The following is a 245026-nucleotide window of genomic DNA, read 5'->3' on the forward strand; positions in this document are numbered from 1 at the left end:
ACACTCCCTATTTCAGTTGCAATTAGTTACATCACATTTTCTAATCAATTAAGCCTGGCTCCTGGTTGCAGGGTTTTACTGAACACCACTGAGACTCACTCCCACACCAGATTAGATTAACCCCGCTCTGCATCTCTCTCTCACTCTACCCTTCCCTCTTTTCATGCTTCTTTCTCTCTCTCTCTACCTTTCCATCTTTCCATGTCCCCTCCCTCTGCACACTCATTCTCCCTTTCCCTCTTTTTAATTTCTCTCACTTTCCCTCTCTCCCCCTCTTCACCTTTCCCTTTTCTTAATTTCCATACACTGATAACAGGCCAAAAACATGTTCCAGAATGAATGTGTGATATATTGTAGCCTAGGCAAAAGGCTAGGACTACTTTACAGGGTAATTATATAGGTGCCTCCACTAATAATTAGGCTGTTATAAATCTTGTCAAGAGGCCAAGATCCAGTCTTTTCCCCCAGAAACATGCGTTATGGTTAAAGGAGAGAGAGACCCCATCAGCTGTGCCATGATCCAAATACACAGCTTTTGTTTCCCAACAAGGAACGTCTCCTTTCCAGCCTTCAGGCCTGATAACCACATTCCTTTGGAACTGTAGCCTACGTCACAGAGGGCGTCTCTTGTGCGTCTCTCAGCACGCCCGCCCCCTCTCCACGAGGCCTGGCCAACTGACAGTTACAATCACCGTCTTCACCCAACAGATTCACCCGCTTTAAACCCCCCCTCCCCTTCACCTCCGTTTTGTCGTGTTTTGCGGCCGCGAATGCCTTCTCCTTCCGTCAATCAAGAGGGAAATATCCATGGACGCCAACCAATTTCACTACACCGCCTTTAAATCCTGAACGAAAAACCAACGTTTTCCCGGCCCCTCTTCGAGCCGTCCGCCTCACAAAGGATTTGCCGACGTTCGGGAATTCCGCGTTTCATTCCTTTTTTTAGAACAGGATAGGCCCGCCCCTTTCTACATTTGTCAACACAAAGAGGATTTGACAACACTGTTCAAGGACCGCCCATCATGCCCAAATAAGGTTCATTTGCCCATACACGGCAAACAATCGATTCGAGTGTAACATTTTCCCTTCCTTATCCCGTTTATATGGTAGGTTCACTTCCGCCGTTGATGTTAAAGCAGTGCTATCATGGCGGAGCGCGTTCAGCAGCCCCCAGCCAAACGGCTCTGCTGTAGACCGGGTTATAATACGAATTGTAGACAGGGACAACGGGCCGGGGGTACGTTATGTGGCGGTTCGGGTACGGCCCAAGGTGGGTCGAGCAAAACCCTGAGTCCGGAGTCTCTGTTGGATATCTCGGCCCGGAAAGTGGCCGAGAAGTGGCCGTTTCAACGGGTAGAGGAGCGCTTTGAACGGATCCCGGAGCCTGTACAGAGAAGGATCGTTTACTGGTCGTTCCCCAGGAGTGAACGGGAGATCTGCATGTATTCTTCGTTCAATACGGGGGGGGAGGAGAGTGGAACTAGCGGGGAAAATAGCGATGAGACGCGGCTGCCTTTCAGACGAGGTATCGCTCTGTTGGAGAGCGGCTGTGTGGACAACGTATTGCAAGTCGGTGAGTGGATGGACCCAAGCGTATGAAAAATAACGTTATTTTATTTATTGAGTTTATGGCAAACAACCAGAGTTTGAAATATTTTACAAAAGCACCAAGAAATGAAAAAGGAAGTGTGTTGAATTAGGTTTCAACAAAGGATTGAATGAGGCGACAAAGGGGGCTTTTACATCGCGGAGACGTTGGCGAGGCTCCTTTTTTTTACTAAAACCAAAATGTATTCCTCTAACAATAGAAATGGCTATTATTAGCTTATGCACAGTTGTCTATGTTCTATGCCGATACATTTATCCCAAATGTCTATGTAGCATAATACATGTGTTTGCTTATGCATGACGGGATTTTTTGTTGTTGTTGCTTGGGTGAAAAAGAACCATTACGGAAGTGAACGGTGGGATTTAATAAATGTGCCCATATACTTGGCTCGCATTCGAACATTTGGTTCATATATGCATTTAGCCAGCCTCAAATAGTATTTTTATATGTTTTCAACTGAAAGGGGCGATGCTTTTCTGGGCACTGTGTGTCGAGAAGACTTTCAGGGCTGAGCCTTGTCGACTTGTGTTTATTTTCCGAAGTGAAAGGCATGGGGGAGGTTTTCTGGCTCAGCCAGCTAGAACATAGAGCTCTCAGCTGAATTGACAGTTCTTTCTACATATATGCCAACCTATTTCCTAACTAGAAATATGTTTGGTAAAACAATAACACGGCAGTCTGTCGTGCATTCAAAGCATTTTCTATTTGAGTAGCTGCGAAATAGCGGTATTTCATGTCTTCGTAACACAGCCTTGACTGAGTGTCGTATTTACCCAGTGCGCATATCAAACAGCCGTGAGGCATTCCGAATGAAAGCCTTGGTACTTTGTTCCCATTTTCATGTTCATTTGTGTCTTTTCAGCTCCCTGTCACCCTCCAAAGGGAAGGCAAACAACAAAAGCGCCTTTTAATTTATTTTCATTGCTTGTTAAAAATAAAATATTTGGGAAAAGGGTGGGAGGAATGGCGATTTAAAGCCACATAGACTATTTTTAAATGGACTTTGATATGCACACATTTGCAGCTAATTGGGTCAAGTGTGTTTCTTTCTTTCACTGTTGTTTTACTAAATGTTCTGACGCCAGGAAATCACTGACACACGTAATTGTAATAATCACCAGCAGGCCCTACCTACCAAAACGTAGCCTATATACTCAAATGAACGAATGGTCATGTATTTTACTCCCTGCCTGACGGTGAGCTACCTGCTGGGCTCCCTCTGTATTCCAACTCATATGCCACCTTAGTTAGTTCATTAGGGCTCTCCGTCCCCGCCCTGGGAAAGCGTTCAGCATTCTAATCCCATTACTCTACGTGGTTAATCTGAATTGTAATGCAATCTGCAAACGTAATTTTCTGCATGGCCATCCATCCCTCCCTGTCCCCCCCTCCCTCTGAACGTGTCGCAGTGGCTTGGCTGGGCTTTGTGCCCTAGCCACAGTGCCAACAGGGCGCCAGGCTGCTGACTATATAACACATACTATAGGCCCAGGCAGGCCTGTGTCTTTGTCTAGTGTATATACGCTAAATAAAATACAAATGAATAAATAGGCAAAACACAACTACAGTATGTACTCTAGTCTCTCTACTCTCTATTGGGGAAGAAAGAATAAGGGGTATATATACACAATAGAATGCAGTATGTCATTTACTTTCATCCAAAACCACATTCAGGAATATGATTTTGACTGTCAATAATGTAATAATAATTTGGTGGTTAAGCAGGCAGTTAACCTAAACATATTCTGTGTGTGAGCGTGCACAATATGGCACACAGTGCTCAATCTGCATGCTAGCAATGGAGAATGACACCAGAAATTGTGCCAAGAAGTGATAAATAAAAGATGCAATCTTCCCTCGCGGGCTGCAGCTAGGGAAGGAGAGAAGCGAGGGAAGGAGAGAAGAAAATACTGGGTTGCTGTGATCAGACCTGGGAGAGAAGATCAGTTACACATCTGTTTGGCACACATCCATATGTACAGTATAATATACAGTACACAACCTCTCTACACAGGAAACACACACACACACACAGTATATGTGTAGGTTAACTGCCTGCTTAACAACCTTATTATTATTATTATTACATTATTGACAGACAGAATCATATTCCTTAACATGGTTTTGGATGAAAAAAGGACATACTGCATTCTATGGTATATATGACTCCGCTAAACACCCTGACGGTCGCTGTCAGGTGTCCCAGGCAGTATGGTTCATCCCAAGGCCATAGGAGAGGCTCTACCTATCTAGCCTGCTCAGGTCCTGCTGATTGGAAAGCTGCTTATCTGATAGCCAACCCATAGTAAACATGTCATGAACATGATTGCCTAGACGCGCGCACACACACACCCGACAGGATATGGCTGCCCAGCGCTTCTCTCTCTCTCAGAGATCTATCACTGCTGTTAGCAGTCTATGAACACCGACACGTTGCAGTCTGTGTGAATGAATACACGTGTGTCTGTGTGTTCGCTATGCAAGCACGTGCAGGCCAACCAGAGGCCATTTCCATATAGGCATGTGACACACAGTACAGTGATAAGACGGATCTAGAATAGAAAAGGAAAGTGGACGGAAAAGAATGAATATGAAGAGAGAACTATTAGCCTATTGATAACCGATGAATTCATACAGGCCTACAAGGTTATTATTATGCATTATCTTGTCATCCTCCAATAATGGGTTATAAATATTATAAACGTGTAATACACCAATGTCTTTCTATTCACAAATACATTATTAAACATTATTAATGTCTGTGGTGTATATCATTTATCATACATTTATAACCTCGTTATTAGACGTTAATATTCATTATCCCCTTTTTATAAATACATTATCCTGGCCTCCTCTCTCAGCGTATGTCTCGTCAACATTTATCCAGCTTGTAAAGCAGCTCTTACGCCCCTCCCGCAAGTTAAACCCCTCCCCCTCTCCTTTACCTCGATTACCCCGTCTTGCTCTCTGTCTCCCGCACTCTCTCTCTCTCTCTGTCTGTTTCCATCTGTTCTAGGAGGCCAGGGTTTGTCAACACTGATCCTATTAGCTGTGAGTGTCTGTCTTATTGATGGGAAATATGGCCTCTAGCTCCTCCCCCACTCCTTACTCATCTACTGCTGAGTCAGAACATTGGGGGATTTGAGTGAGATGTTATGGCGTGTGTTTGGGGGTTGTCGTCTTCTGGTTATGATTATCACATTCTAGAGAGGTTTTAGAGAGAAGTTTTACTCTACTTAGCAAAGTCGGTGTGAATTTGGGTTGACAGATTGTAGGCAAGCGGGAAGTGCGTGTACCTGTGTCTCGCTCTCAGTTCTTCATTGATCAGTATCTATAGTGTTGATGGGACAGTTTGGACATTTAACATGACCTGACATTACAGAGGAATATGTTGCTAGATAAAGACACAAGCACTACATGACGACGTGCGTGCGACAACGTTGCCTCTGACGATGTGACACTGCCAGGAAGGGGAACGTTGTGGTTGCAACTTCATCCAGAAATGATTGGCATTAAGACTGTCTGACATAAGATATGCCAGTGATGTAGACCCAGCCTATCAACAGACAGTGAGCTGGGCCTGTTTTTTTTGTTTTTTTGGTGTGTGTCTTTTTGTGTAAACTCCAGCAGCATTTACACTTTGCTCCGTCAGTGGGCTGAGCTCATTATAACCACGCAGGCCCTACGCACCGCTAGTCATGCATGGCAGCATAGCACACTGCCATTTTAAGACCCAGAGATGCCAGAATCCACATATCAGGGCCAAGGTCTACAGGCCTGAACTTAACTGCCTGGCTGTTTCTCTGTCCTCGGAAGTGACTTCATTTCTGTCTCCCGCCCTTCTTCTGTACTGATCTGAGAGAGATGAGCCGGTGAAAGGCATGATGGGCCCCCTCTGTGCTGCTTTGACCCGTCAACTCTTTTCAGGTCCGTACAGTTGGAGAGGACGCAAAGGGTGTGTGTGTGAGATAAATGAGTCAGCTGTGCCGCTCCTACTGTCCTTCCCTGCTTCACCAAGCTAAGAATAGTGCGTTTGCGTCTTGTGTGTTTCTGTTAGATACTTCTTTATTTAGAGCTTCTATTCTGTACATCTCATTTATTCAGGCCTACGGCTACTTTCTGTTCTGTTCACCCCAGGCTAACTTCATAAAAACATCACTGAGATTACTGAGGTTATCATCACTCATTCAATATTATATTACTGCGCTTCACTGTGAGGAAGACGTGGCTTCATTTAAAAGGAGTGTGTGTGTGTGTGTGTGCCGTCTCTACCCTGACTCTACCCCGACTAACCCAGTGCATTACCCCTTCAGAAGGCCCAGGATAGGCATGCGTGGACATTTCTGACATTTCGTACACAGAAGTGCAGAATTTAATACTTGGCACTTAAATCTGGCATGGGCCTGTTGCTGTAGATGCTGTAGGGGCACTGGGCTGAGGGGAGGAGAGGACAGGCAAGGTATGAAGGGCATACTTAGGGGGAACTCGGTATCAAAGCCGGAGCTGTTATAGCTGGTAGTCCTCTGACGTTTCGTAGACATGGGAAAGAGGAAGGCACACTGGTGCGGATATAGATAGACCTAGCCTTCCTCATTCTTCCTTCTCATCCTGACATGTGAGGCTTCAGTGCATCCTGTTGGTCAGTGGTTAGAGCTGGGAGCTGTGGTCTGGTCCTGGCGTGGGGATGGCAGAGTGTCACCCCACAGTCAAATCTCACCTCGCGTCTTCAGACCACAGACTCTCACACAGGGCATCGATGTCCCCCCGCTACATCTAACTACAACCAGACTACAGCGCGGTACACTCGTACTCATTTAGATTGGAGCTCCTACAGCTACCTTCCTTATTCCTCTCCAAAGTACCTCTGACGACTCCTTCTGGACCTAAGACTTGTAGCCTGCCCTAAAGGATGCCTTTTTTTGGAATGTGTGGTGATCTGATTTGTGCACAGATCAGCCTTTATCCCATGCATTTATTTAGAATGCCATTTTGCTACTGGCACACAGAACCCTATGTTCATTATAGTGTGCCAGAAGGCCAATGTTCAGTGTGCCAGAAGGCTAACGTTTTGATCCAGACAAGGATAGTAGCAAAGGAAGACCAGGATGGCAGAACAGGCTTGATATGATCTCTAGCTACCAGACCAGTGTTCAGAGTAATAATGCTATAACGGTAGAACAATGTCACATTGTTTAATAATGACACGTTCATGTCCTCCATTGTGTCTCAGTCAGACCAGTGTTGACCTTTCCCTTCCTATCATTATGGCTGCTCCTGTTCACACTCATTAGCAGCTAAGTACCTCAGTTAGAGGTCTGCACACACACACACGCTCCCTGACCCACAACCCAAGTGCTCCCTGACCCCCAACCCAAAGTGCTTTGAAGTGTGGCATGGCAAAGTGTCATATGGAATCTATATAACACACATCTGTACATATGGCAGAGTTCTATACAGCCGGTTATGGCTCACACACCAGACAATGCCTTATGGGGATATGTACGGTATGAGTGGGGGAGGCTGGCTAGGCTTTTGTAGTGTGTGTCTGATTGTTATGTGAGAGATGTGGCCCAGCCTGTTGGTGAATTCCACTGTGGTAGAGGGGGAGTTTGATTTTGAAATGATGGCGTTGAACACACAATAGAATACACTGAATAGAATGTACATAACAGAATGGAGACTAGAGAATAGTGTACACTGAATAGAATGGAGACTAGAGAATAGTGTACACTGAATAGAATGGAGACTAGAGAATAGTGTACACTGAATAGAATGGAGACTAGAGAATAGTGTACACTGAATAGAATGGAGACTAGAGAATAGTGTACACTGAATAGAATGGAGATAGGATAATGCAGATCGTCTAGACAGACTTGTTTACTGAGGCTATTGTTTGTATTCGGTTTCAGAAGACCAGAATGGTAGTAGTGATATACACACATTTCCCCTCTCTCTCTCTCTCACACACACACACACCTACATTCACACACTGCAGTGCACGTGAACCCCGATGCCCTACCAGATACAGTATATGCACCGATTTAATGCTGGCTATAATTATCTGCCCAATCAATGTTCTGGAGCACATCCCGAACACACAGACACACACACACACACATAGACAGAGAGCAAATGGAGACTCTTTGTTTGTGCCTCATATGATCAATTTGTATTGAAGCTGCAGTAGGAATAGGCAGTGAACCGAGGCATAAATACACCACACATAAAGGGCATCACTCACATTATAGCAGAAAAGTATACATCTGGACAACCTACATAAATATGAAGCATTTTCGAGACCTCCAAGTTAGTCTGAAATACATTACCAACAGGCAGAGGTGGAGATGTAGACCTATTTAGGCTTCTCTTAGATAGGTAAATATTTCATAAGATTGTGGCAAAGAAAATACTACATGTGCTAGGATTGTAGTGGTTCTACAGTAGTGCTAGTTCAAGTGGGAGGATGAAAGAGAGAGAGAGAGGCCAATGAAAGGGAGGGATTACAGTAAAAGCGAGTGGGAAAAGAGGTATATAGAAAGGAGAGGGGGAGGAAGAGAGGTTGCCGTGATAGATTTTTATTTAGTCACATGCACAGAGCTGTAGTTGCAGTGTACAGTGAAATCTGAGCTCCAACAGTGTAGGTGTGAATTAAACATAAACAAAAAATGATAATAATAGTAGATACATGTTTACAACTGTGACAATGATACATGTAAATGTCCATTGGGGTATGGGCATGTGGTTTGACCATTTCAGCTCCTCAGAGACGCGTCTACCTGGCGGACCCGTTGATGAGGATGGTTACTAGCCTGGTACCTCCTGAACACCCCACAATCAACTCCTTTTGTTTTGCTGATGTTGAAAGGGAGGTCGTTTACCCGGCACCACACCGTCAGAGTGCCTACCTCCTCCCCGTTGGCCGTCTCGTCGTAGTTGGTAATCAGGCCTACTACTGTCTTGTCGTCAGCAAACTTGATGATGGAGTTGGAAGAGACCAAACAGTCAAGGGTATACAGGAAGTACAGGTGAGCGAATTGGAGAGGGTCGAGTGTGTTGAGGAGGAAGGAAGTGATGTGGTCTTTGACTGGCCTCTCGAAGCACTTCATGATGACAGAAGTGAGTGCTACGGGGCGGTAGTCATTCAGTTCAGTTACTTTCCCTTTCTTGGGCACTGGGATGATAGTGGAGCAGGTCGGGATAACGACCTGAGCTAGAGAGAGATTGAAAATGTCCAAAAACACAACAGCTACCCGGCCTGCACATGCTCAGAGGGCGCGGCCAGGGGTGCCGTCTGGGCCAGCTGCCTTGCGAGGCTTAACACGTTTGAATGACTTACATACGTCCTTCGTGGAGAACGTAAGCCTCGTTGTCTTCAGGGGCTTTCCTCGGCAGCTCAGTCGTTTTGCTTGAAGCGGGATTAAAAAGGTGTTTAGCTTGTTCGGTAGGGTGGCGTTGGTGTCCGGCGTGACTGGCTTTCTTTTTGTAATCTGTGATTGTTAGAAGCCCCTGCCACATATGCCTCGTATCCATCCCTCTGAATTGCTCGTCCCCTTTGTCCCTATACTTGTGTCTCGCCATCTTGATCGATCTGCGTAGGTCGTATTTGTACTGTTTAACCATACAATTGTCCCTGGTCAGCTTGCTGTGTTTATAAGCAGCATCTCTCTCCTTCAGTTTCCTGACAAGGTTGCCATCAATCCACGGTTTTTGATTCAGGTATCTTTTGAAAGACACTGTCGGTATCACGTCATCTATGCATTTTATTTAATGAATCCGGTAACTGGGTTGGTGTATTCATTGATGTTATCCCCAGAGGTGACCTGGAACATATTCTAGCCCACGTGATCAAAACAGGCTTGGAGCATGGATTCTAATTGGTCAGACCAGCGTTGTACAGACCTGACCACCGGAACTTCCCTCCTTGAGTCTTTTGTTTATCGTCGGGGAGGAGCAAAATTGAGTCATGGTCAGATTTGCTGAAAGGAGGACGGGAGATGGCGTTTATAACCGTGTCGAAAAGGCGTGTGGCAGTTGTACGGTGTAGAATCTCCACGAGTTGGACAGTCAATGCGTTGATGGTAATTCTGTGGCAAGGTTCTCAAATGACTTTTGTTAAAGTCCCCCGCGACAGTTTGTTCAGGGTCCAATGAAGATCTTGGAGCGGGATGTACACAGCCATGGAGATAATCCCTGAGAACTCTCTCGGAAGGCAAAAAGGGCGACATTTGATGACCAAGTATTCCAAGTCGGGAGAGCAGAAGCTTGCAGGTTCCTGAACGTTTCCACCGTCGCCCCACTTGTTATTGGTCATAAAGCAGAGCCCTCCGCCATTATTCTGGACAGAGAGAACCCTCTTCCTATCATCTCGATGAACTGTAAAACCCGCTAGTTGTATGTAATCCGTTTGGATGCCGGAGGAAAGCCACGTTTCAGAAAAACAGTGTGTTGCAGATTTCTATGTCCCTCTGGAAGTACGTCAAGTTTATTCACTGATGATTGAACATCTGCGAGTAGTGTGCTCGGTAATGGAGGACGGGTCGCCCGGCGTTTCAACCTCACTAAAACTCCCCCCCCCCCCCCCCCCCGTCGCAGTCTTCGTTTCCTTATCCAGTAGGACCACCAGGCATCCCTGCGCCCCACCAAAGCAGCTAGACCATTGTTCCCGTCGTCTCTGGGAAGGTCGGGTAGACTGTAGCACCCAGTGACGCATATTCCAATAGTTCTACCTGGGTGTATGAAGTAATGCACAAAAACAAACTGAGTAAGAACATGTAGATCAACACTAGAAAAAGTAGAAACCTGCAATGTTTTGTAGGAGCCGGAGGTGAGGCGCCATCTTATTTTGTTGAATAGAGGTAGAGGTGAAATCTTTCCTCTGGTATTGTGTCCCGTGTCTAGTTTTCCTGTTGTTTCGTTCTGAGTTTTGGAGTTCTGCCTAGGTATTTTCCATCTCCGTGTCAGACTCTGCATGGAATGTGGCTGAAATTCCCAAACAACACAATTTACACCCTGCGTCCTGGATTCAGGAGGAAAAGTACAGATGAGAGTGAAAGCAAACACACACACACACTGCATAATGGTAGGTTAATGTTTGTCTCTGCAGTCAGCAGGTGTGTGTATGTGTGTTTTAGCTGTGTGTGTGTGGTAGGGGTTTTTCTCTTTTGTTAGGCTACTATTTGATTAATCCCATAGACCTGAAGGTTTGTTTTCCTCTCTATCTCTCCATCCCTCTCATCCTGATCTGTATTCCTCCACCATATCTCTGTCCATCATTAACCTTCATCAGAGGGGAGGATGGGAGAAGGGAAAGCAGATGTACCCCAGTCTAGACTTTATCTCTCTCTTCTTATCAGATGTACAGACCCCATCTATTACCCCATTATTACACACACACACACACACACACACACACACACACACACACACACACACACACACACACACACACACACACACACACACACGGGTGCTGCTACTGACAACTAGTAAACACACTGTCAGCCAGTGGCCTCCCTTAAAGGGAATGTGTGTCTGTAGAGGATTATTTGTTCCCAACAGAGCGCTGAGCAAGTCAAAGCCTGCCGCTCCTAAAGCATCATGGGAATACTGGGCCCCATGGAATGGTCTCCAAAGAACAACAAACGCAACACCCAACCAACTCTGGCAGCATGGAACTCTGGGACTCTGGAACTAGAACCCTGATCTGGGCCAACAACTACCTGCCTGCCTGCAACATTCCAAGCACACCATGCATGATGCTATTCCAGAACAGGGTTTCCAAAAGTTTTTCATCGGCCCCCCCCCCCCCTTTCCAGCATTGGGGAACATCCCACGTGTATTTTTATGGGCACAAGCACTGTTCACACATGACACAAACTGTTCACACCCCCCTTGTTGGTGGAGAGAATGTTACATTCTATACATTTTGCCACGTCTGTGTATTCGTGCGATATTTGAGTGACAAAAAAATTACAACAGTATCTATGGGCTAAAAAACCTAAATAAATAAAAAATATTAGCTGATATGGGCTAGTTGATCTGGACATTTCTGAACAAGTTATAAATAGCTCTCTAAGGTACAGTGGTGAGAAAAAGTATGTGAACCCTTTGGAAATACCTGGATTTCTGCATAAATTGGTCATACAATTGTATCTGATCTTCATCTAGGTCACAACAACAGACAAACACAGTCTGCTTAAACTAATAACACACAAACAATTATACGTTTTCATGTCTTTATTGAACACACCGTGTAAACATTCACAGTGCAGGGTGGAAAAAGTATGTGAACCCTTGGATTTAATAACTGGTTGACCCTCCTTTGGCAGCACTAACCTCAACCAAAAGTTTTCTGTAGGTGCGGATCAGACCAGCACAACGGTCAGGAGGAATTTTGGACCATTCCTCTTTACAATACTGTTTCAGTTCAGCAATATTCTTGGGTTGTCTGGTGTGAGCTGCTCTCTTGAGGTCATGCCACAGCATCTCAATTGGGTTGAGGTCAGGACTATGACTGGGCCACTCCAGAAGGTGTATTTTATTCTGTTGAAGCCATTCTGTTGTTGATTTGCTTCTGTGTTTTAGGTCTTTGTTCCTGTTACATCACCCAACTTCAGTTGAGCTTCAATTGGCGGACAGATTGGCCTAACATTCCCCTGCAAAATGTCTTGATAAACATGGGAATTCATTTTTCCGTTGATGATAGCAAGCTGTCCAGGCCCTGGGGCAGCAAAAAAGCCCCAAACCATGATGCTCCCTCCACCATACTTTACAGTTGGGATGAGGTTTTGATGTTGGTGTGCTGTGCCTTTCTCCACACATAGTGTTGTGTGTTCCTTCCAAACAACTCAACTGTAGTTTCAGCTGTCCACAGAATATTTTGCCAGTAGCGCTGTAGAACATCCAGGTGCTCTTTTGCAAACTTCAGACGTGCAACAATGTTTCTTTTGGACAGCAGTGGCTTCTTCTGAGGTGTCCTCCCATGAACACCCTTCTTGTTTAGTGTTTTACGTATCGTAGACTCGTCAACAGAGATGTTAGCATGTTCCAGAGATTTCTGTAAGTCTTCTTAACCTCATTGAGCATTCTGCGTTGTTCTCTTGCAGTCATCTTTGCAGGACGGCCACTCCTACGGAGAGTAGCAACAGTGCTGAACTTTATCAATTTGTAGACAATTTGTTTTACCGTGGACTGATAAACATCAAGGCTTTTAGAGATACTTTTGTAATCCTTTCCAGCTTTATGCAAGTCAACAATTCTTAATCTTAGGTCTTCTGAGATCTCTTTTGTTCTAGGCATGGTTCACATCAGGCAATGCTTCTTGGGAATACCAGACTCAAATTTTGTGAGTGTTTTTATAGGGTGAGGCAGCTCTAACCAACATCTCCAATCTCATCTCATTGATTGGACTCTAGGTTAGCTGACTCCTGACTCCAATTAGCTTTTGGAGAAGAATCTACACTGTGAATGTTTAAATGATGTATTCAATATAGACAAGAAAAATAACCTATAATGATGAATAATGAAAACCTATAATTGTTTGTGTGTTATTAGTTTAAGCAGACTGTGTTTGTCTATTGTTGCGACTTAGATGAAGATCAGATCAAATTTGATGACCAATTTATGCAGAAATCCAGGTAATTCCAAAGGGTTCACATACTTTTTCTTTCCACTGTATGTAATGACTAACGTGACAAGAGGAACTGATGACGCACTACCTCATTTCCAAATTGCACCTCGTACATGCTACTATTACAACGTTCAAGAGTTAGTTTGAAGCCGGACTGAGTCCCTTACCCCTCACCCCACAGTTTGGGATGCAATACCTTCTATACCTATGCAGATGAGATATTCTATGAGCAATACTTACCTTTTTAATGAGATGTGTTGCATGCACCTCTCTCTCTCTCTCTTTCTCTCTCTCTCTCTTTCTCTCTCTCTTTCTCTCTCTCTTTCTCTCTCTCTCTCTCTCTCTCTGATTGTTAATCAGAAGGTGCTTATGAGCAATACTTACCTGTTAATGGGAGCTTAGCAGAGTGATCCATCACAGACATGTTACCGCTGCTGCTCTTCCTAATGAAGACTGATGGCCTTATCACTACTGCAGAGAGGGAGGGGGAGAGAGGGGTGCGTGTCGAGGAGGGAGCGGAATGAGTAAATACCACCCTCAAAGAACTACTCCCTCTTTCCGTCCCCCTCTCCTCTCACCTCTATCCACCCAACACCTATTTTAGAATGTCACCCTGCCTTTCCCATCCCCTCGTTTCGCACACATCCCTTGCTCTCCTCTCCTCTCTCGGAATAGAAACAGTGCTGGCATGTTTAGGTGCCAGAGCTCTACCTCACTCTGTCCCTTCTCTGTATGATTGTGTGTGTGTGTGGGACACTTTGTGCGTCACACACGTCAGGATGTCAGTCGTATGACCGGTGTGTTTAGCCAGCATCCTGGGGAAGGGACAGGGGATGGCCATAGAGGATGGTTGGTACTAGGTAGGTGCCTAGGGTGATACCCTGTGTTTGGACAGTACTTTGACTCTGGTGTTGGCTGTGTAGGACTCCGTCTGTTCCTGCCCTTTATTTATAGAACACTTCTACTGAGCCTATGGAGAGACCTGATGGCTGACTTTACCTAGTCAAACACACCAGTGTGTGTGTGTGCTCACTGACCTCCTGAACCCCCCAGTTACCTATTAGCAGTCATATCCTGCTTTAACGCATCACTTCCGTCTGGGACCCCTCTCTGGATTGGGTTACATTCTCTCTCTCTCTGTCTGTCTTTGTCTCTCTCTGTCTCTCTCTCTCGGTGTCTGACTAATGACGGATAAATTAGAGATTAGGAGCGCGCACACACACACCCTTAGCATGAATGCATACCGTCAACTGAACGCAGGAATCAAAGAACCAGAGCAGTCCGAAGCGAAACTGAGTAAAGCAGAAAGGAGAGGAAGTGCTGAGCTGGTGATATGGTTTAGGGGTTAGTACAATTGAGAAACCATGTGACCCACTTCAATTGTGACAGATTGTACCCCCCCACCTGTGTATTTGTGGGGGTGGGCATGATGAGGGTTTAGGAAAGTGTTATCTCTGGGTGTGTCATTGAATGTTCTGATGTCACACACACACACACACACACACAGTTGAACCGGTTATTCTTAGTCATACTCAAAAGCCATAGTGTTTCCACGCCTGCTTTCTGTTACATTATAATGGCATCTGACTGACTGGCAGTTATTGTTCCACTGAACACTACTGTAAAAACTGTCTGAGTTATCACTTACGAATACACACACACACCCACGCTCGCACTCTTACAACATACACGCACGCACGCACCCACGCTCGCACTCTTACAACATACACGCACGCACGCACGCACACGGCAGTCAGAATATCTGAGTCACGGAATGACACGACAAAGACACAGAGGAAGTGTTAGGGTGTTGTCATCACGTGTGGCTTATCGTCTCTCTCTGTTTTCTCTCTGTCGCGTACCGTACGGTTCTGGCCCTCCCTTATCGGCTCTCTCTGTTTTCTCTCTGTCGCGTACCGTACGGTTCTGGCCCTCCCTTATCGGCTCTCTCTTTTTTCTCTCTGTCGCGTACCGTACGGTTCTGGCCCTCCCTTATCGGCTCTCTCTGTTTTCTCTCTGTCGCGTACCGTACGGTTCTGGCCCTCCCTTATCGTCTCTCTCTGTTTTCTCTCTGTCGCGTACCGTACGGTTCTGGCCCTCCCTTATCGGCTCTCTCTGTTTTCTCTCTGTCGCGTACCGTACGGTTCTGGCCCTCCCTTATCGGCTCTCTCTGTTTTCTCTCTGTCGCGTACCGTACGGTTCTGGCCCTCCCTTATCGGCTCTCTCTGTTTTCTCTCTGTCGCGTACCGTACGGTTCTGGCCCTCCCTTATCGTCTCTCTCTGTTTTCTCTCTGTCGCGTACCGTACGGTTCTGGCCCTCCCTTATCGGCTCTCTCTGTTTTCTCTCTGTCGCGTACCGTACGGTTCTGGCCCTCCCTTATCGTCTCTCTCTGTTTTCTCTCTGTCGCGTACCGTACGGTTCTGGCCCTCCCTTATCGTCTCTCTCTGTTTTCTCTCTGTCGCGTACCGTACGGTTCTGGCCCTCCCTTATCGGCTCTCTCTGTTTTCTCTCTGTCGCGTACCGTACGGTTCTGGCCCTCCCTTATCGGCTCTCTCTGTTTTCTCTCTGTCGCGTACCGTACGGTTCTGGCCCTCCCTTGTGTGCGTTTGCATTAGATCAACAAAAGCTGATATGCATGTGGGTAGGGGTTTGTCATTGCCATAAAAATAAGTTACTCATTCATTTCCTGCTTGTTGAGACATGAGACGGTTTAGTTAGGGGTTTCTGCTACAGCAGGATACCAGCGGTAAGTACCAGGATGTTGGTGTAATGTTAGACAAGTAGGAGGAAGAGGCTTTGTAACAACGGTAAATGTAATAGCTTTTCTATTTATTCAGGTTTTATCTCATAAACCCGCTGAATGTAATAACCTGCCGGTAAATGCAATCTAATGTTGAACGGTAAACATAGTACGTTCTTCTGACCAAACGTAAGGACTTCAACCAATCATGTAATAGCATACAAAAATCGATGTTTTCATGCACATACCACCCGCCACCCACTGCCAATTACAACACAACCAAACGCATGCACATCATACAGAAATACTCATTTAGGCACTCACATGCACACATTGAAATGTGCACACTCATATATATATCATACATACATACATACATACATACATACATACATACATACATACATACACAACAATTGCCTTGATTATTATTAATCAACTTATTATGTTATCTGGTGGTTATCAGGTTAGTAGCAACTTCCTTTATAAAGAACAACCGATGATGTAATAACCAAAATCTCTGCACTGTTGTGTTACTTCCCTTATTTGGATGGACATGGAATAGTCCCAAAAGTGCAAATGCCATCAGTCTGGCACTTCGGGCAGGCTCAAGCAAACGCATGACTAGACACAACATCCAGGTGCCCACGAACGTCCTAAAAATGTCCCCGGGGATGTCCCCAGTACCAACCGTGAACTAACTAGTCATTATTGTTTGCAGGGAAGTGTTGCGGATGACATGTTTTAATACTAGGGCACTACAGATTCATTCAGGTGTTTTTTTTGTGTGTGTGTGTGTGTGTGTGTGTGTGTGTGTGTGTGTGTGTGTGTGTGTGTGTGTGTGTGTGTGTGTGTGTGTGTGTGTGTGTGTGTGTGTGTGACTGCATATCAATGTGTGCTTGTGATTGTCTAGATTATGTGCATCAGTTTTTTTGCGTTGTAATTGGCAGGGGGGTGTGTATGTTCATCAAATTGAGCGAAGTAATACATAAAAAAATATTGATTTATTTTATTGCATGATTTGTTGCCATTATTACATTATTCATGAAAAAGTTGTTACTCACCAGTTAATATAATAACCACTGGTTAATGTAACAACTTGTTACATTTAGCAGAGAAAGTTATTACTCTTACCGGTGTTATTACATATACTGGGTTTATTACATAAAAAATCTAGAAGTTATTTCAGTATGAAAAGTTATTACTCTTACCGGTGTTATTACATTTACTGGGTTTATTACATAAAAAATCTAGAAGTTATTTCAGTATGAAAAGTTATTACTCTTACCGGTGTTATTACATTTACTGGGTTTATTACATAAAAAATCTAGAAGTTATTTCAGTATGAAAAGTTATTACTTTTACCGGTGTTATTACATTTGCCGTTGTTACGGCTAGACCCTACCACTGAAGGATGCATGTGGAAGCTTGCATGGTGGCAGGAACAAACAGGGGGGAAGGGAAATGAAGTGACACCGGTGCTCTGTGTCAACTGACTGGTGGGATTGTGGTATCGTGGAAAGAGGCCACAGGTGCCACCCTCGTCACACACACAGACCAACACATGCACACACACCCCTCCACTGGGATGGATTCTCCATTATCTGTTTATGAGCACCTGTTGAAGTTAAAGGTTACATTTAATGTGGGCGACCCCCCCCCCCCCCCCCCCCCCAAATGCAGTGCAGCAGATGTGTGTGCGCGTGTGTGTTTGGTGTGGTGTGTGTGTTCCTCACTTTTCTCAACTTTAGGACAGAACCTGAGGTTATGGACAGTAACGTATGCACACTCAGACACACATTGACCCCTCTCTGCAGTTGGCCATTATAACAGCTGACCAAACTTGGCTCCATGGGAGGCTGCTCTGCTGTGCTCTGAGAGGCTGTGGGAGCTCCATGTCCCAGAGCTCAACACTGGAGTGGTTTAGCAAACACATCTCTGTTATAGAGCCCAGACCTGCAGCCTTTTCCCAGCTCTCTCTTTCTATTTCTCTCTCACTCTCTCAATTCAATTCAAGGGCTGTTTTGGCATGGGAAACGTATGTTTACATTGCCAAAGCAAGGGAAATGGATAATAAACAAAAGTGAAATAAACAATCAAAAAATGAACAGTAAACATTGCACTCACAAAAGTTTCAAAGGAATAGAGACATTTCAAATGTCATATTATGGCTATGAACTGTGTTGTAACAGTGTGCCAATAGTCTCTCTCCCTACCCTCTCTCTCTCTCCCTACACCCCTCTCTCTACCCTCTCCCTACTCTCTCTCTCTCTCTCCCTACCTACCCTCTCTCTCTCTACACCCCTCTCTCTACCCTCTCCCTACTCTCTCTCTCTCTCTCTCTCCCTACCATCTCTCTCTCCCTACCCTCTCTCTCTCCCTACCATCTCTCTCTCCCTACCCTCTCTCTCTCCCTACACCCCTCTCTCTACCCTCTCCCTACTCTCTCTCTCTCTCTCCCTACCCTCTCTCTCTCCCTACACCCCTCTCTCTACCCTCTCCCTACTCTCTCTCTCCTCTCCCTACCTACCCTCTCTCTCCCTACCCTCTCTCTCTCCCTACACCCCTCCCTCTCCCTACCTCTCTCTCTCCCTACCCTCTCTCTCTCCCTACCCTACCCTCTCTCTCTCCCTACACCCCTCCCTCTCCCTACTCTCTCTCTCTCCCTACCTACCCTCTCTCTCTCCCTACCCCCCTCTCTCTACCCTCTCCCTACTCTCTCTCTCTCTCCCTACTCTCTCTCTCTCTCCCTACCTACCCTCTCTCTCCCTACCATCTCTCTCTCCCTACCCTCTCTCTCTCTCTCTCTCTCTCCCTACCATCTCTCTCTCCCTACCCCCCTCTCTCTACCCTCTCCCTACCCTCTCTCTCTCCCTACCCTCTCTCTCTCCCTACCCTCTCTCTCTCCCTACCCCCTCTCTCTACTCTCTCCCTACCCCTCTCTCTACTCTCTCCCTACCCTCCTCTCTCTCCCTACCCTCTCTCTACCCTCTCCCTACTCTCTCTCTCTCCCTACCCTCTCTCTCCCTACCCCCTCTCTCTACCCTCTCCCTACTCTCTCTCTCCCTACCCTCTCTCTCTCCCTACCCCCTCTCTCTACCCTCTCCCTACTCTCTCTCGCTCCCTACTCTCTCTCCCTACCCCCTCTCTCTACCCTCTCCCTACTCTCTCTCTCCCTACCCCCCCTCTCTACCCTCTCCCTACTCTCTCTCTCCCTACCCTCTGTTTCTCCCTATCCTCTCTCTCTCCCTACCCCCTCTCCCTACCCTCTCTCTCTCCCTACCCTCTCTTTACCCTCTCTCTCCCTACCCCCCTCTCTCTCCCTACCCCCCTCTCTCTCCCTACCCCCCTCTCTCTCCCTACCCCCTCTCTCTCCCTACCCCCCTCTCTCTACCCTCTCCCTACTCTTTCTCTCTCCCTACCCTCTCTCTCTACACACTCCCTACTCTCTCTCTCTCTCCCTACCCTCTCTCTCTACACACTCCCTACCCTCTCTCTCTCCCTACCCTCTCTCTCTCCCTACCCTCTCTCTCTCTCTACCCTCTCTCTCTCTCCCTACTCTCTCTCTCTCTCTCTCCCTACTCTCTCTCTCTCTCTCCCTACTCTCTCTCTCTCTCTCCCTACTCTCTCTCTCTCTCTCCCTACTCTCTCTCTCTCCCTACCCTCTCTCTCTACCCTCTCTCTCCCTACCCTCTCTCTCTACCCTCTCTCTCCCTACCCTCTCTCTCTACCCTCTCTCTCTCTACCCTCTTCCTACTCTCTCCCTCTCTACCTCTCTCTCCCTATCCTCTCTCTACTCTCTCTCTCCACCCTCTCCCTACTCTCTCTCTCCCTACCCTCTCTCTCTCCCTACCCTCTCTCTCTCCCTACCCTCTCTCTCCCTACCCTCTCTCTCTCCCTACCCTCTCTCTCTCCCTACCCTCTCTCTCCCTACCCTCTCTCTCTCACCTACCCTCTCTCCCTCTATCTCTCCCTACCCTCTCTCCCTCTCTACCCTCTCTACCCTCTATCTCTCCCTATCCTCTCTCTCTCTCTCTATCTTCTCTCTCTCCTCTCTCCCTATCCCAACTTTCTCTCTCCCTACACTCTCTCTCTACCTTCTCTCTCTTGCTCATGCTCTATTTATTTCTGTACTCTCATTCTCGTGCTCTCTCTTTCTGTCACACCTTCGTGTAATTAATTCAGATTCCGGAATATAATATGTTTCCCAGCCTCATTAAAAACCTCTTGGCTGCGTAGTTACTGTTTGGTCACTGTGTGGTTCTGTAGTGCCATTCATCTGTTGTTGTGTCAAAATGCTGTAGCTAGTTTAGATTCTTTAACATGCTCCCCCTGCCAACACCACCAGAAAGGATCTATTGACAGTTATTTTTTAGGTGAGTGGTGGGAATGAGACATTTGTGCTCCCTGCACAGTGTGTGTGTGTTGCCTTGCCCGGTGGAGGTCCTCGAAGGCTGAACAAATGACTTGGACAGCGTAGGTCAGGGAACGGAGGCGGTACTGAATAAAAAGAGAAGGAAAAATGAATGGTGGCCTTTTTTGTTCCCCTCTTCCACCTGATCCACTGACAGTTGAATGTTTCAGCAGTTGGTTGTTTCCAGGAATTGGACTGGTAATCAGTGCAGTCCGTGTGTATATGTGTGACAGATCTGATTTACATATTGTTGTGCTGTTCTTATGTGAGGGAGAGTGTTAGTTAGCCGACGCGCTCCTTCATCCATTCTTCATCTGTCCCTCCTTCCCCTCCCTGTCATTTTCTGTCTGTTTTCCTTGATTCCCTTTTCCTCTGTCGCTCTCTATCCTGGCTGCTTTCTGTCCCGCTAGCGGTCTGTTGAGATGCAGTCTTGAGTGTCTGTTTTCCTCGGCTCTTCAGGACCATTGTCCTTGTCTAGTGAAACTTGGAGAGAGAAGTGTGTGTGTGTGTGTGTGTGTGTGTGTGTGTGTGTGTGTGTGTGTGTGTGTGTGTGTGTGTGTGTGTGTGTGTGTGTGTGTGTGTGTGTGTGTGTGTGTGTGTGTGTGTGTGTGTGTGTGTGTGTGTGTGTCAGTCAGGGTTGGGCAACAGTCCGAGTGGGACGTGGGAAGCACTGTTTAAGTGAGCTGTGTGTGTGTGTGTGTGTGTGTGACCGAGACCTGGCAGGGTTCACTAGAGCCCCAATGGCCTCTCTCAATTAGACACAAAATGTCACCCGAGGTCCCTTTTTTGGCCAGTGAAATGGACGCCATAAAAACACAGCTACAATTGTGTCCATTCTGAGCTGCCAAACGCTTTATACCTCCTCCACCTTTGTTGAGGACCTTTCTCTCCTTTTTTCCAAGGTATCTCTCCTTTTCTGAGGTAGTTTGAAACCAGTGCTGTGTGGGTTTGAGTCCAGCTTGTTGAATAGTGTGTCTCTCTTCCTTTTTCCTGAGGTCATTTTCAGGTGTCTATCTCCCCTTTTTCCTGTTTTTGTTTCTGAGGTTGTTTTCAGATGGAGCTGCAGGATTTCTGTCTGGTTGGTTGTAAAGAATCTCTTCTTCTCTGAGGTCTATCAAACAGTGGGGTTGCAGACCAGTCCGCTCGCGACTAGCAGTGTGAAGGAAAACAAATGACTCAAATGCTCGGTGGAGTGGTTGAATTTGACACACGTAGCGACTGCAGAAGCTCTGTCAGATATGACTCTGTTAATTGGTGTGTGTGTGTGTGTTGATTGGTTGGCACAGTGAGGAGCACCAGGAGATGTCTTCAGGGAGACACGGATTGGCCTACTCTACTCCGATCCTTATTGACCCAATTTGAAGCTTGGCGGAGCATCCCCCACCTCCAAACACACACACACACCCCTGTTTCCCGCTAGTGCACTCCCACACACACCCGCCCCTGTCCTCCACACACCTCTCAATGTTTCTGTCTACAGAGCACGCTCTATTCCTACTGGCTGTGTGGCAGAGGTAAGGAATGGAAGGGTAGCTGGCCATTGTCTAATAAATACACAGTTAAAGGCGGTCTTTGTTACAATGCTGTGAGAACCAGAATGACTCTAGCCAGCCGTCTCGACGGGCAACCAACTGGACAACCTCTGGCATGACACGGTCCTTACAGACCGCCCCATAGGGTGCCACTGACTTCTCACAGGCCATGGGATGACCCTTATTATGCCAGAATAAAAACCCCTTCTCAGTTTTCCATTTACTGGAGCTATAGTTAACCATCCGTTGGCTGCACTGTGTGTGGAGTTATAGTGTTGATGATTCCCCAGTCATAACTAAATGATTCAGATATAACATCGTAAACTGAACAAAAATATAAACACAACATGTAAAGAGTTGGTCCCATGTTTCGTGAGCTGAAATAAGATCCCAGAAATGTTCCACACGCACAAAAAGCTTATTTCTCTCAAATGTTGTGCACAAATTTGTTTACATCCCTGTTAGTGAGCATTTCTCCTTTTGCCAAGATAATCCATCCAGCTGACAGGTGTGGCATATCAAGAAGCTGATTAAAGGGCATGGTCATTACACAGGTGCACCTTGTGCAGGGGACAATAAAAGGCCATCTCTAAAATGTGCAGTTTTGTCACACAACACAATGCTTCAGATGTCTCAAGTTTTTAGGGAGTCTGCAATTGGCATGCTGACTGCAGGAATGTCCACCAGAGCTGTTGCCAGAGAATTTAATGTACATTTTTCTACCATAAGCCACCTCCAATGTTGTTTTAGACGTCCAACCGGCCTCACCGCAGACCACGTGTATGGCATCGTGTGGGCGAGGTGTTTGCTAATGTCAACGTTGTGAACAGAGTGTCCCATGGTGGCGGTGGGGTTATGGTATGGACAGGCATAAGCTACGGACTACGAACACAATCGCATTTCATCCATGGCAATTTGAATGCACAGAGATACCGTGACGAGATCCTGAGGCCCATTGTCGTGCCATTCATCCGCCGCCATCACCTCATGTTTCAGCATGATAATGCACAGCCCCATTTCGCAAAGGATCTGTACATAATTCCCATGGCCTGCATACTCACCAGATGCTCTGGATCAATGTTTACGACAGCGAGTTCCAGTTCTCCGCCAATATCCAGCAACTTCGCACAGCCATTGAAGAAGAGGGGAACAACTTTCCACAGGCCACAATCAACAGCCTGATTAACTCTATGCAAAGGAGATCTGTCACACCAGATACTGACTGGTTTTCTGATCCATCCCCCTACTTAAAAAAAAAAAAGTATCTGTGGTAGGCAGTTAAGGGTTAATGCAGTGCTAGATAGTATGTGTATACTCTAGTGGTAGTTGAGGGTTAAGTCTGGTTTCCGTGCAGCACTAGGCAGAATTATGGTCTGTAGTGGTAGCTAAGGGTTACGTCTGGTTGTGGTGCAGCACTAGGCAGTATTATGGTCTGTAGTGGTAGCTAAGGGTTACGTCTGGTTGTGTTGCAGCACTAGGCAGTATTATGGTCTGTAGTGGTAGCTAAGGGTTAAGTCTGGTTTCCGTGGTAGGTAGCTAAGGGTTAAGTCTGGTTGCTGTGCAGTGTTAGCTACCACTACAGACCATAATACTGCCTAACACTGCACAGCAACCAGACTTAACCCTTAGCTACCTACCACGGAAACCAGACTTAACCCTTAGGCAGTATTATGGTCTGTAGTGGTAGCTAAGGGTTAAGTCTGGTTTCCGTGGTAGGTAGTTAAGGGTTAAGTCTGGTTGGCAGTATTATGCAAGCTGCAGAGAGAGAGAGGAAGAGTGGAAGTGCATTACAGAATGCTGAGCTCAGGGCTCTGGCACTCCGCCAGGCCTCTCCACACACACACACACACACACACACACACACACACACACACACTCAGCTGAGGGCTTCCCACCAGCCCAGCGGTCTCCTCCCCTGTTTAGGAATTATCTCTGCCTCTCCCTTCCTCTTTCTCTCTCTTTCTCCCTCCTACATCTCTCCCTCCCTATGTCTTTCCCTTCCTCTTCTCTCTCTGATGTCAGTAGTTCAGCTGTGGGCCATGTAGGACTCGGGTCTACAGTACAGGGGACTACTGTGTGTGTGTGTGTGTGTGTGTGTGCGCACGCACAAACTGTTACATTGTGGAGCAACTGCCAACCGGGGATGTACAGTATGTGCCTGTGTGCGAGTGTGGGTGTGTGTTACACAAGCAGATGTGATGTGGTGTAGTGTGTGAGAGAGCGTGTGGATTTGTTTGTGTGCGAAATGTGATCCCCTGTGGTGTTGTGTCAGCTGACTGGTAGGCAGGAAATGGAGGAGTAAAAGAAGGCGGGTTCTCTTTCGCTCTAAACCTCTCTCTGGCTGCAGTCCAAACTCAAAGTAGACAGCCCTCGACCCTCAGCCCTCGAATGACGTTTTACATCGTCACATCCGAGTGTACCTTAAATGTCCCTTGCCTAAGCGAGGGAGAGTGATGATCAGAGAGGCAACATCCTTGGTGGAAGTCTTGAAGTTGAACTTAAAAACAACCAACCTAAAGCTATTAATGTACCTAGCAAGCTAACGTAGCTAGCTAGCACTCCTGTCAGGTAGCTAGCTAGCTACAGTTATGCATAGCTGGCTAGCTAGTTTTATAGTTTGGTAATTTATTCCAATACATTTCAGAATTCCAAAAATATATTTATGAAGCTAGCTATGTTTTATAAGCTCCTCACAACAAAACGAAGCTAATTTGCCAATGCTAAAATCAATGTCATATATATATATATGACATTGATTTTAGCATATATATAGCAAGCTAGCGTAATAATTTAGTCGGAAATGCCGAAAATGCAGCCGTGTTGATAAAATTTGACACTTCGTGGCCACCGCAGTTTGACACGTGACTACAGTTTGCATTGAATTGTAGGTCATATCAACCCCACAAGTGATCACCTAAGATGGCAATCAAACTGCATCCGCTTTCGACGGGGATTCCCCCAAGGGAAAGGGGCTAGTGTGAGTGGGTAAAGAATAACATGTTTGGACTGCATCCGCTGTCTCTCTTTGCTCTTTGTCACTGTCACATGATTTTCTATCTCTCTCTTTCTCCCCCCCCCCCCCGTCTTCTGTTAGTCAGTTCTTCCAGTTTGTCAGTGTGAGTTTCCAGCATTCTGATTGAGCAAAAGCCTGTTGAGAGAACCGAAACCTGTGTGTGTGTGTGTGTGTGTGTGTGTGTGTGTGTGTGTGTGTGTGTTGTTGTTTTCTTCTGCGTATGTATTTTCATTGCACGCACATGTGTGTTTGTAGTGTATGTATGTGTGTGTGCTGTCTCCCAGACCTCCCTTGAAACCGTTACTAAATTCTTGTAAAATCTCACTCGCTCAATCTATCTCAGACCATTAGGACTATTTGTTTCCCCTTGGGCTGTAGTTGAAGTATCTGGCTAACCATCTTAACATTGCTCCAGGCTCAAGTCCCCTCCTTAAGCACTGATTTAGGATCAGCTTAGCCAGATCAAGGCCTAACCTGAACCCTTAAGAGATTTAAGGCAAAGCTGACCTTAGATCCACGCTGTAGGACCATCTGAGTCTTTTCACACTAAGCTATGGACGGTCGGTCGTATAGAGATACCATTTCGGCAATATGAGGCTCATCAAGGATTCTTGGTAGAGAGTCATGAAAGTAGCAATGTGATACTGTAGCATTATAGACTGCCACAATATCATAGGGGGCCAGGGAAGCCCCACTACACAGAAGAACCTGAGATAGACCCTCTAGTACTGGGAAGCAGACCCGCTCTCCTCCTAGTGTACAGTATGTGTGTGTACTTTGAGAAAGCCCAAAATAAAACAAAATACTTATTTCGGTGTTCTCCTTTCTCTTCTTCACCTCAGGGAATAATGGTGTTGGAAGGAATAGCAACCGTTTTACGGTCTCCTGACTAATTGTGCTATTTTGTGGTTTTTTTTTGGTGCTGATCTTAACTTTTTTTTGTACATAATGTTTCCGCCATCATTTCCTATGACTGAAAAGAGCTTCTGGACATCAGAACAGAATCATTGGTCAGAACAGAATCATTGGTCACTAACATCAATTTGGATGAGGATTTTTACTTCAGTGAGTCAGAGGCGAATGACATACTGCTCATCCCGGCCCAGGCCCGAATCCCTGACACTCGAAGATGGAAGAGGCGCCGTTATTGAGGTCGGCGGGGCAGGATACCTGACGAGACTACATCAACCGCCTCTACCCTCTCTTCTATTGGCGAACATGCAATCACTGGAGAATAAACTGGAGACCGGCCTATCAACTTGATCTGAAGAACTGTAATATCCTATGTTTCTCCGAGTCGTGGCTGAACAAGGACAAATCTAGCATTTTTTTCCCTATACTTCGGCAGGACAGAATGGCAGCGTTGGGTGAACTCGGGGGGGTTTACAACAGCTGGTGTGCGATCTCTAATATTAAGTAAGTATCGAGGTTCTGCTCACCTGAGTTACAATACCTCATGATAAGCTGGCCGCATCGTGGACTATGGAAAACGGAGGGCCGAGCACGCACCCATTCACATCGATGGAGCTGTAGTTGAGTGGGTGGCAAGCGGTACCGGAGCGCCAAGTCTGGGACCAAAAAGCTCCTGAACAGCTTCTACCCACAAGCCGTAAAACTGCTGAACAGTTAATCATTGATCCCCTTATTATTTGCACTGACACTCATGCACCAACTCTATGCACGCTCACTGGACTCCACCCACATACTGCACTGACACTCCAAAACACACACTACATATGCTTACACATACAAAACACACACTACATATGCTTATACACACAAAACACACACTACATATGCTTACACACACAAAACACACACTACATATGCTTATACACACAAAACACACACTACATATGCTTACACGCACAAAACACTCACAAACACGTTTTATTTTTTACTCTGCATTGTTGGTTAGGGGCTCGTAAATAAGCATTTCACGGTAAAGTCTACACCTGTTATATTCGGCGCATGTGACCAATAAAAATGTATTTGAAACCTGAATACAGTGGCGGGAAAACACATGGATTGGTACAATATATGGATTGGTTGTTTTACTGTTGGGTCGGGGGGGGGGGGGGGGTGTGTGTGTGTGTGTGTGTGTGTGTGTGTGTGTGTGTGTGTGTGTGTGTGTGTGTGTGTGTGTGTGTGTGTGTGTGTGTGTGTGTGTGTGTGTGTGTGTGTGTGTGTGTGTGTGTGTGTGTGTGTGTGTGTGTGTGGAGATGTGACATAGTAAGCAATTTTCGGGTACCGCTCGTGAGGGCTACTTTCAGAACTACTGGCTAAAAGGTATACAAAAGTACCAGAAAATGTCTTTAAATCCTCTATATCTATCTAGAGCCTATTGGTCTCCTGTCCTCTCTACATTTTACATTTGTCATTTAGTAGATGCTCTTATCCAGAGCGACTTACAGTTAGTGCATTCATCTTAAGATTGCTAGGTAGGACAACCACATATCACATTCATAGTAAGTACATTTTTCCTCAATAAAGTAGCTATTAGCAAAATCCGAGCAAGTGGTGGGGGGGGGGGAAATCAAGTGCGAGTGTTAGCATGGCTATCTAGAGCAGGGATTGGCAACTGGCGGCCAGCGGGCCACTTTGGTAGGCCCGCAGACCAGTTTTTCTGGGGGGGATGTCAAGGTTGTGTGTAGAGACAGACCAAGGCGCAGCGTGCTCTGAGTTCCACATATTTATTTAATGAAACTCACAAAACAAAAAAAGGAACAAACAACAAACCGTAACGACTGAGATGCTACATGCACTTACTCAAAATAAGATCCCACAAAACACAGTGGGGAAATGGCTGCCTAAATATGATTCCCAATCAGAGACAACGATAAACAGCTGCCTCTGATGGGGACCATACCAGGCCAACATAGACATAAAACAACCTAGATTACCCAAAGGTGCGGACTCCGGCAGCAAAATCAGACTCTATAGGGGAGGGTCCGGGTGGGCATCTAGCGTCGGTGGCGGCTCCGGTGCGGGGCGAAGTACCCACTCCACTCGTGGATCCGCCACCATCGGACTTTGGCCCCGCCCAGACCACGGGTCTGGCCATGGAGCTGAGTTGGCTGCCGTGCCTGGACTGGGCATCGGCGCAGAGGAAGGCTCTGGCCTTGGAGCAGGACTGGACACTGTGCCTGGACTGGGCATCGGTGCAGAGGAGGGCTCTGGCCTGCGGACCGTCTCAGGAGGCTCCGGCCTGCGGACCGTCTCAGGAGGCTCCGGCCTGCGGACCGTCTCAGGAGGCTCCGGCCTGCGGACCGTCTCAGGAGGCTCCGGCCTGCGGACCGTCTCAGGAGGCTCCGGCCTGCGGACCGTCTCAGGAGGCTCCGGCCTGCGGACCGTCTCAGGAGGCTCCGGCCTGCGGACCGTCTCAGGAGGCTCCGGCCTGCGGACCGTCGCAGGAGGCTCCGGCCTGCGGACCGTCTCAGGAGGCTCCGGCCTGCGGACCGTCTCAGGAGGCTCCGGCCTGCGGACCGTCTCAGGAGGCTCCGGACTGCGGACCGTCTCAGGAGGCTCCGGACTGCGGACCGTCTCAGGAGGCTCCGGCCTGCGGACCGTCTCAGGAGGCTCCGGCCTGCGGACCGTCTCAGGAGGCTCCGGCCTGCGGACCGTCTCAGGAGGCTCCGGCCTGCGGACCGTCTCAGGAGGCTCCGGCCTGCGGACCGTCTCAGGAGGCTCCGGCCTGCGGACCGTCTCAGGAGGCTCCGGCCTGCGGACCGTCGCAGGAGGCTCCGGCCTGCGGACCGCCGCAGGAGGCTCCGGCCTGCGGACCGCCGCAGGAGGCTCCGGCCTGCGGACCGCCGCAGGAGGCTCCGGACTGCGGACCGCCGCAGGAGGCTCTGGACGGGGAAGGCGCACTGGAGGCCTAATGCATGGGGCCGGTACAGGTGGCAGCAGACTGGTGACACGCACCTCAGGGCGAGTGCGGGGAGGAGGCACAGGACGTAGCGGACTGGGGAGGCGCGCTGGAGGCCTGGTGCGTGGGGCCGGTACAGGTGGCACCGGACTGGTGACACGCACTTCAGGGCGAGTGCGGGGAGGAGGCACAGGACGTACTGGGCTGTGAAGACGGACTGGAGGCCTGGTGCGTGGAGGCTGTCGAGTCTGCCAATAAGAATGTGGTGATTGACAGAGTCGAAAGCCTTGGCCAGGTCGATGAATACGGCTGCACAGTAATGTCTCTTATCGATGGCGGTTATGAAGTCGTTTAGGACCTTGAGCGTGGCTGAGGTGCACCCATAACCAGCTCTGAAACCAGATTGCATAGCGGAGAAGGTACGGTGGGATTCGAAATGGTCGGTAATCTGTTCGGTCCCGTGTGGCTCAGTTGGTAGAGCATGGTGTTTGCAACACCAGGGTTGTGAGTTCGATTCCCACGGGGGGGCAGTACGGGAAAAAAATTATGAAATGTATGCATTCACTACTGTAAGTCGCTCTGGATAAGAGCGTCTGCTAAATGACTAAAATGTAAATGTTTGTTAACTTGGCTTTCGAAGACCTTAGAAAGACAGGGTAGCGACAACACTGCCTCCACGGCTGCGGAATTATGTTACCCGCGTCTCAATTTTCAGGTAGTCAAAAAAGTACATCAAATGCTGGAGCGTATTACAGGGAGCCGCTCCTTTTCTAACGAAAATCAAAATTGCAAAACAGAATCTTGCGTCTGCAAAGAGCTTATAGTAAGCTATAGGCTAGTGAGCCACACACTCACAGAGTTATGACAAGAACATTAATGCCATTGTACTGTTCAAATATTTCGAACGTAAGCTTCTGTCAAGTACTTTTGTGTAAAACTGTTAGGCTACATGAATACAATTTGATTGATTGTCTAAAGGTTCTTGTTTTTTCTCCTTGCAGGGTTCCACCTCAGCGGAACGGTAACAGAACCGGCCACAGCGTCGGAACCCGAGCTCGTCTGCAGTGTGAGCGTCAGCTTCGACCGCTGCAAGATCACCGCGGTAACGTGCGGCTGCGGCAACAAGGACATCTTCTACTGCGCCCACGTTGTAGCGCTGGCCCTGTACCGTGTACGGAAGCCCGAGCAGGTCAAACTACACCTGCCCATCTCAGAGACTCTGTTCCAGATGAATAGAGACCAGCTGCAGAAGTTTGTCCAGTACCTGATAACAGTTCACCACACCGAAGTGTTGCCCACTGCTCAGAAACTAGCTGATGAGATTCTGTCTACCAACTCTGAGATCAACCAGGTCCACGGTGAGTGGGGTGGATGATGTGTAGACGAGAGAAAGATGGTGTGAGGAAGAAAAAGTGTGTGTTTGTGTGTGTGTGTTTTTGCGCGAGTGTGTGTGTCTGGAAATGATTTCCCCCTGTCTGGCTCCAGTAAAGCAGAACACTGGAGAGGGAAACACTTTGATCAAGCCACGTCCGCGTGAGAGCTCAACAGTAATGTAGTAATGTGGGGAAGAGTGTGTGATAGTACTTTAGACCCACTTTATTTAAGCCGGTATCATTTTGTTCATCTTGTTCTGTTTTTGTTTGTGTTTGTGACATAGAGCCCAGTGCTTTCATTGAATCATTTTCTATTTCTCAACTTAAATGATAAGCACTGTGTCTCTCAACTAACGTGTGTGTGTGTGTGTGTGTGTGTGTGTGCGTGTGTGTGCGCGTGTGTGCGCGTGTGCGCGCGCAGGGGCCCCGGACCCCACGGCAGGGGCCAGTGTAGATGATGAGAACTGTTGGCACCTGGATGAGGAGCAGGTTCAGGAGCAGGTGAAACTCTTCCTCTCACAGGGAGGATACCACGGCTCTGGGAAACAACTCAACCTTCTCTTCAGCAAGGTAACACATACTCACACCAGGGTTGGGGTCAATTCAAATTGAAGTGAGTCAATTCAGGAAGTAAAGTAAACTGACATTCCAATTCGATAATTGAAAAAAGGGATTTTTTTTCCAATGACTTCTTAATACATTGAAAAGTAGATGTATGTATTTCAAAATGTGTTTAATTTTTTGTATTTTAAATTCAAATCCCTTCCTGAATTGACTGCCTTCAATTTGAATTGATCCCTACCCTGTCTCACACACACACACACACACACACACACACACACACACACACACACACACACACACACACACACACACACACACACACACCTTTGATGACCTCTCTCTCTTTCTCCTCTAGGTGAGAGAGATGTTGAAGATGCGTGACTCCAACGGTGCCAGGATGTTAACGCTGATCACAGAGCAGTTTATGGGCGACCCTCGTCTGGCTCTGTGGAGACAACAGGGAACCACCATGACTGACAAATACAGACAGCTGTGGGATGAGCTAGGTAAGAGACAACACACACAAAGTCACACAAACGTGCGCACAAGGACAGACGCCACTTGGACGGACTAGCCGTTCAAGAGAGAGTAAACACACACACATTTGATGGTCGCACAAGTGCTGCTATGATGACTGTTTGATTTGTGTGTTGGTCAGTTGTGTAAGACCTGTATCTCCCTATGCTTTCTGATATGATGGCTGCTTGTATGCCGATGTGTGTGTATGTATCAGAAGTGTATTGTATAGTCAGTCTGTTATGTATTGGCCGTTATCTGTAGGGTGTGAGCTGGATGGTTTGTGAAATATATGCTTTTTACAGCCTAAAATGGATTCGGAGATTGTGAGCTGGGTATTTCTCTCTCTCTCTCAGAACAGATGAGATGTGGACTGAAGGCTCAGAGTAGGCCCATCAAAGGAAATAAAGGGTGAAGGGAGGGATCGTGTGTGTGTGTGTGTGTGTGTGTGTGTGTGTGTGTGTGTGTGTGTGTGTGTGTGTGTGTGTGTGTGTGTGTGAGTGTGAGGAGCTAAATCCATCTTGATGAGCCCAATATTGTTTTAATGAATGTGTGTGTTTGATCCTTTGTAGTCTGAGACAGCGGTTCCCATCTGGCTTAGGTTGGAGAGGAGGGGGAGATATATAGGCCGCTCTTTCTCACTGCTGACGGGTGTATGCGTGCACGTGTGTAAGCTCACAAGGCCAATATTTTTCTCACTCACACACATGCCCATTCATTTATACTGACTTTTCACACCCACTCACATACAAGATGCTGCTACTCTGTTTATCCTGTTGGGGCTAGGGGGTAGCAATGAACCCTGAGACGGGATTGCTAGCAAGGCTGGAAATTCAAAACATCAAAAATCTAATAATTTCAATTTCTCAAACAATCAACTATTTTACACAATTTAAAAGATAAACATCTCCTTAATCTAACCACAATGTTCGATTTTCAAAGAGGCTTTACGGCAAAAACATAAAGTTAGATTATGTTAGGACAGTACATAGCCACAAAAGTACAAACATCCATTTTCAATTCAAGGTCAGGCGTCACCAAAAGCAGAAACCAGCTAAAATTATGCACTAACCTTTGACAATCTCCGTCAGATGACACTCCTAGGACATTATGTTATACAATACATGCATTTTTTGTTCCATCAAGTTCATATTTATATCCAAAAACAGCATTTTACAGTAGCGGTGAAATTCAGATTTTTTTCTTCTCTGAAATGCTTCCGGTGAACAACGTTACAATTTACAAAATTACTATTCGAAAACATTGGTAAATTATAATATTGTCATTCAAAGATTTATAGTTTAACATTTCGTAAATGCTACTGTATTGCCAGATTTCAAAATAACTTTACTGGGAAATCACAAGTTGCAATAAACCGGGTGCTGTGCTAAGAACAATAGGCTAGGCTATATAGGTTAGCATCATCTTGTAACCATGTAATATCAATAATACTATTGTCAATAATCCCTTACCTTTGATTATCTTCATCCATTGGCACTTCCAGGAATCCCAGGTCCAGAACAAATGTGGTTTCTTTTGACAAAGTTCATAATTGATGTCCAAATAACTCCAAGTTGTTAGGCTTCGGTGGCTACTAAAAAGTAGCGCGGGGGGGGGGGGGGGTCACGCAAAAAGTTAAAAAAATAAATCTATTTACGTTCGTTCAAACATGTCAAACGTTGTTTAGCATCAATCTTTAGAGCCATTTTTAACGTGAAACATCAGTAATGTTTCAACCCGACCTCTCCTGTGTCTAGAAAAACGTTTTTGAAAAAATGTCTCGCGTCACATGATTGCGCAGGTGCAGGCAATAATGGAAGTGACGACATCCCAGGGAGGTCAACTTCCCTGCATTCTAATTCGATCTCTGTTCATCATAGACGCTTCAAACAACTTTATAAAGATCGCTGACATCTAGTGGAAGCCGTAGGAGTTGCGAAATGAATCCTTTCTCACTGTGTTATCTATTAAACAATGACTCAAAAAAAATAGTACAGCCACAAAATTATTTTTTTCTCTCAGGTTTTCTCAGGTTTTTGCCTGCCATATGAGTTTTGTTATACTTACAGACACCATTCAAACAGTTTTAGAAAATTCAGAGTGTTTTCTATCCAAATCTGGTAATAATATGCATATCCTAGCTTCTGAGTTGGTGTAGGTGGCAGTTAAAAATGGGCACATATTTTTTTCAAAATTCTCAATACTGCCCCCTAGCCCCAACAGGTTATCTTACATGCTGTTGCCTAGTCCCCTTACCCCTATACACATCTACCTCCATCACTCCATTATCCCTGTCCCCTTACCCCTATACACATCTACCTCCATCACTCCATTATCCCTGTCCCCTTACCCCTATACACGTCTACCTCCATTATCCCTGTCCCCTTACCCCTATACACATCTACCTCCATCACTCCATTATCCCTGTCCCCTTACCCCTATAGACATTTACCTCCATCACTCCATTATCCCTGTCCCCTTACCCCTATACACATCTACCTCCGTCACTCCATTATCCCTGTCCTCTTACCCCTATAGACATCTACCTCCATCACTCCATTATCCCTGTCCCCTTACCCCATACACATCTACCTCCATCACTCCATTATCCCTGTCCCCTTACCCCTATACACGTCTACCTCCATCACTCCATTATCCCTGTCCCCTTACCCCTATACACGTCTACCTCCATCACTCCATTATCCCTGTCCCCTTACCCCTATACACATCTACCTCCATCACTCCATTATCCCTGTCCCCTTACCCCCTATACACATCTACCTCCATCACTCCATTATCCCTGTCCCCTTACCCCCTATACACATCTACCTCCATCACTCCATTATCCCTGTCCCCTTACCCCTATACACATCTACCTCCATCACTCCATTATCCCTGTCCCCTTACCCCTATACACGTCTACCTCCATTATCCCTGTCCCCTTACCCCTATACACATCTACCTCCATCACTCCATTATCCCTGTCCCCTTACCCCTATAGACATCTACCTCCATCACTCCATTATCCCTGTCCCCTTACCCCTATACACATCTACCTCCGTCACTCCATTATCCCTGTCCTCTTACCCCTATAGACATCTACCTCCATCACTCCATTATCCCTGTCCCCTTACCCCATACACATCTACCTCCATCACTCCATTATCCCTGTCCCCTTACCCCTATACACGTCTACCTCCATCACTCCATTATCCCTGTCCCCTTACCCCTATACACGTCTACCTCCATCACTCCATTATCCCTGTCCCCTTACCCCTATACACATCTACCTCCATCACTCCATTATCCCTGTCCCCTTACCCCCTATACACATCTACCTCCATCACTCCATTATCCCTGTCCCCTTACCCCCTATACACATCTACCTCCATCACTCCATTATCCCTGTCCCCTTACCCCTATAGACATCTACCTCCGTCACTCCATTATCCCTGTCCCCTTACCCCTATACACATCTACCTCCGTCACTCCATTATCCCTGTCCCCTTACCCCATACACATCTACCTCCATCACTCCATTATCCCTGTCCCCTTACCCCATACACATCTACCTCCATCACTCCATTATCCCTGTCCCCTTACCCCTATACACATCTACCTCCATCACTCCATTATCCCTGTCCCCTTACCCCTATACACATCTACCTCCATCACTCCATTATCCCTGCACATTTTAAACACTGTATTGGAACTGACCCTGTATATTGTATGCTTGCTTACTTACTTACTTACTTATCACATTTCTTATTTCTCGTCAGTTTTTTTTTTCGCGTATTACATTGTTATTGATTATTGCATTGTTGGGTTTTGAGTTTGCAAGACATTAAAATTTGAAACTTCCATCTTGAAACTGTGTCAGCCAGCTGGCAAGTGAAGACCACTGGATGAACAGTAGAACATGCTTGTTGTTGATTTGTGTTGAATGTGTTTGTTCTGTGTTCCCTGTCCTCTCCTCCTTTCCTTGGCTTATCTTTATCCTGTCATAATTGAACCACCACTGTGTGTGTGTGTGTGTGTGAACACTGAACAGTACACTGTCCATATTCAGGATAAGCAGGAAAGCGAAACGGCAGCTTTAGGGATTATTCCATGTTATTGTGTAATTGGGGGAGACTCTAGACCCTAGCCTAGTAACCATATCCCATAGAACTCAACCCCAGCCTAGCAACAACATCCAATAGTAACCTACCCTAGCAACAAAATCCCATAACCACAACCCTGTTGTCATGGTAGTTGATTGTTGGAACTGTATTATATATCCCCCCCAGTCTCTTTGTTTTGGTGGTTGTTTCTCGCTCTTTCTGTTTTAAGGGAAGTCCATCTCTTATTTCTGTATTTTTTGAATGCATTTTCATGTTTTGAATGTTTTCCACATTTCCCCTGCTTGCTGGATGCACCTTCTCCTCTCCTTTCTAAAATCTCCCCTTCTTTATTATTTCTCTTTATTATCTTTACTCCCCCCGTTCTCTTCCCATCTCATCCCGTCGGTTGCTCCCTTCTCCTCTCTCTTCCCTCTCTTCTCTCGTCCCTCTTTTGTCCTTGAGGCTGTCCAAACAAAGACAGAGGATAAAACGACTCCTTTCCCCACCCCCGTCTTCCTTCCCTCCTCCACATCTCCTCCTCCTGTTCTCTCGCTTCACCTCTCTCTGCCTCCTCCTGTCTCATTCTGTCATCTGTCCCCCTTTTCTGTTCTGTGTTCATTTTCCATCATTTTTCTCTTTACCCCTGTTTCTCGCGGCATATTTCTTTTTAATGCCTTCCGTCCCCCACTCGCCATCTCTCGCTCTCCTTCCCTCACTCCCTTCATCCATACCCAATTTCCCTTTCAGCTCAGGCTTCAGGTAATCACAGTGTGTCACTAGAGTATCTGTGAGTGTGAGTGCGGCAGGCATGTGTTTATTGAATAGATAACAGTCACAAAGACTGTTGATGCTCCGGAACATTTTAATGGCATCTATTTTTCCCTTTTTACAGAATCAAATTATATGATTCAAGGATGAACAACAATAACAGAAACATTGTGTGTGTGTAGGTGCCCTGTGGATGTGTATTGTGCTCAACCCCCACTGTAAGTCGGAGCAGAAGTGTGTGTGGCTGAGACAGCTGAGACGGTGGAACAGTGTTGACGTGTGTCCCTGGGAGGACGGAAACCACGGCAACGAACTGCCCAACCTCACACACGCACTGCCGCACGGCAACCCAGGTGAGAAAACACAGACACACACACACACACACACCTGACCAACACAGTGCCTCAGGGCCAACCCAAGTGAGAAAACACAGACACACACACACACACACCTGACCAACACAGTGCCTCAGGGCCAACCCAAGTGAGAAAACACAGAGACACACACACCTGACCAACACAGCGCCTCAGGGCCAACCCAAGTGGGACCACCACACTAAGTTTGTGCGAGAAAAGCCACTTTCTTTTCATCAACTACGTCTCTATTTTCTCTCTGTTGATCTCTTTTTCTGTTTCTCCATCTGTCTACATGCCTTTTAATCAACTTTCTCTCGCTCCATGTCTCTGCCCTGCGAGCTGTTCTTATTAGTTTCTGTGTGACTGATGGAATAAGCCCAATAACCCAGGAGGGTTCCTCCAGCTACGGCTGCCCTCTGCTCCCCTCGTCCGTGCCTGAGCTAAATTAGAAAATACAAGCCCTTAGACATTTTTTATCAGGCTTCTGAATAGGAACAGTGCAGTGAATGAGCATTTCATCCAGGTAGCTTTAGGTGGCCCATCACAGAAATGTTTTCAACTGAACATTGTCCTCTTCTTTCCCTCCCTCCCTCACCACCTCCCCTCCGTAATCCCTCTTTCTCCCTCTCTCCCAGACTTGTCGTCTCGTCCTCACAGGACAGTGTTTACGAGGGCCATCGAGGCCTGCGACCTGCACTGGCAGGACACGCACCTGCAGCGCATCATCACACATGACCTCTACACGCACTCACACGCACACTGTCACCACGACAACCATGGCAGTGCAGGGGCACTGTTCGACGCCCGTGGCTGGCCCCTCTGGCACGGTGAGTGTGTGTATTTGTGTTGGCAGTGACGAATGCAAAGGAGGGCTAGATTTCTAAGACCGGTTTTTTTATGAAGGCGAAACAAGATTTAGTCGGAGTAGCTTTGGAAGTAACAGCCTCCCACCCCGCCTCCCTCTCGCAGAGCACATCCCTACAGCGTGTGCGAGGGTGGATGCGCTGCGGTCACATGGTTATCCCAGGGAAGCCTTGCTGTTGGCCATCGCTATCGTCAACACCCTGATACGGCAGCAACAGAAACATCTTGAGCTCTTCCGCAGCCACAAAAAAGGTCTGTTGGAATTTGTTTCCGTCTTAACTGTGTATTAAGTGTGTAAACGCAGAGTCATACCAGTGTGTAAACGCAGAGTCATACCAGTGTGTAAACGCAGAGTCATACCAGTGTGTAAACGCAGAGTCATACCAGTGTGTAAACGCAGAGTCATACCAGTGTGTAAACGCAGAGTCATACCAGTGTGTTGTTTTGTCCTCTCCAGAGCTGCTCCATAAAGGCATGACATCTGTCACCAACATGGAGGGCTGGGTGGGACACCCCCTGGACCCTATAGGCACTCTGTTCAGCACCCTACTGGACACGGGACGGGGAGACGAGGAGGGGCGCAACGCCTTCCTGGACTTCTCAGGTAAATGCACGCACACTCTCGCTTTCTCTCGCTCTGTCTCCCTTTTCTGCATATTTTATGCATTTTAATTGGAACGTTTTTTTCTGCGCCATCTTTTATTCATGAGCTGTGATTGGAGGATGGCTGAGGAACAATTAGTGATGTCATCAGTGATGATTGGGTGTGATTGGTTCTGTCAGATAGATACCATGGCCTTGGAAACTGCTCGTCTAGACGTGTGTGTGTGTGTGTGTGTGTGTGTGTGTGTGTGGAAGTGATAATCCTCCTGGGGTCATGTCTGTGGGCCCATAGAGACATCATTAAGCTATTAGAATAAATGATGACCTCTCCCTGGAGAACACACACACACAGAGAGACCGCAGAGAGACGGAACACGCTAATAGATCAACACATACGTCAATAAAGGAAATAGCGCATCCATACATTGATTGTGAAGCCTTAAGATACACTATATGACCAAAATAATTTATCCCCCTTTGCTGCTATAACAGCCTCCGCCCTTCTGGGAAGGCTTTCTACTAGATGTTGGGAAATTGCTGCGGGAGACTTGCTTCCACTCAGCCACAAGAGCATTTAGTGAGGTCGGGCACTAATGTTGGGCGATTAGGCCTGGCTCGCAGTCGCCGTTCCAATCCATCCCAAAGGTGTTCTATGGGGTTGAGGTCAGGGCTCTGTGCAGGCCATTCAAGTTCTTCCACACCGATCTCGACAAACCATTTCTGTTTGGACCTCGCTTTGTGCACGGAGGCATTGCTTTGCTGAAACAGGAAAGGGCCTTCCACAAACTGTTGCCACAAAGTTGGAAGCACAGAATCGTCTGGAATGTCATTATATGCTGTAGCTTTAAGATTTCCCTTCAATGGAACTAAGGGGACTAGCCCGAACCCTGAAAAACAGCCCCAGACCATTATTCCTCCTCCACCAAACTTTACAGTTGGAACTATGCATTGAGGGAGGTAGCGTTCTCCTGGCATCCGCCAAACCCTGATTCGTCTGTCGGATTGCCAGATGGTGAAACGTGATTCATCATTCCAGAGAACTAATTTCCACTGCTCCAGAGTCCAATGGCGCCAAGCTTTACACCACTCCAGCCGACGCTTGGCATTGAGCATGGTGATCTTAGGCTTCTGTGCGGCTGCTCAACCATGGAAACCCATTTCATGAAGCTCCTGTAGAACAGTTCTTGTGCTGATGCTTCCAGAGGCAGTTTGGAACTCGGTTAGTGAGTGTTGCAACCGAGGACAGGCGATTCTTATGCGCTTTAGCACTCGGCGGTCCCGTTCTGTGAGCTTGTGTAGCCTACCACTTCGCGGCTGAGCCATTGTTGCTCCTAGACGTTTCCACTTCACAATAACAGCACTTACAGTTGACTGGGGCAGCACTAGCAGGGCATACATTTTATGAACTTGTTAGAAAGGTGGCATCCTATGACTGTGCCACGTTGAAAGTCACTGTGCTCTTCAGTACGGGCCATTCTACTGCCAATGTTTGTCTATGGAGATTGCATGGCTGTGTTCTAGATTTTATACACCTGTCAGCAATGGGTGTGGCTGAAATGGCAAAATCCACTAATTTGAAGGGGGGTCCACTTACTTTTGTATATATAGCCTACTTTGAAGGCCTTGGTTGAAATAGCAGTAATTTTAGTGCTGGGGTGGAACTAACGCCTGGGCACACAGTAGCTCATGCATGACTGAATTGAATGCTGTAGTTTTCTGGGGCAGCACCGAGCTATTGTCATGATAATGTGGGTTGAGTGACCGTATTGGTTCTGACACAGATTGAGCCACAGCCTTGCTGTTTCACTCGCTATTAGATTTGGTGACAACATTTCAAAGACATGCTGTTTTTAATGTGATCTCTCTTATTTTCTTCCTCTCGCTCTCGCTCGCTCTCTCTCTTTCCCCATCTCTCTCTTTCCCCATCACTCTCCAGGCTCTGTGAGTTCAGCCAAAAGGTCGGAGCCCCACCTCTTTCCAGCACAACGCTTACTGGACGATGGCCAATCGTTCGTAGCACTGGCCGTAGAGACGGCTCTGATCGGCTTAGGGCAACAGAGGGTGATGCCCGACGGCTTATATGCCCAGGAGAAGGTGTGTCGCAACGAAGAGCAGCTATTGGCCAAGCTCCAGGAAGTGGAACTGGACGACGCACTGGTCAAGATCTTCCGCAAGCAAGCAATCTTCCTGCTAGAGGGTGAGGGGTAGATGCACACACACACACAGTCTTGTTTAACTAACTTTGTGGGGACACATAATTGATTCCCATTCAAAGTCCTATTTTCCCTAACGCTTACGCTAATCTTAACCCTAACCGTAACCCCAAAACCTAACCCTAACTCCTAAACCTAACCTTGAACCCTAATTCTAACCTTAACCCTAAACCCCTTAGAAATAGCCTTTTTCCCTGTTGGTCTAATTACTATTTACTAATGATTTAGAGATATAATGTTTTAATTCCAGTATATTCTGGTCCCCACAAGTATAGTTAAACATGTCTATACACACAGCCATCACTCTCTCTCGTCTAATCTCTATCTTTCTAATCTCTCTTTAATCTAATCTATCTATCTAATATATCTAAGACTGTATTCTCTGTCTCCTGTAGCTGGTCCATACAGTGGTCTAGGAGAGTTGCTCTACAGAGAGAGTGTTCCCATGCATACCTTTGCCAAGTATCTCTTCACCTCCCTACTACCTCACGACACTGAACTGGCGTACAAAATTGCACTGAGAGCCATGAGGTAAGTACACACACAAACATATCTCACATAACTTATTTTTTTGTTGCACTTCAGTAAATAGTTTATGCCCAGAAAGAACATCAGGTAAGTTCAGTTAAAAAGGGAGGTCATCCTCCTTTTGAGTCTCAAATGATGTATGTGTGTGTGAGGCTTGGAGACGTGAAGCTATCCTGGGTGCTGTTTAATCATAACGCTGCCTTTTGCTGGAATCCTTGTTAAATAATTCAACAGCATTGAAAATTAGTTTTGGAGAGTGTTTGAATAATAAATATACAGTAATACATATATAAATATATATTTTATGACGTTGGGTCTCTTTCTGACTGCTGAGAGGCTTATGAAACCTTTGGAACTTCATTTCATTCTGCCCAAATTAAACTCTTTAGATTTTTAATATATTGAAATCTTTATTTATTTTTTTAAAACTCAGTCTTCAACCAGCCTCATATATATACTGGCATTACAACGTTCTATTCTAAATCGTTTTTACTCATCTCCGCTTTAACAGAAGCACTGAACATTTCCATAAGCCTTAGAAGACATCTTAAAGGCTCATACATCCTTATCAAAGTAATAAATAAAGGGTAAATATCAGTATATTAAATATGTGTGTCTTTAGGTTACCGGTCCTGGAATCCATGGCTCCGTCAGGTGATCTGTCCAGACCTCACCATATAGTGTCAATGGTCCCTAACCGTTACCCTCGCTGGTTCACTCTGTCTCATATAGAGTCACAACAATGTGAACTGGCTTCCACCATGCTCACCGCAGCCAAAGGTAAACACACACACACACACACACACACACACACACATACTGTATGTACGAGCACACGCACTACAAACGCACACTCACATACACACACATGCTCAAACAATAATGTTTCTGATATTTTTTTGCAAATAGGTTGTTTTAAATGGGGGGGTTTTAAATGGGGTTTTTGTCTTCTCAGGTGACGGACGTAAGTTAGAAACAGTGTTAGAGTCCATCCAGAAGAACATCCACTCCTCGTCTCACATCTTCAAACTGGCTCAGGACGCCTTCAAGATCGCTACTCTGATGGACAGTTTACCAGACATCACACTGCTCAAGGTCTCACTGGAGCTGGGTCTTCAGGTAACACACACATCCACAGTAAACACGCACACACACACACACACACACACACACCTCCCTAACCTGTACCTGCTCCTCTCTCCCCTGAAGGTGATGAGAATGACTCTGTCCACGTTGAACTGGAGGAGGAGAGAGATGGTACGGTGGCTGGTCACCTGTGCCACAGAAGTTGGTGAGTTACTCCTCTAAGGATGTTTTGCATAATGTGTGTGTGGGGGGGTGTATGAGTGATGTTCTGCATGTGTGTGGGGGGGGGTGTATGAGTGATGTTCTGCATGTGGGGGTGTATGAGTGATGTTCTGCATGTGTGTGTGGGGGGGTGTATGAGTGATGTTCTGCATGTGGGGGTGTATGAGTGATGTTCTGCATGTGTGTGTGGGGGGGTGTATGAGTGATGTTCTGCATGTGTGTGTGGGGGGGTGTATGAGTGATGTTCTGCATGTGGGGGTGTATGAGTGATGTTCTGCATGTGTGTGTGGGGGGGTGTATGAGTGATGTTCTGCATGTGTGTGTGGGGGGGTGTATGAGTGATGTTCTGCATGTGTGTGTGGGGGGGTGTATGAGTGATGTTCTGCATGTGGGGGTGTATGAGTGATGTTCTGCATGTGTGTGTGTGGGGGTGTATGAGTGATGTTCTGCATGTGTGTGTGTGGGGGTGTATGAGTGATGTTCTGCATGTGTGTGTGGGGGGGTGTATGAGTGATGTTCTGCATGTGTGTGGGGGGGGGTTTATGAGTGATGTTCTGCGTGGGGGGGGTGTATGAGTGATGTTCTGCATGTGTGTGTGGGGGGGTGTATGAGTGATGTTCTGCATGTGTGTGTGGGGGGTGTATGAGTGATGTTCTGCGTGTGTGTGTGTGGGGGTGTATGAGTGATGTTCTGCGTGTGTGTGGGGGGGTGTATGAGTGATGTTCTGCATGTGGGGGTGTATGAGTGATGTTCTGCATGTGTGTGTGTGTGTGGGGGTGTATGAGTGATGTTCTGCATAATGTGTGTGTCAAATATATATATTTCCACCCTCTCCCCTGCTGTAGGTGTGTATGCGTTGGACAGCATCATGCAGAGTTGGTTCACCCTGTTCACCCCGACCGAGGCCACCAGCATCGTGGCCACCACCGTCATGTCCAACACCACCATCGTCCGCCTGCACCTGGACTGTCACCAGCAGGAGAACCTGGCCTCCTCCGCCCGTACCCTGGCCCTGCAGTGTACCATGAAGGACCCCCAGAACTGTGCCCTCTCCGCCCTCACGCTCTGCGAGAAGGACCACATCGCCTTCGAGACGGCCTACCAGATCGTCCTGGACGCGGCCGTCACGGGGATGAGCTACACACAGCTGTTCACGATAGCCAGGTACATGGAGCACAGAGGATATCCCATGAGGGCGTACAAGCTGGCCACGCTAGCCATGGCCCACCTTAACCTCAGCTACAACCAGGACACTCACCCTGCTATCAACGACGTGCTGTGGGCCTGCGCTCTGAGCCACTCTCTGGGGAAGAACGAGCTGACTGCCGTCATCCCCCTGGTGGTGAAGAGCGTGAAGTGCGCCACTGTGCTGTCAGACATTTTGAGACGGTGCACGTTGACCACGCCGGGCATGGTGGCGCTGCACAGCCGCAGGAACTCTGGGAAGCTGATGTCGCTGGACAAGGCTCCACTCAGGCAACTGCTGGACGCCACCATCGGGGCCTACATCAACACCACGCACTCTCGCCTCACGCACATCAGCCCGCGCCACTACAGCGAGTTCATCGAGTTCCTCAGTAAGGCCAGAGAGACGTTCCTCATGGCCCAGGACGGACACATCCAGTTTACCCAGTTCATAGACAACCTCAAACAGATCTACAAGGGCAAGAAGAAACTCATGATGCTCGTACGGGAGAGGTTCGGTTGACGAAAGACGAAACGTAAAAAAAACTATTGTGATTGGTCGACGGATCTATTGAGATGGAAATTGAGAGCGATCACGCCCCCTTTTACTTGATCCTGCCTTTGTATCCTTTTGTAACTTAAAAAGTGACGGAAAAAAACGGAAAACGGAAAGAAAAAACAGAAAACAAGAAAAACGAAACGACTAAAAACAAACAATAAAAAGGCCACATCGGTATTAATGTGTATATAGACCCTATTTAGTTCACAAACAAACAAAAAAAGAACATTTGTTGTGGAAGTGTGTGTGTGTGTGTGTGTGTGTGTGTGTCCCTTTATATGTATGAAGGAGAGTGTGAGAGAGAAAGAGAGAACTAAAAATACAATCTTTTGGTTTACACTGAGTATATGTTGTCCAGTGGCGAGATGCCCTCATAGCACTCCTGTTCCCCTTCTGTTAAACGCTCACAGAGACAAACACGGCTTAAACCAAACGGAGCAACTCCATCAGACGTGACAAGTACCTCGTACGGACCCAGCTTTACTCCCCCCCCTTGTCCTCACCCCTCCCTCCCCACTCAGTGTAGTCAACGTGTGCAAACAGCAGAAGTAAGAGAACAACACAAACAAACAGTTCAGCTCACATTTCTTGTTTTTCCTTTTATTTACTGTTCTTGTTTCTTGAGTAACAGTGATCACCAACTCCAGTCTGACTGTCTGCCATGGCTTTGCAGTGTTGTTCACCCTGATGCTTCACACACACACTAAACAAGCAAATAAACACAGAAAAACACACCCACACTCAGAAACTCACGCAGTTGCAGGAACACTGTAAACACACCCTCGCAGAAAACACACACTTATACTGTCATAGTGCTTGCGCTTGTGGAAACTTAGCAACTGTCAACATACATTCTCAGGGATTTCTCTATAAAAAAAAAGGAAAGTGAAAAAAGAAAGAGTGAGAGCATTTTATTGTACTGTGTATATATAATAGTATATGTCTGAATAGTGAAACAAAATGTATACGTTAACTAATTTATAAATAATATTCTATGTAATGCAAAATACTTGAAGCTGCAGTACCTTGGTTTTTATAGCAAAAACATATCAGAAGGACAATTAAAATGTGTCGCCTTGCGTTGCATCATCAGGGGCCAGGACAAAGGTCAGGGGTCACTTCAGTAGGACTGTTAGCTGGGTGACCCCGCAGAGACAGACAGACTGACACCCACTGGACTGCTTGACAGGAACTGGCTGTTTGCAAAACAGGACATGGATCTTGTATTTTGTATGGACCAGCAAAATATATGTATCCTCCAGTTGTAGACACAGTTTCATTGGGCACCGCAGAAGAAGAGGAAAGAGGGAGACTTTCCAGGAGCCAGATCAGTGAGCCTTAGCATTACAGATGTAGAACAAGGGCCCAGTGCCTATGAAGCCGTCAAATGTAGATCTGACAAAAACCCCTGACTCTTTACTAATAATCAGCGTAGAAATTTGGCCTGACCACGCCTCGTGTCTCCTTCCGCAGTGATCAAGTTACAAAAAAGAAGCTCCATTATATGCACAACAACCAACCAACAACATGTACATGCCTCCACAACCAACCAACATGTACAACATGCCTCTTCTGCTGACTCCCTGACTTTGTGCAGGACAGAAAGTTGCAATGTAGGTCTTGACTGTTCCAACTTTTTTTTACGCTTTTTTTTTTATGTTTCTCTCTTTTTGAATTTTTAAATTTTCTCTCTAGAATTCCTCAACGAGAACAGCCTTCTTTCTTGCCTTGTCTTAATGCTTTAAAACAACCAAACGGGAGTTCTAACTACCAAACTTCGTTCATTAAATTTAAAAAGCCAACCAACTTTGGTTACAACTTTTAGTGTCTTTAATTTTTAGCTGAATGGTTTTGTGTTCAGTGCTTTGAGAATCCCTTCACCTCTGTTTGTTTTTGGGTGCAGAAACGTTGTCTAGTGTCTCTTGTCTCCTCCTCCCCTAAAGGTTTGTCCGTAGTTCCTTTGTCCAGAGGCAGAAATATAATTCATATTCCATTTTATTTATTTATTATGATAGGTAAACGATTGTACTTCTTCAACAGTGTCAGCATTGCTCATGAAGTTGAAATTCAGATTTGATACACCGATATCAATTTATTTATGTAACTAAATCACTGTTTTATAAACTTGTTAATGATTCAACTTTTTTTGTTTTAATTAAAATTAGTTTTTTGAGAGGAGACCTTGTGTGGTGTTTGTTTTTTCTAGTTCTGCTATTTTACGCTGCGTCATCAGTTGAGAAACATTATGGCTGGGTTTTACTTTCTTTTATCCAAGAATGTAAACCCTGGAATGCGTCTGGACAATAATGAATCCACTGAGAGTAGTAGTAAAAAGGAAGTCAAGGTTTTTTTCCCTGCTCGTCTGTTTCCCAGAAACAGTCTTATAGTCGATGTGTTTGGTGTATTTAGGCGGTATTCCAAGTGTTCATCATTCCTGGTATTCCGAGATGTTTATAATACTCAGAGTCGATATTCAGGCCATACGAAGGAATTCCCCTCGACCACACCCACAAATTCGGGGAAAACAAACATCATTTTTCATTGACCCCAATTGTAAAAGAGCCAACTTCATCATCAATGTTTAGTTATACAAAAATATGCCAAAAAGCTGTGGTGTTGTTCAATCTACATGTAACCAGGTCCTGTGGCTTCAGGCTATTCGGTGTGGGACGTGGGGACCCGGTGTCCAAGTAGGTACAAGTAGCTATGTGTGTGGAAAACATTTCATCTCAGGTAATGCATTTTACTTGTGTTAGTGTAGTCCGTTTGTAACTCCACTCACTACCTTCAGCTGTATAGTCCGTTTGTGTTGTTGGTCTTGGCTAGCTTAATGTTCCGGTCAATAGCTAGCTAGCACTCACTCATTCATGTGGCTGCTAGCACCGTCATGAAAAGTGGCATGAGGGAAGCCCCACAATATTTTGTTTTTCAAACTATTGAGAATGCTCAGGAACAGGCAGTGTTTAAAAGTAATCTTTAAACATGTACTTTTCTTAAATGTAGTTTTGTATTCCACAGCATCATCTGGACTGTAACGTTTACATCCCTCTACAGTCCTGGTCGGTTTTAGGAGTCCTGGTTACCCAATTGGCTCACAGCAACAACTTTAACTTTTTCAAACACAATTTTCTTGTTGTCTGCTTGCTTCATTAAATTACAAAAGCAGTATATCCCCTAGATCGTTTTTACAGGCGGACCAAAGTCCCCCTTTTAGTTTCCTTGGTTAGATGACTATAGAAAGTGGGGTATTCCTTCCTCTTCCTATCTCTTATCGTCAACGGCAACCAGGGTGACTGTAGACTGGACAGGAAATTCAAGTTGGAACCACAGAAGGAGGGGGGTGGAGGAACAAGAACAGCCCCAGATGCTTCCAAACATTACTGTTGAAAATGTTTTGACCCCCCCTCGCCCCTGACAGCCGTTCCATAACAAGTCAATCAGCACTGTTTGAATTTACTACATGTGAAGTGTTTTTAACAGAAGTGACCGCAGTAAATCCCCAAGCTAACAATGAACCATATCAAACAGGAACCAGATAAAATGGTCGGAGTTAAGGGGTTGAGATTAAGCCTGTATATCTCTGCCTTCGTTTGTATTTGGGAAGCAAGATAAGACTCCCTAACATGCAATATTATATAGATTTATTCCAAGAGATAGTGTTCCCTGAAGTCTATTTGGGGTTGTTACTTGTACACTGCATGATCGCCCCAACACTCAGCTTCTAGAAGAATGTTAGAGAAACTGAGACTGGATGTTCTCATGCCAACATCTGAACATTGCCTTCACACACACTCTCTCTCCTCTCATGTACACACATACACACCTTGAATGGTACAGTATCTCCTGTATAAATAGCCTGGCAGTGGGGAGTTTCTGTAACCCCATCGGTGTACCTGGCTCCAAAGATAAACTGGATCACACAGCTGGGACACACACACACACACACACACACAAACACATCCTGGCTGAACCAGACCACTATCCCGTTCTCGTTCCCAGATTCCCAGTCCATCTGGGAACGGGAATGTTCTCTCTACTTCGCTCTCTTCTCCAGTCTGTCTGTCTTTCTTTATCTCTCTCCCTCTCTCTTTCTCTCTCCTATTTTTCTTTCTCTCCCCTTTTTTCTCTCTTCTTGTTTTTCTCTCTAGATTTCTGTTCTCTCATTACCTCTGGAAGAACAAACTGTTACAGCCTCGACCAGAGAGAAGTCTTGTGTTTTACAGCTGAGGTAATATCACCACCCACCTCCTCAGTACTGAGAACTAATCTGTTTCTCAATCTATTTCTGGGGGATCCTGAGGGAGCCCACATTTTGTTCCAGCCCAGCACTAACTCATCTCATCCAATTGGTTAATATCCTGTGTTTGCCGTCACACCCATCAATCACTCCCCATCCTGTCTCTCATAGTGACGCGTCTCCTTCCTGCTCCAGGAACAGCTGGTCAGAGAGATCAGTCTGTCAAGGGACAACTTTACACTACACCTTTACCACACCACAGAGACTGTCCAGACGCCAGAGGAAAGAGACTCGGTATCCATTTCAGTCTAACGGCCACAGCACTGGTGGATGTCTGCATTCCACTTCCTATCTTGTAAAAGTCCTGTGTGGATAGACATCTCTTGTTTTTGTTGCACGGTGGTAGACTTTGATCCTTTATCAGGAGACAGGCACCAGGCCCTTAAACACACAACATTCTAGAAGGAGGTCGAAGAGCATATTAGCAAAGGTGAAATGGAGCCTCTACTGCTAGACTGGTACCTCCATTACTGGAGCTGTGCTGCTTGTTCAGACTGTTGTTTGTTTTAACTGTTTCTATCGATTTGTACAACGTGGCTGTTGGTATGTTACCTTCTTTCAATAATCCCTCCCAACAAAGGCATTATCTGACCTTGACCGTTCTTATAGGATACTGCTGGTAGAGAAGAGAAGCTGTTCTAATCTTGCATATACCACTAGGAGCTTAGAGCAATTTTACATGCCAGCAAAAAAACAAACATTAAAAGCAGCATATTCGATGATCGTTCAAAAGTGTGATCTTTTGTCATTTAATATGGATTTTTATATATATATATATATATATATATGGGCTTAGTTTGCTTGACCCAAATGCTTTGATTCTGCCTATGTTATTCCCATAATTCTCACCTCCATATTCTAAAGCGGTATTGTCCGATCGATGCACTCGCTTTAGAGCGTGGCTACTGCTTGTGATTCCTGTGTGTGTGTATAAAAGGATCTGCATTGCGTTGGATTTTAGTGAACATAAACAAATCTTGTGAACTCTTCACATTCGTGAATGCTTGGGTAGAGCTCCTTCTCTGCTCCTGTAGTTTAACCTTCATAGTTATCCTGGTACAACAACAACACGACTTACTCTCTAATCAATTTCTCGCTCCTTCTAAGGATGGATTTGAGCTTCCTTTATTCGTTCATTTCTAAGAGTGTTCTTGTCATGGTACAGAAGAATGGTCACAAGGTCAATCAATTGCTGGTTCGGTGTGGAAGACCTGTGTCCTGGATGTCAAATGTTCCCACTTAGTTACACAAAAGTTTGAAGTAGTTTAGTTTTGGTACATAACTGAGGTTAGGATTCAACCCTGAAAAAAGTACTTAAACCCACAAACCCCTGAAGTAATAAGTTGAGTTGTACTTCCCTTCCTCCCATCCCTCTCCCAGAAGGGAGGGAAGAAATATGGCGCTGGACAAAGCACCTTGGTGGAGATTAGACTGCACCAACCATCCATCACGCTCCGGGCCGGTCCTTGGAATATATTATGTCCTGATAATCTGATTGTGCATGTCAATGAACGATGCTGTAGAATTCCCCTCCTGTCCTTAGTACCACCAGTATTTGTAGGGTGGCTCAAGATTGACATTGGCCTTAACCGCAGATCTAGGATCAGATTCCCTTACCCACAACCCTAACCTTAACCATTAGGTAGATGGGAAAAACATCTGACCCTGTATCAGTGGTGAGAGGCAGAGTCTACATACTGCTGTTTAGTGTGTATGTGTTGAATAGAGAGACATAATGTTTCAGCAGCCTTCCTTATAATCTGTGTCAGAGCCGGGAGCAACGCCATCCTATTCACAATCCCATTGGCTTAATGCACCGTGTCCGTCATGCTAATTTATGCCATTAGATGTGGCGGTACTAGGCTGTGTTAAGTCTTCACACACCCACACACACACACACACACACACACACACAGCTCACTGGTCACCATAGCAGCACCCACTCGTAGCACACGCTCCAGCAGGTATATCTCACTGGTCACCCCCAAAGCCAATTCCTCCTTTGGTCGTCTTTCCTTCCAGTTCTCTGCTGCTAATGACTGGAACGAACTGCAAAAATCTCTGAAGCTGGAGACTCATATCTCCCTCACTAGCTTTAAGCACCAGCTGTCAGAGCAGCTCACAGGACCTGTACATAGCCCATCTGTAAACAGCCCATCTAACTACCTACCTCATCCACATACTGTATTTATTTATTTCTTGCTCCTTTGCACCCCAGTATCTCTACTTGCACATTCATCTTCTGCACATCTACCATTCCAGTGTTTAATTGCTATATTGTAATTACTTCGCCACCATGGCCTATTTATTGCCTTAACTTCCCTCATTTGCACTCACTGTATATAGACTTTTTGTTTTCTTTTGTTCTACTGTATTATTGACTGTATGTTTTGTTTATTCCATGTGTAACTCTGTTGTTGTATGTGTCGAATTGCTATGCTTTATCTTGGCCAGGTCGCAGTTGCAAATGAGAACTTGTCCTCAACTAGCCTACCTGGTTAAATAAAGGACTTGTTCTCAACCAGCCTACCTGGTTAAATAAAGGACACACACACCTCACCATCAGACACAGTATGTAAACAAAGAACCAGTGAGAGAACATGAGAGGATTGGTTTATTCGGATCCCTATTCGCGTTTGCAGAAGGAGCAGCTATTCTTCCTGGGGTCCACAAAAAACATGACAAGTAACAAAATACTGGTATTTTATTAGGATCCCCATTAGCTGTTGCAAAAGCAGCAGCTACTCTTCCTGGGGTCCACAAAAAACCTGAAACATAATAGAGAATGACATAATACAGAACAACGGGGAGCGGCGTTGTGCCATGAGGTGTTGCTTTATCTGTTTGTTGCAACCAGGTTTGCTGTTTATTTCAGCAATATGAGATGGAAGGAAGTTCCATGCATTAAGGGCTCTATATAATACTGTAAGCTTTCTTGAATTTGTTCTGGATTTGGGGACTGTGGAAAGACCCCTGGTGGCATGTTTGGTGGGATAAGTGTGGGTCAGAGCTGTGTGTAAGTTGACTATGTAAACAATTTGTGATTTTCAACACATTAATGTTTCTTATAAACAGAAGAAGTGATGCAGTCAGTCTCTTCTCAACTCTTAACCAAGAGAGACTGGCAGGCATAGTATTTATATCAGCCCTCTGATTACAATTAAGAGCAAAACGTGCCGCTCTGTTCTGGGCCAGCTGCAGCTTAACTAGGTCTTTCCTTGCATCACTGGACCACACGACTGGACAATAATCAAGATTAGACAAAACTAGAGCCCGCAGAACTTGCTTTTTGGAGTGTGGTGTCAAAAAAGCAGAGCATCTCTTTATTATGGCCAGACCTCTCCCCATCTTTACAACCATTGAATCTATATGTTTTAACCATGACAGTTTACAATCTAAGGTAACACCAAGTAATTTAGCCTCAATTTGTTCAACAGCCTCACCATTCATTACCAGATTCAGCTGAGGTCTAGAACTTAGGGAATAATTTGTACCAAATACATTGCTCTTAGTGTTAGAGATGTTCAGGACCAGTTTATTTCTGGCCACCCATTCCAAAACAGACTGCAACTCTTTGTTAAGGGTTTCAGTGATGTCATTAGCTGGTGTTGCTGATGGTTGAATCATCAGCATACATGGACACACATGCTTTGTTTAGTGCCAGTGGCAGGTCATTTTTTTAAATAGAAAAGAGTAGAGGGCCTACTGGTACACCCCACTTTACATGTTTGACATTAGAGAAGCTTCCATTAAAGAAAACTCTCCGTTCTTTTAGATAGATAGATAGATAGATCTGAATCCACGATATGGCAGAGGTTGAAAAGCCATAATACGTATGTTTTTTTTCAACAGCAAGGACAGTCAATTTCAAATACAACTATATACAAACAATCAAATAAATAAATAGTACATACAATACAAAAACAAAATAGTGTTAGGCAAAGCAGTTCATCTCTCGTCAACCCTCAACCAGGAAAGACTGGCATGCACCTTGTTGATGTTAGTTAGTTTGGCTAAGTCTGCAATTGACAAGACCAGAGCCTGAACAACTAGTACGGTTGATATTTGTGTCAAAAACACGCAACATCGCAACAACTTTGTCAATATGACTTGGCCGTGATAATTGACCATCCAATGTTTTACCTAGGAGTTTAGCTTCCTCAACTTGCTCAACGGTCACACCCTTTATACACAACTCCAGCTGAGGTTTAGGTCTTAGAGAATGTTTTTAACCCAATACAATGCTTTCATTTTAGATGAACTTAAGACCAGATACTGACTGTAACTCCTTATCAGTGAGCTCACTGGCTTTGGGTGCTGACGTGAAGTGTGAAATCATCCGCAGTACATAGTCATTCTAGCTTTGTGTCAGACCAGTGGCAAATCATTAGTAAAAATAGAGAAGAGGAACTTCTCAAAGCAACTGCTCTGAGGGACACCACACTGTACATATCTGATGTTAGAGAAGCTTCCATTGAAGAACACTCTCTGGGTTCTATTGGATAAACACCTATCCAACCCTGTGGTGATGTAAAGCCATAGCAAGTGAGTTTCTTCAATTTATAATCAGTAACATCAAAGGCGGCCCTGAAATCTAACAATACAGCTCACACTATCATCTTATTGGTGTTATTGTTTAACCAATCATCTGTCTGAGTCAGTGCAGTAACCAATCATCTGAGTGAGTGGCCTTCTCTAAATGCATGCTGAAAGTCAGCAGTTAACTTGTTCTCTGAAAAATAGCATTGTATTTGGTCAAACACAATTCTCTCCATCAGTTTACTAAGAACAAGCAGCAAATTAATTGGGTGGCTGTTAGAGCCAGCAAAGGGTGCTTTACTATTTTTAGGTATTGGAATTACTTTAGCTTCCTTCCAAGCCTGTGGACACACACTCCTTTAGGCTTTGGTTAAAGATCTAGCAAATAGGGGTAGAAATACAGTCTGCTACCATTCTCAATAGTTTCTCATCAAGGTGGTCTATACCTGGTAGCTGATCATTATTGATGAATGACAGTAGTTTTTCCACCTCTCCCACACAAACTTGACCAAATTCAAAACAGCAATCCTTCTCTTTCATTATTAGATCTTTAATACAAAAATATGATGGTTCACTGTTCAATGTTGTATTTTCACTTGAGATTTTCCACTTTACTAGTAAAATAGTCAGAGGTGCAACTTTGGTTTTAGAAGTGGGGGGGATATAACCTGGCGGGGGTTAATATTACCTTTTTAGTTTCATTTTGGGGTCACTTTTATTGTAAATAAAAATAGAATATGTTTCTAAACACTTCTACATTAATGTGGACGCTACCATGCTTACGGATAATCCTGAATGAATCGTGAATAATGATGAGCGAGAAAGTTATAGATGCACAAATATCATACCCCCACAAAAATGCTAACCTCCCCTGCCATTGTAATGTTGAGAGGTCAGCACGTCTTGGGGGTATGATATTTGTGCATCTAACTTTCTCACTCATCATTATTCACAATTTATTCAGGATTATCCATAATCCATTTCAAGACCATGATTGTAATTTTGTCAAATCAACACCATAATAAGAGTTTAAAATGTCCAGTATTTCTGTGTTCATGTTTCAGAACAACATATAGATTCTTTAGACGTTCACGACTACTAACCCAAACAGTGGGGAACAATGAGGGCCTACTACGCCTTCAAAGGGCTAAGGATTTATGAAATAGTTATTACATTTACATTTAAGTCATTTAGCAGACGCTCTTATCCAGAGCGACTTACAAATTGGTGCATTCACCTTATGATATTCTGATTTCATCTTTTCAGTTTTTGTTGGAAAGGAAAGGGTTTACACTGAAGGAAAAAAAGATCCAGTCAGGATTTTTCTTTACTGGTCTCTGGGAAGATAAATCTAGCTAGCTAAGTCAGCCATTGGCTAGACCATCAGAAGCTAGATAAAGACATCTGCAATTCAACTGTATTAGGGCAAAATCTTGGAGTGACAATGGAATCAGCCAATCAAATTTTGACTTAATGGGTGGGACCGTTTTTACAAAAACATTTGGAAAATTCTGCCTTAAAGGCATTGGTGGTTCTAAACCATTTCAACTGGGGTGGTCAAGCTGGGGCCAGTTGTACTGTTAGAGGGGCCAGTTACATTAGACGTTATTGTTGTCATATTGTTTTCTTCACTGCATTAGCAGGCAAAAGACCATGTTCATAATCATTAGTGTTCCGTGTTGCAACTGTCTAATAACGGATATAAAAAAAGAACGATAGCAAAAATTTGTTATGTAAAAATGATTTCATACTCCACATATAGAGGGGCCACAAGGGGGTCCAAAATTGTTGTCACAGGGGCACTGCCCCCCCCCCCCCCCAGAACCGCCCCTGCTTAAAGGCCAACTGGGTCACTGCGCAATAGCGAGTAGTAGTTTTCCCAGGTCTAGCTAGCTAGTTTTGGTTGTCGGTTAGTTTGCAGCAGCTGCAGCAGGTGTTATCAAAGAGGATGTTGTTGCTAATTTGTTAGCTTCTCCCTTTTCAAGAATAACTTTTAAAAAGAAGTCAAGTTTCAAATGATCATCATCTGGTGAGTAGAACTGTTTTTTTATTGCAGCGCGCTTGCTGTTGTTAGCCATCTTTTTGAAAATAACTTGTGTGTGAAACATTGTTGCATTTAAAGTGGAACTGACAGCATTTTAGAAACATGCAATTTTATTAAAATCTGTTCATATACACCCCCAGGAAGAATATGACATTAAAAAAAAACTATCTGACAAGCGACCACTTAGATAGATATGGTCATTTTCACATTTTCATAAATTCTTAGAATGTTTGGGAATTACACATACTAAGGCATTTGTTCCTAGGCCGTCATTGTAAATAAGAATTTGTTCTTAACTGACTTGCCTAGTTAAATAAAGGTTAAATAAATCAAAATACAAATTTGTGAAAATTCTTTAGCAATATAGAGCGGGAAAGCGGCCGTGCATTTTGGACAATTAGACACTGCAATAAATAAAACCGAATAAAAACATCTGTCTTGTCCAGGAACGGAGTCTGTAACAGACTGGTGCGCAATAGCCAATCAGAGCTACAAGTATTTGCCACATGATCCTGCCATCATTCTCCTTGAACTGCACTGTATGTTTACAGGCAGTTGCAACAGAGCGACTTTAAATTATTAGAACGCATTCGCCAAAGCCACAAAATACAACTGAATGGATTTCTGCAAATATGAATGGATTTCTGCAAACACCATGGAAGTCCTCTTACATTTTGAGAACTTTACAGTTCTTTTGATCAAACAACCATGAAAAGGTAGGCTCCCTCTCCCTCAGTTATGCACATCAACAAGATCAACAACTAATGCTAGCCAGAGCAAGATGAGCTAAAATCTAACGAAGGAACATTAGATAAACTCCCAAACTTTTTCAGCTAGTTGGTCGTCAAAATTGCACTGATAAACGACTGGGATTTGTAGCCTCCTCTGCAGCTTGCCTGCCAATGCATGCTTGTCCCAACCAAGCACCCAAGCTAACTGGCTAAAGTTGGCTCAGTTGCTAGCTAGCTATTTCCAGATACAAATGAGAACACACCACTGACCATTTTACTCGCTGTAGCAGAGCTGGTTAGGCTGTTTACATGTTATCTAGAGTTTTCTTGACTAACTATAAAATGTTTTTTGCCTATGTTTACTAACACCTGTCATATTCAGCGGGTGTTGCGCATTCATAAATTCATCAGTTGTTCTGCGCTCTGGCACACAGAGTGTGCTCTGAAATCGGAGTAGATAGCCAGAGTGAATTTGTGAACGCAAGAGGTATGCTAACTGGATAACAGTAGTTTAAGTTCTTGCTAGCTAACCAAGTGACACCTGCATCTGTAGCTGTGTATAGCCACCAAAATACAACATGAGGTGAAAAAAGTCAGTCACTTACCCACTCCTCCAATGGCAAGACATGAAATCCTCCTAGAAACTAGCTAGATAGCTATCTAGCTAATGTTAGGCTCTGTGTTTTTAGCTTGCTACATAAATAGATACGCTAGCCTATTAGCCACGTTATGACTGACTTGTGATCATTGCCCTTGCTAGTTCGATTGTATTGACATTCCCAGCTTTAGTTACAGTACATTCGTCCGTTTTTGTCCAGAATATTGAGTCATAGAAACTGAAACAGTGCATCCCGAATGGAGGCAGCCAACAATGTACCAGGCCAACTGTGATTTACAACCTGATAGCAATATTTTTTGGAATACCAAGAAATGTGTTGGTGAGTTATATTAATCATGCATTGAACTGCATCCATTTATTCTGCCAACAATGCCTTAGTGTACGCCATGGAATGTTGAGTCAAATAATATAACCTATTTTTAAAACCTCTTATAAAGTTGGTTTTGTAGCATAAACTTGGAATTAGATATGTTTGACTGATATTATGATTGTCTGTTTGTTTCATATCTGCAAAGTAGTTGAAGCGCCGTCAGTTCCACAAACTTTACGCCCCTGGTTGCTTTGTGTGCTAAACATGAAATGTTTTTTTTGCAATGGTGAAGTAATAGATGGACATTTCGTTGGGAAATTCTTCATGGTTGTGTTTTTGTATTCTTATGATTGTGACCTACTGGCTTATTATGCCCAAGTTTATGGACTGCTTATCCTTTAACATTAGCTGTGTGTGACTGCTGTCTTTCCATCGGCCCTACGCAAGTGTGTAGTGGTGGCTGGAGAAGTGGGTATACTCGAGTTTTGCCAAAAAGTTTCCAAACTGCCTGCCCAGCGAAGGAAAGGCAGCCTGCATGAAAAATCCTATATTTCCTATGGTTTTTAATGTTTTTCTATATATTTGTCTGATTTTTCACTCTCAAAATCACCTTTTTTTATAGAAAAATAGAAAAATGTGATGGTCTAAGTAACAATGCTTAACCACATCAATTTGATTGGGTGGACCTGTCAGGGTCTGGCTCCCCAGTGGGTGGGCCTGTGTCCATCCAGGCCCATCCATGTCTACGCCCCTGATACAAACAGTGCAGGATGACAACTGAGCATCACAAACAGCCTACTAACCAACACTTCGGACTAAACTTTTTCAGTACCTGGTTTGCATACCCATTGTTGCCTTAGTCAGCGTTTACTGGTAGATATCAGAAATTGAAACGTCTGTCCTTCCCTACCTGCTAGCGATGTCATTTTTCTGTGAGCTGCTCCATGTCAAAGCCAGTTGAGAACTACAGACTCTTGCTGCCTGCAGATGATATTCTACTGAAACTGTGTGCGCGCACATGTGAATATATTTCACGTGCTTTGAGATTGTGTAGGCTGCTTTGTGCATGATTTCTCTATTGCACTAACATTACATAATTGATAAATCGTATACCTCCACTACACCACTGTTACGTTCCCCAGTTTCTGTGTTGTGGTTTGTGTATTATCATGTATGTATTTCAGGAAATGGATTCCTGAAATTCTCTATGAGCAGCTGATTGGTCAATCAACATTGATGATTGGAGAGCTGACCCCGCCCCCTCGTCAGGACGCAGCTGTCTCCAATTACTAACTTCTTCTGAAGCTAGATAAGCCCCAGTTCTGTTGCTCAGAAAGAGAGAGAGATGATTGCAGAGAGATATTTGCTGGGAGACCCAGAGATAATGGCTGAGAGTTATAGCATGTTGGTTGTTGCTAAGACATTTGGTATGTACTGTGTAGTTGTTGCTGTGAGAGCTGATTGTAATTTTCTGTGTTAGTTTGTTGCTCAGAGAGAGCTTATTTAATGTCCTGAGTTAGTGGTTTTTCTCAGTTTGTTGTAAAGACATTTGGAATATTCTGATTCATTTGTTCCCAGGGGGGAAGGGGAAGGCACCTAGGGAGTGCTTAGGCAAGAGGCCCGCGGGCATACATATACCCGTAGTAATTTATTGTCTATGCACACTAGGAAAGACCTGGGCGGATCATCCCCTGTATTTTGGTTAGTGCACCAGGTGGTGCTAGTTAGGTAAGTAGTGGGTAGGCAGGTAAGGTAGGAGAGGGGGCTTTGATATTTACTTTCTTTGCTTTGGTTCCGTCCAGCCCCTTTTCCCCAAACTTACCGTGTGAAGGAATAAATTCCCAGTAAACAGTGTTCTCTGCCTTTTTGTCATCCTTGCTCACACCTACACTTCCATACCTTTTTCACACCACAGAGTTAAGTTGTAGCAGGGTGTTGCGTTCCCTCTTTCTAGAGGTGTGCATAACAACCACTTTAATAAGCATCAATAGGGATAAAGAAGTGAGTATAATCAATGCCCACTGAAAAATAAGTGGGTATAAGGCTTATACTTGCTTACAGCCTCCACTACACCACTGGCCCTTCTGTTTTACAAAAAGTGCACTCTCCTATATGAGTGCGCTGGTTTTATGGTTGCTGTCCTTTTTAGAATCACAAATCTGTCACACACTGAAGGCCTATTGGTTCGCCACTGCGCAAACATGTCTATAGTAGACATAATGGCTGTTAAGAGATTGTAGTGACCCGCACAGACAGCTGTGTATTATGTGTTATGCTATTAGTTGGTTGTGTTGTACTTACCAGTACCCAGTGTTTGTGGGGTCCGACATGCCAATCAACCTGCTATCTGCCAATCGTGGGAATGCCTGGAATGTTCTGAGGCCGGGCGTCCTGGTGGGGGGGGGGCAGTAGCCTGTGTTAATAAACCATACATTCGTGAACTCACCTCTGTCTGGAGAATTGTTCCTTTATGATCTAGCCAGGTCATTACATTGGTGTCAGAAGTAGAAATGTAGATAAAGGTTAGCTAGCTGACTACCGTGGCTAGCTAACGTACGTGAGAAAAGGGGTTGAAAATGCTTAGAGGGAATCCGAAAGTGAAGTTGGAGGTAGGGGATGATTATGGCCAATGAGGTGCATATGCATGTACGTCGGAGGATCTGGCTGAGGAGATCGCCAGGGCTTCGGAGCACAGAGGCCACTTGAGGGAGACCGCTAGAATAATGGCGACTGAAGCGGGCATGAGTGCTTCGTCGAATATGCTTCGCGCGGATTCTGGTGGGCGGACCGAAGGGGTGACGTCGACGCTGCGGATCGAGGAATCTGGGGCTCAGGATGTAAACAAACATGGTAGTGCCCAGTTCCCAATTGCATCTGTATCTGTTAAGATCCCGAGGTACACCGGTAAGGCGGATTGGGAAGCTTTTCATGCTCAGTTTGAACTGTTAGCTCATTTTGGGGGGTGGTCGAATGAAGATAGGGCACTGCAGCTGGCTTTGTGCTTCACGGATGATGCTCTGTCCTGTTTGATATTGATTAGCCCCGAGGACAGATGTGATTATGGGACTTTAGTGGGAGCACTGAAGAGGCGCTTTGGACAGTGTGTACAGCCCGGGCTGCTGCGCTCCGAACTGAGTAATAGACGCTGGAAGCCTGGAGAGCCACTACAGGTGCTTGCTAATGACATTGAGAGCCTCTCTCGGGGGGCATATGCTCACATGCCCCCCTCTGTGCAGAGCGAGCTAGCACGGGCCCAGTTCATACAGGCGCTCTCTCCAACGGAGCTGTGCATACAGACCCAGCTGGCTCATCCTGAGTCATTGCAGATAGCTTTGGAGAGGGAGCTCGTGTGGGCTGGGGCTTCGGTGGGGGTGCAGGGAGACAGACCCACTGTGCGGGCTGGGGGGCAGAGCAGCGGCAGAGCAGCCCAGAGCCAGAAAGCCTGCATGGGTGGCTGAAATGACTGAACTCATTCGTGCTGTGTCGCTACAGGCGACACGAAACACACGCCCTGGTCCCAGGGTCTGCTGGGGGTGTGGCCAGCCAGGCCATCTGAGCCAGGATTGCCCCATGTCCCCCAGAGCTCAGGGAAACGGCTCGGGGTCCGCATAGACGGGGCAGTATGGAACCCTGGCTCTCTTTCCCAACCACCACCATCTTCAGGAGGAGCCCACCAACACAGACAGGGGAGCAAGGCTCCACGCCCCCCAGAAACAGATGAGAGCAAGCGGATGGAGCCTGTTGTTGTGGCGGGCCGGACCTGTGTTGGACTTTTGTCATGTGCCTGTCACTGGTGGACACTGGGTCCACAGTAACCCTGGTGAGGCCGGCTATTGTGCCAGGTTGGACTCAGTTTGAGTCCACATCTGTGCAGCTCCACAGTCACAGGTGAGCTGGCACCCATGAAAGGGAATAATGACTCTGACAGTAGGATGCAGGACTGTGCATCATCCTGTGTGGGTGGCGGCTGTGCAGGACCCTTGTATCCTGGGGTTGGACTTTCTTAGGAGCACAGGCTGCCAGTTAGACCTAAATGGGGGTTCACTGAGCTTCCAGTGGGGCCCAGCAGTCACCATGCCCCCCCCCCCCCCCCCCCCCCCATGTCACATTCACACAACCCAACAACCCCTTTATTCCAACTGTTAAAACAGCAGAGACTCATGGCTGCCCCCCCCCCCCACATCTGTGTCTTACATTCCCCCAGCTACCTCCAAGACACATACCTCCATGAGCCCGGGCCGCGCACCCCCAGCCCAGCTACCCCAGATGGGAGAGGAGAGGACACTGTCTGCAGTGAGGGAGATATGGGGGAGGAACTGTGTTGGTCTTGACCCCGAACAGCAGGAACGGTTGTGGCAGTTGAGACGGTTGAGACCACTTGCACTGAGTGAGGAAGAGGTGGGTTAGACTCATCTGGTGCAGCATGAGATCGACACAGGTGACATACATATATCTCAGCCCTTTATTTTTGTCTATCTGCCCATATTTTAGATCCAATCAGCTTTACTGACTGGCCTTTTGTTGTTGTAACCTCACATGTTTGTTACCTGACTCCTGTTCTCTTGTTTTTGTTTCAAATTTGCTTGTAAATGGTGGCCTGTATCTGTAGAGTTTATCTTCACATTGTCTTTGTGGTTGAGTTATTGTTGCGTTGTTCTCATTGTCCTTCCTAACAAAACCAATCCCCCCAAAACCCAAACAACCTGTATTCTACTTTTATGACATTCTGTCTGAAATCTATGGGACTAGTAAGCCTCTGTAATGATTTGTTTACGTTATTTCATAGTTTTGATGGTCTTCACTATTCTATAATGTAGAAAATAGTAAAAATAAAGAAACCATTGAATACGTAGGTGTGCAAACTTTTGACTGGTACTGTACATTGTGGGTTATACTGCAAACTGTTTTAAGGGAGAGTGTGAGAACACTTAAATTGTATGCTAATGTTTTAATGAATTTTATCTCTTAAATAATTATGAATAGATCCGCCATTGAGCACAAAAACAACACTTGTTACAGAATATTTTACATAGATGTTATTTCTATCAGACAAACCATGCCTGACAACATGATCCAATAAGACAGAAAAATAGAAGAACATTTAAAGGCTGTGGACATTGTGAACTGCAGTCAAGGGTGTGTGAAAGAATCAATGATTTGACGACAGGATCACGTAATCATTTCAAGGACATGAAGGGCAAGGCTCCTGCTCTTTTGGTTTACTGACGGTGTCCAAACTCGTGCCTTCATTAATCAAAAGCTTTGATTTGGGAATTCTAAATTCCAACAGAACAAAGTGTATAAATCAATATCAAATATTTCAATGCCCTTGGACACGGGAAAAATGGGTCACCTTTTTTTTAACACAAATGCTACCTATTTCAAAGTATGGAATGAGCCTGTGTAGTGGTTGTTTAAGAGACGATAATAATACATTTAGCTAAAAGGCAGGCAGCAGACAAGGCTGTGTTGGAGCGGGCAGCGGGCAGACTTCAACGAGCCCCTCAGACAGCCCCTGGGCGGCACCAGTCATCATGGTTCCTAAGAAGGGGGACAAGCTGAGGTTCTGTGCGGACTACAGGTGGCTGAATGAGGTAACCAGGAAGGACTCATACCCCATACCACGTATCGATGAGTCGCTGGACCTGGTTAGGAGGTCCTCCTGGTTTTCCTCACTAGACCTCCACAGTGGCTACTGGCAGGTGCCCCGCTCCCCAGAGGCCAGAACTAAAACTGTGTTCTCCACTAACAGAGGACACTGGCAGTTCAAGTCCTGTGCTTCGGCCTGTGCAACGCTCCAGCTACTTTTGAGCGTTTGATGGACAGGGTGCTGGATAGCATCCCCCGACAGGAGTGTCTGGTATACCTCGATGACATCCTGGTCCATGGTAGCTCCTTCCAGTCAGCCCTGGGGGCGCTACGGCGTGTGCTGGAGAGGGTGGCTGCTGCAGGCCTGAAGCTCCACCCCGAGAAGTGCCACTTCCTGAGGAGAGATATGTCCTTCTTGGGCCACCGAGTGGGGAAGGAGGGTATCAGCACCATGGAGGACAAGGTGGGGGCTGTCCGAGACTGGCCCACCCCCACCGACCAGCATCAGCTGAAGGACTGACCACTTACTGTAAGGACTGACCACTCTGCTCTTCAGTGGCTTATGTCTTTCAGAGAGCCAGAGAGGCAGGTGGCACACTGGTTGGAGGAACTTCAGCCTTATGACTTCACAGTGGTGCACAGGGCAGGGGCACGCCACTCCAACGCCGACGCCATGTCCCGTCGGACCTGTGCTGCAAACGGGTGCCACCACTGTGAGCGGAGAGAGGGCCGGGAGAGAGAGCTGTGTGCAGAGGAGGGGGTCTGTTCCACAGTGTGTCGGGCGAGCCGGCCTGTCTGCTGTGAGCTGCAGACTGTCGACGTGGCTGAATGGGGGAAGCAGCAGGGATGGGACACAGACCTACAGCCAGTGCTACAGTGGGTAGAGGCGCAGTTGAGGCCACCGTGGGAAGAGGTGGCAGCGCTCTCACTCGCGACCAAAGGGTTGGGGTCATAGTTTGAGAGACTGCGGCTGCCTGATGGCATGCTACAGCGGGCATGGAAGGAGTCAGCTATGGGAGAGGAGAGGTGGCAGGTCGTGGTCCCAAAAGCACTTTGGGAGGTTGTGCTCCAGAGCACTCATGGGAGGTGGGACTGGACACTTTGGGGTCACAAAAACACTCCGCTGCCTCCGTCAGAGCTTTTACTGGGGGCAGCACGAGGGATGTGGAGGACTTTTCCCGCCGCTGTGACAACTGCACAGTGAGAAAGGGCCCTTCAGGCCGCTCTCATGCTCAGCTCCAACAGTTCCCAGTTGGGGATCCCATGGAGAGGGGGGAGTGGATGTAGTTGGGCCGTTCCCCACCACAGACAGTGGAAACTGCTTGGTGCTCACGGCTATGGACTATTTCACAAAATAGCCCGAGGCCTATGCTCTGCCTGACACGGAGGCATGGACCATTGTCAAAGCCCTGACAGTGGGGATGTTCAGCAGGTTTGGAGCTGTGGAGTCCATCCACAGCAACCGAGGCAGAAACTTTGAGTCCCGTGTGTTCGCCACAATGTGTGAGAGGCTGGGTATGCACAATACCCGCACTACTCCTCTCCATCCTCAAAGTGATGACCTTGTGGAGCGCTTTAACAAAATGCTTGGACCGTAGCTGGCCATCGTCTCTGCCAAACACCAGCGTGACTGTGACAAGCACCTACCTATGGTCCTCATGGCATGCCGCTCCGCTGTCCAAGACTCCACCTCCTGCATGCCTGCCCTCCTCATGCTGGGGAGAGAGATCCGCACCCTTGCGGAGATGGCGTTTTGTCGTCCCCTGGATAGATAGCCCTCCTGTTCCCACAGAGCTGGAGTATGCCCGGAGACTCCAGGACCACCTGGAGACAGCCCACACCTTCGCCAGAGAGCAGCTGGTGAATGCAGGTGTGAGGCAGAAGATGAACTATGACGTGCACACCCGGGGAAGGCACTTTGTGGCTGGGGAGCTGGTCTGGGTCTACAGCCCCCTAAGAAAGAAAGGCAGATGCCCCAAGTTGGACAGATACTGGGTGGGGCCTTGCAGCGTCCTGGAGAGGGTAGGGGAGGTTGTTTACTGGGTGCAGCTTTCTCCCAGGGGAAGAAAAGTGGCACTGCACCGGGACAGGTTAACCCCATACAGAGGGGCCTCTTCTCCCCAAACCCCAGGGACCCCCATAATTCCCCCCTTTAGCAATGACATTCTCCAGGCACCCACCCCCGGGCGCCGCAGACAAGGCTCCAGACAGCCCACTCCCCCTGTCTCCCTCCCTGTGTCACCGTGTGGTTCCCCGGAGCCACGGACTGTATTCCCCGTTCTCGCGTCCTTGTCCCCCATATCCCTGACTTTATCCCCTGGGCCCCAGAGGGGCAGCCCTCTGCCACGGACTGAGCGCCCTGTTTCATATCTGGTCACTCCGCGACCATCACGGCCACGCAGGCAAAGGAGACCTCCGGGTCGCTTCAGAGACTATGTTTGTTCCCTTTGTGGGGGGGGGGGGGGGGGGGGGGCTGTGTGTTATGTGTTATGCTATTAGTTGGTTGTGTTGTACTTAACAGTACCCAGTGTTCGGGGGGTCCAACATGCCAATCAACCTGCTATCTGCCAATCACGGGAATGCTTGGAATGTTCTGATGCTGGGCTTCCTGGTGGTTGGTGGAGTGGAGTGTGGGGGGGTGGAGCATTGCAAGTTAAGACAATGTTTAGCCATTGTTCTCTCTCTTACATCTGGTCTCCGCAAGACAAGGTCACAGTTTCACGGTTGTTTTATAGGGTATCTTTCATTTATTTGACGTGGGCTACGGCCAAACAGTAGCCTGTGTGGAGTTGGGTTAATAAACCGTCAATTCGTAAACTCAAACCTCTGTCTGGACAATTGTTCCTTTATGATCTAGCCAGGTCATTACAATATTAATGTTTCAAGAAAGGAGTGTATATATTTGGCCTGGCGAAGCGATTTTATGCGCTGACTGAATGGAAGCTGATAATTATGAGTTTTTTACTCTGCTGGTTTCAGGAAGAAATGATGAGTCATTACTGTCCGAGACCGAGTAAAGACCGAGTACAAATGTATCCGACACCGAGACAAGACGAGACACTCAATTTGATCTCGAGAGTGACCGGTCTCGAGTACTACAACACTGCCTAATAGTACTTTAGAGCTCTTTTTACTTGCACACAATATTGCTGGATCATCCAGCCCTGCCCCTTTGTTTTACATGTTTTGTGTCATCGGGGAAAGCCTCTATCAACCCTTAATACAGTTTTGAAATCAACTTTAGAGGTTTGTTAGACTGTCTTGAAATAGTTTCATTCTTTGAAGCTTCTGGCTTGTTCAGTGTTCGCTGCACAGAGAGAATAAAGTGTTGCATCTGCAAAAGTTCACCTCAGCGCCGTCACAGAGTGGTCTTCCCTGGCTGCCTGACCCTGATGAGACCCCTGTTACCATCTGCTCCTGCTCAGATGAGGCATGACAAATAATTACTTTGGTGTACGTTTTTACATTATATTATCTAAGAATAGAATTAATGGTTCAATAATTGAAATTATCATTATTCTCAGATCCCAGACCCTAGCCTACCCATCAACTCAAGATTGGAACTTTATCCATTCACTGGATGTTATAATATACTGCAAAATTCACCTGAGCTCCATAGACTGGCCTTCACTGGCTGTCTGACCTTGCTGGGACACCTGTCACCATCTGATCCTGCTAAGACATGATGAGCATAGTTAATTTACTTCTGTTGAAACGGGACAAGACAAAGGCTACAAAACATTTTCATACACACAAGAGCTGTTAGATTCTGCTACCTGACAGATAGCTAGAGGCTAGAGCAGAACTGGCTGTGGTAGCTACTAGCTAGCTAGCTAGTTTATTCACTTCAGACAGAACTTCAGTCGAGAGGGGATGAAACATGTAATGCATTAGCAAAGTTACATGTCAGTTACACTACTAACTCAGCACTGGGAATATATATAAACAAAATTGTTAAGTCAAACAGCAGTTACCTTGCCAGCGATATCAGTTAATTAAGTATAGAGTAGCCAGTTTCTGGCCTCCTGAGAGGCACAGCGGTCTAAAGCACTACATCGCAGTGCCTGAGGCGTCAGTACAGACCCGGGTTTGATCCCAGGCTGTGTCACAACCGGCCGGGACCGGGAGTCCCATAGGGCGGCGCACAATTGGCCCCGCATCGTCTGGGTTAGGGGATGGTTTGGCCGGGGGGGCTTTACTTGGCTCATCGCGCTCCTGTTTTGCATAATTTGCTTGAACCATAAAATGTTTAAACTCATCATCAATCCAGAGGGCTCGAACAGTTCTCACAGTTAACTGGTGCATGCTTGTCAACAATTGGCATGAATACACATCACACCAACATACATTTTTTACACCTTATACAAAAAGTCCTGAGAACATTTTGTATGATCTCTTATAAATTACTTTGGACCCAACCTTCGGCACTTTGGCTTTCCTTGATATTGCCACGATGTTATGGTCACTACAGCCAATGGGAATTGATACTGTTTCGGAGAAAAGCTCTGCAGCATTAGTGAAGATATGATCAATACAAGTTGATGGCACAGATCCAACACTATTGGTATGCACTTGGTTGATTAGTTGGTTGAGAGATAATCTGGGTCATATTACAGCCATTAGTCACAGTTAGAAGCTTCATCTTGAGAGGACAGTTGCTAAGCAGTCAATGTTCAGGTCACCCAGAAAACAGACCTTTCTGTTAACATCACACACTATTAAGCATTTCACACACATTATCTAGATACTGACTTGTTAGCACTTGGTGGTCTATAGCAACACCTTAAAATAATAGGCTTAGATGAGGCAGGTGTACAGTTGTGGCCAAAAGTTTTGAGAATGACACAAATATACATTTTCACAAAGTCTGCTGCCTCAGTTTGTATGATGGCAATTTGCATGTACTCCAGAATGTTATGAAGAGTGATCAGATGAATTGCAATTAATTGCAATGTCCCTCTTTGCCATGGAAATGAACTGAATCCCCCAAAAAACATTTCCACTGCATTTCAGCCCTGCCACAAAAGGACCAGCTGACATCATGTCAGTGATTCTCTCGTTAACCTGTTAGGGCTAGGGGGCAGCATTTGCACGTCTGGATAAAAAAAATGTACCCGATTTAATCTGGTTACTAATCCTACCCAGTAACTAGAATATGCATATACTTATTATATATGGATAGAAAACACTCTAAAGTTTCTAAAACTGTTTGAATGGTGTCTGTGAGTATAACAGAACTCATTTGGCAGGCAAAACCCTGAGACATTTTCTGACAGGAAGTGGATACCTGATGTGTTGTATTGACTTTAAACCTATCCCATTGAAAAACACAGGGGTTTAGGAATATTTTGGCACTTCCTATTGCTTCCACTAGATGTCACCAGCCTTTACAAAGTGTTTTGAGTCTTCTGGAGGGAGATCTGACCGAACAAGAGCCATGGAACGATGATGTCCCATTAGACACCTGGCGCGCGAGTTCATGTTGGGTACCCTCGTTCCAATACGTTATAAAAGAGTATGCATTCGTCCACCTTGAATATTATTCATGTTCTGGTTAAAAAAGGCCCTAATGATTTATGCTATACAACGTTTGACATGTTTGAACGAACGGAAATATATTTTTTCCCCTCGTTCATGACGAGAAGTCCGGCTGGCTTACATCATGTGCTAACAAGACGGAGATTTTTGGACATAAATGATGAGCTTTTTTGAACAAAACTACATTCGTTATGGACCTGTGATACCTGGAAGTGACATCTGATGAAGAGAATCAAAGGTAATGGATTATTTACATAGTATTTTCGATTTTAGATCTCCCCAACATGACGTCTAGTCTGTATCGCAACGCGTATTTTTCTGGGCGCAGTGCTCAGATTATTGCAAAGTGTGATTTCCCAGTAAGGTTATTTTTAAATCTGGCAAGTTGATTGCGTTCAAGAGATGTAAATCTATAATTCTTTAAATGACAATATAATATTTTACCAATGTTTTCTAATTTGAATTATTTAATTTGTGACGCTGACTTGACTGCCGGTTATTGGAGGGAAACGATTTCCTCAACATCAATGCCATAGTAAAACGCTGTTTTTGGATATAAATATGAACTTGATAGAACTAAAAATGCATGCATTGTCTAACATAATGTCCTAGGAGTGTCATCTGATGGAGATTGTAAAAGGTTAGTGCATCATTTTAGCTGGTTTTATGGTTTTGGTGACCCTGTCTTTGACTTGACAAAACATTACACACAACTCTTGTAAATGTACTGTCTTAACATACTCTAAATTTATGCTTTCGCCGTAAAACCTTTTTGAAATCGTAAAACGTGGTTAGATTAAGGAGATGTTTATCTTTCAAATGGTGTAAAATAGTTGTATTTTTGAAAAATTTGAATTTTGACATTTATTTGGATTCAAATTTGCCGCTCTTGAAATGCACCTGCTGTTTATGGAGTGCACCACGGGTGGCACGCTAGCGTCCCACCTAGCCCCGAGAGGTTAACAAAGGTGTGAGTATTGACAAGGACAAGGCTGTAGATCACTCTGTCATGCTGATTGAGTTCGAATAACAGACTGGAAGCTTCAAATGGTGCTTGGAATCATTGTTCTTCCTCTGTCAATCATGGTTACCTGCAAGGAAACACGTGCCGTCATCATTGCTTTGCACAAAAAGGGCTTCACAGGCAAGGATATTGCTGCCAGTATGATTTTACCTAAATCAACCATTTATCTGATCATCAAGAACTTCAAGGAGAGCGGTTCAATTGTTGTGAAGAAGGCTTCAGGGCGCCAAAGAAAGTCCAGCAAGCGCCAGGACCATCTCCTAAAGTTGATTCAGCTGCTTGGTATTGCACATGGTGATCTTAGTCTTGTGTGTGTCTGCTCGGCCATGGAAGCCCATTTCATTTTTTTCTTGGTAAATATTTTGGGGAAGCCTGGCTTCCCTTGGCTTCCATGAATACACGCCACTGCAGTTGTGTCAAGTTCTTCACACAAACTGGTGTGCCTGGCACCTTCTACCATACCGCGTTCAAAGGCACTTAAATCTTTTGTCTTGCCCATTCAACCTCTGAATGGCATACATACACAATCCATGTCTCAATTGTCTCAAGACTTAAAAATACTTAACCTGTCTCCTCCCCTCTACACTGACTGAAGTGGATTTAACAAGTGTCATCAATAAGGGATCATAGCTTTTACCTGGATTCGTCTGGTCAGTCTATGTCATGGAAAGAGCTGGTGTTTTTATTGTTTTGTACACTCAATGTATAGTAATATGGGCAATTTTTTGCCCTTTCCTGAGTAGCTTTAGCTTATCAGAGATAGACATAACATGAAAAAGAACAAACAAAGCAAAAGAGAAAAAAACATTCAGTAGTCCATTAACCAGTTGGTGCGGATATGCCCCAGTATCTGAGACATCTCTTGACAGATGAAAATTGATCATGATTATGGCATTGAATCAAAGTTTTGTGGCATCTTTCATCACTACCACACACTGTTTTATGTATTTGGAGTAAACCGTCTCATCCACCTTCCATTTGGTTGCTGCACAACAGAAAGGCTCATTGTTGTGGTTGAGAGCTTCACATACAGAGTCCAGCTTCAGTGCCATTTTACAGACCAACCCTCCATGTCCTTTATAGCCTCTGTGGTACTTATATGATATTACAATAGATCCATCCTGCGGCAGAACCTCCCCCAGCAGATAGAGAAGAGAGAGCATTTTAAAACGCAGCATAGCTTAGGTAGCTCTTAGGTAGCTGACACCACATACAGGGCTGGGGGAAATGGAGGACATCTGATGGTAAATTCAAAGGGTTGTACAGAAAAGAAGCTGAATTGTGTGTTTTGAAGAGGTTTGCATGGGGGTGTTGAGACAGGATTAAAGGAGGCAGAGGGGAATAGGGAGAGTGACACACCTGAAAGGGTGTCCTTGGGAGATAGGCCTACTTAATCCTTGCGGCTCCCCTGGGTTGGTGGGATAGCAATGAATTAACACACTAGCTCAGACACACACACACACAGTGTTCTTTAAAGGGAATAGGGTGCCATTTTGGATGTAGCTCAAGTTATGTATCTCAAGTACACATGTAACTCACCCATCAACCTGCAATCTGAAATGTCATCTCCCCAAGCTCCTCAAAAGGCTTAACATCAGACCTCAAATCTCTTCCTAAAGATGGAGAAAGACAGATGTCTAACATGAAGAAATGTCTTTAGCAGCTTGGTTGATTGAATATGACTTGAAAGCAGGGGGGAAAGTTTTAAAATAGAAAAAACATGTTTCAAGCAAAAAAGCTTCAAGCAAAACATTTTTCTTCAAGGATTTTAAAAACGGGTCAATCTTTCCGTCTTGAACCTTTCCACAGATCAACTTGTAACACGGCCGGTGTTACAAGCTGCCACATTCTAAACATCCATCTGTAGCCTATCAGCTTTCTTCCTAAAGATGAAAGACCCATCACTCTCTTTTTCTTTTCTTTTTTATTCACAACCCTCTCCTTTTCTTGTCTTTTTTCACTCATCACTTTCTTTGATCTGAACCAACAGGGCTCGGAGGGATGGTGTCACCGTCATGTTCATTTTGGGGTCCTTGGCCTGTCAAGTCAGTAACCTTACGTTTCACAGCTATAAAGGGAATCTAAAATGTCACTATCTGGAACAAGAGCTGTCAATAAAATGTTCATAAATGTCACCATGACAAAAATAGCAATTATTTTATTTTTGAAGAGTTTTGTCTTCAAAAGTAAAATATGTTTAAAAAAAAAAAAAAAGTTTTATTTAAATGCATAGCTTTTAAATGCTCTTTTCTTTAACTAGGACTGTAAAGTAATGACAGTCAACTTTTTTTCTTTAAATGTTTTCAATTTTTCTTTTAAATGGAATATACAATTTTTTGTTTAATGAATGTGAATTTTCTTTGATTATGGTACAAGTGTCTTGAACCAAAATGGATTCCAATCAGCACACCCTAGCGGAACACTAATTGCAGTCCAATCAGAGTCCTCGATGGGGGTGAGGCAGGAAACTCTCCTCTGCTGTTACCTAGCAACAAAGAGGGCCTCCCAGATTGTTGATGGGTGTGGTGGTGATTGTGGTGTAGGCTACCTTTGGCTACTGCCTCCCTAGGAGTGAAAATATCATCAGCTTACCTTATTTCTCCTTTATAATCACTGATTTTAGAGAACGTGATAGGTGAAAGCAATATGGTGGAGACCTATGCAGGTTAGTAGCCTATTAGAGATACAGCCTTTGTCTATATTTGATTAGCACAAAGACACAAAGGATTTTCAAACTGACTGTACTCTGTGAGTGTGCTTCTACTAGAAAACATTTCACTACTACAAAACAAAAGTTGCAATCCATTTAACAAACTGTCATTTATTTTTCCTACAATGTGCTCTTTTCTCTCGCTCTTTCTCCCTCTTTCTCCCTCTCTCTCTCTCCCTCTCTCTTCCACTCTTTCCCTCTCCACTCTCTTCCTCTCTCCCTCCCTCCCTCCCTCCCTCCCTCTTCCACTCTCCCTCTTCCACTCTCTCCCTCCCTTTCTGCTCCATCACTCTCTCCTCCCCAGTGTATTATAGTGAAAGCCTGCTGAATCCCCTACTTTTATTCTTATTTATGGTGGAGGGTTTATAATGAATTACTAATTAATACCTTCAGAGTCGGGTTGCAGTGCGCTCTTTTACACGTCTCTCCAGTCCCATGATTAATGATCCCCATTTATGATGTAACCTAACGAGCCTATAGGCACCTCACCTCCACGATTATCACTGTAAGACCACCTCTCCTCTCCGTTCGGCCTGACCGCTCGGTAAAACACATCCCCTGTAAGATTTATGACAGATGGAGGGGAAGACATTAATACATTGATAAGTTCATTTTAAAGCCTTAGTTAAAGCCGAGGCGTTTCACCAGAGGGGAGCCATTAACATTTGATTGTATCTTAAGGAGAGATAATGAATGTCTCTGGACCAGATTAGACCACCACTAAACTATCCTGACAGAATGAGCTGATTAGAAACATGGAAGTAATAATGTCTAATGGATGTGGTTTGGTCTTTAGTTAAAACAGCAAATGTTTGGAAGACGTGGAGGAACAATTCTTCAGTAGTAAATACACAGTATTTTCTCCCTCTCTCTCTCTCTCTCTCTCTCTCTCTCTCTCTCTCTCTCTCTCCCCCTCCCCTGTCCTTTCTCTGATGGGCCGTCTTCTTTCTCCACATTATTACTTTGAATCACTTGTGAATCCAGACCTTAATCCCCTCTCCATCTCCAGCAGATCTGGTAACAATATACACACACACACACATACACACACAGACGTCATCCCCACAGTGACCGTACGTACATACCCCAACCAGAAACCATGGATTACTGGCAGCATCCGCACTGAGCTAAAGGCTAGAGCTGCCGCTTTCAAGGAGCGGGAATCTTAACCCAGAAGCTTATAAGAAATCCCCCTATGCCCTCCATCAAACAGGCAAAGCGTCAATACAGGACTGAGATTGAGTCGTACTACACCGACTCTGACACTCTCAGATGTGGCAGGGCCTGCAAACCATTACAGACTACAAAGGGAAGCACAGCCGAGAGCTGCCCAGTGATACAAGCCTACTGGACGAGCTAAACTACTTCTATGCTCGCTTCGAGACAAATATGAAAACATGCATGAGAGCACCAGCTATACCGGAAGAATGTGTGATCACGCTCTTCGCAGCCAATGTGAGTAAGACCTTTAGACAGGTCAACATTCACAAGGCCGCAGGGCCAGACGGATTACAAGGACGTGTCCTGCGAGCATGCGCTGACCAACTAGCAAGTGTCTGCACTGACATTTTCAACCTCTCCCTGTCCGAGTCTGTAATACCAACATGTTTGAAGCAGACCACCATAGTGCCTGTGCCCAAGAACACTAAGGTAACCTGCCTAAATGACTACTGACCTATAGCACTCATGTCTGTAGCCATGAAGTGCTTTGAAAGGCTGGTCATGGCTCACATCAACACCATCATCCCAGAAACCCTAGACCCAGACCAATTTGCATACCTCCCCAACAGATCCACAGATGATGCAGCCTCTATTGCACTCAACACTGCCTTTTCCCACCTGGATAGAAGTAACACCTATGTGAGAATGCTATTCATTGACTACAGCTCAGCGTTCAACACCATAGTGCCCTCAAAGCTCATCACTAAGCTAAGGACCCTGGGACTAAACACCTCCCTCTGCAACTGGATCCTGGACTTCCTGACGGGCCGCCCCCAGGTGGTAAGGGTAGGTAACAACACATCCGCCACGCTGATCCTCAACACAGGGGCCCCTCAGGGGTGCGTGCTCTGCCCCCTCCTGTACTCCCTGTTCACTCATGACTGCACGGCCAGGCACAACTCCAACACTATCATTCAATTTGCCGATGACACAACAGTGGTAGGCCTGATCACCGACAACAACGAGACAGCCTATAGGGAGGAGGTCAGAGACCTGGCCGTGTGGTGCCAGGACAACAACTTCTCCCTCAACGTGATCAAGACAAAGGAGATGATTGTGGACTACAGGAAAAGGAGGACCGAGCACGCCCCCATTCTCATCAACGGGACTGCAGTGGAGTAGGTTGAGAGCTTCAAGTTCCTTGGTGTCAGTCAATCCCTGGGGCCAAGTTTCCTGCCATTCAGGACCTCTACACTAGGCGGTGTCAGAGGAAGGTCCTGAAAATTGTCAAAGACCCCAGCCACCCTAGTCATAGACTGTTCTCTCTGCTACCACACGGCAAGTGGTACCGGAGCACCAAGTCTAGGTCCAAGAGGCTTCTAAACAGCTTCTACCCCCAAGCCATGAGACTCCTGAACATCTAGTCAAATGGCTACCCAGACTATTCACATTGCCCCCCCTCCCCTCCCCTCTCCACACCACTGCCACTCTCTGTTGTCATCTATGCATAGTCACTTTAATTAACTCTACCTACATGTACATACTACCTCAACTAACCGGTGCCCCCGCACATTGACTCTGTACTGGCACCCCCCTGAATATATTGTTATTTTTTACTGCTCCCCTTTAATGACTTGTTACTTTTCTCTTATTCTTATCCGTATTTTTGGAAACTGCACTTTCGGTTAGGGGCTCGTAAGTAAGCATTTCACTGTAAGGTCTACACCTGTTGAATTCGGCACATGTGACTAATACAATTTGATTTGATTTGACACACACACATACAAACACGTTAGGGCCTGCAGGGAGGGGCCCACCAGGGTCCAGCAACCTGAATGTCAGAACTGGAAAACACACAGAGGAGAGAGAAGAGAAGAGGGAGGTGAAGGAAAGGAAGGAGAAAGAGAGAGGAGTGTTACAGGCTGACTACACCGCTCGCGTCGCGTGCGCTGCAAAATACATTTAGAAATCTATGTTATTCAATTATTGCACCCACACTGCTCGCGCGTGCCAACGAGCGTCTGCAAGGGCTAAAATATAAATCAGTTCTATTTCTGACGCAGATCGCGCTGCAAGTCCTGCCTCTCCCATCTCCTCATTGGTTTATAGAAGCAGGTACCCATGTGCCATCTCCTCATTGGTTATACACACGTGGGTGACTGAAAGACAAACGAGGTCGGTGGCGATAATGCACCTATTTGTGAAAGTTGCCAATCGCAATATAAAGTCAAGAGAAGAAAAGGCCTAGAAGGAGGAGAGATGACTAGAAATGATTCGGTTGACCGTTTTATGTGTGGATTAATTGTCGGAGTAGAGGACCTTGTGCATTTCAGGTAAAATAACAACTCAATGTTTATATCCCAGGACAAATTAGCTAGCAACAGCAAGCTAGCTAAATAGGACAAATTAGCTAGCAAGTGCAAGCTAGCTAGCTAAATTGCCATAAAAGGTTTAATGCTTTTCGACCTGTCCCCAAATTAATGTAATTGGTTCAGAGTTTGTTTTGATATTTTAACCTGCGTGTCGGGATCGCGTTTGGTGTGGGGGGACAAAATAAATGTGTGCACGATGGCGCACGCGCACAGCCAGTTTGGTTTCCGTGTTAGAGAAAGGGGATGTGAAAAAGAAGGGGTGGAGCAAGAGAGAGAGGGGGTATTATAGAGAAGAAATAGAGACCCTACTGGACACCTGACCTAACCCTTATCCAAATCGGAGTCCGTACAATCCTAAACAGGGTTCGTATCCAAGCCCCCACCTGACCCACTAACCTGAACAGGCACGCGAGTGATTTATTTCCCCCCCAAAAAAAGTTTTTGGGTCAAAAAGACACAAATCACCGGAAAAAAAATACAAAAATCACCAGGAATTCAGCCAAAAATGAATTTCATTTGGGAAATCTTTTCACCAAGTATTCCCATGAATACAAAATATATGTGACCGTGTCTCAATGTAATCAAGGTATGAAACAACTTATTTTCAAATATAATCTATTTTTGGGCTTAGTTGTAGTCAATTTGCAGCTTCCAAATTATTAAAATGATGTATGTTCCGGTCCCCAACCATCCACTCCAACAAAAATCGTCCCGCGGCTGAATCTAGTTTATCTCCTTTATCTACTTTATCTGAAGCTCATTTGAGTCAATTGGAGGTGTACCTGTGGATGTATTTCAAGGCCTACCTTCAAACTCAGTGCCTCTTTGCTTGACATCATGGGAAAATCAAAAGAAATCAGCCAAGACCTCAGGAAAAAAATGGTATACCTCCACAAGTCTGGTTCATCCTTGGGAGCAATTTCCAAATGCCTGAAGGTACCACGTTCATCTGTACAAACAATAGTACGCAAGTATAAACACCATGAGACCACGCAGCTGTCATACCACTCAGGAAGGAGACGCGTTCTGTCTCCTAGAGATTATGTACTTTGGTGCAAAAAGTGCAAATCAATTCCAGAACAACAGCAAAGGATCTTGTGAAGATGCTGGAGTAAACCAGTACAAAAGTATCTATTTCCACAGTAAAACGAGTCCTATATCAACATAACCTGAAAGGCCACTCAGCAAGGAAGAAGCCACTGCTCCAAAACCGCCATAAAAAAGCCAGACTACGGTTTGCAACTGCACATGGGGACAAAGATCGTACTTTTTGGAGAAATGTCCTCTGGTCTGATGAAACAAAAATGTAACTGTTTGGCCATAATGACCAAACAGGAGGAAAAAGGGGGAGGCTTGCAAGATATTGAAGCAACATCTCAAGACATCAGTCAGGAAGTTAAAGCTTGGTCGCAAATGGGTCTTCCAAATGGACATTGACCCCAAGCATACTTCCAAAGTTTTGGCAATATGGCTTAAGGATAACAAAGTCAAGGTATTGGAGTGGCCATCACAAAGCCCTGACCTCAAACCTATAGAACATTTGTGGTTAGAACTGAAAAAGTGTGTGCGAGCAAGGAGACCTACAAACCTGACTCAGTTACACCAGCTCTGTCAGGAGGAATGGGCCAAAATTCACCCAACTTATTGTAGGAAGCTTGTGGAAGGCTACCCTAAATGTTTGACCCAAGTTAAACAATTTAAAGGCAATGCTACCAAATACTAATTGAGGGTATGTAAACTTCTGACCCACTGTGAATGTGATGAAAGAAATAAAAGCTGAAATAAATCATTCTCTACTATTATTTTCACATTTCACATTCTTATAATAAAGTGTTGATCCTAACTGACCTAAGACAGAGAATTTTTGCTAGGATTAAATGTCAGGAATTGTGAAAACTGAGTTTAAATGTATTTGGCTAAGGTGTATGTAAACTTCCGACTTCAACTGTAGATTGTGTATAGGCTTGTCTCCCACATTAATTTTCTCTTTGTGCCAGACTGGGTTCAAATGCCTTCTGTTTCTTTTTTCTGTATTTATTTATCTGTATATGTTTATGTATGTACAGTGTGTGTGTGTGTGTGTGTGTGTGTGTGTGTGTGTGTGTGTGTGTGTGTGTGTGTGTGTGTGTGTGTATGTATATTATTTTACTGCTCTAGGGATATAAGTATTGTTTGGATCACCTTATTTAGTATTATGTATAGATTTTTACCTTACATTTTTTCACTCTTCATGCGATGCGCACTGCGGAGAACACCGGAATAAGAATTATCATGTCTATTATGTGTCAATTAATCCCATAAGGGATGGATTGCCAATTGGTGATTTGACACAAATTTAAAAAACATTATTAATTCATTAATTTAATTCACACACACACACACACACACACACACACACACACACACACACACACACACACACACACACACACACACACACACACACACACACACACACACACACACACACACACACACACACACAGACTATCACATGCATGTACTCATTCACACATCGCTTCAGGGAGCACGTTAGGCCATACCTACTATTCAGTTGCTATGGAGACCAGAAGTCACAATTCCTGATTTCTCTCTCCTGTTCTCCCTCTTCTTTCTCCTCCTCTCTTATTCTAACATATAAATAGCCTTTATTTATTACAGTAATATGTATGGCTCATTCTGAGTGAGCTGGAGTAGCACACAGTGATATATTCAGCACCGTGATATACACACACAGTGACACTGTGCACACAGAGGTATACAAAGCCACTGTCACACTGACTGGTGTAAATTCACTCTAATCCTCGTGACCTCTTTACCGTGTCCTTTAGAATAGATCAATCCCTGATTTTCTCTTTGTGGCTGTCTCTGTCTCTCTCTCTTTTCTCTCTCTTTCTTTATCTCTGTCTCACTCATTCACTCACTCACTCACTCACTCACTCACTCACTCACTCACTCACTCACTCACTCACTCACTCACACAAACCTAAGGCTTAATGTCTCAGCTTTTACTTTTCATTCTGCAAAACAAGCTCTCTGCTCTCTTCTCTCTCCTCTCCTTTATCCTCTCCTCCCTTTCTTTCCTCGCTTCCTCTCCTCCGCTATTCAAAGTCACTGAGCCACCTCCAGCCAAGTCATTATAATATACTATACACACATTTACCAAAGATTGCTTTTATCTCAGCTGAAAATGGCTTCTGCGAGACAGAGGAATGTGTGTGTGTGTGTGTGTGTGTGTGTGTGTGTGTGTGTGTGTGTGTGTGTGTGTGTGTGTGTGTGTGTGTGTGTGTGTGTGTGTGTGTGTGTGTGTGTGTGTGTGTGTGTGTGTACAGCGGCCACAGCTCGACAACGCCATCCCACAGAATCCAATTTGTGAAGTCAATGAGGGGTGTGACACATAATGTATACTAATTCAGCGCCAGGCAAGGCACTGTAGGGTTCAGGCATCCGTCATGTACATATCATGCATATGTTAATGTCTCCTGCATACCAGACAACAGGAATGAGCCACACACGCATGTAGCTACTGTATGAGGTTCACTCTGGCTAATGATCTCTTGTACATGTATGTTCTCACAGCTTGAATATGAATGGGTCGTTCTTGAGCGCGTCCCTTGCCTTTGCAACCATGAAAAACACTTTAAAATGACAAATAGCTACACATCATATATGTTTTTTCTTTATATTGAACTGTTTATCAATGATTAAACATAATGCAAATAATTTATACTGCAACACTTTATGTTTATGCATGGTTTAAAGTACGTAGGGTATGCAAATTGGCTTGTCCCAGTAGTGATGTGTAGAGTTGTAGTGACATGTTTTGGGGATTATTTGAATGCTAGAAAGTGAACAAATATATTTAATATATTGTATGGATCAATAAAAACAAAGAAGGATATTAAAATACCTATTTTTTGCTAGTATAATGTATGTCCCTCAGTTTTATATAATTGGTGTTACCGCCTTGAAAATCCTTCATTACAAAGATATAAAATTTGCACACACTACATAGATTTTTCTATTTTTCTTTTCTTTTGTGTTATTGACTGTACGTTTGTTTATGTGTAACTCTGTGTTGTTGTTTTTGTCACACTGCTTTGCTTTCTCTTGGCCAGGTCGCAGTTGTAAATGAGAACTTGTTCTCAACTGGCCTACCTGGTTAAATAAAGGTGAAATAAAAAAAAGTTACATTTAAAAAAAGGACCTTGAGCATTCTCTCCAGTGGAAAACTGTCCTTGTGGGAGGTGTGTATATTGAAGGAAATGATTAGGTAATCCCACCTTTTTTATGCATTTTAGGATTCTATTGATACTTTTGTATGTCACAATCCAAAGTGTCAATTGGTGTCACGCAATTTAAATGAAGGGAAATAACACTGTGAGCAAAATAATGAATTATATCACTTTAGTAAATTATTTTAAAGGATGATGACCTTAGCATTTGTGGCCTCCATTTCAGAAAAATCCTAATTTACCTAAAATGTCTCATTGGTCTTACCATTATTGGTGTTAGTAGTCCTACTGGTGGCAAAATGTTATCATATTGGTAAAAAATGTTTAAAGTCATTAAGCCACCATATTAGTTGATTTGGAATGGGAAGATGTACCCAGATACATTTATTATTGTTTTTATCTACAAAAATGAAGTTCATTTTTTTTTCAAAAGGCCATGCCCAAATGCCACCACAATTCAAGAACGACCCAAATATCGGTTTCTCGCCTTCTTGTACACACAAACATTGGCTCGTGCTTCATGCACACGCACACACACACAAGGATGAAGGGTGGAGAGAGAGGGACAGATTTGAGAGAGCGAGAGAGGGAGAGAAGTAGTGACAGAGGGAAAAGAGAGTGAAAACGAGAGCGAGTGAGAAGTTATACAGTATAAAGAGAGAGAGAGTGATCGTTTAAGATCGTTGTGTACTGTGCAGGTCCAGATGGGGAATAAAACATGCATGAGTCACCTGCAGACAGAAATAATTACACTTATTTAGCAGAGGCATTTATAGGCTGCATCTGACCTAGTCACCAGCCAACAACCACACACACACACACACACACACACACACACGCACACACACACACACACACACACACACACACACACACACACACACACACACACACACACACACACACACACACACACACACACACACACACACACACACTTTGCATGCCAATGAACTCACAAGACTGACACAATGACCCATCGGCAAACCTTGAGTAAAGCCAGAGTGTCTATGTACTCTGATGACTCAACATTATACACGTCAGCTACCACAGCAAGTGAAATCACTGCAACCCTTAACAAAGAGCTGCAGTCAGTTTTAGAATGGGTGGCTAGAAAAAAGCTAGTCCTAAATATATATATAAAAAAACTGTAAGCATTGTATTTGGGACAAATCATTCGCTAAACCCTGAATCTCATCTAAAACTTGAAATGAATATTGTGGCAATTGAGGAAGTTGAGGAGACTAAACTGCTTGGTGTAACCCTGGATTGTAAACTGAAATGGCCAAAACTTATTGATGCAACGGTAGCTAAAACGGAGAGAGGTCTGTCCGTGATAAAGCGCTGCTCTGCTTTCTTGACACACAAGTCCTCCAGGTTTTATTACACCTGGACTACTGCCCAGTTATATGGTCAAGTGCCATAAAGAAGGACATAGGCAAATTACAGTTGGCCCAGAACAGAGCAGCACAGCTGGCCCTTAAGTCCATCTCTCCTGGCTCAAAGTAGCGAAGAGATTGACTGCGTCACTACTTGTCTTTGTGAGAGGGATTAAATGGGTTGAAAGCACCGAACTGTCTGTTCAAGCAGCTAATATACAGGTCAGACACCCATACATACCCCACTAGACATTACATTTATATTTCAGTCATTTAGCAGACGCTCTTATCCAGAGCAACTTACAGTAGTGAATGCATACATTTCATACATTCTTTTGTTTTTCCATACTGGTCTCCCGTGGGAATCAAACCCACAACCCTGGCGTTGCAAACACCATGCTCTACTGAGCCACACGTTGGTGGTGTCATGTCCACAGTCCAGAACATACTCTGGGAAACACACAGTGCTACATAGAGCCATGACTACATGAAACTCGCTTCCACATCAAGTAACTCAAGCGAGCAGTAAAATCAGATTTCAAAAACAGGTAAAGCAACACCTCAAGGCACAACGCGGACTGTGAAGAGACACGCACACACACTGTAACACACACACTCTATACACACACACACACATTGTAATATTGTAGTATTGTAAATGTAAATAATAATGTAATAATGTCTTGTATGGTGTATTGTTTTATCTATGATGTAGGCTGCTGTTTTATTTTGATGTAATAGTTTTATTCCTGTTTGAACCACAGGAAGAGTAGCGGCTGTCTTAGCCTTAAAAATACTCTACTGAACAAAAATATAAACACAACATGTAAAGTGCTGGTTCCATGTTTCATGAGCTGAAATAAAAGATCCCAGAAATGTTCTTTCAAATTTTGTGCACAAATTTCTTTACATCCCTGTTAGTGATCCATCCACCTGACAGTTGTGGCATATCAAGTAGCTGATTAAACGGCATGATCATTACACAGGTGCACCTTGTGCTGGGGACAATAAAAGGCCATCTCTAAAATGTGCAGTTTTGTTACACAACACAATGCCATAGATGTCTCAAGTTTTGAGGGAGTGTGCAATTGGCATGCTGAATGCAGGAATGTCCACCAGAGTTGTTGCCAGATAATTTAATGTTAATTTCTCTACCATAAGTCGCAGACCACGTGTAACCATGCCAGACCAGGACCTCCACATCCAGCTTCTTCACCTGCGGGATCGTCTGAGACCAGCCACCTGGGCAGCTGATGAAACTGAGGAGTATTTCTGTCTGTAATAAAGCCCTTTTGTGGGGAAAAAATAATTATGTTTAGCTGGGCCTGGTTTCTCAGTGTGTGGGCCTGGCTCCCAAGTGGGTGGGCCTATGCCCTCCCAGGCAGACCCATTGCTGCGCCCCTGCCAGTCATGTGAAATCCATAGATTAGGGCCTAATGAATTTATTTCAATTGACTGATTTCCTTATATGAACTGTAGCTCAGTAAAATCATTGAAATTGTTACATGTTGCATTTATATTTTTGTTCAGTTTAAATACTAAGGGCCCTAAAACGACCCTCTTACTGCCTGCTTATTAAATCTGCCTGCCTAGGCAACTCTTACCCTGTACCACATAGAGAGGGAAGGTGGGAGGGTGGGAAAGAGAGAGAGAGCGAGCGAGAGAGCTGTAGCATTGTGACTAATAAAAGTCACAATGGAAAGCTAATAAAAAATCTCTCTCGTTCTCTCTCCCACTCACTCCCTCCGTCCCTCTAACAAAATCTCTGGGTGTTGATGGATGTGTTCTGTAAGAGTCCATTTCTTCACAGCCATAACTGACTTCTACCAGCTGGGCCAGCCAATTAAAGGAAAACTCCACCCAAAAACTATGTTTTGGTAATTGTTTCATTAGTCCCAAAAGGTTTTTCTTGTCAGCAATCCCGTTTTTTTATATATTGCAAAATGCATCAAAGGGGATGATTTCTGTATTTTGAAAGTTACAGATCTTGAAAACTTGATTGCTGACAAGCAAAACCTTTTGGGAGTAAGTACCAGGGAGAGACAGAAACCAGCAGGATTGCAGAACTAGAGGGTCTGAGTAGAGTGCCCCCCCCCCCCCCCACCCACCGCCCCGGTCTATAACTCTTCTTCATATGAATATCCGCCGGTCGAGAGGAACAAAATGTATTGATGAAATCCATCATGAGAATAGAACAATCCCAGAAGAACAGATGTAGTATTGACTAAATGATAAGTCTCCATTTTGGTCCTGTCACTGCCTTTGTAGGTGTACTGGATGTTCGTCTCCTATAATGCACTGGTGTTGTAACCTGGGTCTGTGTGGGATTTACATTACTCCTCTGATTATTATTGCCTTTGACAATATGCAGAGAGTAATCTGTAGATCGTCCGTCCCTCAAAATTAGAAGCACCTCGAGAAGCCCACGTAAATATCGCTATAGGACTTCCTAACATCAGCATCGAGTGTGAACCATAAGGACACACCAACATGAACAGGATTGTGTACGTACGATTCTGCCAGTCCGCCATTTCCTCTCAAATGTCACTGTGTGGGTGGGGAATGAGAGAAGGTGAACACACGCACACACACACACTCAGTGTTAAAAATGTATGGGGTTACTCCTGTGCTGGCTGTACGTGTCTGTGTGGCATTTCTCAGTCTTCCTCAGAGACGTGGCAGTGAACACACACACACACACACGTACGCACACACACACACACACACACACACACACACACACACACACACACACACACACACACACACACACACACACACACACACACACACACACACACACACACACACACACACACACACACACACACACACACACACACACACACACACACACACACACACACACACACACACACACAGCGTCCTCAGAGAGGTGGCATTGACAAACCTCTAGACGGTAATTGGGTCATTATGAGTCCCTGGGATGGTATTGATCGTGTGTTTTAGGCCCTGGCTGGTAATAGACATCTAGACACACCACAGTTCATACTGTAGCCATGGCCAGTATGTTGTGTGTGTGTACACTATTGATGCTGTTTTTGTAATTGAGGTGTGTTGTTTGGTGCATCTCAGCCTATTTCAGGACCGGACCCCTCTTTGTCCTCATTTAGCACCACTTCACCACTTAGAGCAGCCGCATTGCCAAAAATATGGGGGAAAGACAGGAGAAAAGAGAGGAGAGGAAGCTAATCACAACCTTGGCTTCAATCCAAATCAAAGATGGCGGATGGGTGCTGGGTTTCCATGACAACCGCGCTGCCTGCCCCAGCCAGCGATTACATTTCGGGGGGTTAGCTGAGCTGAGCCTGGGCCCGAACGTGACCAGAATAGATGAACACAGAGTGAACAGCACGTCAGACACCTTTTCACCTACAGAGTGGATCCCCCGGGAGACTGAAGATTAAGAGGAGGTTATGCTGTGGCAACACATACAGTACACATGGAAGACAATAGCACATTGATTTTCTCTAAGATCATCGGTTTCTGCATGAAGTAGCATATTGTGGCAATTTCTCCAACAGGATTTATATGAACGTCTACAATATACCTGGTAACATACTGTTGCTTTTGTTTACCTAGTGAAACACCAGAAAACTCTAAATGGTAGCTACCTCTGGTAGCCTTTCTGTATAAAAAAAAAAAAACGTTGAATCATTTAAAAACACTGGCAGTTAGCAATATCTTAAAGCTATCCTCTCACAACCCTTCCCTCGCCAAGCTGTCATTTAGAATAAAAGCCAGAACATTCTCTGTGTCCTGTAAACTTAACTTTAACAGGTCTCTTCCTTCCACTTAAAATTATAAATCATTTAGAAGGGGAAACTTTCATGCCAACTGTGGAGTCTGTCTGGTTCAAAGACATTTGTTCCATCAGATAGGAGTTGGAAAATGGCTGCTGCACCACACGAAGGGGATGTTCCTTGTATTTTCTCAATCGAGATCCTCAGTAGAGTAAAATCCATCTCTCCTCCCTATCTGTAATATCCATAATGGGTAATGCTGTCAGGGTGAAACACACATGTTAATTCCTACTAGCACACTGCCCTGGGCTCTTTTCGCTGTGTCAGTCTTCTGCCATCTTATCAACCATGGATGGTGAATTCGGAATAAGTGGGACACTTTTTTTGCATTTTTGTCTTCTGTAACCTCTTTCAACATCTATCCAACATATTAGCCCAACACATGATACATTTCTGAAAACCTTAAATATGTTTCCTAATCCAAAATAAGAATCCAAAATTGATCATATTCATAGGAGGCATGACACATCCGTTTCTGTACACTGAGTCAAAAGCATATTTTCAGTTTGAATTTGGTAGACTGGGACAGCAGATTAGATAAACAGGGACACCATTATTACAGTCCTAATTGTACCCAGTGACAATTCAATTCAAAGTTGTGGGATTAGGAAACATCTGAGGATTTCAGAAATATATCGCCTGCCGGGCTAAAATGTTGGATAGATGTCTGAAGAGGTTACAGAAGATGGAAATGCAAAAAGTGTCCCACTTTTTCTGAATTCACTCAAATAACAGTACTAATAACAGTACTAATAACAGTACTACAATACATAATGATCACAAGAACCAGAGACCTGTATACCCTAAGTACAGGATGTCTTTCCTCCATTGGAAAATCCTATAGGACTGTCCCACTATAGCTACTCCATGCCGTCCTACTTTAGCTAGCTATGGTTGGTAAAGCGAGACGACAACAAAAAATGACTGAATTTCAACATTTCAACATAATATTGGAAACGTTTTTTGATTTATTTTGATGCACCAGCACATAGTATGCACATTCTCAGCATGGCCAGGCATTATTTTTGACAGTTTTATAACCTTATAAGCTTTGCGAGGTGAGCTTCCTGTCTGAAGCTTGCTCTGCCTCCCTCTATGATGTTACACCAATGAATTGTTGTGATTTTGTGGTTTCTCTGCAAGAGCTTTGTAACCATAGTTTTGATTTTCTCTTGTCTGAACAAGAAATAAACGAGTCAGGATTAAGCTGTCCCAGTTAATATGATGTCTCACTCTTTTCCGAATTTACCCTACATGTAAAATCAAATCAAATTTTATTTGTCACAAGCGCCAAATACAACAGGTCGCCTTACAGTGAAATGCTTACTTACAAGCCCTTAACCAACAATGCTTTAAGAAGTTTTAAGAAAAAAAAGTGTTAAGTAAAAATTTTTAAATAAAAAGTAACAAATAATTAAACAGCAGCAGTAAAATAACAATAGCGAGGCTATATACAGGGGGTATCAGTACAGCGTCAATGTGCGGGGGCACCGGTTAGTTGAGGTAATTGAGGTAATATGTACATGTAGGTAGAGTTAAAGTGACAATGCATAGATAATAACAGAGAGTAGCAGCAGCGTAAAAGAGGGGTCTGGGTAGCCCTTTGATTAGCTGTTCAGGAGCCTTATGGCTTGGGGGTAGAAGCTGTTGAGAAGACTTTGCGCTCCGGTACCACTTGCCATGCGGTAGCAAAGAGAACAGTCTATGACTAGGGTGGCTGGAGTCTTTGACAATTTTCAGGGCCTTCCTCTGACACCGCCTGGTATAGAGGTCCTGGATGGCAGGAAGCTTGGCCCCAGTGATGTACTGGGCCGTACACACTACACTCTGTAGTGGCTTGCGGTTGGAGGCCGAGCAGTTGCCATACCAGGCAGTGCAGCTGTAGAACCTTTTGAGGATCTGAGGACCCATGCCAAATCTTTTCAGTCTCCTGAGGGGGAATAGGCTTTGTCGTGCCCTCTTCACGACTGTCTTAGTGTGATTGGACCATGATAGTTTGTTGGTGATGTGGACACCAAGGAACTTGAAGCTCTCAACCTGCTCCACTGCAGCCCCGTCGATGAGAATGGGGGCGTGCTCAGTCCTCCTTTTCCTGTAGTCCACAATCATCTCCTTTGTCTTGATTACATTGAGGGAGAGGTTGTTGTCCTGGCACCACACGGCCAGGTCTCTGACCTCCTCCCTATAGGCTGTCTTGTTGTTGTTGGTGATCAGGCACTGTTGTGTCATCGGCAAACTTGATGATGGTGTTGGAGTCGTGCCTGGCCATGCAGTCATTAGTGAACAGGGAGTACAGGAGGGGATTGAGCACACACCCCTGTGGGGCCCCTATGTTAAGGGTCAGCGTGGCGGAGGTGATGTTGCCTACCCTTACCACCTGGGGTCAGCCCGTCAGGAAGTCCAGGATCCAGTTGCAGAGGGAGGTGTTTAGTCCCAGGGTCCTTAGCTTAGTGATGAGCTTTGAGGGCACTATGGTGTTGAACACTGAGCTGTAGTCAATGAATAGCATTCTCACATAGGTGTTTATTTTGACCAGGTGGGAAAGGGCAGTGTTGAGTGCAATAGAGATTGCATCATCTGTGGATCTGTTGGGGAGGTATGCAAATTGGAGTGGGTCTAGGGTTTCTGGGATGATGGTGTCGATGTGAGCCATGACCAGCCTTTCAAAGCACTTCATGGCTACAGACGTGAGTGCTACTGGTCAGTAGTCATTTGGGCAGGTTACCTTGGTGTTCTTGGGCACAGAGACTAAGGTGGTCTGCTTGAAACATGCTGGTATTACATATGGGAGAGATTCCCTGAATTTCCAAACAAACAGTGCATAATTAGAATTCTATTTCTCTGGATTCTCTGGATTCTACAGTTGGGAAGAGATGGGTGGATTCATAGAATAAGGGTGGTCAGAGTAGATTGGTATTCCGTTCTCTTTCCTCTGCTGAGGAGATGAATGGGGGGACGGCTGTATGACAGGAGATAAATGGATCTCATTTAATATCTGTGCATATTCACAGCGGACTGGGCAAGAGTTAGACAGATGGGGTAGGCAGAGAGGGCAGGAGGGAGGGAATAAGGGAGAGAGAGAGACAGAGAGACACTGAAAATCTGTTAAAATAGCTTGTCTATAGCCTACCTGAGGAAAGGAGGGTTTTCTGTTGTGCAACCATATCTAGTCTAGCGTTACTGGAATTGAACATTTCAGTGCCAACTGACAAGCCATTGGCAGCAGATTGAAAACCCTGATCACTTGGTGCACAATTAACTTCAACTGTTTTCTCACCATATGGTGATGCATATACATCTGTGGTCAGCACTTTTTCAGTTGGCATAAAGGCCCCTCTCTAGTGTAGAAAACCTTTGAGGAGCTATGTGCATGTCTGTATGTGTGCGTGAGTGTGTGCATGGGGGGAATGAGTGCATCAGTGTTGTTCAGTCAGTGTGGTTAGGAGCATCCTCTATAGGTCATGCAATGCAACTGCAGGAAGCCAGTAGCACCCTATGGTTGAGTGCCCTTCCTGGTCTTGCTGAGAGGAGAGGAGCTGGTTGGTTATTAATTACAGTAGGCAGCCATCTTTAATCTGGGTATAGGTGATTCATGGGTGACTCTTTTCTGACTCAGAGGACAAGGCCCTGAGAAGCCCATCAGCCATAAATAAATCCACATACCTCAAAGAAAGAGACAGACAGGACAGGGGTTAAAGGCTCTCTGTGTCTGGTCATACTTCGAAGATCATCTTTTAACATGAAGTGCAGGCGTTTCATTTTCTTCATCAACACATTGGTCTCTACAACTCTGTTGCGTAACTGCTAACCTCCCATAGACCTCATTTTGGATATGCTGTTGTCTCTCTTTTCCCCATATCCTTATTTTATTCATGTATTTTCATACCCGGTGCAATAGTTTGTAGTTCAGTGTGTTTTTTTTATCATGACTTGTCTTAGGAGTGTAACTTTGTTTGAGTCCTGATTCTTATACAGCACAGAGCTGTGGGACGTGTGCGACGTTGTTTATGCAAGCACAGACTCTTCCACACTCCAGTAGCGACGCTTCTCCCAGTGCTGTGTAGGTTTATGGCGACCAACTGCACTTGAAAAGAGAATTAATTATTCCTCGGTGACGATCTGCGCTTTGATTTCTTCTTAATCGGTCTGACGTTTGCTGTGCTGAAGTTTCCTAACACAACAACACATACATTTTTCATAAAGGCAGATCATGCGAATGCTGTTTGGAGTAAGATGGTGGTGACATATTTTTTTACGCTGAATACACCATGCATATTTCATCAAGAAAACAGTCTTCTCCCCAGCAGCTTTGTCGACGCATGTTCTCAGAGGATCCAGGAGAGATCAAGAAATGTTCTCCCACTGTAAGATGTGAGAATGTGAGCTTGCTCATCTGAGGAGACCATTTGCTACAGCACAGTGTACCTTGGCCCATTTGTTATGTAGGCCTACTGCGTCGCAAGAAAGAGAGGGAAGTAGTGTTTCACATGAGAGAAGTATCCTTCAGTTTAACAGTCCCTAGACCACTAGACCAGCGATGTCAAAAGGTCAAATCTGAAACCTGGACACAATATAATTTATTCATCCCAGTTATACTTTCATAAGCTGTTTGTGGTGGTATAGAATGAATGTTTTATAATTACCTTAATAAATGTTCCTGTATCTATTAAATGTTGATTCATGTGGCAATATCTCTGAATTACAAAGCATATCTAATAATAATAGCATTCACACTACTGGCACACATAATTTAATTCCTCCTCCTCTTTTCCCTGTCATCCACAGCAGGTTGTCCCCATCACACCATTGATTTCTATTGTGACTGCTCTGTGCTCCACTGACAGAGAATCAGATGGATTCTGAGCGCGGCCCCACGTGACAATCTGAATGGCACCCCCTTTGGTGAAATATACATTTTCAAATAAAATTGACAAAGAAATGTAATCTGGGTTCAGGGGACGGCTCACGCGTCGTCAGAGGAGAAAATGAATTGCTACCCTCATGTTGACGGTGTGTGACAGATCTTGAAGAGTTCAGATAATTATCATGAAACCATGAAGCGGCCATACTGAAATAAATGACAAGAAGCAGCTTGGCAGACCGAGCATGATGAACACAGGAGCACACTGGATGAAAGATAAAGGATGTTTGCGGAAGTGTTTGGCATTTTTCCTATTTTGTTGCCTTACAACCTGGAATTAAAAAATATTTTTAGGGGGTTTGTATCATTTGATTTACACAACATGCCTACCACTTTGAAGATGCAAAATATTTTTTCATTGTGAAACAAACAAGAAATAACACAAAAAACAGAAATCTTGAGCGTGCATAACTATTCACCCCCCCCAAAGTCAATACTTTGTAGAGCCACCTTTTGCAGCAATTACAGCTGCAAGTCTCTTGGGGTATGTCTCTATAAGCTTGGCACATTCTTCAAGGCAAAACTGCTCCAGCTCCTTCAAGTTGGATGGGATCCGCTTGTGTACAGCAATCTTTAAGTCACACTACAGATTCTCAATTGGATTGAGGTTTGGGATTTGACTAGGCCATTCCAAGACATTTAAATGTTTCCCCTTAAACCACTTGAGTGATGCTTTAGCAGTATGCTTAGGCTCATTGTCTTGCTGGAAGGTGAACCTCCGTCCCAGTCTCAAATCTCTGGAAGACTGAAACAGGTTTCCCTCAAGAATTTCCCTGTATTTAGCGCCATCCATTGGTCCTTCAATTCTGACCGGTTTCCCAGTCCCTGCTGATGAAAAACATCCCCACAGCATGATGCTGCCACCACCATGCTTCACTGGGGATGGGGATGGTGTTCTCGGGGTGATGTGAGGTGTTGGTTTGCACCATACATAACGTTTCTTTGATGGCCAAAAAGCTCAATTTTAGTCTCATCTGACCAGATTACCTTCTTCCATATGTTTGGGGAGTCTCTCTCATGCCTTTTGGCAAACACCAAATGTGTTTGCTTATTTTTTTCTTTAAGCAATGGCTTTTTTTCTGGCCACTCTTCCATAAAGCCCAGCTCTGTGGAGTGTATGGCTTAAAGTGGTCCTATGGACAGATACTCCAATCTCCGCTGTGGAGCTTTGCAGCTCCTTCAGGGTTATCTTTGGTCTCTTTGTTTCCTCTCTGATTAATGCCCTCCTTGCCTGGTCCGTGAGTTTTGGTGGGTGGCCCTCTCTTGGCAGGTTTGTTTGTTGTGGTGCCATATTCTTTCCATTTTTGAATAATGGATTTAATGGTGCTCCGTGGGATGTTCAAAGATTCTGATTTTTTTTATAACCCAACCCTGATCTGTGCTTCTCCACAACTTTGTCCCTGACCTGTTTGGAGAGCTCCTTGGTCTTCATGGTGCCACTTGCTTGGTGGTGCCCTTTGCTTAGTGGTGTTGCAGACTCTGGGGCCTTTCATGTGAGATCATGTGACACTTAGATTGCTCACAGGTAAACTTTATTTAACAAATTATGTAACTTCTGAAGGTAATTGGTTGCACCAGATCTTATTTAGGGGCTTCATAGCAAAGGGGGTGAATACATATGCACGCACCACTTTTGCGTTTTCTATTTTTTTTAATTTTTTAAAACAAGTCATTTTTTTCATTTCACTTCACAAATTTGGATTATTTTCTGTATGTCCATTACATTAAATCCAAATAAAAATAAATTTAAATTACAGGTTGTAATGCAACAAAACTGGAAAAAGGCCAAGGGGGATGAGTACTTTTGCAAGGCACTGTATGTTGCCTCAGAAAACATCTATGGAAACACATCGAAAAACACAAGGAACATCAACTGACAAGATATACATTTTCCATTGATAGAAGTCACTTTTGTGGCAGAGAGAGATAGTGAGAGAGAGAGAGGGCGAGAGAGAATGAGAGAGAGAGATGGAGACTCCACTATTTATAATCTATGTAGCTGATAGGGGATATGTGGAAGGTCTGGCTGCGCGCCCAACTCCAAGAGGGGGATAAAGGGGGCTTTGCCCCCTAAGTTAAAACTTGTGCCCTGTTAGTTGTATGTCCCTATATACAAATAAGAAATAAGTTAAAATGTTTGAGTGACAGGTTGGCGCAAAATCTGTATCTCCGCTGCGCTGTCAACACAATGGACACAGCGCTCCACGGTGTGTGTAGGGGGGCTATGGTAATCACCCCAGTGGCTTTCTCTCTCTCACTCCTTTGGGTTCCCATAAAAAGTGGGAAAAAACGCTTCTCATCAGTAGTAGACTAAGTGAATAACGCGATACGCCTCCGCCTATAATATTTGTTTTCGATTTACAAGTTTATCATTGAAGCTGTTTCACTCAACTCTTCCTTATGCCCCACCACTACAGAGTTTAGTTAGCTTCTTACCTAGCTGTAAAAAGCGTTATCGTTATTAGCCTTAGCCTACTTAGCTAGGTCAAACCAGCTAATCTGCCCATGCCATGATGGATATCAGAAATTGGCTTCGCCAAAGTACCCAAACAAAGCCAAAGGAGAAGGAGAGCAATGACCAGCAGAAGCATCAAACCACAGAGGCCACCGCCAAGCCCAGCAGCGACATTTTCAACATGTCCCTGATTGAGTCTGTACTACCAACATGTTTCAAGCAGACCACCATAGTCCCTGTGCCCAAGAACACAAAGGCAACCTGCCTAAATGACTACAGACCTGTAGCACTCACGTCCGTAGCCATGAAGTGCTTTGAAAGGAAACCCTAGACCCACTCCAATTTGCATACCGCCCAAACAGATCCACAGATGATGCAATCTCTATTGCACTCCACACTGCCCTTTCCCACCTGGACAAAAGGAACACCTATGTGAGAATGCTATTCATTGACTACAGCTCAGCGTTCAACACCATAGTACCCTCAAAGCTCATCACTAAGCTAAGGAACCTGGGACTAAACACCTCCCTCTGCAACTGGATCCTGGACTTCCTGACGGGCCGCCCCCAGGTGGTAAAGGTAGGTAGCAACACATCTGCCACGCTGATCCTCAACACTGGAGCTCCCCAGGGGTGCATGCTCAGTCCCCTCCTGTACTCCCTGTTCACCCACGACTGCATGGCCAGGCATGACTCCAACACCATCATTATGTTTGCAGACGACACAACAGTGGTAGGCCTGATCACCGACAACAATAAGACAGCCTATAGGGAGGAGGTCAGAGACCTGGCCGGGTGGTGCCAGAATAACAACCTATCCCTCAATGTAACCAAGACTAAGGAGATGATTGTGGACTATAGGAAAAGGAGCACCGAGCACGTCCCCAGTCTCATCGACGGGGCTGTAGTGGAGCAGGTTGAGAGCTTCAAATTCCTTGGTGTCCACATCAACAACAAACTAGAATGGTCCAAACACACCAAGAGAGTCGTGAAGAGGGCATGACAAAGCCTATTCCCCCCTCAGGAAACTAAAAAGATTTGGCATGGGTCCTGAGATCCTCAAAAGGTTCTACAGCTGCAACATCGTGAGCATCCTGACTGGTTTCATCATTGCCTGGTATGGCAATTGCTTGGTCTCCGACCGCAAGGCACTTCAGAGGGTAGTGCCTATGGCCCAGTACATGACTGGGGCAAAGCTGCCTGCCATCCAGGACCTCTACACCAGGCGGTGTCAGAGGAAGGCCCTAAAAATTGTCAAAGACCCCAGCCACCCCAGTCATAGACTGTTCTCTCTACTACCACATGGCAAGTGGTACTGGAGTGCCAAGTCTAGGACAAAAAGGCTTCTCAACAGTTTTTACCCCCAAGCCGTAAGACTCCTGAACAGGTAACCAAATGGTTACACGGACTATTTGCATTGTGTGCCCCCCCCCCAACCCCTCTTTTACGCTGCTGCTACTCTCTGTTTATCTTATATGCATAGTCACTTTAACTATACATTCATGTACATACTACCCCAATTGGCCCGACCAACCAGTGCTTCCGCACATTGGCTAACCGGGCTATGTGCATTGTGTCCCACCACCCGCCAACCCCTCTTTTTGCGCTACTGCTACTCTCTGTTCATCATATATGCATAGTCACTTTAACCATACCTACATGTACATACTACTTCAATAAGCCTGACTAACCAGTGTCTGTATATAGCCTTGCTACTCTTATTTTCAAATGTCTTTTTACTGTTGTTTTATTTCTTTACTTACCTACACACACACATGCGCACACACACACACACACACATACCTTTTTTCGCACTATTGGTTAGAGCCTGTAAGTAAGCATTTCACTGTAAGGTCTACACCTGTTGTATTCGGCGCACGTGACAAAGAAACTTTGCTTTGATTTGATTTGATGATGCTGTCGAGTTCCAGCTAGCTCCGCATGCAGAGCCTATCCACTCTTCCACCAGGATAATGGCTCCACAGCCCCCTCCACCTCTGACTGTTCCTGACGATCTTGGAACAGAGGAGCCAGCCCAGGTTAGCCTAGAATCCTACCAGGTTTCATGTCCAAAAACGTTATTTTAATAGCAACTAGTTCATAGAAAGAGAGTGGCTGGAATACTCGGTTATTGTAGATGCAGCATTTTGTTTCTCATGTCAAAAGTTCTGTGTTGGGTCCAATGTGAATGCAGACAAGGCTTTCACTCAAGCTGAGTATAGCGTGATATAAGCAGAATTCAATATATAGCGCATTCGGAAAGTATTCAGAACCCTTGACTTTTTCCACATTTTGTTACGTTACAGACTTTTTCTAAAATGTATTAAATAAATGTGTTTCTTCATCAATCTACACACATTACCCCATAATGACAAAGCAAAAACAGGTTTTAAGACATTTTTGAAAATGTATTAAAAAGAAAAAAACAGAAATACCTTCTTTCCATACAGTATCAGTCAAAAGTGTGGACACCTACTCATTCCAGGGTTTTTCTTTATTTTTACTATTTTCTGCAGTGTAAAATAATAATGAAGACATCAAAACTATGAATTAACAGATATAGAATCATGTAGTCACCAGAAAAGTGTTAAACAAATCTAAATATATGTTATATTTGAGATTCTTCAAAGTAGCCACCCTTTGCCATGATGACAGCTTTGCACACTCTTGGCATTCTCTCAACCCACTTTATGAGGTAGTCACCTGGAATGCATTTCAATTTGATTTGAAATGCTGTGCCTTGTTAAAAGTTAATTTGTGGAATTTCTTTCCTTCTTAATCCTTTTGAACCAATCAGTTGTGTTGTGACAATGTAGGGGTGGTAAACAGAAGATAGCCCTATTTGGTAAAAGACCAAGTCCATATTATGGCAAGAACAGCACAAATAAGCAAAGAGAAATGACAGTCCATCTTTACTTTAAGACATGAAGGTCAGTCAATACGGAAAATGTCAACAACTTTGAAAGTTTCTTCAAGTGCAGTTGCAAAATGCATCAGCTCTATGATGAAACTGGCTCTCATGAGGACCGCCACAGGACAGGAAGACCCAGAATTACCTCTGCTGCAGAGGATAAGTTCATTAGAGTTAACTGCACCTCAGATATTGCAGTCCAAATAAATGTTTCACAGAGTTCAAGTAACAGACACATCTTAACATCAACCATTCAGAGGAGACTCTGCGAATCAGGCCTTCATGGTCAAATTGCTGCAAAGAAACCACTACTAAAGGATGCCAATAAGAAGAAGAGACTTGCTTGGGCTAAGAAACACAAGCAATGGACATTAGACCAGTGGAAATCTGTCCTTTGGTCTGATGAGTCCAAATTTGAGATTTTTGGTTCCAACCGCTGTGTCTTTTAACCAGCATTGCTACCACAATACGCCATCCCATCTGGTTTGCGCTTAGTGGGACTATCATTTGTTTTTCAACAGGACAATGACCCAACACACCTCTAGGCTGTGTAAGGGCTATTTGAACAAGGAGAGTGATGGAGTTCTGCATCAGATGACCTGGCCTCCACAATCACCCGACCTCAACCCAATTGAGATGGTTTGGGATGAGTTGGTCGCAGAGTGAAGGAAAAGCAGCCAACAAGTGCTCAGCATATGTGGGAACTCCTTCAAGACTGTTGGAAATGGCATTCCAGGTGAAGCTGGTTGAGAGAATGCCAAGAGTGTGCAAATCTGTCATCAAGGCAAAGTGTGGCTACTTTGAAGAATCTAAAATCAGAAATATATTTGGATTCATTTTACACTTTTTTGGTTACTAGATGATTCCATGTGTTATTTCATAGCTTTGATGTCTTCACTATTATTCTACAATGTAGAACCCTTGAATGAGTAGTTGTGTCCTAACTTTTGACTGGTACTGTAAGTATGCAGACCCTTTGCTAGGAGACTTGAAATTGAGCTCAGGTGCATCCTGTTTCCACAGCCTTACTCTTGAAACCAAGATTGAACTCTTTGGCCAGAATGCTAAGCGTCACATCTGGAGAAAACCTGGCACCATCCCTATGGTTAAGCATGGTGGTGGCAGCATAACGCTGTGGGGATGTTTTTCAGCGGCAGGGACTGGGAGACTAGTCAGCATCGAGGGAAAGATGAATGTTACAAATTACAGAGACCCTTGATGAAAACCTGCTCCAGAGCGCTCAGGATCTCAGACTGGGGCGAAAATTCACCTTCCAATAAGACAACGACCCTAAGCCCACAGGCAAGACAATGCAGCAGTGGCTTCGGGACAAGTCTCTGAATGTCCTTGAGATGGCCCAGCCAGAGCCTGGACTTGAACCCGATCGAACATCTCTGGAGAGACCTGAAAATAGCTGTGCAGCGACGCTCCCCATCCAACCTGACAGAGCTTGAGAGGATCTGCAGAGAAGAATGGGAGAAACTCCTCAAATACAGGTGTGACAAGCTTGTAGCGTCATACCCAAGAAGACTCGAGGCTGTAATCGCTGCCAAAGGTGCTTCAACAAAGTACTGAGTAAAGGGTCTGAATACTTATGTAAATGTTTAACAATTTAATCAATTTTAGAATAAGGCTGTAACGTAACAAAATGTGAAAAAAGTCAAGGGGTCTGAATAATATCCGAATGTAATTCCAATGCACAAACCCAAATTATGTATTGCTACATATCGGTATGTTTCATCATAGAAACATCGCTTTGTGCATGTCATGTAGAAACGGGAAAGGGCCATCCCCAAACTGTTGCCACAAAGTTGGAAGCTCAGAATCATCTAGAATGTCATTGTATGCTGTTGCGTTAATATTTCCTTTCACTAGAACTAATGGGCCTAGCCCAAACCATGAAAAACATCCCCAGACCATTATTTCTCCTCCACCAAACTTTACAGTTGACATTATGCATTGGGCCAGGTAGCATTCTCCTGGCATCCGGTAAACCCAGATTCATCCGTCGGACTGCCAGATGGTGAAGTGTGATTCATCACTCCAGAGAATGCATTTCCACTGGTCCAGAGTCCAATGGCTGCGAGCTTTACACCACTCCAGCCGAAGCTTGGCATTGCACATGGTGATCTTAGGCTTGTGTGTGGCTGGTCAGCCATGTTAACCCATTTCATGAAGCTCCTGACAAACAATTATTGTGCTGACGTTACTACTGAGTTCCAAAATGCCTCTGGAAGCGAGTGTTGCAACCGAGGACAGATGAAATATCCCAGAAATGGTCCATGCGTAAAAAAGCTTATCCCTCTCAAATGTTGTGCACACATTTGTTTACATCCGTGTTAGTGACCCTTTCTCCTTTGCCAAGATAATCCATCCACCTAACAGGTGGAATATCAAGAAACTGATTAAACAGCATGATCATTACACCTTATGCTGGGGACAATAAAAGGCCACTCTAAAATGTGCAGTTTTGTCACACAACACAATGCCACAGATGTCTCAAGTTTTGAGGGAGCTTGCAATTGGCATGCTGACTGCAGGAATGTCCATCAGAGCTGTTGCCGTAGAATTAAATGTTCATTTCTCTACCAAAAGCTGCCTCCAACGTTGTTTTAGAGAATTTGTCAGTACGTCCAACCGGCCTCACAACCCCAGACCACGTGTAACCACGCGAGGCCAGGACCTCCACATCCAGCTTCTTCACCTGCTGGATCGTCTGAGAACAGCCGCCCGGACAGCTGATGAAACTGTGGGTTTGAACAACCAAAGAATTTCTGCACAAACTGTCAGAAACCGTCTCAGGGAAGCTCATCTGCATACTCGTCATCCTCACCAGAGTCTTGACCTGACTGCAGTTCGACATTGTAACCGACTTCAGTGGGCAAATGCTCACCTTCGATGGCCACTGTCACGCTGGAGACGTGTGCTCTTCACGGATGAATCCCGGTTTCAACTGTACCGGGCAGATGGCGTTGTGTGGGCAAGCAGTTTGCTGATGTCAACGTTGTGAACAGAGTGCCTCATATGGTGGCGGTGGGGTTATGGTATGGACAGGCATAATCTACGGACAACGAACACAACTGCATTTTATCAATGGCAATTTGAATGCAGAGATACCATGACGAGATCCTGAGGCCCATTGTCGTGCCATTCATCCGCCGTTACTACTAACCACTAGGCAGGGTTAGGGTTAGGGTTAGGGTTAGTGGTTAGAGCATTGGACTAGTATCCGCTTGAATCCCTGAGCTGACAAGGAAAAAATCTGTCGTTCTGCCCCTGAACAAGGCAGTTAACCCACTGTTCCTAGGCCGTCATTGAAAATAAGAATTTGTTCTTAACTGACTTGCCTAGTTAAATAAAGGTAAAATTTAAAATGCACGGCCCAATTTCTCAAGGATCTGTACACAATTCCTGGAAGCTCAAAATGTCCTAGTCTTTCCATGGCCTGCATACTCACCAGACATGTCACCCGTTGAGCATGTTTGGGATGCTCTGGATCGATGTGTACAACAGTGTGTTCCAGATCCCGCCAATATCCAGGAACTTCGCACAGCCATTGAAGAGGAGTGGGACAACATTCCACAATCAACAGCCTGATCAATTCTATGAGAAGGAGATGTGTCGCGCTGCATGAGGCAAATGGTGGTCACACCAGATACTGACTGGTTTTCTGATCCACGCCCCTACCTTTTTTTTTTGGTATCTGTGACCAACAGATGCATATCTGTATTCCCAGTCATGTGAAAGCCATAGATTAATGCCTAATGAATTAATTTAAATTGACTGATTTCCTCATATGAACTGTAACTCAGTAAGATCTTTGAAATTGTCACATGTTGTGTTCATATTTTTGTTCAGTGTAGATTGTGTCATGCATTTATCGATCTGATATTTTGTTTACGTGGCCTACCTGGTAGCGCTGTTTTGTTCTGTTCACATTAATTTGTTCGCATTCACAGTTGTGTTAGTATTCTAAGTCATATTGCGATTCAGTATTTTTTTTCCCATGCATGAATAACTACGCTACTACTTTCAGCATTTAGTTTGCATTATTTTGGTAAGACAGCTGTTTGTACAGATTCATTGACATAAGGCAATTCACCTATTACAAACAGCTTATTTATCTCGTAGCCTATATTCATTACCAAAACGGCCTTGCTTTAGTGTGTAGGCCACTGTCCATTCTGCTGATACAACATATCAGAGACAGGCTACAGATTTCATGCCAACCTGTCACTTCAAAAGCACTCAATCAGTGGTCTCAGAATCTCGACATTTGACCGTTATGTTTATTGTGGTATAATGTGATATAAGCATAATTCAATATAATTCCAATGTAAGACCCCCCCCCCCCCCAGAATTGTACTCCCTCACCGATTTCAACAGCCCCCTTCGTCACTTCATCCTGGCGCCGGGGTCTGTCTGGCTGTATTGGATTTCTGTTCCACTCCTGTCTTGAGAGCTAGTTTAGATACAGTAGCTTCTGTTTTGAGGTCATGTATTGGATCATTATAGAGCTCTAGGAGATCATCTAAAATGTAGTTCACGTCAGGCATGCCGATCCCGAGCTAACTTGAATGATGCTCATTTCTCTACTGACTATGTTCAAAATAAGGAGAGCACCATAACCATAGACAGCCTCTCTGGCTGACACGACTAGGCCTCATACAGTCATTATGAGGCAAAGGAGCATCTGCTTATTGTCATTATAAAGAGTTAGAATTGCATTTGCCATAAATCTGAGGAAAATGTAACGAGCGTCTTCTCGTCTTCACAACCGTAAACAATCCCTCGGACTGACACAACTAGGCCTCACACGGTCGTTAGGAAGCCAAGGATCATCTGCTTATTATCATTATAAAGAGTTTGACTTAAAATATGTCTTTATTGCCATTAACATGACGAAATCATGACGAGCGTGAAAATAATTCAAGAAATAGGGAAGTGTCGTCTGTCAAACCCAATTTATAGACATATGTTTGGATGGACAGGGAGAAGAAGCATACATAAATCTCAGGCTATAAGGTCATTCATGGATTGAATAGGCAATATGTTATTGTCCTTAATGACTAGTAAACTTAGTCAAGAGTATCAGTATAATGACAATATCAAACCATATTAAAGAGTGGATTTGATAATGATAGCTCCAATCTGAAAAATACTGTAGACAAGAAAAGTCTATTTCTGCCACTCTCCTATAGTATCCCCTTTAGATTGGATTCTCCTGGACTTTTAGATTTCACACAGGCCTCAGGAAGGACAGCCTATGAAAACATAATGAGAAAACATCATAGTGGTGGGAGAAGCTATCCTAGAATGCACTTCAAAGTCATGCACCCTGTCCCGAGAGGTCTCCTCACCCGTTTCCCCTTTCATCCGCCTCCTCCTTTTCTCTTCCCCTCCTCCTCTCTCCGCCTCCCTCTCACGTTTCACTCTTATTCCTCCTTTTCCCATCCTCTTTATGCCTTGGGGAGCGTTTTAATAGACTCCTAACCCTAAACTTAGCTTCATGTCCACACCCCAGCTCAACCCTAACCCTTGCCAAAACCCTAGCCCTAGCTTCATGCCAACACCCCAACACAACAACTAACCCTAGCAAAAACCCTTACCCTAAACTTTGCCCAAGGCAAGACATGAATACTGAAAACATACAGTACAAGTCAAAAGTTTGGGCACACCTACTCATTCAAGGGTTTTTCTTTATTTTTACTATTTTCTACATTGTAGAATAATAGTGAAGTCATCAAAACTATGAAATAACACATATAGAATCATGTAGTAACCAAATAATTGTTAAATAAATCAAAATATATGTAATGTTTCAGATTCTCTCTTGGCATTCCCTCATCCAGCTTCATGAGGAATGCTTTTCCAACAGTCTCAAAATGTTTCCCACATATGCTGAGCACTTGTTGGGTGCTTTTCCTTCACTCTGCGACCAACTCATCTCAAACCATTTTAATTGGGTTGAGGTCGGGTGATTTTGGAGGCATCATCTGATGCAGCACTCCATCACTCTCCTTAGTCAAATATCCCTTACACAGTCTGAAGGTGTGTTTTGGGTCATTGTCCTGTTGAAAGATCATCCGTTCACCTACTCTGCGTCTCACAAAGACACAGCGGTTGGAACATCAGACCAAAAGGCAGATTTCCACCGGTCTAATGTCTATTGCTTGTGTTTCTTGGCCCAAGCAAGTCTCTTCTTATTATTGGTGTCCTTAAGTAGTGGTTTCTTTGCAGCAATTTGACCATGAAGGCCTGATTCGCACAGTCTCCTCTGAATGGTTGATGTTGAGATGTGTCTGTTACTTGAACTCTGTGAAACATTTATTTGGCTGCAATTTCTGAGGTGCAGTTAACTCTAATGAACTTATCCTTTGCAGCAGAGGTAACTCTGGGTCTTCCTTTCTTGTGGAGGTCCTCATGAGAGCCAGTTTCATCATAGTGCTTGATGCTTTTTGCGACTGCACTTGAAGAAACTTTCAAAGTTGTTGACATTTTCTGGATTGACTGACCTACATGTCTTAAAGTAATGATGGACTGTCATTTCTCTTTTCTTATTTGTGCTGTTCTTGCCATAATATGGACTTGGTCTTTTACCAAATAGGGCTATCTTCTGTATACCACCCCTACCTTGTCACAACACAAGTGATTGGTTCAAACACTTTAAGCAAAGAAATTCCGCAAATTAACTTTTAACAAGGCACACCTGTTAATTGAAATGCATCCCAGGTGACTACCTCATGAAGCTGATTGAGAGAATGCCAAGAGTGTGCAAAGCTGTCATCAAGGCAAAGGGTGGCTACTTTGAAGAATCTCAAATATTAAATATATTTGGATTCATTTTACACTTTTTTGGTTACTACATGATTCCATATGTGTTATTTCATAGTTCTGATATCTTCACTACTATTCTACATTGTAGAAAATAGCAAAAATAAAGAAAAACCCTGGAATTAGTAGGTGTGTCCAAACTTTTAACTGGTACTGTATAAATACCAATTTAGAACCTCAGATTACTAACCATTATCGACCATCTAAACCGAAACCCCACCTCTTTAAGGAATACCTGGGATAGGATAAAGTAATCCTTCTAACCCCCCCCCCCCAAAAAAAGATATAGATGTACTATTGTAAAGTGGTTGTTCCACTGGATATCATAAGGTGAATGCACCAATTTGTAAGTCGCTCTGGATAAGAGCGTCTGCTAAATGACGTAAATGTAAATCTATCCTGAAAATTTGACTCTACACAGTATAAATTGTTTGGTTGAAAAGACATTTCCTATTAAAAAGAACGATGCGTATAGAATATGTGGGGATATAGAGGATATGTAGCCTAGATTTAAGAGTACATGAGATAACGACATGCATAAAAAAATGTCTTTAATGACATGTATAACAAAGGGAGGAGAGGAGGGATAGAGTGCTATAAAATAGAGGAGAGATAGCAATAACAGCCAGTGTATCCCTGGGGGGGATGTTGCAGCTCCAGTGAACAGGACTAAGGGCCCATCTCTGCCAGAAACCATTAGACACAGAATCTGTTCCCCTGCCTCTGCTCCCCACATATAACTACAATTACCAAAATTGACATTCCCATTGTAATCAAGGTTCTGTGGTGTGTACGTACATACATTCTAGTTATTCTATTTCTATGGCTCCCACTGTCCACTAAGAAAAAACAGAACACTGGTCGGAATGCTCCTCCCTCCTGACTATTCTGTCCAGCTCAGATCTACAGTCATGACAATGGTAATTAGCACTGGGATGTCTGCCATGTCACAGCACACACACAGAGAGAATGAGGAAGCCATTCTCGGGTCATCTTGGTGCCAGTTAGTTGTATGTCCAGACAGTGGAATGGTATGTATAGCAGGCCTCTCTACAGTAGCAACCAGGTTGAAAAGCAGGCTCTAAGGAAACTAACAATGAGGTATCATTAGTGCTATGCAGACCTGATATGCCTTAATTTAGATGGGCATTCTGGGAGAGAAAGCATTGCTGACACTTGTGAGAGAGAGTACGCACTCAGTCCTGGCTGCACAGTGGAAATGGCTATTGTCACTTGTGTACATTTCATATACATGCCAGAGTTATTGACCATACATTTACATAATTTAGCAGATGCTCTTATTCAGAGCAATTTACAATAGTGAATGCATACATTTTTTGTACTGGTCCCCCATGGGAATCAAACCCACAACATTGCTGTCAGAAGCACCATGCTCTACAAACAGAGCCACTTGGGACCTGACTTAGACTAAGACATGACTGCAGGCCTGGATGGAGCCTGAGAGCAAGGCAGTTAACCCACTGTTCCTAGGCTGTCATTGAAAATAAGAATTTGTTCTTAACTGACTTGCCTAGTTAAATAAAGGTAAAATTAAAACATTAAAAAAGCGAGGCTATTACAGCCTGAGAGTGAGGCTTGTGCTATTCGAGTGGAGAGTAGAGAGGAGGCTGGTTGAGGGGGAATTGAGCATATCCCCAAATCCTTCTCAGACCCCCTTCAAGGGATCTCCATATGTACTGTCTGCTTGCATCACGAATGATCCATGACTGCAAAATAGAGACTACCAGCGATCCCTCCCTGCAGTACATGAAATATTGGTATGTAAAATAATGTGAATGATCTCCAAATTACCTATGCATGGCAGGTTGCTGTGGGCTGATGGGCTTACAGCTTACAGATGGGCTTACAGTCCAACTTGACGAATCAGCTTGGGGAACAGTGATGATAATGTAATGAATATGACTTGGTGCCAATGGTGTATTTGTTAAGTACTTCCTTTGATCATAAGGAAATTCATGTCCATTTATGATATTGTACACCCACACTCTTTCTCCCCACACACACACACACACACACACACACACACACACACACACACACACACACACACACACACACACACCTTCCCTCCTATAAACACCCAAAGAACAATCATCAAACACCATTAAGCTGTACTGTGTCCTCATTAATCCTATGGGATCCAAAGCAAACAGACAGAAAGTAGTCCCTCACTGCTGACAGCGAGGGACGTGGTTGCTGGGGAAACAGATAGGCCAGACATCGTTGGCCGACACCTTGGGGAATGGATGGGCCCTCTGGACTGATGGGCAGAGGGAGAGAGAGAGGCAGGGTGTGTGTGTGTGTATTTAAGCGAGAGAGAGAGAGAGAGAGAGAGAGAGAGAGAGGGGAAGAGTGAGAGACAGAGAGAGGGAGGCAGCTTAATTCATCTTTTGGAAAGTAGTTGGTAGTTCTGTCCGTGTAGAAGTGACAGCTGCCGCTCAGGGCTGGTTATAGGAGGGACTGTGTTACTGCTGCTAGCTTCCCTAACAGATGTCTTATATATATATACATATATATATATATATAATATTGTCATATACACCAGATAAATGTGTTGTTTTACAGGGTCAGGAGCAAATTAGGGTTAAGTGCCTTGCTCAAGCGTACATACTGTAGACAGATGTTTCATCTTGTTGGCTCAGGTATTTGAACCAGACCCATTCAGTTACTGTCCCAACACTCTAACCGCTAGACTACATGCCACCAGGAGTCACTGTAAATGCACCATCATCATCCCCAGAGTGACTGTTTGACCTATATTAATGAGTGGTATTAGATTTACAACAGCACAAAACTATCCAGCAACTCACCAAACTATAGTTTTCTTCAGGAACAAAAAGTGAAACGTGAAATATAACATGTGAAATACAAGTAATGGACTTGTTTATACACTTTCAAAATGCATCCCTCTGTTCTCACTTTCTGGGCGGAATCTCCCAATCAGATACAGTGAAATGTGAGAATAGGATGCATTTGTAAAGTATTTCAACATGGCCCAGGAGAGAGATGGCTCCTAGATGGCCCTCTGCTGCTGTGGTGTGGTCCAACGTGGGAATGACATGATCCGACTACACCGCTCACAAAACCCTGCACATACTTTATAGTGGCCCCATTCAACTTTCTCTTTTGTTGATCTTAACTTGATGAAAATAAGTAGAGGTAATTATCCATTCCAACAGTCAATGTGAAAAGAGTTTAACTTTCTGTGGAAAACAACTTGATCTAGAAAAAAATGGCTGTTTTTACGAAAATGTTGACTAGCCTGCGCAGCCGCTAGTGGCCGCTATGGATCTCCACTATGGTCAGGGCTTAAATTGCCCTGCCGGTAACATACTCATGTTCCCCGAACGACCGGTTCGTAATAAAACATCCTCCATTCAGGCTGCAAAGGCATCAGTTTCCTCCTTAACTAGCTTCATGGCGTGCCGTCTGAAAAAAACGGGGGAAATATGCATACTGTAAAACAATTTTCCACTACCATGTTAGAGTGGCTAATGCTATTTCCTAATGCCACTTCCTGATGTTGCGCCCCATGTTTAGCCAGGGGTAAACAACCAGCTGCTGTAACCTGATTGGCTGGACGCGGTGTGCAACATCCGGAAGTTGTCTGAAAATCCGAGAATGTCGGTGGAAATTGTTTTATTAAAACAGTACGCATATTTCCCCTGTTGTTTTTCGGCGGCACGCCATTAAAGCTAGATATGGAGGACACCGATGCCTTTGCAGCCTGAAGGAAGGATGTTTTATGTACAGACCGGTCGAATGTATTAGCAGCGTGCCCAGATGATAGTGGAGATTCATTGCGCCCACTATAGCGGCTGACCAGGCTACTTAATGACATAGTTGTGGTAGTTTTTTTGCTTACGCTACAATGTGATTCTTTGTAGCCCCTCATACGGAGAAACAATGGTGCATTCTGAGACCATGTGTGCAATGATGACTGCATCACTGATTGAGATGCAGACACACTGTTCCTCCCAGGCAGCTATTGAGAGGCACACAATATGGATCTAGAATACATATTTTTCAGACATTGAAGTTAGATTAATTGTAGGTTCTGAATGAAAGCTGAAAAGACATAATTTACAGATGTTGAAAATACGTCTTGTTTTGGTAATTGATTCTATGGCCAAATTTCAACTGCACATACATGTAAGCATTATGTCACACTATTTTTTTTATCCATTTAATATAGGACAGAGAGGCCAAGTACAGATTGCAAAATATAATATTTATTATTGCTGTTATCTCACATACACTTATGTTAGCTTTTTCAAAAGCTTCAAAACTGGCAGCGATGATGTTCAAAGTAGTCCAATTTACAGAATAAACCAACAGACCACTTCAACTACAATAATGTTCTCAGTAACGGTTACAGAAATGTTTCACAAGTTTGAACAGCACAGTACGGCACAGTTCAGTACAGTGGAGCACAGTAAAGTACATTACAGGACAGTAGAGTTTTATTCACTAGAGTAGAGTATAGTAGAGTACATTAGTCAAGTTTAATTCAGTAGAGTACAGTAGACTACAGCAGAGTTTAATTCAGTACAGTATAGTTTAATTCAGTAGAGTACAGTACAGTTTAGTTCAGTAGAGTACATTATACTGTACTGAACTATACTTTTCTTTACTGTACTCAACTGTGCTCTACTACATTGTGCTGTACTATACTCTATTTGTATTTTCTTTACTGGACTGTAATGTAATGTACTCTGCTGTGCTCTACTGTACTGTGATGACTAGACTGCGCAGCCGGCTAGCCTGTACTGTGCTGTCCAAACTTGTGAAACATAGATGTCTATGATTGGTTCCGGTCTGGACCAAGAATCAACATCCATGGATGTTGAAATCAAGGCCGGTCCGGACTGCACCAAAAATAGACGTTGTGTCGGTCCGTGCTTAGTGGGTCTTCTGGATTTGGTTTTCAGAACAATAAAGTGCAGGTGAACACAAGAGGAGGAGATTAAAGGCCCAGTGCAGTAACAATTATGTTTCCTGTGTTTTATTTCATACTGTACAACAGCTGATGAAACTAACACTGTAAAAGTGTGAACATGTTTTATCAATGCCCTTTCCTGATAGTTGCTGGTTGAAAATACAATCTACAATCTTGATGGTTAAAAATACAATTTTCTAATCAGCAGGTTTGCATGGGCAGGAGTTTCGGCTTTCTATGGTGACATCACCAGGCGGTAAATTGGTTAATAGACCAATACAAAGAGAGTTCTAAACCTCTCTGCCAATAACAGCTAGTTTTCAGTTTTCCCCTCCCAACTCAGACTACTCCCAGACAGTCTTAGCAAAATTCTTGCTTAGAAATCGTTTTTTGCTAAAAAGCTATTTTTGCCAATTTTAATGGAAATCTATTACAGTAAGGTACTTAATTATTACCAAGAAATTATTTGATATAGATTTTTTTTAAAACGGCTGCATTGGGCCTTTAACATTTAAATCAAAACAGAGCATTTAACCATGTGTTGACCATTTTTTTATTTACTTAAAATGTATGAATTATTATCATATTTATGAATGCATATAATAATTTTTCGAATTATAAACATTTATAATAAAACATGTTATACTTATCGACTATTAATTACTCAATCATTGCTTATAAATCGTGAATTAAACGCATTTATGGAATTAGTCCCGATAAGCCTCTTATTTTGCAATGAACACATTTAAGCGTTCTGCTTTTTCACCCAAATGCACATCAACAGAAAATCGAATAAATATAGAAATTGTAGCTAGCTAGAAGACTAAGCAAAAATAAAATCCAACTCGCTTCTTGGATGCGTCTCCACTCTGATGGAGCGAGGTAGTCTTTGCGCATGCGCACTGCTTCCCTCTATCCTCCTGACCTCCTCCCGGTTTCTCTTTTCTGCGGCGCGACTTGGTCCCCCTTAAAATTAAACAAATACACACCCCATACTACAGCCATCACACACACATACTACACACATGAGGGATGGCCGTCGCTGTCTTCGGAAAGATCCTCATCGGCATTTACGTGGAAATCAAACGGAGTGATGGTAAGACAGAGAGATATCTCTCTCTCCTCGTCCGCTAGCTAGCTAGATAAAGATGCTTTTTTTTCATTGAGGCGCTGTCGCGTTAGCTACATCATCTTTGTTGGTTCAAGGCAGCGCCTAGCCAGTCAGGCAGGGTGCTGAGTTGGATACCTAGCCTAGCAATGGCTTAGAGATCTGTGCACGGTACTAGACCCATTCTCATCCTACTGTCATAGTCCCTGTCTGACATAGCGGCAGTCAATGAAATCGGTTATTATTACCTTGAATGACGGAGCTATAGCCAGCTAGTTGTAGCCTTTACTCAATTACTGGGTGAAGCTAGCCGGCAGGCTAACAGGGATTAATGATTTATATTGGCAAGGATGCATCCACCTGTGCGGTTATAGGCCGTGCTGGCTGCCTGGTAATGATATAGGATTCAGCCGTATATATCGTTTAGCGAACTGTCTTAATGGGAATAGTCACAGAAGACCGTTCAGCTCTGAACCAGAATCTGGGTTTACAGGAGACGTTGAATATGGCGATTCTCCTTTAAGCCTAGCCCTTGATCATAGCTCTTGAGTTACATTATGTTACACGTACTACAGTGCCTTCAGAAAGTATTCATACTCCTTCATTTTTCCACATTTTGAAGCATTACAAAGTGGGATTAAAATTGATTTAGTTAAGATTTTTTTTCTTCCAACAATCTAAACAGAATAATCTGTAATGTCAAAATGGAATAAAAATTCCAACATTTGTGAAAAAATATGAAAACAATTAAACACTAATATATCTTGATTAGATAAGTATTCAACCCCCTGAGTCAATCAATATATGTTAGAATCACAATTACAGCTGTGAGTCTTTCTGGGTAAATCCACACCTGGATTGTGCAACATTTGCCCATGATTCTTTTCAAAATTCTTCAAGCTCTGTCTAATTGGTTGTTGATCATTGCTAGACAACCATTTTCAGTTCATAGATTTTTAAACTGATTTAAGTGAAGACTGTAACTCTGCCACTCAGGAACATTCACTGTCTTCATGGGAAGCAACTCCAGTGTAGATTTGGCCTTGTGTTTTAGGATATTGTCCTGCTGAAAGATCTCCCAGTGTCTGGTGGAAAGCAGACTGAACCAGGTTTTCCTCTAGGATTTTCCCTGTGCTTAGCTCCATTGTGTTTCTTTTTTATCCTGAGAAAACTCCAGTCCTTAACAATTACAAGCTTACCCATAACATGATGCAGCCACCACTATGTTTGAAAATATGGAGAGTGGTACTCAGTAATGTGTTGTATTGGATTTGGCCAAAATATAGCACTTTGTATTCAGGACAAAAAGTGTATTGATTTGCCACATTTCCTGCAGTATTACTTTGGTGCTTTGTTGCAAACAGGATGCATGTTTTGGAATATTTGTATTCTGTTCAGGTTTCCTTCTTTTCACTCTGTCAATTAGGTTAGTATTGTTGAGTAACTACAATGTTGTTAATCCATTATCAGTTTTCCCCTATTTCCTGTCATGTGTAATTGCGGGCTATTCTTTGGGTGCTGAAATCCATCGTTTTTGATAAAAACTTCTATTTTATGTGACGTCGGAAGGCCAGTTCTCCCACACTAGTCGCCGCTCAACCCCATCGTAAATTGTTGAGTTTTAGTCGGCTAGCCACTGACTGACAATAGCCTACTAGCTACTTCTTTACGTAGTAGTCCTTGCTAGTCTAAAGTGAATAGTGTTCGGTTGCTATTTATTTCATTCTCGTCTGCTCTACCTCCAGGGAAGGACTAGCAAAAGACACACGCTTAGTGATTCTGCAGCAATGAACCTGTCTTGTTTGATTTAATTAAATGATCTGCTCAAACAACTGTGTGACTGTATTTTTTAATGCTTGTAGTAGTTTGGGCTCATCCATAACAGAAGAGCTATAGCTATTTAGAATGACACATGTAGAAACATTATGGAAACAAACCATTTTGCATGTACAGTAACATATCAAAATGCCTTGAAGCAGTCAAATGTTGACATGCATGTGCAGCTTTTTTAAATGTCAACCAATCAGGTCCAGGGTTATTGACACATCTGTTACTGAAGGCCTCTGCCCGTACTGGCCAATTTTGGCTGGTCTCATCGCCATCCTCTTTGGTCAGTGTGATCTAGTGTGTCGTGGTCATTGGCTGAATTTCAATAGCCGGAGTGTATGACTGTATGAGTCTACAACTGTTTTCTCCCATCTATGGCAGCCAGGACAAATCCATCATGTCATGTGGTCACAAATCCATCATGTCATGGTTCTCTAACCTGTAGGAGTCTACACTGAAGCTGGTATATGTTTATAACATGTTTCCTGCAGGTCGAATCCACCAGGCAATGGTCACATCACTGAATGAAGACAACGAGAGTGTCACGGTGGAATGGATAGAGAATGGAGATACGAAAGGGAAAGAGGTAGTGTGTGTGTGTGTGTGTGTGTGTGTGTGTGTGTGTGTGTGTGTGTGTGTGTGTGTGTGTGTGTGTGTGTGTGTGTGTGTGTGTGTGTGTGTGTGTGTGTGTGTGTGAATCGGTGTGTCGGTGTGTGTGTGTGTGTGTATTAATCGGTGTGTGTGTGTTAATCGGTCATGTTTGACCCCCTATCAGCTTGTACCAGATGGGGCGTTGAAAGTTTTAGGACACAAAGCAAATCGGCTTTACTACGGATGCCTTTAAGTAGTTTGTGTGTGTGTGTGTGTGTGTGTGTGTGTGTGTGTGTGTTTGTGCGTGCGTGTGTGCCCCCCTTCAGGATTACACGTTTTAACATGGTAGCCTATTTCACTTCTTAAATGTCACTGGTAAATTGTTAATCAATCTCACTGCACATGTTTGACATTCTTGTCTTTTCCTGAGTTAAGAGATGACTTTATTATTATTTGTCTTCTGTTTTTTTTTCTCACCCAACCCCTCCGATATACACTGAGTGGACAAAACATTAGGAACACCTGCACTTTCCATGACATAGACTGACCAGGTGAATCAAGGTGAAAGCTATGATCCCTTATTGATGTGACTTCTTAAATCCACTTCAATCAGTGTAGATTAAAGGGAAGAGACCGGTCAAATAAGTATTTTTAAGCCATGAGACATGGATTGTGTATGTGTGCCATTCAGAGGGTGAATGGCACACCTTTGAACAGGGTATGGTAGTAGGTGCCAGGCGCATTGGTTTGAGTGTGGGAAGAACTGCAACACTGCTGAGTTTTTCACATTCAACAGTTCCCCGTGTGTATCAAGAATGGTCCACCACCCAAAGGGCACCCATCCAACTTGACACAACTGTGGGAAGCATTGGAGTCAACATGGGCCAGCATCTCTGTGGAACACTTTCGACACCTTGTAGAGTCCATGCCCCGACAAATTGAGGCTGTTCTGAGGGCAAAGGGGGATGTAAACTCAATATTAGGAAGGTGTTCCTAATGTTTTGTACACTCAGTGTGTATATACATACACACATTAGGTTGGAGAGGCTGGAACAGAGTTTTAACATGTATGTTGCACCTTCTTCCCATGCAGATTGACCTGGAGAGCATATTTGCTCTGAACCCAGATGTGGCCCCTGAAGAGGAGGCAGTACAGAGTCCTGAGACCCCCCCTCCTGCCACCTCTATTGCCTCTGCTGCCAAACAAATCAAGCCACCCAAGGTCATTCTCTCTTACTGTGCTGTGGCCAAAAGCCATACGTCTGTACAGTATACTTTAATCATGGGAAAGTGTTAGCTATTTTCATGTGTCCCGTTTGCGTCTTTACATTCATATGGTATTATTTTGTCTCTTGTAGAACCGACGGACAATAGCACCCCCCAAGACTGAAACCCCAGCAAGAGAAAACAGAGGCAAGACGGCTTCAACAGAACTTTGATCGGCGAGCCTCCTCACGTTCCTGAGCAAAGACGAGACTTTAGAAGTCTGTCAACGCGAGACTACGTCGGTGTCCCAAATGGCACCCTATTCCCTTTATGGTGCACTGCGTTTCAACAGGGCCCATAGGGCTCTGGTCAACAGCAGTGCACTATATAGGGAATAGGGTGCCATTTTGGGTTTAACCAGGCTGCCACATAACGTCCTACTGACCCACTGTACCATGAGAGTAATAGATCTCTATTTCTGTTTCAATAGAAGCAACAGGTGTGCCATCTGTGAATACGTGGTGAAAATACCCCTCAGGCACTGTGATATCTGGAGGGAGAGAGACAGAGACAGAGAGATCAATAGAGAGATAAAGAGAGACGAGAGAGGAAGAGCGAGACCGTGGTATCTGTAGAGAGAGAGAGAGATCTGTAGCAACAGTCTAAAATAGATAAATACACAGATAGAAAGTAGAGAGAGGGTCTGGGGAGAGATAGCATATTAATGTCAAGATCATTTACTGACAATCACCTGAGGATGACAGGTATAAGACTGTCATTACTACTATTCTGAATTTAAAAAGCCATCAGTAAGAAGATGAGATGCCCGAAGACAAAATGTCATGTAGTAAATGTAAATGTACTAAAGAAAATGTACGTGCATGACGAAAATGTCCTGTATGTTGTGTCTCCAGCTGCAGCGGTGGGGACTACGCGGGCCAGACCCAGTCAGATACAGCACCAGCAGAGCCAACCAGAACCACCCCCACCTGCACCACTCACAGCCCTACAGACACAGCAGATGACACTACAACAGCAGCAGAACGGTAATACACACACACACACACACACACACTGCAGCTTTGTATCGCTAAATAGTCCTGGTTATTGTTAAATACATTTGCCATGTTAACAACTAGACGTTTTTGTTGCTGTTTGTTGTAAATCTCCGATTGGAGCTTTCTGCTGTGATGAGATGTGATGTTGAGTCTGGTGGGTTATGATGATGGGACACATGACCAGTGATCTAATGTTCCCAGGCAGACAGACACAGATAGGCCTATTAGTCCAGCTGTACTGCTGAGAGAATAGAGAGGCAGCCAGAGAATAGCTCTTTCACTGAGCTGAGCTGCTCTCTATTCCGGGGGGGGGGGTTATTATGAGCTTATTGAATGTGTTGCTTAGCGCTCATGGTTTTATCCTTGTGTGTTTGCTTTGAAGTATATTGAAAAGGGACAGTAGAAATGAAAATGGACCACTATTGTACATTTATGCTAGATTTTGATAATTGTGTTTTCCTACCCTGTACGGGTTCAGCGCGGCGGAAATCCAACTGTGTGAAGGAGGTGGAGAAACTGCAGGAGAAACGAGAGAGAAGGCGGCTGCAACAACAGGAGCTGAGAGAGAAGAAGGCACAGGTAGGGTCACAGTTTGCTCACCCACAACCGCCCGACTACTGAATATGGGATAAATTATAAATCTGATGCCTGCACCCAACCCTAACCCGCTAATATAGAAAATGCCTGTAGGCTAGCAGAGACGGTGGAACAATCTTTTGACATGGGGCGAAACATTTTCTTTTGCCTGATTTACAGTGCCTTGCAAAAGTATTCATCCCCCCTTGGCATTTTTCCTATTTTGTTGCATTACAACCTGTAAATTAAATGGATTTTTATTTTTATTTCATGTAATGGACATACAAAAAATGGTCCAAATTGGTGAAGTGAAATTTAAAAATTGGTGCATGCATATGTATTCACCCCCTTTGGTATGAAGCCCCTAAATAAGATCTGGTGCAACCAATTACCTTCAGAAGTCACATAATTAGTTAAATAAAGTCCACCTGTGTGCAATCTAAGTGTCATATGATCTGTCACATGATCTCAGTATATATACGCCTGTTCTGAAAGGCCCTAGAGTCTGCAACACCACCAAGCAAGGGGCACCACCAAGCAAGCGACACCATGAAGACCAAGGAGCTCTCCAAACAGGTCAGGGACAAAGTTATGGAGAAGTACAGATCAATGTTGGGTTATAAAAAAATATCTGAAACTTTGAACATTCCACGGAGCACCATTAAATCCATTATTAAAAAATGTTAAGAATATGGCACCACAACAAACCTGCCAAGAGAGGGCCTCCCACCAAAACTCACGGACCAGGCAAGGAGGGTATTAATCAGAGAGGCAACAAAGAGACCAAAGATAACCCTGAAGGAGCTGCATAGCTCCACAGCGGAGATTGGAGTATCTGTCCATATGACCACTTTAAGCCATACACTCCACAGAGCTGGGCTTTACGGAAGAGTGGCCAGAAAAAAGCCATTGCCTAAAGAGAAAAATAAGCAAACACGTTTGGTGTTCTCCAAAAGGCATGAGGGAGACTCCCCAAACACATGGAAGAAGGTACTCTGGTCAGATGAGATTAAAATTGAGCTTTTTGACCATCAAGGAAACGCAATGTCTAGCGCAAACCCAACACCTCTCATCACCCTGAAAACACCATCACCACAGTGAAGCATGGCGGTGGCAGCATCATGCTGTGGGGATGTTTTTCATTGGCAGGGACTGGGAAACTGGTCAGAATTGAAGGACCGATGGATGGCGCTAAATACAGGAAAAGTCTTGAGGGAAACCTGTTTCAGTCTTCCAGAGATTTGAGACTGGTGATGGAGGTTTACCTTCCAGCAGGACAATGACCCTAAGCATACTGCTAAAGCAACACTCGAGTGGTTTAAGGGGAAACATTTGAATGGCCTAGTCAAAGCCCAGACCTCAATCCAATTGAGAATCTGTGGTATGACTTAAAGATTGCTGTACACCAGTGGAACCCATCCAACTTGAAGGAGCTGGAGCAGTTTTGCCTAGAATAATGGCCAAAAATCCCAGTGGCTAGATGTGCCAAGCTTATAGAGACGTACCCCAAGAGACTTACAGCAGTAATTGCTGCAAAAGGTGGCTCTACAAAGTATTGACTTTGGTGGGGTGAATAGTTATGCATGCTGAAGTTTTCTGTTTTTTTGTGTTATTTCTTGTTTGTTTCACAATAAAAAATATTTTGCATCTTCAAAGTGGTAGGCATGTTGTGTAAATCAAATGATACAACCCCCCCCCAAAATCAATTTTAATTCCAGGTTGTAAGGCAACAAAATAGGAAAAATGCCAAGGGGGGTGAATACTTTCGCAAGCCACTGTAGGTACACTACATGACCAAAAGTATGTGGACATTGCTCGTCGAACATCTCATTCCAGAATCATGGGCATTCATATGGAGTTGGACCCCCTTTGCTGCTATGACAGCCTCCACTCTTCTTGGAAGGCTTTCCACTAGATATTGGAACATTGCTGCTGGAACTTACTTCCATTCAGCCACAAGAGCATTACTGAGTTCGGGCACTGATGTTGGGCGATTAGGCCTGGCTTGCAGTCGGCATTCCAATTCATCCCATAGGTTGTTGATGTCAGGGTTCTGTGCAGGCCAGTGAAGTTCTTCCACACCAACAAACCATTTCTGTATGGACCTCGCTTTGTGCACGGGGGCTGAGGAAAGGGCCTTCCCCAAACTGTTGCCACAAAGTTGGAAGCACAGAAACGTCTAGAACGTCATTGTATGCTATAGCGTTAAGATTTCCCTTCACTGGAACTAAGGGGCCTAGCCCGAACCATGAAAAACAGCCCCAGACCATTATTCCTCCTCCACCAAACTTTACAGTTGGCGCTATGCATTGGGGCAGGTAGCGTTCTCCTGCCATCCGACAAACCAAGATCCATCCGTCGGACTGCCAGATGGTGAAGCGTGATTCATCACTCCAGAGAACACGTTTCCACTGCTCCAGAGTCCAGTGGTGGCAAGCTTTACACCATCCAGCTGATGCTTGGCATTGGCATTGCGGATGGTGATCTTAGGCTTGTGTGCGGCCATGGAAACCATTTCATGAACCTCGGGACGAACAGTTCTTGTGCTGATGTTGCTTCCAGAGGCAGTTTGGAACTCGGTAATGAGTGTTGAAACCGAGGACAGACAATTTTTACGCGCTTCAGCACTTGTCGGTCCCGTTCTGTGAGCTTGTGTGGCCTACCAATTTGCGGCTCAGTCGTTGTTGCTCCTGGACATTTCCACTTCACAGTAACAGCACTCACAGTTGACCAGGGCAGCTCTAGCATGGCAGAAATTTGACAAACTGACTTGTTAGATAGCTGTCATCCTATGACGGTGCCACTTTGAAAGTCTCTGAGCTTTTCAGGAAGGCCATTCTACTGCCAATGTTTGTCTATGGAGATTGCATGACTGTGTGCTCGATTTTATACACCTGTCAGTAACAGGTGTGGCTGAAATAGCCGAATCCACTCATTTGAAGGGGTTTTATAAATATTGTGTATGTTTCTGCTTATAATTTCCGACATTTTGGTAGGCTATTTGTTAGTTAACTTGTCTATAATTAGAAACATGCAGATTCTCTTCTGTCCTTATATGTTGCCCTAGAAGACAAAAATAAACCCTTGCTCACCAGAATAATATCATACATCGATGGAATGAATGCTTCAATTTAGTTGACATCGGTAACATTTTCTCTGTCATTTCGGCTTTTTCGTGGAGCAAAGACGTTTAGTGACCGGGATAAAATGCTAAAAAAATTAAAATAAAAAAACGGTAATTTCCAAATGACATCATGTTTCTGATAAGATTTCAGTTCGGCTTGGATGCATATTTTATGTGGTTGAAATACTATCAGCTTTTATTATGCTGATAAAGATAGCACCTCTACAGACAATTTGTAAGTCGCTCTGGATAAGAGCGTCTGCTAAATGACGTAAATGTAAATGTACAGACGGTATCTAACTGCACATTTGCATTCTCTCAAGATGCTGAAAGAAATAAATCACGTAAATAAATCAGAAATAAATCATCTCCTGTTCCCGGGTCATAATGTGGCCTACATTTGGTGTATCATTTTACTGCAAGAAATGCTTGATTCTGAAGGAGTTAATATTAAGGCTATGTGAGAGGTTATAGATCTACAGTCAGTGTCCAGATTTCACTTTCCATTTAACCCATCTGAACAGTAGGCTAAGTTCCCTTGACGTGCCATAGGCCCATTTGAAGTCCCTGTCTTGTGACTATGGCGCCTCACAATCATCACTGCTATCATCCTCTTTTACCACTTCACCAAATCTTTCCCAAACATTACTTTTCTGGCCCTCCCTTCTCTTTATTTTCAACTCTTCATTTCGTAGCTTTTTTCCTAGAGTGTCCTTTCTCCTCCGTAGTTGACGTTAACTTTTTCTGTGTGTTCCCAAAAGCATTTGGTTTTTGGAGTGTAGGCTATTTGGCGCATGTACAGTTAGGCCCTAAAGCTTAGGCTTACTCACTAATACCAGATAGCTTAAAATAATGAAAGAAAATCCTCAATGTAGCTTATAGGTATAAATTGCACCATTTATGGATTTTTTTTATGCATTGTTTTTTCTTTATTCAACACGCCCTTCCTCCACACAATATATCCGCGGGGACTGCGGTAACCCACGCATCATTAACACACACACACACACACACACACACACACACACACACACACACACACACACACACACACACACACACACACACACACACACACACACACACACACACACACACACACACACACACTGTTGACTGTGTCGTTCTCTCCCAGGAGGTAGATGTAACTGTGCCTAACTATGAGATCATGTGTATGATCAGAGACTTCAGAGCCAGTCTGGACTACAGGCCTCTAACCACCGCTGATCTGGTATGTTTATATCTATATCTGTCTGCTAAACTGGTTAGGCGCAGGTCTATTTTCATAGAGTGGTGACACGTCTTCATTGGCCACTAACTAAATCCCGTCTTGTATGACATTGTTTCAACTTTCAGATCGATGAGGAGCACAGGATATGTGTGTGTGTACGAGCACGGCCCCTCAATAAAAAAGGTACAAATTTCATAAATCGATCGCAGGCACACCAAATTTCGGTTACATGGTCTTTTACATGCAGAGGTTTAGCAGCAGCATAAGCATCGCATTCCTCACACATTCTCATGGAAACATGATTTATGTTTCAAAATGTTGCAGTGGGTTATTCAGAACTCTCCCCCCCCCCCTCCAGAGTTGACTATGAAGGACCTGGATGTGATCACCATCCCCAGTAAGGACGTGGTGATGGTCCATGAGCCCAAGCAGAAGGTGGACCTGACCAGGTACCTGGAGAACCAGACCTTCCGCTTCGATTACGCCTTTGACGACAGCGCCGACAATGACATGGTCTACCGGTAAGTTTCCCTTCTCAACTCCCAAGAGGTAATAGCGTCTGGTGCGGAGTTACGTTTTTCAAGAACAAAAATGATCACGATATGTGTCTGTGTGTCAAAACTCCCATTGACATAACACGGTTTATTTGAAAGTGTGAGATCAAAGTTTTATATTGTAATTTAGAGTATCTTTACTGTGATTTGGGTGAACTATCTTTTCAAGTCAACCGTCCCCAACCGTCCCCTGTCCCCAGGTTCACCGCCCGACCACTGGTGGAGACCATCTTTGAGAGGGGAATGGCCACCTGCTTCGCCTACGGACAGACAGGAAGTGGGAAAACGCATGTGAGTGGCACCGATGATGAACACTTCCCGCGCGTGTCGGCTAACACTTGAACGCTAACTTGATAATGCTGTATGCTAGCAAGCGCTAGCTAGGCTTTCTTTTTTTTGGGCACATTGCCTTCGTTTGGGAGATAAGCTCATCCCGTTCCCTTTCAGACTATGGGAGGAGACTTCTCTGGGAAGAACCAGGACTGCTCTAAAGGGATCTACGCACTGGCTGGTACGAACACTACACCATGTCTCTCTCTCTCTCTCTCTTAGTTCAAAACGTGCTCTTTCTGCGTATTTGCGTGAAGCTGTGTCTCTTCAGTGAAGCCCTTTCTCTCTTTGCAGCGAGAGACGTGTTTCTCATGCTGAAGAAGCCAAACTACAAGAAGTTGGACCTCAATGTCTACGCCACCTTCTTTGAGATCTACAGTGGGAAGGCAAGTGGAGTCGCCACAATACATGCATCTTCAAACCCCCTATATTGAACCGTAAAGCCTGGAGGGTGGCTGTGTCGACTGTGTTTATATGACCGTGTTTGTGGTTGTGGTTCTGTACGTGTTTGACCTGCTGAACCGTAAAGCCAAACGGCGTGGGCTGAAGGACGTTTGTGGTTATGTTAACCTGGCCGCGTGGTTGTGTTGTGGTTCTCTAGGTGTTTGACCTGCTGAACCGGAAAGCCAAGCTGAGGGTGCTGGAGGATGGGAAGCAGCAGGTGCAGGTGGTGGGGCTGCAGGAGAGGGACGTCAAATGTACTGAAGACGTCCTCAAACTCATAGAGGTTGGAAACAGCTGCAGGTAAAACCACAGAGGGCGAGTAGGAGGGAGGGCTGGAGTGGGATGGTTTAATTGACTGGTGTTAACTTATTTTAAAGATCTGATATGGATGTTATTCCTGCCAGTCATTTCCTGCTGCTTACTCTCCCTCCCTCCCCCTCTCTATCATCTCTCGCACCTTCTCCTCTTCCACCCTCCATCTCTCCCTCTCTCCCAGGACGTCAGGTCAGACCTCGGCCAACGCCCACTCGTCCCGTAGCCACGCTGTGTTCCAGATCATTCTGAGGCGGCGAGGGAAGATGCACGGCAAGTTCTCGCTGATCGACCTGGCGGGGAACGAGAGGGGGGCCGACACGTCCAGCGCAGACCGCCAGACTCGCCTGGAGGGGGCCGAGATCAACAAGAGCCTGCTGGCGCTCAAGGAGTGTATCAGAGCCCTGGGTCGGAACAAGCCCCACACCCCGTTCAGAGCCAGCAAGCTGACCCAGGTTCTCAGAGACTCCTTCATCGGGGAGAATTCCAGGACCTGCATGGTGAGATAATACTGTACATACATCTCCTTTAAAGTGACGATCAGCAGTTGAAACAATAACAAAACGTTTTCCCCGCCCCGTTTCGCTAAAAAGCTGAGGGATGGGGCTGGAGAAATGTAACCACTCTAAAATGAATAGACGGCTCTATGGATGCAAGGACTGACCATCCATGATATCAAAATTATAGTTTTAACCATGTTTTGAGGTTATACAGTGTGTAACGTCTGTTGTAGAGAGGGGACCAAAGCGCATCGTGTTGAGTGCTCATAATTACTTTTTTTTTAAACACAGAACACTAAAGAAAATAACAAAAGCGAAAACGATCAGCTCACAGTTCTGTCAGGAACATAGACTAAACAGAATACAACTACCCACAAACACAGGTGGAAAAAAACCCTACTTAAATATGATCTCCAATTAGAGACAACGAGGACCAGCTGCCTCTAATTGGAGATCATCCCAAAAAACAACAACATAGAAATAGAAAACTAGAACTAAACATAGATATAGAAAACATAGAAAAAAAAACACAAAACACCCCCTGTCACGCCCTGACCAACTCTACCATAGAAAATAACATCTTACTATGGTCAGGACGGACCCAAAGGTGCAGACTCCGAATGCTACTACTAAACAAAAACAAAAAAGGGAGGGTAGGGTGGGTAATTACTATTTATGGCGGCTCTAGTGCAGTCCACATAAGCTTATCCTCCAGCATAGGAGGCGGCTCCAGTTCGGGGCGTAACCCCCGCTCCACCCGCTGATCCCTCTGCTTTAGTACTACCGGACCGTGAATCGTCGAAGGAACCGGACTGTAGATCATCGCTGAAGACTCTGGGCTGCAGGCCGTCGCTGAAGACTCCGGGCTGGGGAGCGTCGCTGGAGGCTCCGGGCTGGGGAGCGTCGCTGGAGGCTCCGGGCTGGGGAGCGTCGCTGGAGGCTTCGGACTGGGGAGCGTCGCTGGAGGCTCCGTGCCATGGATCATCACTACAGGTTCCGCGCCATGGATCGTCACTGGAGGCTTTGTGCCATGGATCATCACTGGAGGCTCCGGGCCATGGATCATCTCTACAGGCGCCGGTCCATGGATCATCCCTACAGGCTTCTTGCCATGGATCATCCCTACAGGCTTCTTGCCATGGATTATCTCTGGAGGCTTCGTGCCATGGATCATCCCTACAGGCTCCGGGCCATGGATCATCCCTACAGGCTCCGGGCCATGGATCATCACTGGAGACTTCGTGCCATGGATCATCTCTACAGGCTTCGGACCATAGAACATCACTGGAGGCTTCTTCCGTGGAGCTGGAATAGGTCTCACCGGACTAGGGAACATCGCTGGGAGTTCTGGACTAGGGAACGTCGCTGGAGGCCGGGTGCGCAGAGCAAGCACAGGGTATACTGGGCCGTGGAGGCGTACTGGAGGTCTGGAGCTTATGGCTGGCACAACCTGTCCTGGCTGGATAACCCCCGTAGCCCGGCAAGCGCAGGGCGTTGTAACAGGTCGCACAGGTTTGTGTTGGCGAACTGGGGGTACCGTGCGTAGAGCTGGCGCAGGATAACCTGGGCCGAAGAGACGCACCAGAGACCAGGAACGCTGAGCAGGCACACTCCTTCCTGGCTGAATGCCAACTCTAGCACAGCAACTGTGGGAAGCTTGCACCGAGCGCACCGGGCTGTAGCTGCGCACTGGCGACACAGTGCGCATCCCCGCATAACATGGTGCTTGCTCGATCACTCGCCCCCCACGGTAAGCACGGGGAGTTGGCTCAAGTCTCCAACCTGACTCTGCCAATCTCCCCGTGTGCCCCCCAAAAATGTTTTTTTGGGGCTGTCTCTCGCACTTGCCTCGTGGTTGGTACAGCGCCTCATAATAACGCCGCTCCGCTTTTGCTGCCTCTATCTCCTCTTGCGGACGGCGATACTCCCCAGGCTGACTCCAGGGTCCTTTTCCGTCCAGAATTTATTCCCAGGTCCATTCCTTTCCACGCTGCTTGGTCCTTTTGTGGTGGGTAGTTCTGTAACGTCTGTCGTAGAGAGGGGACCAAAGCGCAGCGTGTTGAGTGCTCATAATGACTTTTTACACTAAAGAAAATAACAAAAGCGAAAACGATCAGCTCACAGTTCTGTCAGGAACATAGACTAAACAGAATACAACTACCCACAAACACAGGTGGAAAAAAACCCTACTTAAATATGATCTCCAATTCGAGACAACGAGGACCAGCTGCCTCTAATTGGAGATCATCCCAAAAAACAACAACATAGAAATAGAAAACTAGAACTAAACATAGATATAGAAAACATAGGGGGAAAAAAACACAAAACACCCCCTGTCACGCCCTGACCAACTCTACCATAGAAAATAACATCTTACTATGGTCAGGACGTGACACAGTGTTTGTTTACATTTACTTTGTTTAGAGTAAAACAAGCTTATATTTTGGGTTCTGCTGGGGTACTAAACTCGTGAAGTTATATTATTCATAACTATATATATGGATGTAGCTACAGCAGATTGTCCCTTCAACACTTCCTGGTCTTCACAACTGCCTGGTTCGATGTGTATTTATTAAGCACCAACGATTATGATGATTTTCTAACAATGTAGTAACTGTTATTTCCCCCCACAGATTGCCACTATATCTCCTGGAATGGCTTCCTGTGAAAACACTCTAAACACTCTGAGATACGCCAACAGGTGAGACCACGCTAACTAACTGTCTACATCTCACCAACGACTAATTACTAAGACTGTTGGTTGATAAGGGAGAAGTTTAATTCAAGTTGTCATTGCAGAATGACCTTCCCCCTCTATCTCGTCTCACTCCCCCTTCTTGATACGAGACAAATCATTTACCCTCTAATGTATGATCAGACCTTATCCTGACTGGATCTTCTCCGTCGCTTTGTGTGTGTCTCTCTCCCCCTCCCCAGAGTGAAGGAGTTTGGGATCAGCCCATCAGACATCCCCTTCTCCCAGCAGCAGGGTGGTGGAGGGGGGAGTCGTGCTGAGCTCTCCCCCACTAATACCTACGAGTACGATGACTTTCCCACCTCTCCCACCAGGTCTCTCCTCTCTACTAATCTCTTACCTACCGTACTTACTTCATCTTCTTTGTTCCTATGTTTGTGATCTCCACTAGCTCACATACAAACCCATCCTCTGTTCTGCCTCTCATTCGACTCCAGTGAGAGGTTACTCCTAACCGCAGATCTAGGATCAGATGAACTGTAACCTTATAATAACTATAAAGCCAGTCAGGCCATAAAGAAAATATCGCTCTGATCCTGGACCAGGTGTTAGGGGTAACTTTTACCTACTCCTTTATTCCTTTATTTTTTACTCCTAAGTACCTCTTTCCATTGACTTAAGTGTTGCTAATGTCTGGTTACCATAATAGTAAGGGATGGCTACAAACCTGCACGGCCTCATGTTTTTCAACTTGTTTCCGTTTTTTCATTTATATAATTTATTTAACCTGCACTGATATAATTTATTTAAAGGTCCCGAACAGTCATTCTGATTCCCATGTAAAATAGCCTTTTGAGTGACTAAAATATCACCCATAATATTTTTTTGTGAATAGAAATGCTTCAAATTGTAGAACATTTTCTTTTTTTCTCATGGCTAATTACCAGGAAGTTTGAAAAGACAGGCTAAGTGGACGGGGAGCTAATATTCATGAGCTCGCCTTGACTGACAGCTCTTTGAAACACCTCTGTCAAGCAACTTGGATGCAGTGAGCAGTTTAGCAGTAAAATCATCTCAAGAAAACTTGGTGATACACAAAGCTGCTCAAACGACATTGAATTTGCATCAATGATTTAATCATTGCATCAATGATTTTTATACATCTCCTTTTTGGCATGTATCTTGTGATATGGTTCACAGCAGCACTGACGGATGTGTTAAATTGACAACTGAGCCAGAGTTTTGAACGACCCCCCCTTTTGTTCCATGCTGGCTGAATACCTAGCTAGCCAGTAACTAGCTAATACCAGACCTATATATAAGTACCTTTGCCATAGATGAATAGGGTAAACTTTTAATTATGTTTGCTGACAACCTACAGATTTTGACACCAGTTGAGTAGCTATCTAGCTATATAAATCACACCCCTCTTAAAATACGCCTTCTCCGATGTTGGTTACAAGGCGGTACTTATTTAAATTAGATAAGAGAATATCATGTTACCATTGGTGTATTAAAATGAGAGTTAGGGTGATGTCACCCTAAACCCTTATTAATCCCGCCTCCTGAATCCAAGTGTTTGACACATGGGAGGGGACCAGTAACTTTATGATCAAACTTTATCAATGTAGAAGCAACAGTCCTGTTTCACACTTTGATCTGATTTTATTAAAATATCATGCATTTCATGAAAAACATGATTTTGACTGTTCATGACCTTTAACCTTCAGTTTCAGTTTGTCATTGCTGAATTGTGGCATGCTTGTATGTTTCACTCTTTCATACATTCATTTCAGAAGTATTTTTTTTTGTTTTTCATGTTTTTCTTTCCCAGCTTGTCCTTCACACTCCTGCCTAAGAATGTCTCCATTCGTTCCCATTGGTTCATTGACTGTTTTAACCAATCAAAAAGGTCAGATCATGTGGTCAGGGAAAACTACTAATGTGTGTGCGTACATGTGTGTTCTTGCGTGCCTGTGTGTGTGTCTGTGTGTGGTGTTTGTGTGCATCGACAGGGTGAAGGAGCTGACGGTGGACCCAGGGGTGATGATGGAGGGGCGGGGAGGACACAGCGTCACCCAGCTGGAGGTCCTGGAGGCTCAGTGGGGGGTCGGCAGCTCCCCTCAGAGGGATGACCTCAAACTGCTCTGTGAACAAAACGTAAGAAAACACACACACACACCTACTGTCCAGTTACCCCTGTACAGTGCCTTCCACTAATATTGGCACCCTTGGCAAATATGAGCAAAACGGCCTGTGAAAAAAATGTCTTTGCTGTTTATCCTCTTGGTCTTTCATTCAAAATTTTCATAAAAATCTAACCTTTAAATATTTTTCTCCGCATCATATGTGCCACAATTATAAACACCCCTTAGAAATTCTTATGAGTAAAATGTTACGTTTTTAAGTTCACCTGAGTGATTAGGAACACTTAAGTGGTAAGCCATGACTTGTTTCACTGGGGTATAAATATGAGGTGACACACAGGCCAAGTTCCCATAGTCATCCATCACTATGGGAAAGAACCGAGAATACAGTAATGATGTGCGACAAAAGGTTGTTTAGCTGCACAAATCAGGAAATGGCTATAAGAAAATAGCTTAACAGTTGAAACTGCCCATTTCCACTATTAGGGCAATAATTAAGATGTTTAATGCAGCTGGAGATGTTAACAATCTGCCTGGAAGAGGACGTGTGTCTATATTGACCCCACGCACAGTGAGGAGGATGGTTTAAGTGGCCCAAAAAAACTCCAAGCATCACAGCTGGAGAATTTTTTTCATAGTCCGTTTTGCTCATATTTACCAAGGGTATATTAGTGGAGGGCACTGTATATACTGGCTTATACACTGATTTACTGTCAAATAAAAAGTGTGTGGTTCTTCAGAGTATTAGAATGAGTTGATAGTACAGTATAAAAAATGTTCTCTCATCTCTATTTCTTCTCTTTCTTTTTATCCTTCTCTCTCACCCCCCCCCCCCCCCCCCCCCCTCTCTCTCCCCTCCCTCCGTTGGCGTCTCTCTCTCTCTCTCCCCTCCTCCTCTCCAGGAAGAGGAGGTGTCCCCCCAGCTCTTTACCTTTCATGAGGCTGTGTCTCAGCTGGTGGAGATGGAGGAACAGGTGCTGGAAGACCACCGAGCTGTGTTTCAGGTACACACACACATATAGTTCAGAGTAGGGCTGCACAATGATTCAAATTGCCATCGAAATTGCACTTTTAACATGTGCAAAATCCATATCGCAAGGGATCCATATTGCATGCAAAATTTTGAAACGCCATTCAGCCACGTAATGTTCGTTTTTATAGTTTATTCCGTCTGTTGTCTCCTGTCTGCTCTTGTGGCTGTTTCCCACACACAACAAGCCTTGCAACATGTCACTCGATCAGCACAGTTCCTTCTCCTTGCTGTTAGATTCACTATAAGTTTTCATGCTGTTTTGTTAGGTCAAATGCAGTCAACAGATTGTTCCAAACAAGAACGATACTTCTTTACACTTCGCTTCTTAATAAATTCAGCAAAAAAAGAATCATCCTCTCACTGTCAACTGCGTTTATTTTCAGCAAACATAACAAGATTCAACAACTGAGACATAAACTGAACAAGTTCCACAGACATGTGACTAACAGAAATTGGATAATGTGTCCCTGAACAAAGGGGGGGTCAAAATCAAAAGTAACAGTCAGTATCTGGTGTGGCCACCAGCTGCATTAAGTACTGCAGTGCATCTCCTCCTCATGGACTGCACCAGATTTGCCAGTTCTTGCTGTGAGATGTTACCCCACTCTTCCACCAAGGCACCTGCAAGTTCCCGGACATTTCTGGGGGGAATGGCCCTAGCCCTCACCCTCCGATCCAACAGGTCCCAGACGTGCTCAATGGGATTGAGATCCGGGCTCTTCGCTGGCCATGGCAGAACACTGGCATTCCTGTCTTGCAGGAAATCACGCACAGAACGAGCAGTATGGCTGGTGGCATTGTCATGCTGGAGGGTCATGTCAGGATGAGCCTGCAGGAAGGGTACCACATGAGGGAGGAGGATGTCTTCCCTGTAACGCACAGTGTTGAGATTGCCTGCAATGACGACAAGCTCAGTCCGATGATGCTGTGACCCTCCACCTCCAAATCGATCACGCTCCAGAGTACAGGCCTCGGTGTAACGATCATTCCTTTGACGATAAACGCGAATCCGAACATCACCCCTGGTGAGAAAAAACCGCGACTCGTCAGTGAAGAGCACTTTTTGCCAGTCCTGTCTGGTCCAGCGACAGTGGGTTTGTACCGATAGGCGACGTTGTTGCCGGTGATGTCTGGTGAGGACCTCCCTTACAACAGGCCAACAAGGCTTCAGTCCAGCCTCTCTCAGCGTATTGCGGACAGTCTGAGCACTGATGGAGGGATTGTGCCGTTCCTGGTGTAACTCGGGCAGTTGTTGTTGCCATCCTGTACCTGTCCCGCAGGTGTGATGTTCGGATGTACCAAACATCACACTACTCATCTGCGAGGACGATCAGCTGTCTGTCCTGTCTCTCTGTAGCACTGTCTTAGGCGTCTCACAGTACGGACATTGACATTTATTGCCCTGGCCACATCTGCAGTCCTCATGCCTCCTTGCAGCATGCCTAAGGCACGTTCACGCAGATGAGCAGGGACCCTGGTCATCTTTCTTTTGGTGTTTTTCAGAGTCAGTAGAAAGGCCTCTTTAGTGTCCTAAGTTTTCATAACTGTGACCTTAATTGCCTAACATCTGTAAGCTGTTAGTGTCTTAACGACCGTTCCACAGGTGCATGTTCATTAATTGTTTATGGTTCATTGAACAAGCATGGGAAACAGTGTTTAAACCCTTTACAATGAAGATCTGTGAAGTCGTTTGGATTTTCATGAATTATCTTTGAAAGACAAGGTCCTGAAAAAGGGATGTTTCTTGTTTTGCTGAGTTTAGAAATTAGTTCAGAGTAGGCGTTTCATTCTCTTGTGTGTGTTCCCGTCTGTGTCCGGTGTGTTTCATTCTCTGTGTGTGTTCCCGTCTGTGTCCGGTGCAGGAGTCTATCCGCTGGCTGGAGGATGAGAAGGTTCTGTTGGAGATGACAGAGGAAGTGGACTACGACGTAGACTCCTACGCCACGCAGCTAGAACAGATCCTGGATCAGAAGATAGACATCCTCATTGAGCTCAGAGGTAATGTGGGATTCTAATAACCGATTCTAGATCGGAACTAAGCAATCATTAAATGAATTGTGATTCATGTCATGTTAATTGGAAGTAAGAAACAAGATGACATTTCATAGCATATGTTACTGATTATATCTAAGCCTCTACCTTCTCTTCCTTTCCATCCTCCCTCCTTTCCTCCCCTCCCCCTCTCCCCCCTCCTCCTCCTCTCTCTCCCCCCTCCTCTCCTCCCCCCTCCTCTCCTCCCCTCTCTCCTCCCTCCTTTCCTCCCCTCCCCTCCTTTCCTCCCCTCCCCTCTCTCCTCCCTCCTTTCCTCCCCTCCCTCTTCCCTCCCTCTTCCCTCCTTTTCTCCCGTCTCTCTTCCCTTCTTTCTTTCCCGCTCCCTTCCTCTCAGACAAAGTGAAGGGTTTCCGTTCTACGCTCCAGGAAGAGGAGCAGGCGAGCAAACAGATCAACCCCAAGAGGCCTCGCGCTCTTTAGACACACACATTCAAACACACACATGTACGTACACACGTCACTAATCTCAACACTTAACTGGAATCCTCTGACATTAAGGCAACTTGAGACTGTCATAAGCATGACATAACTGATGTCCTTAGCCATGGTCCCTAAAAGATGGTCGGGGCCCATTCCGGTACTGGGTTGTGGATATCTAAATGTGGGTTGTGGCCTAAAGCATTGTTTCATTTGTCCAGAGAGGCATATTGACATTTAAAAGGCATTAAAAGAAATAGGGGTCACAGCACAAAACATCTGGAAACAACTGTTGTACAAGCAAATTATTTAGACATTTGTTTAGACCTAAATAAGATCCATGCTATGATGTATTTTATGATTGAAGGATCATGAGGTGTTGCCCTATTCTCTATGTACAGGCTCTCATTGCTGCTTGTAAATATCTTCCATCCATCTATCCATCCATCCATTTATCCATCTGTTAAACCGAGGGCAGATTCTCTCTTCTTTCCATGTATGTACATGGGTAATGTATCTATGTGGTGAAACAACTATTGACCGATTTTCATTTAAACAAAGAAAAGGGGGAAGGATTTCTTTTATGCACCTTTTTATAAGACAAACTGTAAGATATGATCGATTTTACCTCCAGACAATTTTAAGAATCAAAACAACGTATTTATTTAGTACCGTATTCAATCATGCTCCTGGAGAGTTTTAGTGTGTGCAGGCTTTCTTTCCAGCACAGCACTAACACACCTGACTCAACAAATCAACAAGACCGTGATCAGCTGAATTAGATGTGTTAGTGCTAGGTTGGGGCAAAAGCCTGCACAAACTGTATTCAACTCTCCAGGACCAAGAGCAACAAACACTGATTTAGTAGGAAATACATTTCTGACCACCTGTTCTGATCATGTAGCCTATATAGGTTGAGGAAGTGATAATGTGTTGGACTGGGAACCAACCAGATGCATGCATACACAAACCAGCTGTGATTGTACTTTATTGGAGTTGTTGAATACTCGTTTCTGTTTGGCTTGAAGGGCATTCTAGAGCGTGCATTATTTCCCTATAACACAGGGCATATCAGCACGGTAGAATTCAATGGCTATAGTTCATTCTTACGTGCTCGATGTTTGAGCTGCTTTTGAAAGCAAAAGTCGAATTGAAAACATTATTGGCATTGTTGAATTACATTTCCATAATAGCAAGCTAGGACTGATGGTTTGGTCTAGGGTTTGGTTAGCTAAACTAGCAAGTCTGTTTGTTTGGTTACCAAGGCAACTACTGTAGCTATCTAGTAAACTTGCTAGCTACTTCAGTGGATGTTGAACAAATTTCTAAAAGCAAATTAACACATTTCTAGCGGCAAATGTGTTAAATTATAACCATTGTATGAAAGGGATAATAAACTCGGGCTCCAAGCGTTCTCTGGAAAATAATGCAACTCCGTGGAAGGTCAGTTCCACTCCGCTAGCGCGTTATTTTTCCATAGAGCGCATAGCCCCTTGTTGATTAGCCCTTACATAAACCTACTGTACCCTCGTGTGTCTACTGTATATAAATGCACTACTCTTTAGGACCTTCTCCAACAGTGTTTTCCCAACCATTTCTTAGGCAAGGCGTGCAACCCTTCACATCTAAAAAGACGGGTTGAAATGTTCAGTGGCTTCAACCTTCTGATGTTGTTTTTGAGGGACATTGTGCCTCCCCTAAGAATATTGGGGAAACACTGTCTTACAAATGCTTCTAATGACTAGCTTGTATAAAACTGCTGTATGTGTTACTTGCTAGGATAAATATTTATATGTACCAACCTGCCTCTTAACAAGCCCAGTCGCAGTTGTCTGTCCGTTCTGTTTACAAGGCAATCAATGTGCTATTAAGTGAAGAAATACTCTCGTACTATGAATCTTGTAATAAGTTTATCTTTTCTCCCCCCATCCCATTTTAAAGTCCTTTATCAAGGGGAATATGGAGGTACAGATGTATAATGATGAAAAGGACTGAGTTTGGACCTAGCTGCTGCGGTGTAACTAGAACTTGACTACGGTACCTTATGATAATTGATGTGTGCATCAGATGTAACTGCCTGGCTTAAAGAATAAAGAACCACCTGACTGACTGGACCTTCTGCTGTATGTGTTCTGACAAGAATTATTCAGATGTTGACATCCTTACAGACCACAATCTCCAGTCACAACAATTGTGTGTATTTTTTGGGGTGGTAGGCTAACTTTATTTTAACATATACAGTGCCTATAGAATGTCTACACCTTGGAACTTTTTTTTCACATTTTGGTGCTTTACAAAGTGGGATTGAAATAGATTTAATTGTATTTTTTTTGGTCATTGATCTACACAATACTCCATAATGTCAAAGTGACATTTTTTTTAAACAGTTTTACAAATTAATACGAATTAAATAACTAAAATATAGTTGTTGCATAAGTATTCACCCTCTTTGTTTAGGCAAACCTAAATTAGTTCAGAAGTAAAATAACCCACATAAGTTATATGGTCTCACTCTGTAAAATAATACGGGTTGACATGATTTCTGAATTACTACCCCTTCATCTGTCCCCCATACATAAACTCAGCAAAAAAAGAAACGTCCTCACTGTCAACTGCGTTTAGTTTCAGCAAACTTAATATGTGTAAATATTTGTATCAACATAACAAGATTCAACAACTGAGACAAACTGAACAAGTTCCACAGACATGTGACTAACAGAAATGTAATAATGTGTCCCTGAACAAAGGGACGTTTCTTTTTTTGCTGAGTTTACAATATAAACTCAGCAAAAAAGGAAACGGCACTTTTTCAGGACCCTGTCTTTCAAAGATAATTCGTAAAAATCCAAATAACTTCACAGATCTTCATTGTAAAGGGTTTAAACACCAAAAGAAAGATGCCCAGGGTCCCTGCTCATCTGCATGAACGTGCCTTAGGCATGCTGCAAGAAGGCATGAGGACTGCAAATGTGGCCAGGGCAATAAATTGCAATGTCCGTACTGTGAGACGCCTAAGACAGCGCTACAGGGAGACAGGACGGACAGCTGATCGTCCTCGCAGTGGCAGACCACGTGTAACAACACCTGCACAGGATCGGTACATCCGAACATCACATCTGCGGGACAGGTACAGGATGGCAACAACAACTGCCCGAGTTACACCAGGAACGCACAATCCCTCCATCAGTGCTCAGACTGTCCGCAATAGGCTGAGAGAGGCTGGACTGAGGGCTTGTAGGCCTGTGTAAGGCAGGTCCTCACCAGACATCACCGGCAACAACGTTGCCTATGGGCACCACCGTCGCTGGAGCAGACAGGACTGGCAAAAAGTGCTCTTCACTGACGAGTCGCGGTTTTGTCTCACCAGGGGTGATGGTCAGATTCGCGTTTATCGTCGAAGGAATGAGCGTTACACCGAGGCCTGTACTCTGGAACGGGATCGATTTGGAGGTGGAGGGTCCGTCATGGTCTGGGGTGGTGTGTCACAGCATCATCGGACTGAGCTTGTTGTCATTGCAGGCAATCTCAACGCTGTGCGTTACAGGAAAGACATCCTCTCCCTCATGTGGTACCCTTCCTGCAGGCTCATCCTGACATGACCCTCCAGCATGACAATGCCACCAGCCATACTGCTCGTTCTGTGCGTGATTTCCTGCAAGACAGGAATGTCAGTGTTCTGCCATGGCCAGCGAAGAGCCCGGGTCTCAATCCCATTGAGCATGTCTGGGACCTGTTGGATCGGAGGGTGAGGGCTAGGGCCATTCCCCCCAGAAATGTCCGGGAACTTGCAGGTGCCTTGGTGGAAGAGTGGGGTAACATCTACAGCAAGAACTGGCAAATCTGGTGCAGTCCATGAGGAGGAGATGCACTGCAGTACTTAATGCAGCTGGTGGCCACACCAGATACTGACTGTTACTTTTGATTTTGACCCCCCCTTTATTCAGGGACACATTATTCCATTGATTTTAGTCACATGTCTGAGGAACTTGTTCAGTTTATGTCTCAGTTGTTGAATCTTATGTTCATACAAATATTTACACGTTAAGTTTGCTGAAAATAAACGCAGTTGTCAGTGAGAGAACGTTTCTTTTTTTCCCCGCGTTTGTCTCATGACAGTGTATGCCAAGTTGTTAGCTGTTACGACATATTATGACATGGTTATAACCATGGGTGGGTTGCACCAACATGGTTTAAATTAATCTAGGATTAGAGCTAATCTAGGTTTTGTAAATCTAGGTTTATAATTAACCAGAGATGTGTTGCACCACTTAATTTTAAATCTGGATCAGTAAATCTATGATTAACGGTTTAAAACTATTAGTGACTTTACCAATATATGAGGTATTTCGTGAGTTGAAACAAAGTAGCTAGCCTACTTGGCAAATGAGGCCACAAAGTTGCTGTTCCTTGATAAAATAATAACAATGAAAGTTCATTTTAGAACTACTGCAACTCCATCGTGAAAGGTTCTCATGGGTTGGCTGATTTGAAATCAAATCCGTTATTTGCCAGTACTATACTAAACAGAAAACTAATTTGTTAGCTAATGTTAGCTACTGTAGCTAGCTAGTTTATAAACTAAGATAGCTCACATACAATATTATGTATTATTGGCATTACTTAGTTATTTAGACATGTATTATTTGTCCGCTAGCCACCTGATCATGGCACGTCAAAGAAGTCCAAATTTCTCCGCTTATGAAAAAAAAACAATTGTCGGAGCTGAGGAGGAATTTAGTAACGTACTGGAGGATAAAAAAGACAAACAACACCACTGTCAAAAAGAAGGAAGACACCTGGGCCATTTTATGCGACAAATGTAATGGATCGACACAGATTAAAGAGATGAGGGACCCAAATCGAATAAAAGTGTGCTGGAAAAAAGTTAAAAGACAAAGCCAAAAAGGATGCTGCAGATGAGAGGCGGGGCTATTTCAGACCGGAGCCGGAGGGGGGCCTCCGTCCAAGGGAATTGATCCTACAGTATGACCCAGAAGATATGCGAGATGATTCCCCAGCAGTTTGCCCCTATCCATAACCCCTATGATGACGAAGGACAACTTGACTCGACGATATTTCGTAAGCATATTTATTTATTTCACCTTTATTTAACCAGGTAGGCAAGTTCAGAACAAGTTCTCATTTACAATTGCGACCTGGCCAAGAAAAAGCAAAGCAGTTCGACACATACAACACAGAGTTACACATGGAGTAAAACAAACATACAGTCAATAATACGGTAGAAAAATAAGTCTATATACAATGCGAGCAAATGAGGTGCAATAAGGGAGGTAAAGGCAAAAAAGGCCATGGTGGCAAAGTAAATACAATATAGCAAGTAAAACACTGGAATGGTAGATTTGTAGTGGAAGAAAGTGCAAAGTAGAAATATAAATAATGGGGTGCAAAGGAGCAAAATAAATAAATACAGTAGGGGAAGAGGTAGTTGTTTGGGCTAAATTATAGATGGGCTATGTACAGGTGAAGTGATCTGTGAGCTGCTCTGACAGCTGGTGCTTAAAGCTAGTGAGGGAGATAAGTGTTTCCAGTTTTGCTGGAGGCTCCGGACTGGGGAGTGTCGCCGGAGGCTCCGGACTGGGGAGTGTCGCCGGAGGCTCCGGACTGGGGAGTGTCGCCGGAGGCTCCGGACTGGGGAGCGTCGCCGGAGGCTCTGGACTGGGGATGCGCACTGGAGGTCTGATGCGTGGGACTGGCATAGGTGGCGCCAGACTAGTAACACACACCTCAGGGCGAGTGCAGGGAGCAGGAACAGGACGTACTGGGCTGTGGAGGCACACTGGAGGCCTGATGCGTGGGACTGGCATAGGAGGCGCCAGACTAGTAACACGCACCTCAGGGCGAGTGCGGGGAGCAGGAACAGGAGGAACAGGACGTACACAGGGTCTTGGAGATGCACTGGAGGTCTGGAGCGCACGGCCCGCACAACCCGTCCTGGCTGGATGGTCACTGTAGCCCGGTACGGGCGGAGCGCTGGCACAGGGAGAACTGGGCTGTGCTGGGGAATGAGGGCTGCCGTGCGTAGAGCAGGCGCAGGATAAAATGGGCCGAGGAGACGCACTGGCGGCCAGATGCGCTGAGCAGGCAACTCTAGCCCGGCAACGCTGCGGAGCCCTTACGGACCGCTCCGGACTGTGTGTGCGGATGGGCGAGAATGCGCATCACCCCGTAATGCATCGCTCGCCCCTCTGCACGCCTGCTCAGTCGTGCCCTCTCCGCCAGTACCTCCTTCCGGAATCTTGCGTCAAGCTCCGTGCGTGACTCCATGATTGGCTCCACGGCTCTCTCCTGTACGCCCGGGAAGTTAGGTCAGGGCTCCCCCTGACTTAGCCAAACTACCCGTATGCCCCCCCCCAACATTTTTTGGGGGGCTGCCTCTCAGCCTCCTCCTGACGTTCCAGCCGTTCCTCCCACGCTGCCTCCATCTCCTCCGGCGGGCGGCGATACTCTCCAGGTTGCCTCCAGGGTCCTTTCCCGTCCAGGATTTCCTCCCAGGTCCAGGACTCCAGATACCTCTGCTGCCTTTTACCACGCTGCTTGGTCCCTCTGTGGTGGGTGGTTCTGTCACAACTGTCGGAAGGATTGGATCAAGGCGCAGAGTGTAAAGTGCTCATCTTCTTTATTTAACGTGAACACTTAACCAAAAATAAACAATACGACAAAACAGTTCCGTAAGGTGCACAGACTATACGGAAAACAACCGCCCACAAACCCAAAGTTAAAAACAGGCTGCCTAAGTATGGCTTCCAATCAGAGACAACGAAAGACACCTGCCTCTGATTGGAAACCATACTCGGCCACACATAGAATGGGAACATAGAAAATGAAAACTAGAACAAATCCCCATGAAACAAACCAACCCCAAAACACACAAAAACAACACCCCCCTGCCACGCCCTGACCATGCTACAATGACAAATGACCCCTTTTACTGGTCAGGACGTGACAATAATCCCATTCAATTTCACCCAATTTCATCATATAATCTACTATTGCTATGTAATTTAAAATGTATTGAAAACACAAAGTACAAGTGCAGATATGTTATTGTCCAATTGTATTTATTCCACAGTACAGACAATAATACATTGAGCTCTCACCCAGGAAGGGTAAAATGACCTATGAACCAGAAAGAGAGAGAGAGATTGAATAGTGAGGGAACTACAGTGCCTTCAGAAAGTATTCACACCCTTTGACTTTTTCCACATTTTGTTGTGTTACAACCTGAATTTAAAATTGATTAAATTGAGATGTTTTGGCACTGGCCTGCACACAATACCCCATGATGTGAAAGTGGAATGATGTTATTCAAATCTTTTACAAATTCATAAAAAATTGAAAGCTGAAATGTCTTGAGTCAATAAGTATTCAAAACCTTTGCTATGGCAAACCTAAATAAGTTCAGGAGTAAACATTTGCTTAACAAGTCACCCTGTGTGCAATAATAGTCTTTAACATGATTGTTGAATGACTACCTCATCTCTGTACCTCACACATTCAATTATCTGTAAAGTCAAGCAGTGAATTTCAAACACAGGTTCAACCACAAAGACCAGGGAGGTTTTCCAATGTCTCTCAAAGAAAGGCACCTATTGGAAGATGGGAGAAAAATAAACCGACATTGAGCATGGTAAAGTTATTAACAATACTTTGGATGGTGTATCAATACACCCAGTCACTACAAAGATACAGGTGTCCTTCCTAACTCAGTTGCCGGAGAGAAAGGAAACCGCTCAGGGGGCCAATGGTGACTTTGAAAAAGTTAGAGTTTAACGGCTATGATAAGAGACAACTGAGGATGAATCAACAACATTGTAGCTACTCTACAATACTTACCTAATTGACAGAGTGAAAAGAAAGAAGCCTGTACAGAATAATCCAAAACATGCATCCTGTTTGCAACAAAGCACTAAAGTAATAAAGCAAAAAATGTAGCAAAGCAATTCACTTTTTGTCCTGAATACAAAGTGTTATGTTTAGGGAAAATCCAATACAACACATATGGAGTACCACTCTCCATATTTTCAAGCATAGTGGGGACTGCATCATGTTATGGTTATGCTTGTAATCATTAAGGACTGGGAAGTTTTTCAGGATAAAAAAATGTATGGAATGGAGCTAAGCACCGGCAAAATCCTAGAGGAAAACCTGGTTCAGTCTGCTTTCCAACAGACACGGGGAAATGAATTCACCTTTCAGTAAGACAATAACCTAAAACACAAGGCCAAATCTACACTCGAGTTGCTTACCAAGAAGACAGTGAATGTTCCTGAGCGGCTGAGTTACAGTTGGACTTAAATCTTATGGCAAGACCTGAAAATGGTGGTCGAGCAACGATCAACAACCAATTTGACAGTGCTTAAAGAATAAAGGAAAATGTTGCACAATCCAGGTGTGTAAATCTCTTAGAGACTTAACCAGCATGACTGTAATCACTGCCAAAGGTGATTCAAACATGTATTGACTCGGGGTTGAATACTTATCTAATTGAGATATATTACTGTTTTTCTTTTTTACAAGTTTGAATTTCTCTCTCACTTTGACATTAGAGTATTTTGTGTAGATCGTTGACCGAAAAATGACATTTAAATCAATTTTAATACCACTTTGTAACACAATAACATTTTGAAAAAGTCAAAAGGAACTGTTCATACATATCTAAACATTGTACCCACTCTTTGTTTTGAAAACTAAACTTGGTATCAAAACCACCCAAAGAAGCAATTCTGATGTTGGTGGTGTTTTGAATAAGGGTGCCACATCAATTACATAAGTATACTTCCTACAGACTTCTTTAATAATGCCTATTTGAAATCCAGACCTGCTACAAACTACAAAGGGAAATGGGTGAGATTGTAAGAGGTACAGAACACTATTTAATTTATGTACATGCCTTCAAATTCAAATATTCATTCTATGATTATGCACTTATGTCAAATAAACTGCATATACTCAAAATGTACTTAAATTATTGCCACCTCGAACAATATATGTTACCATATATATATATATATATATATATATATATATATATATATATATATATATATATATATATATATATATATACACATACATACACACACACAGTGCATTTGGAAAGTATTCAGACCCCTTGACTTCTTTCACATTTTGTTACGTTACAGCCAAAAATTGATTAAATAAAAAAAAATCCTCAATCTACACAGAATACCCCATAATCAGAAAGCGAAAACAGGTTTTTAGAATTTTTAGCAAATTTATGAAAAATAACAAACAGAAATACCTTTGCTATGAGACTTGAAATTGAGCTCAGGTGCATCCTGTTTCCATTGATCACCCTTGAGATATTTCTACAACTTGGAGTCCAACTGTGGTAAATTCAATTGATTGGACATTATTTTGAAAGGCACACACCTGTTTATATAAGGTCCCACAATTGAAAGTGCATGTCAGAGCAAAAACTATGGCATGAGGTCAAACGAATTGTCCGAGACAGGATTGGGTCGAGGGGAAGGGTACCAAACAGTTTCTGCAGCATTGAAAGTCCCCAAGAACACAGTGGCCTCCATCATTCTTAAATGGAAGAATTTTGGAAGCACCAAGACTCTTCCTAGAGCTGGCTGCCCAAGCAAACTGAGCAATCGGGGGAGAAGGGCCTTGGTCAGGGAGGTGACCAAGAACCCGATGCTGTGGGGATGTTTTTCAGCGGCAGGGACTGGGAAACTAGTCAGGATCGAGGGAAAGATGAACGGAGCAAAGTACAGAGAGATCTTTGATTAAAACCTACTCCAGAGCGCTCAGGACCTCAGACAACGACCCTAACCACACAGCCAAGTCAACGCAGGAGTGGCTTCGGGACAAGTCTCTGATGTCCTTCAGTGGCCCAGCCAGAGCCCAGACTTGAACCCGATCAAACATCTCTGGAGAGACCTGAAAATAGCTGTGCAGTGACGCTCCCCATCCAACCTGACAGAGCTTAAGAGGATCTCCAGCGAAGAATGGGAGAAACTCCGCAAATACAGGTGTGCAAAGCTTCATACCCAATGAAGACTCGAGCTGTTATCGCTCTGAAAGGTGTTTCAACAAAGTACTGAGTAAAGGGTCTGAATACTTTTGTACATTTTATATTTCAGTTTATTTTTAATACATTTGCAACAATTTCTATTGTGTGTAGATTGATTTTAGATCCTTTTTAGAACAAGGCTGTAACGTAACAAAATGTGGAAAAAGTACTTCCCAAATGCGCTGTATATGTATATTTACAGTGCTATGATAATCATAACTGCATTGTACTAATACAAAACATTCCCAATATGTTCATGGAAATAATCAAGTAAAGCTTGTGTACATTTTATATTACTAATGCTTGAGTAAATGACATACATTTTATGTATATTGTATGTAGCTAAATATATTGGTCCCACTTTACAGTATATTAACAAAATGTTCAGAAATCTATGTATTTACATGGCAGCTACATAAGCAGGTACAGTGTTAATTACACCGTGGGTACACATTGTCAGCCTGAAATGTAGTCTGTTTGTGCATTACACTCGTTGCCACATCCATGCCATTTCAAACATAAAAAATGGTTGTCATGACAAGGAATGGAACGTTAGCATAGAACCGACTGAACACATTGTTATATAGTTCTCGTTATACCTGTTTATACTCCTAGTCGGTATTAGATAGAACGTCGCCGCCCGCCTAGGGGAAAACAATCCAACCATCACTTTGGTAACGCCATTGGCTCACAGCAAAAACTTGACCTTTTTCAAACACAATTATGTCTTTGTCTGCTTGTTTTAGTCAATTACAAAACTACATTTAAGAAAAGTACAGCATGCCTAAAGATTACTTTTCAACATTGAATGCTCCCATGTATTTTCACTACTTAGAAAAGTGTAATATTGTAGGGCTTCCCTCATGCCCCTTTTCATAACAGCGCTAACAGCCACACGAGTAGTGTGCTAGCTAGTTAGATACCGACTGGAACATTAAGCTAGCCAAGACCAACAACACAAACAAACGGACTATACAGCTATAAGTAGTGAGTGGAGTTACAAACGGACTATACTAAATGTTTTCCGTTTGTTTATGTTGTTGGTCTTGGCTAGCTTAATGTTCCGGTCGGTAGCTAGCTAGCACTCAGTCATCGCCTCCTAGCACCGTCATGAAAAGGCGCATGAGGGAAGCCTTACAATTTTACGTATTTCTAAGTAGAGAAGGCTCGGGAGCAGGCGATGTTGAAAAGCAATCTATAGGCATGTTGTACTTTTCTCAAATGTAGTTTTGTAATTGACTTAAACAAGCAGACAACAAGAATGTAATACTATTTAATACCGACTGGGACTTATCAATGGCGTTGTTGAATACTTGTTTCTGATTGGCTTGAAGGGCATTCTAGAGCGTGCATTATTTCCCTATAACACAGGGCATATCTGCACGGTAGAATTCAATGGCTATAGTTCATTCTTACATGCTCTATGTTTGAGCTGCTTTTGAAAGCAAAAGTCGAATTGAAAACATTATTGGCATTGTTTAATTACATTTTCATAATAGCAAGCTAGGACTGATGGATTGGTCTAGGGTTTGGTTAGCTAAACTAGCAAGTCTGTTTGTTTACCAAGGCAACTGTTGTAGCTATCTAGTAAACAAATGAACACATTCTTAGTGCCAAATGTGTTGCAATTATAGCCATGGTATAAAAAGGATAATCAACTCGGTGCTCTATGCGTTCTCTGGAAACATCTTTAATATTTTCCATAGAAAGCATAGCCCATTGTTGATTATTTATCCTTTACATATCTACAAGGCATTGAACTATAATAACTCTTCAGTCACACACACGTGGCCCCATAAAGTAGAAAACATGTTCTGTGTAAAACTGGCATCTAATAGTACAGTACATGCAAGACTGCTACTAAAGTGGCAATAATTCTAATATTCTCAAATACATTTCAATTTCAAGACATACTATAAGGGTTAGTGGTTAACATAATTGATATATAACTACTGTATACAATATTGATGGCTAACCCAGTCTGAATTATTTTGAACACCACATATTACAGGTAAAATAGATGGAATTCACTTGACATATTCACAATCAAACATTTCTTCATTCTGAAGGGGGGAAAATCTGCCTTCACAGAAGATAGGAAGCAATACAGTATTTTGTCAAGGCTTTGTAAAATGCTCCGGTTTGAAAAATAGTTTTGTTTTCACTATAAAATAATTGAACCTTTAACAGTTAACCTTTGTAAAGGGACAGCAGAAGTGTGAAGGGGTGGGATAGTGGATGTTGTTAATGTTGTCTATACTCGTGCATGTTAGATAGATTGTCTCTGTCTGTGCCTTGTGGTTATGCTACTCTGCGACTGAAACAATAATATTGGCAAAGAAAATACACACCTTCCACTGACTGTTGGTCCTCATCATAAACAAAACGCTACATATTCAAATATTGTTCACCTGAAAGATCCATAATAGAAATTAAACTCATGTTACGGAAATAAATACTTCTCAACCATTATATTCCTACATATACAGTATAATTTTTACAGTATCTACACTGACAGACAGACAGACATATCCATGGATCATGTACAGTCTGGGCTTTCCAAGCCTGTAGCAGGAGGATGATCAGCTCATCATCACCAGACCACAGGCCAGAGGGGAAACAGTATGGCAGTATCCAAAACCTCCCCTAGTGCCTTCCAGCCAGTCACCTACAGCTCTAGTCTACATCCTTGATTAAAGTCGTAGTTCACCGAAAGATCAAAGTTTGTACGACTTGGTCAAACCTCAAAAGTGACCTTATGTAGTTGGATCTACACAACCTATGGTGTGGGACAGAGACTTGAAGTTACAACCTTTTTTTTTAATAGGTCTGATCAATGTCTGACAAAAAAAAAAAAGTAGATTTTGAAGTGAACTATTGCTTTAACTAACAATCATCACTTATGCTACTGCGCTTGAGTGGTGTCATAACAGGTTGCAATAAATACAAGTTGGCAATAGTAGCATGTCCCTAGAATCAAAACAATATGCTAGAGCTTCCAAGCTCTCAAGTTATAAGTAAAAGTACAACCATAACCACATCCTATACAGCTAGCCATTATGTCCCCTTAGATGTGGACAATATATTGGATTCAAAAAGATCTACAAATCAGATGTAATCTGATTGACATTGTTAAAATACAGTATAGAACACATGCCTTTTCAGCTAAAGCCACGCCATCATGCTGCCAATGCAAGCCCCGACTCTTCTCACAATACAAAGAAACGGTGGGATACAGCCTGGTACATTAGCTTCCCACAACCAACAACTGTTTCGTTTTTTGGCACGTTATTTTACATTATTCCGTAATCCTGACATTGAATAAATGTACACGAGTGTGCGTACTACTGCAGCACATATACCCTGCAATAATGAATCGTTTTTATGTCATGCACTACAAAAAGGTAACAATATGTAGCGACATTAGACGGTAACACGATTCTCCAACATAAACTAGTGCAAAAAACAACAACGAGGTTGAACAGGTTGAGATACTACAGCCACTAGAGAGAGAGATTGTTGGCTTTGGGTGATTAGTAATGGGGATATAATTGAAGACAATGATAATACCTAACCATACAGTAGGTGCCAGGTATTAGATAACAGGTAGTATGAGATTTAGGTGTTCATCTAAAATTCTCTGTACAGGTTGCCATAGCTTTAGTGAAAGCATTAGTAACCCTTTATTTTATAGTCCGATACCAGCTGGTATTTGCTAAGTAATAACATTGTATATTCTCTGGTACTTCAGATAATGAATCACAATTGGAAACAACTTGGTATCAGAGGGTGGTTATTATTAGGTAAAAACCAGGTTTAAAAAAAAAAACAGGATAGGGGAACTCTGAAATAAAATGGAATCAAAGCATGTCTTCCTGCCTCTGATGAGGTCTGGCCATCCTGTCTGCTCTCAGAACGTTACAACCCTTCTTCCTGTGACCTCATCGCCTGTTCTCGTCTGTTTGTTAGAAATCCTGAAAATCCTTTGAATAGTGAGGGTTCGCTGAAAAGCTTAAATCACTGTGAAAAGCCTAGATCACTTTCAGTATCCAGGCTGAAATGTAGCAATGTCCAATGAATAGCATTCATCACATCCCTCAAGGAGGAAAGAGCTCTGAGCATCATAGGGAAGTCCACTGGAGTGTCACTGAATGGTGTGTAATGACAAAGGTTGATAGCTAAGAGGCGCAGCAGGATGAACTGAATGAATACCAACAGCATCATGCTTTTGGAAAACAGCGAAAGACACTGCTCCCCTACTGGTGGCTTAGAGGTATTGCAAGCAGATGGTCTGGTAAAGGGATTGCTGCTGTGTTCTGTTTGTTCAGCGTTTAAAAAGTGTCACTAATGTCTACTGCTATGACAAGCCTTGTCTAGCTCAGTCCTGGGATCCTTCAGTCTGACTTTATAAATGTGTCATTGGGGTTTAAGGCCTGGGATGGCCCACAGGCCATACTGAAAGACGTGGTACAGTACAGTAGCTACTCTGTTACGGAGTGAAAAGGACTGGAGCCGAGCTAAGGTCAACGGTAGAAATCACTGTGTAGTACCACACTGATAAAAGTAGAGAAATGGCCCAGGAATAGACTAGAGGAAATTGTACATCTCATCCATAACCTTTCCCCTCCCTTTTGTCTTGCATCTCTCTCTGTATCCACCCTCTTTCCTTCCACCCCTCTTCCTCTTGCTTCTCCTCTTCCCTCTCTCTTTCTATAGGGTAGTGGTGCTTCTCTTGGCAGTGTGAGGGGACTCGTTTCTTATTGCCAGACACAGCGGTGTTAGAGGGAAGGAAGGAAAGAGGTGTATCTCAGCGGATAGAGGGATAAAAACAGATGAAGTTGTTGACTTGTTGCCATGGCTACAGACTGACCCCCCTGACCTCCAGATCACCATTTGAGTCTTATTTTTGTGGCTCCAATGTCCTGGCCTGAGCTGGGGTGTTTGTATGTGTGTGAATTCCCATTGTCCTCTAGGTAGAGAGAGTACATTCAACCATTACTCCGACAAGGGTAGGCACTCCAGGCCCTCAGGGGGTGACGATTAAGGCTTACGATCGTTTGTTTTTAGTTTGAATTTGTTTTATTTTCCAGTTATTTTCTTTTAGTGGCCAAGGTAGGTTATATAAAAGTCTTGACTGTGAGACTCTAATGCTACAGTAGAAATGTCATTTGATTCTTTACAGCAAAGTCAGAGCACCTCCCATCTTTCTGGCTTTACTTTTCACTCATCCAATCTTTTCTTCTCTCTATTCCTTTCATATCTATTTCCCAAGAGACCCTGCTTCTTCCTCTTGTTCACCCTCTTTGCCCTTTTCCCTCCCTCTCCTTTCACCTCCTCCCTCTCACTTTCCGCCCCTCAGTAAACCTTATCCTTCTTTCATCCCATCCTTTCCTTTCTCTAACTCTCTCTTAAACATACTTCTTCCTTCTTTCTCTCAGGGCCAGTCCAAAGATCATAGTGCTCCAGGTAGAGCCAGGCAGGGCCCCTCCCCCCTGTAGCCCAGTCTGGTGAGTCCTATTTTGGGCTGAGTAATCCTCCTGACCCCTCCTTGGTGCTTCCGGTGCGGCCCCAACACCCAGCTGCTATACTCATACTCCTCTGGGTCCCCGCACCTGCTCTCTCCCTCTCCACCTCGCATTGGCTCAGCGTGCGTTCCGTGCGCCCTGGTTGGCCAGGGGAGCTAGAGCCCGCCCCCCCGGTTGAGTTGATGGAGCGCAGGATGTGGTTGCGCTTGCGGAGGTAGTCCCCCCCGGCAGCGCCCAGTCCGAAGCTTCCCTTACGGAGAACAATACGGGCGCTGGCGGTCTTGGCAGGACGAGACCTCTGACTGTACTCCAGCTGGGACAGATGGGACGCATAGCCGTCTGGGATGAACTGACAAAGAGGAGGGAGAGATCGAGAGAGGGAGAAAGAGGAAAAAGAGAGGGAGTAGGAATGGAGACGACATCAGCTCATCCCCTCATCTACTAAACTATCCATCTATAGGAACACATTTGCGCATTCTATCTATTTACGAGTTCAAGTTGGAAGTTAAGCATTTCAACACTTTAATTGATAACTTTTTGTTGGCGACAGTGCACTTTCTACCAGCTAGTTTGGTACCTGACACTGGCTGGACATCTTCTTGGTGGGCCTTCCCACTATGTAGATGTGTGACGGGGGCAGGCCTAAGGAGGAGTACACTGTGATATCCTTAGTAGAGCCGTACGCTGCAAATATCTTCATATGGGCCTGCACACACACACAGAGGAATGGACTGTTAGAAACATTATTGTTGTTACACACACACATATATATATATATATATACACATATACACACACACACACACACAAAAGTATGCGGACACCCCTCAGTGACTCAACGTGGCACCGTCATAGGATGGCACCTTTCCAACATGTCAGTTTGTCAAATTTCTGCCCTGCTGCACCGGTCAACTGTCAGTGCTGTTATTGTGAAGTGGAAACGTCTAGGAGCAACAATGGCTCGGCCGCGAAGTGGTAGGTCACAACTTGTACAAATCGTCTGCGTAGCGCGTACAAATAGTCTGTCCTCGGTTGCAACACTCATTACCGAGATCTGAACTGCCTCTGGAAGCAACGTCAGCACAAGAAGTGTTCGCCGGGAGCTTCATGAAATGGGGTTCCATGGCTAAGCAGCCGCACACAAGCCTAAGATCACCATGCACAATGCCAAGCTTTGGGTGGAGTGGTGTAAAGCTCGCCACCATTAGACTCTGGAGCAGTGGAAATGCATTCTCTGGAGTGATGAATCACACTTCAACATCTGGAAGTCCGACAGACGAATCTGGGTTTGGCGGATGCCAGGAGAACGCTACCTGCCCCAATGCATAGTGCCAACTGTAAAGTTTGGTGGAGGAGGAATAATGGTCTGGGGCTGTTTTTCATGGTTCAGGCTCCTTAGTTCCAGTGAAGGGAAATCTTAACGCTACAGCATACAATGACATTCTAGACGATTCTGTGCTTCCAACTTTGTGGCAACAGTTTGGGAATGCCCCCATGCACGAAGCGAGGTCCATCCAGAAATGGTTTGTCGAGATCGGTGTGGAAGAACTTGACTGGCCTGCACAGAGCCCTGACTTCAACCCCATCGAAACACCCTTGGGATGAATTTGGAACGCCGACTGCAAGCCAGGCCTAAGTGCCCAACATCAGTGCCCGACCTCACTAATGCTCTTCTGGCTGAATGGAAGCAAGTTCCGCAGAAATGTTCCAACATCTAGTGGAAAACCTTCCCAGAACAGTGGAGGCTGTTATAGCAGAAAAGAGGGGTCCAACTCCATTTTAATGCCCATGATTTTAGAATGAGATGTTCAACGAGCAATGTAGTGTATTTTGACAGTGGAAACCTAACTTAAAAACCCTAAGTCCCCTTACCCCAACCCACCCCGAACAACACACTTACCCTACCACAACCCAAGCCATACCCTAACCCCTACACCCTCATCTCTACCCCCCTCTTACCTCACAGATGAGGGCCTTGAGGAAATTGGCCTTGTGTCTGAGGGGGTCGTGGACCAGGCCATCACAGAAGGACACTATTCCATGAGGGAAGTTATGTTGAGACAGCCAGGCCACCACACGCTGCTTCTGCATGTCTGGACGACCCGTCACATACACTATCAGATAGCCCAGGTCCTGCCAGTGTCTGAAGGGAGAGAGAGAGAGAGTTAGAACAGGCTGTGGGTGAACAGGTGACACCCCAAAGAGTCTGGTGTATTATCTACCTATTAAGCTATTCATTTGCTGATTCACAACTTGTATGGCACATTAGCTAGTGTGACTCCTGGTCAGGAACATAACAGTACATCAAATACAAATCAAGATAGAATAAGACCCATCATGTTCCTACCTGACCACGTCCACAGCTCCAGCCCTGACCTTGGGGTCGCTGCCCATGATGGACACGCTGGCAGCAAACGAGCCGTCGATACTGAACACTACAAAGTCCGTTCCCCGCGGCAACACCGTCAGGTAGCTGTCCGCAAATGTATGGTCACCCCTGAGAGAGGGAGGAGAAACGGGGGGAGGGGAGGGAGAATGTGTGGCAAAGGGGAACACATAATTCAACACTTGTTCTCATACTCAAAAACACCCCGAAAACAAGCAAATCAGATATTTAGAAGGGTTTCAACCCATAACCTACCTGACGACCAGTTTGACAGGATAAACTCCAATGCCCAGCCTTTTGCTCTCTGGAATGACATAAGAGATGCGTCCGCTGCTATTGGTCAGCTCGGTGTCAAAGTACACCCACTCTCCTGAGGGGGGCTGGGTCATGATGTGGATGTCAATCTGGGGGACAACAAGAGGAGGTTACAGATAACAGTATCAGAACACGTCGGTATATTACATAAGTTAATTACTGACTTGCCCATGTGTTCCATTGACAAACAATACATTATGCTCAAATATTGAGTTGCATGCAAGTATCTCTCAGTTGCAGAACTGAAGTCTGTTCCACAAGACAAGTTGGCGTCAATGAGTACGGCTTTACCTTCTCTCCAGTGAGGGTGACCATGTCCAGAGGGCCATACATGAAGCGTCCCATCACCAGCTGCGTTCCGTCCTCAGAGAACACAGCATCGTTGACGCGGTGGTTGGCCGTCACGTTCTACAGACACACACAGACGTTTACCGCGGTCAGTACTTCTGCAACTTGCCGACAGAAAGCCTAAAAAGGTGGTTAGGAAGTGGTCTGTCCTCACCCTGATCTTGACGTGGGTCCTCTTGCGGATCCACTTCTCTCTGGGTTTAGAGGGCTTGAACTCGGTCACCTCTTTACCGTCCAGCTCCAGAATACTCGAGTTCTCATGCCTCATCACCTGGAGGAACAGACAGTAGTGATTACATGGGCATTCATATAGCATTCACCAGCCCGATAGGACGCTATGCCTTTATATTCGGCTACTAATATTCATATGGTCTTACCTCTCTGAGTAGGAAGGAGGCATTGTGAGTGTACTTCCAATATGATGTGTGGAAGAGGTCTATGAACATTCATAAGCATTCACATGGCATTCATAAGCAGTCATACCTGTCTGAGTAGGAAGGAGACGACGTCAGTGGACTCCCAGTACGACGCATGGAAGAGGTGAGGCAGGGCTACAGTGGGGAAGGCTGTGAGGGCATCAGGACAGTACAGGGCAAAGTCCATCCGCTTACTGCCCCACCACCGAGAAGCAACTGAAGAGAGGGAGCGAGAGAGAGAGACAGAAAGAGAGAGAGAAGTCTGACACAATCACAGTAGGGAAAAGACGACAGGGTTGTGAAAGACGTCGATGTGTATTTCTGGTCAATGACAGTTCCAGACAAAAAGGGGTTCCACAGTAGAGGGAAGTGTGCTCATCCAGAGATGTACAGTCCAGGAGAGAGGCTCTATAGTACAGACGGAAAGTCACAGGTCCACACTGGAGTAGAATGGGGTTTCAGAGGCAGATTGAACTGGAGCAGAGGGACAGTTTTGATTTGAGGAGGGAGAGGGTAATATACACAAGATCAGTGATTCCCAAATGGTGGTCCCTCTTTTCAATCCCGGCTAAAGACTGGGTCCCTGATTGAGGACATTGGCATAACTCCTGTTTGGGAAGCACTGCAGTACATATAGGGTACAAGCTGTAGAGGAGAAGAGAAGGGAGAGAAGCTGTAGTACTGCAGTGGTTCAGCTGTAGCTTGAAGGAGACCAACGACAAGGCACACAGATGGGAGTAGTCCTGGGGGGGGGGGGGGGGGGGGGCACACAGGATTCAAACCACAGTACCCAGACTACCTTGCTCTACGTCCATCAGCGTGTCTGGCGACGAGGAGTCAGAGTTCATATCGGTGATGTCAGATGGCAAGTCTGAGACATCAGAGGCGGTGACGTCATTGTCACCCTGGTCTGAGTCGGTGCGTCCGAGAGAGAGGAGGGGTCGGATCTTCTTCCTGGCCCGCGGAGAGGGGCTTCTCGAGGGGAGTTTAGGAAGCGCTAGCTGGGAAAGGAGACCCAGCTTCTTAGACGGGCTGCTTTGGCATTTAGTGGCTACGGAGGAATCAAGGGTTGAAGAACGACAAAACAGTGTGTGAAAAATGTCAGAGAATTTATGTTGTCATCTCCCTGAGCCACAGACACTGCTGTTAAATGCAAAAAAAGACAGATAAATCAAACAGTATAAAGTCCAGTACTGACTGTTGGCGATGTTAGAGGCGGTGTATGAGTCAGCCATGCCTGACACCTGGCTGGCGATGCTGGCCTCGCTGGACCTACGGAGGCCCCTGGGGTGGGGGGGTCCGGTCAGTGGGGAGGACGGGTACTGGCTGTCCACAAACACACCACAGTGGGAGTGGAGCACGTCAGCTATGGAGGGAGGGAGACACGGGAGAGAAAATGTGTGTGTGACAGAGAGAGAGAGAGAGAGAGAGAGAGAGAGAGGGAGGAGGGAGAGAAAAGTGGATTGATCAAACAATCAATCAATTTAATTGTATTTGTATAAAACTTTTTTACAAATACAAATGAAATGCAGAGAGAGAGACAGTGAGACAGACAGACAAACAGAGAGTGGACAGGCCAGCAGAGACAGAGAAAGTGAGACAGACAGAGAGCGGACAAGGCAGCAGACAGACAGACAGAGACAGAGAAAGTGAGACAGACAGACAAACAGAGAGCGGACAGGGCAGCAGACAGACAGAGAGCGGACAAGGCAGCAGACAGACAGAGACAGAGAAAGGGCAGCAGACAGACAGAGACAGAGAAAGGGCAGCAGACAGACAGACAGAGAAAGGGCAGGGCAGCAGACAGACAGACAGAGAGCGGACAGGGCAGACAGACAGAGACCGGACAGGGCAGCAGACAGACAGACAGACAGAGACAGAGAAAGGGCAGGGCAGCAGACAGACAGACAGAGAGCGGACAGGGCAGACAGACAGAGACCGGACAGGGCAGCAGACAGACAGACAGACAGAGACAGAGAAAGGGCACACACTGTCGTTGAGCTGTGAGGCCTGTTGGGGCCAGTTGAGTACAGGGACGGGGATGGAGGTCTCACTGACGCCCCCCTCCTGGTAACGCAGGGGTACTGACAGGGGTACTGACTCCAACAGGAGCTGGGAGTTACTCTGCATCGTCTCCACTGGGGGGGGGGGGGGGGGGGGGGGGAACAGGGGGGGAGAGAGATGGGAAGGGGGGGGGGAGAGGTGGGGAGGGTGAAGACGGAGAGATGTGGAGAGGGGGGAGGAACATGTGGGGGAGAGAGATAGGAAGGGAGGAGGCAGGAGAGACACAGGGGGAGACAGAGAGGCAGAAATAAACGGACGTAACTACAGAACAGACATGGACTAAGTGACATACAACAGAACAGCACGTTGTAACTGCTAAGACGGACAGACGTAACCCATAGTACATTATACCTGATAATACCTGCACACAGGTATCGCACTATGAGAGCATATGGACATGTGGACAAAGCACACAGCGAATTGAGTGCTTCCTTGTGGAGGAGAGATATCCCGGAGACATAAAGGAATAGTTTGTGGGCGTGCATGTGTATCTAGCCTCACCCAGCAGAGCCGAGTGCCCGTCCCCCAGAGGGAAGCGTTGGTAACGGGGGACACAGAAGGGGGGCAGCTGGTGAAACCTCTTCTCTAGGAGGGGCTCCAGGCGGGAGGCAGAGGGGTCCGCTGGATGAAATAGGTTATACACCTGCTGACAAGCTGGACGCAACGCTGAGACTGGAGAGAGAGAGAGAGACAGAGAGAGAGAGAGAGACAGAGAGAGAGAGAGACAGAGAGACAGAGAAAGAGGACAAGAGAGGAAAAGAGAACACGGTTATTTACATACAGGAACAGCTAATCGGAGTTCCTTCCAAAGCTCACATATTGAAACCCATTGGACCAAACTATGGAGGATACTATGAACAACTTCCATCAAAGCCTCTGGTCTCAAGGGTCCAGAAGTGACACAGACAACTGCTGACGAACACGTCTCTGGAACTCTCTAGAACTCCATGGAACCCCTGAAGACTCCATGTCACAACCCTCTGTTTCCTCTGCTGCCTCTCAGCTCTTTTTTTTAAACCTCCTATTTATCTCCTGTCTCATCATCTTAGTTCTTAGTTTACTTTGGGAACATGTGTCTTGAATGTCATCCCTTGAATGTCACAGCCAATGGACTTCTGGCGACAGAGATCTAAAACATGACTTCTAACCTCTGAACTATGATGTTAACTCACTAAGGGATATCCTGGCAGAGCCTGACCCCCACAGCTGCAGGAAAAGACACTGTCACCGCACAGATGCCAAGTAACTTAGTTTACAGCTTCTCACTAAATGTGAGACTTTCTGTACACATACAGTAAATACAATTCTGAAAAGTGGCAACTTTGCTTATAGTCTATTTCTGCTTTAGCCAACTCCTTAAAAGGCCAACTCCTTAAAAGGCCAACTCCTTAAAAGGCCAACTCCTTAAAAGGCCAACTCCTTAAAAGGCCAACTCCTTAAAAGGCCAACTCCTTAAAAGGCCAACTCCTTAAAAGACCAACTCCTTAAAAGACCAACTCCTTAAAAGGCCAACTCCATGCATGGCAAAGACTGTTGGGTGCAGTCGGAATATAGCCTATAGTCTACAGTATAGTCTAGTATAGTCTACTGGCTACTGATATCAACCTCTGATGAAGGTGTTCCTCACCATCTATAGACGGCACAACAGTCTTCCTCAGCGCCAGCACCAGCCCCAGAGGAGAACCAAAGAGGAAGAAGTCCGCCACCTCGAAGTCCAGCCTCCCTAGTGCCCCCCCTCCCTCTAGCATGGTACTGCTGCTGGAACGCCTTGAACCCGGGTCTGTTCTCAACACACTGCTGTGGAGACTGGAGAAACCGAGGGAGAGGGAGGGAGTAGAGATGGAGAGAGAGAAAGGAGGTGACAAAAGAGGGGGAAGAGTCAGCCAACAGGTGTAAACATTAAAAAAGTTACATGGGCAAAGTGAACATTTGATAAAAATGACGGTCATTATACTGTGTGTGACGGTCATATACTCTGTCTGTCTGTCTGTCTGTCTGTCTGTCTGTCTGTCTGTCTGTCTGTCTGTCTGTCTGTCTGTCTGTCTGTCTGTCTGTCTGTCTGTCTCTGACCTGGACAGGAAGGCCTGGTGCTGTTTGATGGTGTCTAGTTCGTAGGTGGAGGAGTCGCTGCGTTTGCGTGGCAGCATTGTCTTGGGGTCGTCAGGCCCTGAGCTGCGAGGGATGTCGATGTTACTGCGACTAAGATGGCGACTGCCCTCCAGAGACGGAGAGGACGGCGAGACACTGTTTATTATGATGCCTGGGGAGAGGAGGTCTGTGTCCTGGAGAGATGGAGGGCAAGGCGGGGGCAGGAGAGAGACAGGGGGGGAGGGGGGCACAGATAGTTAGTAGCAGTCCGATTTACAGCACAGATAAAGGAGGGAATTCGGGTGCAATGTAAAGGACTAGAGGAAGGTACCTGTGCGCTGACAGTGCTGCCTCGTCTGCTGCTGTTCTGGCTCTCTGAGACAGTGACGTTACTGCTGCACAGAGCATCAAACCCTAGGATACCACCTACACAGTCCCCGATCACACACACCTACAGGAAGAGAGAACGCACGCCTTTAAGTTCAACATGTAGAAAATAATCCGCAATAGCTGTCAGAAACATCCGTGACCTCGAAACTTTGACTCCTGTCCTCTGCACTGACCTGTCCGGAGAAGGATGTCCCTTCCAAGGACCTTAAGAAGTCCCCATACACCTGATTGGCTCGTTGGATGACGGTAGCCACGGCATCCTGGTACTGGGGAGCGGAGGTGGCCAATAGAGGCAGTGCAGCTAGAGGGATGTGGTCCTGACTGTTGGAGAGGCAGCCCTCATCATAACTATAAGGACTGAGACTGGTCAGGAGAGATAGAGGGTTAGAGTATGTGTGTGTGTATGTGTGCGTGCGCATGTGTGTGTACTCACTTGGACACCAGGGAAAAGGCGTCGGCACAAATCGCGGGGCAAGGGACCATGCGGATGGCGATGCGTCCTAGGGCTGCTGGGTAATGGACCCTCATCACTGTCTCAAACGCTCCGGTCAGAGTGTTAACGTCCGCCTGCTTACTATTTGGCTCACCTGGGAGTAATTATGAGTAAATAGCCATACAATATATTGTGACATTGTCTTTCCAAGAACAAACAAAGTGAGATGACTGTAAGTGTTTACTGTAACAGTTTGTGTTGGGATATTGTATACCTGCTCCAGTGTCTAGGATGTTACCCCCGTGAAGCACCAGGAGGAGAACGTGGATCTTTGAGGGCGCCAGACACTGCTGAGACGACCCATCCTACGGGAGAAAGAGGAGGAGAGTGGGCGGACGTTGACTAGTTACCAATACACAGTGACTGTGAAGGGGTGAAATCATGGAAATGAAGTAGAATAGAAAAAGAGACAATTCCAATTGGAGTTCTATCAGAACTGAAACAACATCTTTTCACAGCCTACAGTAACACAACACCCTACTAAAGGCTACAACATCACCTCTGAACCACAGTGCACTGTGGGGCTGGGGATAGGGGGTCAGACTTACAGCTGGTCGTCTGCGGGACCTGACAGTGGAGCGACGTCTCCGTTTACTAGAGACGTGACGCTGGACACATAGAGAATAACACACTGAGATGCTGCCTGTGTGTGTGTGTGTGTGTGTGTGTGTGTGTGTGTGTCAGAGAGACGTGCTGCTGCACACAAAGAGCAACAACAAACACCGATATGGTATTTACGTGTGATCTACTATCCCCGATAGACTTTACTCTGCTATGTTCTCCCTCCCCCTCTGGCTGTCATTAGGACCAGATGGGATCAAAGCATTCTCAAACTGACACACAACATCAATAAAGCCAACTGTTACAGTACCGGTTTGACTGCAAACATTGCTGTTTAATATATTGTTAAGAAATGTTGTTAAGAAATGATGAAGCTATAGTTAGTAATCCTCAGTGAGAACTCAATGTTGTTTACTAGGCTACTCTCATACATTCTTCATACCGCTATTTGTTGATTTGGATCCCCATTAGCTTTTGCAGAAGCAGCAACTACTCTTCCTGGGGTCTAGATGAGGAGGTGTTACATTGGAAGCATACCTCAAGGAGTCTCTCGTCACTACTGGTCGCGGCATACTCTTCACCCGACTGATACAGGCTCTCTGTAAACACACACACACACAAACACACACACACATACACACATACACACATACACACACAATTATTTTTCATTAAACAAATTAACTTCCTGAAGGACGATATTGGACATGAAGATCTGACATCTTAATGACGAACGGAGCTTGTGTGTGTGCACAGTGTATGTTTGATTTAGATTTGACTGGGATCCCCATTAGCCGAACGCCAGAAGCGACAGCTAATCTTCCTGGGGTCCGACACATAACAAAAAAGATATTATAGACAAAAATACTTTACAATTGACATACACTTAAAAACATGAACATAGACATTACAGACTTACACGCATACATTACTACATATACATATGCCTTAACGAGGTGTGTGTGTGTGTTGTCCTACCCTGGCCCTCGTCCATCTCTGTAGTCTCCATCTTGTCCATTAGGTCGTTGGAACTCCACTTGGTCATCTCCTTGACATGTAACAGCATCTCCTCATCCCCAGAGAAGTCCTCTGAGGAATGTTGTAATAACATGTAATAACAGTCATGGAACCCCAGTAACAGCTGATGTAGTAACGGTAATAGCAGTCTGTAATAAAATGTCATAGCCAACCGTGAGCGTCAAAGAACTCGTCGTCCGTGCTGTCCTCGGAGTCACGAGCGATACTCTGCATCCGCCACTCTGAGATGTTCTGGTGGACGGGGCTTCCTGTGTGGACAGGAAATAGGAAATAGAGTGAGGGCACTATTCTCTCATGCTCTGGGTTGATTTGAAACTTGGGGACTTGGTAATTATTGAACAGAGCGATGCATCGCTCCACTCACCTCCTCTCTTCGAGGATCTATTAGACGACTTGGACGAAGTCGACCACTGCTTGGTGAGCTCTCCACGCGTCTGTAACGCATCTCCCAGCCCTGTCCGTCCTCCCTCCACCTCTCCCCCCTCCCCCAGGGCCTTCACTCCCTCCTGGTCCTGGCCGGGGGTGGCAGGGGTCCCGTTGGTGACTTCCGCCCCCTCCTCGGTGTCACTGAGACTGTACTGGGCCATCGTCCTGGCCAGGGCTAGCTGGGTCTCTAGCTCCAGCTGTCTGATGTCCTCTATGGTCAGACCGTACCACTCATCTTGCCAGCACCACGCCTGCCGGTGGGCACGCACCATCACCTTACGCAGGCCTGGGGAGGAGGAGGAGGAGGAGGGGAGGGAAGAGCAGGAGATTAATAACATTATCACAGCGATCTCGCTCTCAATTCCAATCAATATAATTATTTTCCTTTCTCTCAATACCCATCAATCGTGCATACATTCATTAAAAATAAACTAATGCACCTGTCAGTCATAATGTACTGAACAAGCACCACACAGCAGCAATAACACAGAGCAGTCGCACACACACAACACACACATACTAGGAACACAGGTACAACACGCACGCACACACACACACACACACACACACACACACACACACACACACACACACACACACACACACACACACACACACACACACACACACCTAGCAGGTGATTCAACATTCAACTCAGCCGTAACACAAGAGGATTAAATGAGCTGTGTGTATAAATTAAGAGAGTGTATATGAACAAACAGCAGTAGGTCAGTGTGTGTTAGTGATGCGCGGGTTGACTCATAACCTGCAGTTCCTGCGGTTATATCTGTGGAGCGGGCAGGTTTAGGTTCATTAAATATTATGTGGATGAACAGCGGGTGGGTGGTGAATAAAGAGAAAAAAAATGCATACCAAAAAATCTATAATAATTACTGTGCAATTCATATTTATAGGCTACATTGAGTTTTTTAATTTCATTATTTTTTTTATTTTTTTTAAATCGGTCATTAGTGCATAGGCCTTTTCATAAAAGCATGCGGAAGGTGTGATTTATTGTTTGACTTTAACTATTGTTTGAAATGTGTTGTTTCAGAAAAACATGAGGCTCCTGTTCAATAGGCCTAAATATTCAAATGAGATAAGGAGCTGATCGTGGACTGCAGGAAACGGAGGGACGAGCACGTCCCCATTCACATTGACGGGGCTGTAGTGGAGCGGGTAGAGAGCTTCAAGTTCCTCGGTGTCCACATCACTAGGGACCCATCATGGCCCAAGCACACCAAGACAGTAGTGAAGATGGCACAAAAACACCTCAAGAGGCTGAAAAGATCTGAAAAGATTCTCAAAAAGTTATACAGCTGCACCATTGAGAGCATCTTGACTGTTTTTTCTCACAACTGCTTGGCTACAGACCGTAATGCGTACGGCCCAGTACATCACTGGGGCCGATCTCCCTGCCATCCAGGACCTCTATACCAGGCGGTGTCAGCGGAAGGCCCTAAAAATTGTCAAAGACTCCAGCCACCCAAGTCATAGACTGTTCTCTCTGCTGCCACACGGCAAGTGGTACCGGAGCGCCAAGTCTGGGACCAAAAGGCTCCTGAACAGCTTCTACCCCCAAGTCATAAGACTGCTGAACAGTTAATCAAATGGCTACCCTGAATATTTGCTAATACCCCCTTTTATTTGCACTGACTCTCTAGCACCAGCTCTATACACACACACTCACTGGACTCTACCCACAACCTCACACATAGTACACTGACACTCCAACACACACAAACACTACATACACTGACACACACAAAACACATGCATATTGACACCACACACACACACGGACACACTTTAACACTCTTCACATACGCTGCTGTTACTCTGCTTATTATCGATCATGATTGCCTAGTCCCTTTTACCCCTACCTACATGTACATTTTACCTCAATTTCCTCAACTACCTCGTACCCCTGCACAATTACTCAGTACCGGTACTCCTAATATATAGTTTTGATATTGTTACTTCGTGTTACCATTTACTTTTTAACTTGTTGAGAAAGGGCTCGTAAGTAAGCATTTCACGGACCATTCCACACCTGTTGTATTCGATGCATGTGACAAATACAATTTGATTTGATTTGAATAAATGTGGAAGAAAAACATAATTGTTCAATAAACGTTGAAGAGGGAAAAAAACGTAACTGTACAGCACATTTTCTATATTTGCGGGTTAGGGTTGGTGCTGGCCTCAGATTTTCATTTTATCACATATAGTCGGGCGGTTACGGATGGGTTATCGGGGGAGAAGGGCCTTGTTCAGGCAGGTGACGAAGAACCCGATGGTCACTTTGACAGAGCTCCAGAGTTCCTCTGTGGAGATGACAGAACCTTCCAGAAGGACAACCATCTCTGCAGCACTCCACCAATCAGGCCTTTATCGTAGAGTGGCCAGACGGAAGTCACTCCTCAGTAAAAGGCACATGACAGCCCGCTTGGAGTTTGCCAAAAGGCACCTAAAGGACTCTCAGATCATGAGAAACAAGATTCTCTGGTCTGATGAAACTAAGATTGAACACTTTGGCCTGAATGCCAAGCGTCACATCTGGAGGAAACCTGGCACCATCCCTACGGTGAAACATGGTGGTGGCAGCATCATGCTGTTGGGATGTTTTTCAGCGGCAGGGACTGGTAGACTAGTCAGGATCGAGGGAAAGATGAACGGAGCAAAGTACAGAGAGGTCCATGATAAAATCCTGCTCCAGAGTGATCAGGACCTCAGACTGGGGTAAAGGTTCACCTTCCAACAGGACAACAACCCTAAGCACACAGCCAAGACAACGCAGGACTGGCTTTTTGACAAACCCAATCGAACATCTCTGGAGAGACCTGAAAATGGCTGTGCGGCAACGCTACCCATCCAACCTGACAGAGTTTGAGAGGATCTGCAGAGATAAATGGGAGAAACTCCACAAATGCAGGTGTGCCAAGCTTGTAGCGTCATACCCAAGACTCAAGGCTGTAATCGCTGCCAAAGGTGCTTCAACAAAGTACTGAGTAAAAGGTCTGAATACTTATGTAAATGTGATTTCATTTATATATATATATATATATATATATATATACACTACTGTTCAAAAGTTTGGGGGTCACTTAGAAATGTCCTTGTTTTTGAAAGACAGCAAATGTCTTGTCCATTAAAATAACATCAAATTGACCCACAAAACACCAGTCTCAACGTCAACAGTGAAGAGGAGACTCCGGGATGCTGGCCTTCTAGGCAGTGTTCTTTTGCCCATCTTAATCTTTTCTTTTTATTGGCCAGTCTGAGATATGGCTTTTTCTTTGCAACTCTGTCTAGAAGGCCAGCATTCCTGAGTTGCCTCTTCACTGTTGACGTTGAGACTGGTGTTTTGTGGGTACTATTTAATGAAGCAGCCAGTTGAGGACTTGTGAGGCGTCTGTTTCTCAAACTAGACACTCTAATGTACTTGTCCTCTTGCTCAGTTGTGCACCGGGCCCTCCCACTCCTCTTTCTATTCTGGTTAGAGCCAGTTTGCTCTATTCTGTGAAGGGAGTAGTACACAGTGTTGTACGAGATCTTCAGTTTCTTGGCAAGTTCTCGCATGGAATAGCCTTCATTCTCAGAACAAGAATAGACTGACGTGTTTCAGAAGAAAGGTCTTTGTTTATGGCCTGTAATCAAACTCACAAATGCTGATGCTGCAGATACTCAACTAGTCTAAAGATGGCCAGTTTTATTGCTTCTTTAATCAGAACAGTTTTCAGCTGTGCTAACATAATTACAAAAGGGTTTTCTAATGATCAATTAGCCTTTTAAAATGATAAACTTGGATTAGCTAACAACGTGCCATTGGAACACAGGAGTGATGGTTGCTGATAATGGGCCTCTGTACGCCTACGTAGATATTCCATTTAAAAAATTTGCTGTTTCCAGCTACAATAGTCATTTACAACATTAACAATGTCTACTCTGATCAATTTGATGATATTTTAAAAATGGACAAAAAAAATAAAAATTGGCTTTTCTTTCAAAAACAAGGCCATTTAAAAATGACCCCAAACTTTTGAACAGTAGTGTATATATAATGACAGATTTCTTGAGTTATCTTAGATCAATTCTGACTATTTTGGAGGAAATACTGGCTACGCATTTATAAATTGGACAAATAGTACTATTTAAATATTTTTTTGCATTTTTCAAGCGAAGGGCTTTTAAAGGAGAATGCAAGCACACTCCTTCGGTTCGGCTAGCCGGGTTTGGCTGGTGTGGCTAGTCGCCAGCAGAACGTCGAACTGAAGCATGCTGACTCCTTAAGCAGTAGTAAATCACTGTCATGATGCAGACTGATGAGCTGACAGAAGAACACTGGCAGGAAATTAATCCTGCTGCCTTTCTTATCTTCTCTCTCACTCCTTCTCTGTTTTTCTTTTCATCATTCTTCCTTTATTACCACCATGGTTCTCTATACCTCTCCCTCCAACTGTCACTCACTCTCTCATTCACTAAATCAAATCAAATTTTATTGGTCACATACATGTGTTTAGCAGATGTTCTTGCAGGTGTAGCGAAATGCTTGTACTTCTAGCTCCGACAGTGCAGTTATATCTAACAAGTAATATCTAACAATTTCACAACATATACCCAACACACACAAATCTAAGTAAAGGAATAGAATTAAGAATATATAAATATACGGATGAGCAATGTCAGAGCGGCATAGACTAAGATACTGTACAGTAGAATACAGTATATACATATGAGATAAGTAATGCATGATATGTAAACATTATTAAAGTTACATTATTAAAGTGACTAGTGTTCCATTTATTAAAGTGGCCAGTGATTTCACGTCTGTGTATAAAGGCAGCAGCCTCTCTGTGCTAGTGATGGCTATTTAACAGTCGGATGGCCTTGAGAGAGAAGCTGTTTTTCAGTCTCTCGGTCCCAGCTTTGATGCACCTGTCCTGAACTCGCCTTTTGGATGATAGCGGGGTAAACAGGCAGTGGCTCAGGTGGTTGTCGTCCTTGATGATCTTTTTGGCCTTCCTGTGACATTGGGTGATCTGGGTGTCTTGGAGGGCAGGTAGTTTGCCCCCGGTGATGCGTTGGGTAGACCGCACTACCCTGTGGTTGTGGCCAGTGCAGTTGCCGTACCAACCGGTGATACATCCCGACAGGATGCTCTCAATTGTGCATCTGTAAAAGTTTGTGAGGGTTTTAGGTGACAAGCCAAATTTCTTCAGCCTCGTGAGGTTGAAGAGGCGTTGTTGCACCTTCTTCACCACACTGTCTATGTGGGTGGACCATTTCAGTTTATCAGTGATGTGTACACCGCGGAACTTGAAACGTTCCACCTTCTCCATTGCGGTCTTGTCGATGTGGATAGGGGGGGTGCTCCCTCTGCTGTTTCCTGAAGTCCGAGATCATCTCCTTTGTTTTGTTGACAAATACATAAAAAAACTAAATACTGCAAAGTTTCCTAAGAACTAGAAGCGAGGCAGCCCTCTCGGTCCGCACCATCTTTCTCTCATTCTCATTCCTACTCTCTGTCTTTTTCTCATATTTTCTCTTATTTTCTCTCCCTTCCTTCCCCACCCACACTTCTCTCCAGGTCTGAAACTTGACCAATGCAGTGACTCATAAACATCCCACCGCCTTCCCTGACAATCCCAGCCACAGTGATCGATTAACAGGCCAAACTGTTAAGAATGTGGCCGGGATAACATGACAATGAGGAAAATGGGAGGAATAATATTGCCAATAATAATTAGAATGTTGTACTTGTTAGGTTAAGTAAAAACATTGTTAAATTGCACATTAAGTTTTCCTTTTCTTTTTGTCACAAATAATGGACTGAATGAAAACATTTTAACAATGTGATTTAACCGATTGATGTTTGGAAAATAGATAACAAAAATGATGTTAAATGCCTGTAAACAGCTTGGGGAGAAAAAATATGTCACAGATTAAATGATGTAATATAGGCCTACTGATTATTTCTCAGTATACTTGTGAGCTACTCATTGACAGCCCGTGAGCTACCGGCCATGCAGTTTTCCACCATAGCTGGATCCATCATAAATGTTTGCACTACACAATAAACTTTCATGAAAGCATTCGAGGGCTGACTGTTATCTACCTAACATTAGCTAGCAAATCAGTGTTGAAACAAGCTAGCTAACATGAGCTAGCAGTCATTTTAGCTGGCCAGGTCATATTGAAAGCTAGCTAGCTACATAATATCAAACCTGTCGTCTGGTTTGCTTGATTAGCTAGCCAACTAATAGCCAATTCCATGGCAAGCAAGGTAGTATTTAAGCTAGCTAGCTAACGTTAGCAAGCTAAATACATGGCACTGAGTCTGGCTGGAACTGGCAGAGTATGGGGTAATGTTAGTTGCACCATGGTAAGGGTGAATTAAATAATTTTGCTAGCAATCTATCAAGCAACATTAGCGAAACCAGGTGCAGTAAAATATTGGCCACCTAGCAACATGACATATCTAATTTCTGGAGGCAGTGGAAACGCAATTTGAGCTAGCCCACCAAGGCCAGCACAACCTGCATATATATATATATATATATATATATATATATAATATATATATATATAAGGAATGCCAGGGGCACACTCCAACACTGATACATCATTTACAAACAAAGCATGTGTTTAGTGAGTCCATCAGATCAGAAGCAATAGGGATGACCAGGGATGTTCTGTTGATAAGAGCGTGAATTTGACTAATTTCCTGTCCTGCTAAGAATTGAAAATGTAACGAGTACTTTTGGGTGTGAAGGAAAATGTATGGAGTAAAAAATTGAAAATATTGTAACGGAATGTAATGAAGTAAAAGTAGTCAAAAATATAAATAGTAAAGTAAAGTACAGATACCCCCAAAAACGACTAAAGTAGTATTTTTACTTAAGTACTTTATACCACTGCAAAATAGATAAACAATGTTATTTTGCAGGTGTCTATCATTTTTAAACACCAGTGGTGCAACTAGTGTTTTCTAACTGCACAGAACCAACACAGTGGCGTGCAGGAGCAAAACAACTAGTGTTTCTAACTGCACTGAACCAACACAGTGGCGTGCAGGAGCAAAACAACTAGTGCTTTCTAACTGCACTGAACCAACACAGTGGCGTGCAGGAGCAAAACAACTAGTGCTTTCTAACTGCACTGAACCAACACAGTGGCGTGCAGGAGCAAAACAACTAGTGTTTTCTAACTGCACTGAACCAACACAGTGGCGTGCAGGAGCAAAACAACTAGTGCTTTCTAACTGCACTGAACCAACACAGTGGCGTGCAGGAGCAAAACAACTAGTGTTTTCTAACTGCACTGAACCAACACAGTGGCGTGCAGGAGCAAAACAAAACTTTTGAGTGGTCAAAACCATTCACCTTGAGGCGACAGGGGAGGGGGTGCTTAATGCAATCTGTTCATTATTATATTATATAGAAATTGACACATTTATTTTAATACAGACTATCTCAAAACATCACTAATTATTGAAAATGACAAATTACCCGAATGGATTGTGATAACTTTCTGGCAAAAAAGTACGTTTACACCCCTATTTTGAAAGTAGCGGTACAGCTGCTCTGTTTGTGCCATTGCTCAGGCGCCTATGTGCGCACACACACACACACACACACACACACACACACACACAGTACCTACCAACATCGTGAATGAAGCGTTCTATCTTGGACTGCATGCCCCAGTATCTGAACTCCACCTTGCAGAGCTTGTAGGCACACATGACCGTGTTCTGGGTCGGGTTCTGGTTGATGAGCTCGATCCAGTCGTCAGTCAGTGGTCCTCGCTTGGTTTTCTCTGATAAGTACAGCTTAGGGTCCTCCTCAACCAGGTACTCATGGGGTGCAATGTAGTCCTTCACAATGTCAATGGGGTCTGGAGGAAGAACACAAACACACAGACCAAAATGTACACAGACCAAAATGAGCCATGTAGTAAATGATGAGATGATTACTTATTGACATTCCTTGACTATGTCTAATTTTGGAGTGAATGAGGGCAGAGGGAACCAGAATAGAACTGAGAAAAGGAGGAACAACAGTACTGCTGGCTAGAAGCCACTAGAGGTCTCCACTGCTCTGCTCTACGACCTGAGTGTGTTGCTACGTGTGTGTGTGTGTGTGTGTGTGTGTGTGTGTGTGTGTCTGTGTTGTGTGCGCTTGCGTGCTTGAGCGTCTGTGTCAGAGAGATGTGCTGCAGCACACAAAGAGCAACAATAAACACTGATCTACTATCCCCATACACGTTACTTTGTGTACGTGTGTGTGTGTGTGTGTGTGTGTGTGTGTGTGTGTGTGTGTGTGTGTGTGTGTGTGTGTGTGTGATGTGTGTGTGTGTGTGTGTGGTTATGTAATCATCCCCCGCAGAGTCAGTCTGGGCCAGACAACACACCTATCACACACTGCACTGTGGGAGTGGTGCTGCAGTATTAAGCCAGCCAGCAGCTCACACTCACACACACTAGCAGCAGCATAAGGCGGAACACACGCTGTCTGCATCTTAAAGACCACAGTGTGTGTGAAACAGCGAATTGCTGACTGCTCTCTGAAATCCATGAAGACCAGACAGACAGACTGAGAACAGTAGGCTTGAGAAGGCATGTAGGCTTGTTTGTGTGTGTGTGTATACTATACCTATAGTCCTTGTTCTTTTTTCTGCTGATGACAGATTGAAGCACTCTTGGGTCCCTGTGTCAGGTTTATAATACGTCTCAATGTCTATGGAGAACTTCTCTACGAATGGACAGGTATACCTGGAGAGAGAGAGAGAGAGAGAGAGAGAGAGAGAGAGAGAGAGAGAGAGAGAGAGAGAGAGAGAGAGAGAGAGAGAGAGAGAGAGAGAGAGAGAGAATGAGAGAGAGTGGGGGAGCGGGAGAGAGAGAGAGAGAGAGAGAGAGAGTGGGATGCATGATGTGGAAAGAGGGAAGGAGGCTTTAGGAGAATGTCTCTTTTACATCTTGTCTTTGTGTAGGCGTGTAAGGTAGGGGGTCTAGGGTAGAGATGCACAACTCCGGGCCTCAGGGACACACATTTATGTGTGTAATGATGTAAGTGTGTGTACATATAGTGGCAAGAAAAAGTATGTGAACCCTTTGGATATACCTGGATTTCTGCATAAATTGGTCATAAAATTTGATCTTCATCTAGGTCACAACAAAACACAGTATGTTTAAACTAATAACACACAAACAATTATAGGTTTTCATGTCTTTATTGAACACACCGTGTAAACATTCACAGTGCAGGGTGGAAAAAGTATGTGAACCCCTGGATTTAATAACTGGTCCTTTGGCAGCAATAACCTCAACCAAACGTTTTCTGTAGTTGCGGATCAGACCAGCACAACGGTCAGGAGGAATTTTGGACCATTCCTCTTTACAATACTGTTTCAGTTCAGCAATATTCTTGGGATGTCTGGTGTGAGCTGCTCTCTTGAGGTCATGCCACAGCATCTCAATTGGGTTGAGGTCAGGACTATGACTGGGCCACTCCAGAAGGTGTATTTTCTTCTGTTGAAGCCATTCTGTTGTTGATTTACTTCTGTGTTTTGGGTCTTTGTCCTGTTGCATCACCCAACTTTTGTTGAGCTTCAATTGGAGGACAGATAGCCTAACATTCTCCTGCAAAATGTCTTGATAAACATGGGAATTCATTTTTCCGTCGATGATACAAGCTGTCCAGGCCCTGAGGCAGCAAAGCAGCCCCAAACTATGATGCTCCCTCCACCATACTTTACAGTTGGGATGAGGTTTTGATGTTGGTGTGCTATGCCTTTCTCCACACATAGTGTTGTGTGTTCCTTCCAAACAACTCAACTGTAGTTTCATCTGTCCACAGAATATTTTGCCAGTAGCGCTGTAGAACATCCAGGTGCTCTTTTGCAAACTTCAGACGTGCAACAATGTTTCTTTTAGACAGCAGTGGCTTCTTCCGTGGTGTCCTCTCATGAACACCATTCTTGTTTAGTGTTTTACGTATCGTAGACTCGTCAACAGAGACGTTAGCATGTTCCAGAGATTTCTGTAAGTCTTTAGCTGACACTCTAGGATTCTTCTTAACCTCATTGAGCATTCTGCGCTGTGCTCTTGCAGTCATCTTTGCAGGATGGCCACTCCTAGAGAGAGTAGCAACAAGTGCTGAACTTTCTCCATTTATAGACAATTTGTCTTACCGTGGACTGATGAACATCAAGGCTTTCAGAAATACTTTTGTAACCCTTTCCAGCTTTATGCAAGTCAACAATTCAGTGTTCTGAGATTTATTTTGTTCGAGGCATGCTTCTTGTGAATAGCAAACTCAAATTTTGTTAGTGTTTTTTATAGGGCAAGGCAGCTCTAACCAACATCTCCAATCTCGTCTCATTGATTGGACTCCAGGTTAGCCGACTCCTGACTCCAATTAGCTTTTGGAGAAGTCATTAGCCTAGGGGTTCACATACTTTTTCCAACCTACACGGTGAATGTTTATATGATGTATTCAATGTAGACAACAAAAATACAATAATTTGTGTGTTATTAGTTTAATAAGCACACCATCTTCGTCTATTGTTGTGACTTAGATGAAGATCAGATTGAATTTGATGACCAATTTATGCAGAAATCCAGGTAATTCCGAAGGGTTCACATACTTTTTCTTGCCACTGTACATACTGTACATGTGTACATACGAGAACCCTTTGAAGAACCCTTTTTGGTTCCAAAGACTGTAGGGTGTGTGTGCATACTATACATGTGTGTGTTCCCTCTCATCGTGTGCGTGTGTATGGGTAAGGTGTGTGTACATACTACATACAGGTGTATGATCTTAATTTGATCACCCTGTTGCAGGAGAACTTTCCTTCAATGCAGGAAATGTAAAACTTGTAGTGTATTTGAGGTCGAAACAGGATTCTGTATCAACCCCTTACAAAAATGCCCATCAGTTATAATCAACAGAATAATTCACATTTCCTGTTGTTGCAGGATTATTTTCTTGCTGTAGCAAACTGGCTCAAATTAAGATCCTACATCTGTATGTGTGTGTTGTCTCTCACCGTGTGCGTGTGTATGGGTAGGCGTTCCAGGACTCCTCTTCCACGCGTAGAGCAGCCTGAGGCAGGATGGAGCAGAACCATGAGGGGATGTGTTTCCCGATGTGGTACACCTTGTGTGTGTACTGTCCCGACCCGCCTGGACCATCCTCATACGGCTTGTTCTCTAGGATCTCCACCCCACTGCCCTCACCACAACTCTCCTCTCGGCTCTTCTTCTGCAAGAGGAGTGCTTTTCAGTGGAACTGGTTGCAGCGTACACACATGCATACACACATGCATACACACATGCACACACACACACTTCATCCTCGGCTCAAAGCTGAATATATTTTAATCATAATGATGACCAAAGTGGTGAGTTAGGAGAAAAATGGCTGCCACGTCAAAATATTCCCCTCCCCCAAATAAAACCTCTCCCTGTCACTCCTCCTTTCTCCAGTCCCTTTTTCCTTCCTCCCTCCTGCTCTCTCTCCTGGCAGTCTGGTGGTGTATTAGCTTTCATCTTTCCTCATAGAGGAGGAAGAGGAGAGAGCGATAGAGAAAGCGAGTAAGAGAGAGAAAGACAGAGACAGAGAGATAAATAGAGTCAGATGGAGAGGAGAGAGAGGAGAGAGAAAGAGAGACAGAGACAGAATGAATGAGGGAGGGAGTTCTAGTCAGTTGCTGCAGTAATCAATACGCTGCATATTGACTATCATGCAACTTTCTCTTCCCCTCCCGGCTAGCACTGGTACATGTCTCAGCTGCTACCAGTGTGTGTGTGTGTGTGTGTGTGTGTGTGTGTGTGTGTGTGTGTGTGTGTGTGTGTGTGTGTGTGTGTGTGTGTGTGTGTGTGTGTGCATGCATCTGTCTGCTTATGTGTGTGAAGAGATTGCTCCTCTCAATTCCTAAGGCACTCCTACACCCTCTGTGGAAAATGGTCCTACATGGAACCAAAAAGGGTTCTTCAAAGGGTCCTCCTATGGGGACAGCTGAAGAACCATTTTAGGTTCTAGATAGCACCCTTTTTTCTAAGAGTGTACTGTCTACCCTGGCACTGGTAGACTAGGAGACAGATGGCAGACCCTGTAAGTTAGCCAGTGTATTATTCTACTCATGTGGGGAGGTACACAATAACGCACCACTCTGACTTAGATACTGTCTCTGGGGCCACAAGTTTGTGTCTGAAATGGCACCCTATTCCCTATAGTGCACTACTTTTGATGGACCCTAGTCAAAAGTAGTGCACTAAATAGGGAATAGGGTGCCATTTGGGCCAGAGCCAGGTCTGAAGAAGCATCAGACCTAACAGGGCATAATAGGGCAGTCAACCTGGGAAACTGTAGCAGATTGATCTCATAGGGTCTGGTTAATCCAACAGAAGCTAGGTCACCCATCACACCAGCAGAATTCCCATTATTCCAACTTAGCCTCTAGGCCTCACTATGGCTGTTTCCTAAATGGAGCTCTATGCGCCCTGGTCAGAAGTAGTGCTCGATATAGGGCATAGGATGCCATTTGGGACGCAACCCTCTCTCGCCTTCTGTAGATATGAGATGGGGTTTTAGGGAGCGGTGAGGAGTGAAGGTCATAAGAGGCGTTGGAACAGCTCGGAAATTGCAGTCATTTAGTATGTAATCTAATATAGGAGCAGAACTGAGGGTCTTACATTACCCTCCCCACCCCTCTGAAGGCCGCTACCACAGGGAATGGAGTATTAGCTGCTTAATATGAGTGGAAACTCTCCATAATATGAGTGGAAGCTCAGAGAGTGTCTGGTTAGGGACTCAGTTAGTGTACTATGTAGCAGTGGTTCCCAACCCTGGTCCTCAAGTACCCCCAACAGTACACATTTTATTGTAACCCTGGACAAGCACAACTAATCAACTAATCATCAAGTCCTCAATGAGTTGAATGTGGTACGTTTGTCCAGGGCTACACCAAAAATGTGTACTGTTGAGGGTACTGGAAGACCAGGGTCTGGAAACATTGCTTTGGTGCAAAGACTCTAATAAGGAAATGTGACATTAGTTTTGAGACAGCCCCAAGGGAGATATCTAATGCTGGATCAGGCACGCACGCACACACACAGGCACGTGGCTATGTCTGCTCACACTGCGGGAGCAGACCAGCACTTCATTACAGCGCTGACAGGTCACATCACGCCAGCCCTGACACACACACACACACACACACACACACACACACACACACACACACACACACACACACACACACACACACACACACACACACACACACACACACACACACACACACACACACACACACACACACACACACACACACACACACACACACACACACAAACACACCCACACACACACACATGCATGCACAGTGTCCATGGTTGAGCTGCCAATCATCAATCGTGTTCCTCCACAGCTGAAAGGGAGAGAGAGGGGGACAGATATATATATATATATATAGAGAGAGAGAGGGAGATATCTGTGGCTGAGGATGGTTGCCTTGAGGGCAGAACAGAAGGCGTCAGTTAGAGAAAGAAAGGAAGTAAGAGAGTGTCTAAGTAAGGTTCATCTCAATGGTGTAAAGTGATTTCCTCTATAGAAATTCAAATACTATTTAGGGTATTTCAATTACTTTCAAAGACATTTCAAAGTAAGAATATTTTTTATTTTAAAATACAACAAGTTGACTTTTTCAAAACTTTTTGTCTTATACCTTTGTATTTCTTTTAGTATTGGATTATATTACTCATTGTATATCATGTCTGCTTTAAGTCTGGTTTTGGGGTGGGGCTCTGTTAGAGCATGGGGGGGTTGGGTTTGATTTGGTAGGGGATCCGTGTGTGTTCTGCCCTCTACCTACCTTATCTGTGTTATAGCCGATTTGGACATATTTGTATAAAAGACAGAACATACAGAGCTCCAGGAGGAGGAGTCCTTGCTAGATGCGGGAGCAGTATAGTTTTTTGACCATACAGACATACAAACAGGTCATATTATGTATTTTCCACTGCTTTAAGTTGATTGGAGAATAATATTTTTGTTAGATCAAAGAAGAATAAACCTTTTGGTTGCACCATATCCCTGGATCTCATTGAATGTTTGGCCATTTGGAAACCTTGAGTGTGGACTGTATGCGTACGAAACAACCCCGCTTTCAGGCTAGGGCAGTGGCTATGGTAAAGAGGAAAGGAAGCCACTACAATCTGTATAATCATAAAAAATGCCAAATAAAAAAAATAAAAACTTTTAAAATAAAAAATACAACTAGTTGAATATTGGAATGTATTTGGAAATAGACTTGGAAAGTCTTGGCATGTATTGGAAAATACTCAAATACACAGACAAGTGTAGTTTCAAATACAAATATTTAAATACCCAGGTCTGGTCCTAGCCTCACATACCACCCTGATCTGTCAAGATTACATGAATGGTTCGCTGCACGGATAGCGAACCATTCATGTAAGGTCGAGAGAGGGTGACATGCAAGGCTAGTTTGTTGCTGTGGGTATTTGAAATAATGTATTTGGAAATAAGTATTTTTTGAAAATAGTTTCAGCTTTTTATAGGGAGTTATTTGGAAATACTTTCAAATACTTCAAATCAAAGTTGCTGATTTGTCCACATTATGTGCACTAAATGTAAGTAGCTTTGGATGAGACCCACTGGGAACAAACTGGTTGAATCAATGTGGTTTCAACTTAATATGTCGTTGTATTGTGACGTGGAAACTACCTGGAAAATACATTGGATTGGATACAATGGATTTTTTTTTTAAGTATTGTTTTTGAGGGTGAAATTTCAACCACAGGATAATGTCATCATTGTAATCCATTTTCAACATAGAAACAACGTTAGATCTTCAATGTTATATCCACTATCAGAAAAAAACTATAGGCTGTGCAGCACCTCCTACTGGAGAGTTGATCTATCTACAGCTATTCTTTTGGTCTCCCATTCATGTCGCCATCTCAACCAAAAATCTAAGTTAAAGAATAGTACTAAATCAAATCAATCTTTATTTAAAGTGCATTTAAAGCTGCAATATGTAACTTTTTGGCCAACCCGACCAAATTCACATAGAAATGTCAGTTATAGATCTGTAATTCTCATTGAAAGCAAGTAGAGGGAAGTGGTAGAGCTGTTCCATGTGCATTATTTCTTCCCGTTCTTAAATTTCGTTTTTGCATCTTTTACTTTCGGTTTTGTACAACAGCTTCAAACAGCTGAAAATACAATATTTTTGGTTATGAAAAAGATATTTCACAGCAGTTTAGATGGTACACTGATTCTCTACACTAATTCTCTACACAAATTAATCATTGATATTTTGGATTCACATCTCCATCTCAATCCAAAATCGAATCAAATCAATCTTTAAAAGCACTTTATATGTTAATATTTGGTTGCATTGACAACCAAACACAATTCAATATCACTTTAGCAATACAGTAAATAGCTTATTAACAGGTCAACAAGTTACAAATTCTATGTTGGTTTCACGTCTCCAACTAAACCAAAAATAAAAATGAAAGAATAGGATTAAGCCAGTGGGTCAGATGAAACTATCTAAGAATTAGACATCCTTTAAAATGTTATTTGGTTTCGTTGTCAACCAAACACAATTCAATAATACTTTTGTGATACAATAAATAGCCTAAAGTTAAGGCTCTTACAAACTAATGTAACACTATTTATTGAACTTTAAAATTAGTAACATTTCTCGCCACCCGTGATTTTGGGCAGCTCCATATTAAGACATGTGACTGTTCCTGGTGCAAAAACAATGTCCTATCCCGGGGCTTGAGTAAATGACATTACTAACTTGCTCCTGAATGTACTACGCCAGGGGAAATCGATTCTATTGTAGTCCATGTGGGTTTTAATGACATTATGAAGGCAGCTCTGAACAGTTGAAACTGGATTTTAAAGAGCTGATTGATTGATTCCCTGCTAGACACTAATAAAAGACCCATCATATCTGGCCCTGTGCCCTCTCTGAATCGTGGCATTGAACGCTTTTAGCAGGACTCTCTCTCTTCACAACTGGCTAAGTGATTATTGCAGTTCAATGGGTGTAACATTTGTTGACAATTCCAATACCTTTTGGAAACAAAACACTTTTTATAAGGAGGATGGGATCCACCCGAATAATTTAGGTTCCTGGATCATTTCACAGCATTATAAGGCTGCATTGAGACAATGACTTATCAATGACCCAAGCCCAGCTCAGTTAATCCCTACCATTGTGTCACTGAGTTGTCATAATGCTTCAGAAAACGTACATTATCTCAGGGGCGTTGGAAGACACAATGTAAGTAACCTAATTTATGTCCCTCTACCCTGAATGCCTCTGCTGATCTTACCGCTATTGTATGCAGTAATCACATGCCTACAGACCAGCGTTATGCTGTTAGCACTGAGGTGGTGTGCCCTAGTAGGAAGTCCACTGTGTGCAGCTCACCCTGCACTAACATAAATAACATGAGCATGTCTACTTCTGCTAAGCTTCCCAGTAAATCAATGAAATCAAGCAAGCATCCCAGAAAAGTGCTAAAAATAGCCCACAGTAAAATATGTAGCTCAAGAAACAAGGTTCATGAAATGAATAACTTGCTAGTTATAAACAGATGACATTTTTATTCTGACTATCTCTGAAACTCACTTAGATAATACCTTAGATGATACAATGGTAGCAATACAAGGTTAGAACATTTACAGAAAATACAGAAATGCCAGTGGTGGAGGTGTTGCTGTTCATATTCAGAACCACATTCCTGTAAAGATTAGAGAGGATCTCATGTTAAATACCTTTGAAGTAATATGGCTACAGGTTCATCTGCCTCACCTAAAGCCCATTCTTGTGGGAAGCTGCTATAGCCACCAAGTGCTAACAGTCAGTGTCTCAATAACATGTCTGAAATGCTTGATAATGTATATGTGATATCAACAAAGGTATATTTTCTGGGTGATTTAAATATTGACTGGCTTTCATCAAGCTGCCCACTTATCAGTCAATCTACCAGGGTAGTTACAAACAGCACAGGAATGAAATCATCAACACGTATTGGTCACATCTTCACTAATGCTGCAGAAATGAGCTTGAAAGCAGTGTCCCAATCCATCGGATGCAGTGATCATAATATATCTAGGAAAACAAAAGTTCCAAAGGCTGGGTCTGATATGGTGTATAAGAGGTCATACAATAACTTTTGTAATGATTCCTATGTTGTTGATGTAAATAATATTTGTTGTTCTGTGGTGTGTAATGAGGAGCAACCAGATGCTGCACTTGACACACTTATGAAATTGCTTATTCCAGTTACTAATAAGCATGCACCAATTATGAAAATGACTGTAAAAATGTTAAATCCCAGTGGATTGACGAGAAATTGAAAAATTGTATGATTGAGAGGGATGAGGCAAAAGGAATGGCAAATAAGTCTAGCTGCACAACCGATTGGCAAATGTACTGCAAATTGAAAAATCATGTGACTAAACTGAATAAAAAGAACAAACTATACTATGAAACAAAGATAAATTATATGAAGAATTGCAATAAAAAAGCTCTAGAGCACCTTAAATTGCATTTTGTGCAAAAAGGCAAACTCAGCACCATCATTCACTGACTCAGATGGCTCATGATCACAAAAGCCACTGATATTGCCAATTACTCTAATGATTTTTTTAATTGGCAAGAACTTAGGCATGACATGGCAGCAACAAACGCTGACACTGCACATCCAAGTATAACTTATCAAATAATGAAAGACAAGCATTGTAATTTTGAATTCTGTAAAGTGAGTGTGGAAGAGGTGAAATAATTATTGTTGTCGATCAACAATGACAAGCCACCAGGGTCTGACAACTTGGCTGGAAAATTACTGAGAATAATAGCAGATGATTTTGCCACTCCTATTTGCCATATCTTAAATTTAAGCCAACTAGAAAGTGTGTGCTCTCAGGCCTGGAGGGAAGAAAATGTCATTCCGCTACCTAAGAATAGTAAAGCCCCCTTTACTGGCTCAAATAGCCGACCAATCAGCCTGTTACCAACCCTTAGTAAACCGTTTAGAGTAACCCTAGATTGTAAACTGTCATGGTCAAAACATGTCGATATAAGAGTAGCTAAGATGGGGAGAAGTCTGTCCATAATAAAACGCTGCTCTGCCTTCTCAACAGCACTATCAACAAGTCTGGTCCTACGGGCCCTAGTTTTGTCAAACCTGGACTACTGTTCAGTCGTGTGGTCAGGGGCTACAAAGAGAAAATTACAATTGGCTCAGAAAAGGGCAGCACAGCTGGCCCTTAAATGTAGACGGAGAGCTAACATTAATGATATGCATGTCAATCTCTCATGGCTCAAAGTGGAGAAGCGATTGACTTCATCACTACTTGTTTTTGTAAGAAGTGTTGACAAGCTGAATGCACCGAGCTGTCTGTTTAAACTACTCGCACACAGCACGGACACCCCATGCATACCCCACAAGACATGCGGCCAGAGGTCTCTTCACAATCCCCAAGTCCAGAACAGACTATGGGAGGCACACAGTACTACATAGAGCCATAACTACATGGAACTATATTCCACATCAGGTAACTAATGCAAGCAGTAGAATCAGATTAGAAAAAAAACAGATAAAAATACACCTTATGGAACAGAGGGGACTGTGAAGAGACACACACACACACATACACACACACACATACGCAGACTGTCGCTAGCACACGCAATCTACATACACGTACATTGTAATATTGTTGTATAGTGGTATCATTCATTTTGTATTGTAGATATGTAGTGGTGTAACAATATTATATGATATACTGTTTTATCTTTTGTTTTATGTGTTTGGAACCCAGGGATGAGTAACTGCTGCCTTGGCAGCATCTAATTGGGATCGTTAATAAACAAATACAACACATCCATGGCCACATTTTGATGTTAGCCCGATGTAACTATAAAGGCCTTTTTAAGTAATCATAGAAAAGTGTGCATGTTCAAAATAGCATGCAAAGGTCGAAGGTCTGTGGAGATCTTCACAATTGCCATAAAAATGTGTGCACACTCTTGAACAGCATTGATCACTGTACTTTGAATGCATGTAATCTCAACTGCAATCCGATTAATTTGGTTTTGCTGTTAGATGAAGCACAGTGATCACACATTAAGTTGTTGCATAAATATTTGACATTGTAGTCCCATTGGAATTTGGTTGTAGTTTTAGATGGTTGAAAGCATAGCGATAACCCATTAGGAATTCAACAAACTTCTGTCTTTTTGAGTGGGTGAGTAAAGGTTGAAATCTCATTGATCAACGTCTCAACCAAATATTAACAAAATGTCCACGTTGAAATGACGTGGTGTGCCCAGTGGGGAGTGTCTTCTAAATAACTAAAATGTAAAATGTTAAAAAAATACTCAAATGAACAGAACATTTGTATTTAAATAACAATTCATTAAATATGCATGTATTTGAACCCAGGTCTGTTCCTTTCCTCATCTCCTCTTTCAAAACGTGACATAGGTGGGGAAAAAGCTCCATGTTAGGAAGCCTACTAGGAATCTGCTTTCACTTGTCCAGTGGTTTGACATTGACAGCAGTGCAGAGGGAGAAAAGGAGGTGAGGTGCCCAAAGTACTTCCGTCTATGACATGGTGCTGGCAAGAGTGAAGGACAGAGAAGGGTTGAACGTGAGAAAAACAATGTAATGGACAGAAATGTGTGAAAAGAGTGTTTCCAGGAATCTGCCTGAAGATTGAAAGTTTTGTGCTGAGAGGAACAGTAAAGCCCAGACACCAAGGACAAATAGATAAAAAGTTTAAAAATAATTAAAATATATTTTTTAAAAGCATCAAAAAGAAAAAGGAAAATGTCCTGGGAGCCAAAAGAGAGTTCCTTGGTTACAGTATCTGAGCCTGAAGACCTGCATGGAGGGACAGGGAGGGTCAGCCCGGGAAAGATAGAGAGAAATATGGAGAGAAATGAGTGTGAGTAAGTAATGGTGGCATGCTGTGCTGGGCTGGAAGCTGAGAGGGCAGCAGAGACCGAGAGTACCACAGGAATAGTAATGTCTTGGCTTTGCTGAGGTCTGATTTCTGCTGGGCCCCAGTTACCGCTGAATATTTTATATGATACCGCAAGGTTAGCAAAAAGAGACACAAACGCACACACAAAGTTAGCATGAAACAGGTCCTCAAGGTCTACACTGCAGAGTCAGTCTCTTCCGGGCAGACAAATTATTACTTCAGCCCAAGGATAGCAGGTGTGTGTCGGCCTAGTATGTGACCAATAAGTGACAGTAATGTATCAATAAGTACCAATTATATACAGCATATGAAGCACAGTCCACATTGCAGCTCTCCAGTCTTCACATGGACATACTGAATAGGACCAACATGAGGTGGCTCTCCATCCTACTGTCTGTTGTCCTCTTTTCTCCCTGTGTTTAGTCTCTAATTTGGCACACACACATACATACACAACACAACCACACACACACACACACACACCAACCGAGGAGATACGTACTTGAAAGTACTACTTAAGTAGTTTTTTGGAGTATCTTTACTATTTATATTATTTACTTTACTACATTCCTAAAGAAAAGTATGTACTTTTTACTCCATACATTTTCCCTGACAACCAAAAGTACTCGTTACATTTTGAATGCTTAGCAGGACAGGAAAATATTCTAATTCACACATTTATCAAGAGAACATCTCTGGTCATCCCTACTGCCTCTGTTCTGGCTGACTCACTAAAGACATGCTTAGTTTCTAAATGATGTCTGAGTGTTGGAGCATCCCTTGGCTATCCGTAAATTTAAAAAACAAGAAAATGGTGCCGTCTGGTTTGCTTAATATAAGGAATTTGAAATTATTTACACTTTTACTTTTGATACTTAAGTATATTTGAGCAATTACATTTACTTTTGGTAAATAAGTCTATTTAAAACCAAATCTTTTTTACTTTTTCTCAAGTAGGATTTTATTGGGTGACTTTCACTTAAGTCATTTTCTATTAAGGTATCTTTACATTTACTCAAGTATGACAATTGGGTACTTTTTCCACCACTGCAAAATCAGCAGTGTAACATTGCCATGGAAACACTGGCTGCATAATTTTGACTTTTCTTTCTCCATTTCAATGCCTTTCTCTGCCTCTCTCTTTCTCTTTTTGTCTCTTTCCATCAGTCTCTGCCCGTTCCTCTGTAAGTCTCCCTCTTTCCGTTTCCCTTCCGTCCCCCCTTTCTCTATCTGCTTCCCCCAATCACCTTCCCTCTCTCTGTCTTTTATTCTCATTGCAAACAAATGACGGCAGCCACTGCCACGCTGCTGCTGATGTCACTGGTTACCATGGTTACCAACCGCTCAGCTGTGACGCTGCCCCAGAGGAGAGATATGTTTGTGGGTAAGGTTTACAATGTTTACATTAACATTAAACCAGGCAGCACATGGAGCTTCATCAAGTGTTGGTCTAGCAGACTGTATTCCGTCAGGGGTCACCAGGTGACCTAATCACCCATAATCCTCTAGGATAATGGCCTGAAGTCACATCACTGGTTGGCTGCCACTGTCCTAGGAAAGATCTGCTCTTCGAAAGTAGCTACTGTACCGTGGGTTCGTATCCCCGAAACCAACGTGCTAATATTTTCCTCCTCTAGAGAGAGAAGAGAGACAGTGCGCAAACATTGGAGACAAGCATATGGTGAGCCAGCTGGCCTTAGAAAGCTCACATTAAACTGGTGACCTAAACCATAAACACAAACAGACAGCATGTTACACATACAAACATGCGCAAGCAAGAACACACCAGCACACACAGCTCACCTCACCACCTAACACCTGATCTAGGGTCAGTAGGGCTTCAGGGTCACAGCAACAATCTGATGACTCTCTGACCTAGACCACTGTTTTAGGACGATGTTATATTCCGTAAATGCTACGTGATGTGCTATATGTTGTATTCTGCATGCAGTATGTTAGCCATGCTATGCTAGGTATTGTATCCTGACTGATGCATGTTAGCCATGCAATGCTATGCTACATGATACAGTTGAAGTCGGAAGTTTACATACACTTAGGTTGGAGTCATTAGAACTTGTTTTTCAACCACTCCACACATTTCTTGTTAACAAACTATAGTTTTGGCAAGTCGGTTAGGACATCTACTTTGTGCATGACAAATTATTTTTCCAACAATTGTTTACAGACAGATTATTGCACTTATAATTTACTGTATCACAATTCCAGTGGGTCAGAAGTTTACATACACTAAGTTGACTGTGCCTTTAAACAGCTTGGACAATTCCAGAAAATTACATCATGGCTTTAGAAGCTTCTGATAGGCTAATTGACATAATTTGAGTCAATTGGAGGTGTACTTGTGGATGTATTTCAAGGCCTACCTTCAAACTCAGTGCCTCTTTCCTTGACATCATGGGAAAATCAAAAGAAATCAGCCAAGACCTCCGAAAAAAAAGTGAAGCACGGGGGTGGCAGCATCATGTTGTGGGGGTGCTTTGCTGCAGGAGGGACTGGTGCACTTCACAAAATAGATGGCGTCATGAGCAAGGAAAATTATGTGGATATATTGAAGCAACATCTCAAGACATCAGTCAGGAAGTTAAAGCTTGGTCGCAAATGGGTCTTCCAAATGGACAATGACCCCAAGTATACTTCCAAAGTTGTGGCAAAATGGCTTAAGGACAACAAAGTCAAGGTATTGGAGTGGCCATCACAACGCCCTGACCTCAAACCCATAGTAAATTTGTTGGCAGAACTGAAAAAGCGTGTGCGAGCAAGGAGGCCTACAAACCTGACTCAGTTACACCAGCTATGTCAGGAGGAATGGGCCAAAATTTACCCAACTTATTGTGGGAAGCTTGTGGAAGGCTACCCGAAACATTTGGCCCAAGTTAAACAATTTAAAGGCAATGCTACCACATACTAATTGAGTGTATGTAAACTTCTGACCCATTGGGAATATGATGAAAGAAATAAAAGCTAAAATAAATCACTCTCTACTATTATTTCACATTCTTAAAATAAAGTGGTGATCCTAACTGACCTAAGAAAGATAATATTTACTAGGATTTAATGTCAGGAATTGTGAAAAACGAAGTGTAAATGTATTTGGCTAAGGTGTATGTAAACTTCCGACTTCAACTGTATATGTAATCTGTGTGTTGTATTTTCTATGCTAGCCAGTAACCACCCACCTGGATCATGTAGAGCTGGGCGATGCGGTACTCCTCCACGCTCATGGGCATGGGGATCCGGTACTCCTTGATCAACATGGTGGCTGGTGGGTGGGGGTAACAGGGGGCTTGGAGGGGGCTTGGAGGGGGGGGGGGGGGGGGGGGGCGGAGAGTCGTCTCAACGAGCCGCTCTACCCAAGCAGCAGCAGCATCAAACAGCCACGATGGAAAGCATCATGGTTCAGACCTGTAGGAGGGAAAAGAGTTACACTGGGTGAGAGGAAACATTGTAATACTTGATTTGGTCAAGTCTATGTGGTGAGAACTATCAGTAGTCTCAGAAGATGTCTGTGTTATGACACACACACAAACACACACACACACGCGCAAGGGTAAGAAGAGAATACTTGACACTGAAAGACATAATCACATATAAATCCTCAATCCAATCAAGACAACACTTCCTCTCCGTGTGTGTGTGTGTGTGTGTGTGTGTGTGTGTGTGTGTGTGTGTGTGTGTGTGTGTGTGTGTGTATATGTCCTCAGTCACCATTCAGCCATGAACCAGATATATCAAAACATTTACCTAGTAATCAAATATTAATATTTTTATAAGTCCACATTATATCCAAGTATATCCAATGTTTCAGCCACTTCCCAGTAACGTCCAAACTAAATGCCAAAAGTTATTCCCAAAAGTCAATGTCCCTATTCACTGTAGAGGTGCAGTAAAAGCAGTTTGCTAACAATGTAATTCCACAATCGGCAAGTCCCAGGCATCAAGCATCAACATCCAATTAATGTCCAAGTAATGACAAAACAAAATATAAACAACGTTTCCTTCAGTAGAGGTCTGCTCAAGCCTCCCAAGAGACAAGCAGCATGGCAACACACACAGAGGGACGAGTTAAGGGAGTCACATGACTGAGGTGGCTTAGTGTAAGGCAGATTAAACACACAGCACCACACTTCGTTACACAACTCTGTCTAATAGGAGAGAGAGAATGGAGGGAGGGAATAAGAGGGAGGGAGAGAGGGGAAAAGGGTAGAGTGAGAAAGAGAGGGGGGGGGGGTTGAGTGTGGAAAGTAGAGATGGGAGAGAGGGGTTGGAAGGCTGCTCGAGGGGGAGAGCATGTGTGGGAGGGAGGGAGAGAGAGAGAGAGGTGGCATAATCACTCCAGCCCGACAGATTAATAGATTGATAGAGACAGAGGCTAGTGGAGTGTCACAGGGAAGCCAGAGGGGACGCAGAGGCAGACAGAGAGAGAGAGAGACAAACACAGAGAGAGAGAGAGAGAGAGAGAGAGAGAGAGAGAGAGAGAGAGAGAGATTAACAGGGTTAGAGCATACTGGACACTAACAATGTGATACAGTATGTCAATGGCTTAAAGTTATTGCTGCCCAAATAATGCAACAATCTACGTCATTGGCTTAACAGGATTCCCCCTCCCCAAGATTGCTACATGTCATTGGCTTGAAACCATTCCGCACTAACGTCATTGGCTTCAAATGATTCCCATTATAGTTAACCACATTAATGTGAGCTGCTGTTCTAACGGAGGTTTAATTTGATAAAAACATGTAGCGCACACACACACACACGAAATCTGACCACAGCAGAAAAGTATTAGTCATATTATAACCAAGTGTCTCTTTTAAGTTTCACCATCTCCTCTATATGAGAGCACTGAAAATACTGAATGTATTGTATTTGCACTGCGGTAGGGTATTGTATTTGCACTATAGGTATTGTTTTGCTGGACCAGAGACAGGACAAGCCAAGCTGTGATGTATTGTATTCAGTCTTCAGTAATATGCTGGAGCACTTAGGCTGGACACAAACACATTAAAAACTGCTAGGGTCTGCCTTGGCAGTGAGCAGGCCACTTCCCATACATCTTATACCACAGCCAGTGTGTGTGTGTGTGTGTTTGCGCACTCGCGTGTGTCCCTGCGTGTGTGTGTGCCGATGTGTATGTCTCTGTGTGGGTGTGTGTGTGTGTGTGTGTGTGTGTGTGTGTGTGTGTGTGTGTGTGTGTGTGTGTGTGTGTGTGTGTGTATATTGTTTTGGGGTCTGTTCCGGGCCAATTCCATTCCATCCTTCATGCCAACCAATGCAGGAGGGATTTTATTGTCAGCTGGTGAGGTAGCCTAATGCTTTTCTCCTCAGCGTCCGTCTGTCATATCCTCTCCCTATGGGGTCTGAGGTGGCTGAGCTCCAGAATGGTGATTACTTTGGGGGATGTCCACTGCTGGGTCCAGCTGAGATTGTAGCAGTGCTGCCCAGTCTGAAAACTAAAACCTTATCCTAGGGGACTCACTGGGAGTTTGGTTTTCACACTGGGGCAAACCATATCAGCTCAATGTACTGGACATCTCATACTTATTTTACTTAGTCAATGTGTTTAATATTATATATTAGAATGACTCTTGTGATGTCAAAACACCATTTTACAAGGCTATGGGTCTATTATTCTGTCCTGTGGAACCTTGCTAGGATGGCAGTACTGTCGGTCGCAGAATCATACTACCATAATAAACTATATACTGTATATACCTTGAGTGTGTGTGTAAAAAAAGAAACGCCCCTTTTTCAGGACCCAAATAACTTCACAGATCTTCATTGTAAAGGGTTTAAACACTGTTTCCCATGCTTGTTCAATGAACCATAAACAACAGGTCCTCACCAGACATCACCGGCAACAACGTCACCTATGGGCACAAACCCACCATCGCTGGACCAGACAAGACTGGCAAAAAGTGCTCTTCGCTGACGAGTCGTGGTTTTGTCTCACCAGGGGTGATGGTCGGATTTGCGTTTATCGTCGAAGGAATGAGCGTTACACCGAGGCCTGTACTCTGGAACGGGATCGATTTGGAGGTGGAGGGTCCGTCATGGTCTGGGGTGGTGTGTCACAGCATCATCGGACTGAGCTTGTTGTCATTGCAGGCCATCTCAACGCTGTGCGTTATAGGGAAGACATCAGTGTTCTGCCATGGCCAGCGAAGAGCCTGGATCTCAATCCCATTGACCACGTCTGGGACCTGTTGGATCAGAGGGTGAGGGCTAGGGCCATTCCCCCCAGTAATGTCTGGGAACTTGCAGGTGCCTTGGTGGAAGAGTGGGGTAACATCTCACAGCAAGAACTGGCAAATCTGGTGCAGTCCATGAGGAGGAGATGCACTGCAGTACTTAATGCAGCTGGTGGCCACACCAGATACTGACTGTTACTTTTGATTTTGACCCCCACTTAGTTCAGGGACACATTATTCCATTTGTCACATGTCTGTGGAACTTGTTCAGTTTATGTCTCAGTTGTTGAATCTTATGTTCATACAAATATTTACACATGTTAAGTTTGCTGAAAATAAATGCAGTTGACAGTGAGAGGACGTTTCTTTTTTTGCTGAGTTTATACAGTATATACACTACTGTTCAAAAGTTTGGGGTCACTTAGAAATGTCCTTGTTTTTGAAAGAAAAGCACATTTTTCGTCCATGAAATGAATATCAAATTGATCAGAAATACAGTGTTGACATTGCTAATGTTGTAAATGACTATTGTAGATGGAAACAGCAGATTTTTTATGGAATATTACATAGGTGTACAGAGGCCCATTATCAGCAACCATCACTCCTGAGTTCCAATGGCACGTTGTGTTAGCTAATCCAAGTTTATCATTTTAAAAGGCTAATTGATAATTGATCATTAGAAAACCTTTTTGCACTTATTTTATCACAGCTGAAAACTGCTGTTCTGATTAAAGAAGCAATAAAACTGGCATTCTTTAGACTAGTTGAATATTGGGAGCATCAGCATTTGTGGGTTCGATTACAGGCTTAAAATGGCCAGAAACAAAGACCTTTCTTCTGAAACTCGTCAGTCTATTCTTGTTTTGTTCTGTTCTTGTTTGCATATTCCATGCGAGAAATTGCCAAGAAACTGAAAATCTCGTACAACGCTGTGTACTACTCCCGTCACAGAACAAAGTGGCTCTAACCAGAATAGAAAGAGGAGTGGGAGGCCCCGGTGCACAACTGAGCAAAAGGACAAGTACATTAGAGTGTCTAGTTTGAGAAACAGACGCCTCACAAGTCCTCAACTGTCAGCTTCATTAAATAGTACCCGCAAAACACCAGTCTCAATGTCAACAGTGAAGAGGCGACTCTGGGATGCTGGCCTTCTAAACAGAGTTGCAAAGAAAAAGCCATATCTCAGACTGGCCAATAAAAATAAAATATTAACATGGGCAAAAGAACACAGACAATGGACAGAGGAACTCTACCTGGAAGGCCACCATCCTGGAGTCCTCCTCTTCACTGTTGAGACTGGTATTTTGCGGGTACTGTTTAATGAAGCTGCCAGTTTTCTCCCCAATTTTGTGGTATCCAATTGGTAATTACAGTCTTGTCTCATCACTGCAACTCCCGTACAATTTTTTTATCCATTCTGTATATTTACATGTTTTAAAGCATTATAACTTTATCAAAAGTAACTATTCATTCCTCCATTCTATAGTCTACGTGTTTATATTTGCTATTCCACCCAGGTTTTGTTGAGAATTTCAGGATATTTGACAAAAAAATCTATTACTGTTTCCATTATGCCCATTGAAAACCCATTGCAAATTGCCTTAAAAAAAACATTTTTGAAAAGGGAATCCAGCCTAACTTTGTGTATTGTTTGATCTAGCATGGATGACAGCCTGTAGCAAGCCAAAAAAATGTAAACTTGTGTGAACCCCTAATAATAATTTAAAAAAACAGAAGGAGGGTATACAGTACAGTAGAGATCAGTGATGGCTCCCACCACATCACAAGCCTCCATTCCACTGAAACGCATCGCTGCTGCCCCTGAAGCCAGCCAGCCAGATAGACATACCAGACTTTTATCAATGTTTAACAGCATGTGATCAATACAGGCTTCAGTGGCAGGATCACCAACAACAACAACACAACTCCGGCAGCACACAGTACACACATTCAGGCTCAACACAAATCAGGCTCAGCTAAAACGTACAGTAGCTAACCTAAAGCAGACGTCCAGCCTCCACCTACAGTCTCACAAGTCGAGGTTCTAGCATGAAGAATGAATGTGATAATACGGTGTATGGCAACGCACTACGACTAGTACGCGACACACTCCACTTGTTTCCCCCTAAACCAGCTATACTCCAGGGCTGCATGTATCAACAGTCTAGAGTGGCATCGTCTCCTCCAGTCCTTTCCTCAGTCTGCATCTGACATACAAGAACACACACAGACATTGACACACACCAAAACAAAAACAGGTCTAATACGGATACAGAAGAGCGGTCTCAAAACAATACGTTTTACCTTTTAGAAGAAGCAGGAAGACAGCTCGACAGCTTGTCATAACCAACAGATCCAATCAACAGTGACTGAAGGGCCATCTCATCTCCCGCACTCAGCCTCATCAGCCAAACAGCCTGACACACTGACGTCCCTACAGTATCACCATCCCCGACTGGCCTTAGTCTGGTTAACCTACGTTGTTGTTATTGTTATTGTCTCTGCTGTTGTTGTGTTGGTCTGTGGTCTCGTCAGCTGTGATGTGGCTAACGCAGCAGGACAGGAGCGCTTGGTGTGAAACCAGACATCAGAGGGGGAAAAAAACAGAAGACATCGATTCGCTCCCTCTCTCTCTTCCTCTTTTCCCCTTCCACACTTTTCTATTTATTTTTTATTTCCTCCCCGTCTCCACCTCCTCTGGAGCTAGGAAGCCCAGTTACCATGGAGATGCATGAGGCTGTGATGTGATTGGTCAGTGTTGTTATGATGCATCGAGTCTGAGGGATGGCCCACTGGTTATTCAGTGCGACTGCACTCCTTCATTCCTCAAACTCTCGCGCACACTTACACTTCTTCCTGTCTCTCCCATCTCTCTTTTCCTCTCACAATCGATCCTCTCTCTCTCTCTCTCTCTCTCTCTCTCTCTCGATCAACATCGCTCTTCCTCATTCATCTTCTCTTCCCTTGTGCATGTCTACCTCTCGCCTGCTCTCCATATGTCTCCTGCTATCTCTTGTCACTTGGTAATGGTATTCATAGGACTAGGCATTAGCTGATCTAAACAGATTCAAGTCCTTTCCTTTTCATACTCACACAACACAGAGTATGAATTCCTCAAAAACAGAGGTACACTGTCCAGCATCTCAAAAAACCGAGGTCAGTTTTGAATAGGGTAAAGGCATGCAAACATACTGTAGCCTAAGTGGATCAGTGGTCCAGTGATCAGTGGATCCAGAGGAAAATGACTTCACACATGCTGTGTGTCATAAACCACATACCTGGAATATTCTGCCTCCCTGGCCTGGTGTTGTATTGCATAATTTGAATGAGCCTGCGTTGAATCACCACGTGTCTTTCACTTTGACTACCAAATCTCTGAACCGTGCATTACTTTTCACATTACCCATCTTACCCTAGATATTGTAAATGCTCATAGGCCTTAGTAGGCCGTCATTGAAAATAAGAATTTGTTCTTAACTGACTTGCCTAGTTAAATAAAGGTTAAATCAAATAACATTTATTGTATAATTGTTTAATATAATGCTTCAAATGCGTATAGATTATTATAAATGCTAGAATTCACACGTGTCAATCTATCAAGTTTGAATGCGTCCATCTGTTACTTGCCTGACATGACATGTCAAGGAGGGCCTGATGGATGAGTGGGGTAAATCACAACCAGATCTGGCAACCTGGCTAGAAAGGAAGGAGGACATTAGAGATTGGAGAAGTGATTTCGCATTCATAGCAGCAGCCAACCGTAGTCACAGTCTCTCACAGTCTCTCTCTCTCACAGTCTCTCTCTCCCCCCTTGCTGACAGGTCTCCACCCAGCACACACAACCACAGTCTATCCAGCCATCGGCAAAGGCTGGTTAACCCAATCAGCCAGCCAGCTTGGACAGTCTACTGTAATATCCAGAGCTCTGGTCCAGATCACAGAGGCTGTGATGTTCTAGGCCTGTCTTTGTCACCTTGTGACATACCTATGTATCACTCTGCACTACTCTCCCAATGCAATGTCACCACCATCCGCTTGTTGACAAGGCAAAGGTTTAAATGTTCTCAATAAAGGAATCTGTGGATAATGATACAACCATTATGTCTGAGTAAACAGATAGTAGACACATACCAATAACTACAATGTAATCTACTTACTCAGGCACCTTAGTCAGCTGCCGCCGTTGAAAACATGCCAGGAAGAAGACAGTTGACAAGTGAACTAGTAGACAGTGAGCTGCGGTTCTCTTGTACACAGTTAGTTTCAAAACACAGAAACCTAAAAAGGCACAAAGAGTAGTTCTGACACATTTCACATCTACATGATCTCATTCTCTTTTGACAAAATCTGGTATGAGCTCTGCCCAGATGCTAAAGACACCTTCCTCTTTCTCAGTTTTGCAACACCTATGTTGAGGCTATAGACATATAGTATAGAGAGCTTCCTTCCTTCTCTGTTTAGTAGAGAGAGGAGTCCAAATAAAAACAGTCCAACTAGAATAAAATAGAACACCTTAATTTACCATTTCCTTCTCACGCACAGACAACCAAGAAATGGATCCCAATTCGGCATACAACTCCACCTCTTTCCTCTAGGAATTCTACCTTTTCCTCTCTGCCTTGCCTGAGTAATGAGCCTGGACCCACATAGCTCTGATGTCATCATCATACAAGCCCAACGTCACTATATCAGAGGGGGTGGGGTGGGGAGACACAGGGAGGTGAATGAGAAGGAACGTGCCCCTGGCGTGCGGTGTGTGTGTGTGAGTGTGTGTAACTGTATGTGTGAGGAGGGGTTGGAATAGACGATGAGTGAAGGCAGTCTATTTTTAGCTCAGGAGGAGGAGGGGGTTCAGTTGTGACGCGACATGCTCTGATGCGTCTGATCTCTCTCCTCCGCGCTCTCTCCTCCACTCTCTCCCTTCCTCTCCACCGTTTATTTGAATGAGGCAATAAATCACTCGCTCTCTGGAAGGAGGGGAGCTGAGATAATCGTCAGACGCTCACTGTTCATCCAACCATCCGTTTGCCTCCCATCATCCCCCTCTCTCTCCCTGCCTGCTATTGCTCAGAGCTATTAAAAACGCTCCATTTGGGTCTCTGGTGGGGAGAGAGAGAGAATTTAGTGAAAACTAAGGCATTCGATTTCCCACCCTGACGCAGTTTATTTCATATCACCTCCGCTGCTGGAGCGGGATTGGAAAAGCTTCTATTTCTTGGTGGCTATGGGGGAAGTGGTAGGTATTGTGCAAACACAAACACACAGAAACACACACACACACACAAAGTGTGTTGTGATAGTGTTGTAGTAGAACAGACTGTGTCAGTAGGCACATTGATGGCCAGTCAAACATATCAGCCATGATCATGGACTTTCTCATCTCCCGCCAGGCTGCCACTCTAGTCTGGTCTATCACCTTTACTGGGAAATATGCTTTCATCATCAAAGATTGGTGATTTCATCAACACCCTTCTCTCTATTGAACTCCCCTCTGGCTCGTCACGCCTTTGCTTCTGAAATCGTTTATGGAAACTAAATGCAAATATTTGGAGCTGGTGGGAGAGAGTCAATCAATCAAATGTATTTATAAAGCCCTTCTTATATCAACTGATGTCAGAAAGCGCTATACAGAAACCTAGCCTAAAACCCATAGTGTGGGGGTGTGAAGAGACTGCCACAAGATCTCTGTCTGTGTTGTATATATATACTGCTCAAAAAAATAAAGGGAACACTTAAACAACACATCCTAGATCTGAATGAATGAAATAATCTTATTAAATACTTTTTTCTTTACATAGTTGAATGTGCTGACAACAAAATCACACAAAAATAATCAATGGAAATCCAATTTATCAACCCATGGAGGTCTGGATTTGGAGTCACACTCAAAATTAAAGTGGAAAACCACACTACAGGCTGATCCAACTTTGATGTAATGTCCTTAAAACAAGTCAAAATGAGGCTCAGTAGTGCGTGTGGCCTCCACGTGCCTGTATGACCTCCCTACAACGCCTGGGCATGCTCCTGATGAGGTGGCGGATGGTCTCCTGAGGGATCTCCTCCCAGATCTGGACTAAAGCATCCTCCAACTCCTGGACAGTCTGTGGTGCAACGTGGCGTTGGTGGATGGAGCAAGACATGATGTCCCAGATGTGCTCAATTGGATTCAGGTCTGGGGAACGGGCGGGCCAGTCCATAGCATCAATGCCTTCCTCTTGCAGGAACTGATGACACACTCCAGCCACATGAGGTCTAGCATTGTCTTGCATTAGGAGGAACCCAGGGCCAAACGCACCAGCATATGGTCTCACAAGGGGTCTGAGGATCTCATCTCGGTACCTAATGGCAGTCAGGCTACCTCTGGCGAGCACATGGAGGGCTGTGCGGCCCCCCAAAGAAATGCCACCCCACACCATGACTGACCCACCGCCAAACCGGTCATGCTGGAGGATGTTGCAGGCAGCAGAACGTTCTCCACGGCGTCTCCAGACTCTGTCACGTGCTCAGTGTGAACCTGCTTTCATCTGTGAAGAGCACAGTGGCGAATTTGCCAATCTTGGTGTTCTCTGGCAAATGCCAAACGTCCTGCACGGTGTTGGGCTGTCGGCACAACCCCCACCTGTGGACGTCGGGCCCTCATACCACCCTCATGGAGTCTGTTTCTGACCGTTTGAGCAGACACATGCACATTTGTGGCCTGCTGGAGGTCATTTTGCAGGGCTCTGGCAGTGCTTCTCCTGCTCCTCCTTGCACAAAGGCGGAGGTAGCGGTCCTGCTGCTGGGTTGTTGCCCTCCTACGGCCTCCTCCACGTCTCCTGATGTACTGGCCTGTCTCCTGGTAGCGCCTCCATGCTCTGGACACTACGCTGACAGACACAGCAAACCTTCTTGCCACAGCTCGCATTGATGTGCCATCCTGGATGAGCTGCACTACCTGAGCCACTTGTGTGGGTTGTAGACTCCGTCTCATGCTACCACTAGAGTGAAAGCACCGCCAGCATTCAAAAGTGACCAAAACATCAGCCAGGAAGCATAGGAACTGAGAAGTGGTCTGTGGTCCCCACCTGCAGAACCACTCCTTTATTGGGGGTGTCTTTGCCTATAATTTCCACCTGTTGTCTATTCCATTTGCACAACAGCACGTGAAATTTATTGTCAATCAGTGTTGCTTCCTAAGTGGACAGTTTGATTTCACAGAAGTGTGATTGACTTGGAGTTACATTGTGTTGTTTAAGTGTTCCCTTTATTTTTTTGAGCAGTGTATATTCTATAATCCCAAAATGAAGACAAGAAAATGATGCAATCAATTCTGGACCAAATGACTTAGTCTGTATGTAGCCCCACCAGACAGACTTGTAAACATTCAACCTTTTAACAGAGTTAGACTAGGTGTTGTGTCAAGCCACCAAAGAGAACTAGTACATGGCTTACAGTCCTGACGTTAGCCAGTTTCTCCTGTCTATCATATAAGGGCATTCAGAGACCTCTCACTTTCTTCTGAATTTCGGAACTGCTGTGTGTTTCTGACAGTTTTTAAACCCACGGCCATTTAAGGAACTTTAATAAGCACAAACACTAGAAACATCCGAGGTAAATTACTGTTGTGTTTGTATGGTAGAAAGTGGAGAAAGAAAGTACGTGGTGTATTCATGCTAGCTGAACTGTACTGAGCAACCCCCTCACACCGTCTTAGATGCCATACTGGTTCTCTGGTAACCAAGTTGTCATGAGAGAAAGAGAGAAAGAGAAGTGGTAGAGGAGAGAGAAAGAGGGTGGAGAGAGTGTGTATATGTGAGAAAAAGAAATGGAGAGAGAAAGAGTGATAGAAAAATAGAGCGAGATGAAGGCAGAGAGAGATGAATCAACCACAGGGAGGGAGAGCAACACACACACACACACACTCTATTAGCATTACTGTCTGGCCAGGGTCCAATGCTCTGAGTCTGGGTAATATACAACCTGGCCTGGCCGTAGCGTATGTGTGGATGTGTGTGTGTGTGTGTGTGTGTGTGCGTGGCTGATGAAGCTTCTACTAAGACCATCGGCCCGTATCCTATTAAAGCGACCATTAATAACAACAGACAGGGGGAGAGTGTAGCCTGTGCGCGGTCACACACACACACACCACCACACATAGGCCTACACATCTTCACACACACAGCTACAAATACCGCCACACATAAGCCTACACATCTTCACACCCACACACACACACACACACACATCGTCACACACACACAAAGGGAGAGGACAGGGGAAGATGATACCCTGGACTAACTTTTAACTAACGGACGGACGCTTCAACTGGGTATCCGGTAGAAGAGTGTACGATAGGAGGCTGTACATATGTGTGCAGGTGTGCGTGTGGTTTGGTTTCACTATCCTTGTTAGGACCAGGAGGCTATTTTAGGCTTAGAGATTAGGTTTAGAATTAAGGTTAAGGGTTGGCCTAGGGGAAATAGGATTTTGATTGGGAATAAATGTGTTGGTCCCCACAAGGATAGTAAAACGTATGTGTGTGTGTGTGCGTGTGTGTGGACGTGCGTGCAGGGGGAGGGGGGGTTGGCTCTTGTGGGGACCTAAAATCCACCAAAGTCCCCACAAGGGTAGTAAAAGAAGGAAAATTCGCCCTCCTGGGGACATTTCACACATCCCCATGAGGACAAAGGCTATTTTAAGCTTAGGGGTTAGGGTTACAATTAAGGTAAGGGGTTAGTGGTTAGGTTTAGGATTAGTGGTTAATGTTATGGTAAGGGTTAGTGTTAGGGAAAATAAGATTTTGAATGGAAATTAATTTTAGGTGCCCATGAGGATAGAAGTACATAAAATGTGTGTGTGCATGCAGTGCGTGTGTGCGTGAATGTTTGATGAGGGTGTGACACGCCTGGCTGGGTTTGAACAAAGTGAAGAGATTGGTAATTAGAGTGAGTGCTCAACAGAAGTTAGGCAACACACACAGGTAGGTAATGAGAACGAGGGCTTTAGATGCGACCTACAGTTAATGTTACACTCCCATAACCTGCAAAATGGAGGCCAGGCAAACATCAGAAAAACACAAAGGGTTCCTTAGTCATACCCTCACAATGATATGTAAGCCAGTAACAGCATTGTATTATCACAGACACATCATTCAGTACTCCAAAATGGCTGCATGATTGACATACAGGGCCTCCTGAGTGGCGCAGTGGTCTAAGGCACTGCATGGCAGTGCTAGCTGTGCCACTAGAGATTCTGGGTTCGAGTCCAGGCTCTGTTGCAGCCGGCCGCAACAGGAGACCCATGGGGCGGAGCACAATTGGCCCAGCGTCGTCTGGGTTAGGGGAGGGTTTGGCCGGCAGGGATGTCCTTGTCCCATCACGCACTAGCGACTCCTGTGGCGGGCCGGGCACAGTGCACGCTGACATGGTCGCCAGGTGTACGGTGTTTCCTCCGACACATTGGTGCGGCTGACTTCTGGGTTAAGTAGGCATTGTGTCAAGAAGCAGTGCGGCTTGGTTGGGTTGTGTTTTGTAGGACACACGGCTCTCAACCTTCACCTCTCCTGTGTCCGTACAGGAGTTGCAACGATGAGACAAGACTGTAACTACCAATTGGATACCACGAAATTGGGGAGAAAAAGGGGTAAAAAAATGAAATAAAAAATGATTGACACACAGAAACATCATGCTCCTGACTACAGAAACGCTCAATGGGTGTAACTTTTGTTGACAATTACGATACCTTTTGGAAACAAAACACTTTTTATAAGGAGGATGGGATCCACCCAAATCATTTGGGTTCCTGGATCATTTCACAGCCTTATAAGGCTGCATTGAGACAATGACTTATCAATGACCCAAGCCCAGCTTAGTTAATCCCTACCATTGTGTTGCCGAGTCATCATAATGCTTTAGCAAATTTACATTATACCAGGGCCATTGGTAGACACAATGTAAGTAACCTAATTTATGTCCCTCTGACTGCCCCGAATGCCTCTGCTGATGCTACAGCTATGTATGCAGCAATCATGTGTCTATGAACCACATTTATGCTGTTAGCACTTAGGTGGGGTGCCCTAGTAGGAAGTCCACTGTGTGCAGCCCACCCTGCACTAACATAAATAACATGAGAATATCTACTTCTGCTAATCTTCCCAGTAAAGCAATGAAAACAAGCAAGCATCCCAGAAAAGTGCTAAAAATAGCCTATGTTAACATATGTAGCTTAAGAAACAAGGTTCATGAAATTAATTACTTTCTAGTAACAGATGACATCCATTATCTGACTATCTCTGAAAATAATGTAGAGAATACCTTTGATGATACAGTGGTACCAATACAAGGTTATAACATTTACAGAAAATACAGAAATGCCAGGGTGGAGGTGTTGCAGTTTATATTCAGTACCACATTCCTGTAAAGATTAGAGATGATCTCATGTTAAATACTATTGAAGTCATATGGCTACAGGTTCATCTGCCTCACCTAAAGCCCATTCTTGTGGGAAGCTGCTATAGCCACCAAGTGCTAATAGTCAGTATCTCGATAACATGTGTGAAATGCTTGATAATGTATATGTGATATCAACAGAGAGGTATATTTTCTGGGTGATCTAAATATTGACTGGCTTTCATAAGCTGCCAACTCAAGAAAAAGCTTATCAGTCAACCTACCAGGGTAGTTACAAACAGCACAGGAATGAAATCATCAACATGTATTCATCACATCTTTACTAATGCTGCAGAAATGTGCTTGAAAGCAGTATCCAGTAAATGTAGTGAATATAGTAGCCATATCTAGGAAAACCTAAGTTCCAAAGACTGGGCCTAACATACACGGCTCAAAAAAATAAAGGGAACACTTAAACAACAATGTAACTCCAAGTCAATCACACTTCTGTGAAATCAAACTGTCCACTTAGGAAGCAACACTGATTGACAATAAATTTCACATGCTGTTGTGCAAATGGAATAGACAACAGGTGGAAATTATAGGCAATTAGCAAGACACCCCCAATAAAAGGAGTGGTTCGGCAGGTAGTGATCACTTCTCAGTTCTTATGCTTCCTGGCTGATGTTTTGGTCACTTTTGAATGCTGGCGGTGCTTTCACTCTAGTGGTAGCATGAGACGGAGTCTACAACCCACACAAGTGGCTCAGGTAGTGCAGCTCATCCAGGATGGCACATCAATGCGAGCTGTGGCAAGAAGGTTTGCTGTGTCTGTCAGCGTAGTGTCCAGAGCATGGAGGCGCTACCAGGAGACAGGCCAGTACATCAGGAGACGTGGAGGAGGCCGTAGGAGGGCAACAACCCAGCAGCAGGACCGCTACCTCCGCCTTTGTGCAAGGAGGAGCAGGAGAAGCACTGCCAGAGCCCTGCAAAATGACCTCCAGCAGGCCACAAATGTGCATGTGTCTGCTCAAACGGTCAGAAACAGACTCCATGAGGGTGGTATGAGGGCCCGACGTCCACAGGTGGGGGTTGTGCCGACAGCCCAACACCGTGCAGGACGTTTGGCATTTGCCAGAGAACACCAAGATTGGCAAATTCGCCACTGGCGCCCTGTGCTCTTCACAGATGAAGCAGGTTCACAATGAGCACATGTGGCAGACGTGAGAGTCTGGAGATGCCGTGGAGAACGTTCTGCTGCCTGCAACATCCTCCAGCATGACCGGTTTGGCGGTGGGTCAGTCATGGTGTGGGGTGGCATTTCTTTGGGGGGCCGCACAGCCCTCCATGTGCTCGCCAGAGGTAGCCTGACTGCCATTAGGTACCGAGATGAGATCCTCAGACCCCTTGTGATGCTGGTGCGGTTGGCCCTGGGTTCCTCCTAATGCAAACAATGCTAGACCTCATGTGGCTGTAGTGTGTCAGCAGTTCCTGCAAGAGGAAGGCATTGATGCTATGGACTGGCCCGCCCGTTCCCCAGACCTGAATCCAATTGAGCACATCTGGGACATCATGTCTCGCTCCATCCACCAACGCCACGTTGCACCACAGACTGTCCAGGAGTTGGCAGATGCTTTAGTCCAGGTCTGGGAGGAGATCCCTCAGGAGACCATCCGCCACCTCATCAGGAGCATGCCCAGGCGTTGTAGGGAGGTCATACAGGCACGTGGAGGCCACACACACTACTGAGCCTCATTTTGACTTGTTTTAAGGACATTATATCAAAGTTGGATCAGCCTGTAGTGTGGTTTTCCACTTTAATTTTGAGTGTCACTCCAAATCCAGACCTCCATGGGTTGATAAATTGGATTTCCATTGATTATTTTTGTGTGATTTTGTTGTCAGCACATTCAACTATGTAAAGAAAAAAGTATTTAATAAGATTATTTCATTCATTCAGATCTAGGATGTGTTATTTTAGTGTTCCCTTAATTTTTTTGAGCAGTATATACACACACACACACACACACACACACACACACACACATATATATATATATATATACACACACACACACGCATACACACACACACGCATACACACACATACATACATACATACATATATATATATATATATATAGTAGTGGTCATACAATAAGTTTTGTAATGATTCCTATGTTGTTGATGTAAAGAATATTTGTTGGTCCATGGTGTGTAATGAGGAGCAAATAGATGTTGCACTTGACACATTTACGAAATTGCTCATCTCAGTTACTAATAAGCATGCACCCATTAAGAACATGACTGTAAAAACTTAAATCCCTGTGGATTGATGCGAAATTGAAAAATTGTAGGGTTGAGAGGGATGAGGCAAAGGGAATGGCAAATAAATCTGGCTGCACAACCGACTGGCAAACACACTGTACATTGAGAAATCATGTGACTAAACCGAACAAAAAGAAGAAGAAACTACACTATGAAACAAAGATAAATGACAAAGAATGACAGTAAAATGCTTTGGAGCACCTTCAATTAAATGTTGGGAAAAAAGGCAAACTCAGCTCCATCATTCATTGAATCAGATGGCTCATTCATTACAAACCCGGAGGATATTACCAAATACTTGAATGATTTTTTAATTGGTAAGATTAGAAAATGTAGGCATGACATGCCATCAACAAACACTGACACTACACATCCAAGTATATCTGACCAAATTCTGAACAAGAATTGTAATTTTGAATTCCGTAAAGTGAGTGTGGAAGAGGTGAAAAATGTTTTGTTGTCTATCAACGATGACAAGCCACCGGGGTCTGACAACTTGGATGGAAAGTTACTGAGGATAATAGCGGATGATATTGCCACTCCTGTTTGCCATATCTTAAATTTAAGCCTAATAGAAAGTGTGTGCTCTCAGGCCTGGAGGGAAGCAAAAGTCATTCCACTACCTAAGAATAGTAAAATCCCCTTTACTGGCTCAAATAGCCGACCAATCAGCCTGTTACCAACCATTAGTTAACTTTTGGAAAAAATTGTGTTTGACGAGATACAATGCTATTTTACAGTAAACAAATTAACAACAGACTTTCAGCATGCTTATAGGGAAGGACATTCAACAAGCACAGCACTTACACAAATCACTGATGATTGGCTTTGAGAAATTTATGATAAAAAGGGAGCTGTTTTGTTAGACTTCAGTGCGGCATTATCAATCATAGTCTGCTGTTGGAAAAACGTATGCGTTATGGCTTTACACCCCCTGCTACATTGTGGATAAAGAGTCACCTGTCTAACAGAACACAGAGGGTGTTCTTCAATGGAAGCCTCTCCAACATAATCCAGGTGGAATCAGGAATTCCCCAGAGCAGCTCTTGGACCCTTACATTTTTCAATCTTTACTAACGACATGCCACTGGCTTTCAGTAAAGCCTATGTGTGTCTATGTATGTGGATGACTCAACACTATACACGTCAGCTACTACAGCAACTGAAATGACTGCAACACTTAACAAAGAGCTGCAGTTAGTTTCAGAATGGGTGGCAAGGAATAAGTTAGTCCTAAATATTTCAAAAACTAAAAGCATTGTATTTGGGACCTCAACTAAATCTTGTAATAAATAATGTGGAAATTGAGCAAGTTGAGGTGACTAAATTGCTTGGAGTAACTCTGGATTGTAAACTGTCATGGTCAAAACATGTTGATACAACAGTAGCTAAGATGGGGGAGAAGTCTGTCCATTATAAAGCGCTGCTCTACCTTCATAACAGCACCATCAACAAGGCAGGTCCTACAGGCCCTAGTTTTGTCACACCTGGACTACTGTTTAGTCCTGTGGTCAGGTGCCACAAAGTGGGACTGAGGAAAATTGGCTCAGAACAGGACAGCACGGCTGACCCTTGGATATACACAGAGAGCAGATATTAATAATATGCATGTCAATCTCTCCTGGCTCAAAGTAGAGGAGAGATTGACTTCATCCATACTTGTATTTGTGAGAAGTATTGACATGTTGAAAGCACTGAGCTGTCTGTTTAAACGACTAGCACACAGCTCAGACGCCCATGCATACCCCACAAGACATGCCACCAGAGGTCTCTTCACAGTCCCCAAGTCCAGAACAGACTATGGGAGGTGCACAGTACTACATAGAGTCATGACTACATGATAACATACACACACGTACACATGGATTTAGTGTTGTAGACATGTGGTAGCAGCTAATGGGGATTCATAATAAATAAATAATACCTTTTTAAAAAACGCTGACGTGAAGTTTCCCCTAGACATAAAAAAGGACGTCAATTTTGGTGGCGCATGCGGTGGTAAAACAGTTTCAGGATGTTGCCAATGCCATCTTACTGAAAACGAGGCATTATGGAGATAAGCAATGTGGTAAGCCAGTAAGCTGGTTGTGACGTAAAAGACAGGCGTATTTCAGTAATAACACCATTTATTTTATCTTCTCCAAAATAGTTCCCAGGAATAGCAGTTGCCAGAGTAGAATGTTTTTTTGTTTTTTTTACATAGTCTCTCCTGATGACAAAACTATTAAAGCTTCTGTCATGTACTTTTCCCCCCATTCTAACCCATTTTGCTTCAGGAAATGAGAGCCTAAAAGAAAGACATTTGTGTGTGTGTGTGGGGGGATATATGGAGAGAGAAATACAGAGGGTCTGATTAGCAAATAGGTATCTTTGTGGCACTTGGTAGGACAATGATGTGCTTTGACTAAGAGGAAAGGGTGTATTTTCACAGTGTTAAGCCACAAATGTATGTTACTCACATACAAACACTCATGGGGTACTGTAAATAGGGAACCAATGACTATTGAGTAAGTACACCGTTATATGAAACCTAGTTACGAAAGGGCAGCCCTGCATCATATCATAAGACATTCACACACACACATCCACCCTCCCACAAACACACCCCACTCGTGTCTCTGTAACTTGTGCTGCCATTGTTTCATTGATGGCTCGACTATACAATAAAAATACTTTTGGTTGACTATGCAATAAAAAAAATCTTGCCCATAAAAAAATCTAGATTTTGATGGCTCCAGTAGAGAGCGGCTGCCACAGCTCTGTAATAACACAAACTAATGAGTGTGACTTAGAACCAGACAAGCTGAATGGAATAGTCATTCATTGGCTGGGAAGCCATGTTCAATGGTCTGGAATCCCTGTGTTTACCCTGCTATAAATAGCCTCTTGGTGGGGATGACATGGCATCCTGTGACAGCTTCTCTCTCTCTCCCTCTGGTCTTGTTGCAGCAGTGGAGCTCCTGCTGCTGCTGCTGATGGAGTCCACAGCCTTATCGAAAGAGGGGATGGCAAGAGGGAGGGGGAGAAGAAAGGCGGCAATCAATAGTATGACTCATTGTTTCTGCGCTGGCTGCTTCCTAACAGTATTCATAATACAAACCTAATTATTCTGCCTTGATTATCACACACAGCAGAGCTCCCTGTTCATCCAGACTCCTCATACATAATGCCAGTCATTCTGTCTGAGAGAGGAAGGAATAAGGGCCATTTCATAGAGCAGGAAGTCATTTCTATGTATTGAAATAGGCCTGGGTTAATTGTAATTAGGTGTGTTAGGTGAAGCGGGGTGTAGAGGGGACTGGAGCGGCGAGGCGCCAGGTTCCCTTGAGCCCAAGATACAAATTAACACACACCCCTCAGGGCTGAAACAGGCAGTGTTCTCCTATGGGACGGCTGCTCCCCACTGTCTATAGAGTAATTACCTTAAAGGGGAAATCTGCAGTTGCTACATTCATTTTTCGATTGATAGATTCATGATGTGTACCCACTGATTCTTGAAGAATATAACTTACAAATGCCTATCATTTTGATATCATGGATGGTCAGCCCTTGTACCCATAGCTCTGTCTGTGATTTTGAGAGTGGTTAGATTTCTCCTGCCCCATCTTTACAGGGGGGGGGGGGGGGGGGGGGGGGGGCGCATTGACTATTATTGACTCAACTGCGGAGTGCCCCATTAAACTCCCAGAGGAACCAGGCCCCTGATCAATGTTCCCTCAAATGTTTGGGGGCACTGAGTAAATTTCAGGTCTGCTGAGCGCAAATTCTGTGCAACTTCCATCGATGTTCACTGTGAACACTGAGGCTGTACCCACTTTAAGTTACAGTTTTAACAGTGGCCAAGTAGGCTACTGTGGCCATTTGATCATAATGTAGGCCTACATTCCATCAGACTTTTGAAAATAAACATGCATTAATTAACCTGTTTATCCACATTTCCTTCAGACAAGGTGACTAAACATGTTTGTGTCGTTTGATGCAAGAAACTTTACAAAATAAAATGCATTATTATTCCCATACCATTATTACAGATAGTCAGACAAATTATACTACCCTCTCTGCCTATTGGCTACTTAACTTATTCAAGCATGTTTCAAAATACAACACTGCCCCTTTAAGACAAAAAAAATATATACTCTTTACCTGACTAGCTTTTCAAAGATGTCTAGAAATGTACACGTTTTGTGCTCTTGTAGGAAGCAATCACTCCCCCATTGCTGACTACAAATGATCTATAACTGGGCGAATAACTCACCAACTAACAAAGGATATGAACAAAATGTGCACAAGTGGCTACATGCAGCTCTTTCTTTGATCTCAAAACAATCACATCTACTCATGACCACTGCTGTAAGCACAGTCCAGTTGAAAGTAAACAGCTTAGATCCATATATGGCAATGTTCTACTTGCATATAGGCCTACTGCAGCTCTGATTGGTTATGCTGCACCGGTCTGTGAAGAGTACGGGCTGAGTCTTGCTTGTCAATGCAACTGTCTCTGCAGAAAAAGCTCAGTGTGTCCCTCAGTGATGTAGTGATGTCTTTGGTCATATGGTGAGAGACAGAAAAAGAACACTATTCCAAAGTGTTCTTTTTCTGTATCTGGTCCTGCTGTGATGTGTGTATATCATAGAGATAGATAGAGGACTTTAGTGCCCAAAAGCCTGCTTCAGAATGGGCAGCGCCGTTGATGATTTTCAACATTTTGAAGTAGTCAACTGGATGGGACTTCCTATGAGTTAAGGAAGGATCACATAATTCCATCTAGGTCATCAGGAGGGATCAGTTAATGAATTATACTCTTGAGCAAACCTTCCATAACTGCAGGTGGCAGTAAATCATCAACCTTGGCTTTATACCCGTTCAAACAACACACTCCAGGTGGCAGTATGCACCCTTTCAGTTTGTTTACCAACTCATAGAAGTAATTGGGCGCTGCCCAAGCAAACACCATAATGGGACAGATACAATGTTGCATCCTCTAACTATCTCTATGGTGTACATTCAGTTCCTCATTGAAAGCAGTGACCACACCAAAAGAGAAATAATACATTGTCATGCCTTTTTTGGAGAAATGCACTGTTTATTCTACAGAGACTGAGGATAAAGCAATTAAGCTGCCCTGCTAAGAAAACTATTACTGCACAGGCATGCACATACAGTTAGCCTCTAACAGAATACCTTGTTATAGCTGACCGTGAGTGTTATCAAAGTTGCTTTAGTATGAAGATATGTAGAAACTGCTTCGCCAATGGAAATCTTAAGGTTAATTGCCTAACCTCTGTTCTCTGATATTATGAGTCAGATATATCATATGCGGGGGATTCGCTAAGGATCGCCTACTCTCGGAATTAGCCATCAAAAGCGTCTGTCGGAGACAGACAGGTAGAGTGGCAAATTAGGGGAGACCCTCACCTTCCTTAAAATGAGCCACTCTCCCGCCCTCTGGTTATTCTCAAGCATGGTTCACTTCCTCACGCTCTTGCGAGCAGGGGAACCAGATATATATTCCTCACGCTCTTGCGAGCAGGGGAACCAGATATATCACTCATAATATCAGAGAGCCAAGTTTATGCAAATTCTCTTTCAATTATTTGCTTTCAATATCTCAGATGTGGGGATACGGCCAACTCGCATTATGCAAAACATGCTCTTCAAAGCCAGGGTGGTCCCAACATCAGCAACCCTCTGAGTTCCCGAAACTAAGGGAGTACGCACTGAGAAGGAGACTCCCCCCCCCTTTAGAGATGACATAACAGTGAAAGATAAACTATATCACTATCTGGGCCTTGGCAGCCCGAGAAAAACGGCTAAAGGACCTTAACAACGATTAACCTTCTCTCTGTCCCCCCAAAAAATAATGCAAAGAGCATTGGACCATTGAAAACAGAGTAGGAAGGAACAATCAGCTTACGCCTTGATCACAGCGACAGCGTCATTGCATTTTGGTACACCAGAAGTCCATTCACTTCAAATGGAGCGCTGCGTTTGCCTTCCAGCACTGCGTTGCAGAGGCAGTTGCAGTGCGTTCTGTGTGGTGCATATGTTGGATTTATCGAAAGTATGCGTCAAACTGAATGCTGATGACTTGACAGAAAACTGATGACTTGACAGAAATGGTAGCAGAAGGTGAATGCTGAACTTTTGTTGCGCCCATATCCAGATGACACTGCGTGACATTTTGCGCATTAATACTGTCGGTGAGATCAAGGTGTAAGTCATACCACTTCTCCAAGAAAAATGCAACAACTGTTAAACAGAGAGCGTGCACAAGTGGCTGGCAGCTCTTCCACCCCAAACGGCGTGGTCACCGTTTTTGGGATGGGGTCCCCTAGGGCCCTCACAGGGTCGTCGATTCTACCAGGCTGCAGCAAGTTAGTCTGGATAGTTGCGGGAAGCGGGCTCTCTCAGGACACTGTCACTGACTTACCCAATGATAAAGACAGGGATATGGGCGATAATCTCCGCTAGTGCCAATAAGATAGGCTATAGGACTAGCCTACTGTTGAGTTGAGAGTTTTGATAACTAAAGACAGATTAGAGTTTTTTCTTTGTCTTTTCTCCTTTGTGTTGTTCCCGCGATTGTATTTTGGAATATTGCGATAGGCCCAGGACTATTTTAGATGTTTCACTGACATTCCTCCCCTCAACAATCAGCTAGGCCAGGGACGGGCAAAAATCTGAACTCATCATCAGGGGCCGCAGTGGCTCCCATTTTTAGTTTTCACATACAAACTGTATATGTCCGAACTCAGAATCAAATATGCTTCACAAAACTAACATGGTAGAGGATTTATTTTGATTGGCGATTTTCTGCATTTATCAGAGTCCCATCACGTAAATTGATTTGATATGCGTCCATGTAAAAAAGATTATTAGGGAAATTGTTCTTCTTGCAAAGCATGTAAACCCGACATGGGTGAAAACACCATCAAATTAAAGCTGACATTCTGCACTTTAACCTCATAGTTATTGTATAATTTTACATCCAGTGTTGGAGTACAGAGCCAAAACAACAAAAAATGTGTCACTGTCCCAACACTTTTGGAGTTCACTGTATTTCAAATACATGTGAGAGAAATACCACCCATCTCTGTTGATATACACTGAGTGTACAAAACATTAGGAACACCTTCCTAATATTGACTTACATCCCCTTTTGCCCCCAGAACAGCCTCAATTCGTCAGGGCATGGACTCTAGGTGTCGAAAGCGTTCCACAGGGATGCTGGCCCTTTGAGACTCCAATGCTTTACAAAGTTGTGTCAAGTTGGCTGGATGTCCTTTGGATGGTAGACCATTCTTGACAGACACGGGAAACTGTGAGCGTGAAAAACCCAGCAGCGTTGCAGTTCTTGACACACTCAAACCGGTGCGCCTGGCACCTACTACCTTACTACCAAAAAGGCACTTAAATCTTTTGTCTTGCTCATTCCCCCTCTGAATGGCATACACAATCCATGTCTCAACTGTCTCAAGGCTTAAAAATCCTTCTTTAACCTGTCTCCTCCCCTTCATCTACACTGATTGAAGTGGATTTAACAGGTGACATTAATAAGGGATCATAGCTTTCACGTGGTCAGTCTTTGTCATGGAAAGAGCAGGTGCTCCTAATGTTTTGTACATTCAGTGTTCATATATTTTTTTCTTCATTATAGCTAACTCTAACCCTGTTCCTATCAGGCAGTGTGGAAGGAAGACACCTAAACCCGTTAAAGACTCCAGCCACCCAGCCATAGAATGTTCTCTGTTTCCGCACGGCAAGTGGTACCGGTGCATCAAGTCTGACACCAACAGGCTCCTGAACAGCTTCTATCCCCAAACCATGACTGCTAAATAGCTAACAAAATGGCTACACGGACTATCCGAGTCGACCCTTGTATTTTATTTTTGCAGTCTCTATGCACAATCACAGGACTCTACACACTCACACACACAGACACTCCAATACACTTAATTTACTCACACACACAACATATACACACATTTATACTGACGCTACACATATGCACACACACTCACATACACTACATTACCAAAAGTATGTGGACACTTGCTCGTCAAACATCTCATTCCAAAATGATGGGCATTAATATGGGGTTGGTCCCCCCCTTTGCTGCTGTAACAGCCTCCACTCTTCTGGGTAGGCTTTCCACTAGATGTTGGAACATTGCTGCGGGGACTTGCTTCCATTCAGCCACAAGAGCATTAGTGAGGTCGGCCACTGATGTTGGGCGATTAGGCCTGGCTCGCAGTCAGTGTTCCAATTCATCCCAAAGGTGTTTGATGGGGTTGAGGTCAGGGCTCTGTTTAGGCCAGTCAAGTTCTTCCACACCGATCTCGACAAACCATTTCTGTATGTTCGCTTTGTGCACGGGGGTATTGTCATGCTGAAATAGGAAAGGGCCTTCCCCCCAAAACGTTGGAAGCACAAAATCGTCTAGAATGTCATTGTATGCCATAGCGTTAAGATTTCCCTTCACTGGAACTAAGGGGCCTAGCCTGAACCATGAAAAACAGCCCCAGACTATTATTCCTCCTCCACCAACCTTTACAGTTGGCACTATGTATTGGGGGAGGTAGCGTTCTCCTGGCATCTGCCAAACCCAGATTCGTCCATCAGACTTCCAGATGGTGAAGTGTGATTCATCACTCCAGAGTCCAATGGCGGCAAGCTTTACACCAGTCCAGCCGACGCTTGGCATTGCGCATGGTGATCTTAGGTTTGTCTGCGGCTACTCGACCATGGAAACCCATTTCATGAAGCTCCCGACGAACAGTTATTATGCTGACGTTGCTTCCAGAGGCAGTTTGGAACTCGGTTGTGAGTGGACAGACGAACGCTACGCGCTTCAGCACTCGGCGGTCCCGTTCTGTGAGTTTGTGTGGCCTCCACTTCGCAGTTGAGCTGTTGTTGCTTCTAGACGTTTCCACTTCACAATAACAGTTGACATGGGCAGCTCTAGCAGGGCAGACATTTGACAAACTGACTTGTTGAAAAGGTGGCATCCTATGACGGTGCCACGTTGAAAGTCACTGAGCTCTTCAGTAAGGCCATTATACTGCCAATGCTTGTCTATGGAGATTGCATGGCTGTGTATCCCTTGCACATTGTAAATATGGTATTGAAACTGACCCTGTATATAGTATGCTTACTTACTTCTCATGTTCTTATTTATTGTTTGTTATTGTTCTACCTTATGTTATTTTTAGTACTACATTGATATTGATTACTGCATTGTTAGGTTTAGAGCTTGCAAGAAACACATTTCAATGTAGGCCTACTTGTGCATATGACATTAAAACTTAACTTTAACCTAAGTCTCCTAACCTGCTGTGTAAATTATCCTAAACCTGCTACGAAATGTCAATTCTGACAAAAGCTGGATCCCTGCTAGCCATGACCCTATAACTCTGATTAAGGGGAAAGATTGCTCAGAAAATCGTCGTACGCTTACTTCGATTATGACCTTACAGAGTGAAGATTATGATAAACAGAGTGAAGTGCTTACATGACTAATGTCATAACCGGCCTACTGCCATAATCAGTTTAATATCGAATTATTATTTCAAAGTTTAAAATCATGCTCTCTGGTGTAGTAATTTAATGAATTCTGTAGACAGGAGCAATTATATAATTTGAGTATTCAATTCAATGTACTTTTAAGTAGCCTAATGGACGCGCCTCCTACACTTTTTGCTATTGTTTCAAGTCAAATGTCAGCACCCAGCCAGTGAAGGTAAAATGTAAACCGGTTTCCTAGCAACATCTGTCGCTACCTGGCCATTTTTCATCCTCACCATGCTATGCCTTACTGATCGAGCGGCTGTACGCAACCAAACACCAAATCAAGATTATAAGAACACTCACCTGCAATATGATAAAAATTCGTTACTGCAATTCTCCCAACCCGCTGTTGGATTTCCTGGAATTTGTCAAAATACACGCAACACGGCCTATTGGCTAAGAAATGGCTTTACTATAACCAATGACACCTACATCAAATGAAAGGCTACCCCAGCAAATGTGCAAATAATTCTGCATCTATCCATGTCTTTTCCTCCAATAGCGGGCAGTGCTGTCAATTCATCGAGTGTCCTGTCGGTTCACTGTCTTGCCTGATCACGACTCGCACCGAAAAGAGGAACACAATTATCTATCCCCAAGACCTATCTGCATCATGTTCGGGTTGACATTGCCTATTTGTCCGGCCATTCTAGTCTTAATGCCGCGATTAAAGACAGATTACCAAACTACATTCTTCAACGGACATCGCGATGCTTTCATGACATTCCACTTATTTGGATGTGCACCTGCTGTTTCCCCTTTGAGAATAAAGCTGACAGCGAATGTTCATTCTGTCTCTCTCTGCTTTTCAATGACAGCTAACACATCGGACTCGAAACATTCTCCTTCTGGAAATGTACGTAACAAATGACCAGTTGTGGTCGTAGGCTACAGGTCATGTTCCTTGCCCATCCACATCATATGCCACTGACTTCATATCTGTCCTGTAGTAGGCTAGACAGAAAGCGCCCCACAGTGGCTATATACTGTAATCGCAGACCTGGACTGTGCCTCTACTACGTACAGTGTGCAATTATGTGTATAATCAAAGATGATGGATATACTGACAAAATACATGTCTCTCCGCCCTAACAATGGGAGTCGTTGTCCACAAAGCGACACAGTGGGATGTCTAGCTCCCCCCTATCCTTTCTTTGGTGGATGCATCTCATTATTTAAAAATTAGATGGAAGGTTGTTGACGTCAGGCGCCTGTGTTCAATAGGGTGCGATGCTATGCTACTAGCCTCATGCTATGAATAGGCTATGCATAGCCATTTCGAGAAAACTCCGGTATAAAGTGTTTTTATCAAAGTTGCCGGGATGTCACTTTTCCTACTTATATCAGTACACTCTTAACAACTTAAACATTACGAAACTTCTAAATAAGCCAATCATTTTTTATTTTTTTTGACCAAATTAGACTCATTGACCTCCATACAAAAACTCCTTGCTTGGTGGGCGCCAAAAAATAAACACCTGCTGGAGGGAGACAGATTTTCCGTTGAGTTAGGCCTCTATCTTCCTCTTCCTATGTATTGGTAATTGAGAGGCTTTAAGGCCACCGGTAGGACATATTGGCACTCCCCAGTAGGATCAGTCCGCCATAGGAATTAATGGAATTCTACAGTATTTCAATGAAATGTTTCAAGGACAAAATTGCAACAATTGTTGTTGTTGTAGTGGGGACAGCAACATTAATAATTTCTAAAAAAAACTATACTTTAGGGGAAATGTTTTTAATATTTTTATATTTGTATGTTTAGCTCACATAATATAATTGAAAAGTATGCATAAAGGTGTCTGTAATAGAGTAAACGTAGCAGAAAGGAATGTAGACACTAATAAAAAAACATTTATATAGCTTCCACCTGTGAGGGAGGCTTGGTGGCTACAACACAGCACCACCTATCAGTCATCTAGACTAACTACTTACGGCCCTTCCCAACAATGCAGAGAGAGAAAAAATTATAAATAATATAAAAATTAAAGACTAAGACTAGGAATACATACAAAATGAGTAACGATAATTTGGCTATATACACGGGGTACCAGTACCTAGTCGATGTGCAGGGGTACGAGGTAATTGAGGTAGATATGCATATACAGTGCATTTGGAAAGTATTCAGACCCCTTCCCCTTTTCCACATTTTGTTACATTACAGCCGTATTCTAAAATTGATAACATTATACACTACATGACCAAAAGTATGTGGACACTTGCTCGTCGAACATCTCATTACAAAATTATGGGCATTAATATGGAGTTGGTGCCCCTTTTCTGCTATAACAGCCTCCATTGATCATCCTTGAGATGTTTCTACAACTTGATTGGAGTCCATCTGTGGTAAATTCAATTGATTGGACATCATTTGGAAAGGCACACACCTGTCTATATAAGGTCCCACAGTTGACAGTGCATGTCAGAGAAAATACCAAGCCATGAGGTCGCAGGAATTGCTCGTAGAGTTCCCGAGACAGGATTGTGTCGAGGCACAGATCTAGGGAAGGGTACCAAAAAATATCTGCAGCATTGAAGGTCCCCAAGAACACAGTGGCCTTCATCATTCTTCAAGGGAAGAAGTTTGGAACCACCAAGACTCTTCCTAGAGCTGGCCGCCCAGCCAAACTGAGCAATCGGGGGAGAAGGGCCTTGGTCAGGGAGGTGACCAAGAACCCGATGGTCACTCTGACAGAGCTCCAGAGTTCCTCTGCGGAGATGGGAGAACCTTCCAGAAGGACAACCATCTCTGCAGCACTCCATCAGTCAGGCCTTTATGGCAGTGGCCACCCAGCTAGCAATGAGGAATCGGCCCAGAAGCAGCCCTCTTCCGGGGAGCTGGAACTGATTGAATCGGCCTGGAATCGGGTGTCAGACTCGACCCGGAATCAAAATGAATGACTGCCCAGAATCAGCCCAAGTACATCGGGCCGTTTCCGTCTACCGGAATTCCACCGACTTTGCCGGACTTTTACCAGAATCCCCCCCAGAAGCGGCTCGGTGCAAATTTTTATAAATGTATACAAAATTACCAGCTTTAGTCATTTTAAATATTACTATTACACATACAAATTATACCCATCCACAAAAAAAATATTTGTGTCGGAGGAAACACCGTACACCTGGTGACCGTGTCAGCTTGCATGCGCCTGGCCTGCCACAGGAGTTGCGATGGGACAAGTACATCCCGGCCGGGCCAAACCCTCCACTAACTCGGACAACGCCCATGGGTCTCTCCCTCCACTAACCCATGTGCGTCGCCTCATGGGTCTCCCGGTCGTGGCCAGCCTGGGTCTCGAACCAGCATCTGGAGGTTAGGTACTGATGAAATCCTTCCTTAGACCGCTGCGCCACTCGGGAGGCTCTATTCAGTTTTTAATGCTTATCAATTGCCTTGCACAAAGTATCAAAATACTAAAATTAAAATACTACTTAAACAGGACTCTTAAAGAATGTAATTTAAATGTTAATTGTATTTTTTGATCACAGAAACAATGAGAAAATATGTAAAAATAATGTTAATTATATAAAGCAGCCCGTTCAATCATCTGCCAGAGTGTAGCCACAATCGGCCAGAGCCTCAAGTAATACATTTGGGCCAGATAACTCACACCGGAATTGGCCTGAGCGCAATCCCCCATCCTAGCCATAAGTAATAGTGCCGAAGGTGGCCCAGACAAGAGTCTCTGGTCTGATGAAACCAAGATTGAACTCTTTGGCCTGAATGCCAAGCGTCTCGTGTCGTGGAATATTCTAATCAAGTGAGAGACTGTCATTTCTTCAAACAATCATCTTTATTCAATATCGATTAATTATTGCAATAATGAGGCTGGTCGACCCCACACCCTTGGGTGTTGGACCGAGTAACCCAATCTTTACACAAATACAAAGTACTATATATAGCTGACACTAAAAATTGGGGCATCAAAAGCCACTCTAGGTTAATCCGGTCGTTAACTGCACACTAGTGGTTCGGGGGGGGGGGGGGGGTTGGGGGGGGGGGGCAGTGCCCCTGTGACAACAATTTTGGACCCCCTTGTGGCCCCCCTAAATGTGGAGTATGAAATAATTTTTACATAAAGTCTTTGCGATCGTTCTTTTTTTACATCCGTTATTAGACAGTGGCAACGCGGAACATGGTCTTTTGCCTGCTAATGCCTGCAATGCAGTGAAGAAAACGATATGACAATAACGTCTAATGTAACTGGCCCCTCTAACAGTACAACTGGCCCCAGCTTGGCCCCCCCCCCCCCCAGTTGAAATGGTCTAGAACTGCCACTGTATCTGCATAGGGTTGTCATAACCCCATCCTGGTTTAGTTTCCAGATGCAAAGATGATTTTGAGACAATGAGGGATTGTTCTACTCCTAAGCTATCCCTAGTAAAACACATTATTGTCTATGTAATGCAGTCTAACTCATTTGTCAGCTCAAGCCATCTCTGGTGCCAATACGCCAAGATTAGCTGCAGGGATCTATAGCGGAGACCATAAAAACACAGACATTAGTAGGACAGAAATGTCTTACTGGTAGTTAAATATGAATTGTTAACCATTAATATCAAATAAATTAGGTAAATACATTATCTTTCCCTCACACACGTCTGGAGGAAACCTGGCACCATCCCTACGGTGAAGCATGGTGGCAGCATCATGCTATGGGGATGTTTTACAGCAGCAGGGACTGGGAGACTAGTCAGGATCGAGGGAAAGATGATCGGAGCAAAGTACAGAGATCCTTGATGAAAACCTGCTCCAGAGAGCTACGAACCTGTTTTTATTTTGTCATTATGGGTTAATGTGTGTAGATTGATTAGGGGAGAAGAAAAGTATTTAATCCATTTTAGAATAAGGCTGCAATGTAACAAAATGTGGAAAAAGTCAAGGGGTCTGAATACTTTCTGAATGCACTGTATATAGTCTTGATAACCCACAGAGACCCAGGTGTTGTAATAATGTAAGCATTATTTATTGAAAGAACAACAGTACATTTTAGTTCCAGTGAAGTTCATGTCAAGTCATTCATTGCCAACTGCAAAAAAACACTACATGGCCAAAAAAACTGAAACAGTGCAAATACTGTATAAATACCATGCATTACAATAAGACATTGCTTCAAGCAATGTCCATTTGTGGAGCAGTGTACTTGTGTGTAATATTTCAAATGTGTGCTGGTTTCAATTTTTGCAGGAGGTCCATAGTATACCTGGAAGAGAGGGGGGTTAGGTACTGATGGAATCCTTCCCTTCACAACAGAATTAACACAAAATAATGTTCAAAGGAGATAAAATATATAAAAATGGAAAAAGGCAAGCAACTTCAAATTTGCTAAAATACAAGGTTTTTGTAAAAGATTTTCAAGTAATGATGGAACTGGGAAAAACAATGGCTCGGGCAAACTTTTTTTTATTTTTATTGAACGTTGTAGGCTATCAAGATTATTATATTTTTAATGCACCAGGAATAAACATTGTAATGAACACAACAATTAAATGTAATAAATACAATTTTATGCAGTGTACGAGGAATAAAAACATATCAAAACGATGCATAAAAATGTAGACCTAGACTGAGATGGCAGTGGTACATTCCAGATGGGTAAATGACTCTGCTGGATATTAGGATGTTCTGCCATTCATATTTATATTGATTCATAGATGGCTGATAAAAAATCTAATAAAAGTTGAAAAACAAAACAAAAAAACAAAACAAATAATTTGACATAATTTACCTGAATATAGCAAGTAAAGCATATATTATCTCTTTTTATAACGTCTAAAAAAGTAAACGACTTTACAAATCTGTGCATTTCTAAAAATATACTCCGCAAAATTGTGAGCTCTTCCAAACATATAGAAAAATATCCCAGAGTTATATGTGTAAAAAAGACTGTGGGTCATGTACAAGTGATCTGTGATACAGAGTTAAGAGCAGGTTGACCTTTATTGTCATGAGTTTTGCCCCGGAGGCAGAACTGAACGGTTTCCGCTAGATGGGCCAGCTGCAAAGTCAAAATTGGCTGTATAAAAACAAAAATTAGCTTTTTGGTCTTAATTTAAAAAGAACATTTAAAAAAAATTCTATTTCATAATCATCATCTCCAGCACCACCCCAACATCAACATATGTGAAAATGGCACATTTCTATGTTTTGTATTAAAAAAGCTAGAGGAAGAAACGTGTTTCCAATGACATCATCAACCAATTAGTAGACAATTGGTAGGCAAAGCCTACTCACAATTGGTTAAAATCCCACGATGCACACCGATGTCATCGGAAACACTTTTCTTCCTCTATATTTTTTTACTACAAAACATTGAAACGCATACATTTCACATATGTTGATGTTGGGGTAGTGCAGATGATGAATACGAAGTTGAAAAATGTTGAAATGTCCCTTTAACATTAGGCATTAGGGTTAGCAGTATGGTTAAGGTTTTAAATCATATTTTATGACATTGTGGCTGTGCCAGCTAGGTGTGACCACTGCAGAGCTGCTCGAGTACATGAGTCATCTCAATAAATGCCAACCTGCGAGTTAAGAGAGAACAATCAGGGTTCTTTATCCAACTACATCACAGAAAACGGTGATATTTATTCATCTATAACTAGGAACAGGAGTTTTTCCTGACCATGCATTCTGACCAGGAAAAGCCCTAGACCCTACCTATGACGTCATCTAATAAAAACATTGCTATATGTTGGCAGAGGAGCGTAGAACGTGGAACCTCTTCAGGGTCATGCGGATGGAACCCAGGTGACGGTTTACGCTCTCTAGACGTTTCTCTAAGGCCACCTGGGGAGTAGGGGAACAGTAATTTAGCTGGAATAGCATAAACATTCACACATACTGTACACAAAGATCTTTGTTTTAAAGTAATATCCCATCTATACTATTTAATTACCTCACACGAGTCCATTTCATCAAACAAACACGTTCATGACAACAAAATGATTATTTAGTCTAGGGATGCACAATCTACCAGTAAGCATACCGGAATCGGCCGATATTAGCCAAAAATGCCAACATCGGCATCGGCTTGATGTCTAGTTTAACGCCGATGTGCAAAACCGATGTCAAAGCTGACGTGCGTACCTATATAACATACAGTTGAAGTCAGAAGTTTACATACACCTTAGCCAAATACATTTAAACTCAGTTCTATTTTTGTTTTATCAGACCAGAGGACATTACTCCAAAAAGTACGATCTTTGTCCCCATGTGCCGTTGCAAACTGTAGTCTGGCTTTTTTTATGGCGGTTTTGGAGCAGTGGCTTCTTCCATGCTGAGCTGCTTTTCAGGTTATGTCGATATAGGACTCGTTTTACTGTGGATATAGATCATTTTGTACCGGTTTCCTCCAGCATCTTCACAAGGTCCTTTGCTGTTGTTCCGGGATTGATATGCACTTTTCGCACCAAAGTACGTTAATCTCTAGGAGACAGAACACGTCTCCTTCCTGAGCTGTATGACGGCTGCCTGGTCCCACGGTGTCTATACTTGCGTACTATTGTTTGTACAGATGAACGTGGTACCTTCAGGCATTTGGAAATTGCTCCCAAGGATGAACCAGACTTGTGGAGGTCTACAATTTTTTTTCGGAGGTCTTGGCTGATTTCTTCTGATTTTCCCATGATGTCAAGCAAAGAGGCACTGAGTTTGAAGGTAGGCCTTGAAATACATCCACAGGTACACCTCCAATTGACTCAAATTATGTCAATTAGCCTATCAGAAGCTTCTAAAGCCATGACATCATTTTCTGGAATTTTCCAAGCTGTTTAAAGGCACAGTCAACTTAGTGTCTGTAAACAATTGTTGGAAAAATTACTTGTGTCATGCACAAAGTAGATGTCCTAACCAACTTGCCAAAACTATAGTTTGTTAACAAGACATTTGTGGAGCGGTTGAAAAACGAGTTTTAATGACTCCAACCTAAGTGTATGTAAACTTCCGACTTCAACTGTAGGTAGATTACGCCACGAAAAATACAGCGCTACACAGAACAAAAGCAGAAAAATACTAAGCGCGCACTTCCAACAACTAAACAAGTTCAAGTCGAGCAGTCATTTGAAAGTGTAGGAAAATTTCAGCGAGACAACTCAAAAGGCGAAATCCATTAACGGCAAGATAATGGAATTCATTGCCCTTGACAATCAACCGTTCTCTGTCATGGATGATGTTGGCTTTCGCCGAGCACCTTGAGCCCCGGTATACACTACCAAGTAGGCGCTATTTTTCAGATGTTGCCCTACCGGAGTTACACAGTATTGTTGAAACGCACATTGATGAGCTACTGCTATTAGCTTCACGACTGACATTTGGAGCAGCGATGTCAGCCCCATGAGCATGCTGAGTCTGACAGAACGGTGGGTCGACGAGGATTTCGTAGTGAGGAAAGCCGTATTGCATGGTCAAGAATGTGCTGGTTCTCATACCGCTGCTGCCATTTCAATGGCATTTGAGAACATCTAGGAAACATGAACACACTCCTAGCGCCATTCTAACAACTGATTGGAGAAATAAGCTCATCAACTGTGTCTGCAGCAGACGTGATACCCTCCGTCATGGCATTGAAACGCCTGCTCAACAAAACCCTACGGTCTGTGTCGGCAGTTAAGTTGGAAAAGTACTCTACTAGAGGCTGTCAACAAGCTAGTCGGTGGCATTCTCTGAGCTTCTTTACTGTGTCGCCACCATGCTCGATGCTAGGTACAAGGACCGCTACTTCGATGCAGACAAGAAACAGGGTTTACGTGAAATGTTACAGACACAGCTGAACAAGATGGAAACGGACACAGTGACAGTGCGCACCGAGGAAGAGGACCCACGACAGAAGAGGCCACGGACAGACACAGCTGAAACTTCACTGCTTGACATGTATGATGAAATCCTGGTTGAGACTGAACAAATGAACAACGAAACAGCACAGCAAGTAAGTAAAATAAATAGGTTGATTATGTTTTACTGGTAATGGGGACATATGAAAAATGCCAACAAAATAACTTTTTTGTCAGTGTTTCAACTATTTAACTGTACTAGAATGCTTAAAAGGCCGCAAAATTTTTAAATATCTGTATCGTTTTTTTTTGGGGGCATATCGGATATCGGCCAAATGTTTCACAGCAGTGCCCTAATTTAGACCCAATCACGCCTCACTAATATGTAATGAGGTCTTGCATGGTTTGGTGCGTGTGACTGTGACCTTACCTCATCTAACCTGGTCTGCAGGCTCACCCTCCCACCAGATCCAGGCATCCGGCTCAACGCTGACTCAATCTGCACAAAACACACCCAAATGAATTAATTACATAAATAAATATATAAACTAACCAACAATTTCACAGCACTCAGATTAAATCAGATGAACCAAGCAGGCAGGCCGTGCTGCGGTGTGTGTTGCCCTAGGCAGAGGCGGGAGTATACTTAAGGCTGCTGAAGGGTAAAGGGCCGGAGAAAGGAATTAGCACCCCTCAGTCATAACAGAGCAGGAGAGGCAGGACAGGGCTGGAAAGGACAGAGTAGGACAGGAAAGAAGGGGGGATATATGAACCCAGCTATAAATAGACATCATTGAGAGAGTAGTGGCTGTAAAATCATAAAGCCAGGTAATACTGTAGAACAGATCCAATAGAGATTAGTGAGGTGTGATGTCAAAGGACTGCCTCTGTCATTGATAGATATATGCCATCAATAAAATAGAACTACATCATCGACTACAGCTCAGCCTTCAACACCAGGTGCAACAGGGTCCTGGACTTCCTGATGGGCCACCCCCAGGTGGTGAAGGTAGGAAACAACACCTCCACTATGCTGATTCTCAACACAGGGGCCCCACAAGGGTGCGTGCTCAGCCCCCTCCTGTACTCCCTGTTCACCCATGACCTCATCGCCACGCACGCATGCCTCCAACTCAATCATCAAGTTTGCAGACGTCACAACAGTGGTAGGCCTGATCACCAACAATGACGAGACAGCCTACAGGGAGGAGGTGAGGGCCCAGGCGGAGTGGTGCCAGGAAAATAACCTTGCACTCAAGCTCAACAAAACCCAGGAGCTGATCGTGGACTTCAGGAGACAGCAGAGGGAGCATACCCTCATCCACATCAACGGGGAGCTTGTGGAGAAGTGGAGAAGGTGAAAAGCTTCAAGTTCCTCGGTGTACACATCACTGACAATCTGAAATGGTCCACCCACAACAGGAGGCTGAATAAATTTGGCTTGGCCCCTAAGACCCTCACAAACTTTTACAGATGCACCCTGTATCACCGCCTGGTGGTACGGCAACTGCACCGCACGCAACCGCAGGGCTCTCCAGAGGGTGTGCGGTCTGCACAACACATCACAAAGGGTACACTGCCTGCCCTCCAGGATATCTACAGCACCCGATGTCACAGGAAAGACCAAAATATCATCCAGGACATCAACCACCCGAGCCACGGCCTGTTCACCCTGCTATCATCCAAAAGGCGAGGTCAGTACAGGTGCATCAAAGCTGAGACCAAGCTGTTTTTCAATCTCAAGGCCATCAGACTGTTAAATAGCCATCACTAGCCAGCCTCCTACTCATTTAATTTGTACATACCGTATTCTAGGCAAAGCAATCCTATTCAACTATTGCTGTATATATACTATTCTATCCTACAGATATACTAAATATTCTATCCACAAACTCTTGATACATCCCATCCACACACACACACACACACACACACACACACACACACACACACAGTACCAGTCAAAAGTTTGGACACACCTACTCATTCCAAGAAGGCTCTAATCGCTGCCAAAGGTGTTCCAACAAAGTACTGAGTAAAGGGTCTGAATACTTATTTAAATGTGCAATCATTTTTTATTTATTTATATAAACTCGCAACCATTTCTAAAAACCTGTTGTTGCTTTGTCTTTATGAGGTGTTGTGTGTATATCGATGAGGGGAAAAAACTATTTAATACATTTTACAATAAGGCTGTAACATAACAAAATGTGGAAGTCGTCAAGGGGTCTGAATACTTTCCGAATGCACTATATTTATACTCTGGACTCCGACATTGATTGTCCTAATATTATATATTTCTTAATTCCATAGTTGTACTTTTAGATTTGTGTGAATTGTTAGATATAATTGCACTGTTGGAGCTAGGAACACAATCATTTCGCTACACCCACAGGGTGCTCTGGTAGACCAATTCCATTACATTGCTTATGGTCATGCAATCTTTACAGATGTCTCTGGGTAGGGCTAGGGGTTTATGGGTAAAAGGCATTTTGTGCTTGGTTTTGTTGATATTGTACATCGCTAGTGAGCGGCATGTCCCGGTCATAGTCTATTGTGAGTAGAGGTCGACTGATTAATCGGAATGGCGGATTAATTAGGGCCGATTTCAAGTTTTCATAACAATCGGAAATCGGTATTTTTGGACGCCGATTTGGCAGATTTTTTTGTTTTGTTAGACCTTTATTTAACTAGGTAAGTCGGTTAAGAGCACATTCTCATTTTCAATGACGGCCTAGGAACGGTGAATTAACTGCCTTGTTCAGGGGCAGAAAGACAGATTTTTACCTTGTCAGCTCAGGGATTCAATCTTGCAACCTTACGGTTAACTAGTCCAACGCTCTAACCACCTGCTTTACATTGCACTCCACGAGGTTACTCGAATGCAGTAAGAAGCTAAGGTAAGTTGCTTGCTAGCATTAAACTTATCTTATAAAAAACAATCAATCATAATCACTAGTTAACTACACATGGTTGATGATATTACTAGTTTATCTAGCCTGTCCTGCGTTGCATATAATCGCTTAGGTACACGTTGCTCCAACCATAAACATCAATGCCTTTCTTAAAATCAATACACAAGTATATATTTTTACATTTTACATTTTAGTCATTTAGCAGACGCTCTTATCCAGAGCGACTTACAGTAGTGAATGCATACATTTCATACTTCCCCCCCCCCATACTGGTCCCCCGTGGGAATCGAACCCACAACCCTGGCGTTGCAAACACCATGCTCTACCAACTGAGCCAACCTGCATATTTAGTTAATATTGCCTGCTAACATGAATTTCTTTTAACTAGGGAAAATGTGTCACTTCTCTTGCAAACAGAGTCACTATATGCAGCAGTTTGGGCCGCCTGGCTCGTTGCGAACTGTGTGAATACTATTTCTTCCTAACAAAGACAGCCGACTTCGCCAAACGGGGGATGATTTAAGAAAAGCGCATTTGCGAAAAAAGCACAATCGTTGCACGACTGTACCTAACCATAAACATCAATGCCTTTCTTAAAATCAATACACAGAAGTATATATTTTTTAAACCTGCATATTTAGCTAAATGAAATCCAGGTTAGCAGGCAATATTAACCAGGTGAAATTGTGTCATTTTGCGTTCATTGCACGCAGTCAGGGTATATGCAACACTTTGGGTAATTTGTCAATTTTTTACGTAATTATGACATAACACTGAAGGTTGTGCAATGTAACAGGAATAACGTTTTGTTTTCGAGATGATAGTTTCCGGATTCGACCATATTAATGACCTAAGGCTCATGTTTCTGTGTGTTATTATGTTATAATTAAGTCTATGATTTGATCGAGCAGTCTGACTGAGCGATGGTAGGCAGCAGCAGGCTCGTAAGCATTCATTCAAAATAGCATTCAAAGCAGCCCTTCGCAATGCATTGCGCTGTTTATGACTTCAAGCCTATCAACTCCCAAGATTAGGCTGGTGTAACCCATGTGAAATGGCTAGCTAGTTAGCTGGGTGCGCGCTAATAGCGTTTCAAACGTCACTCGCTCTGAGACTTGGAGTCGTTTTTTCCCTTCCTCTACATGGGTAACGCTGCTTCGAGGGTGGCTGTTGTCGATGTGTTCCTAGTTCAAGCCCAGGTAGGAGCGAGGAGAGGGACGGAAGCTATACTGTTACACTGGCAATACTAAAGTGCCTATAAGAACATCCAATAGTCAAAGGTATATGAAATACAAATCGTATAGAGAGAAATAGTCCTATAATTCCTATAATAACTACAACCTAAAACATCTTACCTGGGAATATTGAAGACTCATGTTAAAAGGAACCACCAGCTTTCATATGTTCTCATGTTCTGAGCAAGGAACTTGAACGTTAGCTTTCTTACATGGCACATATTGCACTTTTACTTTCTTCTCCAACACTTTGTTTTTGCATTATTTAAATCAAATTGAACATGTTTCATTATTTATTTGAGGCTAAATTGATTTTATTGATGTATTATATTAAGTTAAAATAAGTGTTCATTCAGTATTGTTGTAATTGTCATTATTACAAATAAATTAAGAAGACGAAGACGAAGAAGAAGACGAAGAAGAAGAAATAATAAAAATCAAAATAAATAGGAAGATTAATCGGTATCGGCTTTTTTGGTCCTCCAATAATCGTGATCGGTGTTGAAAAATCATAATCGGTCGACCTCTAATTGTGAGGGTCGAGATTAATAACAAGAGCCTTGTAACAGTCTGTCTCACCTGTTGTTTCTCCATAGTGAGCTCGTCAAACAGCCTCTCAGCGTCGGCCAGGGAGTGGAGACTGGTCTGTAGGTCTGTCCCGGGGTCCTGGAGGTCTGAGCCTGACCCCCCAGCCCCCTGCTCCTCCCAGCCCAGCCCACACACCCCCTCCTGGGGCTCAACACTGCCCGATGACTCAACTGAACCACCAGATGACCGCTGGGTGGCTGGAGGAGAGAGAGAGAGAGAAAGAGGGTAGTAGTGTCAGGGAACTACAGTGCCTTGCAAAAGTATTCACTCCCTTGGCATTTTTCCTATTTTGTTGCATTACAACCTCTAATTTAAATGTATTTTTATTTGGATTTCATGTAAATAGACATACACAAAATAGTCCAAATTAGTGAAGTGAAATTCAAAAAAATAACTTGTTTCAAAAAATGACAACAAAAAAAATTCTTAAAAATGGTGCGTGCATATGTATTCACCCCCTTTGCTATGAAGCCCTTAAATAAGATCTGGTGCAACCAATTACCTTCAGAAGTCACATAATTAGTTAAATAAAGTCCACCTATGTGCAATCTAAGTGTCACATGATCTGTCACATGATCTCAGCAGAGAAACGCCTGTTCTGAAAGGCCCCAGAGTCTGCAACACCACTAAGCAAGAGGCACCACCAAGCAAGCGGAACTATGAAGACCAAGGAGCTCTCCAAACAGGTCAGGGACAAAGTTGTGGAGAAGTACAGATCAATGTTGGGTTATAAAAAAATATCTGAAACTTTGAACATCCCACGGAGCACCATTAAATCCATTATTTAAAAAATGGAAAGAATATGGCACCACAACAAACCTGCCAAGAGAGGGCCGCCCACCAAAACTCACAGACCAGGCAAGGAGTATTTTCACGGCCGGATAAAAAACGTACCCGATTTAATCTGGTTATTACTCCTGCCCAGAAACTAGAATATGCATATAATTAGTAGATTTGGATAGAAAACACTCTAAAGTTTCTAAAACTGTTTGAATGGTATATGTGAGTATAACAGAACTAATATGGCAGGCCAAAACCTGAGAAGATTCCATACAGGAAGTGCAGTGTCTGACAATTTGTTGTCCTTCTGTTGCATCTCTATCAAAAATACAGCATCTGTGCTGTAACGTGACATTTTCTAAGGCTTCCATTGGCTCTCTAAAGCCGCCAGAAAGTGGAATGGGGTGTCTGCTGTCTCTGGGCAAAGAACAGCAGCCGAATTTGTAAGTGGTCAGCCTGGGGACAGTGAGACTGAGATGCGCGTTCACGAGACTACTCCATTATTTTCTTTCAGCCTTTGAATGAATACAACGTTGCCCGGTTGGAATATTATCGCTATTTTACGAGAAAAATAGCATAAAAATTGATTTTAAACAGCGTTTGACATGCTTCTAAGTACGGTAATGGAATATATATATTATTTTTTTTCACGAAACGGGCTCGCGCGTCACCCTTCGGATAGTGACCTGAGCGCACGAACAAAACGGAGCTATTTGAATATAACTATGGATTATTTGGAACCAAAACAACATGTTGTTGTTGAAGTAGAAGTCCTGGGAGTGCATTCTGACGAAGAACAGCAAAGGTAATCCAATTTTTCTAATAGTAATTCTGAGTTTAGTGAGCCCCAAACTTGGTGGGTGTCAAAATAGCTAGCCGTGATGGCCGAGCTATGTACTCAGAATATTGCAAAATGTGCTTTCGCTGAAAAGCCATTTTAAAATCTGACACCGCGGTTGCATAAAGGAGTTCTGTATCTATAATTCTTAAAATAATTGTTATGTATTTTGTCAACGTTTATCATGAGTAATTTAGTAAATTCACCGGAAGTTTTTGGTGGGTATGCTAGTTCTGAACATCACATGCTAATGTAAAAAGCTGGTTTTTGATATAAATATGAACTTGATTGAACAAAACATGCATGTATTGTATAACATAATGTCCTAGGAGTGTCATCTGATGAAGATCAAAGGTTAGTGCTGCATTTAGCTGTGGTTTGGGTTTATGTGACATATATGCTTGCTTGGAAAATGGCTGTGTGATTATTTGTGTCTATGTACTCTCCTAACATAATCTAATGGGTTGCTTTCGCTGTAAAACCTTTTTGAAATCGGACAATGTGGTTAGATTAACGAAAGTCTTATCTTTAAAATGGTGTAAAATAGTTGATTGTTTGAGAAAATTGAATTGTGGTATTTTAGTTGGTTTTGTATTTCGCGCCGTGCGATGCCATTGGCTAGGGGTTCCGCTAGCAGAACGTCTGTCCTCAACAGGTTAAAGATAAAAATAAGCAAACACATTTGGTGTTCGCTAAAAGGCATGTGGGAGACTCCCCAAACATATGGAAGAAGCTACTTTGGTCAGATGAGACTAGAATTTAGCTTTTTGGCCATCAAGGAAAACGCTATGTCTGGTGCAAACCCAACACCTCATCACCCCGAGAAAACCATCCCCAAAGTGAAGCATGGTGGTGGCAGCATCATGCTGTGAGGATGTTTTTCCATCAGCAGGGACTGGAAACTGGTCAAAATTGAAGAAATGATGGATGGCGCTAAATACAGGGAAATTCTTGAGGGAAACCTGTTTCAGTCTTCCAGAGATTTGAGACTGGGATGGAGGTTCACCTTCCAGCAGGACAATGAGCCTAAGCATACTGCTAAAGCAACATTTGAGTGGTTTAAGGGGAAACATTTAAATTAGAGGTTGACCGATTAATTAGGGCCGATTTCAAGTTTTCATAACAATCGGTAATTGGCATTTTTGGATGCCGATTATGGCCGATTACATTGCACTCCACGAGGAGACTGCATGGCAGGCTGACCACCTGTTACGCCAGTGCAGCAAGGAGCCAAGGTAAGTTGCGAGCTAGCATTAAACTTACCTTATAAAAAACAATCAATCTTTACATAATCACTAGTTAACTGCACATGGTTGATGATATTACTAGTTTAACCTCTCACATCTAGACGTTCTGCTAGCGGAACACCGCTCCAATATCCAATGATTGGGCGTGGCGCGAAATACAAACTCCTCGAAAATCCGAAAACTTCAATTTTTCAAACATATGACTATTTTACAGCATTTTAAAGACTCTCCTTTATCTAACCACACTGTCCGATTTCAAAAAGGCTTTACAACGAAAGCAAAACATTAGATTATGTCAGGAGAGTACCCAGCCAGAAATAATCAGACACCCATTTTTCAAGCTAGCATATAATGTCACAAAAACCAAAACCACAGCTAAATGCAGCACTAACCTTTGATGATCATCAGATGACACTCCTAGGACATTATGTTATACAATACATGCATGTTTTGTTCAATTAAGTTCATATTTATATAAAAAAAACAGCTTTTTACATTAGCATGTGACGTTCAGAACTAGCATTCCCACCGAACACTTCCGGTGAATTTACTAAATTACTCACGATAAACGTTCAAAAAACATAACAATTATTTAAAGAATTATAGATACAGAACTCTTTTATGCAATCGCGGTGTCCGATTTTAAAATAGCTTTTCGGTGAAAGCACATTTTGCAATATTCTGAGTAGATAGCTCGCCATCACGGGCTAGCTATTTTGACACCCACCAAATTTGGTACTCACGAAACTCAGATTTACTATAAGAAAAATTGGATTACCTTTGCTATTCTTCGTCAGAATGCACTCCCAGGACTTCTACTTCAACAACAAATGTTGGTTTGGTTCCAAATAATCCATAGTTATATCCAAATAGCAGCGTTTTGTTCGTGCGTTCAAGACACTATCCGAAGGGTAACGAAGGCAGACGCGTATCGTGACAAAAAAATTCAAAATATTCCATTACCGTACTTCGAAGCATGTCAAACGCTGTTTAAAAATCAATTTTTATGCGATTTTTCTCGTAAAATAGCGATAATATTCCGACCGGGAGTCGTTGTTTTCGTTCAAAGACTGATAATCTAAAATGGACTCTTCACGTGCACGCCCGTCTCATTGTTCTCAGATCGACCACTATCCAAATGCGCTACCGTTTTTCAGCCATGGGCTGCAAAGTCATCATTCAACGTTCTGGCGCCTTCTGAGAGCCTATGGGAGCCTTAGAAAATGTCACGTTACAGCAGAGATCCTTTGTTTTGGATAGAGATGACAAAGAAGGCCAAGAAATGGTCAGACAGGGTACTTCCTGTACAGAATCTTCTCAGGTTTTGGCCTGCCATTTGAGTTCTGTTATACTCACAGACACCATTCAAACAGTTTTAGAAACTTTGGAGTGTTTTCTATCCAAAGCTACTAATTATATGCATATTCTAGTTTCTGGGCAGGAGTAATAACCAGATTAAATCGGGTACGTTTTTTATCCGGCCGTGAAAATAGTGCCCCCTATCCATAACAAGTTAACTAGCTTGTCCTGCATTGCAAATAATTAAATGCGGTGCCTGTTAATTTATCATCAAATCACAGCCTACTTTACCAAACGGGTGATTATTTAACAAGCGCATTAGCGAAAAAAAGCACTGTCGTTGCACCAATGTACCTAACCATAAACATCAATTCCTTTCTTAAAATCAACACACAAGTATATATTTTTAAACCTGCATATTTAGTTAAAAGAAATTCATGTCAGCAGGCAATTTTAACTAGGGAAATTGTGTCACTTCTCTTGCGTTCTATGCAAGCAGAGTCAGATTATATGCAGCAGTTTGGGCCGCCTGGCTCGTTGCGAACTGTGTGAAGACCATTTCTTCCTAACAAAGACCATAATTAATTTGCCAGAATTGTACATAATTATGACATAACATTGAAGGTTGTGCAATGTAACAGCAATATTTAGACTTATGGATGCCACCCGTTTGATAAAATACAGAACGGTCCCGTATTTCACTGAAAGAATAAACGTTTTGTTTTCGAAATGATCATTTCCGGATTTGACCATGTTAATGACCTAAGGCTCGTATTTCTGTGTGTTTATTATATTATAATTAAGTCTATGATTTGATAGAGCAGTCTGACTGAGCGGTGGTAGGCAGCAACAGGCTCATAAGCATTCATTCAAACAGCAGCTCTTAGCAATGCTGGGACGCACAGCGCTGTTTATGACTTCAAGCCTATCAACTCCTGAGATTAGGCTGGCAATACTAAAGTGCCTATAAGAAGATCCAATAGTCAAAGGTATATGAAACACAAATGGAAGAGAGAGAAATAGTCCTATAATTCCTATAATAACTACAACCTAAAACTTACCTGGGAATATTGAAGACTCATGTTAAAAGGAACCACCAGCTTTCATATGTTCTCATGTTCTGAGCAAGGAACTTAAACGTTAGCTTTTTTTAAATGGCACATATTGCACTTTTACTTTCTTCTCCAACACTGTGTTTTTGCATTATTTTAACCAAATTCAGCATGTTTCATTATTTATTTGAGACTAAATTGATTATTATTTATGTATTATATTAAGTTGAAATAAGTGTTAATTCGGTATTGTTGTAATTGTCATTATTACACATATACACACACATATATATATATATATATATATAGAAAAAAATGATGTGCCAAGCTTATAGAGACGTACCCCAAGAGACTTGCAGCAGTAATTGCTGCAAAAGGTGGCTCTACAAAGTATTGCCTTTGGGGGGTGAATAGTTATGCACGCTCAAGTTATTTCTTGTTTGTTTCACAAAAAATATAATTTTGCATCTTCAAAGTGGTAGGCATGTTGTGTAAATCAAATGATACAAATTCCCCCCCAAAAAATCTATTTTAATTCCAGGTTGTAAAGCAACAAAATAGGAAAAATGCCAAGAGGGGGTGAATACTTTCGCAAGTCACCGTATTCCACTGAACACACTAACCAGGTGTCAGTGGTGTAAACAATGTTGTTACTGTTACCTTCTGAAAACAGTCTCTTCCTGGGGCTGGAGTTGTGGAAGGAGTGGCGTCTCTGGTCCGATGCCACATCAAACCTGAAACGGACAATCACAAACCTGAACTCCGAGGCTAAAACATATCAAACACGGTAGGGAAAATGCGCCAGGAATAATAAGACACAATAGCTGGAGAAGACACACCTGTAATGAACAGGATGAAAACAAATCAAGGGTGCACAGATTCGGCTAAGGACCGGTCCTGTCGTCCAGGGGTACTTAACCCGTACCTGTTGTGTAGCCGCTGTTGTCGTGGTGGTGGGTTGCCAAAGGCAGTGGAGTAGTTCTCTGTAGGGCAGCGTTTGGGGCTGGATTTAGCCGACTGAGGCGTCATCAGGGTCTCTCTCTTAGCTAGAACAACAGAACCGTAGATGAGTTCAATAACCCTACACAATGAACTACACAAGGAAATAGCAGTGAAAATGACATGACGCACTGGGTGTGGTAGGGGGGAAGGTGGCCCTCTGGGCGCGGGGTGGCAGAGAGGAGGACCTGTGGCCTTCTGGAGACAGACTTCTCTGGGCTCTCAGCAGACACACTCCCCTGAATGTCCCAGACGCAGCCCTTCCAGGAGAAGCCACACCCTGGGGAGGTCCATCCCTGCCTCCATTCAGACAGACCATGCCTCTTTCAGATCCGGCCGCACCACTCTCATGACCAGTCCCGCCCCTGTCCTCCATAGCTTTGCCCCTGTCCTGTGTTGGTGGCTCTCTGTGGTTTCTCTCTACGAAGCCAACAGTGGGCCTCCGGCTGCCCAGCCCTGCAACACAGACAGATACATAGAGACAACTAGTTAATGATAATCGTGTCCCTTTCGGGGAAATCTGTCTTGCATCTCAACAAACACCACCACAGCACAGCATCATCTTATAAGTTAAAGTATATAGCTCAAAAACAGACTAACATGAGTAAACGTATTGACAGATACACATGCATTCAGAGTGAACCTCATTGAAAGACCGGTACGGTCAAAAGACTTCAGAGTAGACTAGAGAATCAAACACGTCTTCCAGCTTTTAGAGAACTTTCTTAGAACTGACAAGATCATGTTAGTTTGCAAAAAAAAAAAAAAAAAAAATCACTCAATTTTCACGAGACAGAAAATCTTAAAATGCTGGTTTCAGATTAACTAAAAAACACATATCCAAAAGGCTGAGGGGAAAATACAACCTCCAACTTTGTGACTGGAGCAAATGACTGAGCTATGCTACACTGTTCTAGCACCGTGCTGAGGACGGAGTGAAGAGAATGAGTTAGTGAGTGAGCGGAGGGCCTACTGTGGGATGAGGAGTGTGTCTTACTGGAGGCCAGTGAGAGTGAGTCAGTGGTACTGTGGCTGGTCTTACAGGGGGCCCGGTCCTCAGTGGTTCTGGTCTCATCCAGCTCTATCAGGGCCCTCATCAGTGGGGTCAGAGGCCCCCGAGCCTCCCTCACGACCTCACCCCGGTCCTGCTCACGCTCTGGAGGGGACAAACACCTACAGGACAAAACAGGACACAGGTGAGTTAAACTGGTCCGATTTTTAAATCAGGGTTAAATCAAGGGGAAAGGGGATTAAAAGGAGATATTCCAAAATTAACACGGCAACCATACCTCCTGCTGCCAGTGTGGTCTGTAAAGTGGCCCGAGCTGCCTGATTGGTCAGTTTGAGGGCAAGGAGACATCCTGTAACCCTGCGATTGGTCAGTTTGAGGACAGGGAGACTTCCTGGTGCTGTGTGATTGGTCGGTTTGAGGGCAAGGAGAAATTCTATAGGTGGATTCTGGTTGCCAAGGGTGTTTGCTGGGCGAAAGCAACAGGTCTGGATGGTGGTACAGACTGGAGAGGGACAACAGTAACAACAGCTAGAGTCAGACAGACAGACAGGAGAGGGTTAACAACAGTAACAACAGCTAGAGTCAGACAGAGACAGGAGAGGGTTAAAAAAATTATACCAGCTAGAGTCAGACCTGCTTTGGGACCTAATGGAAGCACAACATGTATGCATACGTGGAGGAGAGGAGACCTTACCCAGCTCCAGAAGGCTGTGTGTGGTTGTGGACAGCCTGGCGACTCCTGGCCTGGTTCTCATGCTCTAGCTGATTCACCTGGCTCTCCAGCTTACAGATCACCCTGAGGAGGAGGGCCACAGAGAGATACAGGGAAGAGTGTGTGGGTGATAGACAAAGGTCAAATACAGTATCTCCACCGGTGCTGGGACAAAACACACTGACAAAGAAAGAAAAGCTGGCACACGATACATCTATTCTTTGCTTGCCAAAATAGATAGTCACACCAAGAGAAGAGAATAACTCTTCTCTCAGTCAAAAGGGATTCTTCAATCTGTCACTCTTAGCCCGTATCCACAAAACATCAGAGAAATGGTCCTAGGAATCATGTTAAAACCTGTTTTAAGACGACAACAAAAACTTCCAGCTCAGAGGTTTTAGGATCATTTTAAAACGGTCACACAGGGCTATTGTCTGTAGATGGCTGTGCAAAAAAAAATATATGAAATCCTTTTAGATCTCAGGCTGAAACAACAAAATGTGGAATTAAGTCAAGGGGTACGAATACTTTCTGAAGGCACTGTAGCTAATTCAATAATCAAAAGAAAAACATGTTTATTTATTAGCCATGTGGTTCTAAGTATTTGGGCATAAAATAGGCTACATGTGAAATAATTTTCAAAAGCGCAAGAGATACTATTGCATGCTGGTCTAGATTATTTATGGATTGATCGTATAGAAATATCAACACACTTTAACAACTCCAAAGCAATTGCTTGTGGCATGGGAACCACTGACTCACTGCATTTCTCTATTGTCAAAACCCTTGCCGGTAACTTAACAGGTTAAGACAGCTCACGAGCTCTCCTAAATATCTGTCGACTAGGTGGAACTGGAACTTAAGACTAAAGAGGCTTCATGCATAGCTTTTATTTTGACCCATGAGAGTAGGAGTGAAGTCTCTATTCTCAGCACTTACGACACATTTTCTACTATGATGCGTATTGTGGATACGGCCTTTCTTCTCCTCCCGGTTCTCCTTTTGACCGTCTTTGCTGTTTGAGAGGATGGCAACGGGCTGTTGGTGGGAGATGGGTTGGAGGCTTGACCAAATCTGTACATTCAATTGTATTTTCCTTTCTTTTATTTATCATGGGCCGGAGCTCCTTGTGTGGTGTTGACCTTGTTTGTTGTGTCTGTCCCGTTTGTGGATGTTGTTTTTTTTGTCTTGTGTGACAATTCTAAATATAAATCGCCCCCCAAAAAATGTGGTCACTCTGGTAACACTGGAGGTGTCAAAAACACTCAACAACTGATGTCCGATATGGACAAATTACATAACTCTGAAAGTAATTGAAATACCCCAAATAGTTTTTGAACCCAGGTCTGATCATGACAAAGACATTTCGAAGTAAATATTTTGATATTTTCTCTTTGAAAATACAAGTAGTTGAATATTGTAATGTATTTGGAAATACACTTGGAAAGTATTGGCATCCATTTGAAAATACTCAAATACACAGACGCTTGTATTTGAAAATACCTTCAAATAGAACTAGACTTTCGACCACGTTATTTGAAAATACTCAAATAGGGCTATTTTTTAACCCAGGTCTGGTCATGATTTATCTAGAATATCTATCTTGTAGATGTTGGTTTTCAGGTCTTAGATGCTCGATGTTACCTTTTTAGTTCAGAAACCTGCTCGTTGGCATCAAACAGCTTGTTCTCTGTAGACACCAGGTTGTCCTGTTGATAGAGAACAAAAGGTTAGAATATTAGTACCAGTACAACTTGTCACCTGTTATTCTTGAGGTGGAATAACACCGAAAAGGAGAATAGATTATACTAATAGAATAGTTCCGTTACCTTAACCCCCTCGTGGTCTTTCTTCAGAGAGTCATACTCTCCCAGAAGCTAGGGAGACAAAAACACACAACCCCTGAGTCATCATGACCACACACACACACACACACACACACACACACACACACACACACACACACGAGTGTGTCTATTAAACCTTTGAGCTACAGCCAAATAGCTTATTACAAGGTCCCTTGCACACATCAGCGGGTACTGAAAGAGCTGCTCAAATAAGAGACGTAGAGGTACAGTTCTCCAGATGTTCTGCAGGACATCTCCCAAACTACAACACCTAGAAAGTAGTCTTTCCCAGGTCAGAGACCAGAGATTTCAGTTGGTTTACTTAGCTAGTCTGGTATAATGTCAGAACTCACGTCCTGCAGCATCTTGTACTCCCTCTCCCTCCTGGCCTCCTTCTCTTGTGTTTCTCTGCAGGCGTTCTCCAAGGCCTCCTCTAGCTGTCGGACCCGGGTCCTTAGGCGGCCGGCCGAGGAATCCTTCTCCCTGCCTGACTGCCTGCTTTCGTCCAATCGCTGCTGCAGGGACGTTGCCGTGGAGCAGGCTGTATCGTAGCGCTCTGGCCAGTCAGCCTGGAAAAGGCAGCAGAGCTTGTCCACACACACACACACACACACACACACACACACACACACACATACACACACACCCCTAAGGGTATAACAGTTTCCTACCAGTTGTTTCTCCAGGATGGTGTTCTTGTTCTCCAGCTCCTGGATACGGCTGCTGGCTTCAGACAGAGCTCGCTCTAGCTGAGCACACCTGGTAATACAACAACCACAACTTAGATCACACACACCAACCTTCCCCCAAACACACCCACCCACACTCTCCACCACTACCTCTGTCTGAGTGTGTGGTTGCTCTGCTCCAGGTCGTGAGGCAAGTCTCTCAGGTCCAGTTTGTCCCGGAGGACTTTGATCTCTGCCTCGTAGTAAGCCTTCAGATCAGCTACATGACGAGAATGTTTCTCCCTCAGCTTCTCTCTCAGCCTGGAGAAAGAGGGGAGAATAGAAAGAAGGGAAAAGAGGAGGAAGATGTGAATTGGAGGAGAAAGGAGATTAGTAGTACTCAGTATGTATCAATTAACTTAGTTATTCTACTACTAGTTCCTCTGATATATGCCCTAAATAATATTAGTGTGGCCCCAGAGGCGTCATGCCCATAGGGCGCACGTGCCCCCTCTGATTTGCCCAGAAAAAAAGGGAGGGGAAAAAAAGGGTTTAATTTGTTGATTCTCTGTAATACTACAGTGGTCTACAATGGTTTACAGTAATACTGTAATATATAGCACTTTTATGAAGTTGGCTTTAACTTTTCAGTGACGGGGGCAGTATTCGGAAATTCAGATGAATGACGTGCCCAAATTAAACTGCCTGCTACTCGGGCCCAGAAGGTAGGATATGCATATCATTAGTAGATTTGGATAGGAAACACTCTGAAGTTTCTAAAACTGTTTGAATGATGTCTGAGAGTATAACAGAACTCATATGGCAGGCAAAAACCTGAGAAAAATCCAACCAGGAAGTGTGGAAATCTGAGGTTTGTAGTTTTTCAAGTGATTCCCTATCCAGTATACAGTGACTTAGAGTTCATTTTGCACTTCCTAAGGCTTCCACTAGATGTCAACAGTCTTTAGAACGTTGTTTCATGCTTCTACTGTGAATGGGGAGAGAATAAGAGCTCCTGGAAGTAGATGAGTGAGAAAATGACATGAGCTCAGTGGCGAGCGCTCCCGTGAGAGTTAGCTGTGTTCCTTTTCTTTTTTGAAGACAAAGGAATCGTCCAGTTGGAATATTAATGATAAAAACATCCTAAAGATTGATTCTATACATCGTTTGACATTCTATACATCGTCTGTAATATAACTTTTTCGACTTTCTGTCTGAACTTAACTGCGCGAGCACAGTGCATTTGGAGTACTCTAACAAACGCGCAAACAAAAATGAGGTATTTGGACATATATATGGACTTTATCGAAACAAATGAACATTTATTGGGGAACTGGGATTCCTGGGAGTGCATTCCGACGAAGATCAAAGGTAAGTGAATATTTATAATGTTATTTCTGAGTTTTGTTGACTCCACAAAATGGCGGGTTTGGTTTCTACTCTGAGCGCTGTAATCAGATTATTGCAAAGTGTGCTTTCGCTGTAAAGTTATTTTGAAATCTGACACAGCGGTTGCATTAAGGAGAAGTGTATCTATAATTCTTTGAATAACAGTTTAATATTTTATCAACCTTTATGATGAGTATTTCTGTAAATTGATGTGCTCATTCACCGGAAGTTTTGGGAGGCAAAACATTTCTGAACATTACACGCCAATGTAAAATGGGGTTTTTGGATATAAATATGAACTTTATCGAGCAAAACATACATGTATTGTGTAACATGAAGTCCTATGAGTGCCATCTGATGAAGATCAAAAGTTAGTGATTCATTTGAGCTGTATTTCTGGTTTTTGTGAAGCCTCTCCTTGCTTGGAAAATGGCTGTGTGGTTTTTCTTGTCTCTGCGCTGTCCTAACATAATCTAATGCTATGCTTTCGCCGTAAAGCCTTTTTGAAATCGGACAATGTGGCTGGATTAACGACGGACGCTAGCATCCCACATTTCCCAGAGAGGTTAACTAGCCCAGATAGGTTCCCAATCTCATCACTAGCTGCCAAGAGGCCATTTCAGGCAATCAAGTTAGAGTAGCTAGCTTGTCTAACTATCTTAGCTAGCATGCCTGCTGGAAAGGTTGGTAGACTTTAGAAAAGTGAGCAATTACTAAATGTACTGAATAAGACTCACATTCCTTTCAATCTTTTACCCAGATTTTAGTCATAACAAATAACCACCAGTCAGGATACACACAGTTCAAGAAGTATGCTTAGATATGCAGAAAAATAAACATTTTTTCTTACGAAGAATTAAGTATAATTATGGCTTTAGATTGCAGAACAAAAATTGTTTCAAGTGTATGAAAAATGCAACTTGTCGACCTCCCAGCTATCCTCAGGGACTTTGTGCCCCTCAGATTTGTGGACTGCATGACACCCCTGTGTGACCCAATATATAAAAACATAACCAGCCCTCTGGCCACTCACAGAGAGACAATCACAGGGTCTTCCAGTGACGCCGCTTTCTCCATACGAGGGCTGCTCCGGGAGAGTGTGTGTGAGTGCGTCTGCCTCACAGACACAGCCAGTTGCTTCAGGGTGCTGGTGTGTGTGTGACTCCCCTCCTCCTCGCTGGCCTGAGTGACTAAGGCCTTGCGTTGCTGGCTGCTGGGGAGCATCAAGGGCTTGGAGGTAGAGGGGGGCGACGGGGCCGGTTTTATCCGAGCAGAGGCCCCTCTGGCTAGGGTAGGTGCGACGGCGGAGAGGCTGGAGGCGTTGGAGGCGCAGTCTGTGTCCCCGGGGTTGGCACTGCCCTCGGCCATGCTGTCTGGGCTGACGGGGGTGTCAACGTGGGGGTAGAGCTGCGGCTGGGTGGGGTAGGAGGGGCTGCTGAAGTGGGAGGGCGAGGTGAAGCCGGAGGTTCGATCTGATTGACGGAGCTGAATAGTGGGACCTAGAGTTAACACCTAGAACAAAGAGAAGGGTTAGAGTAGGTGTCTGTGTGTGTTAGGCGATATTGTATACCGGGGTATTTTGAAATACCGATAGTATGATTTTCAATACTGTGGGTTGGGGACACCCCCGCCTCGTTGGGGCTGCCAGGGCGCGTGCTACGCCACTGCTTATAACCGCAAGTTAAGTATAACTATAAGAAAAGTAAGATATGTCAAATAAATGATATCCAGCTCAGGGCTCCAGCTATGAATTTGGTTTGCTAACTTGCTAGATGTCAAGATCAAGCTTCTTGGGTACAGAAGAGACATTCAAATCTACTCCTGGTAAGTGACCATTGCAAAATGATCAGTTTCTCTGGTTTTACTATTTATAGGTATGTGTTTGGGTAAAAATGAACATTTTTGTTTTATTCTATAAACTACTCACAACATTTCTCCCAAATTCCAAATAAAAATATTGTCATTTAGAGCATTTCTTTGCAGAAAATGACAACTGGTCAAAATAACAAAAAAGATGCAGACCTCGAATAATGCAAATAAAATAAGTTCATATCCATTTTTAAACAACACAATACTAATGTTTTAACTTAGGAAGAGTTCAGAAATCAATATTTGGTGGAATAACCCTGATTTTAATATCACAGCTTTCATGCGTCTTGGCATGCTCTCCACCAGTCTTTCACATTGATGTTGGGTGTCTTTATGCCACTCCTGGCGCAGAAATTCAAGCAGCTCGGCTTTGTTTGATGGCCATCCATTAAGCAGCTCGGCTTTGCTTAAAATCCAATCAGCTCGGCTTTGCTTGTGACCATCCATCTTCCTCTTGATCACATTCCAGAGGTTTTCAATGGGGTTCCGGTCTGGAGATTGGGCTGGCCATGACAGGGTCTTGATCTGGTGGTCCTCCATCCACACCTTGATTGACCTGGCTGTGTGGCATGGAGCATTGTCCTGCTGGAAAAAATAATCCTCAGAGTTGGGGAACATTGTCAGAGCAGAAGAAAACAAGTGTTCTTCCAGGACAACCTTGTACGTGGCTTGATTCATGCGTCCTGCACAAAGACAAATCTGCCCGATTCCAGCCTTGCTGAAGCACCCCCAGATCATCACCGATCCTCCACCAAATTTCACAGTGGGTGTGAGACCTGGAGGCCTACAAGCCACAGTGTCTCGCACCCACTGTGAAATGTAGAATTTTTCCGGAAATTGTCCATGGGAAGTCCTGGAATTTTGCTTAAATTCATTTAAAAAAAGCTTATAACAGTGAACCTTTTTTGAGGGATACACATAAGGCAATTCTAGGTCTTGTGGCATATTTTGGTTAAACTATCCCCAATTCAATGGAATTGCAACCCTCTACATGCACAGTGCATTCTTCCATCACATGCACAGCTGATTCTCAAGATCTTGCACACTAAATTAAATGCTATTGAGCCCACACTACTACACTGTCTGAGCCAAGGACTACATGCTTTCTGGTTAGTTTTGATTACAATACTGGGTGAGGTGAATATATGTTATATGACATACATGTTTTTTTGTTAACTAGTAAATAGTGGCCTACAGCAAAGTGTGTTTAAATCATTTCTAACTTGTTAACAATTTCTGCTAGTTCGTTTTTGCTACCATGTGGGTTTTAGTTAACAGGCTCAAGCAAGCTGAGGAGTGTTAATTCACCTGTGTCCATAAATGGTTTCACTTTAAACCATTTATCTCACAAAGGAGATGTTTAATCTAACTGCTTAACTATTTATCTGTACATGGAATTGTATGTTTTTTTTTACGATTTTTTTTATAATCTTTACAGGAAAATGCCACGGGCACTATCTGATGTGTGGAGTCATTTAACTGCAGCTAATGTAGAAGGAAAAGCTGTGTACATTTGCAAATACTGTGCCAAATCATGTGTGAAGAATGCAACAAAGATGCAGAATCATCTGGCCAAGTCCATAAAGTTCCCTCAGAGCTCACAACAAGCAACCTCTGACAAAAGTCCCTCTAATTCTATTTGAGGTAAAAATGATGCATCAGACACCTTATCGATAGCAACAGCTCATGGTCCTCCTGGAATCAGAAGTTTTTTTGACTCAATGGAGGAACGTAGCCAGAGAAATGCTGATGAATGTCTTGCTCGAGCTGTGTATGCAACTGGTTCACCTCTGATGCCCACAGGCAATGTGTATTAGAAGAGATTTCTGAATGTTCTTCACCCAGCATACACCCCTCCAACCAGAGTTCAACAGAGTTCTAGTGAAGGTCACGCAAATCATAGAGAAAGCAGACTGTATTGCAATCATCTCTGATGGGTGGTTGAATGTTCATGTGCAAGGAATAATTAACTACATCTCCACCCCTCAACCAGTATTCTACAAGAGCACAGACACAAGGGACAACAGACACACCAGTCTCTACATTGCAGATGAGCTGAAGGCAGTCATCAATGACCTTGGACCACAGAAGGTATTTGCACTGGTGACAGACATGAAGGCTGCTTGGTCTGAAGTGGAGGTCCTCAAGGACTTCATGGCACTGAAAACAATGGATACACTCTACAAGAGAGACAAGGAAATGGTTACGTATGTGAAGGGTCATCAAGTTATAGCAGCATCTACCTGATCAAGCAAAGTGAGAAGAATAAGAACACCACATTGTAGCTGCCCAGCAACACCCGTTGGGGAGGGGAAGGAGTCTCTCCAAGAAATGGCCATATCACAGTCTGCCGATATGGACAACCCCATCAAGTGGATCCTCCTGGATGATGTATTTAGGGAGAGAGTGGTAAGCAGCCCAAAACCTATAGCAGTAGCCATTGCACGGATTGAGGGAGACAATGCCATCCTGTCTGATGTTCAGACTGCTTACATAAGTAAGAGAAGAAATCTGTACTGCCCTGCCCACTTCATCATTTCTTCAAGCAGAGGAAACTGCAGTTCTGAAGACTTCTGCCTGAAACACATACACACCGCAGCGTACATGTTGGACCCCAAGTATGCTGGCAAGAGCATCCTGTCTGGTGCAGAGATCAACAAGGCCTATGGTGTCATCACTATCATGTCTCACCACTTTGGCCTGGATGAGGGCAAGGTTCTTGGCAGTCTGGCGAAGTACACTTCCAAGCAAGGGCTTTAGGATGGAGATGGCAGTCGTGCCAACATATCTCATCAGCCACCTGGTGGAAAGAACTTTGTGGATCTGAGGCTCTTTCCAATGTTGCCTCCATCATCCTCCAAATCCCACCAACATCAGCCGCCTCAGAGCGCAACTGATCCTTGTTTGGGAACACACACACACCAAAGCACACAACAGGGTGACCAATACAAGGGTTGAAAAATTGGTAGCCACCCCGGGCAAATTTGAGGCTTTTTGAGCCTGACAACGAGCCATCCTCAACAAGGTTGGAAAGTGAGAGTGAAGATGAGGCCTCAGAGTCTGATGTTCAAGAGGTGGACATTGAGGAGGTCCAGGGAGAAGACATGGAAGCCTGAGGAAGACAACCAAAGCTTTAGTTTCTAGACTGTCATTTAACAGATGCATGTTGAAAAAGTTTTTGGGAGATGCGATGGATCATTGGGGATCATTCAATATTCCCTTTTTGCTGTTCAGTGAAACCATCCCATGTGAAGAGTCAACTCATTTAATTAGTGTTAAATTCGTAAATAAATAATTATTTTTTTATTTCTATTGGAAGGACGTAATCATTTGCAACTATGTCTACTTATGATAAGGTAAAAGGTTTATGTTTCTGTCTCCATATGATAAGGTAAATATATCCAATGCAAAAAACACCTACATTTAAATGGTATTAATTTGAATTTGCATATATTTCCGTTAATTCCCATATATTCCCACGGAAAGTTCCCACCTCTGAAAATTCCCCAAAATGTGCAGCCATATATAAAATTAATACCATTTAAAATGTAGATGTTTTTTGCATTGGATATAGTTACCTGATCATAAGGAGACAAACATAAACCTTTAGAACTCGTTTTTCAACCACTCCACAAATTTCTTGTTAACAAACTATAGTTTTGGCAAGTCGATTAGGACATCTACTGTGTGCATGACAAGTAAGTTTTCCAACAATTGTTTACAGACAGATTATTTCACTTAATCACAATTCCAGTGGGTCAGAAGTTTACATAGACTAAGTTGACTGTGCCTTTAAACAGCTTGGAAAATTCCAGAAAATAATGTCATGGCTTTAGAAGCTTCTGATAGGCTAATTGACATCATTTGAGTCAATTGGAGGTGTACCTGTGGATGTATTTCAAGGCCCACCTTCAAACTCAGTGCCTCTTTGCTTGACATCATGACAAAATCAAAAGAAATCAGCCAAGACCTCAGAAAAACAATTGTAGTCCTCCACAAGTCTGGTTTATCCTTGGGAGCAATTTCCAAACGCCTGAAGGTACCATGTTCATCTGTACAAACAATAGTACGCAAGTATAAACACCATGGGACCAGGCAGCCATCAAACCGCTCAGGAAGGAGACGCTTTCTGTCTCCTAGAGATGAACGTACTTTGGTGCGAAAAGTGCAAATCAATCCCAGAACAACAACTAAGGTCCTTGTGAAGATGCTGGAGGAAACAGGTACAAAATGATCTATATCCATAATAAAACGAGTCCTATATCGACATAACCTGAAAGGCCACTCAGCAGTTTGCAACTGCACATGGGGATAAAGATCGTACTTTTTGGAGAAATGTCCTCTGGTCTGATAAAACAAAAATAGAACTGTTTGGACATAATGACCATCGTTATGTTTGGAGGAAAAAGGGGGAGGCTTGCAAGCCGAAGAACACCATCCCAACCGTGAAGCACGGAGGTGGCAGCATCATGTTGTGGGGGTGCTTTGCTGCAGGAGGGACTGGTGCACTTCACAAAATAGATGGCATCGTGAGGAAGTAAAAATTATGTGGATATATTGAAGCAACATCTGAAGACATCAGTCAGGAAGTTAAAGCTTGGTTGCAAATGGGTCTTCCAAATGGACAATGACCCCAAGCATACTTCCAAAGTTGTGGCAAAATGGCTTAAGGACAACAAAGTCAAGGTATTGGAGTGGCCATTACAAAGCCTTGACCTCAATCCCATAGAAAATTTGAAAAACTGAAAAAGCGTGCGCGAGCAAGGAGGCTTACAAACCTGACTCAGTTACGCCAGCTCTGTCAGGAGGAATGGGCCAAAATTCACCCAACTTATTGTGGGAAGCTTGTGGAAGGCTACCCGAAACGTTTGACCCATGTTAAACAATTTAAAGGCAATGCTACCAAATACTAATTGAGTGTATGTAAACTTCTGACCCACTGGGAATGTGATGAAAGAAATAAAAGCTGAAATAAATCATTCTCTCTACTATTATTCTGACATTTCACATTCTTAAAATAAAGTGGTGATCCTAACTGACCTAAAACAGGGAATTTTTACTTGGATTAAATGTCAGGAATTGTAAAAAGCTGAGTTTAAATGTATTTGGCTAAGGTGTCAGTAAACTTCCGACTTCAACGGTATGTATATAAATGTATGTGTATCCACACACACACACCAAAAATATAAACACAACATGTATGTCACACCTGACAGGTGTGGCATACCAAGAAGCTGATTAAACAGCACGATCATTACACAGGTGCACCTTGTGCTGGGGACAATAAAAGGCCACTAAAATGTGCAGTTTTGTCACAGATGTCTCAAGTTTTGAGGGAGCATGCAATTATTCATGATGACTGCAGGAATGTCCACCACAGCTGTTGCCAGAGAATTCAATGTTCATTGATGTACCATAAAAACACTGTTTTAAAGAATTTGGCAGTATGTCCAACCGGCCATACGTGTAACCACGCCAGCTCACATCCGGCTTCTTCACCTGAGGGCTCGTCTGAGGGGAGGGGTGCTGAGGAGTATTTCTGTCTGTAATAAAGCCCTTTTGTGGGGAAAAACTAATTCTCAATGGCTGGGCCTTCATCTCTATTGCGTGGGTCTGGCTCCCAAGTGGGTGAGTCTACGACCACCCATGGCTACGCCCCTGCCCAGTCATGTAAAATCCATAGAATAGGGCCTAATGAACTTATTTAAATTGACTGATTTCCTTATATGAACTGTAACTAAGCAAAATCTTAGAAATTGTTTCATGTTTCGTTTATATTTCTGTTCAGAGAGGCCATTCTACTGCCAACATTTGTCTATGGAGATTGCATGGCAGTGTATTTGATCTTATACCTGTCAGCAACGGGTGTTGCTGATTTAAACGGGGTGTCCACATAATTTTGTGTGTGTGTGTTAGATAGATATATCTATCTATCAGTGGAGAATGGCTCATAATAATAATGGCCGGAATGGAGCAAATGGAATGGCAAACACCTGGAAACCATGTGTTTGATGTATTTTATACCATTCCACTGATTCCGCTCCAGCCATTACCACAAGCCCATTCTCCCCAATTAAGGTGCCACCAACCTCCTGTGAGATACACACCCACACATACATTTTTTTCCTTTTTTAATTGGAAGCACAAAACCATTTAGGCAACACGGATCTTGATCCATGAGGGGCTTGAATGTCTCTGCTGTAACCATGAAGATAGCTCAATTCTTTTTTTTATAGCACCCCTTGTGTAAACTTCCGGTAATACAGTATACCCTGGTATGGTACAGAAACTATATGAACATCTGGATACCGCCCAACCTTAGTGTGTGTGTGTGTGTGTGTGTGTGTGTGTGTGTGTGTGTGTGTGTGTGTGTGTGTGTGTGTGTGTGTGTGTTATACCTGTGGTGACGTGGGGCTGCAGGTGAGAGAGCGGTCCCAGTCGGTGTGTTTAGACTCAGTAGTTCTCTGCTTGCTGTGGTAGATCTCTCTGAGAGACAACTTCTGGTCCTCTGGAGAGGTCTGCGAGAGACAGAGAGACGCACAACAAACTAATACAATGGTGGGAGGTGGTGTCATTTGTTTTTATTTACTTGGGATTGAGGTCTGAAAATGTGTGGGATTTCCCTAATGCAGAAGAGACTAACTTTTTTCAGCACAATGAAAACAAACACTTGTCCTTTTGTCCTTCACGTACCAGACTGATAGAGGCCTCCTGCAGCAGGAGGTAGGCTCCACTGTCGAAGCTGTCAGGTAGGGGGCGGTAGAGCTCACTCTCATCCAGGCGCCAGTACGTCAGACCTGAAGGGCAAGAAGCAGACACATATCACTACATTATAAACAACCTTAATACTATACTGCTTTATAACTACGTTAGTACAAGCACTTAGCATTATTGCTTTGACCGCATTTCAGAACTGCTGCTCAAGCAAAGGCAACAGTGTTATTCAACAAGGTGACAAGACCGCGCAGCATGTAGGCCAATGTTTAGAGCGGATACAAAGAGGCCTCTGTGTGTGTGTGTGTGTGTGTGTGTGTGTGTGTGTGTGTGGTTACCTGAGGCCTCAGACATGAGGCTGTCACTTCTCCTCAGAGGGAAGGAGTTGGTGAAGGTAGCAGCCGACCCATGCTGAAAACAGAGAGAAGCGAGATGAACATAGGAGAGAGAATGAGACCCAAAGCTAACTCCAGTCTTTTACTCTTTCCTTTTCAAAATGCTTCCCCACAAGGAATCCTGTTTCAACTGACTGTGACGCATATAAAGCAGGGCAGACACAGTGACACACAGACAAAACACAAGGTGATATAACAAAATGCCAGCGCATTATACTGACCCTAGTAATCCAAATAGTTTTACATCATTTTATCCAGCTACTATAAACTCAAATGGAACCGGGTGCGTCGGATGGAGTTCGGTGTACCTGGTCCTGGAGGTCAGTGTTCTCCAGGGGGCTGTCTCTAGGGCTCTGCCTGGGGCTGGGCTGCTGCTCCTGGGAGGAAGAGGTCTGAGGGCCACTCTGGCCCAGGAATGGGGCCTGGAGGGGTTGGGGGGAAGCCAGGGGAGGTTGGGCCTGCCCCGCCGTGCTCTTCTTGGGTTTGCTGCGTCTCTGTCTTTGAGCCCAGGAGGTCAGCGGTTGGCTGGAGGTTCTCTGCTGCTCAGGTGAACTAGGATTGTCTCTAGGAGCCACCTCATTGGCCGAGGCACTCCTCTGCTGACTCTCCTGGCCAATCAGAATGGTCTCTGTGTAGTCCTGGAGGTGAAGGGACCAACCAGGCTCCTCTTTCCCCCGGCCTCTATCTTCTACTCCCCCCGGAGTCTTTGTCCCCTCGAGCCCTGACCCCCAGGCCGACAGGGTCCCATACCCACTGCTCAGCACCGTCCCTGCTCCCTCAGCCCACCTCTCTCTTGGGGTGACCGGCCCTGGCCGAGGGGATGTGGGTAGAGGGAAGGTGGAGCTCAGAACGGGTTGGGGGACAGAGAGGGAGGTGGGGGGAGCAGAGAGAGGCAAGTTCCCATTGGGAAGGTCCGTGGAGGGTGAGGGGTGGATGGTGGCAACAGCAGGAGAAGAGGAGTAGTCTGGGTGTGTCTGTGTGACAGTAGACAGGTAATCGTGATGTGTCTGTGTGTTGGTGGTAGCAGTAGGGGTATATGGGTAATTGTTGTGGGTCTGTGTGCTGGTCTGGCGGTTCTGGAGCTGAACCAAGGCTTTGATCTCATCCTGAATCAGCTGGAGGAGGAAAATAACCACAGTGTAAACAGGCATCAGAACATGCTTCTTCATGGATTGTAGAACAGGCCACGTAAAGTTCAGAGCTGTATTTGGCAATAGTCAAATCAAATTCTATTGGTCACATACACATATTTAGCGGATGTTATTGCAGGTGTAGCGAAATGCTTGTGTTCCTAGCTCCAACAGTGCAGTAGTATCTAACAATTCACAACAATCTAAAAGTAAACGAATGGAATTCAGAAATACATAAATATTAGATTGAGCAATGTCGGAGTGGCATTGACTAAAATACAGTAGAATAGAATACAGTATATAAATAGAAGATGAGTAAAGCAGTAGGTAAACATTGAAGTGACAAGTGTTCCATTATTAAAGTGGCCAGCGATTCCAAGTCTATATATACAGGGCAGCAGCCTCCAAGTCGCAGTGTTGCGTAACCGGGTGGAAGCCGGCTAGTGATGGTTATTTAACAGTCTGATGGCCATGAGATAGAAGCTGTTTTTCAGTTTCTCGGTCCCAGCTTTGATGCATCTGTATTGACCTCGCCTTCTTGATGATAGCCGGGTAAACAGGTCGTGGCTCGGGTGGTTGATGTCCTTGATGATATTTTTGGCCTTCCTGTGTCATCGGGTGCTGTAGGTGTGCTGGAGGGCAGGTAGTTTGCCTCCGGTGATGCGTTGGAGAGACCGCACCACCCTCTGAAGAGCCCTGCGGTTGCGGGCGGTGCAGTTGCCGTACCAGGCGGTGATACAGCCCGACAGGATGCTCTCAATTGTGCATCTGTAAAAATGGAGGGTTTTAGGGGCCAAGACAAATTTCTTCAGCCTCCTGACTGGCCACACTGTCTGTGGCCCGTCAGGAAGTCCAGGACCCAGTTGCACAGGGTGGGGTTCAGACCCAGGGCTGCAAGCTTAATGATGATCTTGGAGGGTACTATGGTGTTGAATGCTCAGCTATAGTCAATGAACAGCATTTTTACACTGGTATTCCTCTTGTCCAGATGGGATAGGGCAGTGTGCAGTGCGATGGCGATTGCATCGTCTGTGGATCTATTGGGGCGGTAAGCAAATTAAAGTCGTCTAGGATGTCAGGTAAGGTAGAGGTTAAATTATCCTTAACTAGCCTCTCAAAGCACTTCATGATGACAGAAGTGAGTGCTACGGGGTGATAGTCATTTAGTTCAGTCACCTTTGCCTTCTTGGGTACAGGACCAATGGTGGACATCTTGAAGCAAGTGGGGACAGCAGACTGGGATAGCAAGAGATTGAGTATGTCCGTAAACACTCCAGCCAGCTGTTCTGCGCATGCTCGAAGGACGCGCCTAGGGATGCCATCTGGGCCAGCAGCCTTGCGAGGGTTAACACGCTTAAATGTCTTACTCACGTCGGCCACAGAGAAGGAACGCCCACAGTCCTTGGTAGCGGGCTGCGTTGGTGGCACTGTGTTATACTCAAAGCGGGCGAAGGTGTTTAGCTTGTCTGGAAGCAAGACGTCAGTGTCCGCAACATGGCTGGTTTTCCCTTTGTAGTCCGTGATTGTCTGTAGACCCTGCCACATATGTCTCGTGTCTGAGCCGTTGAATTGTGACTCCTTTGTTTCTGTACTGACGTTTTGCGGGGGAGGGTCTTGTAAGCATTTCGAAAAGTTGAGTAGCAGTGGTCCAATGTTTTTCCAGAGCGAGTACTACAGTCCATGTGTTGGTAAAACTATGGTTGCACTTTCCTCAAATTTGTGGTTTCCAGTTTGCATAAAGTCCAGTGTAATTCTGAGGGTCGTCATGGTATCAGCTTGAGGGGGAATATACTCGGCTGTGACTATAACTGAAGAGAATTCTCTTTGGAGATAATACAGTCGGCATTTGATTGTGAGGTATTCTAGGTCAGCTGAACAAAAGGACTTGAGTTTCTGTATGTTATCACAATCACACCATGAGCAGTTAATCGTGAAACATACACCCCCGCCTTTCTTCTTCCCAGAGAGTTCTTTATTCCCGTCTGCGCGATGTACTGAGAACCCAGCTGGCTGCATGGATGGGGACAGTATATTCCGAGACAGCCAGAGTATGTTACAATGCCTGATGTCTCTCTGGAAGGAGATCCTTGCCCTGAGCTCATCTACTTTATTGTCCAGAGACTGAACATTAGCAAGTAATATACTCAGAAGTGGTGGATGGTGTGCACACCTCCTGAGTTGGATTAGAAGTCCACTCCGAATACCTCTTCTCCGCCGGCGGTGTTTTGGAGCAGCCTCTGGAATAAGTTAAATTGCCCTGGGGGGTACGAACAAAGGACCCAATTCGAGAAAGTCGTATTCCTGGTCGTAATGTTGGCGAGTTACCACCGCTCTGATATACAAAAGTTATTTCCGGGCTGTATGTAATAACAACAACAAAAATCTGTGCTAATAATGTAAGAAATAACACACAAAAAAACAAAATACTGCAAAGTTTCTTAGGAGCTAGAAGTAGAGCTGCCATACCTGTCGGTGCCATCTTCTGTGAAAATCACACACACTCAAATAGTAGTACAAACCTGTATTTGGCACTGGTACTGTTCTTGCTGAGCCAGGATCTGCTCTTGGTACTGTTTCTCTACTAGCTGGAACAGATGCAGCCATCGACCCTGTTGAACAAAGGCACGTACACATCTTCAACATTAGGTCTGTACAGTACCATCCAGAAAGCATCGGAAAAGATTTCCTCTTAAAGTTATGGGCACATTTCCAGTGTGAATATGAATATGGCAAATAGTCAAATGTTCTGATTGGAGGGAAGAAGTGTGACAGCTGTGAGTTAGGCTCGCAGAAGGGGTCTGTGTGCGTGTGGGGGGGGGGGGGGGGGGGGGGTGCATCCGGAAGCAGCTGTGCTCCAGTGATGATGTGAGAAAAGTGAATTAGTTGTACTATGCCATGCACCCAGGGAGGTGAGGTGGCAGGGGAGGGGGTATACACCTGATATTACAGTCCATAAGATACTCACCGATTCCCTTTTAGAGACTCGGTTATTTGCACATTTTCAAACATTGGTTAAATGTTAATCTTTTCTGGGCACAATGACAGACTTGGGTATGGGTTGCATCTCAAAAGTAATCGAGCCTGTGTTTTCAGATCAGGAAAGATGTATGAGAGGAGAGGGCAGGAGCTCATTAAGACAATTGGGAAAGATCCCTGTAGAGCTGGGACGCAGGCAATTTGCTGACCTTGTTCATTACGACAGTAGCCTATATAAGTGAAATGTGAAGTTTGAAATAAGTTTGTTAATATTGGTGATTGTTCATGGGACAATTGATGGCTACAACAATCAAACTAGAAGTAGTAGTTTACAGGGTAATAAAACTAAACAAAGTGGGGCACATTAATGTTATAAACTTATCGTTCGATTTATTGTTATCAGATCAGTTCAGGCAATTTATCACAATATGGATTTTTGCCCATATCGCCCAGCTCTAGATCACAGTATTTAAAGCTGGGGAATACAGTACTCTCTCTCCGGTGTGTTTTCTTCTGTGTGAGATGAGGTGGCACTGCTGCCAGCATCACAGTTGTCTATTCCCCACAAATCATGTCCTGTCTGAAGAGATCAGCTGCAGTTGTGTGATGTGTGCAGTCTAGGGACCAAGTGTGTGTGTGCTGTCAGCTAGGATCCACAGGGACAGCAGAAGCGACAGAGGAGGGATGAGACTGCCGGCTGCCCAACGTGCTGCAGGAGAATAATGACCACACCAGCTAATCCCAGTATCACCCTTTGCAAGGAGAAGTTTAGAGAACACACACAATCACATGTCGCTGACATACTAACTGCCACAGACATTTCTCTATCAGTGGCTGCATTACTACTTGGCAGTCCTTCCACACTAAATACATGGTATCCTATATATCGGTTTGTCTGTTGTCCATCCTACCCTTGCAGTTACAAAAGAGCACAGACACTTTCCTACCTCGCAGTCCTTCCACATCTCCGGGTCAGTCTCCCCACTACTCTGGATCTCTTGGACCAGGGCTCTGAGGGTCTCCAGGGAGGAGGGGTTGATGAAGGGGAGACTCTTGCCAGGCCCAAAGGCCTCCTCCGTACTCAGACACAGGCTCCTGGGGAACACAGTAGGAGTCAGGAAAAGGGACTAGGTTGGAATACTCAATCTAGCGCACTTATTTCAAAACCTCCTACTACACTGCCACCTCCAGTCAGAGTCCACAGTCTCCACACACCTGATCTTATGGGGGAGGCTGCATGCTGGTGTGATGTCTTCAGCTCTCCCATCTACAGTTTCCCCTGCAGTCTTGGAGTTGGCATTGAGTTCCTCCGTCCCGGACAGCCCCAACCCAAGTCCAAGTCCCAGCCCCAGGCCAGAGGCTGCTGAGGTGCCCTCTGAGGACTCGCTTTCCTTGCCCCCTTCCCCGGCATGGCAGTGGCTCAGGGCCCCCAGGCTGGACACATCTTCAGAGATACTGTCATCTGTGGACATGCTTATGGGCCCGCAACCTGGGGGAGAGTCTGATACCTACAAAGGAGATAGAGGGGGACAATCAATGAGTGGAATGAGGGAGACAGCTCTCCCTTAATCTACAGGCTGATTGGGGTGGGGGGGGGGTTAATACTTGCAGGAGATCGAGGGGAAAGGTCTGAAGTTACGTATGACAAACACATTTTTCAGGGTGAACAGTCCCTTTAAACTCCAGAGTACAGACATTGACCAGGACTGTGGTGTGAGATGAAATAAAAGCAGGTGGCTAGGCCCTTTGGTGATGGTGACCGTAATCAAACTTTCACTTTTAACTGGGGCAGTTTCATTCAAATAGTAACTTGCATACACTTACTGGATAAGATTAGAGTAGAAGCCTTGCAAGATATATCTGACAGGGGCATTAACCAGCAGTAAACATATGAGATCGTCAAGCAGACGTATCTAGCTACATTACAAGCTAAATATAACTACCTGGATATCGTAGCTAGTCTCCTTCTGCTTGCTAGTACAGTATTAATCTAGCTATTGATTAACTGCCCAGTTGTTCGCTGGCTGTATCCTGCTGGCTAGCTAGTTATCGTTGGTTAACCATGCTAACTGACAGGTTTGCAAGCATCAACGTTTACGATTGAAAATGATTGAAACTAGCGCCTTCGTCAGGCTCAATAAGCACACACTCGATTCATAGTTAATATGTAAAGTAGATTAATAAGATTTTTAATAAAGCTCGCTTTAACTTACCAGTTAACTTGTAACGTAACTTCACCCATATTTTACCTTCAACAATACTAGCCAGCTAACTAGTCTACTGCAGCTAACGCTAGCTAGCTAGCGGTGCTGCAGCATAACGTTCAACGTCAAAACATTACGCAATGTCTAATTGGCCGAATGAAATCGAAAACGACTTATCTGATTGGCTGTCTCTCTCATTCAGCCCTTATGATTTGCTGTGATGCACAGTGCACTGTACATGATTGGTAGAACTTGTAGGAAATGATTCATTCGCTGCAGGGGTAGAGCAATTCAATTTAACACGCGGGAGACAAAATTGTTGTTACAACCTAACAAATATGCGATTGCTAAATTGTTATATGCAATCAGGTTTGGGTAGGTTACTTTCTAAATGTGATCAGTTACAGTTACAGTTACTCCAAATGTTAATCCGTAACGTGATTTTTGGATTATCCAAACTAGTGAAATCGGTATGTTACTAGATCCAACAGTGCAGTAGAATATCACATAAACACAATACGAATACACAAATAATCTACAAATGAGATAACGAGTCCATTTAACAATCCAATGAAGATATGAGTGAGCATATGTCCGAATATAAATACGTGGTGTGTACATACAGTATATCATTTGGAAAGAAAATAGTATTTACAGTAGTAGCTATATTAGCTATTTCGAGAATACAGTATATACATACACAGCAGGGAGGGTGTGAGAGAGAGAGACATCCACATAAAGAGAAGCCCGTGCAATTATTGGAACATTTTCTTGTCGTGAGGAAAATCTCCAACATGGAGTCACAATCATAACGATTGGGAACTATTTTACGCTGGGAAGATTTTTACATGACACGTACGCCGCACGTTCAGAATAATGCCCTATATGTAAGTCATTGAACGTCACCGCATAGGCTGTTTATGTACTGTTGTTTCCCCTCCCCTTGATTTAGCTAGCTTGCATAATTAGCTGTCAGTTGGTCTAGATAGATTGCTCTCAGAGGTGTGCGGTTTTAACTTGCTTGTATAGCTAAATAAACGAATATAAAGATAGGTTTTAGCCAAAGTATAAACAACCGTTTCACATCTCCACTAGTTACTTTGACATTGTTCCAAGATGTTACAGGGCAGAGGAACTGGCAAGTAGCCAGCTAGTGATGGCTGTTCAACACTCTGAATGCCTGGAGATTAGAAACTGTTTCTGTCTCTCTGTCCCAGCTCTGATGCACCTGTACGGTCTCTGTCTGCTAGATGGTAGCAGAGTGAACAGACAGTGGTTCGGGGCCTTGCCAAATTTCTTCAGCCACCCGAGGTTGAAGTGGTGCTGTTGTGCCTTCTTCACCACACTGTCTGTGTGGTGGGACCATTTCAGGTCATCAGTGATATGTACGCCAAGGAACTTTAAGCTTTTGACCTTCTCCACTGTGCCTGTTGATGTGGATGGGGGTGTGCTCCCTCTTCTGTCCCATGTTGTCCACGATCAACTCCTTTGCGTTTTTTTAGGTTGAGTGAGAGGTTATTTTCCTGGCACCAGTACGCCAGGGTTATAACCTCCTCCCAGTAGGCTGTCTTATCATTGTTGGTAAACAGGCTGTCATCAGCAAACTTGAAAATCGAGATGGTGTCGTGCGTAGCCACGCATTCATGGGTGAACAAGGAGCACAGGAGAGGGCTGATCATACACCCCTGGGTCACCCCCTTGTTGAGGGTCAGTGTGATGGATGTGTTGTTTCCTACTCTCACCACCTGGGTTTGGCCTTCAGGAAATCTAGGACCCAGTTGCACAGGGAGCAAGCATTCTCACATAGGTATTCCTCTTGTCCAGGTGTGATAGGGCGGTGTGCAGTGCAACAGCGATTGTGTCATCCGTGGATCTGTTGGTAAGGTATGCAAATTGTATTGGGTATTTGGTGTTAGGCAAGGTGGAGGTAATATGGTCCTTGACTACCCTCTCAAAGCACTTTATGATGACAGAGGTGAGTGCTACGGGGCGATAGTCATTTAGTTCCGATACCTTAGCTTGCTTGGGTACAGGACCAATGGTAGACATCTTAAAGCAAGTGGGGACAGCAGACTGGGATAGCGAGAGATTGAGTATGTCCGTAAACACCCCAGCCAGCTGGTCTGCACATGCCAAAAGGCCCATTGCAGCTATTTTTATATAAATTTCTGGGTAACAATTAAGTACATAACTGTAATAGATTTTCATTAAAATGGACAAAAATAACTTGATAAGCAAAAAAAAAATCTCAAGCAACAATTTTGTTGAGACTGTCTGAGAGTGGTCTGAGTAGGGAGGGAAAAACAGAAAACAAGTTGTTATTGGTTTAGGTTTGTAACTCTCTTTG

At 44.1% G+C, this 245026-nt stretch overlaps 4 protein-coding genes across 9 annotated transcripts; 2 read left to right on the forward strand and 2 right to left on the reverse strand.

Moving 5' to 3' along the window:
* Positions 1-721: 721 nt before the first annotated feature.
* LOC106562383 (zinc finger SWIM domain-containing protein 6) lies at positions 722-45924 on the forward strand. Of its 2 annotated transcripts, none has more exons than XM_014127243.3 (14): positions 722-1573; positions 29808-30164; positions 30601-30749; positions 31099-31249; positions 36313-36483; positions 37122-37313; positions 37390-37602; positions 37808-37954; positions 39890-40150; positions 40562-40697; positions 41317-41474; positions 41650-41813; positions 41904-41985; positions 42848-45924. In XM_014127243.3, exons 1-14 carry the CDS (start codon positions 1147-1149, stop codon positions 43708-43710), a joined length of 3471 nt encoding a protein of 1156 aa, XP_013982718.1. In that variant the 5' UTR covers positions 722-1146; the 3' UTR covers positions 43711-45924. The 2 variants fall into 2 exon arrangements, with proteins under 2 accessions (XP_013982718.1, XP_013982725.1); XM_014127250.3 differs by having other exon boundaries at positions 723-1573; positions 37456-37602.
* A 61172-nt stretch (positions 45925-107096) lies between these two features.
* LOC106562392 (kinesin-like protein KIF2A) lies at positions 107097-129512 on the forward strand. Its single transcript, XM_014127259.3, has 20 exons — positions 107097-107294; positions 109625-109719; positions 110818-110946; positions 111083-111137; positions 111845-111976; positions 112467-112567; positions 116824-116919; positions 117045-117102; positions 117278-117440; positions 117674-117764; positions 117921-117984; positions 118098-118189; positions 118405-118547; positions 118744-119059; positions 121693-121760; positions 121997-122128; positions 123770-123914; positions 124804-124905; positions 126797-126932; positions 127321-129512. Exons 1-20 carry the CDS (start codon positions 107231-107233, stop codon positions 127404-127406), a joined length of 2268 nt encoding a protein of 755 aa, XP_013982734.1. The 5' UTR covers positions 107097-107230; the 3' UTR covers positions 127407-129512.
* An 8002-nt stretch (positions 129513-137514) lies between these two features.
* Positions 137515-202888, reverse strand: LOC106562412 (membrane-associated phosphatidylinositol transfer protein 2). 4 transcript variants are annotated; one of them, XM_045688827.2, is made up of 28 exons: positions 202339-202888; positions 195337-195457; positions 176762-176987; positions 164572-164786; positions 162174-162292; positions 161182-161415; positions 153455-153802; positions 153243-153338; positions 153031-153141; positions 152590-152651; positions 151706-151796; positions 151432-151585; positions 151172-151361; positions 150940-151059; positions 150591-150802; positions 150148-150326; positions 149022-149192; positions 148448-148594; positions 147655-147822; positions 147256-147507; positions 146524-146672; positions 146195-146311; positions 145984-146100; positions 145633-145781; positions 145339-145488; positions 144951-145134; positions 143569-143697; positions 137515-143340 (listed from the first exon to the last, which is right to left on the reverse strand). In XM_045688827.2, the coding sequence occupies exons 3-28, from the start codon at positions 176837-176839 to the stop codon at positions 142981-142983; spliced, it is 4302 nt and encodes a 1433-aa protein (XP_045544783.1). In that variant the 5' UTR covers positions 176840-176987; positions 195337-195457; positions 202339-202888; the 3' UTR covers positions 137515-142980. The 4 variants fall into 4 exon arrangements, with proteins under 4 accessions (XP_045544783.1, XP_045544785.1, XP_045544792.1 ...); XM_045688829.2 differs by lacking the exon at positions 148448-148594; XM_045688836.2 differs by lacking the exon at positions 147256-147507.
* A 4092-nt stretch (positions 202889-206980) lies between these two features.
* mphosph9 (M-phase phosphoprotein 9) lies at positions 206981-242841 on the reverse strand. 2 transcript variants are annotated; one of them, XM_014127364.3, is made up of 23 exons: positions 242689-242841; positions 241691-241983; positions 241423-241570; positions 240019-240108; positions 236678-237484; positions 236313-236385; positions 235954-236057; positions 235659-235778; positions 228425-228903; positions 226174-226323; positions 226006-226093; positions 225688-225903; positions 225317-225364; positions 225132-225196; positions 223470-223571; positions 223053-223277; positions 222806-222936; positions 221896-222219; positions 221690-221810; positions 221425-221498; positions 215540-215745; positions 211241-211309; positions 206981-208828 (listed from the first exon to the last, which is right to left on the reverse strand). In XM_014127364.3, exons 2-23 carry the CDS (start codon positions 241945-241947, stop codon positions 208727-208729), a joined length of 3999 nt encoding a protein of 1332 aa, XP_013982839.3. In that variant the 5' UTR covers positions 241948-241983; positions 242689-242841; the 3' UTR covers positions 206981-208726. The 2 variants fall into 2 exon arrangements, with proteins under 2 accessions (XP_013982839.3, XP_013982831.3); XM_014127356.3 differs by having other exon boundaries at positions 222761-222936.
* Positions 242842-245026: the final 2185 nt, after the last annotated feature.

Source organism: Salmo salar, chromosome 01, assembly GCF_965601325.2.
Source record: "Salmo salar chromosome 01, fSalSal1, whole genome shotgun sequence".
NCBI lineage: Eukaryota > Metazoa > Chordata > Actinopteri > Salmoniformes > Salmonidae > Salmo > Salmo salar.

What these genes read in the sequence shown, in the direction of transcription:
- LOC106562383 (XM_014127243.3), top strand. Translation starts at nt 1,147, where the DNA reads ATGGCGGAGCGCGTTCAGCAGCCCCCAGCCAAACGGCTCTGCTGTAGA. An exon ending in TGAGATCAACCAGGTCCACG is followed by an intron (nt 30,165 to 30,600) that starts GTGAGTGGGGTG and finishes GTGCGCGCGCAG; the next exon opens with GGGCCCCGGACCCCACGGCA. An exon ending in CGCCTTCCTGGACTTCTCAG is followed by an intron (nt 37,955 to 39,889) that starts GTAAATGCACGC and finishes ATCACTCTCCAG; the next exon opens with GCTCTGTGAGTTCAGCCAAA.
- LOC106562392 (XM_014127259.3), top strand. Translation starts at nt 107,231, where the DNA reads ATGGCCGTCGCTGTCTTCGGAAAGATCCTCATCGGCATTTACGTGGAA. An exon ending in AACAAATCAAGCCACCCAAG is followed by an intron (nt 110,947 to 111,082) that starts GTCATTCTCTCT and finishes TGTCTCTTGTAG; the next exon opens with AACCGACGGACAATAGCACC. An exon ending in ACTCTGAGATACGCCAACAG is followed by an intron (nt 121,761 to 121,996) that starts GTGAGACCACGC and finishes CCCCCTCCCCAG; the next exon opens with AGTGAAGGAGTTTGGGATCA.
- LOC106562412 (XM_045688827.2), bottom strand. Translation starts at nt 176,839, where the DNA reads ATGTTGATCAAGGAGTACCGGATCCCCATGCCCATGAGCGTGGAGGAG. An exon ending in GCTGATGGACGTAGAGCAAG is followed by an intron (nt 146,673 to 147,255) that starts GTAGTCTGGGTA and finishes CCCTCTCTTCAG; the next exon opens with TTGCTTCTCGGTGGTGGGGC. An exon ending in TCACCCTCACTGGAGAGAAG is followed by an intron (nt 145,782 to 145,983) that starts GTAAAGCCGTAC and finishes GTTGTCCCCCAG; the next exon opens with ATTGACATCCACATCATGAC.
- mphosph9 (XM_014127356.3), bottom strand. Translation starts at nt 241,947, where the DNA reads ATGTCCACAGATGACAGTATCTCTGAAGATGTGTCCAGCCTGGGGGCC. An exon ending in GCAGCCCCACGTCACCACAG is followed by an intron (nt 228,904 to 235,658) that starts GTATAACACACA and finishes TCTTTGTTCTAG; the next exon opens with GTGTTAACTCTAGGTCCCAC. An exon ending in AACCACACACTCAGACAGAG is followed by an intron (nt 226,094 to 226,173) that starts GTAGTGGTGGAG and finishes TTGTATTACCAG; the next exon opens with GTGTGCTCAGCTAGAGCGAG.